General features: G+C 39.8%; 2 protein-coding genes across 2 annotated transcripts; one reads left to right on the forward strand and one right to left on the reverse strand.

The window, feature by feature from the left end:
* Window positions 1-23435: 23435 nt before the first annotated feature.
* On the forward strand, window positions 23436-27004 carry Bhlhe22 (basic helix-loop-helix family member e22). The gene has a single exon (XM_075971328.1). It carries the CDS (start codon window positions 24219-24221, stop codon window positions 25302-25304), a length of 1086 nt encoding a protein of 361 aa, XP_075827443.1. The 5' UTR covers window positions 23436-24218; the 3' UTR covers window positions 25305-27004.
* Window positions 27005-39875: 12871 nt separating this feature from the next.
* On the reverse strand, window positions 39876-213511 carry Cyp7b1 (cytochrome P450 family 7 subfamily B member 1). The gene is made up of 6 exons (XM_075971329.1): window positions 213041-213511; window positions 79743-79879; window positions 67930-68520; window positions 67270-67476; window positions 50084-50259; window positions 39876-41605 (listed from the first exon to the last, which is right to left on the reverse strand). The coding sequence occupies exons 1-6, from the start codon at window positions 213154-213156 to the stop codon at window positions 41309-41311; spliced, it is 1524 nt and encodes a 507-aa protein (XP_075827444.1). The 5' UTR covers window positions 213157-213511; the 3' UTR covers window positions 39876-41308.
* Between the last annotated feature and the right edge of the window lie 74847 nt (window positions 213512-288358).

The following is a 288358-nucleotide window of genomic DNA, read 5'->3' on the forward strand; positions in this document are numbered from 1 at the left end:
CAAAGTGTGTCTTTCCTCCTCAGTAAAGCCTTCCTAGAGACATCTGGGGGGAGGGGTGGTTCCATGGTGACTATAAATCATGTTGCTTTGACAATTAAGAATAACCATCACAAATGCATTACCAAATTTCAAATTAACATTCAAGTATCAGTGGAGGCAAAATGGGCTTCAATAAAGCTGCATTCATTTCTGGAGATAAGATCTTCGAATTGTGTCTTTCATTTGCTATGTGTATGCGCATGAAAAAATAATTATAATTATATACTTGTTCACAGACTTCACATAATATTTAAAAAGAAACAATCCTTTTTCAAACTTTAAGTACATTTAGATAATAAGAAAAGAAGAAAAAGAAAGAAAACTGTAAGGGGCTAGAGATGGCTCTGTAGTTAAGAGTGCCACCTGCTCTTCCAGAGGGCCCAATTCCTAGCGCACACATGACAACTCAAACTCTCTGTAACTCCAGTCCCAGGGGATCCAGTGTCCTCTTCTGCACTCTATGAGCACCAGGCACACAAGTAGTGAATCCACATACTCACAGGAAAAGCAAATATACATATAAAATAAATTTTTAATTAAAAACGAAAAACTTGTCACTGTGGCAAGGATTTGAGATTTCAAAAGCCATGCACTGCTTCTGCTGTGCTCTGTCTGTTTCATGCTTGCTGTTCAAGATGTGAGCCTTCAACTCAAGCGTCCAGCGTCAGTCACTATGCCGCATGGATTCATCTCTTTAGAACCCGAAGCCCAAAGTGAGCCATTACTACTATACTTTTTTTTTTTTTTGGTCATAGTGTTTTATCACAGAACAGCAAAGCAACCAAAAGAGAATATATAATATATATTGAAAAAAAACACTTTTTTTTTTTAAAAAAAATGGAGCTCCAAGTTACTGAAGAAATGCTATTTGTTCATTAATTGGTCTTGGAACAAATCACCAAATCATTTGTCTGGTACAGGGGTAGTTAATAAAATAAAGTTCAAATGGGTTACAGATCTAAGCTGAAAGTATAAATACAAATACTAACAAGGCCGGTAGTGATAATTACATAACCGTATGCTGACAGGCCTTTATTGGCCTGGTGAGATACTCAAGACAGATGACTAGGTTTCCTCCCAGGGATCCACACGGTAGAATTCAGGAACAAATCCCGAAAGGCTGTCTTCTGACTCCCACAAGTACACCATGACTCATCAGTCCTCTTCCACAGAACACAAATAAAGGAAATGCTACTTAGATGTTAAAAAATGTACGTAAAGGGCATGCATAAGGATTATGTAAAAAAAGACAATTTTTGAAATACCTTAATATTTGATTATATAAAAGAGAACTTCAAGGATAGGTGGCAAAAAAATAGAGTAATGTTGAATTTTTAAGAAAAAGGATAATTTCAATGTTTGATTCTAAAATCCTCTCCAAATTAAAAAATAACATTATATAATCTGAAAAATTTCAAATAAAATTTCTTCACAATGAGATCAGCCAGTACATGAACATGTCATGTATAAAACAATAATAATCAAGGAAATTCATCTTTAAACTATGAAGTGCTATTTTGCATTTTCAGACTGGCAAACATGTTTAAAAGCTGAAATTCTAGGAGCTGCTCAGTTTTCAATAAAATGCTACCTCTGAAGGCCTTGGTCATCATGTATGGAAACACCTAGAATTGTCCTTTCTCTCTTTCCCAAGACCCTTGTTCTGGAAAAAATTTCCTTAAATATTCAACTTTAATGTCAACCTAGTGATGGGTTTCTCAGAACCCTGAATGTATTTGATTCTTCCCCTTTGGTCACCTTCGCCTTGAGTCACCTTCCCTTTGGTCATCTACCTTGAAGCAATTTCTGTCACTCATGTGAACCTACATAATTAGGTTTGATTCTCGCTAGTATGGGCTTAAGTGGCCAAACAGTGACATGTTAGTGTCTGTGCCAACATCAAAGATATTTCAAAACTTTGTTTTTGTTTAAAAATGTTTCAGAAAGCGTCCTAATGAATCTATGGTCACATTTGCAATTAATGCTCTAAAATTAATTCTGAGTTGTTGATTTATTGGGTCAAGAGTGCCCATTTAAGATTTCAATGCACATTTTTTTTTGAAGTTTCGACAGTGTATTCCACCAGCAATGGGTAGGTCTTATCCCTTTCTTTGCTTTCAGTGTATTTTAACACTTGTTTTAGTATTTTGGTTTTTAATATATAAATAATAGTGTCTCATAGTTTTATTTTGTAACTCTTTCAGTTTAAATGAGTATGAAAATGATAGATTTTTTCTAATCTTAATTCTTCTATTTGTTATTTTCTCATTTAAAATATCATACTAGGGGAAAAAAAAACAAGGCAAGAAGTAAGAAAAAAGCCCCTCAGAATGAACTCACAAATGTGGCCAGAGGGGCTGAAATCATTTATAGCACCTCTTCCTAGTCCAACCAAGCAAGAGTGAACATGACTAGAGAAGGGACTCTCTAACCAGTCCAGAATCATCATTGGGGAAAGCCCGGAGGGGAACTGAGCAGAAAGATAACACTTTAAATTTTGTCTCTCTTTTGATTTCATTATTAGTTATGGATCTCTATCAAAATCTACTTAGATACACACAAGTATTTTATGATTCACACAAGGATCCTATTATTCCATTTAAAACTATTTATTGCATAGCCTAAATTTCTTTCTAAGTAAACTGTAAAGCCAGGCAGTTATTATCCACAATAAACATTCATTTAGATTAATTTCTTTTGATACCATCCTTCCACAGAAAATCCTGATTAGTGAGGTCTTTGGTAACTAAGGTTCCAAGTCAAGAACTGAGTAAGGACTGAGCACCCATCAGTGAATTTCTATTCGTGATGCATTACTCCTCTCTAAGTTTGCTCAACACTCCACTACCCGGCGTGCTAGAGAAAGCACTTCTTTGGTCTAGTCATGGGATAGGATAGTGGAGAAAAACAATTAGAGGTGGATGGCAAGGAGCAGAAATAAAGGGTAATTTTTAAGTTACCTAGCCTTCATTTGCTATGAGCCTATTAACCAACGTTACTCCCAGTACTGCTCTGAGCTCCCCTCTCTAAATATAAATAAGCAAACCAGGACTTCAAAGCCCATTTCTAAGTCTATCTAATCCCTTGCAATACCTAACTGGGATATTGTGAAGACTGCAGGTCTAACCCACATAATGTGTTTACCATGATATAATCAAAGAATCTCAGAAAATAATTGCTAGTGTTTGTATCATTATAAGTGTCTATTAGGACTGGACCAAAGGAAAGGAATTTAGACAGATGTGCCTGAGAAGCAGAGTGTACCTCCTTTTGTCCTTCACTTAGATGGGCTCCTCATCAGAAAAAATGATAGACACAATTAAATCACCCCTGTGAAATGTTGTGAGAAGTTACCAATTAATACTGCAGAGTGCTTTGGTAACATAGTGTGAAATAAAAAGGCTAAACACTGCGTAACAGTTTCCTCGGAATGCCATCACCAACATACAGCAATGTAATCTGATTTAATTAAACAACACACAGTTAAATAATAAAGAGCAGAGGAAGAAATGAATTAAGAGGCACAGTCCAAAGTAAAGGGCATGTTTTCAAGATGAGATCTGGAAGAAGATGGTGAGTCAATGAGGCAGAGAGACGCTGGAAAGCTTTCTGACTTGAGAGAAGATACTGACAAGGTCCCTCCTTAGACAATCTGCCGCATTCCCTGGTACCTAATTACAGCGTTAAATGTATCAGCATCTGCAATAACATGAATGTTAATGACGATCATTGCTGAGACACAAAAGAGCACTTAATTACCCTTTGGGAGACTAAATGCCGTCGTTACTGAGAATTGTTGAAGTCATAGAAAAGTTGAAAAATGTAATAAGTTGTGGCTGACTAACTCAGAAGAGTTAGTGCCCCCCTTCCATGGTTTAAAGTTGCTGTGGGGATACCTGACCATCAAGGACATAGCCACTCTGCATCGAAATTAAGTAGATGGCTGGTCCAGCTCATGGAGAGCCAGAGAACTAACATAGGTCAGTCCAGACCCCCAGTATGTAATCATTACTGGTACTTGACTGTAAACATTTTCCTCCCATAGTCACCTTATAGCCTTTATTTTAACAATCATGGCATCAAAATAGTGTAAGGAACCCGAACTCCAGAGTCTCTGAAGAAAGAGCTGCCAGCTAATGTCCCCTCCATGGGGTCAGGCAAGTACAAGGAAAGTTGTCAGGATCACTCTTGCAGATCTACTCAAGCACTTCATACCACTGCAACACTGGTCCTAGGTCTTTATTTCTGCAATTAACTTTCTTTTGTTTAAACATCGAGCTGTTACAAAAAGAAAACTAACACAAGACTGCAGAAAAGGATGAAGGGAAGCAAGCAAAAACGATTTCCAATCCATGCCCACTGCACCAGAGAAAGTGAGGAACAATGAGGCAAGTAGGGCAGGATGGCTGGAGGAAAGGAGTTTGGCAAGAGCCCACTTTTAAGTGGAGTAGAGAAGCCTAATGAGAACTAAACTTTTTACTGTTATTTTGGGGGGCATGCACGCTGCAGTCCACAGTACTCATGTCGTAAGATTTCAGTTGATAGAGCAGAAGGCTGGCCCACCAGAGTGAATGCATTCTTATGGAGATAAACCCAGTTCACAAGGTGCTGGGCCTACTACCTTTTGTATGTCATCTGATTCTTACAGTAGGTCTCTTGTGAAACCATAAGCACTCTTCCTTAGTACAAGATTCAGCAGAGTACGGATTATTGGGCACAATTCTTTCCCATGTACTGGTATATTGGGTCATCCCCCCTCCACTCCGTGGGACCTCCAGTGAGAAATGTAATCACATAGTCAATAGCCTTGATTCCCACAGTCTACTCTGTGCTTCATTCCGTTAGATACATTAGAAGTCACCTCCCTGGAACTATCTTCCATTTGGCAGGACATATAGTCAGGAGAGGAGTCTATTTGGGAGCGTCAAAGATAAAGGGAAGTCCCAGCTCAGAGAGCTGCCTCTGTTTTGCGTGTGTATATAAAGTGGAAACTTCACAGAATGGAGAGAGAACAGCAGGAGAAGAATAAAGAAACTGATGCAGAAAAATACATAGTGGAGAGTTCATTTTGCCCTCAGACCTAAGTCCTGTGCTTGCTGTAAATCTTCTGAACACTGAAGGGCACATGAGGTCCCCATACATCCATATTCACACTCATGCACCTCTATGGACATCAAATGATAACTTCTAGAAGTAAGCACTCTCCATCATGTGGGTCCAGAGGATGGAACTCACGTCATCAGGCTTGTCCTCCAACAACTTTACCCACTGAGCCATTGCACAGGCCCTCCAGTAAAAATTGTAATGAATATTTCTTCACTGCCCTGGATTTAAAAATGAAGACATCATAATAGACCTAATGAAATCGATTTTCAACAAGAATGAATGAAACCGCAATAAATATAGGACTGAGGGTGAGATAAAATAGAGAGGAGGAGGGTCAAACACTTTTTCCAAGGTAAAGGTAGCCAGAAGAAGGTGGCTAGTGGACACCATTGAGGTGACTGAAGTCATGCTTTGTTCTGGTTTTTTGTTTGTTTGTTTGTTTGGGATGTGGATGCTTAGGTCTCCATCAAATACCACAGTGGAAATGGAGTAGTGAGAGATGTGAAAGATGGGAGGGAGGGGGCAACTGTGGTTGGTACAAAAAACGAATAAAAAATTAAAATAGAAAAATATGTATGGCATGAAATGCAGTGAAAAATGTAAATGTGAAAAGTGTTTTCCTAGATACATATCTAAAGGGTTAATACCACTCTGCTTAAGGAACACAGCAATAAAATGACTCCTAATGACATTCTGCTATACCCATAAATATACCCAGCCATCATCAGAGAAGTTTCTTCTTGCAGCAGACCAGAACAAACACAGAGACCCTCGATGCATCAATGTGCAGAGAGTGAGAGCTATTAAAGCACTCAGTGCTAAATGCGATGGCTTCATCAGAGCCTGCCTTTCACAACTCATTTCTACTTTTTTAACTTGAATGAATCGGAGTTCACGGACACTCAATAAAAAAGTCACGTATGTCTCACTCCACTCCCATTCTCATCATCCCTCAAAACTAGGCGAAGGACAATCGTTTGGAAGACAAACCAGAATGGATATCTCCCTTCACGTCTTGTTGACTTTCTGAGGTTACCCTTACATCTATGCTTCATATCACATATGCACAGTGTGTTGCTTAAGTACCCTGAAGTTGCCTGATATGTGAATAGACTTTCAGTTCAACTTTCTGGTGCCTATTTCAGCATTCATATCAGGGCAAAATGAAAATATTAGGAAGAAACACAAATGCAAGAGGAAATGAGTGCAAAGAAAAGCATGGGTTAGTCATGCACTGCTATGGAATAGCAGTGGGTGGTATGCTTCCCATGTGGCGGGGTCATTGGAGGGGATAGATAGCCAGGTAATTAGCACTTCCTACTGACAATGGAGCTCATGGCATTGTCATTGAACAAGGATAACATTTTTCCTTTATGCCAGATCCTAATATTTTTAAGGGGTACTCCAAAAGTCTAAACAGTATATTGTTGTCAATTAACACCTATCAAGTATTCCCAAAATGGCTTTGTTTTCTGAAAACTTCCATTGAATTTTAAAACTCCATTTTCACGTTCGTACTATAAATAATAATTTTTACTTAAATTGAATTAACCCTTCCAAATTCCATTTTGGAACACTCACAGCAACTGCCTTTCAAATCTCAGACACTAATATATACAATTTTAACAACATGGAGTTAAGAGTTTGGAATCATAATATTGCATATTCTAATGAAAGTTCACAGTTTTAGGTATCAAAGGAAATCATAATATGCATAACGCACAATAAGCAGCATTTGCAAACCACACGTATGGTGTGAGTGCATCTGGTGTAATATTTAATTTGAATACTATCTTTGCACTATGCCTCAGCATCTTGAATAGCACCAGGTTTTTCAAGTCCCCTTAAATAATAAAATATTTAAGATGCTTTCAACAATCAACAGAGCTCCAAAATCCAAAATTGTAGAAGAGGGAATGGTGTGAGTTAAAGTCAAAATGGAACTTTTTATGTAACTTGATTGTAGAAATGTAAGGTCTTAGGTTCCCAGCACCAAACGTGTGTATGTGTGCATGTGTGTGTGTGTGTGTGTCTATGAGTGTGTGTGTGTGTGTGTGTGTGTGTGTGTGTGTGTGTGTGTGTATGTGCTCAGCTGTAGCATGGGGGCTTTCTCAGCAGATAAGAAGATCTCTTACAGTGCAAGCACGGGAACCTGAGTTCAGATCTCCAGTGCCCACTTAGAAATTGGAAATGGCACTGTTGCCCCAACATTGGTGGAGAGGGCAGAAGAACAGATGAAGCTTTTTGGTCAGCCAGCTTCACTGAAAAATGTAAGCTCTAGGAATGTGAGAACCCATGTCTCCAGAAGAAAAGGTGACAATCGGCAGATCAGGCACTTGACGTTCTCCTTTTACCTCATATTCATGTACATGCATGAGTATGTTCATGTGTACATATATATTAGATCATATATACATACATACAAAAAATTAAAACTTAAAATTAGTATATTGCTTTTATAAAATGATGCATATTTAAGTAAAATTTAAGTAAATAAAGTAAAAATTTCAAGATACCAAATCTAATCAGAAATTATTCTACCATGGGTGAATATCAGTCACGACAGCTCTACATGTACAGATACAAATCAATAATAAAGTCATAAGTGCTTATAAAATAAAGATCATTGTATGTATTTTAAGTATCTAATTTTACTACTGCTCAACAAATTAGAGCTAAACTATAAAACATTCCATTTTAAAACACGTTTTTCTCCCACAAAATTAATTAAAATCACAAAGAAAAAATTAGTGGTTTGAGTTATGGCTGTTATTAAAGCCATATTTAGTTTCTAATTTGTACTCTTTGGTAATAATGAAAGAAAGGAAGATGGTCATACTTCCTCCTGCCTTTTATTTTGTTTGTGCTAATTAACTATTGTTCGTGAAGTGCCAAGGATCACCACACTGACGTCCTGTTTTAATGGACTTCCTATAGTTCTTTCCTCTTAGTTTGTGCTGCTTCTTTTCCCAGATCCGTTTCGTTCTTGAGATGTGTGCTAATCCACTGTGTAGCTGGTTGAGTCCCAGAGTCAACTAGTTCTTTCAGGAACAGCACAGGAGTTTGTGTTTGGGAATGGGTGCCTTTGACCATCATATTTAGTTCACAGCTTTATATGGGCAGAATATCCTTTGCCCAGCTTTGTCTCTGAATGAAGCTTATAACACTCCATTGATAGTGGATATTGGACATTGCAGAAAAAAAAAAGCAGGTCTGACTTTTCCTCTATAGGAATCTTCTGGTTGCTGGATTTTAAAAAATTTATTTAAGTGTCTAAATAATTCCTTATTTTTTAGTTTATATATTAGTTTTAAAGGTAAACCAGAATGGTCTCAAGCAGAGGTGTGTTTGTCACTACCTCCCAAGTGCTGAAATAAAATGTAGGAGGTATGTGCCATTATTTGGGTTTTCTGGAGACAAGTCTCACATTATAACCCTAGAAGACCTGCAACTCACTGTGTCCTGCAGCCTGGCTTTGAACTTGCAATAATCCTCCTGCCTCTGCTTCCCACATGCTGAGATTAGAGGCATTCATTACCATGCTCAGCCTTAATCATTTTATATCTGAAATACTAAACCTTTAGATATACATCAGGATTATTTACTCTTGAGTGAATGTATATATGTGTATACATGTGTATTTGTATATATGTAGGTGTCCATGTATGTAGGGTTATGTGCAGGTATCCATCTGTGTTTATGTATATGCAGGTGTACATGTGTGTTAGTGTGTGTCCAGGTGTCCCCTGTGCAAGGGTGTATACAGATGTACGTGTGTGTTTGTGCATATCCAGATATCCTTGTGTATAGGGGTGTATGCAGGTATCTATGTGTGTCTCTGTGTATCCAGGTGTCCCTGTGTGTAGGAGTGTATACAGGCATACATGTGTGTTTGTATGTGTACAGGTGTCCCTGTGTGTAGGATGTATGCAGGTATCTATGTGAGTCTGTGTGTCCCCAGGTGTCTCTGTATGTAGGAGTGTACATAGACATACATATGAGGGTTATTTTTTCCAGACTGGACTCACCACATAGACTAGGTTGCCTCACCAGAAAAACTGTGCTTTCCTTTGTATCCGTGCCCAACTTTTTACATGGGTTTTTTGGAGACTGAACTCAGGTGCTCAATTGCAAACCAAACACTATCAAATAAACTGGTTCCCCATCTTTAGTTTTTTTAGGTTTTTATTCATAAAATCTACATATATGTGTGAATACGTACAATTGTGGGAGCAAGTGTAGGCCAGAAGAGGCCACCAAATCATCTGAATCTAGACTTGCAGGTGGTTGATGCCCATGAAGCCAGTCACTGGGAGCCAAATATGATTTGTTGTGAGGGAGAAAGCAGTCCTTCCACTGAGCCATTTCTCCAGGCCCTCTCATTCTGTCTTAATTTCCTCTGGAACAGGACATGCTCATTGTCTCTGTAAATTTAATTCTTAGTTAATTTCGCGAAATGTATTTATTAAATTTGAAATATTTTAATTATCTCTTTGCTTTATGAGTTGAACTTTAACCAGCGAAGCATCTATTATCTCTGCGTCAAGGCCCTCCTTTTTCCATGCCTGATTCCTTCTAGTTGAGTAAAACTCAAGCCTTTTTCTTCTAAACTCAGACTTTTTCTCCTAACTATGAGTTTGGTTTTTAGATATTCCTCAGTGTTTTGGTGAACAAGATGGTTTTCACTTTGCAGTGTTGCTGTTTGTAGTTTCAATCAAGAAATTCTAGGGTTTTGTTTTGCTTTAAGAAAACCTCAGGACACAATTAACAGACATGATGTTTTTAAAATGAATATTTATTTTTTATAATAATAAGATTTACACTTTTAGACCTATTCTTGCCTCCAATATTTTATTTATTATTATTATTAGATATGTCAAACCCAGGGATTGGAAACAAAACAAGACAAAGCCATCCTGGTTTCTGTTCTGATGTGCTTTGAATACCACTTAAATATTATTGATCTAAACCCATAGGGATTGATGGTTCCGATGAGACAGGCACCAGGGTCCTGTGTTCATATGCAATGGTCTACTTTTAAAATTATTACAATTGGATATTGAAAATGATGGAATGTACATATCATTGGTTTTCTTTGAGTTGTTGTTGTTTGCTGACAAGAAGTGAAATAAAATAAACAGGGGTGGGATATGAACATCATGAACTAAAAGGCAATAGAGATAATAAAGATGCTAGAATAATAAATGCTTCACAAGAAAGACAAGCTCATTAAGGGTAAGATATAAAATTACCTTCTTAACAGACTTAAAATTTTTATTTATCTATGCCTCTTCCCTTATTTAGTTTTTGGCACACTAAACTACCCTGCCTGACCTTGAACTCCCAAACCTCCCGCCTCTCCAGAGTGCTGCAATTACAGGATCATGCTAAACTAGATGGAAGTGTGTATGCTGTCACACAGACACACGCACACACACATACACACACACCATAGACAAAAAGACTTCTATGATTTTGAATATATGGGTCTTTTGCCTGCATGTATATACGTCTGTGAGCCTGTGCATGAAGTCCCCAGGGAGGCTAATACAGGGCATCAGATGCCCAGGGCTAGAATTACAAATGCCATGTGTGTTCTGGGGATTGAACCTGGTTCCTCTGGAAAAGTCGTCAGTACTCTTACATTACGAGGCATTACTCCAGCCTGATGAAAATTATTTTCTATTTGTTATTATGGTGTATGTTAATGGTGTGTACGGGTGCAGGCATCGTGATAGATACAGAGAGACGTTTCTCTTTTCACACTTAATGTGGGCTCCCAGATCAAACTTGACGTATCAGTCTTTCGAAGCAAGCATTTTACCACCTACGCCAGCTTCCCAGAACCAGCACTAGGTGGCAGAGGCATTATCTAGGAACTATTAGCCTCTTGCAAAAACTTCAGCTAGATCACAGGTCACCATGCCTCCAGAGCACCCAGGGGCTCAGGACAATTCACAGGTCTCATTCAGAATTTGCTTCTTGTTCTTAAAAAGCAATTGTATTGGCAGATTGAACTTTAATTAGATAGCGAGTTTTAAAGAAAGTCTCATGGGCTATTGTTGAGTGTTTGTTATGTTCTTCTTCTGTGGAACCGACTCCTATTGCTCCACAGTGAGTCCCATTAGCACAGGCAGGGCAGGATGTTTAAATAGGTTTTGTCACCACTTAGTTTAATTTGGGTTACGAAATTGCTGCGACATGCTTCACGGAGGCAGGAGCCTTCCACGCTGCTCCTGCAGGTGAGTTTTAAACTCACAGCTTAAACTCATGAAGACGAAGCATCACATTTTATCTTCATAATGAGCTCTGAAGCAATTTCACCTTGCAGGACCTTTGCTCCTCAAAAAAAAAAAAAAAGTGGTCTGGAGAAAGTCTAGTGGAAGCACTCTGCTGCCTCCTCCTTTCTCTTCCAAATCAACCTATGCCTCAAAACTGTCACTTCCGTTACAGGTTACATTCATTGAGAATCGATGCTCCCTCCCTTAGATACATCATCATCTGCAAGCCTCTTTATTATTTTTCTGCTTGAAGCTCATTTTAATATAAAACATTTTCTCACTTGTCCTTTGTGTGTGTGTGTGTGTGTGTGTGCACAGAGATCTATGCCAATTTCTTGCACAATTACTCCCCTCCTACTTTTTTATTTTTATTTTTTTGAAACAGGGTATCTCAATGAACCTGGAGCCTCCGGGGTCATCTAGCTTTCTGATCAGCAGGTTCCAGGGTTCTCCAAGGGTTTAGAGTTATACCACCTCACCCCACTTCTACCTGTGTTCTGGGGTTCAAAAGCAGGTCCTTGTGTCTTTAAAAATGTTTTGTTCACTTAGTTAACAGTTTTCAAATCTCTTCACGTCTTTCCTGTTAGAAGTGCTGTCCTCTTGCCTTCTATTGTCTGTGAAGTAGACAAAAGACATTTATTTTTAAACTGTTAAACTGACAATTATGATTTCATTTGAGCACTAGTACCATGTTACACACAAGGGGACCTATATTCGTTTTATTAAAATTTCCCCTTTGCTAGAGCCTGAGATTATTTTCAGCTTGTCTACTTTTGTATCATAATATCTTTAAAATACAAGGCCACGTTTTTAAAAGAAGGAATGCCATAACATCAGCTTTGGTAGCTAGAAAATACAGAGATTTGATCAAAGAAAAATCCCAAATGAAACAGCAGAGAAGAGCTGTTCTGAGCTTAAGTAGTATGCAGATTGCTTTATTTTAAATGGTAGCATGATAACAAATGATATTTCTGGATCTTGGCACATCAAACTACCCACAGATGAAAGATGACTTAATTGCTTTGACCACAGTCCGAGTCGGAATAGCTCAGTTGGCAAATATAAAAATAGCACGGTGCTGTTTGCATTTGAGCAAGTAAGGATTTCATTTTAATGCCCAAAGTCGAGATAACAAAGCAACAGAGGAGGGGGTACATCTTGCAAGAAAGGTGCAATTTTTTGATTGATGTATCTAAGGGTTGTATGGGACACATTGATCTTGTCAGTTACACCCTTGTGCATAGGAAATAACACTGTCAGGGTAGTGCCTTCAAATTCAGACCATAGTATATTGAGAGTTTATATCTCAGAGGCTTAACGGTTAAGCATCCACGAAGATTTGTCGCCTCTGCTGTCACCTTTAAATAACCTCCTAATATTCTTTTAATAAGCCATTGTTTCCTTAAATAGCCAATGGTGTTGTTAATATGTGAAATTGCGTCTCCTAATTTTATCAAACAATGAGTTTCAAATAATCATAGCAGAGTGAAGCTTATTGTACTTTGGAGTTTATTATGTAGTCATACAAGTAAAGTAAAGAATCCATAGAAGAGGAAAAATATGACACAAAGAATAAGAAATTTCTCCAAGGCCTGTATTAAATACAAATCAAAATCAAGTAATGATAACTGTGAACTACAGACTCTCCATTTTTCACACTGTGCACTATTTGAGATGATGTTGCTTTTTATATTTTCTAAACTTTGTAATCTAAACAGCAAACTTAATTCAGGAAAAATAATCTTCCATAACTGATTACCATAAGCATGACCACAGACCTTTAAATCAAAAGTCACTTGAGTTGGAAAAGGTTTAGGTTTTTTCAATAAATTATTTTTTATAATGACTATAAAAGTTATATAGTACTCGGAGGCTAGCTGGAAGGAGATGCTTTACTGTGCCTGAATTGCAGGGAACACTTTCTGAGACATAAAGCTGACAATCAGACATCTGAGTGTGACGCAGAAATAACCGTCCCTGAGAGATTGAAGTGAGGACATTAGCAACTGGACATAGACTCTTGTTCTTCAGCCAGGAGCTACGATGGGAGAACCGTAACACAAAATCCCACAAGAAATCACTTTTATATTTCAAAAAAGTAAGTGGGAATCCCTGCTCGGCAAATCTGTGTCTCTTTTGGTATTTAGAAAATATCGCTGTGATCATAGGAAACTGTGTGCATAAAATGGCTTAATTTTCAAAGTTTAAGTCCTAATTACTGTTTACTAATTACTGTTAAATAAAGTCTTTCCTCTTGCATTATAATAATTTCATGTTTTGAATGTTGAAAACGCTCCTCATCTGTGTAACCAATAGTAAGGAGAAGCTGATGTGTTTGAAAACGCAGTAGATATTGATAACTAGTGTGATTACTTTTAAAACATATTCTTGATCAAGGCAACAACGAATAAGCTGTTGGTTTAAAGGAATGATTACTGGAAGAGAACTATTTTAGAATCATTTGAAATTTAGGAAAGGTGATCTGTTTCTAAATGGAGAAGAGACTGGATTGTGTTATGGAGGCTCCAGAGAAGACAGTGGTATCTCTTTCTCATTAACTCTTTTACAGAAATTAAAAATCTCCCAGTGATCTTTCCACGTTTTGCAGAGATGTTTTAAAGAAATTTATGAAAGTGTACCACCTTCTACCTCCCAAACTCCATTTCCAAGAAGGAAAGAAAATTAACTTTCAAATAGTCTCTACCAAATAGGAAATGAAATAGCTATAGGTTCTTGCCATGTAGCCAAGGCTGGCGCCCCACCAGCTACAATCCACCTATCTCAGAAGTGGAATTCCAGCTGCCAACCAGCTCACCAGGCTTACATATTCATGACATTTTTCATACTTTGTAAGTGGTCCTCTGATGGCTGGCTTTCTCAGTGGGCTGTCAACTGCAAGAGCTGTCTTTCTTCCTGTGTGACTATCACAGTGTAGATGGTCACTGAGACCACATATCCTTCTGAGTGCCTTTCTGCCTTCTTTGCCATCCTTCCATCACTGAGAAGTGATCCTACTCCTGTGTCATCCAGATGATGATGGCTCCAATGAAAGTTCCAAAGAAATCTGGAATGTTCCACTGGAAACCCACGTGTTCTGTGTTTATTGTCTTGAACACTGAAAAGGATCCTACAGTTTTTGAAATGTACTGAATATGTTATATCCTATATCTTTCTTTTTCAGTTTATATTCCAAAAAATTCCTCTCAGGCCACAGCTTATAAAAATTTACCACATTCAGCTTTGACCTTTTGTTTTAACAAAGGTCCTCTGCTTTGTAGCCTAGTTTGCCTTAAAGTCTCAGTCCCCACTTTGTGCCCATCTAAGTGCTGCAATTCCAGGTACATCTCACCACGTCTGACTTCAGAGTTACTTTACATCATAGTAACTACTTTGTGGGATGGAGGCCCTACAGGGTATTTAACCATTTGCAAGCCTGTAGGTTGTTTCATATTTTCTGCCCTTTAAGAACATCTTTAAAGATCTTTCTACATAGACTTGTGCTTTTACAGGTACTTAGATTATTACATTTGCAACAATTTTTACTACAGCAATATTTCTTATAACTCTGCATATAGTTATTTTAAAATTTAGCCTACTTTTTAGCCTTTATTTGATTTTTTATAAAAAAAAATCCTGAATCTCTTTTTATGCCATTTTGGACATTTTTGCTTTTCTGTTAATTACCAGGTTAAATTATTTACCATGTTTCCTGTTTAATAGCCTTTGGTTTTGTAGATGGCCTCTGTATGTGTGGTGTGTTCATTTCCCCCAATACATCACTCGTCTTTACTTTGTTTGCAGTTGTTTTCTTACAGAACAGGAGATTTGGTGTTTCTCAGTGCATCAGCCTTTCCCTTTGTGAACAGTGGTTGCCAGTGTGTGCAGAGAGGTCTTTCTTTGCACTGTGAGAGCATCTTTGTAGCAATGGAGCTCTTCACTCACAGGACAGGTATTTCCGAATTTATAGGAAGCCTGATTTAACTGGGATTTTAGATTGATTTAATGTTGATTCTAGAAAAACAAAAGAAAACATGAGATTAATTTATCTTGAGGAATAATGAAAGATGGCACAGCAAGCAGCTAAGGTTTAAAAAGAAAAAATAATTCAGACAAGCATGTTCTTCTCAATAAAAATTACAGTCTTAGCTGGTGACCAAAAGCAAGAGTTATAATAAATTTATACCTTTTGACTTGCATTGTCTTCATAAATCTTTTTATCAAAAATTACTTCTGGGTGGCTTCTTTGGGGTGACTACTCTCACTGAGCTGAAAACTGCCTGATGAACCATAAGCAATGGAAAGACTGGCAGCATTGATACATTCAGCACAGGGAAAAAGAAACAAGCCTCACACAAAGCCTGGCAACCGAGTGTAGGAATATATTGCTATCGAGATGATTTTACAGCCTTTGTAAAAGACTAGAGACAATTTTGCTCCATTCAGCAAGCACCCCACAAGGAGGAAAAAGGGGTACTCTTAATGGCAAAAGAGAAAAACAGGGGTGGGTGTGAGCACTGAGGGTCTGAGAACATAAAACGTTTTCAAAATGTGACCTAAATTATGTGACTTGACTGCTGTTGGTGGCTTTTTGAAGTCGGGTTTCCTTTTAGGTTGACCTCAAATTTTCTATGCAGCCAAAGCTGACTTTGAACTTCAGATCCTAATGGTTTATGCCCCACATGTTGGGATTACAGAGAAGCACTCTGATGCCCAACATCCCATTACTCCACTGGTTTTATTTGTTTGTTTATTTATTTGACAGTTTCCCTGTTTAAAACTGGCTTGTGTGGGACATACAGAGATCGGACTCCTCTGCCTGTTCTGTGCTGAAATTAGAGGCTTGGACCCTGTCTGACTGCATCCAAAGACTCAACCATGGCCCACTCAAGGAAAGGTGATTTCAGATCTAGTACCTGAAAGTTCTGATAGAAAAAAAAAGCCAATAAGATAAAAACCAGGAATAAACTATTAGGTGAACGGTCAGTGAACTGGTTCAGATTGAATAGCCAAAGAAACATAATATAGTGTTGAGACTAAATGTATGTGTCTCTTAGAAACGTCTTCTATAATCTCCATTATTTAATACAGTGAGGAAGTCAGGAAAGGTATGATGAATAGGGCCATTTTCCTCTTGAAACTCAGGATGCTCAAAGGGAATGGCCAAATATTACATATTACAGATGTCGCTGCCATAGATCTGCTGTATCTGCCACAGCTTTTCTTACCTCATTAGACAATTTAAAGAGCAGTGCAATCCAACAGACATATGAATCACAGTTCAGAAACTTTTCCCCAGAAGAAACAGACTGCTTCTGTGAGAGAGTCCCTCCCACATGTTCTGTATTCACTATATACATTCTCTGAACTCAAATACGTATTTTCTGATCTTCCAATTGCCTGCTTTTATTTTTCTTCATGAGCTTTGTTCTTGCAAATGTGGGAAGAAACTCAAGGGAATGAAAATGCAAACAACCTTTTAGACAAATCTAGACTTTGCATCCATGACAAGAGTGTTTTTTGGGGGGGGGGGATTATTGTCATTATTTATTTTGTTTTGTTTGGGAGAAGTGCTTACGGTCCAGTCGCTTTTCAAGTCAGTTTGAAATGTGTACTGCTGTCTCTGTAACCCACTTTGTAATGCCATTCTCTCCATGGGCATCATCTGAACTTATGATACTGTAGGATGACCTCCTTCAGAGATTTGACACGGAAATTTCCATAAGAGGACACTGTTTATGTATTGACATTCATATCACGAAGACTTTGCAGCTGTTAGTGCCTGCTTTGTTTTCGTTATCTTGAGATAGTATCTTTAGATGTAGCCCTGCTGGCTTGGCACTATTGTCCAAACTCCAGGCTTGAGCCACCATACATACATACGTATGTATGTACATGTGTCTATTACAATATACAGTGCCAACATTGTATATATATAAAACACAAATGTTATCTCTTTCTTCCCCCTTCCCTCCCTTTTTTTCTCCCTTCCCCTCTTTCTATGTTCTAACCAGACAATTCTATCCCTACTTTTCATTGAAATACATTAACAAAACAGTCAAGTTAAATGTCTCTTTAATAGGAGTTAGTGACTATGATTATGTGCAACAATACCAAATTGCTAGAGCAGATCAAATGACCTCATCAAAAACATTCGAGAATGTGTCAAACTTATCCATGTTCAATTTCAAAATTTATTGTGAAAAGCTCTTTAGCTCACCATCTGTTTATCTAGTTCCTCCTATATATAATCAAATTTCTTTCAAACAGGAGCTCTTACATTGACAGAGTAAATGAGTCCAAATATTTAGCTTAATAGATCTTCACTGCAATTAATAAAATTAATCCTTCACTGAAATGACATTTGCATTTGTCTGTTTGATCTGCTGTTTTTTGAACGATATTCATAATATTTTGTACACTACAAAAAGCATCTCTACTTTTATTTGTGTTCAAGCAGCTGGCCTGTGTATGCAATCCGAGATGAGAATTGTTTTCTTATGGGTATCATCTCTAACTCTTTTTACAAAGTTGGAGATCAAAGGCAGCACCTTTGACATGCAAGCAAGCTCTTTATCAATCAATTGGTTATCTACCCCAGTCCTATCTCTGTATCTTAGCAGCTTCCAGTTTTATTATTAAGAGGGAGCAAGGAGCAAGCTTTTCAAAAATACACTTGGAAATGTCATGTACTAAGTACCTGCAATTCTAGTGTGTACACTATGCTCTTCTTGAAAATTATTTACCCTAAATGATATTTCAGGATCAAAACCTAAAATGGACATTTTATAGGATTGGGTGAGGAAACTGTTGCCTAAAGAAAATGAAAGTCATTGAGAAGATGCATCTAGATTACTTGCTAAGGGTTGCTATGAGGTTGCAAATGAGGAGGCAGGAGCAGTTGAGTCTGGAAGAATCACCTTTACTCCTTTTCCTCCAGAGGGGGTAAGTACTGTTCTCCAAAGCAAGGGGGAGAAGCCTCTCCGAAAGAACTCACTCTTTGAAACACATCGGAATGGCAACTGAACAAGTGTTTGCTGACTTGTCCGTTCTTGACAGTACTTAAGTTTGCAGCATCTTTCTCATGAAAATAGTCCGGTCTGTCTTAGCATGAACCTATGATGTAATTTCTGTGAACAAATTCTGTATTTGAAAAATTAAATGACATTTTATTATAAACCCCCAGCAGAACTACATCTGAATGTATAAAGCTGATGTGTATATAAAACTAGAACACAAAGTTCTCTTTAGAAATAATTCCCTTTGGGAACTGTACCTGACAGTGTTCAATGGCCATAGACGTCTGGATAATGCTTTTTAATCATAACCTGGCTATCACAGAAATGATTTTTGAAGCATAAAATAAAGTGTGTCTGTATGTACTTGAATATTTTTGATTTTTAGTATTCAAACATTATCATACCCATGATATTCTCTTTGATGTCAGGAGATGGCGCTGTGGGTTTTACATCTCAGAGCTAACAATTTCAAAGCCCAGCTAAATCTTTAGTTTTCCTATTTTGGTCAAACCCTAAAAGTATCCATCATCTTTGTTCGAATTACTTTAAACATTTTTTTTCCCGAGTGTTTTCTAACATCATGAAGATAAGATTGCAGGGGCGAGACTCCTGTAAGGACAAAGAAGTCTATTGTTACCAGTCGCCACGGAAGACAGCCACATTTTATGTCTAAAGTAAGAAAGGCAACAGGGAACTCTTCATAAGCTCTTTCCACTAGTTCTCCGTTTATTTCAGCCACGTAGCTTAGGTCGTCCTTTGAGTTTCAGCAGTGATAAGCAGGCACCCTATTTCTGTCCCTTTATACAGACTACCTGACCTTGAAAGTCACCGGTATTGGGAACTTCCCTTCAGCGGGCTCGGGCCGGTTTGTGTGGATACTGGAAACAGCTTTTGCACGGGGAGGATTTCTGTCCGTATCGATTTGATCTTGAACCACTGCTTCGCCAAAGTCAAAGAGTACTAAACGGAAGCCTCATTTCTTTAAAACAGACTAAGGAGAAGAACTCCGTAGGTAGAGTTTGTAGCAAATCCCAAGGTCGAAATCTTGGGAATTGGGAAGCCCAAGGCAATACCAAGTTTGAGCCCCTTGGAGTGCTGCCGGAACTGTTTCAGCTCCGACCTCTGTCTTGGTCCCTGCTTTCTCTCTGTTAGTTCTCTTCAACCCGGAAAAGTGCTAGGATATTCGCAGACCCCCACCTCTCCAGAGAGCCTTGAAGGAAGCGAAACAAATACTGGTGGCAAAAGGATGCGGGAGGAACTTGGGCACTTTGATGGACTTGACTCTGTGCCATTGAGATCTCAAGGGACCAGGGGGCGGAGCGAGCGTTTAGCCGACCCAAGCCTAACCAAACGCTGCAGGGTTGAAGAAGCAAAATGCAACTTCAAGGTCAAGGTGTTTCTTCCTGGGGCTGGAGGACGGCCAAGAGAGCCTTGGCCTAGAGGGATGGGGGGCTCGGGCTTCACGGCATTGGAATTGTCAGCGCAGGAGCAGTTTAGCAGACAGGGTCCCTGGGGACTGGGCAGTCTCTGCCAAAGAGGACCTTCAGAGCGGGGAGGCACACCACCCCCCTCAGTCTGTCACATTATTCTCACAGCTCTTAGAGAATTCACTTCCCCCTCAGAGTGGCTCCCTAGCTAAAGTTTATGTTATTTTTGCTCAACTTTGTTTTTATTTTCCAAAGTGTTCTGAAATAGATAAATCTGAAACACGCAGACAGCTCAGAGCCAGACTTCTCCTGGCTATTTAATTTAGGTAAGTCATAAAGCTATCTGAGATGCAGAAATGCCACAGCGAAATCCCTACCACCACCCCCACCCCCACTTTAAGGTAGGGTGAGTTCCATTATGATTCTGCCGAGCTATTTTCAAATCCAAACAAATATTAGAATCATCTCTAAGAAATATAAGTTTGACCTACACATTACTCAGGTCTGCAACTCCGCCCTCTGATTCCAATGTGGTGATGCTTGCTGAATATTTTAGACGCTTTTCGGGGCTTTCGGAGTGTTTCCTCCAACAATAATAAAATTTGTTCATCTTTAAAAGAGCGCTTTGATGTGTATACTTTTGAAATCCAGCGCTCAGCCGAAAATGCACCCCTTTTTGAATCTGTTGGCCAACGACCTTCTTCATGGAGGCAACGAACAGCTCGGACCCCACTAACTATTTTGCTTGAGTATCCCTAGCTGTCCCACCCTTCCGCTGGTGCTGGCCACAGGACCTGTCTCCTGGGTCTCTGGTATCCCAAACCCCCTTCCGCTAAACTGTGCGGAGCAGAGCGGTGTGGAGGGAAGGTTTCTATAGATGCTTCAGGATCCAGGGGGAGGGAGGGAAATCAAGTCTGAGTACGGGGATCAAGCCCTGGGTTGGTGCCCGACCTCACTCTCCTTAGAAGAGAGTTCTGATTTGGACTTTCTGTTCAATTTTGCAACTTGCGCATTGCTTCCTGAGCCGCGGCCTTTTCTCTAACAGCTCCAGAAGGATCAAAGTTTAAGATTTCTAGAATTCCCGCGGCCTGAAGACTCTGACAGAGCTGCTGACGTCACTCTCGGCTGGGCCAGGAGCTAGGCGGCCTGATTCTACCCAAAGGGAAAGGAAGTTGAGGCAGTGACTTGTGATTGGTGATGATTAAACCAGGTAACAAGACGTCGGGCAGATGTGTTTTCATTGCCCTGTAAGATAAATGCAGTGTTAAGTGCCTGACAACTTCCCAGAAGCAATCAGCAAAAGTTTACGAGTGCATAAACCTGCAAGACCATTCCCCGAAGCTGCTTATAGCGCCCGCATTTAAAGCTCCCATAAATTCTCTGGCCATTTCCCCAGCACAACTTTCCGGGCGACTGTTAAACAGCCACCTCCTTTGGAGAGTCTGGGGGGATTTTCTCTAATCTCAAAAGAGGTGAGCCGCTAGTACCTAGGGCAGTAAAGCTGAGCAAAACTTTCCTGTAGAACTTATGATGTTGAAGGGCACAGAGGTGGGACTAGGGAACAGAGGAAATTGTAACCTCACACAATGAGTAATTGGATACCTATAAAAAGAACCAGGATTTGCTGAGGTCTTGCTATGAGGCTGGTGGCATCTTTGCCACTGATCTGCCTGATTTTTGGTTTTGATTGTATTTTAATCACCCTGTCCTTCCTGGATGCTCTCCCAAGAAGACACCAACAGCTAAGTTAAGAGTTTTTCTCAAACTGGTACTTGCTACATCCTATGCCTTTTAAATATCTTCATCAGATCCCCGGAAGAAATCCAGGGACCCTGAGAACACAAGGAAAACACACTGGAGAACGAAGTCAGACTTTAGAGAAGACTTACAGTCACTCTGCCCTGAACCACTAAGGCTCTAGCCTCCACCCTTGTATTTAGCAGCCTGGCATCAGACTAACACAACCTACCTGTGTTTGTAGAGATGGTTCTTTTATGATCCCTATGAAAACAAGACTGCTAACTGGCAAACGATAATACTAGCGTGTCTTCAGCTTCCTAAAGGGACAGGTGAACAGCTGCTAGGAACAGAAGAGTGAAAGAGGGCTGCAAGTTGCAAGAGATTGCACGCCTTACACCAAAGAAGCTTTGGTCCACAGCTATACAAGTAGGTGGGCAGGCTCCAGTGTTGTGTAATGGCCAGGCCAAGATCCAGGGCAGTAGATCTTCAGGCAGTCTGCTTGCTGGATCTGAGTCTTTGGGTTCCAACACCGCTGAAGGAACACCAGTAAGGGACGACCTGGGAGTGTCCCTCTCCCTTAGAGGCTGTATCTCAGGCAATCCTACTGGAATAGCAGAGCTAGACTCCTTTCCACTTTCAAGGTGACAACGCAGGCATTTCGGTGTCGCCCTCAAGCTTCCTGTCTGAAATAAAGTGCCCAACTGTTCTGATATTACCATTCAGAAACAGGTTCTGTGGTGAACCTCATTTGTGAATCTATTACAGAGATTAATAGATTATTTCTCCCTTTTCAACTAATTCTCAGTGGGGAAATTTAACCATATGGTAAGGAGAGAATTAGAATTTCATCACATTAGAGGAAAATATAATGAAAAGAGTCCAACACCTGGGGCCAACTCTGAAAGCCACAATTAAAAGGTTTTTTTTTTTTTTAATGAAACCAGAGAAGCCACAAACTACACAGCCTTCCGTAATTCTTCCACAAGAAAGAGACTTATTGGAAATGTTGGGGAATATTGGTGTTACTTATGTTATAAAAATGAAAACCAGTCGCTAAATACCATGTGCTTCGAGAGACTGAACTCAGACGCGCGAGGACCGCGTGTACTGTCCCCATCCGGAGAGCACTTGTTTTCATAATTCTGCCCTGAACTAACCCTCCAGGAACAGCCCAGATGGATCCAGCTGTCCCCAAACGGCTTCTGAGCAGCAGCGGTTACGTTTACGGCTAAATGATTATGCACGTATGCCCCCACTTGGTGTGTGAGCGGATTCGTCTCCGTGTTCACTCTTGCGAAGCAACTGGATTTAAATCTTGAGGAAAGTTTGAGACTAGTTTCTTTCTGTTCGTGAAGCAGTGCGCTTCTGTCCCCAACCATCTTAGCAGTGTGGGGGGGCCGCGCCAAAGCCTCCCCCACCCCACCCAGTTCCAGTTTTAAATCAAATGGGCTGTGTGAGCAACTTGACCATCCTTTTGGTGCTTTTTTTTTTCATCTGTGTAGGAAATGGCCGATGGAGAGGTGTGGGGGAAAGCCGTGGTGGGGAGGAAATCTAGGTTTGCTATCCTAACATACTAGCTGAAAATCTAGAGTAAACTCAGAGCAAGCCAGCAGGGACACCACCACCCCCCTTGCCCCCAGGTCCCATCCCAAATGCAGACCATGCTATGAACAGGATGGAATGTAATTCTCTCCTCTGAGGGTAACTGCGCAAGCTGAGACAGTAGTGGCGAGTGAAGGGTAGTGGGGGGTGGGGCGCAGTGGGGGTGGGTGGGGGAGTCTGCTTTCCACCGGACTCCCAGCCTTTACCGCAGTTCTACAATTTGCTGAAGGAGCAAAGAACATCCTCGGCTCTAAGTAGGGCTTTTAGTGTGCTCATTGATGAGTGAAAGTCGCCACACATGTCAAGCTAAAGGCAGTTGTTGGGTTACTAACAGGACCCAGCGCCTTGCAAACATATGCGCTAAGCTGTGTATACAGATGGCAGGCAGAATAATGGAGCAGGCGCCTTTTATAAAGCTCTGGCTGCTGCCTGTCTTCAGACCTGGGAAATGAAACTATTCAGACTCGCGGCCAGATAGCGCCTGCGATTGTTTGTTACCGTTTTAATCCTATTAATTAAAACGTTAACCTGATTGGGTAGAAAGCGCTGTCCCAACAGGCGAGTCTTCTTCATAATAACCTACTCAGAGATAATGATGTAAAAGACTCCCCCGTCTGTGGCGGCGGCTGGTTGATGGGTCCGGAAATCTCTTGAAGGTGAATCCAAGCAAGATAAACGGTGCGGAGAGGAGGCGCGGGGCTGGACTCAGAGCGGCGAGAGGCGGCGGCAGCGGCTCCACTCCCTCCGCGACCACCCTCCCACCATGAGGGGCCGCGGCCCATGGTGAGCCCCAGCAGCCAGCACCGTCGGCTGGAGACGAAGAAAAAGAAGAAGAGGAGGCGGCGAGCGCGGGGGAAGGCGAAAAAGAAAAAGAAAGAAGGGGACAGGGCTGCGGGTAGCGAGGGGACCGACGCGCGCAGCAGCTCCGGAGCCCGGCTGGCGCGCGTCTGTGCGGCCGCCTGACTCCCAAGCCCAGGCGGTGGCCAGCCCGGGCTGCGCGGCGGGTCATGGCAATGGAGCGCGGGCTGCACCTCGGCGCGGCGACCGCGAGCGACGACGACCTCTTCCTGCACAAGAGCCTGGGCGCCTCCACCGCCAAGCGCCTGGAGGCGGCTTTCCGCTCCACGCCTCCAGGCATGGACCTGTCCCTGGCGCCGCCGCCTCGCGAACGCCCGGCGTCCTCGTCCTCGTCGCCCCTAGGCTGCTTCGAGCCGGCTGACCCCGAAGGGGCCGGGCTGCTGCTGCCGCCGCCCGGAGGAGGAGGCAACGCGGGCGGCGGCGGCGGCGGGGTGAGTGTCCCTGGGCTGCTCGTGGGCTCAGCGGGCGTGGGGGGCGACCCGAGCCTGAACAGCCTGCCGGCGGGGGCTGCCCTGTGCCTCAAGTACGGCGAGAGCGCGAGCCGCGGCTCTGTGGCAGAGAGCAGCGGCGGAGAGCAGAGCCCCGACGACGACAGCGACGGCCGCTGCGAGCTGGTGCTGCGAGCCGGGGGCGCCGACCCGCGGGCATCCCCGGGAGCGGGGAGCGGCGGCGCCAAGGTGGTGGAGGGCTGCTCCAACGCCCACCTGCACGGCGGCGCGGGCCTCCCCCCGGGGGGCCCTACGGGTGGCGGCAGCGGAAACGTCGGCGGCGGTGGCGGCGGCAGCAGTAGCAAGAAATCCAAAGAGCAAAAGGCGCTGCGCCTCAATATCAACGCCCGCGAGCGCCGGAGGATGCACGACCTGAATGATGCTCTGGACGAGCTGCGCGCGGTCATCCCTTACGCGCACAGCCCTTCGGTGCGGAAGCTCTCCAAGATCGCTACCCTGCTCCTCGCCAAGAACTATATCCTCATGCAGGCTCAGGCCCTGGAGGAGATGCGGCGCCTAGTCGCCTACCTCAACCAAGGCCAGGCCATCTCAGCCGCCTCTCTGCCCAGCTCAGCGGCCGCTGCAGCGGCGGCCGCTGCCCTGCACCCTGCGCTTGGCGCCTACGAGCAGGCGGCCGGCTACCCGTTCAGCGCCGGGCTACCCCCGGCTGCCTCCTGCCCCGAAAAGTGCGCCCTATTCAACAGCGTCTCTTCCAGCCTCTGCAAACAGTGCACGGAGAAGCCTTAAACATTCCCTCCCTCGGAAGCCTCGAGACCGACCCCAAAGCTAGAGGAAAGCGAGATGCTGCTCCCCACCCCTTTTATTTTGTTCCTCTTCTAGTTGCGAAACACTGGCAGGGCAAACAAAGCAGAGGCAAGAACTGAGCAGTAACTGAGACAAACCGGACTTTCAGCCTTGGCTCGGCCCCGAATCTCGGTCTTTGGGGTGGGGAGGGAGGGGAGAGGGATGTTGAGTAGGGATGGAGTGCGAATGTCTCTTTTTCCCTCAGAAAAGTGGCAACGTTGGTGGTAACCTAGACTTCGAGGAAGTGCAGTCTTCCTTGAAGGTTAAAAAATAAGTTGAAAACTAGTAGTGCTTGTTTATTAGACGTGAAAAGTATTGAATGGCAAAATACTAATCCTACTAATAGCTGAGAATTTGGCTAGTACTAAAGGGGAGAGGAGTCCCGGGTTTAAAGGTGTGAAAGGGACAGGATATTCATTCAGACAAATCAGAAAGGGCACTCGAAAATAACTTCTGATTCTGAGCCAGGAGAAAAACTTGAAATGCAGGCTTAACTGAAGGGGGAAAGCAGAGAGAGAGAGAGAGAGACACACGTTGCTATGAAGGACTTGTATTTTTTATCGTCTCTGAACTTAAAAATCCTGTGAAAATGCTCAAAGTTTTGGTGAGAGTGATATAAAAAGCAGGCTGTGGCTGAAAGAATTGCTTTTAAAATATTTATGTGCACCTTGTTACTTTTTACTCTGCAATGATGTATTAACAATTCATGGTATTTATTTGTTATTCTTCAATGATCCACATCATCAGTATTTATTACGTGTTAAGGTCTTGGGTCTTATGTGAAGATTTTTTTCTTGATGCTTCTAAAATTCTGTTTTATATATTAACTTACACTGTGTGCCAAGTGTTGAAAGGTTTATTGCCAACAAGTAAGAAGAGAAATATTGATGTATCTGAGCTGCTTAGGTTTTTAAAAAGTCACCTGGATATTTTCAGTTGCATCATCCCTGTGTTTAAATTGAGCTTTAATAAATTGCTTCAGTCCAAAAATTACAGGAAAGGTGTATTCTTAATTAATGAATGAATTGATTTCTTTTTCAAAAGGGGATCTATTTGCATTCCAAAAGGGAAAAAATCACAGCAATAGATCTTATTAGTAAGAACATGCTGGGCAAATATATTTTCCAGGTTGTGCCGTGCATTTTAAAAGGTCTAATTTAATTGCTTTTACTATAGATGTACATATATAAGTTATTATAACTGTGAAGACTTATTATGTTAAAAGACTGCTTTGATTTGCTTATGGTGTGAAATCATTTGTTATTTTTCTAAAAAAAAATATAAAACTTTAAATGAAATAACATAAAGCTAAGGAAGAGCAAGAAGCTGTGTACCCAAAGCAAGCTTTCAGTTTAGTTTGCATGGCTAGCTGCCTGCCTTTCGTCCTATGAAAAATCCAGAAAAACCTCTTAAGAAATGGGGTCTTGCTGTTCTCCACTCCTTACAGATAATACAAATTCAGTTTGTCAGGTTGGATGGTGATTTCAGAGCTGTGATGGATCTGTCAGTGGGGTTTTGGCTGTATAAAGAATTAAATATATATATATCTATTAAATAGGTCAAGCAGACTATGACAGTTATGTACGACCATTTGTATGTGTATCTATGTCAGAAAGAATCTTTATTAAAATATTTTGATCAAACATTTTATTATGCTGTGCTTTGTAGAAGGAGACACCACCTCTCTCCTGCGTTATTGTTGCCTGAAAAGTGACAGAAAAGGAAACGTGTTTCCAAAAGTTTTGTCAGTGCTGGGCAGTTATGAGTAGCCCTAGATCACATGCTTACTAAAAGGACAACTGGGATTCCATGGAAGCAGAGGTGAGAGGGGTCAGTCGTGGGACCCAGGACAGGCCCAGAGAGTTCCTGATACTGGCAAGAATATACAAAGCCAGACTCTCCCGGAAGTCTGTCCCACAGGTATAGTATCTAGGCCATGGTAGGGCCTGCCAAAGGGGGTAAACTTTCTTAAAGGCATTTTAATCAAAATCTGCCTCTAAAGGCTTGAAGACCAGGGGAAAAGATGGATTTGGATTCTCTGGACACCAGCTTTATTGTGGCTTCATTCTACTTTCCTGTGGCAAAAGAGTCAGCTTGGTTGAATTACCTAAGTGTAAGTAATGTCCATAGAGACTTCCAGAGTTTATTCGGTTGCCTGTTAATGAGATGTTAGTGTTTGAATTGGATTAGGCATGAATTCTACTAAGATATGATATGTTTGCTTTTATTCAGGCCTTTGCTCTTTAGTGTGGAAGATCTAAATTTGTACCACATCATAGAGATGGGGGTGCTGATGTGGAGGTATGAAGGTACAGAGATTCCACTGGACCTGGTTGCCTAAATGCATTTGTGTGTGGGTTCTGTGCATCATCAGCCCATAAAGATATCCCTAAATGCCATCAAACTTGGGGGGGGGGCTAAGGAAGGATGTTTTCTTCTCCACTTGCTATCAAAGAAGATTAATCAGAACCTGTAACTTTTTAGACAACATAAGAGCAAAAGGCCTTGAAAGTCAAGTCCTCCCAGTCAAGGGGGGGTAGACAGGAGGAAGGGACCAGGGTAGCCCCCAGGCAGGAGAAGACTGTCTCTCAGCATTTACCAGACAAAGCCTGGGTGCGTCTAATTATGATTATTAAAACAATTTCCATGACGATGTCTAATATTATGTTAATTTGAAAACAACTGTGTATGAAAACTGTCGACTATAATACCTAAATTCATTTAATGAAACACATCGTTAAGGCAATTAAACCTCCTGGATGTGATTAAGAAACATAATTACGACACTGTTCTGCACCATAATTGGGTGTCTTTAATCAAGGGGTAAAGTGATCAGCAGCACAGCCATTAGTTTGTATTGTTCTGGTCCTGCTGTCCGTCATTCTGATTAGGAATTAGCCACAGCCACCACTAGTCAGGGGTTTTTCCCCCCTTTTGCATATTAACATTGTAGGGGACACATTTGCTGCAAGATTTACTTCTTAGTATTTTACATTATTTAGAAGGCCTCCTTGAAATATTTACTCTACAACCTTTGCACTGTGCAACCACTATCAGAAATTGGACAGAATAACAAACCTTGAACTTCAGGAAGGAGAAATTCTGATTCTCCCATCACCCTGGAATCACCCAGGCTCTGAGCTTAGTCCAGAAGAGAACTCAAGTGCAAGAGGAAGAGGATGGAGAAGGGGATTGACAGAAAATGTCACACAGGGGTAACTTGAATGCATCAGGGACAATGATACTCATTTTCACTTTAATATTTTCTGACATGCCAACCTTCTTTCCAGACTTTCTTCTAGCAAGTGCTTTTAGGGAACCCAGGATGTCAAAAGAAAAAGCAGAGAAACTGCAGATTTACTTAGGTGTCCCTCTTTTCCTCAACTCCAACCCCTCCATAGCGTCTCCAGCACCTGCTGGGGAAGCGTTCTACCTCTCAACACCCCCACCTCAGACCACTCTTCTTCTGAGTCCTATTTTGTCCTTGCTCTGGAGAATTAACCCCTTCACTGTTGTGCCATAGTTTCTGTCCAGGTAAGACACCTGCATGAGAACCGAAGGCTGGGCACCAGGCCTTCAGAGTGCACTTATCCAGGTGTCCTAAAAGTGTGGGCATGTGTCAGCCAACAGTGTTTCATGCAGGAGCTCACTGGGGTATCCACCAGACCTCAGGGGCCTTTGTCAGGAGTACCCCTCCAGCAGGTCCTCAGGGGACCAGGGATGAACACCTGAGAACAGGAGCCCCACGTGTCCTCTAAGTCTCACTTGAATTCTCGCAGGAGTTCACCCTGAGGCCTGACATTTGCTTCAATTCTTCTTACTGAATATCTTGGAAAAGTCACCTCTCCTTCCTCCTCCATGAGGTGGGTAGATTTCTGTGCCTGTGGGGTGCTGAACACAACACAACACACACACAAACACAACACACACAGAGGCACACACACAGACACAGGCACACATAGAGACACACACACATGCAGAGATAAACATACAGACACAGGCATATTCACAGACACACACACGTAGAGACACACATACATACACAGGCACATAGAGACACACACACACATACAGACACAAACACATAGACAGGCACACACTGCATTGCTCTTTTTTTCCCCTTCTCCACTCTCCAATTGAGCAACCCTTCTAAGATTTTGTGTTGTACAGGGATTTTTCTTCCTGTAATTACACTCATTTCCTACTATCAACCCACAAACCACTAAAGAAAACCTAGGCCCTCTGAATTTCCTTTCCCATGCGCCTTTGGCAAGGGGCACCTGAACCAAACCCTTCCGCCCTTTCCACCTGCCCATGGACCTGACCTGGCAAGAGAGGCACTGACCGTTGCAATGTAATGACTTATGAAAGATATAATCATGTGTTAAATTGAATACTCCGTTTAACTGTTAATGGTGTGCTCTGGGCACATTTACGTATTAAATGCTATGGTAACTAATCACCACTAGGAAAAAAGATAATACACTTCCCAGACTTTGAAAAATAATGATGAGAGTTCTGTCTTGCTAGCAGCACATTGTGGCAACTCTGCCTGGCTCAGCGAGGTCTGCCTGTTTTCCAGGGAGGTAAAGGATCCTGCTCGGGGAGGCTTCCAAGCTTCCTCTTCCAACCTTCAGTGAAAAAGGGATTCAGCCTGAGGAGGAAGGGTGGTACAGGGAGGGAAGAACTTAATGACACCTCTACACAAAATGAAATCGCAAAACCTACGCAGCAGAAACACAGATGAGCTTTCTTTCAACCAAAATGCAGATCAGACGAAAATCATGCACCATCAAGGGATTTTACATCAATTTATAATTTTGTTGTTTTGAGGGCAGAAGAAATAATTGAGTCTGTCTCCTGCAATCTATGCCTGCCTTTGTAACTGCTGTGCCTCTGGATTGGCCAAGCCAATGAATTTCAGACTGATTTAAACTCTGCTTTTAAGCCAAACAAACATAGACACAGAACGAAGGAAAACGAGGAAGTAGTAATGTCAGTTTTTGAAGTACAAGCAACTTTTAGGATGAGAGTTATTTTTCTCTCAAACAGGTCTTTGGTTCTTCTGGTCAACTGCATTCTGCAGGCTGCAGAATGCGCAGGATAAACAGCAGTCTGGTCCAGCCCAGGTCGGAGGCAAACCCTAGTGTTTGTCACCTAACCTCAGCTTGTGCAAGCAGAAGGCTGTGCAATGCTTGCTGGGGGAGAAACCCAAACCGCACAGCGATGTGAGCAATCACAGAGCTGTTCTCACTCTGCACCCGGTGACAGGGTGGCTATCCCTGGCCGCTGAGTCACCATTCTCCCCTGCTTCCCAAAGACTGGCATTTCCTGGCCCTCCCTCAGGCCAGCTGTGGTCCAATCCCCAAGTTTCTAGGGAAACAAAGAGAACTTAAGGCGCTCTTCCCAGGTGTTGCCAGATCCGGATGCCCCCTGCGTCTCAAGTTTCAGGCTCTTCCTTTTAAGGAGCACCTTCTGCAGCTTAGTCAACCCCAGTTGTTTTGGGAACTTGCCCCACTTTAAAATCTGGAGGAGCCTTTACTTCCTTATAGAGAAGGGAAACTCTTCTTTCCCCCTTCCCCTTTCTGCAGATTTGTGTGGAATCAATCCTCTCACTTTTTTTGAATTAGTGGTATTGTCCTTAACATTTTTCTGGATTATCTCAAAATGGGCGAAGGGAGGGAGAATTTGTTTGCTGTGTCCCTTTTCTGACAGGTTCTCTTGTTATGCAACACAAAAACACAGACTAGACAGCATTAGAAGGAAATTTCAGGGCTGGAAGGGTCAATATGCAACGAAAGAAAGATGATTTTAAATACTGACCACCTCCTCAACCCCACCCCTGCCAATGATTCCCATCTTCTATGTCATCAGCATGCTTTGATGGGGAGTTAACTTTAATTATCCTCAATATGGTATCATCTCCTTCCCAGCTTGGGAAAGAGTTAATTCTTTCTCAAAGACCGTAGCTGTCCTTGTCTTTCAACCTGATTCACAGATGCAATAAAATATGAAGCAAATTTATGATCTGTTTCAAGCATTTTATTGCTATATTTTTAAATTCATATATGCACATATAAGAACTATGATCTGTGGATAATTTGAAATGCTATAGTAGAGTGATATATTTTAGATAAAACATAACCATATCTTTATATAATTATTACAGATTAAAAGAAAGAAAAAAATAGATTTCTAATGTGGATCAAACTGAAAACGTAATGACAGTCATAAACTGCTAACCAACCATAAATTAACATCTTCATCAAATGTTAAAATGGTATCAGTGGTTATATAAAGTAATTATTATTTTTCCTTATAAGTTTTAGGATTAGGTCCAGGTGTATTTGAAGATCTATTATTTACAAATGCTTCTCAGTCTTAAAAAATTAATTTTACTAGGAGGACAGTTTCAGCTCAAACCTGTCACGCTAATAGAAGTTAAGAATTCAGAATTCAACATAAAAATACCTCATGACCCAACCTCATTTTATACTTTTATTTAACTCTGACAACTATGGAAGTATTTGGTGCAAGAATTTCCTTATGTATTCTTCAGAAAGACAACATTTTACCCCTCTCCGGGTGATGGTGGTAATGGTGGTGGATTTAAAAATGCTAAACCATACACCGTCAAGTAAATGAAGCTCAATTTGCTGTGCATCGTCTCTCTGAGGGATCATATTCAAAATCAGGGGTCAGGCTGAGCCTGTGCTCTTCATCCCAGGCGTCGATAGGAAGAAATTGTTTTCCTAACCAGGCCTCCACAGAAGCACAGGAAAAGCATCCATCTATGGAAAGCTTGGTCTATCAGAAAATGGGGTGGGCCAATGCATGGGTCTGTATAACTGTAACTTTCTTTTGCATAAACATCAGGTATACATATATTTAAAGTGTAAGTATCTCAAACAGGCGATAATTTTTAAAAATCTGTAATTGCTCGACAAATTGTGCTTTTTGAACAATTACAAATTACTTTCTATGAAAGTAAACCAATTATTTGGAGGATGGGGATGGATGTGAGAGCAAATGTAAGATATGCCCATGGCTAAGTCATCATCTGTAATCTCTTGCCCTGAAGAAGAGCTCTGGACGCTCATTACCTAGGGTCAAAGGTTAACGAAATGTTCGATGGTCCGAGGCCTTCCTTAGGTATAATTATTTGAAGGTACTGTTTAGTCTACTTTCTTCTTTAAAAGTAAAAAGAATTTTTATAACTTTTTCCATGCTTATAACAAAGAGTAAAAGCACTGTTGCATGAAGACCACGATCTTCACTGAGAATTCAGATGAGTTCAACACTGAAACAAACATTCCTTTAAATGTGTAAGACTAAGGTACTTAAAAAAATCTCTTAATTATGTGGGCCGCTATAAGGTCCTTAAAATTATAATCTTAGAACAAAGTTCTACCTGTTTTAACATTAACTTCAAAAATAAAAGACAAGCATTTATTAAAATGCCCATCTGTCAAATACTAATGTCACACATTTAATGTTAACCACAATAGCTAGTTCTTAGAAGTGGAAGTTATGCGGAATGGTATTTTTGTTTGTTTTTTGTTTTGTAAGTAAATTTCTCTGCATGGTAAATACATCATACTTACAAATATTTAATATCATTTCATTAAATGATGAATCCTAGATACTATTACCTTTATCTGGTATTTTCATCTCTTTCTGCTAGCTTCAGTTATAATCACAAATTGTTGTTATATATAAGATAGATAATGATTCTATCTCGAAGCACTGTTTACTGTGTAGTCCGTAATATCTAATACTCTTTAGAATCTGACATAACCATAAAATGTTTTTATCAAGTCCTACTCTGAATAGAAAATGAACATTATTACTTACAAGAGCATGCTAATTCTAGATAGTTCTACACACTTTAATGCACTCAGTAAGTGTTCTATATAGTGTGAATGAAATCCAAGGTAGCATTTTCACCAAACGTCCATTCAATGAGCAAATCACCCTGACTAGGAAATAAGGAATACTGAATCAACCAGTTCAAAGGGTCAGGTGCACCTTTGGCAACAGTGGGCTTCTGTTATCTGTTAATAGGAGCATGACCGTCTCCTAGAAGGCTTGTATCAGAGTCCCTCCAAACCCACAGTGTTCCTAGAAATACCCAGTGTACCAGTGCACCCCTGCAGTGCGTTCCCACAAGAGACTCTTCATTCTCAGCAACACTGTTCTGTTCATAGACTTTGTTTAGCATTTAATTGGAGAACTGTCCAAATATTTCTCAGCTTTCTTCATTATCTGTTGAGCAGTGAAGAGAGCTGCAGAGGACCAAGCTTAGCTAGATGGAGATTTCCCTCCACTTCCCATTCTTAGACTTCCTCTTCCCGCAGACTAATGACTATAGCTCAGCCTGGTCGGCATTGCAGATTTGGTGCTGTTTCTTGGACCTGTTTTTTATCCCACATAGAGACAAAGTTAAAATGTATTGAAAGATACTTTGAAGATGACCGCTTTTAGGGAGATCATGAGAAGATAAGATGAGAACATATACACGAAGAAAGAGAGGGATAAAGTTGAGTTATTTTATATAGCTGTTGCGGGAGGTCCTCCCACTCCTCCAGCCTATGGCCGCTGAGATACCAGCCCCTTGGGGCGTGGTCTCTCTCCCTTTAAAAAAGCGGCCACTTCCCTCTCCTCTCTCTCTTCACTTCCTGCTCCGCCGGCGACTAGACTCCTGGTCGCGTAGAGGGCTGTTGCCTGGGACAGTGATCCGTAAGTTTTTCCCCTTTAAATAAATATCACCCTATTAATCATAATCCCAAATTGGTGTGGCATTGTTTGTGACTTACGCCTTCATTTAGCATAACAATTTCCCATAAAAATCTGCTTTTTGTTACCAAAAGTAACTAATTTACTCTTAGTATGGAAATGAGACATAATCATTTATCTGTAATTTAAAGGTTGATTTATTAATTTTTAATTCCAATTAAAGAATATTAAATATTTCAACTACAAAATGTCTTAATTTATTCAACATTTTAAAAGACTTTTTTATAGATCCACAAGTATCTTTTAAAATTAAAAATATAGTAAGAAAATGTATGAAGACAATAGTTCATACTTTGTAGAACATTTCAGGTTTTTTTTTTAGATTTACTTATTTATTGTGTACACAGTGTTCAGCCTCCTTGTATGCCTGCAAGACAGAAGAGGGCACCAGATCTCATTACAGATGGTTGTGAGCCACCATGTGGTTGCTGGGAATTGAACTCAGGACCTCTGGAAGATCAGCCAGTGCTCTTAACCTCTAAGCCATCTCTCCAGCCCAGAACATTTCAGTCTTAACACATCTTGAAATGCAACTGTTAAAAAATCCTCACCTATTCAAAACTGTGTACCTAAATTTCTCATGAACTGAATTTAATCTACACTAGAAATTTAGCATAAAAATACACTCAAGCTAAGAAGTTCAAAACTCATTGGCCGCTGCCCCAACTGTATAAACAGAGATATTATTGTGAGAGGTAAGTGAGCCAGCTTTATTAGATTGCTCACTCTAACTCAAAACAGTGCGACAGAGAGAGTAATCTTGCATGCTAACGTTTTCCTACTGAGTATTCAAGTACAAATTCCAAATAGTGTAGTGGAAGTAAGCAATGGTTTGCAACACTGACAAACTTAGTAGGTTAAAAAGTGCACATTTTGCTGGGCGGTGGTGGCGCACGCCTTTAATCCTAGCACTCAGGAGGCAGAGGCAGACAGACCTCTGTGAGTTCAAGGCCAGCCTGGTCTACAAGAGCTAGTTCCAGGACAGGCTCCAAAGAAACCCTACAGAGAAACCCTGTCTCGAAAGAAAAAAAAAAAGAGTGCACATTGTTTTGGTTTTAATTTTTTTAATTTATTATTATTTTTTAAAAAATACCAATCCAAGTTCCCACTTCCTCCTCTCCTCCCATTTCCTTCACACACCCTCCCACCCCACTCCCATCTAATCCTCAGAGAGGGTAAGGCACATTGCCCTGTGGAAGGTCCAAGGCCCTCCCTACTACATCTAGGCTGAGCAAAGTATACATCCAAAGAGAATAGGATCCCCAAAAGCCAGTACATGCAGTAGGGATAAATCCTGGTGCCAATCATATATATAATCACAGTGGTCACTGATGAAAAACAATAGTATATTTCCATTTACTCAAAACTTTTGTGAAGCTGTAAACATGAAAAGATGAAAATTTAGGATATATGAAATAGTTACAAAATTCTGAAAACTCAGTGACTATTTGGCTTTGGCTATTTTTTATCATATCATCACAACACCTTAACTTATATTTATCTATGCACTGATTAATTATGTGTATATGCACATCTGTGTGTGTGTGTGTGTGTGTGTGTGTGTGTGTGTGTGTGTATAAATCAGGGGACAACTTGTAGGAGTCAGTTCTCTCTTTCTTCCATGTGAGGTCCCAAGGATGAAACTCATGTCATTAGACTTGAGAGCTGGCAGAATCACACACTGAACCATCTCAGTGACTCCCTAGTCCTTCTATATAGCTTGTGTAATTTGTATATGATAATTTATAATGGAACACTGCTTTCTAATAGTTGCAGGAAAAAAAAAACTATTTAGAAGGTATTCTAAATAAGGTATTAAAATAATTTTAAAATGAAATTTGTTATTTATAACTAAACTAGCAACAGGTAAGTTATTTATATGCTGATTTCTCTAGTGAAGTGGATATTCATGAAGGGAAACATTAACCAAATGCATATCTAGCTAGTGAAAATGCTCATTAAATATTTTGTCAAATAAATGAAGGAGAAAACAATAACTCTAAAATATTCATGTATCAAGTATATGACCTAGCACTGTAGGAAATTTCTAAAATATATGCACACACATATATAAAATGAATTTTGATGGAGTTATCCTACAATGAGTCAACAATATACCAACTATACACCAAAGAACAACAAATAAAAAGCCCCACCCAATGTCAGGAATAGGTTACCTCCTTTGGAATTGCTAGTCATTGAGGTCACATAGACCCCTAAACATTACGTTTGTTGCAATATTCTTGGATACCATCTACAGTTTGATGGTAAAACTCCACTTCTAAAGACACTGTCTAACTGGAGTTATGTAGCAAGGCTGTCCTAGCCTGGAAACTTCATCCCCAATTGGTAGCTTTCATAGAGCTGGAAGATGAGTGTTACCAGGGGGAAAAGCACGTCCATCAATCTTACCCAGATGAGCTACAATAATGACTGGTGCAACAGTGGCACATGCATCATGGGACTAACCAATCACTTTCTGATTGGATTAAAGGCCCAGTCCATAAGTTGAAACCCGTATTTGGCACCATTATTGGAGCCAAGAACTTGTGGCGAGACAGACATATGACATGGGAGAACCTACTACTATTACTAAATGAACATGATGTATTAAACAGTCTCTTACTATTTTACTGTTCTTCCCAAAGATTAATAAATATCTCAAGCATCATCAGAGAAACGTATTTTTCTAATAGATTGTGATTATCGCAGAGACCCCAACTGGTCAAGTTTCATAGAATAGAAGATTGTGATATGTTCAGACCGAGTTGTGCATCTGTATTATATTTCCCTCTTCCAAGGCTCAGGGATGATTACAGAAGAGTCAGAAAGATGGTGAGATCCAGGGTTAGTTGATGATGGCTAGAAAACAGTATTTACTGAACATACCAGTGCAGTTGGAGATATGAACAATGGTGGTTAGGATAGTATGTACAAGGCCTGTGGGAGATGGGAGTGAAGTCCCACTCCTAGCTGAGGAGCAACTGGAAACTAAAAGTTGCTGGGAAAAGGAATCTGAGTTTTCTTTAAGGGTCTGGACACTGGAGGATCAACCAAGCTCCAGTAAGGCCACACATCCAAGCATATATGGCAGCATAAATTGTACATGATGGGAAATATGGACACAAAGTTGACCAGGTGGGAGATGGAGATGCATCTGGGAGAAGTTGGGGGAGGGTAAGGAATATTATCAAAACACATTGTACAAAATTCCCAAAGAACTAATAAACATAAGAAAACGAGGATTCACTTATCTTTATGTGTATGTGCTTGCGTTTGTACATATGAATGTCATATTATGTGGCTATCCACAGAGGTCAAAAAGGGGTGCTGGATCCCCTAGAGCTGGCCTTAGGAGCTGCCTACTATGGGAGCTAAGAGTCAAACTCAGTTCTCTGGAAGAGCAGCCAGTGTTTTAAAGGGCTGTGCTATCTCTCTTTCTTAAAGAATAATTTTTAAAAGACAAAAAGTTGTTTTAGTATCTCTTTTAAACATTCCAATTCTGTTTTCAAAGTAAGTTGACATTTGTTTATGATAACAAGCCAGGTAGACCTCCATGGCCTTTCTTTTCTTTCCTTTCAGTTTTCTTTGTATATTTGTAAAACACAGAATTTACTACTTAGTCCAAGAACTTAGGATCCTCCCACCCGAGTCTCCTAAAAGCTAGAGTTGCAGTTATGCTCCTTGCTGCTTTCTAATTATCCATATAATATTAATATTTCTTCAGCCATTTTCTTCTCATTTCTTTAAAATTTGTATGTGCACTTTTAACTATATACTAAGCAGAAGTTAGAATGCGATAATTTTTTGTTTTCTCTATTGCAACATCCTGAAAGTATACTGCTTTTTGAATTTTACAATATGGAGGATCTCATTCAGATGTTAAGGTAGACAACATATCCTAATACAAATGGAATAGATTGGGTTTTGTGTCAGGTAGAAGAGAAAGTCTAGGGTTCAACATGGCATAAGCACCCATGTATGTGCATGTGCACATGTATGTGTATGTGTATAAAATCCAAGACCTCTGCACAAAGTCAGTAATTTTCAGAGCCAACATCCTTGGTAGCTGGACTAGAAACATTGCTCTACGGTGCAGGATTAGACATATTTGCATTCTTAATCTGTTTCTGGTTGAAACAAAAAAAGGAATCAAATGTGGCTCCTGCCCTTTTCTGATCACGGGTTTTAAGTATTCCCTTTAAGTCCAGCACTCAGGAGGCAGAGGCAGGCATAATTTTGTGAGGCATAACTTTGCTTTACAATGAGGCCCCATCTCACAAGCAAACAAGTAAGCAAGCAAACATACAGCAAAACAACAACAAAATCCCCAATCAAAACAAAATGCCCTTAATCACAGTGTTTCCTTTAAGGCTGGAATTCAGTCAGCAGTGTACCATGTCGCCTCCAAAATATTCTAGTTGAACATCCCCAGGAATCTGAATTTGACAGAAACATGAACAATAAGATAAAACCCAGCACAGTTTATACTTTGAGGAATGAACATTAAACCCAGATCAGAAACATTTTCCAGAAGTAAAATTCCAAGAAACACATACGAACTCAGTAGTTAAACTATTGGAAGCACTGATGAGAAGGGGAAAAAATTACAAAATCAGACGCAGATAACAGGAGAGGGCTGGAGATGCCAGGTGCAGAATATAAACCATGCTGACTGTAGTTACAGGAATAGTGAAATGCATTAAAGGAACAAGATTTTTGCAAAATATGGCCATGAAGAAAATATACATGAAGAACAATGAGTTACCAACCAAAAAATGCAATCACTGAACTAAGAAAATTCCTGAGAGGGAAAATTTGAAAGGTGACATGATGTTGGTGGCTCAAAATTCAACCAGAGAGACTCTCAAGAAGGAAGAGGGTCAGATGGGTCTGGGGATGGGACAACACATGTGTCCTTTGTTTCCAGGAGAAGGAAGGGTGTCATGAAATTGTATAGAGGAGGTAGGGGTGGTTAGAGACAGCATTTGAATAAAGACCATGTGGTATATACACATGATGGAATATTCCTGGGTCTTGAAAAATACATTCTGTTATTTGATTCAACATAGACAGATTTAGAGGATATGAAGTAAAAGCAACCAGAGACAGACAAATACTGTGGACTTTACCTCATGTATTAGTTTTAATGTCATCTTGGTTCAATATAGAGTATCTAGGAAGAGAGAACCTTAACTGAAGAATTACCTTCATCAGATGCCCATGGCCATGCTGGTGAAAGATTGCCTTCATGATTAATGTAGCAGGGTGAAGATACTGTGGGCAGTACCATTTCCTGGGCTGGTAGGTGTGGTTAATAAAAAGCTAGTTAAGAATGAGCCAGTGAGCAAGCCAGTATGCAGCATTTCTCTGTATCAGGTTCCTGCCTTGAATTCAGGCCTTGATTTTCCTCAACAATAGATTATGATTTGGATGTGTTACCTCTGATAAATTCTTTTCTCTCCAAGTAACTGTTCTTGTCACAATCTTCTTGTCACAGCAAGGAAAAATATTAGAATATATGAAATTAAAAATAATCAAACTTATCAAAGCACAGAGTGAAATAATGATTATAGAAGGCTAGGAAAGTGTAGGAGAAATGATCAAAAAGTAAAAACATCCCATCCAGGAGAATTACAGTCTTTTGCAGTGGGGGGTGGGTGGGAAGAGTTTTAGTACATCGCCTTGTGAATATAGTTAATAATAGAGCACTCTGGGTTAAAAATTGCATAAGTATCTGGGTTGATTTAATCATTTGGATTGGTCTAGTCATTCCATATCATTTTCATAAACCATAACCTTACTTTGTATTCTGTGAATTTATATAATTATAAATGGTCATTTTGCAATTTTTAAAAGGAAGGAGACTGGGAATAAAGACCACTTTAATCAAGCAAAAACAGAATTCATGTCAGTAGACTTTCATGCAAGGAGCATTCAATGAACATATGCTCCAGAAAGGAGAAAAAAAAATGCTGCCTTGTTGTATTTACCTAGTACGATAAGCATTTTAGAGTGCTATTTTAAATCAATTTCCTTTCTAACAGCAATATAAAATTTCCCAAGCAGTAGAATTTCTAATTAATGCAGCATGAATTAATCTGGCTTAATTATTTGCCCTGTGAGTCTGCATTCCGTGTCTCCATTTATGCCAAATGTCAATCACTGGGAAATTTTATAGTAGAAATCTTTTAATTATTGATACAGGCTGTATTGTATCATATGAAATTATTTTGTATAGTTTAGTGTGATAGTCCAAAATAATACAACTAATCTCCAAGACCAAAAGGTTGTGAATAAGTAATAATACCTAATTTCCAGATTATATAAATTGGAACATTTATTAAAGAGTTCATTACAATTAGAATAACACAGTTTATACTAAAGACCAATACTACCATCAATGCTATAATGACTTCAACATTTCCCTCTAAAATAAATCTAATACTAATGTCTAGAGCAATTGCTGAATACATAATAGGTTTTGTGTTTTCTTATATATGAAATTTTAGCAGTATTTAACTTGAACATGAAAGATTTTTGTATAACAAGAAATTTTGTTCTATTGAAATGTAGAATACACAAGTTATAAAAATCATTTATGGGCAGTTAAATATTGAAGGGAAGTTGGAACATTTAATCTATTGTAACATTCATTTAATGCAAAGGTACGCTGGTAATATAGACATTATTGATATTCCACTTGAAGGGAACACTTCATACAGTGTAACTCCTGGGAATTAATTTTCCTCTCTTCTGAGAATTTGGAAGTTGTTTGGCTGTCCAAAGACACACTTTTCCAGCAGTACATAAAATCCTATTAGAGTATTTCAGTAACTTAAAAAAAAAATCACCCAGGGCCAAATTTATTACTGGAAGAGCACATTCACAACCGATGATAAAAAGCACAGTAAGTACAAAGTGGAAATTGTTACTTCGAACTTACCCTGAAATGACAGCCCTGACAGTTTTTAGGTCACCGCCTTGCTATGATAAGCTTTGTGACCAAGAACAAACTGAATCAATCTCAGATCAAATGTAAATTTGCCATTTTCAAACAAAGAAGCTTAGCTGTCGCATTTGCAGGCGGACAACAAACCACAGAGCTCAGCGCACATAGCCTCACTCTGCTAAGTTTCTCTGCCATCTTTTCAGCTTTTCCAAGATTTTGCCTTGTATCTGAATGAGACATCAGAATCGGGTTGCTGAATACCGAACAACAAACGACTGTGGTTTTGTCCTACAGGCTCCTTGTCAATTATTTCTAAATCAAAATAAGTTAAAAGTATAGCTAATAGTAGCTTCATTTCAATAATTGCAAAATATCGGCCTGGACATTTGCTGGCTCCAAATCCAAATGGCATAACGTAATACTTCAGCTTTTTCCCTTCCTTGAGAAACGTTGTTTTCTTCTTGCCATCTTCTAGGAATCGATCAAATCTAAATTCCTATAAAGAATAATAGACATTGTTAAAATTAAAATTTTACTTAAATTAGTTTGAGTTAGGTCTAGTAGGTTGCTGTCTCTCCTTGTCTAGCTTGCTGAGCAAGGTTGCGTTTTTGGTCTGAAAACATACAGGAGGAAGTAAAACTTGAATACGTGAAACAGCATACTCAAACTTTCAGAAAAATTCAAATGTTATAGGGAACACCTACATTCAAATACCTAAAGCCCTTATCCGCTCCCATTTCTCTTGTCTTTTCTTAAGTGGTGTCTGTGCTGCCACTTACTCCTGAAGGCTGGGTAACTGACAAAAGAAAAGAAGTTTACTTTGACTCTTGATTCTAGAGTCCCAAAATCTAAGAGCCTGGAGTTAATGGGGCTCTGTGCTGCTCCTTGCAACGGAAAATGACAGGATGATTTGGTGCTTTGGGAAGAATAAAGATAAGAGAGGCAGTCTATGGCTTTAATAAGCCAGTTTTCTGGCAGCCAATATGGTGTCAAGAAAGTGATAACAAGTAACGCGGCAAAGGCCTTACCCCTAACCACCTAACCACCAAAATGGCCTTTAGATTTTAGGATGAGTTTCGGATGGGAGGCTCAATAATCAAATCACAGTGATTACGGTGAGTGTTTTTTTTTTTAAATTATAAAGACTACATCTGTCTCCATTTCTGTCCTCTCTGATGTGTTTGCTATAAAGATCATTAATATACCAATTATGGGTAGAAGGGGTGTCCTATACGGCTGCCATTGTCACTATGACATAATACATCTGGGTGGCCACAGTTTATATTCATTTATCCTCCCAACTATCTATTGATAGACAAATATGAATTTAGGATTCAGTGCTTATGTTTGAATTAAAGAGACAAAAAAATAATAAGATTCAAACATAACCCCAGAGAGAACCTAAGTAGAAAATCAGATTTTGTCTTTTTTTATGTTAAGGTGGATTTCTCATATGACATTTCTGTTAGAGTGCACTCTGCTTGGATTAATTCTAGATAACAGAAATTTATGACATATTTTCATAAATAAGTTATACTACTTGCTACAGAAGATTAGAGAGCTGGTTATTTTAGGGTAGTTGACCTTAGCCTTAATTTTGCCATGCTGCCAAAATTTCCTGGCTTAACTCTCACTTGAGTTGGTTAAAGGGTACTGAGTGACCTGATTTTAGTCCATTGTGAATTAAACCATCAATTAAATTAATGCTCGTGGTTTGAATAAAGACAACCAATTATTTCATTTAATTGGCATTCATTATATCTGCTCAACCACAACTTTGATATGAACTACATGAAATTATATATAATATAGAACATATAGAAATTATATATAAGATAGAAATATAGAGAGCAGGTCAGATCCAACATGTTTTAGATTATGCTGAAACACTCCAATGTGAATAAATTATGAATGCATCACAAATGTTCAAACTCCTTCAATGGCAAGTTTAGTAATGTCAGGTTAGTCACTTCCTTTATTTGGGTTTACCTTAGTTAATATTTAATTTGCTAAGCATTTGGGTTTTGAGAAAGTTTGCCCCATTCCTACTCTGTCCCGACTTGCAAGCCAGTTCAATGATGTTGACAAAATCATTTAGCATTGTATAGTTGCTTTATTTCGTAACAAGTGATACCTTAAACACGCCAGAGTAGAAGTGTGTTTTACCACTGTTAGGGATTGTATCCAAAGTGACCTATCCAATGCAGAACTGAAAATATCTGCTCATTTCTACAGTAAGCACAGTGGTACTCTCTGTGCACATGCAGTGTTTCTAGAGAAAGAGGGGAGCTACATGGAACCCTCTTGTGGTGATCTTCCATTCTGGGGCTTATGACTCTGTCCTGAATGCAGCACTGATGCACTCTTCTTCCTGTTGACTAACTTAGGAGATTGTTCTCTTTCCCACAGCTTCCTGCTCAGGCCAAACAGCTTAGGTAAATTTCGACATGAAGCACAATCCCAGAGGAAAGAGAATTCACTGTAGTTCTGTTGTTTGTGCCAGAAAAGGCAAAAGAGAAAACTTAACATAAGTTATGACTTCATGGCATCTATCCAGATAATGTAAAGTAAGCCTGTAGCTACCAAGGCTGCCCTGTCCTTTCTCAGTGACCTCGCTGGCAGCCCTGTGAGAGGCTAGGGCACCTCCCTCAAACTTCTAGCAGATCGTTAATTTCTCCCTTCTACTTTTCTGTCCTTCTTTCTTGGTTTCCTCAGAATTAATATCCCAGAAATTTCCATTTAATGGTTTATTTAGTAAAATTAAAAGGGAAACTATTAGTAGCATTTGCTCTGTGACTGTCATCATGAGAATACAAATATATTGAATTAAATTTTTTATATATATATATATATATGTTTTCTAAGACAGGGTTTTTCCATAGCTTTGGAGCCTTTTCTGGAATTAGCTCTTGTAGACTAGACTGGCTTCGAACTCGCAGAGAACCGCCTGCCTCTGCCTCCCAAGTGCTGGGATTAAAGGCGTGCACCAGTGCACCACTACCGCTCAGCTATGTGCGTAGAGAACCCTGACAGGTCCATGTTAGGAAGGTCTATAATCTCCTTTACGAGTTAATTCAGTTTTCCCCCTAAAGGGAAGCATGTTAGAATCCCACCTGAGCTATTGAAGAAAACAGGAATGTAAAGCAAAGGTCAACGAGCTCCACTGGAAGGTGCTGGAAGGACTGGGTGTGAAAGCCACCAAACCTCCCTGCTGCCCACTGGGGATTGTACTGGAACAACCTCTGACTGACTTGGGGTTTAGGAATTGTAAACAATCCGTCCAACGGGCACAGAGGAAAGAAAGTCTGTGGGGTCCTCAATAAACCCTTTGCTTGGAAAGAAAGCAGCACAGAGAGACAAATGGCTTGTGATGAGTCTCTCTCTGGACCTCATCATGCAAAGGTGAGGAAGTCTAACTGCAATTGGAAGGGAAGACGGCAGAGTGAGGGACTCCCCCGGCATCCTCTTCATCTCCCTCTCACAGCCTCCAACACAGGGACACCCCCTTGGCAGCGTTCCCCATATGCTATTGGACTATTGAGCAAACGACAGCAATGCCCATTTTAAAAATCCGATTCCTGGTCTTAGAGAAGATAGAGAATTGAGTGTGAATGTGAGCGCACAGAGAATGGGAAGCGGCTGTGGATCCAGCGTATACAAATAGCAGAAACTGTACAACACCGAGGTGTTGTGGGAATTCATTCAGCCAATCGCCTTTTAGAGACCAGCCCATTAGGCTGTGATGTGAGGTACAGACAGGAAGCTCGCTTAGCCCCTTTTCCTTTCCCTTGGTTGGTGGTCAGAGTTCGGTCCGGGACTCCTAGCGCCCAGATAGTAGAGGAACACAGTGGGTCTCTTATTGTGGGTGATCCCCAATAAACATTTGTTATCCTTTATTACAGGCTCTCATGGACCTTCCTTTAATTATGCAGCATTCTGGCACCCAACAAGGGGATTGAACCCACAGCTCTGGGATTAAGAATCCCATGCTCTATCAACTGAGCTAGCCAGACATCACAAACATATTAGGGGGTTCTCATGGACTTTCTTTTAATTACACAACACTGAAACACTTGGAGCCCAGTTTGGATAGGAGATCCAGTTTTCTGGATTGAGAGGAACTGCATAACAATCTCATTTGTGTTTTCTGAATACTGTGTTTAGTTCAGTTCAACAGACATTTATTTTTTAAGCATTTCCTGTATAAGAAGCATTGCTAATACAAAAGCATAAAAACATCCCTGCTGAGGTGGATCACGTGATATGTTCATGTCTTTAGTCCACTAAGTTCATGACTTGAGTGTAGGGATCTAAACTAGACAAAAGATAGCACCCCCTAGTAATGAAACCAAACAAACAAACAAACAAACAAACCTCTCAGTGTTTGGAAAAGCTAAGGGGATGCCAGTGCTGCCCGTGGATTCCAGTCTTCCTGGAGACAGGATTTTATGGCAGAGAAGTCCTTTTTTACCTCTGTGGTCTGGGTTCAAATCAATCATGAGTTGTTGCCAAATAGTACCAGCTTGTGAAAGGGTATGCATAACCCTCCCAGGCTCTGCATTAGAGTCTTCTTGTTGGTAACATGTTACCTCCTCAGTATTGTAGTGTTTGCACCAGAAACAATGATTCAATGTTACAGATTATAGATTTCAAAATTGCTTCATTCAGACACAAGGATTTTGAGATGGTAGGTATGAAATGTCACTGTGCTGGCAATGGCAGAAACTCCCTTAATATAAAAGACTTGGCTATGAAAAAAAAAATCCATGTGATAAGGTGTATTTTGCAAACTACACAGAACAAGGGGACCTTTTACTTCTGTGTCACCATTATGTTATCAAAGGGCTTCTTGGAAGAGAGAAGGCTCTTAGGCCTGATGAGGCCTGGGCATGAGGCCCAGTGTAACTTTCTAAGCCTAACTTGAGTTTGCTGAGGCCTAGTGTATCTTTCTGAGCCTAGCTCCAGTTTGGAGACTTGTCTCTGGTTACCCAACCTAGGCTGGCCTCTGCCCAGCCACAGCTGACATGGTGGAATATTATTGGCCCTTGTTCCTTGCTTTGCCTCAACCCATCCCAAGCTTCTTCACCCCCATCACAACCCTATATAAGTCCCTGCTTGATGCCATTAAATGAGTTCCTGCTTTGACAAACTCCTGACACAATGGGTCTCTCCTCAGTGCCCAGAGGGGGAGGGCTGAGTTGTGCCACTCACCATCCTGTTCAGCCCCAGGAAGAGTCCTGCAGGTCTGGCTCTGCCCCCTCTCCCAAGTCTTTCTGCCAGAGAACTCAGCAGAAGGCCATTATGTGTTTGCTTCCTTGAGCTCTACTGAAGGCATATTCTCTATTCTTGTTGGAGATAGAGAATCATTTTTTATAGCACTTAATCACGTGTGATAACTGGTCTATTCAAAAAGCATTGATGATAATTAAAACAATCCTAACATTGAAGTTCCCATAGTGATTGATTTTCTTCCAAGGGTTTTCCAACATATTTAGCATTTTATTGCACCCACAACCTTCTGAAGATGGGGACACACTGCATGAGGTTAAACAAGACATTTCCATAACAGAGCTTTTCTGGAATATTCTGAAGGGGCTGTGCTTCAAAAATGTCATGTTACTGTGTGTTTACCTCAGGAGTTGCATGGCGATAGTGACTCACTGACATCTTAAATGGTGCTGTGTGTTCTCTAAAGCCTAATACTGTCAACAGATTTCCCTGTTCTTGACAGCTTTTGAAAACTGGGAGCATGGGGGTCAGGGAAGAAGGAAAGGCAGAGGGGAGGAGGGAGAAAGAGTGGAACAGGGAGGCAAACATGAGGGAATGGGATAGTCAAGATGGGGGAAGAACAGAGATGGAGAGCAAGGAAAGAGACTGTTGACTGAGGGAGCCATTCTGGGGAGAGCAAGAAACCGGGCACTAGAGAAATTCCCAGGAATCCACAAGAATGACCCCAGCTAAGACCCTAAGCAGTAGTGGAAAGGGTGCCTAAACTGGCCTTGTCCTGTAGGCAGATTGATGAATATCTTAAATGTCACCATAGAATCTTCATCCAGGAATTTATGGAAGCAGAGGCACAGAGCCACAGCCGGAGCACTGGGCTGAGTCCCAAAGTACAGTTTAAGAGTGGAGGAGTGAGAATCTGAGCTAAGAGGTCAAGACCATGATGGGGACATCCACAGAAAGAACTTACCTGAGCTAATGGGAGCTCACCAACTCCAGCCAGACAGGGAAGGAACCAGTATAGATACAAACTAGTCCCTCTGAATGTGAGTGACAGTTGTTTGGCAGGGGCAGACTGTGGGGCCACTGGCAGTGGCACCAGGATTTACCCCTACTGATTGGATTGCCATTTTGTAACTCATCCTCTTTGAGGGATACCTTGCTCAGCCTAGATATAGTAGGGAGGGCCTTGGTCCTTCCTCAAAGCAATGTGCCTTATCCTCTCTGATGGGGGGTGGGAGGGAAGATTTAGGGAATGGGAGAAGTGCAGGGAGTGGCAACTTGGATTGGTGTGTAAAATAAAAAAAAAAAGAGATTTTTTTAAAAGTAAAATAAAAGTCTTACGATTAAAAGAAAAGAACCAAAGAAAATACATTTATATATCACCTGACAGTGCTAAGTGTTTAGCAAATGTTTACAGAATAAAAAATAATAGCTGGCAAAATCAGATAAAAGAAATGGTTCCAAAGCATTTTTTTTTGTTTTTGTACACAGAATGATCATCATTCTACTACTAATTTCAAAAAGAAACGACAACAACAACAAAAAAACCCCACAACAACACTGTAGGAAAAATTACCTGATGCTAACACAAGTCAGGTATTACTAATGATGCTAAAACCTACTAAATAACAGATTCACTGAATATCGTAATGATTTTAAATTACTTTTCACAATATTGAAATTTTATTCTCCCAGTGATTTTGTGTGAGACAAACCTTTTGTTTACTATTAGTATCATTTGGGTTCTCCCTTTCCTTAATGTCCTCCTCTTATGGCTTCCTCTTGCCTCCCACCCCCTATCTTTCTCTTTCAGTTTTGCAATAAAGCCAAGGTTGTGGTTGAATTTGTTAATTTCCTATACCAACCTTCCAAATGCCAGATTACAGATGTGTACCACAAATCCTTAATCAACACTCACAATTTCTTCTTTCTCTCTCTCTCTCTCTCTCTCTCTCTCTCTCTCTCTCTCTCTCTCTCTCTTTCTCTCTCTCTCTTGTGTGTGTGTGTGTGTGTGTGTGAGAGAGAGAGAGAGAGAGAGAGAGAGAGAGAGAGAGAGAGAGAGAGAGAGAGAGAGAACAGGAGCCCTGGATGGGTTGGAATGTGCTTTGTAGTCCTGCTGGCTTCAAGCATACAGAGGTCTGATGGCCTTTGACCACCATGCCTGACCCTAATACTCATAATGTATAATTTTGACTTTTAAATTCTTAAAGTTATCAATCAGATGGTTTTATTGTTGTTGTTTGTTTGTTTTGTTTTGTTTTTCCGAGACAGGGTTTTTCTGTAGCTTTGGAGACGGTCCTGGAACTCGAACTCACAGAGATCCATCTGCCTCTACCTTCTGAGTGCTGGGATTAAAGGCCTGCACCCTCACTGCCCAGCTCAGATTTTTTTAAAGGGGACAGAAGAGTGAGATGTGGGGAAAGCACAAAGAAACGTGCTCCTAAAGATGGTGGCAATCCGGTGATCATTTCTTATTTGATGACAACAATAATTCTGATTTGACTCTCGTGACATGAATAATAAACTCTGCTACTAATTGAATAATCACAAAGAAAACCTGGGCAGAAGTGAAAAATTATAAGAAGGGTTGCTATTTTGAAGTTCACAAATATTTTTCTGATACTAATTTCAGTTGTGTTGTTTATTGAATATACACTAACAACTGGAATTATTCACAAATGCAGAAATGCAGCTAGTTCTCTGGAGAACACTCATCCATTGGCTGAAATTCTACCTCCTTCTTGCTGTCACTGTCTGCATAAGGCCTGGCCTGAGAAACCATGCCCCTCTCCCCCTGTAATAAGACACCGGCTTTGCTGACTCAATAAATACAAACTGGCATTGCTTTTGAAGTTTGTCCTCTTATTGTTTTCCTAAATTCAACAGTATTATAATTCAGGTTGAGTGCAGAACATCTAGCTGAGGTCCTGTCTTTGAAAGCGGTCCATCTAGGAAGCCTTTGAGCAGAGGACAGACGTTTCCTCCACTAAAGGTGGACGGTAAACAGTACAAGTCAGCAGCATCCTTCATGCGAAGCACAGCAGAATATAACTGCACTCCATTTGCATGCAGGGGGTGACTCTCTTAAGTGGTATTAAGGGATGAACCGAGGTGGATTAATTTCCAGTCTTTGATATTCATTAACTCCAGCTTCGGAAAAAAAAATACAAGGAGATGACACAATTACCCTCGGAGCTTCACCCGAGAGCAGCAGCTTTGCAATTTGGAGTTCATAGTGCCATGGTAATTGATCAAGCAGGGGCACATACCTTCAGCTAAAGGGACTTAACTACTATTTGTTCCTAACAATAGTGAGGATGGTATTTGACGTTTGAAGTCAGCTTCACTTTGGAGGTGCTTAGCAAACTAGTTACTATTATTTAATTTTTAGGCCACATATCAATAGCCAGCCCTTTTGGGTTTCAGTAATTGCTTGTCAAAGAGACTCTTAATTCAGTAGCTAAAAGCAACCGTGACCAAGGTAAAAGTGTCCATTTCATTTGAATTAAGCAGCAAATAATTAGACTTATCTGAATTTTTGTTCACAAATCACACAACCTGTCAAAGGCAGATTCTTGCGGGGGGACCTGTAACAGTAAAAATCTTCCTATTAGAGGGAAGTACAGAAGTCACCACCCAGCTGCCTTAAATCTCCAGGGAGAGTAAACTAAAGGATGAGAAAGGTGGGGGGTGGGGGTGGGGGAGGGGTGCTTTCCTAGCAGTCATAACAGACATGATGTTAATTTACCTCTGGAGCCTCAAAGACTTCTGGGTCCATGTGCAGGATGGGAGGAAAGATAGCCACAAAGTCTCCCTTTCTTAGACAGTAGTTGCTGGTCTCTAAGTTGAAATTCATATCCTCTTCAACTTTCCGGACGATGGTGGAGTGTGAACACAGCCGCAGAACCTCGAGGACCGTGCTGTCTGAAGGAAACAAACAACAGCTCTTTGTAACAAGAGTGCTTCGAGAAGCTCTCACTGCAGCCTGTTAGGACACATTACCAGCAACCTCGCCTCGGAGGGAAAATACTTCTCTTCACATTCATTGCGAGCTAAGAGGAAGTCAATGAGACTGTGGATGCTGAGAGTAAAGGACCTGGTGGCTTTGCCCCGACATCGTTTGGGGGAGTTTCAGGCAGGAGAGAGCCCTGCTGTCTATGGACGGAGGAAAGAAAGACTGCTCTCCAGGAAGGGACTGATGTGTTTGGTGCACAAACAGGGTTACGCCTCCAGTCTCTAGAGAAGTGAGGTTTTTAAAGCCAGGCTTAACTAGTTAACAGCACTTAGGCAGTTAGCAGTAATTGTAGTAGGTGCAGTTGAAGACAGTGTATCACTAAATTTCTCTATGCTAGCTGTAAATAAAATGAGTCAGCATTTGCTGGAAAAATTTCAAAGGAACACATTTTTATCGGATTTGGAAGAAAACCACATTTTTCTCATCATCCAGGGAGAACAACATTCACCAGCATCATATCCTGGAAGATTCCAGAAGCCGAATGTCCTTGCTATCCCAGTGGCCTTCACCTTTTGCTCCTAGCACGGCAGATTTTATGGCTAATTTCCGGCGATTTATCCTGGCAGTTTGAGGAGGAATTCCTTTGGGAATAATATGCATAATTTGCATAAATCATTCTGATAGCATGCATATCAGTGTGTAGCTCCTGTCCAGGGCTGCATCTCTCCCTTCATAATCAAAACTGACTATGTTTCCACCAGCGTGAATGGATCCTGGAATATAAAGCTTGATTCTTTCTAATCAGCAGTGTGAACGCGCTCCAAGGGGAGCTCCCCCCTTTCACATGATAATAAATGATTGTGTTTATGACTTGCAATTTAGAAACCTCACACACATACACATGTTTAGAGCCCAGTTTCTTGGTGCTGAGCACAGTGCTGCCATAGCCAGTCCCCAGTTATTAGGTTATTGAAGGCAGACCCATTAGTGGAGGCTTGCATACAGAGAAACACAGAAATAAATATTATTTTGTAAATAGGTAAAATGAAAACCTCTGAACAGCCCGCACAGGGACATGAAGTAGCTTTGGGTGCCTTCTCCCAGGAGGTTTTTCCTTAAGCATGCGTTTGTCTAAAGAAATGAGGCTGCGGTCAGTTTCGTGTGGGTAGTGGGGTGATTCAATGTGACGTATAGTGAGGCTGTGCATATTCTCTTAGACCTGCCTTCGTTATTCTAATCAGGCAGAGTCAAATCGGTTTGCTGGTGATGGGGCTAGAAGAGAACTTTGGTTTGGGAACATGGACTCTATTGCGGATAGCCACGAGGCACCTGACACGACAGATTTTGGCTGGCAAGACACCAACAACCAACATTTCTATGGTGAAAATCAAGGAATCACTTCCCATGTCCCGCTGCTGGCCCTGTTGGACCAACAATAGCATAGCATCATTTTAACATGTGCTATGAAATAGTAGCTGACATATGTAGTAGTTCTGTTCACACAACAAGTCCAGTAGGGTTTGGGAAGAAGAAATATACAAAAGCAAACAATGCTTGGGGTGGCTGCTGTGACAGGGTAGGCATTTAACAGTCCGAATAACATGGTCATATCTGATTGGCTGGTGTGCTCTTGGGAAGCATGGCAGCTTGTGCCCACTGCAGTATCACAAATGACAATTGGGCAAGCATATCTTATGCAGAAGTTAATCACAATAATGGAGCTCAAAGTGTGGCTCAGCAGTCAGATCGTAAGTGACAAATCTGTTTTACCTTCCAGTACCAGTTATGAGTGCAAGACGAGGCTGGCTCTTGCTCTGAGCGATCATGCCGATGATCATTAGGTGACAGAAGTAATGAGTTGTGTTATTATCGCCAGTGGAGAGGGGAGCTTGTGGGGTCTGCAGCACAGAGCATCGAGACACAAAAGCCAGCCGCATTTCCACCAGCCCCAGAATGAACCGGGGGCAGAGCTATACGTTGGGAATGACAATAGCAGAGAGCACAACACGTGCAGCTTCTCCTTGTAGTTGTCATAGTTGAGCAGACACCAGGCAGTGCCACTGACAGACCAGCTGGGCCCTGGGAGGACTTCCATGCTACACCGGGAGGTACAGTAAATTATCCTGCGCGGTAGAGCAACATCTGTTTCCGTGCTAGTGCCGAACAAACAAGGCAGTTTAAAACATACCAAGGGATAACCAAGCAACTACTGAGCATGACCCTCATTTTCCCCCCTTCTCACACACGAGGTGCTAAACTTCATTGTGCAAGCATTCCATGAAAGAGAAGCCAGGTTTTCATTTGATAAGGTGTTGTCAGAGAGATTTTTACATAGTTCCAAAATGGAAAGAAAAAGCTTATAGTATTTTTATTCTTAGAATTGTCCCCCTTCTATCTTCATTTCTTTTATACTAAAGCTAGCACTTGGTTCTCAATTTGCTCTAGAATTAAAAAAAAAGCCCAACTTTCCATACACTTATAAATATTCAGTCTTTAAACCTAATTTGCTATACTTAGTTCACATGCCTTCAAGCATTTGTCTTCCAATTCCCACTGAATAAATGCGTACTAATGAGAACTAGAGCAAGCTGCCGAGGCAAAGCTGGGTGACTGGGGTCTGGCCTGCCACCAGCTTGTGATAGGCGGGCAAATTGAGCTAAAATGAAAAGTCTTGTCAGCTAAAATTCAACATGGTAGCCAAACAGCAAGCTGTCAATCATCCATCCAAAACAACGGACTATAGGTAATAAAAGGTCACTGTGACTCATTAGTGCACACTTGGCTTACATATGGAAGCTAATTTTAATTAAACATGATCTCTATCTGTAAATGTTTTATAAAACTTACTGTGCATAATAGACTGGTAATTTATGCAAACATTTAGCAGGTAATGGGACCCTCTAATTATTAGACTGTATTGTAGAAGAATGACTATCGAGAATGCAAATATTTGGGGGATGAATTTACACAGGCATTGCGAGATGCCAACAGTCATAGCTGTGGTTAAGAGAAGGCTTCTTGTAGAACTGCTAAGAACTGAGTTCCACTGACTGCAATCGACAAGACAATCGGGTCACAAAATTTTGACGATGAACTTAACAATTCCGAGTCTGTGCTGCCTTGTTTACCTGATTGGAAAAAAATGAGTTTCTTTTTTAAGATAGAAAACGAAAATGATTAAAAGTCCCTTCTAAGTAAAGAGCTGGGCACGTGTTAAGCTGTGATGTTTTACAATCCAACTGGAGGAAAAAGACAAATGAAGGGAATTGCTGGGAGGAAAAGGCACATCCGCTTTGTCTTCAGAATAATTCACAAATGATTCCCACTTGCAGATTTCAAGTGCCAAAGCAGATCACGCTAATCAATAAAGCCCGGTGCAATGCAAACACAGAGAAGCACATGCAGGTTTCCGCCTCATACTTAGGCCGTGTCTGTATATGTGGAATGAATGTACTCTGACATGGCTGGACTGCTAATTTGGGTCATCTTAATGATTGGTGCAGGCTGGCGTGCCATCTGATTAGCCATGGCGATCAGTGGGTAGCAGCGATGGCAGGAGCGAAATGAGCAGCCAGCCCCACTATAGTCACTGGGGCTGAACACATGGATGCACTTAAAAAGGAAATGCCTGGGAAAGGGGAAGGGAACGGACATGAAGGTGTGGTGAAAGGCAGCTCGGCTCAGGATGCAACACACATGCCTGGCTGTCTTTCTATAGCTGTTTTAGACAGATGCGAAAGTAAATGAGAAATTGTGATAATTAATATAGAATTTGAAGAAAAATCATAAATTTCTGGATCAACAATTGTATATTTGAATAAGGCTAAAAATAAACCCGAATTGGTACAAATGCCCACCTTCACACTGCATTGCAGAAACAGGCTTCGGTTTCTGCTATTTATGTCTTCTGCTGTATATTTAGACACATGGAAGTTAAACATTTGTATGCTCGATAGAATTTTGTGAAGGTCTTATTCTGCTCAAAGTACTGGGGCATGGTGACTGGAGGAAGTAATGCAACATGTGATTTGACCTGCACTCATGCAACAAACTGAGAATTCAAAATTGAAAATTACATGGAAGCAAGAGGCTCCAAAGTGAGAACTTAAACTTGTTTCCTTACTTATTCCCCCCTCTCTCTTTCTCTACAGGGTGTGTGTGTGTGTGTGTGTGTGTGTGTGTGTGTGTGTGTGTGTGTGTGTGTGTGTGTGTGGTGTGCACAAATGACCAAATGTACAAATGTGTGAAGGTCCAACTCATGGCACCCAGGGATGGAACTCAAGTTGTCAGGGTTGATGGCAGGTGCCTTTATCAACGGAGCCCACTCACGAGCTCTCACCCCACTACTTTAGATGTTGAATACTTTACTTCTTAAACTGACAAAGACTGTGAGCTTTGTCTGGCAACACGGATGCTTTGTGGAACAGCTCCATCAGTTTAATCAGCACATGCATTATCTATCAGTTAATTGTTAGGAAAACTCTCGACTTAGCTTCTCGATTTTGCAGGTTTCTTTTCTTTCTTTCTTTTTTTTTGAGTTATGGGGTGGGGGACCCAGAGACTTGTGCTTGCTAGGCAAGTGCTCAGCCCCTGAGCTACAGCCACAGTTCAATCAAAGTTCGCATGGATTACTAACAAGTAGTGTGTGCGTGCGTGTCTGTGTGTGTGTGTATTGCTGGGGATTGAGCGCAAGGCCTTGCACATGCTGGGTAACTTCTCTACTATTGAACTACAACTTGTCATTTTACCCTCCTTCCCTCCATCTTTCTTTTCCTTCCTCCCTTCCTTTCTCCCTCCCTTCATTCCTTCTTTTCTTCATTCTATTTCTCTGACAGAGTCTGGCTTTCTAGCCTAGGCAGGCCTTGAACTCATGATCCTTTTTTCTTGCCTCTCAGGCTCTGGGATTAGAAGGCATAACTCATGCTTTCCTGACAGACATAGTTTCTTAACATATAACACTAATGATAGTTTACTGAAAGCGTATATTGGAGGAAAGGTGTTTTTTCCACACTGAAATCAAGTTTTCTTTCCTTTAATTTCAACCTTTATAAAAATTCAGGCAGAAAATCTACTCCTTCTTCTAACCTTTAACAACCCCTTCAATACACATATACGTATTTTATCATTTTCTTTTGGTGTAGGGGTTGTGCTGGGTAAAAACTCCAGGTCCTTGTCCATGCTAGGCAAGCACTCTACAATTGTGCTGTACCCCAGGCTGTTGTAATCATTTTGTACTCTGTCTCAGAGATGATATGACATCAGCCTTTTGACATGCCTGGTAAATTCGGAGAGTTTACCACAGTCTAACAGAACTACAAGCTCTGCTTGAGTTGGGAAGCAGATAGGGACTTTCATTTCCTATACCCCAGACCCCGTACTTCTCTCAGTGTTTCTCTGGAGGAAGCAGATGAGGAGAGACATTTTGAAATAACCACATATTCCTTTGAAGCTTTCTTACATGGCAGGAATTTCCAGCTTCTTCGGCTGTTAGACTCACTCAGGATTAGTTAAAAAAAATAACGCCTCCATCCCAGATCAATGAAGTCAGAACCACAACATTAACTAAAACCTTGATGGGGGTGCTGAACCTTGACCACAGATTAGCATCACTTGGGGGAGATTTTAAAGCCATCAACCCTCACTCCAAAATAATAAAAGCCGACTCTCTGGGGACAGGCCTGGGTGTTTTTACAGTTCCCCAGATGATTCCAAAGGAAAATCAAGCTGATAGCGTTGTGGCTGGAAACCGGTTTTCTAAGACCCTCATCCTATTCTGTGTGGGTTTTCTTTTAACACTACTGTGATGAATTTATTTTAATCTGCATCAATGTTACCTTCCAATCAGCTTGTGTTTCCGTCCTACATGCCTTTTCTGAACCTCTTAGCTTTGTATTAAAACACAAAACTAATAAATATTGAAGTCAGTGTTTTTCATTGATGTTTCCATAATATTACCCATAAAGCCTTACTGCTGTCTGCTTCTACTGCAGTCTACTTCTGGAATACCTCTTTCTTGGGTTAGGATTTCCCTCCAGAAGACGAGAGATAGAGTGCGGTCAGGAAGCATTTGCCTAGCATATGCAGAGGCCCTGGGTTCAATCCCCAACATGGCAGAAAAGAGAAAATAAAAATTACTAACATGAAGTGAAATTCATTCCTTCTGTGTTTCCTCATGAGAATATTTTGGTAAAATTCACAATTCCCTAATTATCTAAATTTCTAATTTTTCAGCTACACGATTATTTTATAATATTTAACGCTGTACTTATATTTGACTGATATATATTATATAAAAATAATGGTCATTTCTCTAACAATTTTGTCTGAGGTGACAGTCTTTATCACTAGGTATTAAAGTCAATAGCCTCACATCACTCTTTCTTGATTTAATATTGTTTAGATTAATGGTTTGTATTTGATTTTCTTTCTGGAACTTTGTACCCAGTTATCAAAAAAATAAGAAGAAGGTTAAAATACATAAATCACTAACATAATGTCTGGCATTTGTTGAAATAAATGTTAATAGTTTTAAGGTAGAAACACAGCTTGGAGGTAGAACACCTATGCTAGTGTAATCCCTTGTACCATCATCAACAAAAGATTATTATTCTAATAGCTTTTCCTGAAGTTAAAAACTTTGTCAGTGTCAAGACTTGGTTTACCTGTACCAGTGGACAAACACACTGTGGTATATCATCACAATATATATATCCAGTGATGGTCATAAAATGCCAGTGAAAATTCTGTCTCTCATTCTGAGATACCCTCATTTGGAAAAAGAACAAGATGCACCACAAGCCACAGTCCCCCAGTGCACCTTGGTGAAAATCAGGCAAAGCAGCTATAAAATACTTTGAAATACTTAAAAACCGATAAGCTTAACATAAAATTATTATTATTTTGTTACAGGACCTTTGATTTTCCAACTAGTTTAGTCTCTGGCTAGGGAGGCAGGTAGCCTCACTGCAGATCTTCACTTCCCCTTCAGTTCTCCCCAAACCAATTCCCCAGTCTCATCCCCAGCTCTGTAGCAGAACACCTGCAGCAGCCTCCCTCCTCAAACCACACAGTTTTGTTCGTCCAAACTTCCTTTCCATTACTCCTTCCTTTATACCTGCAAGCACCTCCAACAGACATTGCCTGGGAATGCACAGGCCACTCCCACCAGGAATGCAGGTAGGATAACAGCAGATCTTTACATGACCCCCCCCTATTCCTCCAAGTCTAATCTCCCAGTTTCACCCCCAATTCTGCAGCAGACCTTCTGCTGTGGCCTCTCCTTGTTATCTGTACCCATGCCCAGGGGCTAAGCGGATCCTGGTAAAACACCCCACTTTCCTCTCACCTGTGGACCCATTCCTAAGTGTTAGCACTCAATACCTAGAAACACATTTTACCTGGACCCATAGTGACCACACCAGTCAGGACCCCAGAAGGATTTCCTACCAGGCAACAGAAAACTGCCAAACTCTCCTAAGAACCAGAGAGGGCAAGAGAAATAAAGGGACAAATCAACCATGCAACAAAGACAAGGCCAGGCATCAGCACCTAGAATTACAATCTTTCCAATCCCACATGCCTAGATGCCAGTGTGAAAACACAGCTGACAACAGCTAGGACGATACGGCTTCACTGCAGCCCAGCAACCCTTGACACCAGGCTCTGAGTATTGCAACATAGCTGAAATACAAAAAAAAGACCCTACAATAGCCCCTATGAATATGATAGAGGTCCTCAAAGATGAAATTAATAAATCCCTTAAATAAATCTATGAAAACACAGACAGTGGAAGGAAGTGAATAAAAAAGTTCAAGATTGAAAGTGGAAACAGAATCAAGAATAAAACCAAACCTGGAAGAAATCTGGAAATAAAAACTTTGGAAACTCTAAGGGTAAGCTCAGAGGTAAGCACCACCAAAGAATACGAGAGATGAAAAAGAGAATCTTGGGAATTGAAGACACAACAGTAGGAATGGATACCACAGAAAAAAGGAAAGTTAAATAAATTAAAAAAATCTCCTGGCAAAAAAATATCCAGGAGCAGAGCAGTGGTGTCTCATGCCTTTAATTCCAGCACTCAGGAGGCAGAGGCAGGCGGATCTCTGTGAGTTCGAGTTTGAGGCCAGCCTGGTCTACAAGACTAGTTCCAGGATTGGCTCCAAAGCTATATAAAAACTCTCCTCAAAACAAAAAACAAAACAAAAACAAACAAACAAACAAAAAACAAACTAAAAAACAAACCAAAAATCTGAGACACTATTAAAAGACAAAAATCTTAAAAAGACAGGAATAAAGAAGAAACCAAAATTAAAGTCACAGAAAATGTTTTCGACAAAATCATAAAATCATACAAGAAAATTTTCCTATCAAAGTACAAGAAGCATAGAGAACACCAAATAGACTAGACCAGAAAAGGTCTCTTTGGCACTTTAGAGTGTAAACTCTGAACACAGAGAACAAAGAAAGAATGTTAAAAGTTGCAAGGAAAAGAATAAAATATAAAGGCTGACCTCTTAGAATTATACCTAACTTCTCAATAAAGATTCTAAAAGCCAGAAGAGCCTGGACAGATGTGCTAGAGAAACTAAGAGACCACAGATGCCATGCCAGACTACTACACCTAGCAAAATTTTCAATCACCATAGATGGAGATAATAAGACATTGCATGATTTAAAAAAAACAACTTTAAACAATATCTATCTATTAATCAAGCACTGTAGAAGGTGCTAGAAGAAAAAAAATCAACCTAAAACACAAAGATTAAACATTCCCAGATCAGTAAAAATCAAGAGAGAAAACACACACACACACACACACCATAACAACCAAATTACAGCAATTAACAAAGACTGCTCACTGATATCTCTCAATATCAATGGTTTCAGTTCCCCAATTTAAAAAAAATGCATACTAACAGAATGGATGTGAATGCAAGATCAATCCTTTGTTGCATCCAAGAAACAAGTCTCAACATCAGGGATAGGGAAAATGATATTACAAGCCAATGTAGCTAAGAAGCAAGATGCTGTAACTTTTTTATATTTGGTAAAATAGACTTCAAACCAAAACTAATCAGAAGAGATAGGAAAAGGCAATGAATACTCATCAAAAGAAAAATCCTGCAAAAGGACATTTCATTTCTTAACATCCATCCCCCAAACACAAGGGTACAAAAGTTTATAAAAGAAACACAACTATAGCTTAAATCACATACTGACCCTGACACATTGATAGAGGAAGAATTCAATACCACATTCTCACCGATGGACAGAAGATAATCCAAATGAAAACTAACTAGAGAAATGTTGGGTCTACATACACCACAAAATTAATGGAACTAAACAGATGTTTACAGAATATTTTATCTGAATAAAAAAAAAATCATACTTTCTCTCAGCACCTCATGGATCTGTCTCCAAACTGACCACAAAGCAAGTCCCAACAGCTACAAGAAAATTGAAATGAAAATCTGTATCCTATCTGACCACCATGGATTAAAGGATTAATATTCTTGAATTCAGGATATCAATAACAATATAAAAACAGAAAACCAATACAGCTCACTACTGAGTGGGAAATGGGTCAAGACAGAACTAAAGAAAGAAATTAAAGACATTCTAAAATTGAATAAAAATGAGTACACAATATACCCAAACTTTTGGGACACAGTAAAGGCAGTTATCAGAAATAAGCTAATTGCACTAAGTATCTACTTAAAAACAACAACAACAACAGCAACAAAGATGGGGAGATCCCATACTAGTAGCTTAACAGCACACCTGTAAAGCTCTAAAAGAAAAAAGAAAAAAAAATCATACCCAAAAGGAATAGACAACAAGAAAAAAATCAAACTCAGGGATGAACTCAATAAAATAGTAACAAACAAACCAACAAGACAACAAATCAATGAAACAAAGAGTTGGTTGTTTGAGGAAACCAATAAGATCACCAAAACTTTATCCAAATAAATCAAAAGGAGGAGAGATAATTCCAAATAAACAAAATTATAAGTGAAAAGGGAGACATAACAACAGACACTGAAGAAATCCAGAGAATCATAAAGACACACTTTAAAATTTCATACTCCACAAAATTGGAATATCTAAAAGAAATGAATACTTTTTCCAATACACATTACTTACCAAAGTTAAATAAAAATCAAATAAGCAAGTGAAACAGACCTTTAACCCCTATTGATACAGAAGCAGTCATTAAAAGTCTCCCAACCAAAAAAAGAAAACAGCAACAAAAACAAAAATCCCAGAGTCAAATGGTTTTAGTGTATAATTCTACCAGACTTTCTAAGAAGAGATAATGCTAATACTTCTCAAATTATTGCACAAAAGAGAAACAGAATCATCATTGCCCAATTAATTTTAGGAGGACAACAGTTACCTAATACATCACATAAAGACCCTCAAAAGAGAGAAATTTACATACCAATTTCCTTTTTAAAATTGCTACAAAAATCCTCAATAAAACACAAACTGAATCCAAGAACACATACACAAGATCATGCACCATGAACAAAAAGACTTCATCCAAGAGATGCAGGGATGGTCCATAACATGTATATAGATAAGCATAATTCATCATATGAACAAACTGAAAGAAAAAAAACCTAAGTAACCATGTCATTATATGCAGGAAAGCATTTGACAAAATCCAACACCCTTTTAGGATAAAAGACCTGGGGAAGACCTAGGGATATAAAAGATAGGTGATTTACAAGCTCATAGCCAGCATCCACTTAAAAGAAGACACATGCTCAAACATTTCCACTAAAATCAGGAGGAGATCAATGTTGTCCACTCACTCCATTCCTACCCAACAATAGTACTTAAAGTCTTAGCTAAAGCAGAAAGACAACTGAAGGAGGTCATGAGGAAAGGAAGATGTCAAGGTATGTATAAGTAACACTAAAAATCTCACCAGGAACTCCTACAGCAAATAAACACAACATAGCAGCAGGATGCAAGATAAACTCAAAACAACCAAGCAGCAACAAACTGTAGCCCTCCTATATGCAAACAACAAACAGATCTTGAAAGAAATAAAGAAAACAACACTTTTCACATTAGACCCAAATAAAGTATCTTGGGATAACTCTAACCAAGCAAGTGAAAGAATAGTATGACAAAAACTTAAAACATTGAAGAAGGAACAGAAGATATCAGAAAGAAGTGCCTGTGGATTATAGTAGGATCACCACAATAAAACCAGCCACTTTAACAAAAGCAATCTACAGATTCAAATCGATCCCCAGCAATATTCCAACACAATTCTTCACAGGACTTTAAAGGACAATACCCAAATTTCATATGGAAAAAACCCAAACTATCTTGGTTTTTAAAAACATCCCTGAAAAACAAAAGAACTTCTAAAGGCATCACTATTCCTGATTTCAAGCTCTATTACAGAGCTATAGTAACAAAAACTGCATGCCTTTGGCATAAAATCAGACACACTAATCAACAGAAATTGAAACACAGAACAGACATAAAGCTACATACATATGGACACCTGACTTTTGATAAAGAAGCCAAATATACCCAGTGGAAAAAATAAATTGTCTTCAACAAACAGTTCTGGTCTAATTGGAAATTTTCATGTAGAATAATACAAATAAATAGATCCATATGGATTATCCTGCTCAAAACTTAAGTCACATTGGATTGAAGACATCAACATAAAACCAGACACACTGAACCTGACAGAAGGAAAAAAATGGGAAATAGTTTTGACACATTGACACTGGCTAAACAGAACACTGATAGTGAAGGCATTAATATTAACAATGAATAAATGGAACCTCATAAAACTGAAAAGCTTCTGTAAGGTGAAGGACACCATCAATAGGACAAATTGGCACCTTATAGAATGGAAAAAGATTTTCATCAACTCCATATCAAAAGGATACGAGGAATTATATATATCACAAGAAACTAGACATCAACAAACCAAACATTCAAACTAAAAAAAAAACAATGGGGGTACATATCTAAACAGAGAGTTCTCAACAGAGGAATCTCAAATGGTTTGAGATTCTCAAAAGCACTTAAAGGATTGTTAAACATGCTTACCCATCAGAGAAATGAAAATCAAAACTACTTTAAAATTCAATCTTATATCTGTCAGAATGGCTAAGATCAATAACACAATTGAGAGCTAATGCTGTTGAGAATGTAGAGCAAGGGGAACACCCCTCCATTGTTGGTGGGAATGCTACTATGGAAATAAATATGGTGATTCCTCAGAAAATTGGGGTTTGATCAACTCAAGATCCAGCTATACTACTATTGGGCATGTACCTAAAAGATGCCCCATCCTACCACAAGGCCACTTGCTCAACTATATTAGTAGTATTTTTATTCATAATGGCAAGAAATTGGAGCCTGTAGGAATCTATATGCCCTCAACCAAATAATAGATACTGAAAATGTAGTATATTTACATAATAAAGCATTACTCAGGTGTTAGAAAAAATACATCATAAAATTTGCAAGAAATGAATGGAACTAGAAAAAAATTACCCTGAGATAGGCAACTCAGACCAAGAAAGACAAACATATGCATATGTATACACTTATAAGTGTATATTAGCTGTTAAGTAAAGGAAAATCACGTTAATCTACAGATCCAGAGAAGTTAGATAAAGACAAGAAGTCTGGGGAGTATGTGCAGATCTCCTTGGGAAGGAGAGAGAACATATTTTGTGGGTAGACTGGAGGCGGGTGGGAATGGGAACAGGAAGAATCAGGTCAGGGAGGGAGATATTGAGGGAAAGAGTACTTGGAGGGACTACTGGAATAGCCGAACATTTAGAGGGTGATGTGGAAACCTTGTGCAGTGGAAAGTTCTTGGAATATATGAGGGTGACCCTACTTAGGACTCCTAGCAATGGGGAATATTTAACCTGAACTCTCAGTGGTGGAACTGGGACATTAACTCAGCCACAAAACCCAAGACCGCCAACCTGTCCTGCCTACAAGAAGCACTGGAAGAATGGTCACTCAGCACTTGTGGGAGTGGCCAACAATGACTAGTCTAACTTGAGACTCAAGCCAGGGGAAAGAGTCCATGCCAACATTATGTAAGTAGCCAGGAACTGGAAGTTGGATGACTCAAGAGACCTAAGGTAGAATCAAACACGATTGACTAGATAGATAGATAGATGATAGATAGATAGATAGATAGATAGATAGATAGATAGATAGATAGATAGATAGATGATAGATAGATAGATAGATAAAATCAATGAAATAATTCTTAATGATATTTTGCTATGCTCATAGGTTGGTGTCTAGCGCAGTTGTCATCAGAGAGGCTTCCTCAAGTAACTGATAAAAGCAGATGCAGAGACCAACAACCAAAGATTACGCAGAGCTCAGGGAACCCTGCAGAAAAGAGGGAAGGATTGTAGGAACCAGGAGGGTCAAGGACAGCAAGAGAACACCAGGCACAGAATCAGCTAAGCAGGGCTTATAGGGGCTCACAGAGACTGAAGCGACCATTATGGAGCTTACATGGGTCTGAGCTATGCCTTCTGCATATGTGCTGTGGTTATTCAGCTTGCGATTTTTGTTGGATGCCTAACACTGGGAGTGTGGGTATTTTGAACTCTTTTGCCTGCTTGTTGGACCCTTTTCCTCCTACTGGGTTGCCTCCTTCAGCCTTGATTGAGAGTTTGGGCTATGATCTGTTCACTTGATATCCCTAGTAGGCCTGCTCTATTATGAAGAGTAAAGGAGGGGCAGTGTGGATCTGGGAGAGCCTGGAGGTGAGACAAGGATCTGGAAGGAGTGGAGAGAGGGGAAACTGTGGTTGGGTTATATTGTATGAGAGAGGAAAAAAGAAAAAGAAATCAACAATTATAAAAACAACAAAATGTAGCAATAAAGTGATTCTTCATGACATTCTGCTGTATTCATAATAGTTTGTTGCTCAGCCATCACTAGAGAATCATCCTCCTGCAGTAAGATGAAACAAACAAAAAAAATTACAGAAACCCACAGCCTGGCATTATGCAGAGAACACAGTCCCAACTGGAACGACTCTATTAACTTCCTCCCCTTAGGGGTCAAGGAAACCCAGAGAACAGGAGGCAGAAAGAACTTAAAGGCAGAGGATAACCAGAAACCCAGGGCCTCTAAGTCAGCAAGACTGACACAAATATGAACTCACAAAGACTAGAGGCAGCATGCCCAAGGCCTGAATAGGTCTGGACAAGGTCATCTGTGTACACATTATACTTTCCAAACATTTTATGGGATTCCTAAGTGTGGGAATGAGTGGGTCCTTGTTCCTTGTGCCTTCTCTTGTACTCTTTGCCTTGTGTTCTTTATTCATTTGTATTTGTTTTTGTTTTTCGTCCAATGTGGTAGTCTTCATTTTATCTTATTTTATTATTATTTCTTAGAAACTTCGTTGTTTTCTAAGGAGAAACAGAGAGTGGGTCCACATGGGAGGGGAGGAGGGAAGGAGCTGGAAGGAGTGAGGGAGGGGAAACCATAATCATGATATATTATGTGAGAAAAAAAATCTATTTTCAATAAAAGGAAAGAAATGATCAAGGTGAAAATAAATAAATATTAATGATTGATGGAGGTGGGTCTTGTATCTTAACTGTTGCTTTCATTGGTTAACTAATAAAGAAAACTGCTTGGCCCTGATAGGACAGAAAATTAGGTAGGCGGAGTAGACTGAACAGAATTCTGGGAGAAAGAAGCCAAGTCAGGGAGTCGCCATGATTCTCCCACTCCAGACAGCCACAGGTTAAGATCTTCCCTGGTAAGCCACCTCGTGGGCGACACAGATTATTAAAAATGGGTTAGATCAATATGTAAGAGCTAGCCAAGAAGAGGCTGGAACTAATGGACTAGACAGTGTTCAAAAGAATACAGTTTCCGTGTAATTATTTCAGGGCATAAGCTAGCCATGCGGGCTGCTGGGTGCCAGGGATACAGCCCAGACGCACCTAATACTACAAATTGTAATGCCGTGTTTAGTTGATATCTGGATGCCTGCTCTTTTCTGAAGGGAAGGCAAGGAAGAGAGGATCTGGGAGAGAAATGAGGTTTTAGGTAACTGGGAGGAGTGGAGGGAGGGAGAACTTTGGTCAGGATGTAATGTGTGAAAATAATAATAATAATAATAATAATAATAAAGATTTTGTTGTTTCTGTTTATTGGTTGAGCATGGGAGAGCTGCAAGTTTGTGAGAGCTCCTAAGTCTAGTTGTGGACTTACACAGACCTAAGTTACAACTTCAAAACTTAGCTGTTCTGGTCAAATAAATCCAAGCAATTCTTTCTTAACATGGCACTTTAAAAATACAATCTTTTATTTCAAGGACAAACTGCTACTATAAATAAAGAGTTGATGAATTTCGAGTAAACTGTCAAAAGTAATAATCATGTGCAGAATACAAACATAGTCTTTGGAGTTCATTTGCATTATTTCCTGATCATCCCATTCTTAAAATGAAGGGGTAATTACCTGGATATATGGAAAATGCAACCTAAATCTCCATAGAAACCAATCAACTCAGAAAACACTACTCATCCAAGTATAGGCAACTATCCATAATCTACATAAATTTTGGGTATTAGTTCCCTAAGAATTCTGCAATAAAAAGAAAAGAATGTTAGCATTTTGATAATGACGGGAGTATTTTCTTCCTCCAAACAAGAAATTTCTTTGATAATTCAGACTACATGTGACAAACTTTCATAATGTACTGCAGTAAAAATCACAGTAGCTGCTGCTTCCCTTCTATAGCTCTCGGCCAGGCCAGGGGGTCCATCCTTTTAACACTTGAGTCTGTCTCTCTTATTAGCGCCAAGAAGCAGTTAACTGTGATCAAGACTATTAGGACCTAATATCTCAGAATTTTCCAAGAGAGCGAGAGGGGAAATATTTGATGCATGAAAACTTGAGGCCAACACAGACTAACTAGTCTTATTAAGTCAAATAACCAAGGAAATAGAAAACATATAAACAATGCATTTTCCCGAAATGCATTTTGAAACTAAAAGTACTATATCGTCAAGAATGTCATAAGGTGAGGCATGAATACAGAGGGAATTAGCTTTAGAAATACGAGTTCCCTACATCATGGGAACAAGCAGCCTGCTCAAACTCAGGAAATGGAAATACAATTGCTGCTGCAGATCAAGGGTTCATGGCAGGGGTAAGGCTGACTGAGGAAAAGTAAAAGAAAAAAGGGGGGAGGGAGAAGAAGAAAGCAAAACAATCAGCTCCTATGGGCCTCGGATAGACTTGACATAATGTTTACTTTTATTTAACAAATCAGTAATATTTTTTAAAAAATACTGAAGTCTAAAGGAAGCTGTCTACAGCTGTTTTGTTTTCTCCTAATTCCCTGCCTTCATCATACCCCTCCCTCCATTTAGCCCTCCTTTCTTTCCACTCTTTCTTTGCTTCACTCCTTTTATTTCTGTGTTTAAACCCTTAACCTACAATGAACGGATTTCCACTTAAGAACCATATACTCCAAACCTGACAAAACACCGTGACCTGCACCTGAAAATGCAGACACCATTTTAAGAAGGAAGAAGTGTTTTTTGCACGCACACTGCCCCCTGAAATATTTTCCTGTTTAGCCATGGAATCCTTTTCTTGTCGAGACAGTGCAGCAGTGTTTGGGAAGCATCAGCAGGCCAACAGATGCTTGGAATCAAATGACTTAATAGGCATACACATTTTCCCCCAAATAATTGCAAAGCTTTGCTTTAGCCCTTTTCATACCTTGCATAGTTAATTAGCTAGGACTTAATGTTTACATGCAACGAGAGTATCTACGGCTATAAACTACATAATTTATAATTGATGTAAATGGGTGTTATTATGTCAATTAGGCAGCTGTGTCCTCCACCTCTTGGTAAACAGCTATGAGTGATAAACTGAGTTTGCAGAGAGCTACCTTCTTCTCTTCATAACAGATAAAAATAAATTACCCAGGCAGACCAAGCTGTCCAATTGTTCTCTGGTGAAGTGGATGGAAAGTCCAGGCCCTTTCTTTTGACCTGTTGACTGCACGAAGCTGTCAATTTCGTCACGCAGCGCTTCCACAGCTTCTGGGTGCCGAAGAAGATAATACACTGCCCAGTACACAGCTGGAATGGTGTTTGCCATAGCGGCCCAGAGAAAGCCAAGATGATGGGCTGGGAGAAAAGAAGTGAAAAGGAAGATTAATAGCGTTTATTACACTGATTAGATTTGCAGTGTGCTAATTAAAAGATGTTAGGACACAGACCCAGCCAAGGATCAGTGCATGCTAATGAGAACCAATAGGCTTCTGAAGTCTCATTTTCTGCTTAATGAGAAGAGTTTAAAATGTAATGTGTGTTGGGGGGGCAGGAAGGTGGGGATGAGATAAGGGGAGTAAACGCCGCTTAGTTATACTCTTTCTCATTATCGTCATTAAGTATCTTGTTTTACCACCTCAGCAAAAAAAAAAATCAATTATCACAGAGGGTTGTTTCAGAGTAAAACATTTTATCACTAGCCAATTAGAAAGAGCATAAAAATTTTCAAGGTCGCCATTTTTCCTTTTATCTCAAAGGTCTCCTGTAAATTATTTTATTTTAGTGAGTAATTGTTTAGAACCTTCTTACCTCCTATTTCTAAGTCTTCACGCCCATAGTGTTTTTCCAGAAGCTCTTTCCTTTCCTGAACAATTTCTGAGCATCCATGCATCTGATCTAGTTTTTCTGACGTGAGGCATCTTATAAGTTTCTCCTGCATAGATTTCACATGTCTTAGAAGCTGAATGGGTATATCGGATATTAAATATGGAAACGTGTCATCGAATTTCAGAAAGTCATCTCTTAACTCACTGATAATTTTCTTCCTGTTACCAGCAAGAAGTTTTCCATATATAGTCGTAAATGTGGTCTCAAATACCAGTGAGCTAATGAATGGAAACAGTCTTGATGTATTCCACTCTGTGGTTTTTAGTAGTTGGGGCTCAACGATTTCTTTTAGTTGTTGGATTAGGCTTTCTAGGAGACTGTCCAAAGCTTTGCCTTGTAGAAACAGGTAGGTTTTGTGAATGTCTTCATTAAGTTCATCATCAATTTTCAGCTTCTTGATGGAGAAGGCTTTCGATGATAACTGTATGCTGAACTCCTGAAAGCTGAATTGTTTGGGGTTTTTCCTTATGAGATGGTATTGGAAGGGGTTCAGAACAAACGTTATATACTTCCCTAAAAAAAAAAAAGAATATAGTTTATTTGATAGCAAGGCAAAACACATATCTTCAGTCTGAAAACATTTAAATCAAAATTAGAGACTTTATTAAGAAGTTAACAGTTTTATCACACAAATTTAACAGGAATCCATTCCACTCAAATGCCCACTCTGTCTGCTTTGAAAGTGAAGGATGCTATGAAAAAAAGCTCTCAAAGTTTGAAGGTAAATGAAGTTCTAAACTTCACCACTCACTATGGCCTGTCTCTCAAAATGAGCACAAACTTCGGAAAGTTCCTGGCCGAACCCCTGCATTGAGCAGCGGAGAGCTGGGACAGCTGAGACAGCGCAGCTTGCTTGCCCTCACTCAGCTCTGGCTTCTCACTGCAGTACTGCTTCATGGTTTCTTCTAGTTAGAGCGAGTGTGCGCAATAGCAACAGTGAGTACGCCTTTTCTTTTCTTTTTTTTTTACTCTTTTATTTTTTTAATTTTTTTCAGTTTTTTTCCGTTTATTTATTTATTAAAGATTTCTGTCTCTTCCCCGCCACCTTCTCCCATCCCCCCTCCCCCAATCAAGTTCCCCTCCCTTGTCAGCCCACAGAGCTATCAGGGTTCCCTGCCCAGTGGGAAGTCCAAGGACCACCCACCTCCAAAAGCACAAGTTACTTTAGGGCAACCCTTCAGTGGTCATGTTCAGATATTAGTGTGTGTACTCCATTCGCTCTGTGTCTGTCTGTCTGTCTGTCTGCATCCCCACACGGTGTGTGTGTGTTTGTAGTTTTTTAGTTGAAAAACTTCCTCTCGTAATTTATGGTAATTCCAAATGTATTGCAAAACTTGACCAATTTGGTACAAATTATTTTAGATAAAAATTTGGAAACATTGTAAATGAAATCCTAGAGATGGTATAAATGTGTTTATTAGGCAATTTAAAAAATATAACAAGTGTTAAATGCAGTTTAACCCAATGCAATTCATTTTCCTTACAGTGATTTTTATCCACTCCATTTTCCCCTGATTCATTTAACAGAGCAGGACAAGACAGAAGCTAGGTAGTCCAGACCTAGCTGTTCATCCTGGTCAGATACTAGCACTGCCTTCTACAAAGTAATTCGAGTTTTGAGTTTTGTTTTCATTAGTTCTTTGTTTTGCCTCAAAAACAGCAGAACAGACCCCATTACATTTGGGCACTTTCGATAACTTGCTTTACCATGATAACTTAACTAAAATTGCCAGCATCTGCCTGGCAAAAAAAAAAAAAAATGATAATGCGGGAGTCAGTTTTCTCATTTTTCAAAAGAGACAATTTTAGGCAAAGCTATGTATTTTCACAGGCGATGATTCATGCATTCTTTGTCTCAAATGAATGGGTTTTCTTAAACATTAATAGGATTTTTTAAAAGCAGTATCTGAAATCCAGAGCGTGTATGCACTAAGTTTAGTTTGCAAGTCACAATCTTTGGAAAATATTTTGAACTTTTTTTTAAAACCAAATTTCTACTTTCATCTAAATCCAAAAGGAATTTTTAAACAATGTATCAGCCCAGACACTATCAGTCACTACAACTTGGCTTTTGAAGTAGGGACAAGATAAATACCAAGTTTCTGCTCTGTCCACAAGTCATGAGAAACAGACACGTTCTTATTACTTCTATTTCTATCTTTCTTATCACTTTCCCTCCTCACTCTTGCTCCCCTTTTATTTTCCCCCTCCCTCTTTACATTGCCTTTAACAGAAGATAAAAGCAGGCTCATTTCAAATAAAAGTATAAATGGGGAATGTAAAATAACTGGTTCAAGTCAGCAAACACCTATAATATATTATAAAAATTGACTGTGGGTGTGTGTGCACGTGCCAGTGTGTGCTGTACGGTGTACAGGTGCACATGTGCTGTGGGTGTGCACGTGCCAGTGTGTGCTGTACGGTGTACAGGTGCACATGTGCTGTGTGTGTGCACGTGCCAGTGTGTGCTGTACGGTGTACAGGTGCACATGTGCTGTGTGTGTGCACGTGCCAGTGTGTGCTGTACGGTGTACAGGTGCACATGTGCTGTGTGTGTGCACGTGCCAGTGTGTGCTGTACGGTGTACAGGTGCACATGTGCTGTGTGTGTGCATGTGCCAGTGTGTGCTGTACGGTGTACAGGTGCACATGTGCTGTGTGTGTGCACGTGCCAGTGTGTGCTGTACGGTGTACAGGTGCACATGTGCTGTGTGTGTGTGTGCACGTGTCACAGTGTGCGCTGTACGGTGTACAGGTGCACATGTGCTGTGTGTGTGCACGTGCCAGTGTGTGCTGTACGGTGTACAGGTGCACATGTGCTGTGTGTGTGCACGTGCCAGTGTGTGCTGTACGGTGTACAGGTGCACCTGTGCTGTGTGTGTGCACATGCCAGTGTGTGCTGTACGGTGTACAGGTGCACATGTGCTGTGTGTGTGCACGTGCCAGTGTGTGCTGTACGGTGTACAGGTGCACATTTCTGTGTTGTATGCACGTGTCAGTGTGTGCTGTACGGTGTACAGGTGCACATGTGCTGTGTGTGTGCACGTGCCAGTGTGTGCTGTACGGTGTACAGGTGCACATGTGCTGTGGGTGTGCACGTGTCACAGTGTGCGCTGTACGGTGTACAGGTGCACATGTGCTGTGTGTGTGTGTGCACGTGTCAGTGTGTGCTGTACGGTGTACAGGTGCACATGTGCTGTGGGTGTGCACATGCCAGTGTGTGCTGTACAGTGTACAGGTGCACATGTGCTGTGTGTGTGTACGTCCCAATGTGTGCTGTACAGTGTACAGGTGCACATGTGCTGTGTGTGTGCACATGTCACAGTGTGTGCTGTACAGTGTACAGGTGCACATGTGCTGTGTGTGTGTACGTCCCATTGTGTGCTGTACGGTGTACAGGTGCACATGTGCTGTGTGTGTGCACATGCCAGTGTGTGCTGTACGGTGTACAGGTGCACATGTGCTGTGTGTGTGCACGTGCCAGTGTGTGCTGTACGGTGTACAGGTGCACATGTGCTGTGTGTGTGCACGTGCCAGTGTGTGCTGTACGGTGTACAGGTGCACATGTGCTGTGGGTGTGCACGTGCCAGTGTGTGCTGTACGGTGTACAGGTGCACATGTGCTGTGTGTGTGCACGTGCCAGTGTGTGCTGTACGGTGTACAGGTGCACATGTGCTGTGTGTGTGCACGTGCCAGTGTGTGCTGTACGGTGTACAGGTGCACATGTGCTGTGTGTGTGCACGTGCCAGTGTGTGCTGTACGGTGTACAGGTGCACATGTGCTGTGTGTGTGCATGTGCCAGTGTGTGCTGTACGGTGTACAGGTGCACATGTGCTGTGTGTGTGCACGTGCCAGTGTGTGCTGTACGGTGTACAGGTGCACATGTGCTGTGTGTGTGTGTGCACGTGTCACAGTGTGCGCTGTACGGTGTACAGGTGCACATGTGCAGTGTGTGTGCACGTGCCAGTGTGTGCTGTACGGTGTACAGGTGCACATGTGCTGTGTGTGTGCACGTGCCAGTGTGTGCTGTACGGTGTACAGGTGCACATGTGCTGTGTGTGTGCACGTGCCAGTGTGTGCTGTACGGTGTACAGGTGCACATGTGCTGTGTGTGTGCATGTGCCAGTGTGTGCTGTACGGTGTACAGGTGCACATGTGCTGTGTGTGTGCATGTGCCAGTGTGTGCTGTACGGTGTACAGGTGCACATGTGCTGTGTGTGTGCACGTGTCAGTGTGTGCTGTACGGTGTACAGGTACACATGTGCTGTGTGTGTGTGTGTGCACGTGCCAGTGTGTGCTGTATGGTGTACAGGTGGACATGTGCTGTGTGTGTGCACATGCCAGTGTGTGCTGTACGGTGTACAGGTGCACATGTGCTGTGTGTGTGCACGTGTCACAGTGTGTGCTGTACGGTGTACAGGTGCACATTTCTGTGTTGTATGCACGTGTCAGTGTGTGCTGTACGGTGTACAGGTGCACATGTGCTGTGTGTGTGCACGTGCCAGTGTGTGCTGTACGGTGTACAGGTGCACATGTGCTGTGTGTGTGCACGTGCCAGTGTGTGCTGTACGGTGTACAGGTGCACATGTGCTGTGTGTACGTGCCAGTGTGTGCTGTACGGTGTACAGGTGCACCTGTGCTGTGTGTGTGCACATGCCAGTGTGTGCTGTACGGTGTGCAGGTGCACCTGTGCTGTGTGTGTGCACGTGTCACAGTGTGTGCTGTACGGTGTACAGGTGCACATGTGCTGTGTGTGTGTACGTCCCATTGTGTGCTGTATGGTGTACAGGTGCACATGTGCTGTGGGTGTGCACGTGCCAGTGTGTGCTGTACGGTGTACAGGTGCACATTTCTGTGTTGTATGCACGTGCCAGTGTGTGCTGTACGGTGTACAGGTGCACATGTGCTGTGTGTGTGCACGTGCCAGTGTGTGCTGTACGGTGTACAGGTGCACATGTGCTGTGTGTGTGCACGTGCCAGTGTGTGCTGTACGGTGTACAGGTGCACCTGTGCTGTGTGTGTGCACGTGTCACAGTGTGTGCTGTACGGTGTACAGGTGCACATGTGCTGTGTGTGTGTACGTCCCATTGTGTGCTGTATGGTGTACAGGTGCACATGTGCTGTGGGTGTGCACGTGCCAGTGTGTGCTGTACGGTGTACAGGTGGACATGTGCTGTGTGTGTGCACGTGCCAGTGTGTGCTGTACGGTGTACAGGTGCACATGTGCTGTGTGTGTGCACGTGCCAGTGTGTGCTGTACGGTGTACAGGTGCACATGTGCTGTGTGTGTGCACGTGTCACAGTGTGTGCTGTACGGTGTACAGGTGCACATTTCTGTGTTGTATGCACGTGTCAGTGTGTGCTGTACGGTGTACAGGTGCACATGTGCTGTGTGTGTGTACGTCCCATTGTGTGCTGTATGGTGTACAGGTGCACATGTGCTGTGGGTGAGCACGTGCCAGTGTGTGCTGTACGGTGTACAGGTGCACATTTCTGTGTTGTATGCACGTGTCAGTGTGTGCTGTACGGTGTACAGGTGCACATGTGCTGTGGGTGTGCACGTGCCAGTGTGTGCTGTATGGTGTACAGGTGCACATTTCTGTGTTGTATGCACGTGCCAGTGTGTGTTCTGTACTGTGTACAGGTGCACATGTGCAGTGTGTCTGCACGTGCCAGTGTGTGCTGTACGGTGTACAGGTGCACATGTGCTGTGTGTGTGCACATGCCAGTGTGTGCTGTACGGTGTACAGGTGCACATGTGCTGTGTGTGTGCACGTGTCAGTGTGTGCTGTACAGTGTACAGGTGCACATGTGCTGTGGGTGTGCACGTGCCAGTGTGTGCTGTACGGTGTACAGGTGCACATGTGCTGTGTGTGTGTACGTCCCATTGTGTGCTGTATGGTGTACAGGTGCACATGTGCTGTGTGTGTGCACGTGTCACAGTGTGTGCTGTACAGTGTACAGGTGCACATGTGCTATGTGTGTGTACGTCCCATTGTGTGCTGTACGGTGTACAGGTGCACATGTGCTGTGTGTGTGCACGTGTCACAGTGTGTGCTGTACGGTGTACAGGTGCACATTTCTGTGTTGTATGCACGTGTCAGTGTGTGCTGTACGGTGTACAGGTGCACATGTGCTGTGGGTGTGCACGTGCCAGTGTGTGCTGTATGGTGTACAGGTGCACATTTCTGTGTTGTATGCACGTGCCAGTGTGTGTTCTGTACTGTGTACAGGTGCACATGTGCAGTGTGTCTGCACGTGCCGCAGTGTGCCTTCGAAAGTCAGAGGATAACTTTTGGAAGTTGGTTTTCACCTTTCACCTTGTTTCTTCTGTTATTGTGCTATGTAGCCAAGGCTGATTGGCCAATGAGCTTCCAGGCAATATTCTTTTGTTTGCCTCCCATTTTGTGTGTGTGAGTGTGTGTGTGTGTGTGTGTGTGTTAAAATGTTGAAATTACAGATGTACACAGCTGTAACCAGAATCTTATGTGGAAATGGGTATCCCACTCAATAATGTTTCTCTACCTACCACTTTCACCCTTTGAACCAGGTCCCTGTTAATACATTTATTCAAAAACCAGTTGTTAGTCTCAGGTTGCGTGTGTGCATGTGTATGTGCAAGGACATGTCTACATGGAGCACAGAAACAGACACCAGTCGTCTTCCTCAATCACTCTCCATTTTAGCGCTTGAGACAAGATCTCTGACTGGACCCGGGATTCATCAATTCAGCTAGACTGGCTAGCTAGTGAGCTCCAGGGAATCTGCTTGTCTCCACAAACTTACAGACACACTCCTCCATCCCTGACTTTTATGTTGGTGCAAGGGATCCAAAATCAGGTTCTTATTCTTGTGTTTGCAGTAGTTCTTCTAAAGGACCATCCCCCAAGAAAATCAAAGTAACTTTTCTCTCTAGCATCTGCACCTTTTCTTCTTCATTTCAATTTTAATTTTCTTCCCCATCAAGACATTGTTTCTTGCCTTTTACCTTCCTTCAGGAAGATGTGGATTACTTTAGAACTGGACATTTTGGTTTTCTGATTTTACTTTTCAAGTTGGAAGTATCAATAACCCTGGAGATTTAAGCTGGCTTTCCAACTTTTAATCTTCAGTATAAACAATTTAAGCTAAGTTTTCCAAAATTAATATTAATTTAAACCATCTGTCCACCATCTGCTAATGTGAGATGCAAAATCAGAGTTTCTTTGTGTTCCGTAATCAGACAGTTAGGGAAATACATATACATTTATAAAATGAATTTAAATTTTCTAACAAAGGAATTTTTCTGAAAAGTTATCTTGAAGGCTATGAACGCTCGGGGAGAAATTAGCGTTGGTTCAGCGTGATTTTCTGTAAATGAATGCCAGTGTCACCAGGCATGCAGCCTAGTTCACAGGGACCCGAGTGTAGAAACAATACCCTTTGCCATGTTTTCAAAAGAGAGGAGAACGCTGTCAGAAGTAGATGTAAAATATTGATTTTTAAGAATTTCAGCGCTTGCATTTGTCTACAACGTAAATGTCAAAATGAGGCCTATGCCTGAAAAGATACAGTATAAAATAATTTTTTTCTGCCCATTAAGTTTGAAATTAGGCCAACAATTTTAATATCTTCCTTGCCAATTATTTCATTTTTCTTCCCTTTTATGTAACAGACTGCGACTATTGGTCCCAGAATTCTTAGATAACCCATCAGTGCTTTGCCAGCCCAGTACTCTTATTTGCTTTATTTATATTATTTCCTTGGGAAGTTAATGCTACATAATTCAAAATAGTTTGATTAATGTATTTTTGAACATATACCTAATCACCTTGAAGTCTTACACACAATAAGTCTGGCTTTTAGATAATAAATGAGTTTTGCTGTTTATACGTCAAATTTGATACCACATCGACATAGGCCTGGAAATTCAAGTCAGTTGCTCAGACTGTGGAATATGAAAAACAAAAGCTGATTTCAAATTAATTTTCTAAAATTATAAGGTTTCAATCTCCTCGTGCAGGCAATTCTCCATCAGATTTTGGGCTGAATGCCACTATGTAAGCATCAGTTGGGAGCTGAATGGGTAGTCAGTGTTTTATCTGCTGAGAGAGACCACCGTGTGTACTCGGTCCCCTTTATTAGGGAGATTTCTCTAGCAGTTGACACTGATGTACAGAAGAGCTTCTCTGGGGTGACATTTAAGGAAAATGATTCCATTTCACTAACACACAAAATCAAGTAGAAAACTATTTTCTGGTGCAGGTTTTTGAATTTATGAGGTTTCTCATAGTAAGTTGTACCTTTCAATTTCTTTATTAAGGTGACAATTGTGTCCCATGAGACTTTTGGGGACGACAATCATTTGCGTGCCCTGCAAGAAGCACACACGTCAGGGACAAGGGTGGATGACTTTGTCCTTCATTTTTTAAATGAGCTCTATCACAAACTGATCATCAAAACTGTGTATTCACAGGCCTTTTCAATAAGTATATATTCAAACTGATGGGGGTTGGGGACAGGCAGCTAAGCTTATTCCATGGTGGGTGTTTATTACCAAGTTCAAAAGCATAATGATGGCTAAATTATTTAGGCAGGCAATATTTAAGTCAGTGTTAGACTTCTTAGAATTTACGGTTAAGATATCATAAGTGAGCATGGATTGATTGCTTTTGTTTGTTAGGTTTATGTGTATGTATGTGTTTGTGTGTGCCTATGTATTCATGTATGCTTGTAAACAACAGAGGTTAATCACAGTTGTTCCTCAAGTGCTACCCATGTTTTTTTGAAGAGAGGGTCTCTCACCAGAATCTATGGCTGGCTTCCTGGTGTCTGCTAACTGGACAGGGAATCCATTAATCCCTTTGTCTCTTCCTCCCAGTATTGGGATTTTAAGTACATAGCACTACGCAGCAAGCACTTTACCAACTGACCTATTTTCTCAGGCTTCCGCCTTTATAAAATAAAGGGTTTCTTTTTCTTTTTCTTTTCTTTTCTTTTTTTTTTTACAGGATGTTGTTGGCTGACCTCTAACTCAAGACTCTCTTGCCTAAATTTCCCAGTTGCTGAATAAAACTATCCAGTCTACAAGTTTTTGTTGAATCATTTTAGGCAACCTTCTCGTAAGTTCTTAAAAAGAAAAATCTAGAAGTTATAATAATTTTTGTACTGCTCATTGGAAATTTGAGGTTCCATGTTAGAAGTTATTTAAAAAGAAGACTTTGTTTGCAGCTTTAGTTTAGCTCCAAGTGCAACTAGAAAGGAAGCACCGGCTGCATCCTCTTTGTCTATCTAATAAAATTTCATCATTTTTAAGACGTTAGGAATTTCCCCCATCAAACATTTATTGTGACTAAATCAGCACTGAACTCTGGGCTAAGCTGGAAGAAAGTCTGAATTACACCGAGCAGAGGCACTGTAGATACCTGGGCCCTAGTGATGGGGTTCCTAATGTTGGATGATATGGACAGGAAAGGATCTGAAGAGAAAGTGATGTGCAATGGGGATCAAAGGTCAGGTGAGAGAAGAGCTCTAGCAGAAAGAGGTGCAAAAGGAAGGACAGAGGCACAAAGGTATGGATGTGTGCAGGAATGTTCCAGAAAGGAGGCATATTAATGGGACTGTAAGCACAAGGCAGTTAACAAGAAGGGATGGGAGTGGACTGGATAGGGATCTCGGGAAAATCATATGAAATGCTAAAAGTCTCTCTAAGATGCATGGCTGCTTTCATTTCCATTTTTTTTTTGAAATTGCAGTTTGTGCAATTGTCATTGGAAGAGATCTGTCAGCTGTCAGGGGAAAGAGTAAATTATAACAAAAAGTAATGTTGCCTGTTCATGGGTGAATTAAAACTAACCTCCTGGATGGTTAATCAAGTTGAATCTCCATCCTTTTATTACTCAAATGTTTATGGAAGGTTGTGTCTGATATTCAGTGAAGTCATTACAAGCAGAAGGTAGCACTAGTCCTTTAGGAGTAGAATAAAACCTCAACAGATACAAAAAATGGAGTAACCCCATGTAGCTTATCACCATGGCTTAAAACTAGATTCAACAGCAACACTAATTCCAGAAAGCCAACAAACACATGGAAATTAAACAATGCTCACCTGAATCATCAATGGGTCAAGAAAGAAATAAAGGGAGAAATTAAACACTTACTAAAATTCAATGAAAATGACCACACAACATACCCAAATTTATGGGACACAATGAAAGCAGTGGTAAGAGAAAAGTTCATAACGCTAAATGCCTACATAAAGAAGCTGAAAAAAAATCCCACATTAGTGAATTAACAAAACATTTCAAAACTTTAGAACAGAAAGAAGCAAACTCACCCAAGAGAACTAGATGGCAGGAAATAATCAAATTGAGAGCTGAAATCAACAAAATAGAAACAAAGAAAACAATACATAGAATCAATGAGACAAGGAGTTGGTTTGTCGAGAAAAAAAATCAACAAAATGGACAAACCTTTATCCAAACTTAATCAAAAGGCAGTGAGAGAATATCCAAATTAACAAAATTAGAAATGAAAGGAAAAATAACAACAGACGCGGAGGAAATCCAGAGAATCATCAGGTCATATTTAGAAAACCTGTACTTCACAATATTGGAAAACTTAAAAGAGATGTACTGATATAGAAAGACATTCATACATATGGTACAATAAGGACACTCAAAGTCAATAGAGGAAGCTGAAGGGTCAGTTTCAAGACAGATGGAAGCAACTGGATACTTCAAGGAGAAACCAGAGATCAATAAGACACCAAGACAGAATATTTAGGATAAACTTGACCAGGAATAAGAGTAGATAACTGGGTATCATTAGGGGAACTCTAGAAGATAAGTTGCTAGAGACAGCAAATGCAGGTAGCTTTCTAAAAATATCTAGGAGATAGAGTTGGATACAGAAGGATGGAAGGATGGAGACAAGGAGGGAGGGGAGAGGACCAAGGAAAGAAAGGGTGGGAGAGAAGTAGGAAATAACAGAAGGAAGGGAAGGAAGAAAAAAAGGGAAGGAAAGAAAGAAGAGGGAGGGAGGACGGGAGGGAGAGAGAATATTGAAACTAAAATGCAAGCAGGAGATATATAATATGGCTTCAAGTTAAGGACAAAGATTCCAAGTGAAGAAATAATAGGAATGAGAAGGACTTGTGATGTAACAAGGAGAGTCACGGGAACAGGTATGTGTTTTGTATTTAAAGCATTTTGAAAGTTTTAACTGTAATGAACAGTTTAAATGCAGAAAAATTACTCCAGACTAGTGCTTGCAAGGCCAGAGAAGAGAAATGATTATGTGGAGAATTCAGGTGTTTAGAGTTGTGAATTAGTGTACCACATCAGCCCATCCATTGGAATGAAGTGCCATATGAAATGTAGCTGGGAGTCTGAGACCAAGGGAGAGTAGGTATGCCTACTCTGAACTGTCTGCCGAACTTCCTTACACTACTAACGCCGCTCTGTGAAGAAATCCTTCTTTCAAAACACATCCTAGCTCTTTTCTTCAAACTCTTGCCAAATAACCCAAGCTGACCCAAAACAAATTGACAAGTCGGACCAGGAGAAAGGAATCTTTCTTTAGGAAGTAGTGGAGGAGCCTGTAACCCGGTTGTATACATGACGATCACTGCACTCCCGCGAGCCATTCTTTTGTTTTTGCTCGACAAGGCTAGATGAATGTTGCTCATGTTGCCCGTGAGGAAATGTGAGGCACTAAAGAGCCAGCAAGAGTGGAAGCCACACGCAAAGTGTCCCACCTGAAATCAGAACAGTGAAAGTGTCGCCGTATTTCCTTTGCAGAGTCTTCATGAAAGCTAACGGGTCCTTTTGGAGCTTCAGAGTAATGCCGAGATAAGGAAGCCAGCCTTTTATCAGGGGAGGTTCACCAGGTCGCCTATGAAAAGAAAAGAAATCAAAGAAAAAATGAAATCATCCACGTTTTAATACATGCAGGTTATGTATCCAGTCTAAATAAAAACACATGAACTGCACAGGCTCTCTCAGTTTAGAACTTCATTGGTTCATGAGTTGTCATAGACATGGGCTTATAGGGCTTTCAGTTTCTGTGGATATTGGGTAGGTACTGCAGTTCCTTGCTTTTGTTGATCAACTTTTGATACCATTTTTTCTTAGAAGGATTCCATGGCTGCTTGACAGCTAAGTCACAGTCTGATGGATTTATCATATGTCCAGTTTTCTATCACTGTACACCTGAAGGGTCTGTGGCTAAAAGGATCAGTAGGTAACCAAATCGATTTGTAGAATGTATTTTGCAAAAGTGTCAGTTTGGTACAACGCTGATAAAAAAAAAAACGTTAATTTTCTGATTTTCCTTTTGTCTTTTGCAATTCATGCTATAAACGTTACCTACTAAATCTAGTAAGAACTAAACTTGGTTATTTTATTTTTACAATTTTATTGTATGTATATGGGAGTTCTGCCCACATGTATGTTTGTGTACCAAGTGACCAAGGAGGACAAAAGATAGCATTGGATGCCCTGGAAGTAGAATTAAAGACAGTTGTGAGTCACGATGTAGGTCCTGGAATTTGAATTGGGGTCTTCTGAGAGAGCTCAAGTGTCTTTAATCTTTGATCTTTCTCTTTAGCAACCACCCAACTTAGTGTTAACTAACATTTGTGGTTGTGGGCTATGTACTTGCCAAGTGTGATGGCTGATCTTGGTTGTCAACTTGACACACTTGGGAAGAGGAAACATCAACTGAGAAGTTTCCTCCAGATTAGCCTGTGAGCATGTCTGTGGGATATTTTCATGTTTGCTAAGTAATGGGAGATAGCCTAGCCCACTGCGGGCTGTTTCCCATAGGTAGGTGATCTTGGAACTTATAAGACAATTGGTCCTAGCCAGAAAGAGGGAAGAGGAGAAAGACTGATAGATGAAAGAGAGACAGAGACAGAGAGAAAGCTATGGTGTTGACGAATTAGGTCGGTACGGTAAATAACCAGACCAGCTCAAGAATAACAGTTATTTTTTTAATAGTTGAAAAGGGGAAACTCACACTACAAGAGTGGGAGGTCAGAAATCCAATCGGTCCGGCAGGCACTGCGCAGAGAGACAGCGCACCTGTGTCCTACCAGTTTTGTTACCTAGGCTACAGGTAGCCACACCCTAACTAGTGTGATTGGTTGATAGTTTCCCCATCACTATGGTCTCTGCTTCATTTCCAGGCTGAATTCCTGCCCCAATACCTTTGAATGCTGGACTGTTGCATGGGATTTTAAGCCAAATAAATAAGCCCTTCTCACCCAAGCTGCTTTTAGGTTAGCGTGCTATCACAGCAACAGAAAACAAACTAATATACCAAACTGCTATGTAATAAGCCTAATCTAAGATAGAATTAAACTGCTTATAAACCATGCAATTTCAATTGCTGATTATTTAATTTCATAGACATCCATATTTCATTTCATAGTAGCATGGGGTGTTCAGTTACGTGGACTAGGTCATTTACCTTCCAACTGTATGCAGAAGCACTTAAATCTACAAATTTAGGGTAGGAGTTCATTAAATCTTAATAAGACTTCATTGTATTTATGTATGTTAAAGCTTTAGGGTAATGGTGCACATGGAACTTGAAGGTTTTCAAAAAACACTTTAGTGAATTTTGCGCATTGAAAGGAGGTGTGCTCTTTAGAATGAACAAGCCACATTATCCACTGTGTTTGTTTACCATTCATCTGGTTGATCAAAGAGTTTAGAACCAGATGTCCCCTTGAAGGCTTTAGTGTGTTCGCTTGTTTTCGTGGCCAAAGAATCTCAGGTCTCAGATGTGAAGACATTTGCCTAAAGGTTAAGAACATTCTGTAAACTCTGCAGCCCCACAAATGTATTTTCAACCACCCAGGAAAATCAGTCAATCCATGAACCCAATTAAAATATATATATATATATATATATATCAGCAATGAAGAGCTCTGGCTGCACTGACAGACACATGCAGTGAACAGTCACTGCAAATCCGAGAGCTCTTGCTGTGCTCCGGGTGTCAAATGTCACAGAATTTAGCTGCCAACATGAAGCTCTTTGTTATCAGCTGTCAATCGGGCTGGAATTACATAATCAGAAGAACGACAATGAATTAGCTTGAAAAATCTGTTATGCTATTGAGAACAATAAAAATGCTGGTGCAGAGCACGTGGGAGATCTTGGAGGTGAAGTGCTTGCTTACTTTGTTCGAATGAGACTCTCAGTTTGATTCCTGGCACTACACAAAGAAAAAGAAACCCTCAAAACCTCAGTATAATTTTCTTGAGTTTTGTATTTTGTTACCATTTTATGAAGAATTTTTTTAAAATAATGACTAGAGTTAAGATTGTTTGTTAAATATTACTAATTAAGTAATTTTAAGCATGTGAAACATTCCTTAAAATACTATGAATTAAAAGTTTCTTGTTTTTTGATCTCTGACATTAGCAAACTTGTATTGCAAAATTTCTTCCAGTCATTTATTTATCTAGTAAATACAATCTGATTTAAGATAAAAATAAGACAAACTGAATAATCCTTTTTTTTTATCCTTGAAGGGATCAAAACAAATATTCAGAAGGACTTCAATTCTCTGATCCATCTGTGATACTACGTGCTTCATGCTTGTGATCAGTCATAAATATTACTAGCTCAGATTTAATCAAAGGTCAAGATTATCATCATCTCATCAAGGGCTTTAATGCAGCTGTATTAACCCTATCAGATGTCTTCACTTCCCACATACCAACACAGTAGACTTAAACAAAATATAAGCAGCAGATCTTGCCACCGTGTATGTGTGTGGGGGGGTTCAAAATAAAAACTCAGTTGCAAAAGAAATCAAAAGAAGATTTTGCATTCTTTATTTGAAAGACAGTTTATTTTATTACTAATATAGCAGACGTGACAGTATTTAAGAATATCTGCACAGATATGTGGAAACAAGCCATGTTGTAGAAAAAAAACTTGGATCTTATTCTTCATACCTTTTTCCTATTCTCTTTCTTTTAATTTTTTTTAAAAAATTATGTTTGATTTTTACATAATTGTTTTAGTTATCCTGGGGTTTTTTTTTTTGTTTTTTAATATGAAGTTGAGTATTATTCTTTCAAGGTCCGTAAAGAATTATGTTAGAATTTTGGTGGGGATTACATAGAAGATTGCTTTTGTTAAGATATCCATTTTTACCATGCTAATCCTACCGATCCATGAGCACAGGAGATCTTCTGATATCTTCTCCAATTTCTTTCATCAAAGACTTGAAGTTCTGGTCATAAAGCTCTTTCATTTGCTTAGTTAGACTTACCCCAAAGAGAGTTTATATTATTTTTGGCTATTATGAAGAGTGCTGACACTCTTATTTTTTTTCCTAAGTTAATTTAACATTTATATGTAAGAGGGTTACTGATTTTTTTTTAAGTTAATCTTCAGCTATGTCACTGAAGGTGTTTATCAGCTGTCGGAGTTCCCTGGTAGAATTTTTGGGGTTGCTTATGTATAGTATCATATCTGTCTCCATCTCAATTTGATATGCCATGCTTTGTTGATATTAATGAGAAATCTGCCTCTTTCTGAACAGAAAAGGCAAAGGAATGGATTAGGGGGAGGGCAGTGAGGAGGCAGGGGAAGGAAATGGGAAGAGAGGAGAGAGGTGAATTGTGATCAGAATACAAATAAATGAATAAATTTAATTAATAAGAAAATTGAAACAAAAATACATGTTTTGAGACATGGCATTACCCAGGCTGGCCTTGAACTCTAGTATGCTTTTACCTCTACTTCCGAATCCCTGTATTGGGATCACGGGACTGAAGAACCAACTCATGGTTAACTCATTATTGTCTTGAATCCAGCTTTTCACTCTGTTCTGGGGTTACAGACACAAGTCACCACACCCAGCTTTTTGCATGGGTGCTGGGGTTCCAAACTCAGGGCTCATATTGATTGGACAGACACTTCACCCACTGAAGCATCTCCCCAGCCAGGTCTACCCAAAGTATTGGAGAAGAGAGCTCTCATATGAATAGAATTTGTTACACAACTGGACCAGGATCCTTTGAAGGTTTTAAGCATTCTACTTCACAGCATCCTGTTTCAAAATACTAGCTCAACTCATTCCCTTGATCTCCTTTTACTGTGTCTGGTTTAATGTTGCATTGTGAATACGATTTAGTAAGGCCTTTTGTCATATTCTAATTTAAAACAACTAATGTCATCTTCTATGTTGTCATTCAACCAAAAGTTGTATTCTTCATGGCGCTTAAACAGGGGAGAGGATGGGATGCAGAAATCCAAGGGAATATTAGTTGTGTTCCGTATTACAAAGCCACATTAGAACACCATTTTATTGTTGCAGACATGGGAGGGCCATTATTTCTTACAGCTGTATTTATTTTGGCAGGAGTAAATTTAAGAATATTAAGCATTATGTCACAACTGCACACAGTTACGGGCAGAAAATAGGGCTTGTTCAGCTTACAACCCATCCAAAACAAATAGCAATCTATCTTTATTGTGATAATTGTAAAAACTATGTAAGGAGGAGAGCCATCACTATATTGGTACAGAAAGGCCTGTTGACACATGGCACAGGGCAACTACTGCTGTTTGTCCTACTCACGCTCCATAATTTTGAACATGAACTATTCGGTGCTCTCTACTGAGTGAGGATACAGGATGCTCAGTACCACTTGTGGCCAATACAGTCTTAAGGCTGGCCTAAACCTGGGCCTGATGTGTTGTATGAAGTTTAGAAGCCTATAGTATCTACTCTTTCTTTATCTCATTTTAATATTGCATACACTCTCAAATTAGTATTTAAGGTAATAAAATGATATGACAATCATATTCACTTGGGATTTTTAGGGGTCCTCAAAGATCCAATCCAAATTCTTTGCACGCACAATTTCATCAGCACCTGAGATTTCTTCCATAGGTGCTTGGGTACATCTTAAGATCTATGTAAAACCTCAAGTCCAAGTTCTCTAAAAGTAAATACTGGAGAAAATTCCAAATACAGCATACAAAATGTTTAAGAGAGTAGTCCAACACGGAAAAATTGATTACACATAATATTTGAAGGTTATCTTTATGTTAGATAAAGATAGAGTTAAATGCAGAGACTCAAATATGTGGCTACTACTATCGGGGCTAGAGAGAGAGAGCTCAGTAGTTAAAAGCACCTGTTCCTTTGCTGGGGACTCAGGCTCTGCTCCCAACATTCATATGGTGGCCCATGCAGAGTTATAGGTCCAGGGGATTCAATCACTCTTTCTGGCTTCCACATGTGTTTGGTGTCAATATACAAACACTTACCCACATAAAATAAAAATAATTATTTTAAATTTTTGGCTACTGAGTGTATATTGTTTTTTGAAAATCTAAGAATACCATATATTTTGTACATCTGACTTAATACAATGCAGATTCTCGGTCTTTTTACCAATCAATGAGAATAACAGTTTTCATGTTCTACCAGCATACAGAGACAGAGAGAGTGTGTAACCAAGCAGGTCTGGCTCCATCACTGTTCCCCTGCATGCAGTTGCTTATGCATGTGTTTACTCACTCACTGTCTGAGTAAGCTGTTCAGCTGGCAACCCTCCCTCCGTGCCTTCAGGCTTCCTGGGCATTTTCAGATTTGAAGAACCTCTCTATCCTTCAAGCCACTGGCCTAATGAAGCGGGTGAGTGTTCAGTTATAAATGGACTTGCTAGGTTAAGATGAGTAGGCAAAGAGGACACTACGCAGAAAGCTGACCTCAGAAAAGGGCTATGATTCTTTAGTAGTAGTTTTAAAAGTGGAACTAAGACAGTGTCTAGTGTTCAGTGATATTTGGAAGAGGGTGAGCTTATACGTACGAGGTATAGAACATAGGTGGTAGACTGAGAAGTCAACAGACGGCAGAGAACAACAACTTCTTATCACCTCATAAAGAATCTTGTGGCATGGGATACCCTATCAGGGGGTTCTTTTCTAAAGAGTATTGATCCCCCTACTCTCAGCAGTCATTAACCCTAGTAGCTCTTCACTTAGGAGTAAGGCCTTCTGATAGTTCACCCCATTTTCATTAGACATTTCAACTGGCGTTATCTTTATGCAGGTCTTGTTTAGGCACCTAATGATACTGTTGAGACTTAATGAGAGCAGGTTCACAAACATACATGCATAAAAGACAAACAACACTAAATGAACTCATTATATATATGCATGTATACATATATACACATATATTATGTGCCCATATATATTATATGTACATTTTATAAATATACATATATACACATAATGTATGTGTTTATGTATGTCTGTGAGTATATATATACATATTATATTAAGAATAATAAAAAGACACGATTATGAATATATAAAGTAGTTGGAGGACACAGGAGGAGCTGAAGGGAAAAGATACAGGAGTAAATGACATAAATATAGTACTACAATGAAATCTGGAGAAATAATAAAAATTCTAAGTTAAAAAAAAGAATCTTGCTGATAAGAGAGCAACATTGGTCTTCACAGTCAATGTATATTGGAATTTTAGATACATTTATTTAAAGCACTTTTGTAAATAATAGTATTGAGACATCAAAGCCTATACCAACACCAACACTTGGAACAAGTGCACCAACTTTAATGCTCCTGTTTGGGAGCAAGGAGAGGGGACTCCAGTTAGGATCTATCTTATTCTAATTCTCTAAATTTATGACCCTACTTCAGCACTTTGCAAATCACAGATTTTCAAACAAGAGCTGTTGATGGGAAAAGAACATGCAAACTCTGGTGTATTTACAAGCTGTCTTACAAGCACTGTTCTAATGAGTCATTAGCTGATTATTAACCAATTGGCAACCAGTTTGGGGAAGCTATGAAAACGATTACCATCAAATCTGATTTTGGGACTTCCAGTTCCTGGGTTGGGTGAGGTACGAAAGGAGGTGGGAAAACAATATCACTTCCATATTCACAAGAAGAACACAGAACATTCTTACAGTCAAGAAATTTCAGTCCACAAGACAACTGATGGCATAAGGTGAGCCATCAGTCTTAAAGCAGAGGGAGGCAACTGTGAGAGTCATAGCTGATAATAAGAACAGAAAGTTGCTGCTGAAGCCAGGAGCTAGCAGGAGCATTTAAGAGAAACTGTCTGATAAAGACCAAGCACAAATTAACTTGAATGAGGAGAAGAAAAGTAGAGCTCCTAGGGGCACAACCCAAAAGAGGTTTTCAGAGTTCTACCCAAAGGAAAAAATATCTAAGAGTGGAAACATATCTACTAATGTTGCGGGAGGTCCTCCCGCTCCTCCAACCTATAGCTGCTGAGATACCAGCCCATTGGGGCATGGTCTCTCTCCCTTTAAAAAAGCGGCCACTTCCCTCTTCTCGCTCTCTTCACTTCCTGCTCTGCCGGCGACTAGACTCCTTTCCTGATTGCGTAGAGGGCTGTTGCCTGGGACAGTGATCTGTAAGTTTTTTCCCCTTTAAATAAATACCACCCTATTAATCATAATCCCAAATTGGTGTGGCATTGTTTGTGACTTACGCCTTCATTTTGGCACCCAAGGTGGAGCTCGAACCCATGACCCTGAGATTAAGAGTCTCATGCTCTACCGACTGAGCTAGCCGGGCAGGTGGCTGGGGTGTTGGGGACGCAGCCCCGCCGCCGCTTCCTATTACTACATACTAAAATATGGGATTTATCATTTATAGCCTTCCAATGCAGAAAGCATCAGTTCTAGGGAATATTACTGGTGAGTCTGAAATATCTGAGAAATTTCTCTACAGTTGATATCAGATAAAAGACGAAATACCATAACAAGAAAAAGAAATTGCAAACATCACAAGGAAGGATAATTAGTAATCAATAGCTTATAAATGTGGATGCAAACATTCATCAACCAAATTCAACAAATATTTGAGTAAGTGGAATTTATTCCAAGTATTCAAGTTTGACTCAACATTAAAGTCCTCTATGTAACCTATTACATTAACAGACTAAAACAAACAATCACCTGGTCATATCAATAAGCAGAGGGGAAAAACTGTTAGACAATATCTAATGCCCATGTATGTTCTACCACATGTAAAAGTCAACTGAAAAATGGATAAAATACCTAAATGTAAGATCTCTAAAATCTTAAAGGAAATAGAAAATACTATCCTGAGTGAGGTAAGCCAGACCCAAAAAGAGGAACATGGGATGTACTCACTCATATTTGGTTTCTAGCCATAAATAAAGGACATTGAGCCTATAATTCGTGATCCTAGAGAAGCTAAATAAGAAGGAGAACCCAAAGAAAAACATATAGGCATCCTCCTGAATATTAACCTTCATCAGGCAATGAAAGGAGACAGAGACAAAGACCCACATTGGAGCACCAGACAGAAATCTCAAGTTCCAAATCAGGAGCAGAAGGAGAGAGAGCACGAGCAAGGAACTCAGGACCGCGAGCAGTGCGGTCATAAAGGAACAGTTCCTTGAGATTTGTCTTGGCATTTGTCCAGAGATTTGATACCAAAGTGCAAGTTAAAGAACAAAACATAAACAGAACACAGAAACACTAAAAGCTTACATACAGTAAAGGAAAATAATGGAATGGAAGACAATATTTACAAATCATGCACCTGACACAGAACTTATCTTCAAAAATGAAAAGGAATTCTTAAAAACTCGAAGTGAAGGCTAGTCACAAGAGCCAAAAGATGGAAATAAGTTAAATGTAACCACAGGTGAATAAAGACAATGAAGAATGTTCATGTGAATCTGGTGCAAGATTGTTTAACCTACAGAAAGAAGAAATTGTGGTATGGGACAACAGCGATAAACCCTAGAACCTTATGTTAAATGAAAGAAGACAGTTTCTGAATGAGAAGCATTACATACTACCACATAGGTGAGCTATGTAAAATAGACAAATTTACATAGGCAAAACAAATAATGATGACTGTTTTGACGGGGAGGAGGGAAAACTAGGCACTTTCTAATGAACAGAAATAAAATTTGAGTCAAGCAAAACAGTCACAATCATCTGTAATCCTAGGTGAAGGACATCTGTTGACTTCTTATGGTTTCCACAAGCACCAGTTATGCATGTGATGCATGCACATACATGCAGGAAAAACATTCATACACATAAAACAAAAATAAATAAAATATGAAAAGCAAAATTAAGAAACCCAATTGATTTTCTTTAAACATGCAACAAAAACTGATACTTGAAATAAAAAATGTAATACCATTTATATTGGCATAAATTAAATATTATGCTGTAATTCACTATAAAACTTCATACTTAGGTATAAACCAAAAAATACATACACAGTCTCTATGAGGAAAACAAATGGGGATTGGGAAAGAAGAATAGTCAAAAATGTTTAAATCCCCATAAATTATCCTGTGAATATAAAAAAATGGACTTTTGATTTTCCTTTTTCTGGGGAAACAAAACACTCCAGATAGTCAACTCACTATTGAAAGAGAATTGGATGACCTATATCACCTGACTTAAGGACAATAAGAAGCTGCAGTAACCAAGACTGTGTGATGTCAATGAAAGAAATAGTGACATAGATGAAATGGGAGAGTAAGAAACCCAGAAGCTGATCACATAAATACAGTCAACTAGCCTTATACAGCAGCAAAGGAAGTTCAACAGAGAGAAGGTTGTGTTGGGAGGCTTTTTGGGCCAGATGCTGAAGTCTGCCATAGCCTGCCAGCTTTCTCTAACCTTGAAAACATGGAGGGACCCGCCCCCCTCCACACCACCCTGCCACACTGCCCTGTCAGCAAAGCCTTCCTGTTCTCTACCTAGCCTTACCTGGCAGATGTCATTAGGCCCAGACTGCTGAGTTATCTCAAGGATGACCCTGACACAGTTCCCTGCAAATGTTCTTCCCTTGCTGCCCACATGATAATTAGGCAAATGTTCTAGACATTTTGATAGGGCTATGTTTCCACTAAGCCAGAGACATGATAGGACCGTGCCACTTCAAGCAAATTAGGCTTTGTCCCCAGGCTTCCTAATCCTATATATTTCCTATACTCTGGAATAAAACTGGGCTAATTCACTCAAGTCATCTTCTGGAGGACTACCTCCATCGTTTTCAGGGTCATTCAAGGATCTCTGTCTTTGAATTTGTCCCTTCATCTTTATGGATTGATAGTAAGCAGACCGTAAAAATAAAGGGAAATCCGCAGGGTAGTTTTTCAATAAGGGCTGTAACAACTATGATTACATGCAAAAATATGAGTGACATTTTTATACCTTCACAGCAAAAAACCCAAAACAAATGAGAGACACATTTCTAAACTGCAAATTCATCTTTGGAAAATAATATTGAAGAAAATCTACATGATGCTGGGTTTGTTGATAGGTTTTTAGATATAACACTAAGAGTTAAGAAGTTGAAAATATTTTGAGAGTAGTTACTTATAATTTAAAAGGAATTGGCTATTCATCCATAAACATTACGAATTCTTTAAAAGCCAATTATTACCGCTTCCCTAACTCAAAATGATAAGGTCAATGAACCATTCTGTAGGGTTTAGTATCAAATAACATCAACATTAATATCCGTAGCTTACATATTATTGCTTAAATAGGGGTTAGAGAAACTAAACAGAGCGAGGCACTGTTCAGCATCCCTGTTCTTGGCAGGACGATTCTGCTTTCTTCTCCTAAGGAGCTTCAACAGGGACATAAGACCATAGCTGGGCTGAGGTTTCTGTCCCTTTTAATTCTGTATGCTGGATTCATACACCTGAGAGACTTTAACCAAAGTTACTTTGCATCCTTGAGTTACAATTTTATTTTTCATATGTCTTAATTCACACGCACACACATCTCTGTGTGTATTCTCATCGGTAAAGATGTACATGTGAATGTATACAACGAGGTCAAAGGTCAATATCATGTGTTTTCCTCAGTCACTGTCCCTCACAGTTTGAATTTGGGTCATTAATGTGCCTGGGATGGCTCAGTCAATGAGCTCCAGGGGTCCCCTGACACCTTCGACTGCTCACCTTCAGTGCTGGAGGTAGACGGGCACTGCTGTAATAGCTTTGTAAGCTGCTGAGGATCTGCATGTAGGCCCGCATGCCTGTGCACCAGGCGCTTTGTTGATGCAGTCATTCTTTTCTTTCACTCTTCCTTTCACCGGTGCTAGGGTGGTGAGCATATACCCCAAACTTCAGACATATTCGTAAAAATGACGGTTCTGGGGTATGAACTCAGGTATTTTACCAACTAAGCAATGTATTTTATATATATTTCACAGAATCTATTATATGTAACATATAATAACCAAGAAAATATATTTCAGCATTTTCTCATTTTCTTCTGTTTTCCCTTATTTTATATTACTGTTTCTTTTAATCTTTCCATTTTCTCATTTAGTTTTTGTTCCCTTTCCTACATTTGAAGTGTAGTTCATTAGAATTTGTTGTCATTCATAATTGTACGGTATTTTGCCTTGATTCTATTATTCAGAGCTTTTATAGGTGGCATTTGGAAGTGAGTTTAATTTTAGACTGATTTGGATCAATCTTACCCCTAGACTTTTGCCTGATTTTCATACAACAAGACAGTTTTTCCTCTGTGAGAAAGGGCACCATACTATTGGACTTGCCATAGTTATTGAAGAGATTTACTTTGTCTCTAACTGGCTCCTCTAGGCCACTAGCAATAATACCTTTGCCAAGGTGAAGTCAGCTCAGGATATCCTGACTGGAAAAGAGCTAGCTATAAAGACCATTAACAAGCGTTATCAGGATTTTGCATCTTCTAAACACTACCATGAAGACTGGGAAATCATTTCATATTGTGGCTGAAGAGACACTTTTCTGTTTCACAGAAGATGCTAGAACATAGGCGTTAGATGTGAAAACATAGCATCACAAAGGAAGAAAAGATCCAAGGCAATGTCTACCGGGTGATGTTTGCTAGGCAGGATAACCACTATAAGGAAAGGGTATTGAACGTAGGGACCTTGCTTCTTGGATTCTCTCATAAGTACAAACTTTGCAGATGTTAGCTATTGTAATGAAAGTAGCTTTGAGCAGAAGTTTCATACTTTTGTGACATGCCTTTCTTGTGCTGGACCAGAACTCTTTCAGGCAGGTAAGTTGGTCTACGGAGGCTGTGCAGAACCTGGAGCTATTATTAGGCCATGAGATCCCTGCCTTTTGATGGGCAGAACTTTCACGAGCAGAGGCAGGAACACTGGGTGGAATATGTCATCTTCCCTTGTACTTGTGCATGGAGATTGAAAACCTATTCTAGAAATCACTCATACTCAACCCCAGCAAGAACGGTATTTGAAAAACAAGTCACAGAGATTATATGCTCACACAATGAGTCTAGAATGCCTTATTGGAGCCATTAGCTGACTGCACAACCACGATAATAAAAGGTGTCCGGGGATGGTGATGTGATGGTGAGTCAGGAGAAGAGATGTACACATGGAGATGATAACATGCAGAGTCTCTGGCGGCTGTCCACACTGAATCCATATCCAGACATGGGGCACTAGAACCCTCAAGCACTCAGAGTCTGTCTATTCTTTCCAGAGATAATTGTTTACAACCTTTACCAGTGAATGAGGCTGATTCTGAAGATCTGTCCAGCATTTTTAAGGTGGATGAGCCAAGAATCAGCCCAAGACTTGTAGTAAGGACCATCAAAACCCAAGTGACCTGCACTCTGAGGATAGATAGATGAGGCCAGAGGCTATAATTAGAGGATCCAGGGGATATGATAATGAGTCAGGAAATGTCATTTTGTAGTTGGACCCCAGTATTGACGTGGATACTTATTATTAATAAAATTATAATAATTATTTATAGCAAAATAATTATTATAAAAGCTCTTCTGGTAATTAGGCTTGTTACTAACTAGCTCTTACAACTTAAATTAACCCATTTTTTAAAACTCAAACTACTTATGGCTTTATTACTTTTACTCTGTATTGTCAATGCTGCTTCCTTCCAATCTGACTGGCAACTTCCCCATTCTTCTTCCCAGCATGCTTTGTACCTGAAAATCCTGCCTAACTATTGGTCATTTAACTTTTCATTAAACCAATCAGAATGACACATCTTCACAGTATACAAAAAAAATTATTCGATGACATCATATTTTTTCTTTAATGATTGTCACCAGAGGAAGGATTGCTCCAGCCTGACTATTTCATGCTTTACTTGAAGGAAAAACCCTCTGACACAGGACACCCAGTCTCCCCTCCTTTCTAAACCCTGTCATCTCACCTAGATATGTATGACATATCCTTTACAACTGTGACTCAAATAAACACAAGCAAACTGTTAAATATCTGCTTACTCCAGGCATACTGTCTATAATCTCTTTTTACAAAGAACGTTAATGCAACTCTGCCTAGAGAAATTATGCAATTCATTACCATAAGTAATCTCTATTGTGTCTGTTCTTAACCTTCATCTCCCCTGCCAGGTCCCATAATCTCACAAATCCACTGCTGTTATGTGATCAGCATCTGGTGTTCACAGAACCTCTGCTTCATAGCAAACACATAAAAAAAATTGTGGATAAAAATGTCACTCTCCAGGCTGTCTAAACGATCCCACTCTGTTCTTTGATGATGCTTTCATTCTCTTCTAAAAAGATCTGTAATGATGGAAAAGGCCTTCTCTACTGAAAGGTTTTGGTGCTATCTAGGTGACAACTGATTTGAAAGTAAATGTACTGTCCTGGCAATAAAGGTGGCTACATATGAAGTGCTTCTGATAAAATCATTCTGTGTGAGGGGAGTGTAAAATAAACAGCGCCATGTGGTCAGACACATCCCTTATTAGCATGCAGCCTGAGAAAGTCCAATAGAATGTAACTGACTCTATCTTCACACTCCAGAAAGCAGCTTTCAAGCCATGCCCCAGCTTGAACCCTCAGCCCTCAGTCCATCCATGCAACCCTATGATCCAAATAACACTCTACGTAGAATGTGCCTTGTAAAGTTGTCACCATTGGCAGCTTTATACTGATGCCTGGACAGACTGAGTATTTGCAAGGGGTTTCTGTGGATAAGAAGCCTGGCCTCATCAAGATATTTTTCACTGAGAATCTATTCAGTGCTCTATATATGATATCACTTAAAACTTGACTCTCAAGCCATGAAGCACCACTACTGTGTATCTTTTATTTATTTATTTATTTATTTATTTATTTATTTATTTATCTATTTATTTATTTTAACACAGAATCCTGTTACATAATCTTGGCTGGAATTGAACACAATATCCTCTTGCCTCTGTCTCCAAGTGCTAGGCTATCAGGAATGTACCATCATGCCTCGTTTGCAATGGATCTCTTTGTGAAGTTGGTTATGGGGGAATAGTTCATGTCTTCCAGCTTTTCCTTGTATATCATTACAAAAGTCCAATAGCCTGTAAATTATTTTCACCTCACTGCCTTTGGCCAATGTACGGCTTAGGTCTTCCTCAATGTTCAACAGGTTAACCTCTGCCTCTGTCTTCTAGCCTCTGAAACGGATGGACTGCAGTACTTTATGTAAGAATCGAATAAGCAGGTGGAAGTAAAGTAAAAGACAATGGCGTGAACACAATGCAAACTCAGAACGTTAGTTGCCACTGTCCTCATGTGGACATGTCATCTCACCTTTCTACTGACTTCTTCCTAAACGAAGATAGTACAGATCGTGTTTTCAAAATCTTTCCCCCTCATTTGCATGCACAAACCTCATTTTACCTAATTCGCATTTTGATTTATAGCCCACCCCACATATGATTGACTGGTCAGAGAATCAAACACATAATGACCTGCTTTTCCAAAGGGAGGTTTAATGTGTAATTTGTTTGTATTATTTCAATAAATTATACCCTGAGAGAAGTGGCTCAAGAAGACACTAGATCTCGGAAGCATGCTAGCCAAAAATATGTAGGCAGCCTCAGCCAATCTAAAAGGGGGACAAATTCATAATTGAAAGTTATTTCACCTCCTTAATAAAAATAGAAAACCATGCAATTGGCTTTGTGATTTCTGAGATGAGAGTTGCTAATTTATTTTGCAGATGGGATTTGATTGAACTCCATGGGAAAGATATCAATCCCATTAAATCATCATTTCTTACATTTGATTAAATCATTTGATTTAAAAATATTAATAGAAAACTAGAAACCATAATTTTGTAAAAACTAAATTATAACAAAACTGGTTGAGAGAACCTGAGCAATGACAACAAAGAGGGGAACACAAGTGCTGTATAAACGCAGGGTCAATTAATCCAATGACATGCCAATCTACTGACCTACGCCAATCAAGACATGAAGCTCCCATACTGCAAATCAGCACTCAGATCGTCAAATACAGAATCAGGGGTTTCCTGGTTTGCTACGGTGGACATAATGAAAAGCCTGAAGAGAAAATATTTTAGTTACCTTTTCTCATCATTCTTACCATGTCAGAAGCAACTTAAAGAAGAATGACTTTATTTTAGCTTTTAGTTGGATGGGGATATAGGTCAATGGAGCTGGGAAGGGATGATGGCAGGAATGTGAATGGGCTGGTGACATCATGCCCACAGCCAGAAAGCAGACAGTAATGAATATGGGCACTCAGCTTGTCCCCTCGTTTCTATTAAACATGGATGATGCTTCTCACATTCAGGATGAGTCTTCCCTCTTCCTTTTACCTTTGTGGAAATATTTGTTCTCATGCTGATTCTCAATCAACCCAGTTCACAGTCGAGATCAACTATCACACCATGTACTATATCTGCTGAGCAGTACCATAAGACAAACCATGTTTTAGTGTTGGATTAAAAAGTTAGTGCTGTCAGAGGGGCAAAGGTGAGTGTCCTTACCGTCATCATACAGCACACAGCATAGAGAGGCAATGTTTGATATTGCTGTTTGCTAGAGAAAAAATTTCAGAACTACTTTTGGCTACAGATTGTAGTCACTCACAAGACTACAACTAATTCAGGTAATACATTGTCACCATTACTGGATCATGGCATACATAAAGTAGACATCACACTCATATGTAATGATCTCTAAGGAGAAACTACAGGTTCTAAAATCCTATTTGAGATAAACCCTGATATACTTTAAATATAATTTGTGTAGGGATTTATTTATTTATTTATTTTTGTTCAAGCTCTTCTATGTAACCTTTGCTCAGGAATATAATTAAACAATGCCTACTCTAACAACATTGATAATCCTCAAAATGAATATGCCAGGAGAAAGAAGCCTGATACATGGAACTTCTAGAAAATATAAACTGGAGGCTGAAGAAAGACTGGTGTTTTATAGTCATTTTAAGCAAACTCGGGGATTAACCACAGGAGAGCATAAGGAACTTCTCAGGGGCTATAGAAAGAAATCTAAACTTGTGCTGATGAGTATAGTACTATACCAGTTAGGATGCATCTAACTGTACAATGAAAGTGGAGGAACCCCATGGTGTGCAAACCACAGCACAACGAGCCTATGAAAAAACACAAGGAATTATCCATGATCAATTTAATTTTTCAACTGTCATACAAGTTTATACCTCTAAAAACTGACATTTAAACATCTGTGATTAGGCACAGTAAAATCTAGGATTATTCTATAGAATGTAAACATTTAACTTAGGTAATATAGTGCTTGAAGTTCTAGCAATAGCAATAAGACAACATAAGGGGATCAAGGGGATTCATATTGGAAAGGAAGAAGTTAGGCTCCCGTTATTTGCAGATGATATGATAGTATACATAAGCGACCCCAAAAAGTCTACCAAAGAACTCCTACAGCTGATAAACACCTTTAGTAATGTGGCAGGATACAAGATCAACTCCAAAAAATCAGTTGCCTTCCTATACACTAAGGATAAGGAAGCAGAGAGGGAAATCAGAGAAGCATCACCTTTCACGATAGCCACAAATAGCATAAAATATCTTGGGGTAACTCTGACCAAGGAAGTGAAAGATCTATTTGACAAGAACTTTAAGTCATTGAAGAAAGAAATTGAAGAGGACACCAGAAAATGGAAGGACCTCCCTTGCTCTTGGATTGGGAGGATCAACATAGTAAAAATGGCAATTCTACCAAAAGCAATCTATAGATTCAATGCAATCCCCATCAAAATCCCATCAAAATTCTTCACAGATCTGGAGAAGACAATAATCAACTTTATATGGAAAAACAAAAAACCCAGGATAGCCAAAACAATCTTATACAATAAAGGATTGTCTGGAGGCATTACCATCCCTGACTTCAAATTCTATTACAGAGCTACAGTATTGAAAACAACTTGGTATTGGCATAAAAACAGAGAAGTCGACCAATGGAATCGAACAGAAGACCCTGACTTTAACCCACAAACCTATGAACACCTGATTTTCGATAAAGGAGCTAAAAGTATACAATGGAAAAAAGAGAGCATCTTCAACAAATTGTGCTGGCAAAACTGGATGTCAATCTGTAGAAGAATGAAAATAGATCCATATCTATCACCATGCACAAAACTCAAGTCCAAATTGATTAAAGACCGCAATATCAGTCCGAACACACTGAACCTGATAGAAGAGAAAGTGGGAAGTACTCTACAACACATGGGCACAGGAGACCACTTCCTACGTATAACCCCAGCAGCACAGACATTAAGGGCCTCATTGAATAAATGGGACCTCCTGAGACTGAGAAGCTTCTGTAAAGCAAAGGACACTGTCACTAAGACAAAAAAGCAACCCACTTACTGGGAGAAGATCTTCACCAACCCCGCAACTGACAAAGGTCTGATCTCCAAAATATATAAAGAACTCAAGAAACTAGACTGTAAAAGGCTAATCAACCCAATTATAAAATGGGGCACTGAGCTGAACAGAGAATTCTCAACAGAAGAACTTCAAATGGCCAAAAGACACTTAAGGTCATGCTCAACTTCCTTAGCGAGCAGGGAAATGCAAATCAAGACAACTTTAAGATACCATCTTACACCTGTCAGAATGGCTAAAATAAAAAACACCATGATAGCCTTTGCTGGAGAGGTTGTGGAGAAAGGGGTACACTCACCCCTTGCTGGTGGGAATGCAAACTTGTGAAACCACTCTGGAAAGCAGTGTGGCAGTTTATCAGGAAATTCGGGATCAACCTACCCATGGACCCAGCAATACCACTCTTGGGAATATACCCAAGAGAGGCCCTATCATACAACAAAAGTATATGCTCAACTATGTTCATAGCAGCATTGTTTGTAATAGCCAGAACCTGGAAACAACCTAGATGTCCTTCAATGGAAGAATGGATGAAGAAAGTATGGAATATATACATATTAGAGTATTACTCAGCAGTAAAAAACAAGAACTTCTTGAATTTTGCATACAAATGGATGGAAATAGAAAACACTATCCTGAGTGAGGTAAGCCAGACCCAAAAAGAGGAACATGGGATGTACTCACTCATATTTGGTTTCTAGCCATAAATAAAGGACATTGAGCTCATAATTCGCGATCCTAGAGAAGCTAAATAAGAAGGTGAATCCAAAGACAAACATATAGTCATCCTCCTGAATATTAACCTTCATCAGGCGATGAAAGGAGACAGAGACCCACATTGGATCACCGGACAGAAATCTCAAGGTTCAAATCAGGAGCAGAAGGAGAGAGAGCACGAGCAAGGAACTCAGGACAGCGAGGGGTGCACCCACACACTGAGATAATGGGGATGTTCTATCGGGAACCCACTAAGGCCAGCTGGCCTGGGTCTGAAAAGGCCTGGGATAAAACCGGACTTGCTGAACATAGCGGACAATGAGGACTACTGAGAACTCAAGAACAATGGCAATGGGTTTTTGATCCTACTGCACGTACTGGCTTTGGGGGAGCCTAGGCAGTTTGGATGTTCACCTTACTAGACCTGGATGGAGGTGGGTGGTCCTTGGACTTCCCACAGGTCAGGGAACTTTGATTGCTCTTTGTGGTGATGAGGGAGGAGGATTTGATCGGGGGAGGGGAAAGGGAAATGGGAGGCGGTGGAGGGAAGGAGGCAGAAATCTTTAATAAATAAATAAATAAATAAATAAAATTTTAAAAAAAGAATGTAAACATTTAGATTGTGTTGATCAAAACGCTATGAGGTAGTGTTTACAATCCTATATAATATTTTGTGAAGAAATATTTTTATTTTCTAATTTTGCAAACAAAACTCTATAATGGTTTTTGCTGACAATCATTGGACTTCTGCAAAACCCTAAAGCAAAAGAGGGTCCTGAGACTGGAATGAGGTTGCACATGGTATCTAGTTTACTGGCATAAACTATCAAACAAACAAATAAATAGCCAGGCCGTCTAACTCAAAATCCAAGGATTTGCTTTCATTGCAACAAGGAAAGAGAGACACATGTCAGCATTGCAGGAGTCTTGTCATTCTGAAATCTGAGGTTTTTCTTTCCTGATATGTTTTGCACTTGCACAGAGCCTAGAAGAGATAATTCTATAAAGAAAATAAGCATAAGATGTTATCTCCCATAGGGCAACTTCTGTGTGTGGCTAAATGAGCCAAGATGAAGAGACACTTCAAATAAAGACTCAGCTGGAATAGCACAGCAAAGAGGCTGCTTAGCTTGAAAGAGAGTCTGGCGCATAGCCACTGTAATTCATAAACCATAATGTAATAAAATTGTATGAACAAGAATCTAATTTCCATATTCAACACAGGTTACCTGAATGAGCCATATGAGAGCTAATTTTTGGAAACAGCACTTATTCTCTGGAAACAAAATGATCCACCCGATACCAGCCAGAATGTAGCAGCTAAAAGACTTCCACACCCTACAGCCCATCACTACCTTTCTTCCATTGCTACACTCAAAAGTACATCACTAAATACATCTTTCATTGTGTCTTTTTCTAGTTAAATACCTGTTTCTAAGCCATCTGTGAACAATGAAAAATAACACAAAGATTAGGCATTTTTTTTTTAAAAAAAAGAAGGGAATATCTGAGGCAAGAAATTTTAAATCTTCAGCATCACCACTCAGAGATTCTGGATTTTTTGTTGTAAAAAAAAAAAATGAAGAAGAGTTTGAAGGATTTGTAGTAACAAAGTTGTTAGTGACTAAAAACAGCAAAAGGTTCATACAAGCGACATCCTACCAATGTGTCTGCAAACCCTGCAAGGAATGAATATGAAGACTGGACATACATCAGATGTTCTGCCTGAGGGAACTCACAGATGCCTGGCTGATCACGTGATTTTTCCTTGGCCTGTGTGTGATTGTGAAGAATGATGACATGCCCCAGTAAAAACACCCCAATGTTTGTACTGTTCCCACAAATCAAGATCTTCCTTTGTGGAAGAGTTTCCATAAATCTAGAAAGTGAAATGAACGTAATGACTCATAGTGAACACAGAGACTGAGAAAGAAACACATTCTCAGCTACAGAGTTAAAGCCACATATAGCGAAACCCATGTTTCAGGTTGGTTTTATGCGTATTTCACCTTGAGGACCAATGTTTGGCATACTCTTCCAGTCTAATGGGTGTATCATGATATTGGGGAGCTTTCTAACTTCTATTGATTACATAATATGTTTTGTATGTATATACCAATATTTTCCTTATCCATTCACCTATTAATGGACATTCGGGATGACTCAAACTCACGGTTATTCTAAATAATGCTGGAGGAGAAAAGGTGTTCTTGTATCTCCCCGAGAGACTCTGGGAGGAGCAGATGAACATGTAAACACTACAGAATTTAAAGCACATGTTTCAAATTCTTCTGCGAGCCAATTCTAACAGTCTTGGAGGTGAGGAACGCAGCATCAGGAGCCAGGTTTGGCCCCAGGATTCCCCCTCTACTCAACATACAATTTGGAGATTGGTCTCTCTCTCTGCATCTGGGCTACTGTTATAAACTGAACTGAATTCTATTTCCCCCATTCCAAGTTAAAATTCAACCCCCATATTGAGGTTGAAGCCTCAGGTGGTTAATTATGATTTAGGTATAAAGGCTTGTCGTTTACAAGGGGACCCCCCCCAAAAGTCTTCTCTCCTCTTCTGCAGTGTCAAACCACAGTAGAAAACAGCCATCTGTGAACTAGGAGACAATTTCTCACTAGACAACCAATCTTTGATAGCTTAGTCATAAGCTTCCTGCTTCTAGAATTGCAAGAAGCCTATTTCTGTTGCTCACAAGGAACAGACTCAGAAATTCTGCTGTGACTGAATGAGGGAAGGTAGCCTTCTTTTTCCCCAAAACTGTGGTCAAAGACTCTCTTTTCTTCACTTGATGATAAAAACACAGTATCAAAGAACATCCATGTTCCTAAGAGAGATTTTCTTAATAGGAGCCATCACAGGTAATCTCAGCACCTGACCTGATTTGACAGATGAAAACACTGAGTTACAGACGTGCAAATGAAGCATGTCAGGGTTAATCTTGATTGTAAACTCAATGGGATTGGAGTCGCCACAGGAATAAATCTATGGGTACGTTTGGTGAGGACTATCTTGATTAGATGAACTGAGGTGGAAATGAACATGTTTGAATGAACATGTTTGTGAGGACATTCTTGATTAGGGTAACTGAGGCAGGAAGAGCCTCCTTAAATGTAAGCAATACCATTCCATGGGCTTGTGTTCTGAACTGAACAAAAAGGAGACAGCAAACTCAACACATGCACTTACCAATGCCTGCTTTCTAACTGTGGATGAAATGCGACCAACTGACTCAAGCATCTGCCTCCGGCACTTCCCCTCCGTGATGGACTGCTCCCTCAAACCATACGCCAGAATACATCCTTATTTCCTGACGTTCACTATTTAATAAGGTAGACAAGAAATTCGCATAACATTCAAATAGCCTATACTTACATAAATCTGTAACTTCGCTCCTGGCCCATCATCTTTCCAAGTTACTGGTTGTTATCACAGTCATCAGTTTTAGCCTTATCCCTGAAACTCCTGGTTATACTATTTTCTTGTCAGTAAAAATATTTCTTTTTTTTTTTAAATACTATGGTAAAGCAAAAGACAGAAAAGAAAGACAAGATAAATTCAGGGGAAAATAAAAAGCAAGCAAAATCCAAAATACAGCAACTGAGTTTTTCAAAAATCTTCTAAGCATCTTGTAGGATCTAAAACTGAGCTCCCCTTCTTAGATTGGAAGGAAGACTAGCAAGCATTTCCGGGTGAAGAGCTGGTCCTTAACTCACTGAATGTTGTTGAAGGCAAAGTGATGATTCACACAAGGAACATACCCTCAGCTACTTTCTGACCACAGAAAGCACCCCAGGCATCAGAAAAGACTGCCTGTGCAGTGCTGTCTTTCAGCAAAGAGGGGAGGGGAGTGCAGAGGGAAGGTTTCCATCACACTGAGAAGTCTGTCATTTACCACCAGAACTGAACATGCATTATAGAAAGAAGCACTTTAAATAGCCATTGAAACAAAGTCTATCTAGAATAACAATTAATTGGAAAACCCTGCTCACTTACTTAGGCTAACTTAGGTTTTGTCTTTGAACTCATTTGTTGATATTAACTGTCACTGCTTGATGCATTCAGCTATATGATAAGCAGAGGTCATAGCTACGTTGTGATAGGCAGATCAATGTTAAACCACTATCAAAACATTTACCTTTGGTGGAAAAGTTCAGAATGAAAGGGAAACTGAACAATGAGAAGATGTGAAGAAAGTCACAACTACAGTTACAACCGTGCCTCAGCAGACTCAAAGGTAAGAGTGGACCAATAATCTTATAGTCATCATCTGAGCTTCTGTATGCTTTAAATCAAATATGGGGACTGGGTCTGAAAACGATTGCTCTATAACACACATAAGGAGACGTCCAGAGAGGAAATCACTGCAATGTCAGTAACTCTCAGCTATAACCAGGCACTGTCTAAGGAAAACCACTGAATCCAGGCAGGAATGTCTCTGCATGCAGGCCTAGAGAGGTCATTGTGTGAAGCTGTGAAGGTGAAGCCTCGATTGTCTTGGAGATCCCAAGATGTTGGAAAAACCAGAGCCATGGCATGGAATATCTGTTGAGGAAAGTTGCTAACAGGGATGGAATCAGCCCAAGACAGAGAAGTGTGGAAAGAGTTGAAGGAGAAGCTGGAAGGAGTTGAAGATTTGAAGAACATTTTGACATCAGATATGTAATTGCCCAGTTGGTTTTTGGTCTTGCTTTGATCCAGTATTTCCTTACTATGCTCCCTTTCCTCACTTTTGGAATATTAATGCATATTCTGTGTCATCGTATGTTGGAAGTATGTATCTGCTTTTTCATTTTGGTTTTACAGAGGATGATAGTTAAGTGACTGCCATAATCTCAGACAAGACTTTGGACTTTTAAACAGAGTTGAGACTGACAGACTATGGGGACTTCTAGTTGGACTGAATGAATTTTATACTATAATATAACTACAAGGCTATGAGGCCAGGAAGTAGAATGTGGTGGTTTGAATGAAAATGGCCCCACTGGGCTCATAGGAAGTGGCACTATCTGATGTGTGGCCTTCTTGGAGTATGTTGAGCCTTGTGAAAGTGTGTCACTGGGTTGTGGCCTTTGGAACTTCAAAAGCTCTGTCTCCCCCATCTCCCCAGCTTGCTGCCTACTGATCCAGATGGAGAAATCTCAGCTCTTTCTCTTGCACCATCTACCTGCATGGCTTCTTGCCATGATGATAATGGACTAAACCTCGAACTTGTATGCCAGACTCAATTAAATGCTTTCCTTATAGGAGGTGTTATGGTCATGGTGTCTCTTTACAGCAACAGAAACTCTAAATAAGACACAATTTTTCAAAGAGTCTATTTAAACTAAACCACTCCGAGGATCAGAAAACACAATATAATGATAATTTCAGGGTTCTGGGGGATACCTTGTCACACTGATTTTGAGAGACAACCTCAAGAAACAGTCCTTGAAAAAGCTAAGGTCGGCCATAAGCTGACTGAGAACTTCAAAGAGTAGGGACACAAGGGTTGGTGGTGCTGCAATCTGTGCTGAGGAGTGAAATCAATCTGCAAGGGTGGAGCAGGGATCAACTCTGGTATGTTTGCGTTGTCATCTCCCCCACCCCCATGCTATCAACAGACACTTCTCAAGGGAATGAATATAAATGGCCATTAAACACATGGAAAATGGTTCTTTAGCTGTCAGGGAAATGGAAGCCAAAACTACAGCGAGAGTCCTTTCACCCTGGTCAGAGTGACTGCCACCAGAGAGCAAGGGGCAAATGTTGCTGAGGAGAGGGGAGCGGGGAGGTGAACCCTTATACCTCGGCAGGAAGGTAAATTTGTCCAACACATATGGAAATCACTACAAAGGTTCCTTAAGCAAAAGTAAAAATGGAATTAACATGTCAATTTCCTATACCTCTCCTGGGTATGTGCCAGAAGAAGAGGAAGCTGTCATACAATAGTGACATCTGCATACTCATGTTTAGCACACTATCCAAAATAGCCAAGCTAAAGAATAAGCTTAGTGCCTGTCAATAGATTATTAGACCCAGAATATATATATTCTGTGTGTGTGTGTGTGTGTGTGTGTGTGTGTGAGAGAGAGAGAGAGAGAGAGAGAGAGAGAGAGAGAGAGAGAGAGAAAGAAAGAAAGTATTGTTTAACCATGAAGATCTAAGTTTTTTTAAAAAAAGAAATCAAAGAATCAGAAATCATTTTGCTAAATGAAGCACACCATACTCAAAAGGACAAATATCATTAGGTACTCTCTCTTGTATGTATGGAAGCTAGAAAGCAACAGAGGAACTACTAGGAAAAATAAAGTATCAGTGGGAGAGAAAAGAAGAGGCAATGATGTAAGTGTAACATATACATGTATGCAAAATTTCTACCTTCTAACAATAGAAGCAAACTAGTAAAGCCACACACATCAACAGGAAGAGTTGAGGAACATGCCGAGGCAGGACTCCCAGCATGCAAGCAGAGGACAGTCTACTACACCTCTGAGAAAGGCTAGTGGGGAAAAACTGCAGAACCAGGTGTGGGAGCTGCATAGCACAGAACAACCCTGGAATCTGGATGCCGTTTCAGTCCTTAGCTCTGCTGTGAAGAGACACTAACATGAGAAACTCAGAGTGCGGATTAGTAAGATGTTGGAAAAACACTTTGTAACTTTTCAAAAATTGAGTCAAAGCTTGAAGGAGAAAGAATGCAATGACTGAGGACTTGCAGTTAGCTCTTCAACTACACAGAGCGCCATGACCTTGAATTGTCTCAGAACACTAATGGTAAAGTCCCGACGCTGTAAAACAGCAGGTGTTCACCCAGCTTTTCAGTCTCCTCCAACCATGGGGCTCTTCTTTCTTAAACACAAGGGTTAGACAGAACGCCATTCACTGTTTTCTACACTTTTTAAAAAATTAAACACATCTTGTAAATATGTGGAAAAGGACAGCCAAGTCTTCTCTGTAAGGGCAATTTAGTCTCTTTGAAAGTTGCTGTCTGTCAGTTCCACAACTCCAGGGTCATTTGCCATCATTCAGTGCAACTGAGTCAGGTTTTACTTCCCTTCTATTTCTTTTTGAGGACAGAGAAATGTGCACTTTTCACAGAGTGGAAGAGGATATGGAATTTCAGAGGAAATGTCAAGATCAGTAGCTCTTACTGATTGGTAAAAATGGGTTTACCCTGCTGGGTATGACCCTGGTGCTTCCTCCCTCTAACTTTAAGGGCCTTGCCAGAAGACAAGAAGTCTGTACACTTCCCTGATATTTTGTAACTACATGTAAGGAGACCATACCTATGTCATCAATATTTATTTGCAAGGGTAAAAAAACCAACAAATTGATTCAGTTTGTTCTTCAATAATTGTCACTGAATGTCTATGGATGTACCTTATATTATCTCTGTTTACCCAGCTATTACCACAGGATTTGACACTGAAATTCTAAAAAGAAAAAAAAAGAACAAAAGGACTGTATGAATAAATGACTAAGTAAATAGAGACTTCCCCAGGGAACAGGAAGAGCTGAATCAACCGCAGTCATTTCTGAATCAGAAGTTCCTAAAATGTATTCAACCATAACTCACTTTCCTTCACCATTTGTGGTGAGGGCATGCTTGATCTAACAATATTTCAAGGAGTGAAGTAAATAACCAATGTGCCCTCCAGCTCTTTCAAGTTGAAAACATAAAGGTATTTTCTAGCTCCTCACAACAAAAGATTCTCCAGAACCTTATAACCTTTTATAACTCTCTAGGTCTATGTCTGTTTGCCTCTCTGTGTTTCTGTCTCTCTCACACACAAACATATTCTCTCTCTCTCTCTCTCTCTCTCTCTCTCTCTCTCTCTCTCTCTCTCTCTCTCTCTCTCTTTCCCCACACAGAAGGGACAGGGAACATGACAAAGATGGTTACTCTCTTCATCTTGTCTCTAAGAACACGGGATGCCATTTGGGTCGGACAAGACATGCCTGTTACCTATCCCACGTGACACAAACTTTTCCAAGCTTCCCAGCTCTCCTATGCTGTCAGCAACAGTGTCTGTTCAGAGGCCCTCATCCCTCTCTGAAGGATTAAGAACAAGAACGGAAGCTGGCAAATTTCAGGATTCACTGGGACAAGGAAGGAAAGGAGCTGCTGGATTCCTTTAACATCCAGCACATCACATACTCTGCCTGAGATCAGCTGAGCAGCTGGGTGTGCATGTGTGTGTTGTGGAGCCAAGGCAACATTGAAGATTACTTCCAGGATTATACTGCAGTTTTAATAGGCTTGTTTTTATTCTATACTGTACATATCTACCTATTTATCCATCTACCTATCATCTCTCTCTCTCTCTCTCTCTCTCTCTCACACACACACACACACACACACACACACACGTTGCTTCCATATCTACATCAATTTTAATAATGCTAGCCATCATTTATAGAACCAATTTGTGTTAGACTATGTGTTAAGTGCTTTGAATGGATATCTAATTTAATCTTTACAGCCACCTTTCCTATCAGATTTTAACATTGTCCTATTTTAGATAAAGAGAGGGGGGGGGAGAAGAAGCAGGAGGAGGAGGAGGAGGAGGAGGAGGAGGAGGAGGAGGAGGAGGAATTTCAGCATCAGGGAAGCAGGAATTGGAATTGAGCCCTCACAGCAAATTAGTGTTTGGCTTTCAGGTCCACAGATCAATTGTCAGGCCCTGCAGAAGTCTCACCCTAGGTTGTCCCTCCTTTGAGCTGATGCCCTCTCACTGACTTTCCATTAATAGGCACAGAGAATTAGGGGTGCAGCTATAAACCTCTGAGAAAACCGAGATGGGACAGGCTCTGAGCTCAACCTCATTTCTTGGGGGTTGTAGCTGGACTTTATTAATTCTTGTCTGTCCTAAGGGCATTGAAGCGTGAGAAACATTGTGACAAACTACAGAGTGGAAATACTGACAGAAAAATTGGATAGTTTGTCCAAAGGAATCCAAACCAACTGCAACTTGATTGGAGTATGAAGGGAATTAAAAATTGTCTCCCCTGCTCACATTAAAATTCTTATGACAAAAATACTCAGACCTCAGCTGGACTGTGATTGGACTCTGGAAACTTGAATGTGTCACATATAAAAATGATACTCATCCATGACTAGCCATAGAATACACATTAACAATTATTAAGTTACTGTAGCAGATGTCAACTGGCTGCTAACTCTAGGGTGTACAGCTCCATCTTCCATGTGTAGCATCCTTGAGATGTATTGTATCTGACTGTATATACTCATAGCAGTCATTTTCAAGAAGGGGGTGGGTTCTGAAGGAGATGACTAACAAGAGAGATTAAGTCAATAGATAGCATGAAGTATCCTTATTTTGTAAACTAGAGGTCTACCCCTAAGAGGGCTTCTGAATTGATCTATCTATCTATCTATCTATCTATCTATCTATCTATCAATCAATCATCTATCTATCTATTCATCTATCTATCTGCTTATCATCTATCTGTCTATCATCTATCTATCTATCTATCTATCTATCTATCTATCTATCTATCTATCTATCTATACTTACCTGTATCTATCTATCTATCTATCTATCTATCTATCTATACTTACCTGTCCCTATCTATCTATCTATCTATATCATATCCAACCACTCATCCATCCATCCATCCATCCATCCATCCATCCATCTACTCATCATTCCAAGCATCATGTTATACATAATAGTTACAATGTTCTGCCAACCTATAATAAACTATAGGAAAAAAACTTCCTTTTACATCTTTCTGAAGCTGAAAAACAATAGTGACATGTATTTCTTTTAATATACTCATTTTAAACAAGAGAGCCCCAAAATAAAAAGCTTGATTTTAGAGTGTCAGTTTCATAAAAGAAAAAAAAGTACAGATTAAATAATATATACACTCAAATACATGCATACAAGGACCACTTTTCTCATTGAAAATGTTGTTTTAGGACTGCAACACTAAATTTAACTGACTCAAGCTAAACAGATGGATTATGTTCCATTTGAACCTATTTTTTTATGCTAACACAATGTATTTTAGAAAGGATATAACCCCAGTGTTCTGTCAGCCTGGGGAGATGCAAACAGCAGAAGGATCGGACAGGACTCCTCAGGAGGAGGCCTTCGAATTCTGTTCTATGGTTATGCTTTGACGACACTAACGTTCCGCTAGTTTAATGAGGGAGAATGAATAGAGCTGCCAGAGCTTTAAACTGAAGTGAAGCAGCTTAGCGTTGAGTTATGTGTTTGGATCCTCCCCTTCGAAGGTGTGGAGCATCACTGTTATTCAACAGCATGGTTAGCTAGAGTGATGATGAGCACAGCACTGAGCAGCAAATGTTAGCTACTCCCCCGACTCCCCACCCGCGGCCCCGTATGTTGTGTAGAGGTAACATTTGTTTCTGGTCTTGAAAATTCAAATGAAATTTATTCACCCTATCATGTGAACGTATCCCATCTCCTATCTTCTAGCTCTATAAGAGAGTGGAATCTAATTTCCTCATTGCCGTACGCTTCTCCCTTAATTTTGAAGTTACCAGCATCTTCAAGACTGAATCCATCTTTTCACATGACCAGGGATTTCTAATCAAAGGGAAGTTTCTAATTGATCTGTGTGCTGACTAATCTTATGTCAGCTTGACACATACACTAGAGTTATCTGAAAGGAAGGAACTTTGGTTGAGAAAATGCCTCCATAAGATCCAGCTTTGAGGCATTTTCTTAAGTGGTAATTGATGGGTGAAGAGCCAAGCCACTGTGGGTGGGGCCATCCCTTGATTGGTGGTCCTGTTTCTATGAGAAAGCAGACTGAACAATCCCGTTAGTAGTACCTCTCCATGGCCTGTGCATCAGCTCTTGCCTCCTGGATCCTACCCTCTTAGAGGTCCCGTTCTGCCTTCCTTTGGTGATGAACAGCAATAAAGAGGTGTAAGCCAAATAAACCCTTTCCTCCCAAACTTGTTTTTTGTCATGGCTTTTCATGGCAGCAATAGAAACCCTAAGTAAGACAATCTAGAAGATATTTTCTCTCAGTACAGACATATATTCTCAAAAGGTAACTTTTTTTTCAATAGCTAGAGGGGAAAACAAAGAAACAGGCAAACAGAAAATCAACCTTATCACTATGCACCAAGTTGTGTGAATGAAATTGCAGGTTTGAAAGAAAAAGACAAACAAACAAGAAGTGACTTTCAAAGTTAGGAATGCTGCCATGATAATTAAGTAATCTGAAATTGAGCAGAATTAGATTAGTTTTTTATGACATTCCTGCTAACCCTTAGAGCAGAAGAAAAAAGTGCTAATGTATAGCACACTAGTGCAAGAAGCAAACCAAAGCGAGAAAAGGTAAAATCTTCATTTTCTACGCAGAAGACCCTAAAAAGACGCCACTGTCCTATGCTGCTCACCGGGAACAAGATCAGTTGTTCAGTACTTGATGGCAACAGTGGTCTTTGCAAATCTTCAGGCTGTCATGCTTATAAAAGATGATCTGACCCATCACACTGTGCTAACATAGCTGTCCATTGACCAAGTGATGCAGGCGAAGACTCGCCACTAAGTGTGCATCAGGGGTGCCTTGCCATCATGGAATGAAGTGGAGAAGGTGTGTTCCTTATCCCAACTTGTCAGATCTCAGTGACAGTAGAAAGCCCTGGCCGTGGCTTAAGTGAGAATGATGGGGGAATGCAGGACTGCACCTTTGGTTCCATTTGAAGAGACTATTTCCACTGTATCTTCATTATCATCCAGAAATAGTAAGAGCAGCGCATATAGTAGCACCAAACTTTCTTAAACAAGAAATTCTCCTACACTAGTCACAATGAAATCTTCTGTGCATCTGAGCACAGTGGGCTCATATAATTGCACAGTCTTCGTGAGAACTCTCACAGTATGCAGCTCCACAGCGCAGCTCCTTTCCTCTTGCTTTTTTTCTTCTTCCAGGCAAGAACAGCTCTCCTGTCAACTGCGGGTGTTTGAGATGTTTGGGGCTTTACCTTTGATGAATACCTGGCATGCCACACTCTATGAGCCTACGGATTCATCACCCTCCAAATTTATAGGGATGTATGCAGTGTGATTTGATAAATTGTTTTGTTTTGCCTTTCATCACTCACAGGATATTGGAAGGAAGCTCCCTGTATATCTTAGGCATCATCTATCAAAAATAAGGCTTCGGCGAGAACAAATAAAATGCAGTAAAAACTTGTTGAGCTGATAACTATATAATATGAATGTGTCATCTCTGAATATGAAGGGCCACTGTATGAGGCTCATATTTTATTTTTCGGCAACTTTACATATCTGTCTCCCAGTGGCTTAAACTGCATTTTAGCTCAAATGTTTGTAAAGCTTCATAAGTGTCTCTGGATGGGTACAATAAATTAAAATGATTATTAATCTTACTAAGTCTCTTCCTTTTTATTGGCATTTATTTTGTAGTTCCGTACCTCCTTATGATGGATTGGTTTGGCAACTTACTTGACAAAACATTGGGTAAAAGAATAAACTGGAAGATCTTGACACTCAGCTTTGCTTTGCTTTGTTTGCATAGGCAAAAAAAGTTCCCACCAAAATAATATACAAATTAAAAGCAGACAATAAAGGAGAATTTGGTTGCATTGTACTTTCTGACTTGGCAGTTTAAATCCAGGTAAGTATAATAATTATAATGTTTATGTATTAAAACTCTACTTACATTTTATCACAAGAATGAAAACTTCTTCTAATAAGTAAGATATTTCTTATCCAAGGACACTAATGAAAATGAGACCACAAAAATATATTTGAAACCCAGCAAACTCCTTTGTAAGTTATAAGGTCTAATTTCCCAGACACTCCAAACACGACGTCAGTGACTCAACTAAAGAGATTCCATAGTTAACATGAACAAACAGGTCACGGGGTCCTTACTTTGCCAGTATGCGATGCCCAACTAAAAAAGAACCCAAGAAAATGAATTAAAACCGCACAAAGATAGCTGATTTGCCATTCTTGTAGGCAGTATCTCAAAGACTGGCTGTTTTCAGGGCTCTTTATACCATGAGCAGATGTTGGGAGCAATGAGACCCCAAATCCTGAATTTCTTGTAAACAACTTGTTTTCCCCTGATCTGAGTGCCTACAGCTGCTCTGAGCACCAGACCTTCAGGAGTTCCTGATGGCAGGAGAGTGGTTTCTGGTGGGTTTGGCTGGGGCGTGGCTATCTCTATATAATCTGCCCTTGAACACAATAAAGAGAGCATTCTTGGGGCTTTGGAATCAGTGTTTAAAGGTCTGCATGGCGGTTTGTCTCCTACATCTGTGTTCTCAACCTCCAGCCCCTTTCCGGAAGCTCGCGAACTGGGTTCTAGCGCACAGAGCGCCAACATGGGGGCGCGGAGCGCGGCAAGCAGATATAATTCTCATACTATTCAAACTGATCATCTCTGAAAGGATAAGGCATTTCACACCAATAAGGAAAGATATTTAGTGCTTGCTGTTAATTGACAGCATGGACAATAGACAGTACTAGAATACGGTCCAGTTTATGGGAAAGTCTCCACCTTCCATATATACAGTGTAAAACTGAAGATGTGTAAAGATCCATAACAATATCTCCACTGAGCTGTGTGGTGTGAGGGATGCAGGTGAAAGATCTTCCCCTCTCTACGTATTCCTGGGCTGATCAGTCTATAGTGAGACTGTCTCATGTTTCTTCAGCAATTATCATTTGAAAGAAAGCACAGACTGATGAGAACCTGTGAATGAATTACCTCAAACTACATAGAAATTTCAGGGTGGTTCAAGGCTTCATCCCATTCCTTCATGACAATTGTTTGCAAACTCATCTGAAGACTTAGAAATTTCCACAGTTTTTGGGGGGGACAGGTAATGGAAATTCAAGCTAGTGAGTTTTAGACAAGCACATGTATGAGTGTGTAAGCACACACTTCTCTGTCTACTCTAGCCTCTTGCCTTACCTTTCTCTGTTGGCACAAAGTAGTATTAAAAATAAGATTTTGTGTGAGCAATGTTTTAAGAATTAAACATGTTTAAAGCTAATCCAACTCCGCTTCAAATTTTAAATTCATCCTTGTACTGACATACATACAGCTGGACTGCAGGGAGCAGATCTGATGTGCTGTGATGTGATGGGGATGGTGATAATACGCTGTATATTTTTAAAAAGCTACAATAAAAAAATTCTGAAAACTTTCTCCCTAAAGAAATGGTAAATATTGGAGACTATAGATGTGCCTTGATATAAATATTATGTAATATATATCAAAACATCACACAGCACCCTGTAAATTGGTAAAAACATTTTGATATGTCAGTTAAAAATAAACTCAAAAGAGTGACATTGGATTTCCCTAAAAAGTAAAACTCTGCCTCAAAACCTCTGCCAGTTCCTTCCAGCTTACAGCGTACAGAGTGTGGACTTGACACTTCCTGTACTCTCGTGAGTTAATCCTTTATAAATTATAAATCCACAGTGTGAAACACACGCACACTTAGAGCACACAAGTGTCTCTGTCTCCTACTGATTTTATTTCCTATGAAGCCTAGTCAGTAGAAGAGGAGGCCACGATGCATGCGGGATCATGGAGCTGATATTCTTCTAGGGGAAAATGCAAACTTTTTAAATGAATCACTAACCCGGAGAGACTCAGTGAGCAGGTTGAAAATGAAGTGTGATAAGTCTGATTGCCTGTGATCAGTGAGCTGCACCGGCCGGGTGGTCAGGGAAGGCCTCTTCCAAACAGTGACATTCAAACAGAGACAGGAGTGACAGCCTCATTACTGTTTTCTTTCGTCCATAGATCTTTCATAAAAAAATTTACATAGTATGAACATAATAAATTATTTGGAATAAATAATGAATATATTAATAACGTGATCTTAAGGGAGACTGGCTATTCCAATTTCAGGGAGGTAAGAAACAAGCTAAGTTTGGTACCTTAATAAGAAGAATATTTCCTCCAAGCTGAAATTACACCAAGCCAGCACCGGAGGATCTCGTTTGTAACTTGATTAATGAACAGAGGAGACTGATTAAGTCGTTTTAAGTATGCAATTGCTTTAACCTGCACTAATTGGAAAACAGTGCAGACACAACAAAGCGGTGAACAATGCACAAGGCAGAAGACGTTCCCTTTTGTGCCCCTGTTTTATCTCCTGTTTATCTACTTTTCTTTCAAAGCACCGATAAAGTCCACCAGAAATCTGGAAGGTTTGGATTGGAAGATTATTTTTCAAGGAGAAAAGACTCGATTCTGCATTTCCTATGTTTGTCTATTGTAGCAGGAATTCTTGAATTGCCAGTTCCCAAATTATGGTATGGTGACCTAGTATTAGTTATAAATTCTTGGCCTTATCCCACGCTTGTCTACTAGTTCTCATAACTTACTTTAACAAGTTTCCCTTTATCTATGTTTTGCTTCAGGACTTTTTACCTCCTTTCACTCTGTATGTTCTACTCTCCCTGCTTCTTCCAGGGTTGTCTGTCTGGTGGCTGGTTTGCAGCTGTCTGCCTGGCCCGAGCCTCTCCCTCTTTCTCCTTCTTTCCTCCTCTTACTTACTCTCTCTATGCCTCCAGCCCTATCTATCCCTCTACTTCCTAGCTATCGGCTATTCTGCTTTTTATTAGACAAATCGGGTGCCTTAGGCAGGCAGTGAAACAGTAACAGGTCTTTACATAGTTAAACAAGTGCAGCATAGACAAGTGTAACACAGTTTTCCAAAGTTTAAATAAGATTCCACAATAGTCTATAATTCTGAATTTCTGACTATGTGATTAGTCATGCCTACTGATTTTACTGTTGTTGTTGTGCTTGTGTGTGTGTAAGGGAAGAGGTGTTCAAAATAACTTTGAGACCTCTCCATTCTTGAATCTAGGAGATGTCCTCATTATTATAAGAACCTCCATTCTTACCAGTGGGTCAGGTATTTAAGAAGGCATAGTAAGCTCCAGTTCCACCTCCCAGCAACGCTGACGTGCAGTTTGTTTCCTGGCACATGTAGGCTGACTTTTGTGTGTAAGTATATAGTACATACACAACTGGAGGTTAACTGTGAATAAAAGCTGCGTCCACCAGCAATAAGTGAGCTTCCTTCAGGTTGCCTCTTGGATTTCAGACTTCTGAGAATGAAATAAGAACCCTCTAATTGCCCCTGGCCTTCAAATGCTCAAAAAGAAGAAAATTGTTCATTTTTATTCTTTAAGCTAGGTTTTGTGCTATATATGAAAAGAGAGTTTATATCCCATACTAAGAAAGAGAAAATGAACCAAAGAGGTAAAGGACAAAACTGAAATCCCTACCGAAGTTTACCCAGGAAAGACAAAATTTGCTTCAGGTCACATCTCCAGAGAAATCATTCTTGTTCAGCCTGGAAACCGTACATGTGTAACTATTCTATTGTGGGGGCACTGGGAACGGCATAGTTTCAAAAGTGTTTTGGGTCAAGACACCAAGTCTAAAGACAGAGACAACCCCTTCTGGGAGAGAGGAGGCAAGGGAGGTTTCCAGGCCTACATCTGCAAGCTGTCCCTCTGGAAACCCTCCTTCCCCTTCCTGGTTTAGCTATGGCCCAGAAAGCAGGAACAGAGGCCTCTGATCTAATGAGAGCTGTCTGCAGACTTTCCAGGCAGACTCGTAGGCAGTAGAGGTTGACCAGGACCGGAACTGTGCAGAGAGATAAGGGGCACTGCTGGAGGCTTAATTAACACCTTTGCTTGGAGAAACAGAATGCTTTGTCCAACAGGCTTGAACAGAATTTCTACTGTATAGGAGCTATGTATTGGGATGGGTTCACGGGCAGTTATCTTAATTTTGTGTTTGGTGGGGGGGAGGGAAGGGAAAAGGCTATAATTAAGCATAGTTGAGAAAAATACTTGCTTATTATTTTGAATCAGACTATTTCAGAATGGAAATGGACCCCATAGATAAATTTGATTCTTTTCTTACATTACTACAATGATGGTCTGAAACACATTTTTCCTGAAGAAGACCCAGTTTTCCATGCTAAGAGCAGGTATTTCTATTCTTCAAGTAGAAGCTACCCAGGCTGCTCAACAAATTCTTAAGAGAAAGCTGTTTCTTCAGACCTTGCCCTATGCGAGGGTGTTACTGTCAGAAACTACAGCAATCCTGCTCTTTTCCCATTGCGTGTGTCAGCCTGCGGTGGTCTCAGCTAACCATACTGCCATAGGTATCACATACCACTGTAATACTACAGATAACGAGCAACACATTTATCAAAACAGACACAGATACGAAGGACTATGGTAGGAATTTACAGGTTGCAGTTGAGGGAAAGGTACCTAAGGGAATATAGCAGTGGGTTCCATCAAGAAGCCAATCCTTGGATAGCTCATTGTGTGCAGAAAATTATATTAAAGCTTGTACCTCTTCTCTGATGAAACACACTACTCCCCTGCCCCAAAGGTTCAAGTTCCTAGCTTCCCCACTTTTTCCAGTTTCTTGGAATTTTTCCCTCTTTGAACATGCTGGAACCTCAGACAAGTTTCATGAGGCAGCCCTATCATCTGTTTTGAGATGCATTTGCTAGGGTGCCCATGTTCTTTGCGTGTAGTCTATCTCACACTAAACCTTGATCTAATTTCCCCTGGCCTTCAACTGCTCTGAAAGCAGTGTGCTTTGGACCTGACTACAGATGGCTCCCCATCCCCTCCACTTGTCCTTGGCTTATGTGTCAGGACCGAAGTGTGGGCTCCTTTACTCTGGCCACGTTTCCCTTCCTTCCCTATGGCTGCCGCATGAGTACCATAGCCACTGCCTCAATAAGGCCTTAACAAGAAGTGAGAGTTTCAGCAATTCTTTGCATTGGAAGTCAGGCATGGAAGCCAAAGCAGAAAGCATAACTCAACGCATCATCATGTTAAACAGAATTATGACCTGCAAGTAATTCATGATTCTATTAATTGTTTATTCTTTCCTGTTCTGAGTGAGATATTAGCCACCATTGAGTCCTTAGGCATAATAAACAGTTGGACAAGGCGACAGTAGAAACAGTTGCTTGATTAAAAACCCATGTCCTGCAAAGCTTCAAATTAGATAATCAAAGTTGATGGGAAAGGTTCTCAGAGTGTAGCCATTACCACGAACCATGCAGAAAATAAACAGCCATAGCTCTGAAAGATATAGGCGAAGCCTACAAAAGAATAAAATATGCTTTAAACAGATGCTGACCCTGAAATCCACCGGAAGCCTTAAAGACAGCAGAAAGTACCTGGTTCTGAAAGCCGCCCAGCAGCACACGACTGCTCTTTTCCCTCCTTCCCTCGCTTTCCCCTCTGGAGCAGAGCAGAGTGAGGTCCTTGTTGACAGAGCCAAGAAGTGAATGATCGACACTAATGGGATTTTTAATCTTCAACCTAATTAACTTTGTTAAAATTAAGGCTTACCAGGAAGAATCGGCACAAAGAAATTAATTAAAGCAATGGAAGTTTTGCTGGATTTAACAGCTGAGAACCGACTATATTGATAGTGCACAAGGAGACAAATATTTTTCATTCTTTTGCATATTGCCTTTGTTGCTTTGTTGTTTCCATTTTCAAGACAGCCTGTGTTCCCAAGGCTGAGTGTGCGCATACCTTCCGCTGGTGCTGGTTGCGCTGTTATATACAGGAAGACTTCGGATTTGTGTCTGTTGTATTCTGACTGCCTGGTGCCTAGCAAAATGTCTGACATACACGCTTGATACATATTTGTCAAAGGAATGAGCATATGAAATAACAAATAAAAGTAATTTGCAATAATTGATGATAAGTCGTGAAACTGATGATACAGCCCATTTTCTTCCCACCTCATACTTATTTCATGAAAAAGAAAGAAAAAAGAAAGGAGGGAGGGATCATGGAAGAAAAAGACAGATGAAGAGATTGGGGCATTTTCTTCCTTGCAGAAATTAGGCAGGAGGATGTTTTCAACATCTTGTAGTCCATAAAAGCATCTTCCAGGGGGACCTGGCTTTGAGAAACCCACGGCTAATTGAAATTCCTGTCCACCTGAAACCAGCAGCTCTATTAATTCACAATAAGGCAGTAGCTTTGTTTGGGATCATGAAGAAATGTCGACTTTTAAGTAAGTCAGCTTTGTATAGCTCTAACCCTCACAAAATGCTCTGCATAGCAATCCTTATACATTTTATCGTCGTTTTTGACTGATATTATTTTATTGCACCATGATAACTATTTAAACGTTTGTTAATGGCCAGAAGTCACCTTCGTGCATAATCAGTTATTCCAGGAGGTACTGCAAAACAGTGATATTATCATTCCCAATGTGGCATTTGGTATCACTTAGAACAACTTCACCCTAAATTCCAGGAAATAAAAGTCTTTTCTAAAAAAAAAAAAAAAAAAAAAAAAAAACCTACAAAGTTTACCATACTGTATGGATCACAGAAGTGAGGGGAGAGATCGGTTTGTCAGGATGATGATGTATTGGAGAGCCAATGAGGTTTTAGCTGATGGAAAAGGGAAGTGACATAAACAGAATTTCAAAAGAAGGAATCAGAATTAAGTACAGTGTCTGGAACTGGTTGGGATGAGCATGGGAGAGAGAACACTCTGGTATTTCAAAACAAGCCAAAAGTTGGCCACAGTGTCACTGCCTTCTTTTAATTCTAACTCTCAGGGGAGGCAGAGGCAGGCAGTTCTTTAAGTTGGAGGCCAGCCTGGTCTACAAAGTGAATTCCAGGCCAGCTAAGTCTACAAAGTAAGACCCTCATCTCAAACAAACAAAAGCAACCAAGCAACGAAAGCGAAGAAAAAGTTCTGTTACAAATGTGAAAAATATACAAACTTGAGGAAGAGCTTGAAGAGTCAAGGGAAAGCCCAGGACAGCTCACTCTGAGTCACTAGAGGCAGGCCATACAGAGAGGATGAGGGAGGGCAGGCTGGGCAGCATCCCAAATGGAACCCTTCCATCAAACCCGTCACACCCAGGATGGGGAAGGGTTCAGTCCCACTACCCAGCCAGTGATCTGCCTAATCCCACCCTGTGCTCCCTGCCCACAGGAGGGGCAGGATGGCTTCTGTGAGGGTGACTTTCAAGAATCCTCCTTCTTGAATGGAGTAAACAACCCATTGTTGACTCTTGCCTTGAGGTCCCTGTTTGCTGTCCCCATCAGCCCCTTACTCAGATTCCCTGGTTCCTACCTAGTCAGTTGTCATGACCGTGGGGGTCCAGTGGATTCCTAAGTCACAGCCATTTCTAGTGGGACCCATTTTGCAGCAGACTAAGCCTTGGGATATAAAATCTGACACTTGAGATTGGTGGTCTGGCTCCAGGTGAGAATCACTTGTAGAATGTTAAAGAAGAGCTGCCAGGGTCCCATGTTGAGGGAATATCACTCAACTGATTGACATGGGGCAAGCATGGGGACCTTTGAAAAGTCAGGGGACTCTTCGACATGAGTTCGGGATCATTTTCTACACCTTGCCTTGTTCGAAACCGAATTTGTTCAAAGGTGAATGCTGTATCATAGACAAGTCCTTTCTCATGGGAAGGAAGACTGCTTAAATTGACTTACACACTGCTAGTTTAGAATATTCATTGCTTCTAACTCCTGTCCGGTGGGAGTCAGTCCTAATATCATCTACAGACCCACTGGGGTAAAAGTCTGATGAAATATTCCTTCACTCATCACTTTGCTGCTATGTATTCTCTGAATTTCTAACTCAAGCAAACGGATCGCATCATGATAGGCCTGGAAGAGCAAACGAAGCAAAAGCAGGATGAACCAACTGATACCAAAAGAGCTGATCCATACCAAAAACTGCATAGGAGGGCAGGAGGTGCAGGTGCTGGATGAGGGGAGTAGGGTGCAAATATGTCAACGCCTCACACCAGCCAGCAAGGGACAGAGACAAACACTGTGGAATCACATGGTTCAGACCAAGAAGTCCCTAAACAGAGACTGAGATTTGCACAGGATCTGGGTAAGGAGCGCCTGCAAGAAATCCCATTTCTACTGTTAGACACATGCAGAGGCAAAGATCTGACTACAGTGGCAGATCAGGGGCACAAATGTGTATGTGGTCCATCCACCATACGTGCAGGCAATAATGCGGGCAGTATCTACAGAGAGCTTCCAAACAGTGACAAAACTATACAAAGTCAGTCTGACTTTTATTGTCACCATGCACCAATGATTCCAAAATGCATTGTGGAAAAAAAAAATTCTCTACTAAAACTCTCGCATTGACCTAAGATCTAAACAATTGCTGGGGAAATGCAAAACAAGACGAAAATTCTTACATTTTCATTCATGAACACAGCATTCTGAATGCGATTTAATTTTGGATATCACTAGTTATACAGCCAACCGTCCTGATATAGCCAGGCCCAGCTACAGAAATTCATTTCAAGGGGGAGTTTGTAGCTGTTTGAAAATGTGTGTGTGTGTCGCAATGAAAGTAGAAAGGAAACACAGAGAGAGGCAGCAGGGAAGAGGAAGAGATCTTAAGAACCAGGAGATAGTAAAGGAATAGGAAGGAAAGGAACGAGAGAGAGAGAGAGAGAGAGAGAGAGAGAGAGAGAGAGAGAGAGAGAGAGAAGTGGGGGAAGAGGGCAGTAGTAGGAGGGACTGAGTAAGGCAAACTGTTGATGACACTTACATATACAGTGCCATAATGAAACTCAAAACTACGCAAGCAAACAAAATGTTAAGTTGAAAAAATAAATGGGTACACTCATTTTAATTGTAATTCATTTTTCCTAACACAACAGTTTTCTCTAGACTTTGTGTAAACAGTGGATTCTAGATACATCTAAGCACACCAGGACTGGGATATGAGGAAACAGAGCCCGTGTTCCCATACTATCATCCCATTAAATCCCCAGACTTTTTGTCTGCATTTAAACTTAAAATGATGAAAATTGAAGTATGAATTATGTTTGGTAAATCCAGATTTTAGTTCTTGCTTGACAGATTTGTTAATCATGTATAGTATCTATAATACTGATTTTTCCATTAAAAAAACGAAAATACTGAAAATAATTTCTACTGATTGCTCATCAGAGTCAGCCCCTGGTTTGGCCATATAGAAAGCGGACTAGAAACTTTTCTGAGTGTTAAGGTCATGAATGTGACCCTGGCACACAGGCGGAGGAGAGCAGAGTGAGCCAGGTCATGCCTCATGCCCTTGCACTTCCCCAGCATTGCGTTAGGCTAACACACAGAATGCTACACAATTAGCTCCAGAGCAAGGGCAATGCACTTTCCCTGCAGAGATTTACAAAAAGTCCCCTGTGCATGTGCCAAGGCCAACCTTAGAGATCTCTGCTGCCGGGTACACTTCTGCACAGACCTCTGGTTTGATTGGAGTCACTGGGCTCAGGACATCTCCACTCAGAGCTCTTAGCGAGCACAGGTGTCACATCTCACTGTTCTATCTTCGGTCCTGCTGTCACAAGACATCAGAGACAGAGCCAATCAACAGTCAGAGACTTCAGAGGAAACTTCAGCTGTCTATTTGGACTGTCAGGTAAGTTGCTTCTAAGCTGTCTACCAGCCTCTTGTTTGTTTTTCAGCTCGTGTGGACTCTTTTGTCAACCACCAATTGGTAAATACTTACAGGGAGCTAGTGCATGGTGTCACAGTTTCCAAGATTGGGATTATGTTCAGAGAGCAGGACAAAAGGCCTCACACAGTCTCTGGAGTGAGCTCTTTCTGGTATCTCAGGACACGGGCTCTCAGGTGGGTGACACCCACATACACCTGTCTGTACCTGTTAATCTAGGCAACCGCTCTGGAAATATAAACTCAGTGGAGTTCTCTTTTGCATGGTCCTGCACTATCTGGATTTTATATACAGTGTCAGACTACCTAGTACAAAACCTCTGGAGGACCTCTTCAAATGCTCAGTTGAATTGAAATTTCGTCGCAATGAAAATTTGGGACAGACATATTGAGTTTGGACTATGGCTTACACAGTCTCTTAATTTACAACTCGAACATAGTAGGCCCTCAATAAATATTTATGAAATTAATTAATCATTTGTGATATTGTAATGGTATATAAAAATCTCAGTAACATATACTCTAACTCAGCCTGAATCCTCTTTAGCCTTCATTCAGTCCATGGTCGTTTGTTCCCGCTTCTTCTGACTACTGCATTGTATTAAAGCGTGGCTTTCTTCCCCCAAGCTTCCAATTTCAATGTGCTAGCGAAATTCCTATTAATTCCATTCCAAGTATTTGCACAGAACTGATCCACCATAGCCGCCTGCTAATGATGCATCTGTCATTTTATTGACACCCCTAAACAGCTTTATTCTCTTTTCTAATTAAGAGACAAAACTGGTATTGTCAGCTGATGAACCGACATGTGGGGGCTTTTGTTCCAATGTAGAAGCAACATATTATGATGCTAAAACAAAAAAAAAAAAAGAAAAAAAGAAAAAAAACAACAACTCAGGAATGCTAATAGAAAAGCTCACTAGATGAAATATTTTTAAGTGTATTTTGAATTAAGCTTGTTATCAACATAGTGGGCATATAGACTGAGTTACAGGAAGAGAATATACATGGTGACAAACTGTATGACGAACCAAGGGTGGAGCTTCCTACCCTAAGTGCCCTTTAAATCCAGAACAATGTAGTCTCAGATACCCACTAGACAATCTGAACTCCTCAGGGAGGGAGGGGAAGCCTAAATTCTGACGTTGACCAGTATGCAGTGTTAGGGTATGAACAACCATGAGGTTCTAGTAACGTTTGAGTAACAGCTAAATAAGAACTGGAATTTCTGTCACTCAAACCACCAAAATGAGACCAACAGAATATAACAAGGAGGGGGAGAGGCAAGGATGTCCTGATAATTGTATCAGCTATTTCCCAGGCAAATGACAATTATACCCAAGGACTACACTTGCAATTCTCCAGAATATTCTCAAGCAACTGAGGAAGACGGGCCATAAAAGGCTTATCACCATCACATTAAAAGTCTAATCAAAAATCATTGCGTATCAGAAAAATGAGGATTCATCAAAATATCTCCCAAAGGTTATGTGATAAAATGAATGTCGAAAAGGAAACACTCACTCTTCCTGCATTCTGTTATGTAAAAAAATAGAGTGTAAAATTTCCATGTTAGTATAAACCAAATACAAAATCTGGTCTGCCAAAAGAGATCATTGTTAGAAAATGGTCTGACTTTTGAAGATGTTAATTGTCATAATAATAATAATACTTTTATTATTTTTTATTACAGTATCTCATTGCTTGCCATGGTCACTTCTCAAGGCTAATGGGAGAACTTCTATGGCTAAACTATAGCTTTATTTTTTTATTCATGTGTATATGTAAGGGTATGTTGTGTAGCGGGAGCTGTCAGTGACCAGCTGGAGGACACTAAACTCAGCCAATGCTCTTAAATGCTGAGCCACATCCAGTCTCCTTGTTGTAATAATAATAAACATCTAATAATTTTGTTTCTGTCCTTGTTTGGAGAAATGTATTCTAGTTTTGTAATTTAGGCCTTTGAGTTAGACCTGAGTTTTCTCTCTGCCTAAAGAGAGGCTTCAGTCCTAAGTCATTGCTTGTATATCTTGAGTGTACTCTCCACTTTATATCAACCTCATATTGTGCTTCCTCAATATCAGGGTCTATGGCTGAAACCTACCATGCTTGTAGCCTAAGACTATGTCCAAATTTCTACTTGCTGAAAAGCAAAGTTCGAGTAACCTCTGTATCACCTCTCCCCTGCCTGTTTTCTGCATGTTCTAAGATTGCGTCTACTGATGCCCTCAACTAATGGGAATGTTAGATATTGACCTTCCATGAGAGGAGAATGTGGGGTTCTAGGTCACTAAGCTAGTGAGGTTGACTCAGTACTGAGACCTGTTTCTTCCCGCCATAGTGAGCATTAACACTCCTCATGCATGTTAAGCTAGCGCTCAGCCGTGGAATGACATCTCCAGCTCTTTAACCCCAGAGAGTCCTGAAAACAAAAGAAAGCACCTGTACAGATCCAAACCTTCCTTCTAGGACAAAGTGAATTTATTAGTTAACAATAGGATGCTAACACATCTGTCAGGAAGTCATGTAAACTCCAGGCTGCTATAATAAGTAATCTTTTCCACATCCCCCAAAGAGATGACATTTGTCTTGATACTATTCCTCGGGAGTTTTTTGGGTTTTTTTTCTTTCTAAAATTAACCCCTGATAGAGAGGACAAAGACACACCCAAAGAACAGTTCAATCCAAGTCTATCTTAGCAGATGGAGGAGCTGGTTGAGGTTACTTACTGAACCGTAGAAACTGCACCACTGCCAAGCCTGCCCCAGCCTGGAGTGAAAGCTGCATCCCTGAGATGCCTGCACATCTTGCAGGGATCACTGAAGGATGTGCCTTCTCCCACAGGCAATTATTGTGTACACAAACTCTACCTGGAGTCCTGTAAGTTTCTTGGGCCTCATGAGCCTCCCTCCAAAAGGACATGTTTCAGACTCGGTAAAACTGCCTCCCAACACATGAACAACAATTAACCTGTCCATATCCATTCAGCGCTCCATGACAGCACAAGGCCAGTGCTAAGCCAAGCTGAGCCTCTTTGTTAAAATACTTGGAAAGAACAAAGCCATTGTTGCTCTTTGATCAAAACATTGCTTCTAGAGATACCCATTCTATGCACAGGAAAACACCCCTTTCAGGGAGAGGTTATCTATGACAAGCATTGCCTGTGGGCACAGGCAGGTTATGCTGCAGGAAGGACCCTGTCCGAGTATAATGGAGACTTCGCAGACCTGTCTTATTACAGGAGAATGGTACTCTTACAGAATCTGAAGAAACTAAAAAGACACATACTTGGCTACATATACGTGACAGTCCTTTTAGGGTCTGAGTTTCTAGGGAGCAGGCAAAGTACGTTTTAATAGGAGAGTTTCACTACATATCCGAATCTGACATCAAACTCCCAAACCTCTTGTCTCAGCCTCCTGGGTGTTGGGATATCAGGTGTCTATCACCACACCCAACTTTTTTTTTAAAATTTTTTATTGAGAAAAAGAAAAAAAAAGTTTCCGCCTCCTCCCAGCCTCCCATTTCCCTCCCCCTCCTCCCACCCTTCTCCCTCTCCTCCACTCCTCTTCCCCTCCCTCTCCAGTCCAAAGAGCAGTCAGGGTTCCCTGCCCTGTGGAAAGTCCAAGGTCCTCCCCCCTCCGTCCATGTCTAGGGAAGGTGAACATCCAAACTGGCTAGGCTCCCACAAAGCCAGAACATGAAGTAGGATCAAAACCTAGTGCCATTGTCCTTGGCTTCTCATCAGCCCTCATTGTCCGCCATGCTCAGAGAGTCCAGTTTTATCCCATGCTTTTTCAGTCACAGTCCAGCTGGCCTTGGTGAACTCCCAGTAGATCAGCCCCACTGTCTCAGTGGGTGGGTGCAACCCTCGTGGTCCTGACTTCCTTGCTCATGTTCTTCCTCCTTCTGCTCCTCATTCAAACCTAACTTTTGAGTACTTAGTATTTGTCTCCGAGACAATCCAGAGTTTTGCATAACAACAAAAAACTTTTAGACACATTTCTACAGAAATTGTAGAACTGACCAGCAAATACACGAGAAGGTGTTTATTGTCATAGTGACAGGACAAGGCAGAGCAAATCCATAGCACGATGCTGCTACTATTAGCAGACAGTGACGAGTGTTGGCAAGGATATGGGGGAAATAATAGCCCACTTATACGGCTAGCGAGAATGTAGAATAGTGCAGCCACTGCGAAAAATATTCTGGCAGATCTTCAAAAATCTAAGCACAGAATTACCAAATGACTCAGCAATTCTGCTTCTAGTTATCCACCCAATTGAAAACAGGCATCCATAGAAAAAGTTATACATAAAACTCGTATCGGAATTGTTGTTCAAAGTGGCTAACCATAAAGACAATAAGATACAACCCTATGAGTGAATAAATGCACTGCGAAATGCTACTGAGCTGTTAAAAAGAGATGAAACACTGATGTGAGCTACACAGCAAGGGCAAGCCTTGAAAACTGTTAGGCTAAGTGAAGACAGGCTCAGAGGGATGTGTGACTTGTGACTCCATTTTCAGTTCATGTCCATAACAGACAAATCCACAGAAACAGAAAGTAGACAGTAGGGATGAGAGGAGTGGACTGCTAATATTTTTTTTGTATTGACGGGAATAGTATTCCACACCCTTGTGAGGCCTGTGCCACACAATGCAATGAATTTTACACTCAGTGATATTTTTAGTCATTTGAATTGCCTTAAAATCTTGCAAATGAAACAAAAGGTATAATAGTATTTCAAAGCACATGGTGCGTAACAGGTATTCAGAACTTGCTTTCCTTCCAACAAACCACGCGGACAACTGCAAGCTTCTGAGCATGTATTATGCCTGCGCCACTTTCCAGAGCTAGGGAAGAACTCCAGCTGGTTTCAGCACCGTAAAAGCAGAGAGAAGCAGTGGACGACTCTCACTGTAGCCTCGCTCATATTCTGCCATCACACAAGGTTGTTCACAAGACTCTAGTCTGAGCCAGCTCTTCTGGATTGGAGACAGTGCTAGTCCATCATCGGACATCAGTGCTAGTCCTCTGCGTCCTGTTTCCTCCCAGTCTATGTCCTCTCATGCTGTGTGACAATCTGAATAAACACACCGGGCACTGAGAGATGATGCTCAGCCATTGTCTCCTCTGCCTGAAGCCCTGGTAGCCAGCATCAAATCTACTTCCTGACTCAGCAGGCATCTGGTAATGTCATCATCAAACAGCTACACAGGAAACCCAGTGCACAGGCTGGACCACTGGCCCTGCCATCAGCTTCTACTCTTTGGTCATCTCTCTAAGCAAAGCTTCAGAGCCTGTGGCTACAGAGTCTACGGTTACTACATGAAGCACTTAAACTGGCTCCGGGAGGGGCTCCATCTCAGGTACCCTCTTCCCTCCTTTTCCTTTGTTTGTATTTTCTTATTTAGCAATAAAGCATTACATAACATAAAGTGTGTGCCAGGTCTGATTCTAGACTTTGAAGATACACTGGCAATAAAGGCCCTGGGAGAGGCCTATGGTGCACTTCCCCCTCTTGTGACAGTAGGGACCCTGGGAGGGGTTCACGATGCACCCCTCTCCACTTGGGCTATTAGCCAGGTCTGGGGATTCTGGTCTCAGTGCCAGTGCCAAATACTGGTCACTTGAAAAAATAAACTCTGGGATACTTGCTGTTATATTTAAGATGTGTGCATTATTTCTTAATGTTAGTTTTATAAGTAGCTGCAATCTTTTATCGTTCAAAAGCTTTGTCAGCAAATACAAAGCATCCGTTGAAAAAAATATTTGCACTATTATGTGTATTTCCTTTGGTCTGTAAGTATGTAAGTGTACTGAATGAGTGCCTGATGCCTATAGAGGCCAGAAGAGGGTGCCAGATATCCAGGACTGGAGCTAACAGAGAGTTGGGAGCTGCCAGTGGGTGCTGGGAATAGAATCCAGGTCCTCCAGAAGAGCACCAGGTACTCTTAACCACTGAACCACCTCTCCAGCTCCTAAAGCTTCTCCTTTGAACTAAATTATTTAAATCTGTCTGTCTATAGAAATTCAAATGAAGGCTATACTCACAATGTCCTATGTAAGCCCTTATTGAAAGTACACGTCCATCACAAATAGCATGGTGATCTTATTTCTCCTTGTTGCTTTCGAATTGGGACAGTTAATTGAAACTGCCATTGCTTCTCTGATTCACTTATGATTCCTAGCTACCCAGAGTCCTGCTGAGCAATTACTGTACAGGACTCTAGTTTTAGATGGTAACCCTGTTCTTTGGAAAAGGCTTCAAGAGGGGAATAGGTTGCGTACTTCCCTGTCAAAATTCATGCTTGCATAAAAGGAAAATCACATCTTGACTCTTTCAAATCCTGAAAGAAGTTCTCAGTGCTGGGCACTCTGAAGAATCAGCCAGCATTTGACATGGTGACTCTCGACTCTTGCCCCAGCACCTGAGAGTTGAGGCAAGAAGATTGTCTGTTTCAGGCAGTCCTGGAACACAGAGGAGAACCTGACTCAAAAAGCCGAGTGCTTGGGGTTGTGGTTCAGAAGTAGAAAGCTTGTTTGGTATGTGCACAGTCCTGGGTTTGGTCCCCAACACTGCAGAATCACATGAAAAGCAATACTTAATACCATTATTTTCCTATGTTAATGGTCTATTTAAAATAATGAAGAAACCCAGACTATAGCATAATTTAGGAGAAAATGGGAAATTTGACCTTCTAGTGTACTTTGCCACCAAGTATTTACATGACTCCTGTAATCTGAACTATCTTTTCCTGCCATACTTACAAAGCACTGCAGAAAACAAGTACGATCTGCTAGTCTTTCCCAAATTTGAAAGAGGAGAATCGCAAGTTTCAGGCCAGAGTGCTATGCACTGTGACTCTATCTGGAGAACAGTGGAGGGACACAGGAGGCATGGAGGGTGGGTGCATAGAAATCTGGCAATACGGTGTGATCATCTATGAAATTCTCAAATAATCTGAAGATAAATAAAGTGGTAGCATCTAATAAAACTCAAGGAGGAGGGGACAGTAGGACAATATATCCAGTGAAACTGGTTTTACTTGATGATACCTGAAGTCAATTTCAAAGAGCACACAATGTCTCCCCACCGGATCCTGCTTCACACACTTCAGCTGTGTCTATGGCTGTGGGTGCGAACACTTCCAGATGTTCCCTTTCAGCTAGGACTGTTGTTTTCTATGTTAAGCATACACACACAAACAAGCATTAAATAAATTCAATCATGAAGCAGGTAACGTAGTTTTGGTATGTTACAGTGGGTTAGTGACATAGCTCTTCAAATAGTTTGAAAAAAAGAGAACAGGGAAGAGGAGGGGTGGGGAGACGGGGAAGCAGGGAAAAGGCCTCTGTTCAGTGTTTAAAGACAGACTACCAGTGGAGCAGTGGTGGCTGGCTCATGCCTTAATCCCAGCACTCAGAGGCCGAGGTGGGTAGATCTCTGTGAGTTCAAGGCCAGCCTGGTCTACAAAAGCTAGTTCTAGAACAAACTCCAAAGCTACAGAGAAACCCTGTCTTGAAAAAACAAAAACAACAAAAAATAAAGACAGACTGCCAGGGACAGAAGCTTCTGTGCACACAAACACACATCCACACATCCGCACATCCAAAAGGCACACAGAAGTGCCCATGAGGCAGTGGTGGCTGGGGTGGGGTATGACTAACTTCCAAAGTCCTTGTCAACACTGACTGTCATAGGTTTCCTCAGGCTCTCCATTGCCATCCATGTCACTTGGACCGAGGAGCTAAGCCTGGCCTCTGTAGCAGCAGCCAGGGGGTTGTCAGTTTTGAGGTTGGGCAGAGCCTTTCTGCTCTCCTGTTTAACCTCACACATCAACAGAGCGAGGAGGGTCTAAGCAAAGCTTATAGTCTATGACCCTTGACTCAGAGTACCTTTCCTGATCAAGACTCTCAAGCTTTCTGTGCTTATTATGGAGACACAGAGAAAGCCCAGAGCGCTACACTGTGCCATTCAGCGAAAGTCTCCATTTTGGAAAGTGTGGAGTACTTTCCAGATTCTATCTCAAAATATTCCAGTGAATTAGCATTAACTGAGGCCTCTAGTGGGCAAAACATAAGGAAACAGTTCAGAGTGATGAATACAAGGTGCATTGACAGTGAAGCCTGCCTCAAAGAGCCACAGGACTGTGGACTTCTCTTTGCTTCATTGTCGCCCCTGAATCAGTCTCTGGAACAGCAATGTAAACTTTAGGTCCTCTCCACAGTAATAAGGCAATTGCTGATTACTACATGAAATAACTAAACTCCGGAGTTATTCACCCTCAACTGTAAATAAGCAGACAGTCACATTTGTCTCTGTCTCTTTTGAGACTCTCTAAGTGTATGTGTTCCATTCTCTTGTGGGTGGTTGATGTCAACTTACTGATCAACTCAGTTGCTTAGACTACAGCAAGTTGACTCAGACCCGGATGCATGGAAATGGAGCGTGGGCCACACTCCAGCCTGCTAAACACTTCCCTCCACAGCACAAGCTCAGTCATCACAAAGGCCAATAGAAGATGACCAGAGACATGTCTGAGAACGTGTTAGTCCAATCCCAGGGAACCGAAAGGCTCACAGGTTTAAAAGTAAAGATGGATTCCAATGGTACCCTTTCTTTCTGACTTTCTCACACTGGGTACAAGTTCAAACACAGCCGAGGAGGGACATGTCCTTGGATACCATTTCTTCATCTCCAGCTATTATTTACATTTTTTCCATGAAACTGAAGACTTACACTTTGGATTTCTTGTTGTTTGTTTTGCCTATGCTATGCACAGCCAGCACCGAACACTGTGAAAGATCTCGATACATGTTCAAATGTGTATCTGGATAGATGAATGAGGTCCCATGCTGTTCCCAATGTTCTCAAGCCCTCGGTACTCTTTTGGGGATTAATATAGCGTTTTCCAACAAGCCAGGGGGAGAGACATGCATTTGGTTCCATTTTCAGAGCTTCATTTTTGAAGTCAAACTGTTCAAATCTGTCTCCTTGGGGACTGAAGAGGCTGGGGAGGATGAGGTTCTGCCAAGTGCCACAGCATGAAGGCCGCCTGCTTCTTTGCTCCCAGGGCAATAACCTGTGATCTCATTTGAAATCTGTTCCCCAAAGAAAGCTCCATTACGATCATTCCTGGGGTGTAGCCAGGATGGTGGGGACTGTAATCCAGAGCCTGAAGGCCTAACAGTGGCTAGAGAGAGACAACCAAGTGCCAGGCATTTGGAACATGTGAGCGCCTGCATGCATTGGAGCACACGTGCATGTACATGAACATGTACAGTCACATTCACATATGCAGGCATGTGTTTGTGCACTCATGCATGTGCATACACATATGTGTGCGTGTTTGTGGACTCATAAATGTTTGTGTTTTGTGGACTCATAAATGTTGGCACATCCGTGCACATGTTGTGATATCTAGGAGGGGCAGTGGCGTGTGTCACTGAATTCTCAGGGCCTGGACTCTGTTTATCCTGACCTTCAAGCTGAGGCTCACAGTTCTGAGAAATTTCACTGAAAAAAAAAATGGCACCATCTTTAAATGAGGCATTTAAACAATCCTTTCCTCTTTTACAAAATGATTCTGATATGTCATCTACCTTTTAAAACAAGAATGAGAACAATCATGTAATTAAAGTTAAGGATAGAGTGGAGATGAAGTTAAAAAACACCACACACACACAATGGGTTGACAATGAACTTAGAATATATATATATTTCAAGAGAACTCAAGAAAACTAAATATCACTTTAAGAGAAAGGTGGAATCATTGCAAGTACACAAAGCCTTGCACATATAGAAATATGTATGAGACTGCCACAGGCCTGTGGTCTCTAAGGTCTGCTGACTTGTTAGTTTCAGGTTACTAGTGACCAGCCCTTTGATGAAGGCACAGATACTCCCACGGCAACTACAGAATCGTTTTATTTGGCTAATATAATATAATATAATATAATTGGATAGTATTTTAAGTGCTTTTTATCTCACTTTTCTAGTCATTTGATTTTATTGAAATTAAGGAAATTTTGGTCCTCAGCAAACTGGTAAAGAAATTAGAGAACCGATTCCTGGAGAGAGCTGCTACAGACAGTCGGGATGCGCTGTCCTGGAATAATGGAATAACCTTCTATAATTTGAAAGGCACCAGGATCGACGCGCAAGTGTAAAAGACAAGTGTGCAAGTGTATATTGTGTTTGCAAACGTGAGTTTTGATCACGCATTATTCATGGCACGCTGGCTGATTTCCAAGCTCAAGGTCAACGGGAAACAACCCGGAAGGGAATGAAAGCTAATGTAAGGATGAGCAAGGCAAGACGTTACAGGCAACCCGGGCTGTGGAAAACAAACATGTTTGTTGTTCGCTGTTAAACTGCAGGCTGGAGCCAGGCACTTTGAGACCGGAAAGGCTGCCCCCATCCGCCCTGCTTCCTCCAAGCTGAGGTGTACCGAGCAGGTGTTTTCAGTCGGGTTCCTCATTTATAAACGGTCTCCGTGATCTCAGGGACACAAAGCCACTTGTTCGGCAGTCTCAGAAGAGGGGCCGAGGACTGACCAAACATGAGACACGATTACCCTCTCACCCTCGAAGTCCCTAAGGGTTGGAGGGGTGATGCCTCAGCAGGTCAGGAAGCAAGAGGCACAGCTGCTGCCTACGCGCGGCACTGTGAGGGGAAGTTTCCATTTCTAAATGACAAACTGAGCGACCAGGTAGCACTGATTTCTCTCCTTGAGCTTTCTTTTGGCCGAGTCCTCATTTCCAGGCAGTGCTTTAAGTTGGTCGTCCTTTGAAAGTTGTACATTTTTAAAGACAACAACAACAGAAAGTCTCAAATTTTCTTTTAAAAAATAATGTGCCTGATAAAATTAACTGTCCTTATCACGGTTCTCTGTATGCATACCGTGTCCTGGACAGACAATGGATACATTACCTATGTTCTCAACCAGACCAAGCAACCTTTTCCCTTGGGCTTCTGGCTTTCCTGACAATGCACACTCCCTCTAGTGGTCAAAGAAATAACATGTAAATTCTCCGTTACCAAAAAAGGGCGATCTTTTCTAATTAGGATGTGTTCAAAGGGAAATGCAAAATTAAGTACGTATTTTTAAATTACTTTAAATGAGACAACTATAAATATTCAAAGCAGAGAATTTAGATTGTATTCGTAAGTTATTAAAATGAATACAGTATGTATATATATACATATACATAAAAAAAGGTTTAAATACAATTTATAATTTTGATAGTTTATTAGAGATGAGATCATTTTTTTCTGATTATGAGATGATAAAAATGACGAGTATTCAGAAAAAGAAGATACACTATGGAATTCTTGAATAGGATAATGATTAGTAGCTGTTAACACAAACTGATGCTCTCCTGAAAAAGAATGGGCGATTCTTCAGGTTCGGAGACCTGCTGCCTGAAAAGGAAGCTTTATTCAACATGAAAACATTTAACCCAATTAAGGGTGATAATGTGTGAAAGTTCTAAATCTCGAAGACAAAGGTAGCAACTGCATGTAAAAGTTATTTTCACCGGCTAATTTTAAAATCTTTTCTTCAGAACAACAAAATGCTGAGAACCACGGCACACAAACGATTTTGCCCCAAGTCACAGAAATAGCAAAAAAAAAAAAAAAAAAAGATCAAGAAATTCCACTACTGTGCCCGAGAGGGGCCATGCTTTGGTCACCCCGTTCCCGTGTGGTCTACAGCTCAGCATGATCTCTCACTGCCTCCATCCCATTTGTCTAGATCCTTCTTGGAGGTTTACATTGTTTGACATTCTGTTGATTATTTCAACACCTAGAGAAGCATTTGGTAGCTGGTTGAACTATCAGAGAATTGTTTTACAAAATGAAAATGAGAGGTTAAAATTAGTAATTCTCAAAATATCAGCCAATTTCTGATCCCCAGGCTCTCCTAGTTACGGTAGACTTAAGAGTTCAACAATTCTCTGCTTCTTATACATTTATAAGGTTTGGGGAAGAGCAAACAAAGCCAAATTAGTAAATAGTGTTTTGAAATTTGTGACAAACACTATAAAAATACATTTCTGTCTTAGTCAAAATTAAATCACACTGAAAAAGAAACCTGTTTTATCTGCAGCTTTCAGTTCTCCAATGGTGAAGAAAGTTGCCAGTCATCGAGACAGAATACAATCAGAGGTTCCCAGCAGGAACAGGCACTGCACAGCAGGCTCTGAGATAGGTGCTGGACAATGTGGTCTAATGGCTTCCCTAAAAGTTCTGGCATTTGGTTTGCAGTAGTGTTAAGATCGTTACGATCATGACTATGAGAAACTGCAGTTAAGCCTACATGTAAGTACTACTGTGAGTTGCAAACATCTAGAGAATGTCACACATGCTTGGAAAATTGAGGTTTTATGACATAAAAAATTTAATCCCTTCTTATCAACCCAGATGGTGAGCACTGAGATGAACCCTTGTCCATTGTTGCCTGCCCATTCTATAGGATGGAGCCAGGAGTGGAAGAAGCACTCATATTTGTTGAATTTGAACTCCATTTTGCAGGGTAAAGGGCAGAAGAACTTAAGAGAACCCGAGTTAACACTATCCAGGGATACTTGTCTCCCATTGAAGACTGGCTGTTCAACTCCTGGCTGCATTCCAGGGTCCCAACTGGGTAAAGGTGGTTGATTGTATTTTCCAACACACGTCCTGAAGTGACTCCGCATTCCCAAACTGCCTTGTAGTCTCCAAACTGGATGAAAGAAGATGCATGAAGTCCCTGCTATTGGTTTGCACGCCAGAAAAAGAGGCAAAGGACAGCAACAGGGACTCTCAAGTGAACATAAAGCAAATAGAAACATAAGAACAGTGGCGTTTCATTCTTAAGTCTTTAACATCTGGCCAAGAAAGACAGGTCCAGGCTTGCTGGGCTAGGTGCTTCTACATACATGAACTCCGTGTGTGTTTGTGTATGTGTCGTAGACTCGGTGTTTGTGTGTGTGTGTGTGCATGTGCAAGTGCGTGTTTGTTTGTGTGTGCGTGTGTCTAGAGAGGTTCCACCTCAGATCATGTGTCCATGCCAAAAATAATGCAACTTTCCACTTAAAGGATTAAAATGAGGGAGGAAGACAGTAAAGAAATCTGACCAGTTCCAGTGTCCTCTTCTGAAATAATATTTTAAAAATAATCTCAGCATTCACTGAGTAAAAGGAGCTTCATTTTACTTTCAGACAAATCAAAGAGACGTTGAGAAAGAATTCACAGCAGATACTTCCCAACAAAGAGCCTGAAAGTAGCAGACAGTGGGGCCAGATGTTGGTGTGACCTCGGTCAACAGAGCACGGGGACATGGTGTTGATTTCGATGGCTGTTGGCAGAAGCTTTGCTCCAGCAGCAGGGGAAAAAACCCTGAACTAATGGAATTCTTTCCTACCCTTCCTTTCCCTCGCTAAAAAACCCCAAATCACTGGTCAGTAGTGCCGATAGCTGTCAAAGAAGCTGAATTTACCACCCTACCCTGCCAGTTGGGATCACATCAGCAGGGAGCTGACGGAGTGAACAAGAACGTCTCCAGGCTGTGCCATTTCCATCCCACTCAACTTTCAACAGCTGTTTCTTGAGTGAGTGCAGACCTCAAATAATTATGTGAGAAGAACAACAAACTCAAGATGCAGACAATGTTTATGTGGTCTTCAGCCCTTGAGAGGGCACACAAAGGAGGACAGGCAGTGTCATGTCTGAAAAACGAAGGGCTTGTGAGCAGGTGAAATTAGAACCAACCAAGTGTCTTTTATTGGAACGTTGAGCATGCATTCAAAAGATAGCAAGAGAAAGCGGCTTTGCAACAAGCAGAATTTCTCAAACAGTAAACACAGGATATGATTTTGTAGTTTTAGGGATTCACTGTATGACATGGTCATTGCCACTAGTCACTGGATACAAATATCAGGATTGTCATCAGCTCCTGTGTTCTCAGTATCATGGCCACTCATAAATTAGCCAACACCCGCTCATCTCAGATTCTGACAGGATTTTCCATCTTAGCCACCCCATCATGCTGAGCTACAGAACATAAATAGAGACTTGCCTTGGAATATTCGATATGATCGAAGCCTGCTCGGCTCCTCTGATGCTTTTAGACGTCTTGTCACTTCACCTGGAGAAATGTATACGGCTTATTCGGAATTGCTGCCAATGTCCAGCACCTGTCAAAACCTCTATCTGTCAAGGCTTTCACAGAGAGTTTCAAAATGACAGACCAGGACGTCTGAGTTGACGGAGCCCCAGGAAGAATGGAACAGACAGAAAATTCATGACTCTAAACTAGATCAAAGTGACTTCTGTCAACATCATGTCAAAAGAACTGTTCATTTTTAGAGGTTTGTTAAAAAATTATATAAACACTTTTTTTGAGTATGAGCTAAGCGTAATGAAAAAAATTTCATGTTGTACAGTATGATCATCCAAATGTTCAAAAATATACTTTAGATCATCCAGAAAGAAGGAAAATTCTAATAGTCATTACTGTCTGCCAGTTAAAACCACTGACATTCAAGAAAGAATTATGAAGATACTATCTGCCCAAAATAGGACAAACCATCTGGCTATCACAGAACAAAAGTATTTTTTTTTACACACATCAAATCCTACAACTGGATTCATTACTTCTTATTCTGTTACACTCAGCTTCGAATTTTTCCCCATTTGCTTAGTGTAATAATTATAAAACAGCAACTCAGCAATAGTTTCCAAAAATATTTGGTATTATTTTAATTTTTAAAAACCAATGGAAAACCCCTATGATGCATAATTTTCTTAAATTGTTGCTTTCAGAAGGAAGTAAAAAAAAATAAAGACATGGCTTACAACACACAGCACTTTCAGCGGTCTCCACAACTGCATTCAAAGTCATTCATTGGATAAAATACATACTACTGAAGTCTCGAAGTGACCACTGGTCACTGGCTGGCACCTGGTGCTAGAACCCAGGGAGCCTGATTCCTGCTGCTTGACATATATCCTTTTGAGGACAAGTCTGGGGGTGAGCTGGGCTTGTGAGCAGAGAATATAACACACACACAGGCACATATACATGTACAAACACACAGAGATACACAAACACACACATACACACACACACAGTGACAGTTTCTGTAGTCACTACAACTGTCCCTGATATAGTGACAAGGTCCCTTGCAATATCTCTTTGGCCTTTCCTTTACCTGAGGTTGAGCAACTTGACATCAGTCCTTTCTACCACAGTCTCCCAGAGACCAGGTGGCTCAAAACGTTCTGTGACCAGAACAGGTTGCTTACCTCATCAAGGGCAAAATATTTAAAAGATAACAACCACATCTGGTTTCAAGAGAGGGAACAATGGTCCCCTGCAATGCATCGACAGTTTGCAGCAAAGGCCATCTAGGACTATGAAAGCCGGGCAAGAACAGCATGCCTTCCTGGAGGGAGAACTCAATGCATTTTCTTTCCTACTTAGGAAAAAATGTTTATTACCCGTAAGGGCACAGAGGTGGGGGGCCTTATGGCCGCCATGATTGGTGATAAGCCTTTTTCCCTCATTTACATTGATAGCCAGCATTGGGGAAGATAGACGCTTTTCATTTCATGGTTCAGAAAGAACAAAGTATATGTGTATGTGATAGCAGTGGGTGGTTAATGAAACGGTCTGACAAACATAAGCTAATACATAATCATACCAGAATGTGACTGCAACACCTGTTCCTGCTTCACAGACTTCCAATTCTTAAGAAAAACTTACCACTCGCAAGAAGTGAAGCCACTCCTATTTAGACATCAATATGCTCAAGGAAATTTTAGTCACTGTTTTTGGTGGTGGTGTTGCAATCACTAAAGGGTGGCTATTTTAATGATATCAAATCTCTTTTGCTTATGTCCTAAGAGTAATGAAAACTTCACACATGCATGAGGCTCCAGTAATTATTTTAAACTGCCTTCTGTTGTCCCCCTGAGGAACACGGTGGTATTTGTTTGATGCAGTTTAATTAGTGTCAGGGTAATTAATGCTATGCTATCTACATGAGATCAAAACCCTTTCTTTGTAACATTCTGGTAACTAAGAACTAAGAAGGGGACACATTTTGAAAATGTCGTGGCATGGTGTTAACCTGAGTTCACCGCTGATCTGCACGGCTCATCTCTTTCTTCCTAGCCTGACTCAAAAGCCAAATCCAGTCTCTCCCAGGACAAGATCAGGCCAGACATACATTGCAACCACTCTGCCAGGCATAAGATTCGGTGGCTGCTACGGAATTAAATTCCATTTTTATGAGCATAATCAAATTAACTAAAGCCTTCACACACCAGGCACCTTTTGCAACAGTTTAATCTTTTAATAATAAAATAGTAAACTCCTGCACTGACAGAGAACTAGAGTCTCTTGTAAGCGGGGTGTCATATTGCCATGTGCTGATATATTTTTTTCAAATAAAGGAATCATTTGGTTTAATGAATGAATGTGATTCTGCCTAAATGCCTGAATAAATTTGCATTTAATTGTAGGTATAGATAGTCTCTCTGTTTGACAATAATGTTAAGAGAGGAGGAAAAAGGAAACAGAGATAGGCGAGGAGAGAAGTTAAACACACAAAAATTCCAGACACATACATAACGTGCACTGCCATAAATCCCTTTTAACTGTTTCTTTGGTAATAAGCAACGGCAATATAAATCTCTCAACACACAAACTCAAACTGATCACAGGCTTAAGGAAATAGCTCCAGTTATCTTGACTGGATAAATTATTATACCCTAAAGGTTATTCCAGTTTCAAATAAAGCACTGTAGCTAACAAACAAAAATGAAAAAGACCCAGCCGTTCTCTTTATTTTGTAACAGATGAAATTCCAGGCTGCATGGGATCAGCACGATGACATTGAATGTATTTAAAGTCTCAGGACTGCACTGCACAATGTTCATTTTGGAAGACGGCTAATGTTTCCACACAAAGAGGAGGGCCAGCGTTAGACTAATAGTATTTTTATAGTAAGGGAAGAGTTGATGGCACATATCTAAAAAATAAACGCGACAGTCTGGAAGTCAAGCCAAATGAATTTTGTCCATTGCATCAGTACAAAGAATGAAAATAACCTGTGTGCAGTACAGGAAGGATGTAGACGGCAGCACCTCTAGGGGAGCAAATGCGCCACCCGCCCTCGTTGTGACACTGTGTCTGTATCCATCAGTGGCCGAAATTAAGGCTAACGTTATAAAATGAAATCTTCCTAGAAATTTTTATTTAGGCTGTTGGCAGGTGCCAGCCCAACAGGGCTGGTGCTGAAGGCACCTCCTTTGGGCCACTCATTATGAAATTTCTCCTGGGACCAGCTGCCTAGACAAATATGTTTTTTTCCACATCTTTGTTTGAGTTACTTTTTTATCAATTAGGGTGATAAACACAAGTCAGAGCCTGCTTACAGTAGAAATACGGTAAAGTAACCTCCAGGGGCCATGCAGGGAGATCTGTGCGCAAAGTTCAGCAACTGCCAATGAACTATTAAGGAGGACACCCGAACAAGTGACCTTGACTGACAAGCGCACTTCACTCCAGCAATAAACAGCGGCGGTGCTGATAACTGCTCATTGGCGCAGAGAGTAATTACCTATCTGTCAGCGTTGCTGGTGTGTGCGAAATAGTATAAATGAAACATACATAATGCGTGGCAATAATATCGGGCATGCAGAACCTAATGCATTATCATCATTCTCGGGACCCAGGTTTATGTGGCTGCCACCACTGAGTAAATGCCTCCTAGCCATGATAATTTCATTCTAATCTCTCTTCCATATTATAATTTTCATTGCTAAAAGATACTAAGGAGCAATACATTTCAATCAAGGGCTAAATAGAACACGATCTGTAACTGGCTATTTTATACACCTATATATTTTTTCTTTCAAAAATCTTAGTCAATTTATGAAAAGATGGGAATAAGCTATAAATTTCTGGGTGACAACCCCTGTCTGTGCCAATGTCACTGTGTCTGGAGACGGGTGGGAGAGGCCTTGAGAAGGGTCAGCAGCTTTACCTCCTATTTTTATCAACAGTAACAACATCCATTTCTTAAAACTCTCATTCTGTTCTGAAACAGAAGGTTAGAGTAAGTTCTGAACAAAGCAGCTTCCATTGAAAAAGAGAAAACCAACAACCCAGTTTCTAAGATAAATTATCTTCGTTTACTTGAATTCCTTAACAACGCAACCAAAGCACAGACATCTTTTGCAAGGGGCACATATTCAACTCTGATAAAGCTGGCCAGCTCTCGCGCATCAGATTGTTTGATTCTTCTTTAATGTAAATTACATCTAATGACACTGTAAAATCCTATTTTGAGGACTCTGTAAAAGGAATCAACAACACGCAGGTAGCCAAGAGGCCATCATGACCGGCAGCTCTCTCCTGGATTAATGTTACACCCTGCCAGGTAGAAGCCAAACACCTGGAAACACACCATCCCAAACGACCTGCAGAAGCAGCTGCTGGATTACTAGCTACATCCAGAAAGGGAAGAAGATTGACAAACACTCAGAAAACAAATGTAATTAGCATGGGTCGTCATTTTAATTGGTCAAGTGCTGTTCTCTGTAACAAAAGAGTATGTTTTGGAAACTTTAGGTAAACATGAAAAATTATTGCAAAGTCTGTTTTCTAAGGGGAAAAAGCAGTTTTTATTGATTGGGCAACATTTCGTGTAAAAAAAATTACAGAAGTGAATGATTTTGATTATAGAAGGACCTTCTCAATTTCTGAGGACTCAAGTCTTGTGGTGTTCTCATTTATGTTTTATGGGCTTCTCTTTCTATATTTCTGGTCAGGAGAAAAAAATAAGAAATAACCCACAATAAGTTGGTTAGGAATATGATATATTAGATCTCAAAGATACACTTCTATTTAAAAGGAGAAAGCCAGAGGTTATCTTTAACACGAAGAAATGAAACTTCTTTAAGTTTTCATATCAAGACATTAAACAGATTATCTCCTGATTCTGCCACAGCCACCTTCTTTGTATTGCCAGCCTGTTCTGGGAAAGATTTTAGCCAAATTTACTCATTCGACTAAAGCCAGAAATTTAGCCTATTATTTAAATCGGATATATCAATAACACCTACAGACTACAGATATTCATCTCACTCATCCCAGTGACTTTAATTTGATCCACAGAATACAGTTTGTTTGAACAACTTGTCTTTCTTGATGAGTAACATTCTATGTATTTTTCCTGAGGGTTTAAGAATACAGTACTTCTGAGAACACAGACAACTTTCAGGAAGTGATATAACCTTATTCCATTGATTCTAAGAAGGGTATGTCGTGCGTGCATCTTAATGTTATTAGAAAGCTTCTTATATTCTCATGATGCCAAGTAGTAAGATAAACAGGGTCCCCGCATTGTATTACCAAAGCATCTTCTTCAGCTTTTATACTCAAGGCAATAGTTTTTCAGCAACTGTGAGGAAGATGTTACATGCTTATCTTCAAGTGTTCCACAGCTCAGTGAACTCATTTTAACAAAATAGCTGACTAAATAATAAACTCATTTTATGTTACCATACGGGCTATGTCTGTCCTACAACCTCCACTTCACTGGTTGAATCAATAGTTTGTTGACTATGTGTGGGGGGGGCAGGAGAATTAACTACATAGGTGTACTGATTGTATTAAACCCATTAAGCACCTTGCATTGAACTAAATATGACATTTATCTCCAAGTCCTATTCAGTAATTAAATATCACAGACAGGGTGATGGTTCACAACCTAGGAATTGGGCAGAAAGCTAAGGGACCCTAACTCACGTCCAGTTCCTGCAGAGGTAAAAGCGGCAACCTTCCAGCGGAGAAGCACAGCACGAACGAGTGTGTTTGGGAGACTGTATGTCACTGCTTTGGTGTGTGATGGTGATAAATAATAGAGCAAGAACCAGGGGCAAGTGCAATGCACTATTCAAAACAGTTTGTTGAGGGGGTAATCACCTTCCATGATTTCTTGAATGCTCTAAGAGTATTTATGTATAACATGATCAGAATCTACTTCACCCACTGCTTACTCTCATACCAGAACATTGCTAATGTGATTTTTTCACACTCGTTCTCAGCACCTAAGATAGCATTTTTTATGAATATGTATTGAACAAATTAATGAAATCAACCAGTAAGTAAATGAATCGTATCTGTCAAAGAAGATTAGCCATAAGAAGAAAATACATATATTCTAATTTGATGTTTCAGCATCCATGCCTATCCCCTCCAAAATCTCAAAATACCAAGCACAAAGCCCTTTCTTTAACATGAGATCTTATAAGATATTTTGGGGAAAGAGTTAATAAAGTTATTTAGAAAGGATGGTTTTACAGTTAAATATACTTTTAAATTAGAAATTAATTTTTAATATATGGCTTGATGAAAGATAAGAGTGAGATATGTAAGTGTAGTTGCCTTTGGTGTAGGCAATATACTTGATTAATTTGGCACAATTTAACAGTGAAAGATTAATTAAGAATTTCATCCACTCCAGGTCATCTTTCTTTTCCAATTACATCCTTTTAAAGCCATCATAACTGTTTCATTAATTGCTCAGAAAATGCTAGAAAGTATCAAGATGATATAGCAATTCAGCCAGAGCAGTCAAAGTCAGGAACATGGTATTTTAATATTTTGAGAACTTAACTTTGCCATGTATAAATAAACTCTCTGTATTTAACAACCGCTTACTATAACACAGAAGGCCTACACTGAGCCTAATACCTTTAATTACATAAGAATCATTTTTATTAGGCACTTACAAGGATGAACTGCTGAAAAAAATAAAAACAACATTAAGACCACCCCCCCCCCCAGTTAAATGTAATTAAATCCTAGTCTATAACACTTAGGAAATGTAGCAGATTTAAAATCAAGTCTTTGTCAATCTTAACAGAAAGAAAGAAAGAAAGAAAGAAAGAAAGAAAGAAAGAAAGAAAGAAAGAAAGAAAGAAAGAAAGAAAGGCAGAACTGAAATGCAATGATAGAGGGTTCTTGTGAATGACTGTGTGTGCTAAGAACAGTTAACAATGGTCTCCGATAGAATCACAACTCTGTGCAGAGGCTATCCCAGCCGTACTCTAAATGCTACAGCAAAGACAACTACTCCACACCCATTTGCCGAATCCCAAACAGAGACTGCCTTTGTGACTGATCTTTGTAGCCATGGATTGTTTCAGACAATACGTGATCGTCCCCAGCACATGCTTACAGTACTCAGCCATTCCCAAGTATTCTTTGGAGACTCCTCTGTGAATGTTTTTAAAAGGCAGATTTCTTTCTGAACTAACATTCTGTAAAAATTGCCTTTAAAGCAAATAGATCATGTTAAGCTGTAACATTCACCTTAGTTAAGTAAAATTTGAGGGTGTAGGGTTGAAGCTGAAGTTAGGGTTCATGATAAAGGTAAATATAAACCCCTGAGTGAAACATGCTGAAGGTGATCAGACTGAAGGAAAGTTTGAACTTTAGGTGCTTTTTTTATACCCACTCTAGGGAGCTATTTTCAAAGCACCATTTCCCCTAGTGTCCTTGAAAACTTATTCACAATTTAAGCATATATCTCCTCATATTATGGACCTCGGAAAACAGGTCCCTTATTGTAATGTGGTAGAATTAATTGTCAAAGGTTTAACAAGTACAGTTCCCCCTTGTCTGCTTTCTGATGAAAACTCTAGCACAAACCTTTGGGTGCTTCAAGACCACGGAGAAAACAAGGGCCCTCATGCTGCTATCATTGCCATTAGTGAGGACTGTGACACCCCCATCAGCACAGTAAAACAATGACAACAAGTGGTCGTTACAATAAAGAGTCTATCCTGCATCACCGGCAAGTTTAAAAAAACCCGAGTCGTTTCTTAAGCTTTCCCTGCTAGGGTCAGGGCTTTCCTCTGAATTCCATCCCTTAGGTAACAGCTCTCCCTGGCACACAGAAACAAGAGCCAAGACCACTGTTACTGGGAAAGTTTTCTTACAGAGGAAATTTATATTGCTATTAAAAGCAGAAACAAGAATTTCATGTAATCATTGCAACTGAGTAATCAGTCAGTCGATCTATGTCCTCCTGTAACTTACAGAATTGGTAATAGAAAATCTCAATAGCTCAGCTTTAAACATTAACACGTTTGTAGTGATTTGAACGAAACTTTTCTACATGATCATAGGTTTGACTATTTGTCCCCAGATGATGGACCTATTTGAGGATTGGGAGGTGTGGCCTTTTAGAGGAGGTGTGTGACTGGGGCTGGGCTTTGAGGTTCTGAGAGACTCGTGCCATTCCCAGAGTGTCTCTCCCACCTGCTCGTGGGTAAAACTGTGAACTCTCAGTTACCACTCCAGACCATGCCTGCCTGCCTGCAGCCAGGCTCCCCATGATGATGGTCATGGATGATAACCCTCTGGAACTTTGGGCCTTAAATTAAATGTTTTCTTATATAAGTTGCCCTGATCATGGTATTTTATCACAACATAGAAAAGAAACAAAGACCATATTAGTATCCATTTAAAAACTGCAGCTACGGCGGATCTCTATGAGTTCGAGGCCAGCCTGGTCTACAAGAGCGAGTTCCAGGACAGGCTCCAAAGCCACAGAGAAACCCTGTCTAGAAAAAAAACCTGCAGCTAAAGAACTCAAAACGTATCTACAGTAGAGCTGCACCGCATATCTGTACAGCTGCACCGCATATCTGTACAGCTGCACCGCATATCTGTACAGCTGCACTGAGTATCTGTACAGCTGCACTGAGTATCTGTATAGCTGCACCGCATATCTGTACAGCTGCACTGAGTATCTGTACAGCTGCACTGAGTATCTGTATAGCTGCACCGCATATCTGTACAGCTGCACTGAGTATCTGTATAGCTGCACCGCATATCTGTACAGCTGCACCGAGTATCTGTATAGCTGCACCGCATATCTGTACAGCTGCACCGAGTATCTGTATAGCTGCACCGCATATCTGTACAGCTGCACTGAGTACTGTATAGCTGCACCGCATATCTGTACAGCTGCACTGCATATCTGTACAGCTGCACTGAGTATCTGTATAGCTGCACCGCATATCTGTACAGCTGCACTGAGTATCTGTATAGCTGCACCGCATATCTGTACAGCTGCACTGAGTATCTGTATAGCTGCACCGCATATCTGTACAGCTGCACCGCATATCTGTACAGCTGCACTGAGTACTGTATAGCTGCACCGCATATCTGTACAGCTGCACCGCATATCTGTACAGCTGCACTGAGTATCTGTATAGCTGCACCGCATATCTGTACAGCTGCACTGAGTATCTGTATAGCTGCACCGCATATCTGTACAGCTGCACTGAGTATCTGTATAACTGCACCGCATATCTGTATAGCTGCACCGCATATCTGTACAGCTGCACTGAGTATCTGTATAGCTGCACCGCATATCTGTACAGCTGCACCGCATATCTGTACAGCTGCACTGAGTATCTGTATAGCTGCACCGCATATCTGTACAGCTGCACCGCATATCTGTACAGCTGCACCGCATATCTGTACAGCTGCACCGCATATCTGTACAGCTGCACCGAGTATCTGTATAGCTGCACCGCATATCTGTCAGCTGCACTGAGTATCTGTACAGCTGCACTGAGTATCTGTACAGCTGCACTGAGTATCTGTACAGCTGCACTGAGTATCTGTATAGCTGTACCGCATATCTGTACAGCTGCACTGAGTATCTGTATAGCTGCACCGCATATCTGTACAGCTGCACTGAGTATCTGTATAGCTGCACTGAGTATCTGTACAGCTGCACCGCATATCTGTATAGCTGCACCGCATATCTGTATGGCTAACAAATCTTCCAGTGATAAAAGAGTGTAGAAGTGGTACAAAGAAACTCCCTCTCTTGATGAAGTTCATTTTCCTTCAGTCCTGATGGTTGCTAGGGAAGTCAACAAGATGGATATGGGAGCTAACAGTATTTTCCAAAGTCTAGGGTCTAATATGTCCTGGTATGCTTGCTTAGCTGATGGCCACAGACTGTGACAACTAAAAGTCGATCCGATCTCTGATTTGTACAGGTCATGTCCAGGTTCCTTCTCATTTAAAAGTGCAGGCCAAACTTAACTTGGGAGGACTTACTACATAGTGCAGACATTAAACTAGGCTGGTATTTCTTCTTTCCCTTCTTTCCCTCACTTCCTTTTTTTTCTTTCTGAATTTTAAAATCACATATGAAGGTCAGAGGTTACCATTTGGGTCCAGAGTGTCAAAATCAATTTTCCCACAAGCTGGCCCATGGTACTTTCTTTTAAGTAAACAAATACCTGATATACTTTATTGACTATTGCCACTCTCAAACTTAATAAATTCAGTTGCAAATACAACTTATAATCAAATGCTCACACTGGGGATAGAACTCACCTGTCATCTCAAATAAGGTTTCCCAAATGACTAACATAGCAGGTTACACTGGAGGGTCACTTAACTAATATTTTATTAATGCATTTGTTTTACATTGTTCTAGGTTTTGATTTTTTTCTAAAGATTTTCAAAAATAAACTCAAAAACAGAATAAAACCATAGCATTTTCCTCTCTCTCCTTTGTCTTCACTGTAGCTACCAGGAACCCTATGCGACATGAGACTTGTTACATTCTCCCTTACAGACAACACCTGGCTGCTTTCCTTTGGTATTCTGCAAAAGCAAATACACTTTTGTTTGTACATGAAACTGTTAAGGAAAGTAGTCTCCCATGAGAATTCATCAAGACAATAATAAAATATTTAGTATATATAATGTTGGCATCAGAATTCCAGGTTTTGAGTTTATTCTTTATGCCCAGTTAGTCATCCAGCGATGTATACTGAGTGCTTCACAGTAAGTGAAAATATTTTCAATAATAATACAATAAAATGATAATAAATGATAACATAATAAAGTAATATATAACATACTGTTATTAATAACAACAGTGATAATTTATAATTCAAATATAATAATATTAATAATAACATGATTATCAATATAATAAAATGCTGGTTCATTTGCAAAGCTTCCATGAAAGATAAAAAAGAACAAAATTGCCGGGTGGTGGTGGCGCACGCCTTTAATCCCAGCACTCGGGAAGCAGAGGCAGGTGGATCTCTAGGAGTTCGAGGCCAGCCTGGTCTACAAGAGCTAGTTCCGGGACAGGCACCAAAGCTACAGAGAAACCCTGTTTCGAAAAAACAAACAAACAAAAAAAAGAACAAAATATATGTAAACACAGTCAAATGAGCCAAATTATTTTGTGGTTATTGTGAGCCAGTGAAATGATACTTTTAAACTGGCAATAATAAGCTTAGCTAGAGTTTCTGAGAGAGTTCTGCAAGTTCATATTTCATGTTGTCATAAAGATATTTTTCCTTTCTTGTCTATGGCTGTAGGAACTGTCATAATAACATTTAAACTAAACATTATTTTTCTGAATTAATTTTCTAGTGGAAATTCATAGTATTTTAAAATAAGAATTAAAGAATTCTCTATTATTGAAGGTACATGTATATATAATATTTCCTATTTTGCTTTCTGTTGTTATAATAAAATATCATGACTCAGATCAAAGCCACTTATAGAAGAGTTTATTTGACTTGTAGTTCCAGAAGAGAGTCCAGGAGAGCAGAGGAAAAGATGGCAGGTGGGTGGGGCATGAAACTGAAAGATCACATTCTTATCCACAAGTAGAAAGAGAGAATATCCCATAAGCCCTTTCAAATGCCATACCTCATTTTTCTGACCAGTTGGAACAACAATACATTTGATATTTAGATCTCCATATTTCTACCTTGTGTCTTATTTATTAGATATTTCTGAATTATATGAATTTGAAAGAGAAGATAAGAAACTGAAAAAATCTTATATGGACATATGTATAAAAATGTAGAATCAAATATATTGTTTATATTACATCTAGTTGCTTATATTATGTCTACATTTATATTCAAATGTATATAAATATTCTAGTAGAAAGATGAAAAAATCATTGACATCTAGTCATATGACTAGGATTTTTTTTATAAAAGTATGAGATATTTCTTATAATTATTATCCTGATATCTTATAAAGACTTAAGCCACTCTCAAACATAATAAAACTGAGAGTTTTCAGAGCTAATTTAGATGTGACCATAATTCAGGTAACAAGCTTAAGAAAAGACATAAAGATTATGAGTAATATATAGCCTTTCAAAGACGAAACCAGAAAAAGGAAACATGAACTTAGTTCTCTCGCAGAAGCCCTTGAGACTGGTGAAAATAAAACAGTAGTAACCACAAATTCACTCCTGAGTTATTTTCACTGGGCTGACTTATTTCTCAAGCACAGCTTCATCTCATATTACACTACTTGAGATATTTACATGTCTGCATTCATGACTGGTGTGTCATGCCACAGTATTCAGTGAACATTTTTGTGCGGGAGGCATCAAGCTCAGTCCCAGTTCATTTCGCTGGGGGTGACATTTCAACACAGGGCATTTATATAGAGCGCACCTCCTGGGTTGCTCTGTCCTGGGAACCCGCCCTTGTGACTCTGGAATCACACCATTTCCTTGTATAGCTGTCCCCAGTGAAGGCAGTGTCAGCGAAACTTTGGCCAGGTCAGAAACTCTGCAATTAATCACCTTGCAAATAAACTCAGGTTCTCTGGAGCCAAGTCAGAGGCCCTTTACTGTTGGAATGTCAGTGGGGCATTTTGCCAAAGACCACAACACAAGCACCAAGACTCGTGGATGTCCAAATCACTAGGGTGATTGTGTACTATTTCTATATAACCTAGCATATCTAGCTACAGAAGTTAAATAATTCCCAAATCATTTATAATACCTAATACAATGCAAAAAGTTGTTATCCCATATTTTGTTTGGGGAATGCCGAGAAGGAAAATGTATATGCTTGGTTAAAACAAAGTTTAAAAATAAGAAGTAATATGGTCGTTGTACAAAAGAGGAGATTTCATTACAACATTTTATAAAACATCACAATATAGTTTTTTAAACAATATTTTCAGTTTGTATTCCTGAGTGCAAAATGCAGATATGGAGAACCAACTGTAATTTTCAAACATTAATTTTCAAAGTCCAGTAGCAACAAAGTATTCCTGACCTCCTGAACTCACTTTGACTTTTGATTTCCCTTGTCCTTTGACCCCTTAGTCACCTTTGGTTTGGGTCATTTTCAACAGGTTCATCTCACAGGGTCAAATGCCCGTCATTTCACACTAATGGAGGAAATACTGCAGGGGCAGCACATAAGCATGAGTTTGTCTTTCTATCATCAACGCCCCACACAGTCTCAGTTTCTCCCACCTCAGAGACAATCTTTTTTTTCTGTCAACCCTGATAGTGCTTTATATTTGTTAGGACAATTACTCCCTTACTTTCAGAAACCTACTGATAGATAACTGTACATCTACAGTGAATGACCATAGCAGCAAGGCAGTAAGTTTTTCTTTAAACAAATGATATGGAAAGACAAGTGCTTTAAAAATGTAGGTAAAGCTTGCAAGCATGTTTTAATTCATGTAATTCCATATTAAATTTATATGCATAATATAATAAATACATAAATGGCACATAAAAAGATGAAATCTTAATTTCATGTTTAAAATCATTTAAATCTCTAAAGGAGTTCAACTAGAAGGAAGTATCTAAAGTTTAGAAGTATCTAATTTCTAATATAATACCGGAAAACTACATGATCTTAAAGAACAAATCGGCAAAATCTTTCCTGCCGTCATCAAGCCCTTTTTCCACCACTACCACAAGCTGCACAGAGAGAGGCGAGTACATGACAGATGACTCACTCTTATTCCATTCTTTTAAGAGGCTAAAGTATCTTTGTAACTGAATGAAGCAAAGGAATGAGAAAAAGTCCCATTTTCAAAGTACTCAAAGTTCACTCCTCAGAAAAACTGTGGAGAGGCTACTACCCATCGTCGCTTCTACCGGCTTGGCACAGAGATTTTTAGAACATCTTGGGATAGCAACCTTTGCAACCCAAGCATCTCTCACTCTACACAACCTACTGAATTGAGAAAGGATCTCACAGCATGAACTTCTGGGCACTGGTCCTAGCTGGTGGTCCCATTATCTAATATAGTCACCACAGTAGCCCATCAGGGCACTCACAGAGAAGATAAGGGGCCAAGGAAAGACCACCTGGCCAGGTTGGTTTTATCATCAGTCCCTTCCTGCAATGAGACACTGTCTCAGAGAAGGTGGTCAAAGCTTGCAGAAAAAGGTTCTAGCAGGCCCAGCTACATTGGGCACTGTTGGGGCAAGTCACATAGATCTCATTGCAAAGGGGATAGGAAGCAATTTGCTCAGGAGAGAAATAGGAGTCACCATGCCCCGACACACAGAATCACTTCACTCCCAATGCATGTCCAGTGTGGCAGCAGTGTTATGAAGCTTTCACAGTGACAGAGAAATGGCAGTCACAAATCAAGCCATTTTTCAAATATGTTGGTAGAAGCATCAGGGACATGGGTTACAACTAAGTAGGTATATCTCTTTTAAAGGCCTTTAGATACTACTTGAATACATTCTTAGCTTTTGTTGCTGGAATCACTGGTCTATTAAATAAATAATTCCAAAATAGTTCACTTGTTAGTCAGAAAGGTGTTGGTCACATACAGAGATGAACAAAAAGTGACTATTAAGAGGGCTGAAGACAGTTCAGGACAAGTTCTAACTAGACTCTGGCCCTCAATATTGCAGTTCCCCATCACTGAAGTTCTGACAGAAACTCAGCCTTCCAAAAGCCCAGTGGAAGCTGAGGTTCTTCCCAGCAGCTGTTGGCTCCGCACAGCCCATCCTTCCCTTACTCAACTTGAAGGCTTTTATTACCTTTCAGGAAGACAGAAATGAGACACTCATTCTAATTTTTAAATATTCTTGTGATATTCTTTTTATTTAGAAAAGATGAATTTGATCTGAATTTTCCAAATACGTCTTTCTCACAAGGCCATCAATTCAGTCATCAAATCAACAACACTAATTGCAATTTACAATGTGCAATGTAGCATGTGCTAATTGTCTTATTGTAGCACTTTCAATACAGCAGATTAAGAATTATTTCTGTCTTGGTGGCTATGTTTCATTTTCATAAATACCTTAAAACTAATTTCATGGCCAGTCCTTAATTTCCTCTTCTGTTCTGTTATTGTCCTTTGCATCACTGTTCTTTCAGGGATTAAAAGAAAGAGCCTGCAGCACAGGACTGGCACTGAGTGACAGTTAAGGAATCATAGCCGGAAGCAGCAACCAGAGGCATCGGAAAGCAGTAGCAGCTTGTGTAGCTACTCCGGCTGGCTCCTCTTCTACAATGTAGAATCTTCTTGAAATTCAAACCCTAAGACTCCAAAATTAGAAATTCACTATTCTACAGAAATAACACCAAAAGGACAAAAATATCAATACATTCGTCGTCTTTTAAAAGAAAACACTTATCTGGAAGCTGTGATATTAGCACGTGGAAACTGGGTCTCAGAACACAAACAAGCTGGCCTGCCTGGGGCAAGTTTTCTGCCCTTAACAGAATGCAAGTGTCACCACAAACCTTGCTGGAAGATAAATGTAGTCTTCTTTGATAATGTTCCATGTGTTATTGCCACTTCATTTTCTGTTTTTGAATTTGTGCTTTGAAAGGCCTTGGTTTTGTTCATGATGGTGGCTCCAATTCCAGAATTCCAATAACAGCCTATTATATATATTTGTTGAATGGGTTTTTGAATGTTTATTAAAGTAAATATATTGTTCTTCTTTGTTAATATGCAATTACATAAATATGTATACATGTCTACACACATTTCTCCATATATATACTTATATACAGACACACACATACACATGTATTTACATTACACATCACTCTGTGTGTGTATCTTTAAATACAAAAATTATATAATTTTCCAGACATTAGGATAAAAGAGAATATTAAACAGGAAGTAAAATTTGATTACTATATTTTAACTTATACACATGGGAAAGTAATATGCGGATAGATTTAAGACACTTTTCATATTATTCTATTAATACATATTACTATCTGATAACGTTTATGCTTGTGTGGATTGGGCTTTCTCAACTATAATTGCCTGGAGGCTTTTTATTCATCATTAATTGATAATACCCAATAAACTGAATATAATATCTATTGAATAATTGAATAGATAGTGAGTTATTTAATAACTGGTACTACTGAACAAATTGCTAGGGTAGTATTTGAGACCTGTCCTGTGATCCAAGACCAGATACAGCCTTCCACAGCTTAAACTTAAATTTCAAATGAGTCACATAAATATCCAGACGTTTTAGCTGAATTCTAGAACAAAGTCTCACACTTTTAAAAGAAATATGATGAAGGGCAACATGGCCTAACATGAAATGTTTGATATTCAGTCTGCAATCAGATATTATCAGGTACTCAAGGAAGCAGTCAATCATACACACTCCCAAATGAGAGAGCATGAAATGAGTAGACGGAGAGGTTTATACAGCATTTGTTCAAATGCTTTCCATTTATCCCCAAAGTAGTAGACACAAAGAAGTGGAATTTTTTTAAAATGAAAGATGAAGTAACTTCTGTGAAGAGGGGACTGGGCATGATTAAAAACAGATCAGACCAGATGCTGCAGAAAATGAATGGATTTGATGAAATAGTAATAGAAATTATTAAAAGAGAAGAAAATAATTTTTAAAAACTTAGAATAAGAGTGATACTATCCAGTGGTGATGTCGAATTCCCCTCTGTATGCCGTGAACACCATTGGTTAATAAAGAAACTGTCTTAGGCCTGTGATAGGGCAGAGTAGAGGTAGGCCGGGAAAACTCAACTGAATGCTGGAAGAAAGGGGGTGGAGTCAGGAGAAGCCATGGAGCCACCTCCAGAGACAGACATGCTGAAACTTTGCTGGTAGGCCATGATCTCCTGGTGGTGCACAAATTATTGGGGACAGGTTTAATTAAGATGTAAGTGCTAGTCAACAAAGAGCTAGAGCTAATAGGCCAATAGGTGATTTAATTAATATAGTTTCTGTGTGGTTATTTTGGGAGTCTGAGTGGCTGGGAAACCAACAAATGGCCATACTACAACACAGTGGGATAATCAGAACCATCTAAGCAATACAAGTAACTAGAAGCCCAAAAGGAGAGAGTATGAGTAGGCAGAAAATTTTTCAGGAAATGTTTGTTCAAATGTGATTAGTGCTATAATCTCATATCTCTTTTTTTAATGCAATATAGTATCCCACCAAAATTGCATTCCGGAGCTGTAAAACATCAGGAGCCAACAAGATAGCTCAGCAGGTAAAAGAACCAACCACCAGGCCTGATGGCCTAAGTTCCATCCCCAAGACCTACAAGACGCATGAAGAAAACTGATGCCTGCAAACTCTCCTCCCATCTCCTCCACACTTACTATAGCAACACCTACTTGATGCCATGTTCAGATACTAAACATAGCAAATAAAGAGACAGGAGTTTTTGTTATCCATATTTTACATATAAGGCCACTTCTTTTCAGAGACATTTAGTGGTGCTGTGCTCAACTCCACCAGAGTCCTATGAGGAACCAAAACTCAAATCCATGTAGTCTGGCTTCAGTAGTCACACAATCACATCACATGATCTCTTTATAATCAATGCAATGCACAAGGTATTAATGCTCAAAACTGAGACAGGAGCCAGAAATGTCCCTTTTTATGCTAACAATAATTTTTAAATACAAAGATATTTCCTGTGATGTCATAGAAAATATCAACTGAGAGGTTATAGAGATAGCTGCCAGTACAGTGCTGGCCACACAAGTGTAAGGATATCAGTTTAGTTCACAGTCTCTATATAAAGAGTCACTTGTGTTAGCTGTGAGTGGAGAAGGCAAAGATCCCAAGAGTTTACTAAGAAGGCAACCTAGTCTAATCAGCAAGGCCCCGGTCACAGTAAGAGTAAGAGACCCTGTGTCTAAAACTAAAGTGAACAGTTCCTGAAGAATGACACTCCAGGTTGACCTCTGCCCCCCCACACACACAAACGGACATATTGTGTACATACACCTAAACACTCACATAACAAATAATATCACTGACTTCTCATCATTTAGGATCCAGGATGATGTGAATTGTTGGCAGAGGCTGCTTGTTTGTTCCCGGTCACCCAAACTTGAAATAACCACACAGAAACTATATTAATTGCAATACTGTTTGGCCAATAGCATAAGCGTATTTCTGACTCTTATAACTTAAATTAACTAATTTCCATTATTTAATATTTTACCACAAGGCTTTTGGTAGGGTTCCAGTGCACCTGTTTCCTGCAGTGGTTACATAGTGTTCCATTACTCTGCCTTTTTTCTCCCAGCATTCAGTTTAGTTTTCCTGCTTAGCTCTATCCTGATAATCCACTAGCTGAAACAGCTTTATTCATTAGCCAATAAAAGCAGTACATGACAGAAGGACCTCCTACATCAGTGAGTAAATATGAGAAAATGCATAAGCCAACTGGCAAAAAGTTGAAGAATATATTGCATCTGTAGAGGGATGTGCATGTGGGATTTTCTGGTTTTGCTTCAGATGAAAATCAAGTGTACCCACAAACCCGAACTGTCAGCAGTCTAACTCCTGTTTGGGACTGGAGGGTTCTTGCTGACAACATGAAACCCTGCTTGTCCTTTGTCACATATGTGCTTCCCCTGAAAACTGCCAGTGACTTGTCAGAATTGATCAGGAAGTCTTAGGTCATCTCTCAGTGACAGGCTGGCCTTGACACAGTAGTGTCCCATTTCTGGTTCTGTGTCACATACCGTATGAAAACGGGTGTCCTATCACCCTGCTCTCAGGATGGATGGTTGCACACAAAGATGATGTAAGTTTTTGAATGTAAAAAAAAAAGTCAGGATAAACTCAACACTTAACAATTTTAAGCAACTGTTAGTCTAATGTTGGAAAGAAAATGGATACAGAAAAATGATGTAGAATCCCTTCTCATTGTGTTATGAATAAACCGTCACACTCCTAGTTGAGAATTAAACCTCCTAATGAAGGAATAAAGAAAGGGGGCATTTCTGGTAAAGGACCTGAGGCTCTGATGTGCAGAAGGTTTCCAGCCAGTGACTTAAAGGCTGGAAATCTGGAAGCATCTTTGTTGAAATGTATTAGAAATTAGGATTGTGTTACACTTCAAGAATTTCTACTGTTTAATATACCAGAAATCTTACTACATTAGTCTCCTCCCCTCCAGTTTTACAATTTGCACTGTCTCGGCCACCAGGGGTTAACTGTGACTGAAAATGTGGAAAGGAAAATTACAGGAATAATTCATGAATTTTCAAGTATATACTGTTCTAAGGAACTTGATGAAATCTCACACTCTGATATTCTGCCCTTAGTTTCACCAGGCTAAGGAATTGTCCCTTGGTCCTGTGTATCCACATGGTATAGCCTACACACCTGCCCATTAACCACCCCAGTTCTTAGATAAACTGTGGAATTACAATGCTAATGTTCAGGGAATACTTCTTTGATAGCTTAACACTACTTCACAGCGGCTGCAGGAATCAGCTCACCTGTCACGTCAGGAACTGTATCATCTCCTGCAGGATGCTACAGTCAGATGTTGTGAACAAAACAGACCATATCCACATAGCTTTCATTACAGTATATTGTTACAGTGATCCTACCTTGCTACCATTATTCTTAATATCACTGTGCCTAATTTCATGAATTAAACTTTATTGCAAATGTGTATATACAAGATAATACATAGTATATGCAATGTTCAGTACTATTTAGAGTTCCAGACACTTCATGGGGGTCTTGGTATGTATTTCTAACAGATAAAGAGAAACTACTTTATTATCATCTTATTTAAATTTTTATTTTATTTATGGATTGCATTTTTTTTCAGTGTTGGAGGTTGATTCCAGGACTTTGCACATGTCAGGTAAGCATTCTGTTACTGAACTATATTGCTAGCTTCTCGATTTTTTAAATTTAACTTTAAAATTTGTAATATCTAGTACAATATAAATATTTTATAAATACCAACTTGAGGAAATTGTGATGTGAAACATGCACACTCAACATACACTATTCTGCCACTCACCTCTCTCCCCTCCCCTTCCACCACTATATTCTCCCCTCCCCCCCAGTGATTTCCCCCTTCCTCTTTCTTATCACAGACATACTATTATGCAGCCCTTTCCTTAAAGCCCCTTTCTGCCATCTCATGGGCCCCTACCTCCACCCCACACTTGTTTCCACACTTTTAGAAAGATTTGTATATGGCAAGAAAACAGACAGATTTGTCTTTCTGAGCCTTGGATACCTCCCTTAACACAATCGTTTCCAGTTCCATCTATTTTCTTGCAAATTCCATCTTTCCATTTTCCTTCACAACTAAACACAATTCCGTTGTGTATATGCACCCCACCCCCATGACCCAGTCATTTGTTGATGTACACTTCCTTGCTACTATGAATAGGACAGCAATGAACATGGACAGGAGACAGAAGTCTTCGGGGATATGCCCAGGAGTGGTACCACTGGGCTCTTTGGTAGCTTTGTTTTCAGTTGTTTGAGAAGTCTCACATTGTTTCCTCAGTGCCTCAACTGATGTATATTCCTATCAATAATGACTACAGGCTGCCTGGGAGTTTGATCAGCATTAGTGGTCATTTCTTTTTGAACCTACTGTGTTTCAGCTAATATTCTAGAAGGTAGAGAGCCAGCTTAGTTATTAAGTGTGCTGGCCACTTTTCCAGGGGATCCCAGTTTGTTCCCAGCCTCCATAGACACAGCATTTGTGCCTTCCTTATGATTCTGGTGGTCCACATGGAACACATGTGGCAGACACACACAATTCATTTAGTTATTTTCAAATTTAGTTTTTAAGATTTATGTTAAGTGGTGTGCGTGCGTGTGTGTGTGTGTGCCCATGTGTTTAGAGATATGTGCATGTGAATACTAGTGCCCTGGAAGACCTAAAGCACTGTATCACCTTGGACCTGGAGAAAGAGGTGATTGTGAGCAACTGGACATGAGTTCTGGGAACAGAATGTGGATCCTCTGCAAGAGCAGTACAAGCTCTCTCAACCACTAAATCATTGCTCTAGCCTCAGTTTTTGGTAATTTTAAAATTTGTCTGACATATACATTAGAGACTAAAAATAACGGCAATCTTTAGGAGGAAAAAGTGATATATCACTAACTTGGAACAGGAATTTAAACTACTCTGTGTTGTTCAAAGGGGGTTGAGGAGTGCCATGTTGCTACTATTAAGCAGTATACATAATTTTGCAACCATATTAGCTGAATATTCTAGATTGCTGTGCAAACTGCTCAACTTGCAACCTCTGTTTTTGTGAGAGACACTAGATGCACTTACATAACCCTTCAAGCCATATTTTTTCTACCTTGCCATGTGAGAACATTAGGGATACAACTCAGGCCACTTATATATGAAAATATCAACATTTTAAAATAAATAATTTCAAAGGCCTAGATAAAGTTTAAGCCACTGACTTAAGTTTTTATGTTGCTATATCCATAGGTATACATGGCTTTCATATATGTAAAGTAGACCTCTTACACCAGAGCAGAATGAGGAGTGCTTGTTTCATTACAGATTGAAAGCGAGAGCTATTAGCAGCCTGTTTATTCACCATGGTTCTGAGTGTGAGGTATGATAATGATGCTTCAGGCTCCCTCAAGAGTCCTCTTTAGGGTCAAATGCTTAGGTGCTCATACATCAGCATTGGCTGCCTCAACAAAATAGCCCCTCTTGGACAAATGTGGGTCTCCTATATCCATCGTCCCAGGTTCAGTCATGAAATCAATCATGATCCCCTGCACACTCGAGTCTACCCAAAAGTCATTATTGGGATGAAAGTCTGATAAAACTTCCTGGAGGTAGGAAGGCGTGCAAGAGGAAATGGTTTTGTAGAAAGCTTGAAGCAGCCGGGCGATGGTGGCACACGCCTTTAATCCCATCACTCTGGAGGCAGAGGCAGGCGGATCTCTGGGAGTTCGATCGAGGCCAGCCTGGTCTACAAGAGCTAGTTCCAGGACGGGCACCAAAGCTACAGAGAAACCCTGTCTCAAAAAAAAAAAAAAAAAGAAAGAAAGAAAGAAAGAAAGCTTGAAGCAATACATTGGCTGAAAGATGTACTTGTATCTAAAGTGATACAAAGTAGCAGGAGAAAGGGACATAAGGTAGAGGGAATGTTTCAGGTTTAAGGTGATTGCGGAGTAAGGCTGCCTCTTTAGGACCACCTATCAAAGTTGGGCACAGTCTGCTATCACAACCATGATTTAAACTGACATGTTATACAGCAACTTCTAAATTCTTACAGTATAATTAAGAGGTCACAAGAATCCATTTTTAAGAAACCTCAGCTCCTGACAAGAAGTTCCAACTTATTTATTATATTATTTTAGGATAAGTATCAATATGCAGCATAGTATTTATTGCCCCCAAATTAATTCAGATGGAATGTTAAAGAATAAAAACCCATTTGAGAGGATGTGAATATCATTTGGGTAAGAAAACTTCTCTTATAAAACCCAAGGTGGTTCTGTGGCCTAAACTGTTTACGGAGTCTCTTCATCCTTTCCACACACTCAAGTACTGACTACTAAAGCATATCAAATTGTTAACTCTAAAAGGGCTACCATTAAGAACCCCAGAAAACCACTTCCCTCTGGAGCCATCTTTTGTAAATCAGTAAAGAATATTGCAGATTTACATGGCATTAATTGCCTGTCAAGATATTTACAGTGCTGGTTTCCAAATTAAAAACAAATCATTCGGAATTATATAAACTACACTGAGTTTATCCAGCGAGACATATTGTTACATGTTCAAGGGACTTAGTTTATGTGACAGAGCTACACGCTGCCTTTGGGTTCACAAGTCCTTCAAAACCAAAGGTCCATGCTAACGGAAGCCTTTCTGCATAAAGCAGCCAACCATCAGAGTCAACGTTTTATTTATAGGCTTTGACCATCTACTTCTGTTATCAACCATAAGGGCCCACACACTTCATCAACCCCTGACAATAGCCGCAAGCTTGGACAATCTGTCTTGCGTCTTCATTGGGTGCGGCTTCAATGGAACAGCCTCGATTAAAGAGCAACCCACGCATAAAATGGAAACTCATTAAAATAAACTTTCTCAAAAGGGGACACTTTGGTTCCAATTGAACCACACTGTTTTTATTTCAAAGATGAAAAGCCCATTACCCAGCCATACATTCATGTGTTCTTGGCCTCAGTGCTTTCGCTTTGAGGACTTTAGCTCTGGTGCCTTCCCATGTCTTTTTGGAGGCTTTGGAAACATAATAGGAATTCAGCCCTATTGAACCTGATTGGAACATAGTATCTGTGAACCTCTTAATAATACTTCAGACTTTTATGGTTTAATTTGCAATGGTGTCCCTTTTGTCTGCCTCGCTGGCCTTTAATCTAAGGCAAAATGCACCCACTTTACATTTATTTGAAGAAAAGCACTGAATAGCTAAGGCTTTTTCAACGTGCCCATTGGAAATAGTGGTTTTTAAAAGCACACAGGTATGATCGTTTACATAAGAGAGCACAGGCTGACTAAGGAAAGAATAATGTCAAAGATGCTTATTTCCAGATAAACAACAATTTCATAAATGACGTGCAGCTTGGAGCACAAAACCTTCACTTTGAACTTATTTGGAGGACACTATCAATAAAAGGAAAAATTCATTAAAATGAAAACGTCAGGAGACTTGGAAAAATCTGTGTTCTGTGAAAACATCAGCCAATCTATAAAAAGTTATACAAATAGCATTAGCTGAAGCAAATAGTAATATTTTAGACTTTAATTTTATATGAATGACCATTAAGTGAAATGAACCACAATTATGGGTATTTAGACCATAGAATATTCAGAGAAAATTTTAATATTCAAAGCAAGACAAAAACATTCCTGTAATGGCTGTGTATACATGCCATGAAAATGAAGTTAAGCCCTTGAAGATGGGATATGTCATTGCATAGCTTTAATGCATATCTTTCTTTGAGACCCACATGTCTGCCATGTGCAGATTCTGAAAGACGTTAGTTAAACAAACATAAATATCTTCTGTTAAAACTTTTCTTTAAAGTGCGTAATTATAAAAGTATTGGGGATTCATTTTAAGTTTTATAATAATTAATAGCTAGCATAATGATCTCTGTGTAAGGAATACACTACATAAATCTTCAGGAGAGTTTAGTCAAAGCTTCCCAATTATGTTTCAAATTTAATCTATTTGTAAATTGCTTCCAAGGGTTATTTCTCTTTATGTAAAAGTCTATCAAAAACTGAATACATAAATAAAACATTCTTGCAGTAAACAAAATCTATCATTTAAAAAAAAACTGAAGGACAAAACCTAAAATTATTACAAAAATCAGACACAATTACAAATGACAAGCAATAGGAACTCTTGATCCTTACCTAATTGCTAACAATAAAATCAAACTCAACTTCCTTCCTTATTTTTGTCTCATTCTTTGAGGGATTTTGTCAATTTTTTAATATGAGATACATTTGAAAGTTGGCATTAATCTAAGCCAAAAAGCAACTAAAAAATCAAACCCACCATCATTCGCAATGATAATCTTGTCACTCATCAAGTCACACAGCAGCTCAGGGTCAGTCCAGGACCAGCTCTCGCTGACAGAAAGTACTAAGCGTTTCCTTGACTTCATTCACATAGAGTTTTGCTCATTTCTTTTTCCTAACTCCTTAATTTCTATATCTTATTTAATATTGGTTTGGTCTTGGCACACATATTTCTTAGGCTATCCAAACAATATGATAAATAAAATAAAAATCAAAGAAAATTAAAATAGGTCTATCACATTTTAAGCAAAATCAACATACAAAGTAAGCAGAGACAAAGAAAAGATTAAAATATATAATACAGTGCCCAACTTGCTCTCATATTGGGAATCCCAGCACTCAAAAGGCAGAGCCAGAAGACTGTCCTGAGTTCGAGGTCATCCTGAACCACATAGGAATTCCAGGTCCACATGCACGTAGAAGCATGCCTCAGACAAAGAAACAAACACACACCAGTAAAACATCCTAATGCATGAGAGTAACAAAAGAGTTCTGCAGGAATGAGTTGCTCGCCTACGGAAATAAATGCACAGTCTTTAAAAGGTTTACTATTTATAACTTGTAGAAATAGGGGCGGCGGGCTGCATCCCCGGCACCCTGCTGCCCCCATGGCTAGCTTTACCCGAAATAATTACACAGAAACTGTATTCTTTTAAACACCGCTTGGCCCATTTCTATCTAGCCTCTTCTAGGCTAGCTCTCGCACCTGGACTCGCCCATTTCTAATAATCTGCTGTAGCCCACGAGCTGGCTTACCAGGAATGATCTTAACCTGCATCTGCCTGGAGTGGGAGAATCATGGCGACTCCTTGACTCAGCTTCTTTCTCCCCGCATTCTGTTCTGTTTACTCCACCTACCTATGTTTTAACCTATGAGGGCCAGCTAAGCAGTTTCTTTATTGCTTAACCAATGAAATCAACAGATTGATATATGACACTCCCACATCACTTCCCCTTTTTCTGTTTAAACAAAAAAAGAAGGCTTTAACTTTAACATAGCAAAATTACATATAACAAAACAGTTATCAAGCAAGAATTACAGTTATAATATTTATATCTATTTTATCTTTTATCATAACTAAGGAAAGCTATAACTATCTATTCATTCTTCAACTCTAACAAAGACTCCAGAAGGATATAATACTACCTAAGTAAACAAGAAGTAAGTAGCTTCTAAAATTCTAGAAATGACAGAGACATCTCGCTGCCTGGACAGTCACCCAAAGTTCCTCTGTACCGTTGGGGCATCCATCTTCAGCCTTCAGGCCCATAGTATCCAGCAGACATTTCAATGAAGCAGGAAATTTCAAAGATAGTCAGTCACTATCTGTTGTGTCCTGCAGAATGTCTCGCAGACTCTTTCATGAATCAGGAACCCCGACAGATCATCTCACCTTTAGGCAAGTTCAGTAGTCCTCTCTCTGCGGGTTCTCTGTTTCCAGTTTATGCAATAGTCCAGGCAAGAGCAGTTTCTTGTTCAAATGGCTATCAAACTCCATAAGGATCCTCTTCGATGCCCATCTTCTTCTTGAAGTAGATTGGTGCTGCCAGGGGCAGAGTGTCTCATTGTCATGAAAAGTCCTAAGTTATTAAAACATTAAATGCCATATTCTGCAGTCTTTGAAAGATATGAAGAATGTCTATCTAACTGAAATGTATCTCTATATATCTAGAAAATCTAACTAACATGACTACAAGTTTGATCATTACTGATGATTATCCATTAACCTATTTCTTAATTATACATTACATTTTTTAATGAACTACACAATCACAATATCTTAATCAATAGCAGAAATATGCATATACATATAACAAAATTGACCTTAAATCTCTATCAATAAAGCAAAATCTATACTAATACAAATTATTCATATCTATATCATATCCTCCTTTAAATGTTATCATAACAGTGGAAAACTAGAACTATAACTAACTATTCTTAACCCCACGTTGGGCGCCACTCTGTAGTAATAGGGGCGGCGGGTTGCGTCCCCGGCACCCGGCTCTCCCCACGGCTAGCTTTACCCGAAATAATTACATGGAAACTGTATTCTTTTAAACACCGCTTGGCCCATTTCTATCTAGCCTCTTCTAGGCTAGCTCTCGCACCTGGACTCGCCCATTTCTAATAATCTGCTGTAGCCCACGAGCTGGCTTACCAGGAATGATCTTAACCTGCATCTGCCTGGAGTGGGAGAATCATGGCGACTCCTTGACTCAGCTTCTTTCTCCCCGCATTCTGTTCTGTTTACTCCTCCTACCTATGTTTTAACCTAAGAGGGCCAGCCAAACAGTTTCTTTATTGCTTAACCAATGAAATCAACAGATTGATATATGAAACTCCCATATCAATAACTGTGACAGGTAATATCTAACAAACAAAATAAAATTCCATACAAATGAAAACACTTTCAAATGCAGATTTAGCATATATGAAAGTAGCTGAAATAATGAAATAAATTACATCATAATTGAAAATGACATATGTAATTGTTTTATGTATACACAGCATTATCAACTACAAATATTTTTATTGCTGTTTCATTCAAACAACTCCACAGGACCTATTACATCATCTATTCTTGATTTATAAGAATATGAATATTCCTCATAGAAGACTGGATATTTTTAAAATGTTAGCTTAGGAACTTCACACTAATTGCAAATCATTAATAAGCTTAGAAGACAACATAATGGTGGTGTAAGTGATTTTCTTGTTATCAAAAGTTTGATCCATGGAAACTCAGAAAGAATAATGAATTTATCACTTAATAAGGTTGACTAAAGTTGCTTTACAGAATTCATTCTAATATAACCAGAACCAGTTTTGTTCTTGCTTCTAAAGGCCCCTTCCATGGTTATCAGGATGGCTTTATATAATTACCAAGGAGAATGGCATGCTAGAAGCCGTGGTTTTCCTAAGCCACATATGTGAGATGGTAACAAAAGAAGCCAAAACCTGTCTGGCCTCTTTTTCCCACTAAAGAACTTTACCTAGACACCAGCGTAGTTATGAATATCAGCCACAGAAATGATTCAAATATGCTTTAACATAAGTCACGTCCATGTAGAATAATTTTTAACAAACCATCAGCTGCTAAATATGTTTCTACATTCAGATATAAATCATTATGTTCTAAGAAAAATACCCAACATAATTATACTATTATTCATTTGAGATTGAAATTATTAGAGCAGCAAAATTTGAAAAACTAGAATCTTTCTCTGTCCATGACATGTTCAGGGTTTGTGGGGGACATGTGTGATTTTCACTTGCATAACTTTTCCCTCTGTTGCTCGCCCAGGAAAACTGGGATACTGCAGTAGTGAATTCAGCATCTGCACACAAACTTAAATAGCTTGTAGTGTAGAATAGTTGGTTTTCTTTTGGGGGGGGGGTGCTTTTCTTGGCCTTTTTTTTTTCCTTTTTGCCTTAATCCTTTCATTTGGTTTAGAAACATACGGCCCTGTTCACTTCATTTAAGCTTCACAATGACTAGAAGCCTGATCAATCTGTCCTGTGTCTTCTTGGGGCGAAACTGCAATTGAGCGGAAGCAACAGATGAACAAAGCCCACATTCAAATCTGTAGCTCATTAAAATAACGTTAAAATGGAGTAAAATCTCAATTGTAAGTGAATTGTAGCTGTTTTTTCCCTGATAAACACATTTGATTAATAAACTATACAATCATTAACCCTCAATCAGTGTCTTTAAACTTAAATAATCCTCTTCTGTTTAAAAATATGAATGTGTTGAAAACCTTTTGGAGACAGGTTTGATCATAGCACCACATGAAACACCTTTGCAGCATGCTCCATGAACACAGTTCATCAAGACAATGATACACAGATTTGGGAGAATTCATGGCTCTCCTTATACCTAATTTGTACCTACTACAGGTTTGAAATAGCTACAAAAACACTCAAACAAAACTAAGCATTTGAAAAGCATTGATTTTGGCTAAGACTTGTTTGTCCATGTTCATGTTTCACTTCACAACCCCTTCTGGTCTTGAAGTCAGGATAATTGGGCCTCGGTCTTCTGAATACTGAGATTTTAAAAGCAGCACCAAATTGGGAGGTGGTGGAGCACACCTTTAATTGCTTCACTTGGGAGGCAGAGGCAGGTGGATTTCTGTGAGTTTGAATCCAGCCTGGGCTACAGAGTGAGATACAGGACAGCCAGAGATACACAGAGAAACCCTATCTTGAAAAACAACAAGAAGGAAAAAGAGTACCCCTAAACCTGACTGATTTGGATCCCTAATGTCCCCCAAATGCTGGATACTTACTAAGGTTTGGTCCCCAGCTTGTGAGGCTATTGGAAGGAGGTAGAACTTTTGGAGGCGGGGCCTCCTAGATGGATTTTAGGTAACTAAGAATGTGCCTGGAAGGGATGTTAGGATCCCCCCTACACCTTGTGTGTGTGTATGTGTTTAGGTCTCCCTCCCTCCTTTCCTCCTTCGTGGCTGCTAGAACATAATCTGCTTTTCTCTACTATGTGTTCCCATATTCTCAGCACAGGTTCTAGCCAAGTGGTCGGGAACTCTCAGGAACCATGAGCCAAAATGAATATTTCCCAGGCATTTTAGGAAAAAAAAATGGCTAAGAGCAACTTTTGATGAAAGCACAATTACACAAATTCCTTAATATGCATATTCGTCAACTCCTCAAACCTCACAAATCTCACACACACGAAAACAACAATATGAAGTCATATGGAAGCAAAGACAGTCACATTAGAATTGTTTCATGGAGCTGTGAAAGAAAAGGGCATAACAATGAAACAACGGAAATAAATCCAGAAAACAAACTAGGAAAAAAATGTGGACCATTGAAGGTGCGGAAATTTGTATATCACCAGTTAGCTGGGAACTTTTTCCCCTAAAAGTTTTTAATGGAAAGATGCTAGGGAAGACAGATTTCAAAAATAAAAAATAACAGAACACCTATGCATTCGTGTGTACAGACAGATTTACTGTCATTGTGTACACTTGGAGAAAAGGCCGAAGACCACAAAACAAGGTGTTAATAACAAGCATAGAAGGAAAATGGCAGGGAGGAAGGGGTTGGGGAGGAACATGGACTGGTAAACAAAAGAGCATTTTCCCACCCAAAGGCCTTTAATTAAAGCATCATATTATTGTGTCATCTCTGAATTTTTAAACAAATATTTCACATTTACATAGAGACTGAAACCATAAAGCTAGTTTCATAAATAAAAAAGACAAGCTGGCTGAGAAGTCAATCTGCTTAGAAGTTTTAGAGGTCAATTCTCAGCTTCTCTTTTGACCTTTATAATCTGAAAGATCTAGCTGCATTTCTTTTAGCATCTGGGCATAAAACAAAATGTATTTTTTTAGAGCCAGGTTTGGATGGATACCTTTCTCAGCCCAGATGTAGTAGGGAGGGCCTTGGACCTTCCACAGGGCAATGTGCCTTACCCTCTCTTAGGATTAGATGGGGGTGAGGTTGGAGGGTGTGTGAAGGGAATGGGAGGAGGGGAGGGACTGGGAATTTGGATTGGTATTTTTTTTTAAAAAATCTAATAAAAAATAAACTGTATTTAGAGAACTAGAGGAAAGAGTAGCGATGAACCCTCAGAGCATCAGAATTCCTAACCATCTCCCCAGTCTCTCCCATCTTTCCTTGCAGCCTCCAAGGAAGCAGCTCTCAGAAGGTTTTTAGGTATACATAAATATTGAGGTAAGACAAGGAAGCAGGGCATGGAGAGAGAAAAACAGGTGAAAAGGGGAAGGCTTGAAACACTTCTTCAATGTCTTCTTGGTTATGAGACTAACAGAAATGGCAGGGATCTCTTGATGAATGTAGTGTTAGAGAAGAAAGTTTGTGCTGATTCAAAATCTGGGTCCTAATGGTTTGTCTGACAGGCCAACTCCACTGTTTGGACGGGCAAAGCCTATGCTTCCTTCAGCAGGAACTGAGCGTGAGCACAGCCTGTAGCTACCACACCTGGCCCTAGTATGAACAAGGTTTGAGATACATAAACAATCCCAGAAGAAGCAGACGGCACGCTTCATGGGTATCAGTTCCCCCTGTGAGAATCTGAGTGACACATTTTAATTAAACTGGCCCACTGGAGGTTAATTAAGGTGTAATTTTCTTGAGGTGAAACTAACAGAAACTGGGCCTCTTTTATAGAACAAGCACAGACACTTAGGCTAAGAGTCCGCTTCTTTCAACTCCCTAATTGCTAGAACTTGAGAATCCTTTTCCCCAAAAGTTTTCATTGTTATACTCAGAAAGCCACTTCAGGGGTAACTTTAAATGACCAGCAGGCTAGCCCCATAAAGTCCCATTTCTGAGAAACTCGATGGATATGAGCTTTACGGTAGAATCAGAAGCCATTCATTTCAGTTCGATATGCTAGAAGTCAGCAACTACGAGCCTCAGCGGATACCCAGGTGGTCAGAGAATACCAAATACACATACATGTCAAACAAGATGCTTTTTCCCATGGATATATTCTAAAGATGAACAGTTGCTAATAATAAAGTAGAACAATTCTAACACTACACTGTGATTATAGAGGGTCCAGAACAGCACTACCCAGAATAGTGTAATTTAAGCCTCTAAAATTGTTTCTGGAATTTCCCATTTAATGTTTTTAGACCAGAATTAATCACAGGTAACCAAAACTGCAGAAAACAAAACCTACTATGTGAGCAGTTGGTACTGATGCAACTTCTTTCTTAAAAATTATTCTTATTTTAAATTTTTATTTATTTTCCATATTAACCACAGTTCCTCCTCCCTCCCCTCGTCCTGCCCTCCCATACCCCTACCCACTCCTCACAGAGGGTAAGGCCTCCCACAGGGAGTTAACTAAGAGTGGTGTGGGGAGTTCAAGCAGGACCGAGTCCTTCCCCACTGCTTCAATACCAAGCAAGTTATCCTACCATAGGGAATAGGCTCCAAAAAGTCAGTTCATGCACCAGGGATAAGTCCTGGTCCCACTACCAGGGGTTCCATAAACAGTCCAAATCATACAACTGTCACCCACATTCAGAGGGCCTAGTTTGGTCCCATGCAGACTCCCCAGTGGTCAGTCTAGAGTCCCTGAGCTCCCACTAGCTCAAGTTCGCTATCTCTGGAGATTTCCTCACCATGATCTTGACCTTTCTCATATAATCCCTCCTTCCTCTCTTAGATCAGACTTGATCACACGTACTGGTACTGTGTGAGCAGCTGGTACTGATACAAGCTCTAAAATATACTGTGAATATTTTTTAAGACTAAGTTTCATCTGCCGTAGGGTGGCATTAAATTCAATATATATTCTAGAATGACTTTAAACTTCTGACCTCCCCGTCTCCACCTCACAAGTGCTAGGATTGCAGGCATGTGTCATCACCCCCAAATTATATCAGTCCTGGGACTTTGTGTATGCTAGGCAAGAACTCTTCCAACTGAGCCACACTCAGAAGCCCAGGACTTCTGTATTTTGGGTTTTACATCTTTGAATAAGCCATACTCTTACAATTAGCTTCCTGATCCATAAGGATGATTATTGCATATTATCAAATTATGATAGAGACTACATGAGAGAAAGAATGTGAGAATGCAGTGTGCACTGTGGGTGCCAACAGCAAGTCATCACTATTACTCAGGTCACAAAGACAAACAATTGCAACAGTTTTCTTTGGGAAAGGCATTAACAGAAATCAGCAAAGCACCTGGAACTCTAAAGTCATATGGACGTAACCCTGTTTATTGAACCCATCGCTTATGAACAGAATCACATGCTTCTTGTTTCATTATTTTTATTGTTCCATAATTTACTGTTTTTGCTGTGTTTCTGAATGGCATAATTCTGAGTATCTATTGCTTTTATTGATATTTCTTTGAAACGAATTAGTTTTTACTCACTTAAGTTTCTTTAAATATCTATGTAGCCCAAGAACAAACTCTCCTGATAATTCTTATGAGTTAGATATTCAACAAAATATATACATTATTCAAAAGAGTAAGTAAAACAGAGAACGTAAGTTCCTGTAAAGAACAGTTATGCAAAGATTGCAGTACCACATTGCTGCATCTGCCCCACAACTCCGTTCTTCTGAACTACAGGGAGTACAGATGACAAGACAAAAATCTTTAAGGAAAGGTTATGCTCATACAGGAAGTCAAACCAGAAGAACCAATAAGAGTAATCAATTACATTCCAAGATTTAAAATCAGTACTGAAGGTTTGGGGCTAGGGAAATGTGTTTTGCCAGTTCTGACAGATTCCCAAAGATAGCTCACATTACTAAGTAGAGAAAGGAGCAAAGAAGATGATGCTTCAGCCACACCCAGATTCCAATTGATGAAGAAGCTTGGCTAATTTGAAAACAATAGGAACATTTAGCCACATGCTGGATGAGGGACATTTAAATCCACCCATGCATCCTTATCCTTAGTTCTTCACGCTCTCTTTCACCACGAAACAGGAGCAGTGCTTGCTGCTCCTCTGGTGTGTTCAGTCTTGGGTTTAGCAAGCAGCCCCTGCTCTGTGCTTACTCTTCTGTTAATGAGCCCACATAAGTCTTCATCCCACACAAAACTCACTCTCCATATAAAAGGATATATAATTTTTATAATGCCATGAGAAGTAAATACAGCCCATTGAGCTTCCTATGGGAATACTAGGAGACTTTAATTATCAGCCACCGTCTGTATCTCCGGGCACTAGGTTGGTTTATTTTCACGCTTACGTTCTTTCTATCACACAACCAAATGGCCAGGTACATTGCTAGTAAATCTAAGATGATTGCGCCTGTCTGTTCCCCTTGGTGATGTCAGGGCTCAGCTTGCAGATCTTCTCAGGATATCTTAGGATCCCTGAACCACTTGATTGCAGGCTGTGAACAATTACTACCGGATCATTCCCTGTGCTCTGTCCAAGCTTTGCCTCAACTTGGAGAATTTCTAAGGTATAAATTATATTCATACTCATTAATATGAATATTTTTCTACATATATACTCCAAATATAAGTTATTATACTTGCTAAGTAGAAGAATGGAATGTCCCATGAAGGAATCACATGGACTAAACGTGTAATAAGTGTTAGCTGCTGTGAGCGCTGTGATTATTATCATCATCTTTGGGTAAAAGCTCCAAAGGATCATCACACCTTTCTCTGAAACACTCAGCAAGATAACTGAACCCAAATTTGAAAATTTTCAGGGAGTTCCCTGCTTCTTACAATTCTTGTGAAGTATTTATGTCGTTAAGGACTTTTCACGAAAGGAAACACTGCTTAATAACAGTCAGAGGCCGAGGAAAGAAAAGTTTGTCACAGAATAACGAAAAGCTGAAAAACAGCTGCAGCTGTGAAGATGTATGTGCTGCTGGGTCTTGTCATTCAGTACAGCAACATGTTAATCCAGGATTTACTGTCATCAGTACTTGACTTGAGGATGCATAGAAATGCTCACATGTACACACACACACCATATGCATACACACAGACATGCGCATGTACCACAGGCATACACACACACACCCCACATGCTAACATATTCACATAAACACAGTCTTACAAACAGACATTGCAGACCCTGCGAAATTACTTAAGCTGTAACTGTGCAAATGATGAGAACTATTACGATGGATTGATAAATTATTATGTTTCTTGTGTTTTTTCCTTCTTTTTAAATTCAGGTTTGTTTGGGTTTTGTTTGCTTTCTAGAGACAAAAAGAAAGATCATAGAGTTGGGTGTGTGAGAAGGTGGGAAGCCTCTGGGAGACTTTTGAGGAAGGAAATCCGAGATCAGAATATATTGTATGAAGACTTTTTTTCAATAAAATGTCCTAAAATGATATTGAAACTCCTTTATTTTTATCAATGTAAGGGAAATTAAAGTAAATTAAAGCTAATATTTACTTAGAACACAATGCATTTTTAAGTTTTCCTATCTTAAAATATTTTCTTTATTTTTATTTATGTGTTTTTTTATTATTTTTATTGAGCTCTACATTTTTCTCTGCTCCTCTCCTTACTTCTCCCCTCCCCTTCAACCCTCTCCCAAGGTCCCCATGCTCCCAATTTACTCAGGAGATCTTATATTTTTCTATTTTTCATGTAGATTAGATCTATGTATGTCTCTCTTAGTGTCCTCATTGTTGTCTAAGTTTTCTGGGATTGTGATTTGTAGGCTGATTTTCTTTGCTTTATGTTTAAAAACCACTTGTGTGATAATGTGTGTAGTCTGTCTTCTTCATAGGAGACAGCTTCTAGCAGAGCAAGATTCTTTGTTTATGTTATTTTATCACAACAACAGAAACCTAACTAAATGCACGGTGAATGCCTTAAATCCCGGGCTGGCCTACAAAATGAGTTCAAAGTCTTGAAAAACCACAAAAAAAAAAAAAAAAAAAAGGAAAGAAAAGAAAAGAAAAGGAAGAAATTGGCTTAAATCTACACAATAAACACTAGTAGTGTGCTTTTCTCACTATTTTATATGAATAACATATGGTAATAAAAGAAAAGATGAACCCAAAAGAACTCCATAAAAAAAGAAAAGTGATAAAAAGAAACAGTAAAATACTCCTCTCAAGGTCACAAGGTAAACAAACCAAGATGGATCCCACAATGAGCCATGAAATAAGCCTCAACGAATTTTTAAAACCTCATATGTTGCCATCCTACCATTCAGTTAACAAAAATTGGTATCAGAAAAGAAGCCAGAAGATGTCCTGCTTGTTTGAGAAGTAAACAGACTTAAGTAGTGCAGTGGAACAGGAGGAAATACTTTAGGAGGAAGTCTTTAAACATCCTAAACATGGCGGCACAAGCCTTTGATCCCTGAACTCAGGAGGCAGAGATAGGAGGATCTTTGTGAGTTCAAGGCCAGCCTGATCTACAAAGTGAGTTCAAGGCCAAACAAAGCTGTTACACAGAAAAACCCTATCTCAAAAACAACAAAAAACAAACAGATGAACAAAATAAAATCATAAACATATTGTGTAGAAAATTAAGGCCTACCAGGCTAAGAGGAGGCAGCCTGGAGTCTGCCTGGTGCAGTCAGAGGTCCTGATCATGCCTGGTCAGTGAGGGGTGACTACGAGATATCAGCATCATGGAATCCTGGATACTCAGCGGGTATATAATTTTTCCCATTGTTAAATCAATGAGTCTGCTGTATCACTTTCAGCAGACTCCCAGCATCTATGTTAGTGACCACACGCCTTCTCACTCCCTCTTCTGAGGAAGATGTTACGGCCCACCTACACTACTGAACTGAAAAAAAAATTACAATTCATCAAAATTTTTGGAAATACATTACTTTGTAGAAAAAATATAGCAATAAAACATATATTCCAAACCCATGGTCACAGAAATGGTCTTGATTAAAACATGGTAGAGGTCATGAAAACATATGTGGGAAAAGGATTTATTAGGAGGGGAGATCACTGAGATCATAGGGAGGAGATAACAGAGTGAAAGACCCTCAGAGAGGACCTTCCCTCAGGAGGAGACCCCTAACCCAGTCGAGACCACTGGCTGCAATTAGCAAGAGGTTTATTGGGTGGGCACAGGTACCTGTGGGCGGCAAAGTCCTTTCGGAGGACTTGTGTGCCTGCAGGCTGGGAGAAGGTCTTTTATAGGAAAAGGGTGGCAAAAGCAGGCATACAGAAGCAATGCATGGTTACAGGGATCTCATTGGTCAGTTCGAATGAGGCGATGGGTTCATTTAGGGGACAAGTTCCCCGGAGACATGAAGGTCTGATAATAATAGCCATCTCTCTAGTCCCTATTTAGACATTTTAAATTATTATATATATTAATGCATTTCTCTCAACCATGTTTTTCATGTTTCATATTTACTTCCTATATTTTATACCTTAGAGTAGTTCTACTTTTGGGTTTGTGCAGTGAATATGTTTCCCAACAAACAGATGCAGGTTAACAGACTGTATTAGAAAACAAAATTCAGCTGGGCACGGTGGCCCATACCTTTAATTCCAGCACTCTGCAGGCAGAGTCAGGTGTATCTTTGGGAACTCAAGGCCTGTCTGATGTACACAGTGAACTCTGGACAGCCAGTGCTGCATAATAGAGAAACCCTGTCTCAGAAATATAGAAAGGACAGAAGGAAGGAAGGAAGGGAGGGAGGGAGGGAGGGAAGGAGGGAGGGAGGGAGGGAGGGAGGGAGGGAGGGAGGGAGAGAAGGGAGGGAGGGAGGGAGGAGAGAACAGGATCCACATTTCCGTTGCCTCTAAGAAACATACATCAACATTAAGGACAGATACAACCTTAGCATAAAGAAGTGGTAAAAGGTGTTCCAAGCAAATGAAATCAAGAAGAAAACAGATGTAGATAGTTTAATATCTGATCAAATAGAGTTCAAGCCAAAACTAATGAGCAGAGTTGGGGAAGAACACTACATACTCATTTAAAAAGAAGACTCCACCTATTGAATATTACAATTCCAAATATTTGTGCACTGGTATTTTCTGGTACTAAATATTTGCTTTTGCAAAAAGGCATATTGTACACATTTATAAATCTCACTAGTCTTTTAAAATAGTTCCATGCCCACAGATAACTTCTTATTTTTTTATTTAAAGTGAATTTCAAGCAATATGTTCTGGAATTAAACTTTTTACTTTTTTATTTCTAAGATTATAGTTGCATTTCTCCCTTTTCTTTCCTCCCTCCAAGTCCTCCAATACACCCCCCTTGCTCTCCCTCAAATCCATGGCCTCTTTTCTCATTTACTGTTATTGTATGCATATATGTATACTTATATAGATACACACAGACACACACACACACACATATAATATATATATATTATATATATATATATCCTGCTCAGTCTGTATAATGTTATTTGTATCTATGTTTTCAGGGCTGATTATTTGGCATTGGGCAACCAATTGGGGTGCTCTTCTCTGGGGGAGACCACCTCTCCAAGTCTCAGCTGCCCTAGGTTACCTATATTTCTTTGTGTATGACTCACAAATTATTATGTTTTGGGGAAAGAATAGAAACTTCAAGATATGGGCCTAGTGGAGGAATTTGGGTCATTGGAAGCAAAGGTAATACTGAGATCTGAGACCTTTCTTATGCTCTCTCCACTGATTTGCCTTAATGTGAGCAGCTTGCTCCTCTATGAGATCCTTGCCCTATGTTCCACATCACCAATGTATAGTTACTGTTTCCTATCTTGACTTCTAACCACTCTCTGAGTCACATAACTGAGCATAATATGTGTGTATGTGCATATGAGTAAACAACATAGCCTTGGAATATATATATATGTATTTCATTCCTTTAGAGTAGTAAGTCATCTCTTCTGTACAAATAGGTTAAGCTTCCCTATTTAGTACATTAAGATGAGATGATTCATTTCCTAAATCTTAAATTCTTACTATTAAGACTTTGAGAAATATGATCAACTATGTTAAAAGATCAATACAAGTGGTTTTTCAGAATAAATTAACTCAGAAAAGAGTTATGGAAAGGAAACCATGAATATGTAATGTTAGCTCCAATTAACAAAGTTATTTTCTTGCCTTTTCTGTTAACTGCTTCTTTCTCCTTACATTCCTTTGTTTTTTAAAGACAGGGTCTCATAATCCAGCCCAAAGTCTAATGTTCTCTATTTCATACTCTGCCCCACACTGGGATCACAGTGGCCCCGAGGTAACTGTATTTAAACAAAGCAATGTAGGCATCTAATTAAACTGTGCCCCAAAAATAATTACCAAAACCACAGAAATAAGCTAGACTAGATATCTTCTTTAAAACCTCACAAACTAAAATCTTATCAAGGCCCCCAAATACTTGACAAATCAGTAGGCCTCTTCACGTTTGCTGTAAACCTTTTTCTATGCATACAACCGAAGTCTATGAATTGTCTCACCTCCACTCAGCTGTCTGAATCTCACTGTAATCTAAAACAAAATTCCATTCACAGCCAAATACCTCTACTTGAGGATTTTTCATTTTCCAAACTGAACCATAGAGGAGTTGGAAAGTCCACAATTGCCTGCAATTTTAGCAAAGAAACAGCCTTAAATGCTTTCTTCTTAACACTCTATAATGCAAGCAATAAGCTGAGATATAGTAATACCCCAAGTAACACAAAATGTATGCATGTAAGAACAGGTTGGTTATACAAGTAATTGTTAAGTATAAACACATATGCTTTTGTAGATTTGTTGGAGAGATTCGTTAATTGCTTAATGAAAGATGTCTTTCAACTACTAATTCCTTCATTTAGTTCAACAGATTAAATTTTATATGAGGAGATATTAGCATGCACGCAATGAAGTGACAAGGACAACCCAAAGTCTGAAATGTTAATGGAGAGAACACTGTGTTCCGATTACTTAAAAAACTAAACTGTATAATTTTCAATTGTCTGCTTCCATTTGCTCTCTACATAGGCAAAAGTGTCCTTTTTAATATTCATGCGAATATTGCAATATCAAGATTGTTTTCTACATTTTTAGAGTTTGTATGTAATTATAAAACTTTAAGTAGTGCATGAAAATTTTCAGATAAGTTAAGATTGTGACTTTTTAAATTTATAAATCTAGTCAGGACTTGATATTTGAAACTGAGGCAAATTACTACTTTGCAATAGTCTTGGGCCATTAATTTTATAGGAAGTCTGTAATGATAGTTTGCAGAAAGCTTTTTATATAAAAATAGCTTTCACCATGGAGTAAATATTGACATCTTTTGTGTGTGAAAGAAAATTAGTACTCATACCAACAGACCTGTGTCTTCCTTCCCTCTAGTCTCCTTAAACTGCAGTTCAATCTGGTATAATCTTTTCTTCCTCCCCCCAGTAGGGTGCAGAGAGCCCTCTAGCTTCCAAGCCTGTTTCCTACTGAGGTACATACTGGCCAGCATGCAGCTGCTCAGAACAACTATTTGCATCTACAATGGGGTCATCCCACCACGTTCTTTTCAGATCAATATGATTGGTACAAACAATAGTTTGATTTTGATTGCTCTATAGTACGCTTGGGTAGAGCCTCTGAATGCAAGTGAATTGCTTAGAAACAATGGGCTGGTTCATCATCCAAAGCGTCCCTTTGCAAACAGCTGCCTCTGCCACACTCACCCTGACAACGTCCAGAAAAACAGATGGTTTCAGCATTCATGGCCAGTTTAGTGAAAGCCCTTGAGTCAACTATTCAATGCGTGGTTTTTAATCTATTTGATATTAAGGGCTACTTCTCTCAACTAAAAAGTCCAAATGTATTTGAATTCTCTTGTTCAGTCTATGCTAAATTAAAAAGAAAGGAAGTGTTTTGGAGGTGAGAATAAAATGTCTTTAATAAGTGTGTATAGCTAGGTCTTTTGTTAAATCTCCGGTGTAGATCCTCTTGTAAGATACGTGTAGCATTCCTGAAACACAATCCCAGCAATGATAATGTAGTTGAGGCTTCAGAGTGCTTGTCTCTAGAGATAAGAGCATTTTTCTTCTAGTTTCTTTAGTCTCAAGAAAAATCAGTCCAGAGTGCTGCATTGGGAATAAGGCAAGAGACACTGTCAATTCCTTACACTATACACTCACTCCTTTAGAAAACTTGTTAAATACATTTTATAATCACTTGCTTCTAATGGCTGTGAAGGCTCAAGTGTATTTGTATTTGATAATTTAAAACAAACAGTAGGCAAATATTTGGGCTATCCTTCCAATTAAACTGCATTTTTGTAGTCAGTCTTAAGAGCAAGAACTTTTAACTATGAGTCAGGATAAATATTTGTATTTCAAAAGCAAATTCCTAGAAATGGGGGAGTAAAGAAGTTATGATTATTTATTGCATTAATAATACTTAGAGCATAAGAATTTAGAAAAGGACCCCAAAAGAACCAATGTCATATATTTCTCTAAGTTGTGTTTACCACATAGAAGAAAAAATGGGCATGCATATAAGTATATGTAAATATTGTCCTTTTTGGTGTCTTCAACCCCAATCTACAATTGTAAATGTACATTATATTCTAATTTTGCAATAAGTTTATGAAATTTCTATTGCTACAGTTTTCTCATAGCTTACAATAACAAATCAATGTAAAGTATGCTAGGTTAAATTAATACAACAGTACATGATTTACTATAAATAGATTTATATAACAATTAGGTAATATAGAGGGTTACATATTAAATTATGTGTTATATTATTTATTTTCAGTATATGATGTTTATAGTATATACAGCATTATACAAACATATTTGGCCTATAAAATGTGAATATAAATTTTATCTGTTTCATTAAGTTGTCATAGAAATAAACTGGATATTGCTTTAAAAGGTATTTTTTTTGTTGTTTTGTTTTCTGTTTTTTCGAGACAGGGTTTCTCTGTGGTTTTGGAGCCTGTCCTGGAACTAGCTCTTGTAGACCAGGCTGGTCTCGAACTCATAGAGATCCGCCTGCCTCTGCCTCCCAAGTGCTGGGATTAAAGGCGTGCACCACCACCGCCCGACGCTTTAAAAGGTATTTAAGTAGCTAAACATGTATCGTCAAGTACTAGAGAAATATAAGGAAAATTCAGAACAGGAAGGCATGCAAAGACACCCAAAGAGTCAAGCCGAAAACCTGCCAAAGGATGAATGGAAATCATAGTCTAGCCTTGCAAGCAGTCCTTGGGCATAGATAGCATTTTGCAATTAGAATCCATGTCTGATAGTCTTACCTACACTCTTCTTCTGGGGACCCAGAGATGATGGTTATACTAATGTTGACAGTTTTCATCCGCATCTCCTCAAGTCCTTGTCCTATGAAAGACCTGGACTCCCTGTAGCAAGCTTTCCTGCCAGACTATCTTTGGATCGCCAGCCCCCAAAATAACAACACAGACTTATTAATTATGAAAGCTTGGCCTTTAGTTTAGCCTTGTTTTCAACTAGCTCTTATAACTTAATTAACTCATAATTTTTAAATCTACGTTTTGCCACATAAGCTCGGTTACCTCTCCTCGGTAGGGCATGTCTAACTTGCTCTCGGGCTGATGGCTAAATCCACTCACCTAGATACCCCGTTCTCACTTCCTTTCTCGCTCCAGAAGCCTCACCTATGCTCTCTAGCTATTGGCCATTGAGCGCTTTATTAAACCAACCACAGTGACTCATCTTCACAGTGTAAACAAATACTCTACAGCAACCTCCTCGATTTGGGGTTAACCCACTTCATTCATCTCACCAGGACCAAAGAGTCTGCTTCAGCACAGATGGGCAGCAAATCAGGAGGAAGAGTTTTCCTCAAGGAGAGACTGGATCGTAACATCACTCACACTTGGGATACAGTCAATCACACCTTTCTACATATCTCATCTATCCGTCTCCTTCCTTTTCCTTTTAGGAGTGGTCAGTACTCCCCATCTCTTTCTTTAGTTCCTTTGTACAAAACTTTTCACTGAAACTGATGCTTAATTGATTAGCCAGGATATCCCACCTGTTGACTCGAATGAACACTTATGGGTGGCTTGGATATTTGACTTCCCTGAAGAATATGAATCTGTTGGCTGCCAGTCATGCCGCCACTCTTACCTCGTAGGTCCCGGGAATCCAAGGAAGCGTTCATTCAGTTACCCATTTCAAGAAACCTCCTAGGCCACACTCTCCCCAGCTTCCCTGCCGGTTCTCACCAGCATGGTGCTTTTGCACGTGCCTTCCTTACATGTGGTTTTATTCCGCTCACTCAATAAATCACTCCCTGAGAACCTATCGTATCTAAATTCTATCTCTGCTTATCACTCCAATTAAACAAGACCTCCAAAATGACAATATTTGTTTTTCCAACAAATGCTGTTGAAGACCTAATCTCTGCAGCCCTAGTGCTAATCTTACTTGATTATTAATGAAGAAGCTGCAGGCTCCAATAAAGTCAGAGAGAATGATAACTACAGAGGCAATTACAATACTGAGTCACACGGATTTGGAGACATGGAGAAGACAGATCTAACTTATTTTAGTTAGACTTTAGATATATAAATTCAGAAGAAAAAAACATTCTCTAACTTGGACTTTAAATAGATCAGTTGCTAGAACACACAAGGAGAAAATAAGAAAAAGTGGGTTATAATAATCCAAGTAAACAATGTCGGCAAACTGGATTAAAGTGGAGGCGCTAAAAAGTTGACAGTTTGTAACTGCCATGCAAAATTTTATCTTCTACACCAGTCTAGTGGTTTCTAATATTTTTTGTAATATTTACATTATATCATATATATAGCTGTGTGTATACATATATATATTTATGTATGTTTGTATATAAATATATATTATATGTCACGTATCATTGTATCTCACACACATACGCAGACACACACACACACATTATATATATAATATATATATACTTTCATCAAGGTATTTTTTTCTTAAAAGCAAAGTAGAAAATCAAGGATAAAAGAAAAAATGCATTGTATAGGAATTTAAAATAATGGACACTGTAACATTTTGTGACAGAAGGGAATTTTAAATTTTATTTACATGAGTCTTTGCAAAGTGTCAGTTACAAAACCACTCACTGAACAGTTCTTGCATTCTCCCTAGACATTTAAGCATACTATATGTACAGAGAGATGCTCTGTGGAAAAAGAAAAAAAGCCAGATCACTTTCAGTCAGGTCTACTGTGTTTTCTGTTCCCCTCCATAGCTCCTTATTAGGGATGGATGGGTGGGTGTGCAGATAAGAAGGGGAGACATAAGCTTTAAACTAAGAGCAAACTTCAGTCTGGAGAGGATGTTGGGATGGACAACCTATCTTTGTCTCACTCTTTAGTGAGTGACACCAAGATCCGAGAGTACCAGTGTAATACATAATAACTGACTCTAGTCCACTGGTTTTCCTTTCCAAGCTTTACAACCCCAACTCTTTCTCAAGGCTGAAAAACTTGCATGTTGTAAAGTCTCGATTTAGAGGGACACTTGAAGTCATAGTAGTCATAGTAGTGAGGTCCAAAGTTCTGAAGCTAGGTAAGGAAGAGGCTCATGACAGACTTGGCCAAACAAGAGTTGAAGAGAATATGTGGGCACGTAATAAATACATGCTACTGATGTAGACCAGCAGGCAGGCAGAGTCCACCGGACACCCAAGCACACACTGGCACACACGAAACACATAGATAGGCATAGGGGCAGAGGCAGACCCACATAGGGGCCACACAGAGGTGTGCACACAGGCCAACAAGCAGACACACACAGGAAGACTGAACAAAGCAAAGGCCATACTGATAAAAATCCTCAAAAAGTGGCATTGTGCCAAAAAATATTTTGATATCAGATTACATCACCACTTGCTCCAGGTTCCCCAGATGTCCAGTGTCTGTCATGTTTTAGTTGATTCGTAGCAGAGATCCTTATCAGCACCACACTGACAAAACCTGGCCCCATATGGCCTCCTGTTCCCTTCAACAGTCCTTTGCTTCCCAAAGGACAATTGGGTAAATAAGATCTTGGTTCCATCTGTTGGTTTAGTTTTGTTTGTTTTCCATCTTGTTCCAATTACGTGAGTACCCTTAAGCAATACTTAATATACTAGGAACTTTGCTATTATACAAACAAGTCTCTAACTTTTCAGTGCAGTGGCAGGTGAGGGGATGAAGACTGGAATGGCATCAGTGGAAAAGGAAAAATCCAGGGGGTCCCATGACTTACTCCTAATTGAACCTGACCATCTCTCTTTCCAGGGTTAGTACACCTTTTAGAACCAAACCTTATTTCTGTTTCATGTTCTCTTCTGGATCTTGAGCACAAAGATGATTTAAATCCTGCTGCTGCTCTCAAGATAACATGTCGGAATCCTTCATTCAGACAAGTCTGACACAAATTGGCTCGCATGATTCCAGACTGTCCCTATGCAGCATGTTGCATGGCTCCCTTATGCCGAAGGCTTCATCTTCTCACCACCTTACAGTAGCTTCCTGCTGAATACCCATTGCAGAGACATGTTCCATCCAGTTTGGTTCCCACAAGGTCCCTTTTTATTTAGAATATCTGATGGTGATTGCTTTAAAATATTTTTTTCCTTAAAAGATAAATTAGTTAGGGCTATAAAGATGACTCGGGGGTTAAGAGAATATTCTGCTGAGTTCAGTTCCCCAGTACCCACATGTCATTGCAACCATCCAGTTCTTGTGGCTCCAGTGTTGACTTCTGCCTCCACAGACACAGGCATGTACCTACTGCACAGATATAGGTAAAACACAAATCTTTAAAATATACAAATCAGTTTAAAAATTGAATAGTAGTGTATTTTTATTGTAGGCAATACATAAAAATAGAGATGTTAAAAATTCAATGTGAGATAATAATTTGGGTACATCTATAGACAATCACCTATTTTTGTAAAGAATGTTACCCCCCACAATAACATATGGTATTGTTAATTCATCCTTTCCTTAATAATATGACATAAACAGTTATCCATTCTACAATATATTGTTGTACTTTTAGTGAACGAATATAATTTCATTTTAGGGACAAGTCATAATATGAAAACCACTTATTTTGGATAACTTATTTTTCATTATGCAATAAATATTATAATAGACATCCTTTACCTATAGAGAGATGAAATAACTATATTTTAATAAATCTTATGAACATCCATGATTATTTTCCAAGGAAAAGTTACCAGCATTGGCATTGCTTTGTCAAAGAACATGCATGCTTTTAAGTTGTTTTTTTTTTTCATTTGTTTTTCTCTGATCTTGATGTTTTGAAACAGCCGCAGGTAGCCCAGACTTGAACTCATAATTCTCCAGCTTCATCTTGTGAGTTCTAGGAATATTGGTCTTTGTTACCCACACTCAATCTTTTGATGCTTACAGAAAAATTGTTCTTCAGAAGAACTGAAGCTATCCATATACAAGTAGCAGAACATAAAAGTGTTCATTGCTATTTAAATTCCTTTCTAAATAGTTTATCTGTGTCAAGCATGAAGTCATCCTAACTAGTTTCTAGAATTGGGGTTTACCCTGAGCCTCATCTACACCAGTTTGGGGACCTTGCCAAGTGTGTGAACCTCCCTGATATTTTCACTACTGACAGTGTGTGAAAGAACACAGTGACATGGAGTCTCACAATCATTTCAAGCTCCTTCTCCCCTTTCCTCATGTGGCATACCATACAACATCATTGCCACCCATATTGCTATTTATTGTTTGACGTATACATTTGTTGGGGGGGGGAATATTCTGCCACCCAGGATGAATTGTGATGAACAGTCAGGCCACCTATAGAATTAGAAGGCAATATCATTCATTGCCAGCAGATGCCAGTACCTGATCCATGATGTATATATACTCCACAGGAGAAAGGGGAGCTATAAAGTTCCAGATACTCTAAGAAGAATCAGTGTTCTAGTTGGGTTATTAGCAGAAGACACCTGAAATATGTAAAAATTACAGAGAGGAAAGTACTTCCAAACTTTGGAATAAGTTTTCATCATTAAATACCTTTTCCAATTTCTGTTAGAGAGAGAGAAAGAGAGAGAGAGAGAGAGAGAGAGAGAGAGAGAGAGAGAGAGAGAGAGAGAGAGAATCAAGTTAAATTCTAAATTTTTCCCAAGAGGCTTATATTAATTATGAGCTGCTTCCCAATGTATTTCTGCCACCCACTGAGTTCTGATGACTTAAAGATATGCTTGTAATGAAGGAAGACAGATGGGATATGGTGTAAGAGATATAGAATGAGATTCAAGGAATAGATAGCTTTCTAGTGTTCTCTGTGTGTGTTTGAAGTTATTAAACATTATGTCCTTTTCTCTATATACATAAATATATGCGTATGTCTAAAACACTGACCCCACGTGGATATATATATATGGTGTAGTGGCATGTGCCTGCAGTCCCAGCATTGGGAAAACAGAGGCAGGGTAATCCTTGTGCTTTGTTGGCCAGCCAGATCCTTTATATTTTGGTAGAGAAAGAGAAGATTCTGTGTCAAAGAAAATAATAATGTGGAGGAAAAAATGAGGAGGATACACGACATCAATTTCTGGCCTCCATACACATAGATAAAAACACAAAACAAAGGAACAATTGAGGAAAATGACTAGTGATATAGCTCAGCTGGTAAAGCACTTAGCTAGTGTGCGGAAAGCCGGAGTTCAACTCCTAACATTTTATAAACTTGGCAGGGTAACACACACCTGAAATCAGTCAAGGATTGAAGACAAAAAGTTCATCCCTGACTACACAGGGAGCCTGTGGTTAGGCTAGGCTCGAGAACCTATCTAGAAATATAAATTTTTTATTTTGTTTTTCCCTCCTTTTTAATTTTGCTTTTTTAGAAATATCAATTTTTAAGTAAATATGGATGATTGAGTAAATAAGAGAGAAACTACACATACAATGAATAGTTGGCAATTTAAGGAGAGTACAGAAAATGACATCCAGATATTTAAGCATTAGAAATGCTAAATTTTATTCAAATTTTAGAGAAATGACTTTTATTGAAAATATAGCAGAGTTCAGTAGTTATAAATGTTTAACATCCTTTTAAAAATGAAGACAATAGTTGTAATTTCAAAAATCTGATTAGAGCTTCTCCTAAAATTAATAATGATGATTTTTTAAGAGAATAATGTCTCAATTATCACTGTGAAGGGATTTGTTGTTTTCTAATTTATTTATGACACACAGATTATCGACTTGCTCTGCTTCAGTCTGAAACAGTTATCTAACAGTATTGAGTACCACATAAGGTCCTGTTTTTCATGTACAAAAATGGCTTCCTCCACATATTAACCAGAGTTCTCTGAACCCAAGTACACGTAAGATGCTCACTTAGAGGGAAAGTGACATTCCCCCGCATAAAATGAACCAGACTCTTCATGGTTACATTTGATCATTTATTAAAAATACATGAACAACCTCTCCAGCAAAGGGTATCATTGGCGGTTTTTATTTTAGCCATTCTGACAGGTGTAAGATGGTATCTTAAAGTTGTCTTGATTTGCATTTCCCTGCTCGCTAAGGAAGTTGAGCATGACCTTAAGTGTCTTTTGGCCATTTGAACTTCTTCAGTTGAGAATTCTCTGTTCAGCTCAGTGCCCCATTTTATAATTGGGTTGATTAGCCTTTTACGGTCTAGTTTCTTGAGTTCTTTATATATTTTGGAGATCAGACCTTTGTCAGTTGCGGGGTTGGTGAAGATCACTCATATTTGGTTTCTAGCCATAAATAAAGGACATTGAGCCTATAATTCGTGATCCTAGAGAAGCTAAATAAGAAGGTGAACCCAAAGAAAAACATATAGGCATCCTCGTGAATAATAACCTTCATCAGGCGATGAAAGGAGACAGAGACCCACATTGGAGCACCGGACAGAAATCTCAAGGTCCAAATCAGAAGCAGGAGAGAGCACGAGCAAGGAACTCAGGACCGCGAGGGGTGCACCCACACACTGAGACAATGGGGATGTTCTATTGGGAACTCACCAAGGTCAGCTGGCGTGGCTCTGAAAAAGCATGGGATAAAACCGGACTTGCTGAACATAGCGGACAATGAGGACTACTGAGAACTCAAGAACAACGGCAATGGGTTTTTGATCCTACTCCACGTACTGGCTTTGTAGGAGCCTAGGCAGTTTGGATGCTCACCTTACTAGACCTGGATAAAGGTGGGTGGTCCTTGGACTTCCCACAGGGCAGGGAACCCTGATGAGGGAGGGGGACTTGATTGGGGGAGGGGGAGGGAAATGGGAGGCAGTTGCGGGGAAAAGGCAGAAATCTTTAATAAATAAATAAATAAATAAAATTTAAAAAATTTAAAAAAGCAAAATACATGAACAGTGTCTGGACATCATAGGAGATGGCAGCATTAGAATTAAGACTCTTGCCTTCTTAACACTGTTTTATAGTCAGTAAAAACAGACAAGATCTAGTACAAAAACACGAACTCCAGAAAGCTAAATTCTAAAGAAAAACGAGGTGGGTTCATTTTGCAGACAGAGGAGAGAATTTGAGAAAGGGTGATGAATAATTGTGGTGACATTTAAATGTCTCTCTGGATTCCAAGTGTGAACTAGTCCTGAAAAAGTGGCAACCGAATGCCAGTCACAAGTGAAGGGTGAGGTCAGCTGAGTGCATGCAAGGAACAAAGCGATCATTATAGCCAGAGCCCTAGGAAAAGAGAGGGCAAAGGAAGAACTGAGACTTCTGAAAGCACCTGTATCCCAGCCTAGGGTGAGCACTCTCTTCTAAGAGCAACAGGAAGCCATCCATGAGTGTCTGCAATTGGAGTGGGATATTGAATAGGCTACAAATACCTTGTCTAAAGTGTGGGTATAATAAACACGTTTTGGCATTGTAATAGCTGTGCTAACTTGATGAGCTACACCCATAAACTGGGTTTTTAAGATCCACCCCCCCCCCAAAAAAAACCCTCACATGGCCTCGGAGTGTGGGAATGTTTTAATACTGGAATTTTTAGTCTAATAGCAATGCAAGCTGTTGAAAATAAGAAGCCATTAAATTTACAAACATATTTAAATGCTTAAGATAAACTGGATAACAGGTAGGAGTTGAATCAGTCCTGAAGAACTGAGGATGTGAGATGAGCCACAACACAGACAGAAAGTGGCAAGCTGAGAAGCTGCTGATGATCCCTGGCGACAGAGGTGCAGGAGCTCAGGCCCAGTATATCTACAGTTATCTAACATTTGCCACAGTAATATGACATCCTGGCATCCTGCACTGTTTTAAGTGGAAGAGCCAAGGGATGTGATCAGATTCCAGAAGTCAAATTTTCTAGAAGCTACGAAAAGGGGAGAAAGAGCCAACGAATGAACGTCAGCAAGGCTTGCTTTTCTGTAGAGGATTCTAGAACGATAGAGGAGTTAGGACAGACCATGAGAGGCACATGGAGAACAGTGCAGTTTCTGGGAGAATGAGGAATGGAACTCGTTAGCTTTCTTTATGAGGCCTTTCACCAGCAATTCAGGGAGCAGTCAACACTGCAGGGCAGACCTGCCGGAATCAGCCCACAGTCTACCTCGGATTTGGGCTCAGAAAAGGCCAGCTGCCTGGTGCATGCTTGTGCTGTGTGCATGTCTGTCTGTATGCATACACTTGCCATGCTTTAGTGCATGTGATAACTTCTTGCTTCATTTGAACAGAAATGACGTTTTGCTGGAGTATAGGAAAATTGTCCAATTCCTAAGGATTCCATTCCCATAGCTAGTGAAAGAACAACCCATTTCTTCCCACTCACTAGCAAAAGCACATCATTTTTACTCAGCTCCCCTTACCCTCTCCTATTTTCCTATAAGCCCTCCCATTGCCTGGTAGCTTTTCCTTTTAGACAGGAACTGGCAAACATTTAGACATTGCATATTTCTGGGTTTGCAAACCAAGAAACAAAAGTGATCACAGTATGTTGATACTTGTATATAGATCATATATACAAGTCATATATCTGTCATTGATGACATTGCAGTATAATAAATGAGTACACTTCTTTATTTTATGCTTCAGGCTTAATTAATATACCTGAAATTAATAAGATTAAGAGAATAAGATTCTTTTAGTGACTTGCCTAACTTTGAGTACGCTGCCCTTGGTTTTCAAATTAGTTGCAAATATTTACATGTAACAAAAACACTATTCCTAGACTGCACACTGAGCAAAATGAGGCACAGAAGATGGGCTGAACAGACCCATAGGTTATGATTTGCTGATTGTGAGGTTCAAACCCTGAAGCCATGAAAGGAAAAGGGTCAGGGGAAGCTGCGAGGTTGAAGAATATGTGATTCCTGCCTACAGGCAAACCTAGAGGCAAAGACAAAAGAAAAGGTTTGTGACTTCCGGCCTTGCAAACACACACGGTGGGCAGAAGCAGTTATATAATGGACAATGTGACTATTTAGGTTTTCCTGTACATACAGTGTCAGCAGTCACTAGCTGATTCATTGTATCCTGGCTGTTCGATGTCAGCCATGCTTCGGCTGACTTCTCTTGGCTATCTGTCCATTTCAGTGTCATGTTGTCTAAACAAAACCTCGCACCGCTGGTCCTCTGCTCCTTACACAGACTTCGGCTCTTCCCAGCTACACAATTCGGCCACTCTATGTATTTGATATCTGGTGACTTCAAAGCAGGTAACTAGGAAAAGACCTCCCGGCTTCCATGGTATCTCATAGGGAATTGTATTTCCATACATGTCCAGATTTGCAAGTTTCATTTTTTTAACCTAAATTGAAAAAAAAAAAAACCCTCTTTCTTAGTTAAGTGTAGGTAAATTCGGTTTTCTTTTCAAGATGACAAATTTAGAGTGTGAGACATGCTCTCTTCTTTAAAATAAGGCGGAATTCTCAGCAATGTAATAGTGCTGGGTCTGCACAAGAATAGGACCATCAACAGCCAGATACCGATGGAGGGAGGGCCCAGGGATCCCTCAAGAGTGTGCTAATACATTTCGACTGTATTAGCATGAATAACCTCACCAGGTTTGAACTGATAATCCCAATCCAATGATCATAGAGCTGGCGCTGGTTAAACTAAGAGGGTGGTAAAACAAACCCAAAGGTTAGGAACTCTGAAAAGGGACAAATAGGGAAGGGAACACTGATAGAGCTGGGAGAGAGCTAAATGGGGAGGAAGTAGATAGAGAGTAACCAGATTCAATTGTCAAACACTAGTTCAATAAAAGAAAATAAAGCAGAAAATAGTCTCTGTTTTCATATAGAGGTCATCGTAGAATAGATGCGTGATATTTAGTGTAGAATTTATGCATGAAGTATAGTCAAATCGGTGTATGTTATAATCTCAGCATTGTATAACAGACTTCTGAAGGTCTTTCCCCCAAAACTTTGTGTCTAACCTCTTTTGAGTACTTTCTTCTGATTATCTGTAGACTATTATAATAATCTCAGGACAATAAACACAGAGTCAAAAGAGAGTGAAGCTCTGTAAGAAAAATACTTGTTAAATTGTCATTAGTTAGGCACATCTTTAAATTGTGCAATTAGGAAGAAACTTCAACATAGAAAGATAGCTGACAAAAACCAAAAATACCAACTAAAAGTCCTTCATCCAAAACTTAGAATAAACACAAAGCCATTGTTTAAGATCAGGATTTGCATTGGAAACAGAATGTCTAGGTGCTAGGGTAGGTTGGAAATTTGTGAAGGAGAGGGAAAAACAATGCAGGATGGATGCCTTGGTTCCTGTGTCCCACTATCACATGGTAAACACAGAGCCGTCTGGGTGCTAAAGAAACAGAAATGTGGAATGCACGCCCTACCACGGGCATTTCACAGTCTGCTTCGTTGTGGCCTCTGCTTAATAAAATACAGCTGGGAAGGGACCTCCAAGACTGCAAATTCACATCCGTATTTCAAAAACTACGACACAGAGACCTAGGCGCTCCTCTTCTCTGTACCTTCTCTTCGTGCTTCTGGACACCAGAGAAAACGTGATTTCCCAGCACTTGCTGAGATGGAGGACAGCGCAGTTTCGAAGAACTTTCAGAGTCAGTTTTGCTGACGTTGTGTTTAAAAATTCATGGGTTCAGAACTGTAGCTCTGAGTCAGAAGTGCCATGGGGATTTCCAGCACTTTCTGTGGGAGAACGGCCAGGCCTCCAGTTCCCTCACTTGCAGGATGTTGACAAGCCTGAGTCCCAGAAGTGGGCACATTTTATAGTTCCAGGCGGAGCCTGAAGCTTTGGCCCAACAAGAGCCAAGCCATTCAGTCTTTAACAGTCAAACAGCCTGAGAAGTGAACGGAATATGGGTTTACGAATATGTTGGAGACTTTAAATCCCGGCTCAGCTGCTCCGTGTGAGTGGCCTTAAGCACCAAAGACTGGCTGCCTATACAAGTTCCCTCTGTGAGGTCAAGAGAATAAAACCAGCTTCCCAGAGGATATTGAATCAAGAGTGAGGCCTGGAACACAGGCTGACACATACTCGATAATCACTAAAACAGTACTACTAATGCTCAGTGTGTTTGCTCCCACAGATTTATGATTAACAGGTCCAACCCTTTGAAAAAAAAATGGCAGAGATGAGGATGTGGAGAGTCTTCAGTCGGTAAAGTACTCGTACAAGCTTGGAGACCTGAGTTTAGATCTCCCCAAACACGTGAAAGAGTTACGGCAGCATAAACGTCTAACCCCAGCACCGGGAGGTGGACATGGCTGCATTCCTGGGCATTGCTAGTCAGCTGCTCTAGGAATTGGTGAGCTCCGGGTTCAATGAGAAATGCTCTTTAGAAAGATCTGAAGTTCACCTCTGACTCCACATAGACTTATGTGCCTGTGCCACATTTATATACCACAAACACTCATTAAAAAATGAAAAATGAAAAAAATGTAATCATTTTGATATTTCTTTACTTTTTCTTCTTCCTTTTCTTTTTCTTTAGAGAGAAAGACAGACTAAAGGAAAAGAGAGAGAGAGAGAGAGAGAGAGAGAGAGAGAGAGAGAACATAAAATTGGGAAGGCAGGGAGGTGAATAGATCTGGGGGAAGTCGGGGAGGAGAAAGAAGATGGTGAAAATAGATTGTATAAAAAATTGAAGCCAATAAATACAAAACAACAAAAACATAAACATGTCTCTCCATTCACTGCAACACAATTCACAACACACAGTTTACACAAACTGCAAAACATTGATCTTTTATTTTAAAAAAGAACTCTTGTGCATATCGCTTAAATGAATTTGGAGAACATTATAGATTAAGTGCAAAAAGACAGAGACCAAAAGACAAACACTGCTCAACAGCAAAGGTGTATAACATTTTAAACAGCTGTACGTAGAGACAGTAGAATGTCTAGGGACTAAAAGGTGGGGAAGTGGGAGATGGTGGCCCCAGAGTACAAACTTTCAGTTATAAAACAAGTACTTTCTATAAGTGTAATATATAACTTATTAGCAATATTTAATAATAGTGAATTATATATACTTGAAACTTATTGTGGAAATTCTAAATACTATTAAATTAAAAATCTAAAGCATCATTATAAGGAAATGGACATGTTAATTAGCATGGTTGTCAAAATGATTACACAAATGTAGCATCATTGTGTGAAATAAAATATATGATGCTTTAAAATCATTTATTTATTTGTTTTACATATTTGAGTGCTTGTCTGCATGTATGTATGTGCCACACATGAATAGTCTATAACCACAGACCAAAAGAAAGCCTAAGAACACACAGAACTGGAGTTACAGATGGTTATGAGATGCTATAAGGGTGCAAGGAGCAGAACCCAAGTCCTCTGCAAGAACAGGAAGTGCTGTAACCACTGATCTATCTTTCCATCCCTGAAACTAATTTATACTTTAAGAAAAAAATTAAAATATAAAAGCAATCATAAATAGGAATAGTGGATAAAAAGAGCTGCCATGTGGATGTTTTGAACCAAACCTGGGCCATGTGTCAGAGCAGCCAGCAATCTAAACTGCTAAGCCATCTCTCCAGCTCCCACATACATGTTTTTTCTATTTATCAATCATAAATAAATGTGGAGGGTTATCTTAAAATGAATACCCATTTCCTCAAAGAATTAAAAAATATATATTTTATGGCTCAGGTAGAAAAGATGTGAAATTCTCGCACTATGAAAAGTCTAATAGTTTTCCTGAATGGTGGACACATTCTCTGGAGAAACACGCCATGCTCTCTTTGCTGACCCCTCAAGTCTTACTCAGTGACATTTGTGAGGCACCAGAATGCACACATACCAGAGTATATTTAGGACGCGGTCTATTTCTAGTCACACAAATTTTGTTTCCTAAATAAGATTTCAGATTAACATTTTGGTTTGTTCCCCCAAATTTCAGCACTCCATATGGTTAAAGATGTGAGTCCCATCTTCTAACCAAGACCTTGTGTGAACTGTATCCAGTGCAGTCTTCAGACTGCTCATGGTGATAACCCACGGTGCTGGGGAATGCAGGCCATAGGAGGAAGCAGGAAGTAAGGGAGGCAGGTCCATTCCAAAGCTGAGATTCTGAGCTGCTTCCCAAATTCTCAAATGTGAGAAATGCCTTTAGCTTGATAAAACTGTTATAAATGATAGCACAGAGCATACACACTCAGCTAATGCAATGCTATCTAAGATGGCAGTTATCCTGATTGGGACTCTGACGCCTACCATTGTGCTTCATTTTGTTGTTGCTGTTGTTTTCGTACACTAGCAATATCATAATTGCAATTTTATCTTACCTAAGATAATCACTTACTAAGCTCCTGAGTCTAAATTGGAGTTGGGCTACATGCAAATTATGTTTATGTAACATAAAAATAAGCTCACCGGATAATGAGAGCCCATACTGCACTTTTCTGACTTGACGTCTCTACAGTTATAGGTTTAGTGATCAATTTTAATTATGTTCACCAAACAATTGCCATCCCTTCCCCAAATTCTAGACCTTCTATAACACCGATCATAACTTACATGCAAGGGAATTCAAAGAGTGAGTCATTGCTACTTACGTCAAATTAGTGTAGGACAATAAAGTACACATGAGTAAGAAAATAAGCTACTTCAACAACTTTCCATGCACTTGATTAGTTAACTCATGCAGTGACCCTGTGTTTTCTAAAGATCAATGCTGCAGATTAGAAGCAGACATCTGAATAGCCCATTTTTTAAAAGAAGAAACCATTTCTTATGGTACCATATATGAACATTCAGTTTCATCCAGCCACCTTTAAGATAAGTGTTTTATGTATCAATCTTATAAATAAAATTAGCCCAAAGATCCTGTAGTATTTCTGCTCCACAAACATAGTATTTTTCTGTTTCATCATTATTTGTTACAATTATTAATGGAGAGTATTTGTTCTTTGCCCATTTCTCTAGTGGTAGAGAGACAGGCCCCATAGCTAAACAAAAAAAGGTCATATAAGAAGGAATTATTTGGGGTTATACGTAGGAAGTAGTCTCCTGTGCCCATGTGTTGTAGAGTACTTCCCACTTTCTCTTCTATCAGGTTCAGTGTGTTCGGACTGATATTGAGGTCTTTAATCCAGTTGGACTTGAGTTTTGTGCATGGTGATAGATATTGATCAATTTTCATTCTTCTACAGGTTGACATCCAGTTTTGCCAGCACAATTTGTTGAAGATGCTCTCTTTTTTCCATTGTATACGTTTAGCTCCTTTATCGAAAATCAGGTGTTCATAGGTTTGTGGGTTAATGTCAGGGTCTTCTATTCGATTCCATTGGTCGACTTCTCTGTTTTTATGCCAATACCAAGCTGTTTTCAATACTGTGGCTCTGTAGTAGAGTTTGAAGTCAGGGATGGTAATGCCTCCAGACGATCCTTTGTTGTATAAAATTGTTTTGGCTATCCTGGGTTTTTGTTTTTCCATATAAAGTTGATTATTGTCTTCTCCAGATCTGAGAAGAATTTTGATGGGACAGCAGCACAGACATTAAGGACCTCATTGAATAAATGGGACCTCCTGAGACTGAGAAGCTTCTGTAAAGCAAAGGACACTGTCGCTAAGACACAAAGGCAACCCACTGACTGGGAGAAGATCTTCACCAACCCGCAACTGACAAAGGTCTGATCTCCAAAATATATAAAGAACTCAAGAAACTAGACCGTAAAAGGCTAATCAACCCAATTATAAAATGGGGCACTGAGCTGAACAGAGAATTCTCAACAGAAGAACTTCAAATGGCCAAAAGACACTTAAGGTCTTGCTCAACTTCCTTAGTGATCAGGGAAATGCAAATCAAGACAACTTTAAGATACCATCTTACACCTGTCAGAATGGCTAAAATAAAAAACACCAAGGACAGCCTTTGCTGGAGAGGTTGTGGAGAAAGGGGTACACTCATCCATTGCTGGTGGGAATGCAAACTTGTGCAACCACTTTGGAAAGCAGTGTGGCGGTTTATCAGGAAATTCGGGATCAACTTACCCCTGGACCCAGCAATACCACTCTTAGGAATATACCCAAGAGAGGCCTTATCATACAACAAAAATATATGCTCTACTATGTTCATAGCAGCATTGTTTGTAATAGCCAGAACCTGGAAACAACCTAGATGCCCTTTAATAAAAGAATGGATGAAGAAAGTATGGAATATATACATATTAGAGTACTACTCAGCAGTAAAAAACAAGGGCTTCTTGAATTTTGCATGCAAATGGATGGAAACAGAAAACACTATCCTGAGTGTGGGAAGCCATACCCCAAAAGAGGAGAATGGGATGTACTCACTCACATTTGGTTTCTAGCCATAAACAAAGGACATTGAGCCTATAGTTAGTGATCCTAAAGAAGCTAAATAAGGAGAACCCAAGAAAAAACATATAGGCATCCTCCTGAATATTAACCTTCATCAGGTGATGAAAGGAGACAGAGACAGAGACCCACACTGGATCACCGGACAGAAATCTCAAGGTCCAAATCAGGAGCAGAAAAAGAGAGAGCACGAGCAAGGAACTCAGGACCGCAAGGGGTGCACCCACACACTGAGACAATGGGGATGTTCTACTGGGAACTCACCAAGACCAGCTGGCCTGGGTCTGAAAAAGCCTGGGATAAAACCGGACTCTCTGAATATAGCGGACAATGAGGATTCCTGAGAACTCAAGAACAATGGCAATGGGTTTTTGATCCTACTGCACATACTGGCTTTGTAGGAGCCTAGGCAGTTTGGATGCTCACCTTACTAGAACTGGATGGAGGTGGGGGTTCCTTGGACTTCCCACAGGGCAGGGAACCCTGATTGCTCTTCTTGCTGAGGAGGGAGGGGGACTTGACTGGGAGAGGGGGAGGGAAATGGGAGGTGGTGGCGGGGAAGAGACAGAAATCTTTAATAAATAAATAAATTTAAAAATCGCAAAAAAAGAAGGAATTATTTGTTTTAAAAGAGAAATTCTTCACAATTTGTTTTTCTGATGTATTTCTAATATTAAACTTATAATTTTTTCACATTTTCTTCGCTTTCCTACTCCCACACCTCTGACTGCTTCCTCATCCATTCCCTACCTCCAGCCAACCATGCCCTTCTGGAACATCCTTTGTTCTGAGGCTTGTCCTGAGAGCCCTGGGTCAGGCATCATGGCGTCCCTTGAGCTTTCCTAGCAAATTCAGCTGGCAGTGCAGCTGACAAGCCAGCGTTCTTACCATTTATTTTTGTTTCCTCCCATTCTGCTCATTACTCTCAATTAATTGATTCTTAATAGAAATGTTCTTAATACAATTAATAAAAGTTTTTAATAGAATATTTAAAAACCTCGCCTATCTGAAAATAAATTTGTAGGGGGAGTGGTGTTGAAGCTACATAGTTTTGGAATTGTAGTGAATCTTAGAATTCAGAACAAGGCCCCCCAATCCTTCCACTTGAGATTCAGTGCATAAAGAGGGTGAGAAACTGACTTTGAATACCAGAGTTAGGAAGTGGAAACAACGGATGTAGTGACATTGACACATGGAGCAAAGTTCTATCCATTAGAGCCCACAGCTACACTTTAAATGCCTATTAAGAGTGTCATACTTTATACAGTTATTATTTTAGGTACCTTAATTTGCAATAAAATGTTTATGTACTATATAGAATAAAACTATTGAACCGTACACTGGAAACCAATATACCGACCATTATAAACATTAAACCAACAATAACACAAATACAAGTCCCACGTCTCTCCAAGGTGGCAGCCATGTCTCAGTGTGTTCATGGTGACCTGTATACCGTCATCAAAACCTGCCATGGTGGATGAGCCCACAGCCTATATGTTTGCCTCCTTATATATACTCTGCAGAAGCATGGGCACGGGAGCTAGGAAAAATGCCCTGAGAAAAGGTGAACATCTTCTCCTTCCCTCCCGATACTCCACCCCCCCGCCCCCCCCATTCAGGGATAATCTAAACATTTATTGGTCATCTAGTTCAGAGCTTCTAAATAATTTCAGAAGGGTTAATATTTTTAGTTAAGGGTTTTGCTCTGCTCTTCTCAACTCAGCTGATATTTTGGAAATAAAACCATGTTGTCTATAAACTGAATCACAGTCTCAGGACTGGGACATAGACAGGAGTATTTAGAAAATCAGATATGTTTCAGTAATAACCACGACACACCGTGAGACCTGAGGGTCTCTTGTTTAGAGACTGGAATGTTTGCCATTAGCTCAGCACCTGTTGGTTTTCTTTTTATCATCTACCCAAATCAGCATAATTCTTCAGTTCTATGCGATAGAAACTCCACTGAAAATAGCCTAGGCATGAAGGGAATATGCTTGGCACATCAGCTCAGGAGCAAACCAAACCCAGGTGTGAACAAAACTCCAGTGGATAGCCTCAGGAACTTAGATTTTTCTGGTCTTTTCTGACTCTCTCTCCCACTTGCTCTCCACTGTTCATTTCTCACCTTAACCTTCATGGTCAATTGTCCTCCATGGTCCCCTCAAGCATCTTGTTCCTCTCACTGCACTCACCAGCATCATACTCTGACTGGACACATAGCCAGGCAATGGATGATGGATGGAGAGAAATGTACAAACCTGATGGGAGGTCTTACTTTAATGCAATGGCCACAAACATGGGACAATATTGAAGTCAGCCCAGAATCAGACAAACTTCATTAAAAATCCTCCACTTGCCCACATTCTCTTTTCCCTCAGAGTAGAGGTAATGGCTACTAGATGTTCAAAGGCCTACATCTTTATATCTTCTGGCACTTGGAGGAAAAGGAACTTTTCTAACAACAGCATGTTGTGAAGCATCCAAAGTAAATATTCAAAGGTCATGTGCTATCTATCTATCTTTGTATCTATTTATTTATCTATCTATTCATCTATTAGCCAATGACTTTGACCCTGAAGATATAATCTTGAGAAGAAATAGGGGATGTCATTTCATGTGGTTCCTGGAAGGTGTGGCACCTGAGAGACCTGTCCTGAGCTGGCAACTGCCCCAATTTATTTCTACTTCCCTAGTTCAGAATCACTAAGACAGAACTGAATATAAAAGTTAATGTCCATACATTGTATTTCCAGAGAGAATACAAAGACATGTATCTCATAAATACTGAACATGTAAAACGTCCAATAAAGTAGGCTCATCCTTGAACTGAAATAAAACCTTCCATTTAAAACAGAAATTTGAGTCTCTCTTCTCTTTACTTCTCTTCTCCTACATTAACAGTTACTACTCTAAGAATTTTCCAATCTAGTCCCACTATTAATACTTCATTTTCTCTAACATCTATCCTAATAGTTCTATCCTGATAATATACCCTTTTCTGGGGGCTGTTTATGTCTCTGTAGATTTGGGTTCCTTATGACTTTTCTTGATGAATAGTCAGTAACTAACAATACACTCATACATTAGTCAGGCAATTAGTATTTGTTGCTCAGAATGAGAAGACTGAAGATTGAGAGAGATAAGGAATGGGATGGGAGTTCCTATGCTAATCAGCACCAATAGTCTCGGTTCTCCTTTCAATACAAAACCTTACCTTAGGAGATTGTGTGAATGGAACAAGTGTGCAAAGCTGGGGAATACAGACCATACATAAGCAATCTTAAATTCATGGTGTAGGGAAGTGTGAAGTTGGAAGACTCAATGTGTTGCCTGTGCTCCTAACTCAACTGTAAAGTTCTGAAAGACAGGCTCTAGAGTGCATTTGCTTTGCATTCTGCTCAGTATTTCCTACATTGTTGGAGAACAGTTTGTTAAGTTTTGCCTACTTTCCATGTAGGCGAAGCCATGGGATATTTTTAAATTCATCCATGACTCTCCACAACTGTCCTCAGAGTAAAATATCTTATTGAAAACCTTACTTCCAGTTAGTAAAGGGGCTAGTATTCAAACCCCCATTTTCTATGATGTGAGCACTCTGCTCTCATCCACTCTGACAATGGCTCTCTGGCTTATTCTGTACAAGTAAAAGTGGGGAAGTTCAAGTACTTCACCCTCTACTCCCTTTTAATAACACAAGTTTCATCCATCTTATATGTTATGTATAAAATTAGTTGCCAGTTGTTGTTCTTCTTGCTGTCGTTTCCCAGACAGGATACTGTGATGTACACGAGACTGACCTAAGCTCTAGATCTTCCTGCCTCCGCTTCCTAAGGGCTGAAATTACAGATGTGAGTGACACCTGTCAGCTTAATTTTGTAAATGGTCTTCTCATCACTAATCTGAATTCTGGGCTGTCTTGATTCCAAAGTGAATTCAATCGTATCTGAGTTCTTGTTCCTGATTTTGACTTTCAAATATTCTTAGTCAATTCCATCAAAAAGCAGCAATAAAATACTCACTCTGTTTCTCTGAAACAGTTCTGCTCTCATCTTGAGGAACTAGGCATTTCTCCTGCTCCTCCATTTACTACAGGATCTGGAGCCTTTGGATTTTTGACGCACAGAATCCTGAAACTGTTGTTAAAAGCAGTCTAAAGAAATCTCCAATAACTGACTTCTCACTAACACGTGGAGTCATGAGTCATATTCCTGGAAGTAAACTATGTTTGCCAGCTTTATCAACATTTTTTAAAGTAACAATGACTGTGCAAATTGTCCAAAGGTTTGGAAAACAAATTCTATTTGAGAACTAGGCTTTTCTATGATTGTATTGCTTGCCAATGAGTTACAAAGTGCCAGGTATTTCTCCAAACCCTGCAGCCATAGCAAGGAATAAAAAAAAAAAAACAAATTTTGATTCACATCAAATTTCAGACACAGTAGCTGGGTGGAGACAGGCATTAAATATTCATTTTGTGATGTGAATTTTGAAGTTCTGGGAAGCAGACAGTCAAATTTCCTAAGAGAGCTGGGAAAATCCCACAGACATAGACCATTGCTATGACTCAAGAAGTACAGAATGTGAGAGGCATAAAGAGACATGTGCAGTTATGCTGTCTGATGAAATTCACATTGCTAAAATACGTGTGTTGGGGGCCAGCTTAAAAATAGCAATGACCTTGTCTTTAAAAGTGGCTCATCGGTCCAACTCCCTAATTTTTAGAGGAGAAAATTAAAGGTCATAGAAAGTGACAAGGGCCATCATGCCTTTTCCCCTCCTGTGAAAGTTTTACTACCGCTATTTTAGGAATAGCATTACTCTCATTTTTCCTTCTCAGTAGGGATAAGTATTTCTGACCTGGCTATTCTGATAGCATCTCTGTGAAGGTTAGCAAACAGACACAGGAGAACAAAAGAGCTTCCTGTCAGAGGTCCTGCTTCAGCTAATCTTACAAAAGTGCCAGAGAGTCTGATATGAGTATGCTATGGTCACAGCCAAAATTCCTTCCTTTTAAGAGTGACCCTGTAACAAAACAATGCGTTCGCACATTTCCTTGCCCTTTCATTAAGGGATAATTAACTGCTTTGAAGAGAGAGAGAGATTTGCAAATAAATGTATGCATATCTTAAATAAACATTTAAAAAGAAGAAAACGTTGATTCATTTGACAAATAAGAATAATTTTTCGGGATCAGACAACATAAGCAACAGTATAAATTTATCACATGACTCAGAACACCCTATAGCTTTGAACATGGTTCTATAAGCTATTTCTTCCCATGCTTTTAGCAATTAAATAACAGTTCTGATGACCTCCAAGCAGGCACGGGCTTTGGGTTCTATTTGACTTCGTATGTGCATTGAGCTTTTCTCTTTAAGAAAGATAAGAGGCCAAGCACAGAGTTTAAAAAAAATTGTCTTGATTACTCCCAGTGAGGCAGACTGATGGCAATGACAGAATTGATGACCGCAGTGTCTAAAGAGATGGACTAACTATGTGAACATACTGAACATATATAATATAGAGAGCAGATCTGTATACTCTCTCTTCCTCTCTCTCTCTCTCTCTATATATATATACATATATATGTATATATAGTATGTGTGTTTGTGTGTCCATTTATATGCACCACATACAAGATGAAACACAGTTTATACATGTCTTTTTTTAAATAAAATATAATTAAAGGGATCTTTACATATCAATTTAATTTTATTTATTACATTTGAAGACAAATAATCTGCTATATGCTACATCTCTGATAACCAAAAGAAAGTTATTTCTGGAGTTATGCTGTTGCTTGGACAGCCTTTAGACCTTTATGACTCTCCAGATGAAGCAACCACTGTTTGAATATGAAGTATAACAGCAGAACTTTAATGCACCACAATTCAATCATGCGATGAGAACAGCACTAGGAAGATATACCCTACAGAGCAAGAAAGCTGAGGGGACACCATCGCAAATCTTACATGTTTCTCTGGGAAATAACTACTTAAATTTCTTGTTTAATCAAGTAGTTGAACAGAACATTCAGTATAGCACAATTAGACACAGATGTATCTATCTGAGATTTCAAATGAGGAAATTCTGGGAAGCAATGAAAGACAAAGCACAGGTGACCTCTGACCTTTTGTTCCTTACAGAAGGGAAAAGACAGACCCAAGGAACGCTGTGAACTCAAGCGTTCTGAACCTCTCTTTCTTTTGAACTGAAAGGTCATCATGGCTACTCTTTTTGTTTTATTTTCAAAATTTTATTCAAATATTAGTTTTAATGTAACACAAATTTATTATACTTTAGTGGCATTTCCCTTTTCATTTGTGGTACAATCTTGACAATGGCTACTCTTTGTACATTAGATGGCACAAAGGCCTGTCCGTGCACATTGCGATTGTACACTGAGCTTTGGGACTCTTTTTATTAGCAGAAACATCTCGTCCCGGAATAGGTTGGGACAGCTGCAACCTTCCTGCCACTGACCTCAGAGTCCATCCACCTGCGGTGGGTTTCAACTGGAAGGCCTCTGCTTCTGTAGCCAGAAGAAGAGTGGGCTACCCCAGAGGTCAAAGAAAAGAGACAAGTTCCACACGTGTCTATAGAAGATGTTCATTTAGTCCATTTCTGGACAAGGACAAGGATCACATTTGGATTCTCTCTCTTAGAAAGCCATAGCCGTTTTAAGTTTAAAGTATCTGCTCTGCTTAGGATTGTGGGTATTAGAGGCAAACATTATTGCCTATGTGGATATCAGAGTTGCAAATGAGTTGGACAAAAGTCATTACCTTTCTTCAGCTGACTGATGATTTCATATGTTCTGAGAATATTGTTATCTTTTTGACACAATGCTCTACACTATATGGGACAACACACTGACAAGCAAAGAGGGTAGAAATAGTCTGAGATACATACATGCATGCATATGTGTGTGTGCATGCACACATGCAAACACACGAATGTATACTGCATGTATGGTGAAAGATGCAGCATGTATAAGTACAAAGTTACTTAGATAAAGCTATGAATTTTCTATACAATATGGTCCTGTGAATCTTTGCCCAGGTATAAAATGTCAGTAAAAATATGAAACAACATGAAAAGTCTATCACTCACCTCAAGGTATTCCATAGATATTGCATCAACTATTATACTGTGCCTCATCAAGAAATAAGTGAACTGTCTATCACTTTCTCCCTCAGTGTTTGATGCCACTTTTCAAGGGCAATAGTAACTAGAGCGATGTCACATGCAACACTCGCACAGACTACTAAGGGAGGATGGTTAGGAGATGAGAGACTAAAATCTAAAACTGTCTTTAACACATTTTCAGACGATGAAAAGGTCCTTCTCCTTTGGCTCTAGGTTCCTTCAAGAGGCAATATTGGAGACCAACGGGTTGTAAATCAAATTTCCAAAAGTTTAGAAAAGGTAAAATCATGAATCTCAGCTTGGACATTCCCCCACGTTACAGATTCTAGAATCATGGGTTCTGTTCTCTGGTTCATCTGAATATGGAGCAGCCTCCACACACAGAGAACCCCAAATGCTCTGCTGAGCCAGAAAGGGGATGCAACAAGAAAAAAAGAGACCCACTCCTCCCATCTTACCCTACACATCTCAGCCGCCACATGGTCTAGTGTGAACAGGAAACTACAGGCCGCTTGCATTCTTTAGCAATATGCTGTTGGTTTAAAAATTTTTAACCCGTATATGCATATGTTAGCCAGGTTTCTATTAGAAAGGCTTTCAAGTTGTATCCGGTCTTAATTTGTTCATTTTTCATAAAGGGAAAGTGCCTATGTCACGCAGTAGCAGTAAAAAGGAAGAGATAATGGCATAAAGGGAAGGGCTTAACACAAACACTGTGTGAGTGTGTGTATATGTGTGTGTGTGTGCTATTATGTGTCATGTATATGGTGTATACTTGTTAGTGTGGCTGTGTGCACTTATATGTGTGTGGAGGCCAAAGCTCACCAGAATCGTTGCTTTATTTTTGAGAAAAGTCTGTCACTGAACCTCAGATCCATAAATTTGGCTGGCGTAGCTGGCCAATGAGCCTCATGAGTCTTCCTGTCTCCACTCACTCCTCCCATTCCAACAGTGCTGGATTTCCAAGCTCACATTGCTCTGCCTGACTTATGCAGGTGCTGGAACTTTGAACTCGGCATATCAGATACTTTATTTACCACCTGAGATGTCTCCTCAGCTACTCCAACACTGTGACATAGAACACCTCTCATGTTAACATCATATCTATGAACAGATGAAATTATACATTGGAAGCATTATTTAAATGAGACTTATTTTATGCCTGTATAAAACGAAGAATGTTCTCAGAAGAGTGTTGTAAGAAGGAGTGGGCTGAGTCCCACTGCCCAGCTAGCTTAAACCCTGAAATAACCACACAGAAAACTGTATTAATTAAATTACTGCCTGGCCATTAGCTCTAGCCTCCCACTGGCTAACACTCACATCTTGATCTAACCCATTTCTATTAATCTGTGTTCACCACGAGGTCATGGCTTACCGGGAAAGATTTAGCATGTCTGAACTGGCGTCTCCATGGCAGCTCTCTCTGACTCTGCCTTCTTCCTCCCAGAATTCAGTTCTCTTTTCCATGCCTACCTAAGCTCTTCACTATCAAAAGACCAAGGCAGTTTCTTTATTCAACCAATGAAAGCAACACAAATACAGAAGGACCTCCTACACCAAAAGAGAGGATTTAGTAAAATGCAATGTAATAAAGAAAACAAAGAATTTGCCTTATGTCTATTAGGCAAAATGTTTTTCCTGTTATCATTCTATTTCAGAAACAGTTATACAATAAACCAACTCTAAAAGTGATGTCTAGCATCCAAAGTAGTTTATTCCTTAACATCCTGTCCCCAAAGACTAGCATTACCAAAACACAGTTCAACAACACTTGGCCCTTGATGAATGTGATCAAGTAATAAGTCACTTGTTTTTTCAGGCTGAAATGGTTTGAGTCCTAAGTTACAATCACTACAAAGCATTGCTTTTGCCAAGACAACTTTGGTTTTCAATGATAAAATCTGGTCTCTTTAGCATTCTATGACCATTTATATGCCCATGTTCTTAAATGTACTTAGTGGCAAACATTTATGAATGATCAGGTATGATTGCCAAAAACAGGCTTAACCTTGTCACAGAGAAATTCTATTTTGTTAAATAAATCATCTATTTATTTGGGCGGGGAATATGGCATAAAAATCTCGTACCTAAAACTGAAAATTAACTAGACAGTTTTTAAAACTGTAAATTTGCAAGATCAGGAATTTTAGGTGTTGGCTGCACTCCAGTTACTGTGCTTTTAAATAGGTCTATGCTGAAGAATAATCACTGCACTAATAAAGTCTCCTTTACAAACATCCTTGGCTCATAAGAACTTGCTTAAGGCACCTTCACATTTTAAATAAGAAGAAACAATCTGCATGGCTTTGAAAATCACTTTGTATGATTTGTACATTGTGATGTTGTGACACCCTAAAAGATTCATACCGGAAGACAACAGCTGACTGCATACTTAGTACTCATGCCCCACATTCCACTAGGTGCTCAATCCAGTAAAACTTGTAAAGTTTTGTTCATTAGCTATTTATGATGAAGTTGCAGGAAGAAATGACAATGAATTTAAATCATATTACAGCTATGCTTTTGTTAGAAATTCTATTAATTTTTACATTCAGCAATTACAGAATTAATTAATCCTTTTTACTTTTCTATAGACAAAAATATCCACTCCACATACTTCTGTGTTAAAAAAAAAGCCACGCCATAAAATGAGCACTTCAGCTATAAAATACATAATGTAATTGATGTCCCTTTCTCTTATTCAGCAAGGTAGTTGCACAATTTTGTCCTTTACTTTTCACAGAACAGTAACCTGGAACAGTTTCAATGGGATTGTTCGTTGGATGAAGCAGAGTGCTACTATCCTACAAGAAGCTGTCAATCCTTTCTCCACAGCATGGAGCCTGCTCCACTCTTACATTTAGAAAGACAAGCCTACACAAAATTCTTCACATGAATATTTTTAGCAATTTTCCTCACAAATGTCCAAAATTAGAAACCATTAAGACGTTCTTCAGTAGGTAGAAGAACTTGCTGTACACATTCATATACATGAATATTAATGAGTGACAGAGAAGAGTAATCACTAGGACCCTGAATTTAGGTTGCTATGCTACATCCGTGATCATGCCGGAATAATCAAAGCTAAGAATACAAGGAAAAGGGCAATGATTCCAAACGGTTAGGGAGTTTAACCAGTAACCATGTACTTAAAAACTGACTTTTAAACTATCTATCCATGTGTATAAAAGTAAATCTAAATCCCTCCCTTGCTCTCTACCTGCTCAAACATTAACTCCAAGTGGATCAAAGATCTTAATTAAAAATTTGAAACCACTCTTTCGGCGCGTGGCATTACCCAGCCTGGGCGCTGGGTCCCAGTCCTCGGGGCGCCCTGGCGGGCTGCAGTTCCTTTGTTTCTGTGGCCTGCCTGCACCAAGCAGGGTAGGCCCTTTGTTTGCGAGCTGCCCAACCAACACGGAGGCCTGATCTCTGGGCGCCAGGAGAACCAGCGTTGGGGGTAGGCGCTTTGTTTGCGAGCTGCCCAACCAGCACGGAGGCCTGATCTCTCGGCACCAGGAGACCCAGCGTTGGGGTGAGTTCCTGGGACGGGGAGCTCGGGGGTTCCTTGGCCTCCTGTCCTTCTTGGGCTCTCTGCAGGGCCTCTACTCCCTGGGTGCTGCCTCTTTCTTCCTGGCCCACCCAGCTTCCGTCCAGAGCCATCCCCACTTCGGCCCCATCGCCCTCTTTCGGCGCGTGGCATCGCCCAGCCCAGCCTGTCTGGGCGCTGGGTCCGAGTCCTTGGGGCGCCTGGGCGGGCTGCAGTTCCTTTGTTTCTGTGGCCTGCCTGCACCAAGCAGGGTAGGTGCTTTGTTTGCGAGCTGCCCAACCAGCACGGGGGCCTGATCTCTCGGCCCCAGGAGAACCAGCATTGGGGTGAGTTTTCTGGCCCATGGCGCCAGCCTGGGATGGAGAGCTCAGGGGTTCCTTGGCCCCCTGTCCTTCTTGGGCTCTCTGCAGGGCCTCTACTCCCTGGGTGCTGCCTCTTTCTTCCTGGCCCACCCAGCTTCCGTCCAGAGCCATCCCCACTTCGGCCCCATCGCCCTCTTTCGGCACGTGGCATCACCAAGCCCAGCCTGTCTGGGCACTGGGTCCGAGTCCTCGGGGCGCCCAAGCGGGCTGGAGTTCCTTTGTTTCTGTGGCCTGCCTGCACCAAGCAGGGTAGGTGCTTTGTTTGCGAGCTGCCCAACCAGCACGGAGGCCTGATCTCTCCGTGCCAGGAGAGCCAGCGTTGGGCACGGAGATCTGATCTCTCGGCGCCAGGAGAGCCAACATTGGGGAGGCCGCGTTGGGTAGGCAAGGAGACCTGATCCGGTAAAAGAAGATCCATAAGGGAGCATTTGGAAGAAGAGATGGGCAGACACCAAGGCAAGAATTCGCCCAAAAAGCTGAAAAGCAACATGAAGCCACCAGAAACCAGCGACCTCGCAACAGAAGGACATGAACACCTTAATCAAGAAGGAGAAAAGATTGACTTCATGAAAGTGATTGACGCCCTTAAACAGCATGTAAAAAACGCCCTTATAGAAATGGATGAGAAATATAACAGAAAGTTTGAAGAATTGAATAAATCAGTGAATGATACCCTAGAAAACCAAGGGAAAACAGTCAAACAGATAATGGAAACAGTTCAAGACTTGAAAACTGAAATGGAGGCAAAGAAGAGAACACAAACAGAGGGCCGGCTGGATATGGAAAATCTAGGTAAATGAATAGAGACTACAGAAACAAGCATAACCAGCAGAATACAAGAGATAGAAGAAAGAATCTCAGATTCTGAAGATACCATAGAGAAAATAAACACAATGATCAAAGAAAACAGCAAGTCCAACAAACTCTCATCACAAAACATTCAGGAAATATGGGACGCAATCAAAAGACCAAACCTAAGAATAATAGGAGTAGAAGAAGGAGAAGAAGTGCAGCTCAATGGTCCAGAAAATATATTTAATAAAATTATAGAAGAAAACATTCCCAACCTAAAGAAAGATATACCTATGAAGGTGCAAGAAGCATACAGAACACCGAATAGGCTGGATCAAAAAAAAAAAAAAACATCCCCTAGCCATATAATTATCAAAACACAAAGCTTACAGAATAAGGAAAAAATATTAAGAGCGGCAAAGGAAAAAGGCCAAATTACTTACAAAGGTAAACCTATCAGACTTACACCTTACTTTTCCATGGAAACCATGAAAGCCAGAAGGTCCTGGATAGATGTACTGCAGAAACTGAGAGACCATGGATGCAAGCCCAGATTACTATATCCAGCCAAGCTTTCGTTCACTATAAATGGAGAAAATAAAATTTTCCAGGATAAAAACAAATTTAAACAATACACAGCCACAAATCCAGCCTTACAGAAAATAATTGAAGGAAAATCACTAACCAAGGAGTCCAACAATGACTACAATAACTCAGACATCTAGAGACCCTTCATCAACACAAATCAAAGAAGGGAAATACACAAACTCTACGACTAAAAAAAAAATGACCCGAGTTAACAACCACTGGTCATTAATATCACTTAATGTCAATGGACTCAACTCACCTATAAAAAGGCACAGGCTAACAGATTGGATAAGAAAACAGGATCCAACATTCTGCTGTCTACAAGAAACGCACCTCAACCACAAAGACAGGCACCTACTCAGAGTAAAGGGTTGGGAAAAGGCCTATCAAGCAAATGGACCTAAGAAACAAGCAGGTGTGGCCATACTAATCTCTAACAAAGTTGACTTCAAACTTAAATCAATCAGAAGAGATGGAGAGGGGCATTTTATATTCATAACAGGAACAGTTCATCAGGATAAAGTCTCAATCCTGAACATCTATGCCCCTAATATAAAAGCACCCACGTACATAAAAGAAACATTGCTAAAATTCAAGGCAGCCATCAAACCGCACACACTAATAGTAGGAGACTTCAACACTCCTCTCTCACCAATGGACAGGTCAATCAGACAGAAACCTAACAGAGAAATAAGAGAATTAATGGAGGTAATGAAGCAAATGGACTTAACAGACATCTATAGAACATTCCACCCAAATAGGAAAGAATATACCTTCTTCTCTGCAGCTCATGGAACCTTCTCGAAAATCGACCACATAGTCGGTAACAAAGCAAACATCCACAGTTACAAAAAAATATTAGTAACCACCTGTGTCTTATCAGATCACCATGGATTAAAGTTAGAATCAACAACAATGCTACCCCCGGAAAGCCTACAAAGTCATGGAAACTGAACAGCCAACTACTGAACCATACCTGGATTAAGGAAGAAATAAAGAAAGAAATTAAAGTCTTCCTGGAATTCAATGAAAATAAAGAAACAACATACTCAAACTTATGGGACACTATGAAATCAGTCCTAAGAGGAAAGTTCATAGCACTAAGTGCCCACTTAAAGAAAACAGAGAAAGCTCACATTGGAGACTAAACAGCCCACCTGAAAGCTCTAGAAAAAAAAGAAGCAGACTCACCTAGGAGGAGTAGGAGACTGGAAATAATCAAACTGAGGGCTGAAATCAACAAAATAGAAACACAGAGAACAATCCAAAGAATCAATGAAACAAAAAGCTGGTTCCTGGAGAAAATCAACAAGATTGACAAACCACTATCCACACTAATCAAACGGCAGAGAGAGAATTTGCAAATTAATAAGATCAGAAATGAAAAGGGAAACATAACCACAGACACAGAGGAAATTCAGAGAATCATTAGATCTTACTACAAAAGCCTATATGCCACAAAACTGGAAAATGTAAAAGAAATGGATACTTTTTTAGATAAATATCATTTACCAAAGTTAAATCAGGACCAGGTGAACAATCTAAATAGACCTGTTAGTTGCGAAGAATTAGAAGAGGTTATCAAAAACCTCCCTACCAAAAAAAGCCCAGGACCAGATGGTTTCAATGCGGAATTCTACCAGAACTTCCAAGAAGACCTAATACCTATACTCCTTAATGTATTTCACAATATAGAAACAGAAGAGGCACTGCCAAATTCCTTTTATGAAGCTACAGTTACTCTGATACCAAAACCGCACAAAGACTCAACCAAGAAAGAGAATTATAGACAAATCTCACTCATGAACATCGATGCAAAAATCCTCAACAAAATACTGGCAAACCGAATCCAAGAACACATTAGAAAAATTATCCATTATGAACAAGTAGGCTTCATCCCAGGTATGCAAGGCTGGTTCAACATACGAAAATCTATCAATGTAATCCATCATATAAATAAACTGAAAGAAAAAAACCATATGATCATCTCATTAGATGCTGAAAAAGCATTTGACAAAATCCAACATCCCTTTATGATAAAAGTCTTGGAGAGATTAGGGATAAAAGGGTCATACCTAAATATAATAAAAGCTATATACAGCAAGGGGACAGCTAACATCAAATTAAATGGAGAGAAACTCAAAGCCATCCCATTAAAACTCAGGAACACGACAAGGCTGTCCACTCTTGCCATACCTCTTCCATATAGTGCTTGAAGTTCTAGCAATAGCAATAAGACAACATAAGGGGATCAAGTGGATTCGAATTGGAAAGGAAGAAGTGAAACTTTCGTTATTTGCAGATGATATGATAGTGTACATAAGCGACCCCCAAAACTCCACCAAAGAACTTTTACAGCTGATAAACAGCTTTAGTAATGTGGCAGGATACAAGATCAACTCCAAAAAATCAGTCGCCCTCTTATACACAAATGATATGGAAGCAGAGAGGGAAATCAGAGAAGCTTCACCTTTCACGATAGCCACAAACAGCATAAAATATCTTGGGGTAACTCTAACCAAGGAAGTGAAAGATCTATTTGACAAGAACTTTAAGGCATTGAAGAAAGAAACTGAGGAGTATACCAGAAAATGGAAGGACCTCCCTTGCTCTTGGATTGGGAGGATCAACATAGTAAAAATGGCAATTCTACCAAAGGCAATTTATAGATTCAATGCAATACCCATCAAGGTCCCATCAAAATTCTTCACAGATCTTGAGAGGACAATAATCAACTTTATATGGAGAAACAAAAAACCCAGGATAGCCAAAACAATCCTATACAATAAAGGATTGTCTGGAGGCATTACCATCCCTGACTTCAAACTCTATTACAGAGCTACAGTGATGAAAACAGTGTGGTACTGGCATAAAAACAGAGAAGTCGACCAATGGAATCGTATAGAAGACCCGAATTTTAACCCACAAACCTATGAACACCTCATTTTTGATAAAGGAGGCAAAAGTATACAATGGAAGAAAGAAAGCATCTTCAACAAATGGTGCTGGCATAACTGGACGTCAACCTGTAGAAGAATGAAAATAGACCCATATCTATCACCATGCAGAAAACTCAAGTCCAAATGGATTAAAGACCTCACTATCAGTCAGAACACATTTAACCTGATAGAAGAGAAAGTGGGAAGTACCCTACATCAGATGGGCACAGGAGATCGCTTCCTATGTTTAACCCCATCAGCTCAGACATTAAGGGCAACATTGAATAAATGGGACCTACTAAAACTGAGAATCTTCTGTAAAGAAAAAAACACTGTCACCAAGACAAAAAGGCAACCTACTGACTGGGAGAAGATCTTCACCAACCCCACAACAGACAAAGGTCTGATCTCCAAAATATATAGAGAACTCAGGAAACTAGACTTTAAAATGCTAATTAACTCTATTAAAAAATGGGGCACTGATCTGAACAGAGAATTCTCAGCAGAGGAAGTTCAAATGGCCAAAAGACACTTAAGGTCATGCTCAACCTCCTTAGCGATCAGGGAAATGCAAATCAAAACAACTTTGAGATATCTTCTTACACCTGTCAGAATGGCTAAAATAAAAAACTCCAATGGTAGCCTTTGCTGGAGAGGCTGTGGAGGAAGGGGTACCCTCATCCATTGCTGGTGGGAATGCAATCTTGTGCAACCACTTTGGAAATCAGTGTTTCGGTTTCTCAGGAAATTTGGGATCAACCTACCCCTGGACCCAGCAATACCACTCCTGGGAATATACCCAAGAGATGCCCTATCATATGACAAGAGCATTTGTTCAACTATGTTCATAGCAGTATTATTTGTAATAGCCAGAACCTGGAAACAACCTAGATGCCCTTCAATGGAAGAATGGATGAAGAAAGTGTGGAATATCTACACATTAGAATACTATGCTGCGGTAAAAAACAATGACTTCTCGAATTTTGCATGCAAATGGATGGAAATAGAAAACACTATCCTGAGTGAGGTAACCCAGACCCAAAAAGATGAATATGGGATGTACTCACTCATAATTGGTTTCTGGCCATAAATAAGGGACACGGAGCCTACAATTGGTGATCCTAAAGAAGCTAAGTAAGAAGGTGAACCAAAGGAAAAACATATAGTTATCCTCTTGGCTATGGGAAGTAGACAAAGTTGCCGGGCAGAAAACTGAGATCTTGGGGGTGGGGTGGGATGGGGGTAAGGGGAGATTGGGAGAGAAAAGTGAGAAGGGGAGGAAGGGGGGAACTTGGAGAAAAAGGAGGATTGGGATAAAGGAAGGTTGGATAGGGGAGCACGGAAACACAATTCTTAGTTAAGGGAGCCACCTTAGGGTTGGCAAGAGATTTGAACCTAGAGTGGCTCCCAGGTGCCCAAGCCGAGGTCCCCAGTTAATTCCTTGGGCAGCTGGGGATAGGGAACCTGAAATGACCCTATCCTATAGCAATACTGACGAATATCTTGCATATCATCATAGAACCTTCATCTGGTGATGGATGGAGATAGAGACAGAGACCCACACTGGAGCACTGGACTGAGCTCCCAAGGTCCCAATGAGGAGCAGAAGGAAGGAGAACAAGAGCAAAGAAGTCGGGACCACGAGGGGTGCACCCACCCACTGAGACAGTGGAGCTGATCTACTGGGAGCTCACCAAGGCCAGCTGGACTGGGACTGAAAAAGCATGGGATAAAACTGGACTCTCTGAACATGGCGAACAATGAGAGCTGATGAGACGCCAAGGACAATGGCAAGGGGTTTTGATCCTACGTAATGTGCTGGCTTTGTGGGAGCCTATCCAGTTTGGATGTTCACCTTCCTAGATATGGACGGAGTGGGGAGGACCTAGGACTTACCACAGGGCAGGGAACCCTGACTGCTCTTTGGACTGGAGAGGGAGGGGGAAAGGAGTGGGGGGAGGGGAGAAGGGTGGGAGGAGGGGGAGAAGGGTGGGAGGAGGGGGAGGGAAATGGGAGGCTGGGAGGAGGTGGAAACTTGTTTTTTTTTTCTCATTTTCTCAATAAAAAAAAGATTTTAAAAAAATTGAAACCTGAAAAAATACATGTAAGCAATATACTCATACACATAAAGTAAATAGAAATAAATCTTGGAAATAAAGAGGAACAAAACACGCACGTGCACAGGCATGTGCATTCCACATTACCTGGTTAGGACTATCACTGAATATCTGATAATTTGACATAGAATTTCGGTTCTACAAACATGAAGTTGCCTGGAAATTGGCATCACCACAGATGACTATAAAAATTATATATTTACTAAAGAATAGAACCCAAAAACAGATGATGGAGATACTAAGAACTTTAAAGAAATCCAGGAGAAAGGAGACCAAAGATGGAGTACTACCTGCCCACCCCCTCCGAAAAGCTACACTATCACTTGAGATGCTAGCTTGAGGTGACTGGAGCAAACAAAATCAAGGAAAGAAACCTAAATACTGAGAAACGAGCTTCTGGAGCTGTAGTCTGACCAGAGTTCAGCTACTGCCACCATTTAGAGGACAGTTAGGCTTGAATCTCACCATCTTTAATGCATAGCAGTTACTGTAACATCAGACCACAAGTCCAGTGGCTTACAAGAAAGAGAAATTTATCTCTCACTGCTCTGGAGGTTGGGAAGTTCAGGATCAAGGGACTGACAGACTCAGTATCTCGTGAAGCCTTGCTTTCTGGTCAATAGACAGCTGTTTTCTTGCTATGGCTTACAGAGAAAGTCTCATATTTTGGTGATGCTATTAATTGAGTTGAATATAATATATTACTGCTGGAAGGGTTAAAAATTATGTAATTACTTTGGACAAGTAACAGTTTTCCAAGTCTGTTTCCACCCTGAGAACTAGAGAGCAAAGGACCTGAAACATGTAAACTTCACTCTTGATTCTTTTCTCATCTGCCATTAGGAAATCCTGTTAATTCTATTATCCAAAATATACGGTGATTCTAAGCATTTCCCATCCTTGCTAGAGTGACAGCTCCACGTTATGCCACCGCTACCCCTCCTCTCTTCTCCCCGCTGCAGCACTGTGATGGTCTCTGGGGTTGACAGTCTCACCAGACATCATCTTCCTGGAAAGGAAAAGGGGTCCCATCCCACCCCCTCAAAAATTCCAGGTGGCCTGAAAGCAGAGACATGCCCTCTAGTCTCAGCTACTAAAGTGGAAGGATCACTTCGTCCCAGCAGTTCAGACTAACCTGAGATCCAGTCTCAAAAAGAAACAGAGATGGAAAGGTGTGGGCATGGGGTAGGGGATGAGGAAAAAGAATGGAAGACATCTGATAAACGGGCAAGAGCAATAACTGACCTCTGGCTTGCCCTGTTCTCCTCTAATCTTAGCCGTTTTGTGGGTAAACCATGTTCCTGTAAAACACTGTATTACAAGCATTCCAGACAAAATTGCTCACAGGGTAAAAATTGAATATAAACACCCTATATATACCATCTCCTTAGACATTAGTTGGTGATGAGGGACAATGCTGGTGGGCATTTTTAGCATGCCATGACTCTAAAATGTTTTTTAATAAGGATGTGTATGCAGAAACTCTAACTATGAAGTAAAATGTGAAATAATTGCAGTAGAGTCGGAAGAGTGCAAAGTTCTGTGAGCGTTACAAGAAAGGGCTGAGGTTGTGACTTAGAGGTGAGTGATTCCTAGCACATACAAGGCCCTGGGTCAGTTTTAACTCTGAAAAAAAATAACTAAAAAGAAAATAAATTACTAAAGAAACTTCCAGAGATAACTCCATCAAAACTAAATAGCAATTGGAATGTTTTACTTTTTAAAGGAAGCTTTCCTTGTGGAGTAGCTCAGTGACAGAGTACTTGCCTGGCATGTCCAAGGCCCTGGATTTGACCTTTGGCGGCTTTTACGTGTATGCCTGCACACACACGAGAGAGAGAGAGAGAGAGAGAGAGAGAGAGAGAGAGAGAGAGAGAGAGAGAGAGAGAGAGAGAGAGAGAGAGAAGCTTTATTTTTCTTTATCAGTCTAGCACAAGCAAAATGAATTGTGATATGACAGGGACTTAAAAGATCTTTAGTAGCGGCATAAATTGTAACTGAGGGAAGTTGCATAACTATTACAACTTTATTATCCACATCCCAAAGGTGTGTGTATGTATATGTGTGTGTGTGTGTGTGTGTGTGTGAGAGAGAGAGAGAGAGAGAGAGAGAGAGAGAGAGAGAGAGAGAGAGAGTTACGCTCTCTGTTCATTATCAATGGCCCCTAAGAATACCATACAGTGGGAAAGGCAAGAGTGTTTTCCTTCTATTTGTACATTTTCACTAATAGGTGTTCAAACATGATTATACACAAAACATTGAGAGCCCTAGTTTCTCTTTTACAGGTGACATCAGACAGGACTTTCCTATGGAAATAGAATTGTCCAGACACAGAAAAGAGAAGCCATCAGACACGTGGATCTTTCCGGAATATACTGATATCTTTTCATACTGAACTACAACCTATGAGCTGATCTAGAAAGCAGTGCCTCACAGACCTGCATTAGTCTTCCTGGTGTGAAGGGACTGGCAACCGATGGAATGCACATGACAGCAAATCATACTTAGTGAACAGAGAAAAACTGGCCTGTTCTCTGAACGCCCTGAGGAAAGCTTTCCTTGCTTTTTTACCTCCCCATGGACCTCCTGAGCTCCGCATTCTCACCCAGTTACCCTCAGTGGTCTAGAATGAACTGGTTTGCTTTGGCTGCCCTTGCCCTGCCCGAAAATGGAGATTAGAAGAAACAGCCTTGACATCTATATTCCTAGAAGTTTGACCTAACTGACACGGTGTAGAGTCACAGGAGCCTGAAGTTAAAGACCTAATACCCTGAGCTCTGCAAGCTGTAGGCGTGTAGAAGACTACATAAAAGGAAAGGCAAAGTTCCAGAAAGTTCTCTGAAAAGTCACATGTGAGCAAATCCAAATACTATTACTTTAAATATTTTTCAACTGGTACTTCAAAAATTCCCACGGATATTTATTTGTATGAGGTACGATTGTGTCATTGTCCCCAAAACATTGATAGATATTTAATTAGTAATTCTCTTCTCCTTAAATTAACCCGTTTCGTTTTCAAAAGCCATGAAAACTGTGCATGAAAAAGATAAGGCACTAATGGGAAAAACAAAATAAATGGGAAGTGAATAATTTTATTCCCATTTCTCTGCTTCCACGTTTCCAGGCAGATAGTTACGCACTTCTGAGTTTTCCTGTCACTACTATTTGTTGTCCTGAGAAAAATAAATAGAACGAAGGCATAAACACTATTAACACCTTTGGTTCTCACAAAAGTCCCATAATCACGATCGGTAGGTTCTGTTGTTTCTAATTTTCCAGGTAAGGTACAATTAGATAAACTGAGGCACTGAACAGCACCCACACTGCGCACCAGAATTTTCTTAAAACATTTCTCTCTGAACTAGATAAAATTCAAGAAGTATCTCTCCTTAAAATGCGGGGAATTCTGGGTCATGAAATATGCATGGGCCCAGGCAAAGGCCATCGCAGAATGCTTAACCAAACCTGAGAAGCCCGAGACTGCGCTGCGCAGCAAGTAAGGTTGGACAGAACAGCTGTAACCTGGACGTGAGTACGTGCAGAGGTGCGTGCAGAGCCTTTGTTAGGACACCCAGAGGCTCCCGGAGCAAGGTCTACCTGCACCCGCCATGCCGAAGGGACTCGGGTGCCCACGAGGTCGTGCGGCCGCGACCCCGCGCATGCGTGGCCATGACAGCGTTGCAGTTTACCTGGTGCGCTGGGTGAGGAGGCGCATGGCCAGGAGCAGCAGGGTGATGGTGAAGAGCAGGCCCGGGAGGGCGAATGGCTCCATCGAGCCTGCGTCTGGGGTCGCGGCTCCTTCCATCCAGACGCGTTGGCGGCTCTGCAGGGGGCGATGGCTTCTGCACGGTGCCCTGTCTTTCTCACCCGAGGCTCTGGCCTGCCCGCGGCGCCGAGCAGAATGTCACCGCGGTCCCTGAAGCTGAACTACAAAGTTAGTGGAGTCCCCTCCCCCCGCCTCCCCCTGACCCAAGCGCACCGCCTCTCACCGCCTCCCGCTCCAGAGGCAGGAACCCTGCCAAGGAAGAGGGAAAGGATTAGGATTTCCCCAGACGGAGCCACGAAGTCCTGGAGGAGGGGGGTTTTGTTTCTGAGTCAGCAGTGAGCCCACAGGAGGGACCCTGCCTTTTATTTCTCTTCACTCACCATCTTAGGGACTTGGCCCTGTGGCTTGGATCTTCCTAAACTGCCAGTGCACACTGCAGGTTGGGCTCCCCACCTCCTTCATCACCAACATCCTATCCTGCTTAGGCTCACACCATAGACTGGGATAAGGAGGCCAGGCCATCTTCTGGAAGGATTGCTGAGGTGCACAACTCAGCAAGAGGCCACAGGTAAAAGTAAGCAACACCACATTATACAAGGCAGAGAAAGAAGGCACTTGGAAAGTGTCTTCTAATAGGGTTAATAGGGGAGATATATCTATTTAGTAGATACTGGCTTTTGGCTGTCAAACCCTGCCTCAATACATAAAGTAAGACTGGCTGAGGAAGAGACCTGATGTTTTATCATATTGTATGCATGCATGCTTCTACCTCTGCTTAAAATATTTTTGTATATTAATACAATTTTAGGATATATTTATCATATTACAATGTAGATTTCTACCTCTGATAAAGATACTTATACATTGTTTACATTTTGAGGTCATTGTCCTCATTTGTACAGTTGTATAATATTGTATAATATTCTAATATGAAGTCTTAGTCTTTAAGTTATATAGGTATTAAGAATTATAGGTCAATAGTCATCTATGTTTGTCATACTTATAGTTAGACTAATCAGGTTCTTTAGATATATAGAGATTGTATTCTGCATAAATAGGTAATCTTCAACCACTTCAAAGAGCCATACAATATGGCATTTAAATAACTTCTATTGAAGTGAGACACAATTGCTCCTGGCAGCACTGATCTATTCCAGAGAGAATGTTGAGCACCAAAGACACTCCACTAGGAGTTTGTTTTCTTCTTGGCACAATTGGCCTTTGGGCAAGGAGCTGCCCATTCCTCAACCACTGACAAGGTACATGGTATCCGGAAATTGATAAGCAGGACACAAGGAAAAAGACTGTCAAATCTTGCCAAGACAGGGTAAGACAGTTTTGAAAATTTTCCTGCCTCTGAAAATGGTCTGTCAGTTATTTTAGGCTTTAGCCAAAGTTGATTGCTTCAATGTTGGAAATGAGACTTTGGGTGATTGCCAAGGTAGCCTGTTGTCTCTGTCATTTGTTGTACATTTTTGGAAGTTGCTTGATTGCACTTCCTGCTTACTCAAGTAATATTATTTCCCTTCTTGGATCTTCCAAGGGGTTGAAGACTAGAGAGTTGTAGTTACTTTCCTCTCATGACTTGGCCAAGTTATTTATTATACAAGACTTAAACTCATTAGAATGGGATAATTATTGAAACATTTATCACGTGTTTCTTGCTTGATATATTTGTTCTTATTGCATATAATTTTGTATTAGACTTAGAACTCTCTTATTTAAACAAAAGGGGGAGCTGCTGTAGGAATTCCTACTTCCAGTAGTCATTAAGTTACTGGCGCACTGGGATGTGCCTCTTATACTATTTATGCCAATGTAATGTGCACTTCAGGCCTCTTTTCCGGGTGTGAGATTCAGTTTGCTGTTCTCCATTTCAGGAGAGGATATTGATTTGTGAGTCTGCGCCTAACTAAATAACCCTCCACTATTCTCACTTCTGAGCCAGTGTGCGATTTCTTTTAAGCGTCCACCTTCACTGATGTTAACTCCAGGATGAGCGCCCACACCAAACACCAAACACAAATATAGACCCCATCCTCCCCCCACACACACACCTTTTTCCTGAGTAATGACCATACAGCAGATATTTCACGTTTACTCCCAAAACTTGTGTTTGAGTTTTAATAGTATTTAATAGAAAATATCAGGATATCAAGTTGTCCTGTGGACTCAGTTGATGAGTATTACCCTTCTAACTAAATCCTATTCTATATACTCGTAATCGTCTCTTCTGGGCAAGACACAGATAATGTCCTCACTCTGTCTCTGAACAATTGCTATTAACAACTTCAAAATTATTTCCATGCCTCTCACCTTTTTACACAGACCTGCTTTTACCCTGTCCCAAACTCTGAAAGAAAGTGATAAATACTCCATGTGCAATGAAAAGTGTTATCCCAAAGATTTGAGGAGAAAGATCACCAACCCCAACAAAATTAGTTAAATCAAGCTTTTTTATTCCTGTACAGGAGCTGCCTCCCCCTATGTTGGGTTTGAGAGGCAACATTGGACATAAGAAAGACAAGATTTTTATAGCTCAGGGTAGTAGGGTTTCCAAATGGGGGGGGGGTGCAAAATAGACAGAGTTATAGAAGCAGAATATTGCAAGGTGGCCATAATAATAAAGTTAGAACAAGATAGTCATAACCTTTTGAAACAATGGTAGGGTTTTAAGATAGTCATTACAGTTTTTTGGAACAAAGACATGATTGCAAGGTGCTCATAAGGTAGTCATAATAAAGAACAGGTGTTCATATAACCTTTTGAAACAAAGGCATGGTTGCTGTTTCCAGGCAGTACAGAGAACCATTTGTAGTTAAGGTTACAGGTGGGGCATAACTCAATCCTTGAGAAACAGAGATTAAATCATAGACAAGAATGAACCGAATTTGTCTTTACAACAAGATGGTTTTCAAGCGTAAGATGGAGGCAGGCAGTTCATCAGAAGTCCTCCTCAATTTGTCTCTTTGACACAAGTCACCTTGCTATGACTGTTCCCATGAAATTCATTCCTGGTCCATTTTGTCCTCACATTCCACCCACCCACTCCTATAATTAAGAGTTCCTTCTACCTGAAAACAAAATGTGCTCTCTCCTCTAAATGTTCACATTACCTCTCCCATCAAGGTTCAGCTTCAGTTTTACTGTTTAAGGGGTTGTTGGTGTTGTTTGATTGTTTATTTCTATTTCATTTTTTGAGACTATGTCTTATCATCAACACAAGTTTGCTTGGAACTCCGTGTGTAGAGCAGGCTAGGCCCAAACTAGTGGTAATACTCCTGTCTCTGCTTTCTAAGTGCTAGGATTACAGATGGTTGCCTTGTTTAAATCCCTCTCTCCCTCATAAAGTCATTCAAAAGTCTACTTTTGTTGTTAATCATTTCTTACAGTACACTGTTGCCACTTTCATCCCATCGAATTAATTTGCCATTCCATCTGCTATTTCTGTGTCTGTTTCTCTTTCTATAATAGGTGGATAATATACCAGAATCAAAAGAATCATTTTACCACAACTAAACACATCAAGGACCAAAATAGATACCAAATAATGCTTTCAATATTATTTGTTGTCTAGTCACAATTTACATTTCAAATGGAGAATGGACGGTTTTCATTTGTTAAATCTGAAAAACCTCATTTAATTCCAAGGTACAAAGAGCTATGAGAACTCTGTGATTATGGCCACCTGCCGGTTCCCTTCGGAAGCCAGCCACAATGATTTCAACATTGGTTTTCAGCGTTATCTTGTGTACTTTGGATACTCTGATTAGACCATAATCAACAGCCAAATCTAAAGGAGTCATCATGGCTTGGCTTTAAGATCTGAGGTCTCCAAAAATGGAAATATCTTCAGAGTTAGGTGACAAACATATATTACCAGATCATTTTCACACCAACGAGTGGGTGGGGACAAGGAGAAACAATAACTGAAGTAAAAACAGAGAGAGTCAATGGGAAGAGCAATACATTTGAGTCTCAGAAGAGCCATGGAAATCAGGGTGCTGTTCAGGTCTCCCTTATCTATCACATCACTATAATGGTACCATAGTTTAGATATGGTTCATCATGAAGGGCCCATGTGCTAGAGACTTAGTCTTTAGTGTGACAGTAAGATCATTGAGAAATGGGACATTGTGAGCTTGTGGCAAATGTAAACAAAATGTACTGCCTTTTCCATTAGAGAAAATGCTATTTAAAAATTGCACATGGACTCAGCATGTTTGTGTTTATGTTTTCTGTGTATGTTCGTGTGTGTGCACAATGACTACGGTTGCATATATTTATACATATACATATATATATATATATATATATATATATATATATATATATATACACACACAAAACAGTATTGTCTCTATAAACAATTGCTTCTATGTAGGATATATATGTATACACACACATACAAAACAACCAAAGAAAAAGGCTTTCAATTTGAGTTAGTGTGATGGACATGGGAGGGGTTGGAGGGAGGGGACACAGGGAGGTAAGAGAAAGGAGAAAGTGACATAATTTTATTTTGATTTAAAATGTAAAAACACTAAAACAAAAACAGCAGAAATTCTTCCAGAGTCAGCTCTTTTGAAGTAAAGGATGCATTTAAGGCATACTTCCTGGTAAACATTGCATTATGCTCTATGCTCATCATCTTAGGTTGCTGTAGCCACTCAGGTAAGACTGTGAGGCCAAGCTCTGATGCTCAAAATGAGGCACAGGTGCCTCTGGTTAGAAATAAAAACCCAGTAGGACCTACTCTGATCCCCAACTGGATATGCTAGCCTTACTGATTTGGTGTTTTAATCCCTTAATTGGTAGGAGAAAACGAATCTCATCAAGACCCCTAGACAGTAATGATCCCATCTGTAGTTGGGCTCCTACTAGACAGAGTTCAGTCAATGGGAGTAATCTAGTTTGAACCTCCAACCTTTAAAACTGAACTAAATATTTTTTTTCTTAACAATGGATCTATCCTCAAGTTATTTTGTTACACTAACAAAAATAGGCAAATATAGGTAGCCAATTCTTTCTCTCTTTGCTAGTGGTTGAATCTGGGGGAGATGCCTTAATAAGGATCCACTTTCTAACCCTTTCTCCCTCTTTCAAATGGAATGTTAAGACTGGAATTTTGACCCTCTTTTCCTTAGAACTTCTCTTTTGATTCTCAGGGACCTATTTGATAAATAAATAATGGCTATTCCCTCCTACTTTTCAATTTGGTATATCTAATTTTCCTGTTCAGACTCAGAGATTCTGTTACATTTGACTCAGATGTAGGTAATTTTGTAAGTGTAAGCCAGGTCCATGGACTACATTTGGTTTTCTGGATCTGTGAAATATTAATACAGTGTCTTTCTTCTTTCAAAGAAGATGAGATGAAGTGAACAGAAATTAATAGTAAATAAAGGTAAGAAAAGAAATTAGTTACCATGTGATTGTGAAGTAACAATGGGGGAATTCAACAGCATGCACCCATATGATTTCAATGTCTTGAGTTTTCCCCCACGCAAATGATATGGTAGGGATCTGGCACATGACAGATTCCGGGACAATGTGGAAACTCCCTGGACTCTATGAGGGTGACCCTAGAAGAGACTCCTAGTAATGGAGGACCCAGAGCCTGAATTGGCCATCTTCTGTAACCAAGCAAGTCTTCCAGTGGATGGACTGGGACACCGGGACACGAACCCAGACACAAAACCTTTGACTTACAATTTGTGCTCTATGCAAGATGCGCTGAGCTGCTAGTGGCGCAGAACTTGTGGAACTGGCCAGCCAAATGACTAGTCCAACTTAAGACCCATACCACAAGAGGGAGCCCATGCCTGACCCTGTGTGGAGGGCCAGAAACCAGATGCAGTACAGCCCAGAGACCCAAACATTTCTGTGGGGGGGGGGTGTGGAAGTCAATTAAATGAGTGATAATGATACTCTGCTATTCTTACAGGCCAGAGCTTAGCATAATCACCATCAGAGAAGCTTCATCTGGCAACTCATGGGAACAGATGCAGAGACCCACAGTCAAACGTTAGGCTGAGCTCAAGGAACCCCACAGAAAAGGGGGGTACAATTATAAGAGTTAGAGGGGTCAAGACACCAGGAAAACACAACCCAAAAAATCAACTTCTCAGGACTCATAGGGGCTTACAGAAACTGAAGCTACAATCAGGGAGACTGTATGGGTCTGAGCTAGTTCCTCTGTACATATAGTTTGGTGTTCTTGTAAAACTAACAGTCGAGGTGGAACTGTCTCTGACTCTTTGCCTTTTCTGGAGACCCTTTTCTACCTACTGGGTTGCTTCTCTCAGCTTTGATATGGGGATTGTGCCTAGTCTTATTGTAACTTGTTATGCAATGTTATGTTGATAACCCGGAGAGGCCTGCTCTTTTCTGAAGGGAAACAGGAGGAATGGATCTGAGGTGGCAGGGCTGGGAGAGCTGGAGGGAAGGAAAACTGCAGTAGGGATTTACAATATGAGAGAAGAATTAAGGACAAAAAGACTCGAAAGATAAAGAGAGGGGGGAGGGAGGGAGGGAGGGAGGGAGGTAAAAAAGAAAGAGAAAGGAAGGAAGGAAGGAAGGAAGGAAGGAAGGAAGGAAGGAAGGAAGGAAGGAAAGAAAGGAAAAGAAAAGAAACATTTAAAGGCCTCACAGTGGGCTTGGGAAAAATCAAAGATGAATTCCACCCATTCTTTTACTAATATAACAAAGCATCTAAAATCAGGGTTGATTAGTACTAGCCTGAAAAGTCTTAACAACTTTTGATATAAAATTCTATCAAATCACACTTCTCTGTGATTACAAAGTATGACTTTCTGTGATCTTTTTTCCTCTTCCTTTTTCTTCTTCCTGCAGTAACTTCTGTTTTCTGTTTCCTGTTAGAACAAAGACTGGGCAAACTTCTGAAGCTGGGGAAGGAGACAAAGAAGAATGGGTTGCCGGCTTCACACACACAGTTCCAGCTCCTTCTCAAAGCTTGGGTTAGCATCCTCTTACTACAGGCTCTATGGCTGCAATGTTTAATGAGTTGAGAGAAGATATGTTTTAAAGTTTGGACTTTTTCGGATTTTGTAATATTTGTATTGTGTAGGAAGCTATCTTGAGGGATTACTTTAATAGGGTTCATGTGTGTATCCATATATCCTAAAGGTAACTTCACAAGACATCACAGTGTTTTTGGTACACCTACATTTATTTCTTACTTTCTGAATTTTGTTATTATTACTTCAATTTGAGACAGATGTCAACACTTGGTCCTCCAGTGCACTACATTTTTAGTTGTGACTTCTCACATGAGGGCAAATGTAGAATTTTCCATTGTGGCATCCATTAGTGTTTAAATATTTCAATTCTCATTTTTTCATATTGGGAATATCCAACATAAATTCTCCTCTATATAAAGAAACTCAAGACTCTAAGAGTTTCCAGACACCAAGGCCTATTCAGCTTGTGTTTCTGAATGTGAAGTTACTTGTCTAAGACTATCCCATCCTGTCTTCACAACTGTCACACACGCTTAACTCAATTAGTTTCGTCATTCCTGCCTCTGTTTGTCTGGGTCCAGTTTTTAACCCGTGTTGTTTATAACTGGGACAGCCCATGGGGATCCTGACTTCTGCTTTCTAAGCTGCCCTTCATTGGCCTTTAGGAAGCGGTGAGGCTAGTTTCACCTTTTTCTTCTGAAAACAAAAAAAAAAATTGTGAAATTGCCCTTCCTAACAGGTACATGAACATTAGCCTGCCACAGGTAACTTGTAGCAGTGGAAATGACAGAACTTCTCCTGCTTTCAGAATCAGGCACTTCTGGATGCACTGGACAAGGGTAGAAATGAGTTCTCCAGATGTGGTCAGCCTCGCTGAGGTATTAGCATTTTGATTAATTACTTTTGCCCCATGAAAGGTAAATTCTGTTGTTTTCTTCTTTCTCGAAGGTTCTAATCTCCACTGAGTTAGCCATAGCCATAGAAAATACAGCTGCTAAGCCTGAATGTTATTACATAGCAAATGGTGGAACACTGTAAATGCATAAACCAAAACTGACTGAAAGTATCTTAAACCACAGTACCACTGTTTCTCTTGTCATTTAAACCTTAGACAATATTATTTATTTCCTTCTATTTTATTCTCTTTTCTCCTATAAAGCAATACTTTATAAACTGAAAGTCCAGTTTAGGCAGAGCACATAGAGACAGTATAGACAGTAATCTTCATCAAATATAATGTTGGTTGTCTGTGGTGGTGTTCACCAGGCCTTCGGAGGCAGAGACTGGAGCGTTTTTGAGTTCAAGACAAGCCTAATATGCAAACTGAATTCTTGTCTCTACATGAATTAATGATATGACAAGTAAAAGACTGATGGACAAGCGAAGTTGTAGAATGGAGCGGCGGGCTGCGTTCCTGCCACCTGGCTCCCATCCGCCTGGCTAGCTTATGCCTCGAAATAACAACACACAAATTGTATTCTTTTAAACACTGCTTGGCCCATTAGTTTCAGCCTCTTATTGGCTAATTCTCACATCTTGCTTTAACCCATATTTAGTAATCTGTGTAGAACCATGAGGTGGTGGCTTACTGGGAAGGATCTTAACCTGCATCCATCTCGGAAAGGAGAGCTATGGCAACTGCCTCACTTCCCTTCTTCCCAGCATTCTATTCAGTCTACTCCACCTATCTAAATTCTGCCCTATCAGGCCAAGCAGTTTTCTTTATTAATTAACTAATGAAAGCAACAGATAGAGGACACTCCCACATCACAAAGTGACCCAACAATAGAGAATAGTTCCATTTCAACCTCTTTTTTGACTAGAAGGAACAATTTTAGTAAGACCTGAATATATTATTTTGAAACAGCTTTTAAAATGGTAGAACAGATGGCTCTGATTATCTCCCAAGGAAGGGAAGGCTTGGAGAGCTTTTGTTTCTTGTTTAACAGTTTGGCATTGACTGTACACAGTTGAGGTTTGAATACTCTGGTTTATAAATTCACAATCACAGGCTAACAGTTCATTCTCATGGTTGACCCAACTTCCACGCCAAGTCCTGGAATTGATGCTCTCTGTCCCTGGCTTACACTATATTTCCCAGCAGTTCATGTCCCAGTGAGTCTCTGAACCTGGATTTCTGAGAAGTGACATTATGAGGCTCCTACATATTTCTCTCAATGAGAACCGCTCCTTTTAATCCTGCTCCCTGTCCACCTCTGTTCACTACAGGAACATTTTAGAGATTGCAAATATTTTCTGTGGATTGGGCTGAGCTGATTCTCTGAAAAGTGTCAACTTAGCCAATGTACAGAGACTCTCTCAAGAGAAGAAATTTATCAGAGGATATCAAAGCATTGCAAGATGAGTCCACATGTCATAGTGTGCTATGCTGAGGGTTAAATAAACTACTGCAAACAATAATCTTTGGCTACAACAATTAATAACAAAGGTGATGCCATGAGGCATCACATTTATATAGCCATGCTTTCAGAAGTGTGTGTGTGTGTGTGTGTGTGTGTGTGTGTGTTTGTCTGTGTGTGTCTGTGTTTCTGAGAGTTAGAGGTTTTTGTGAGATGTTTCTGTTACAAAGCAACATGCACCAAGGAACTTTGTGAAGCTCATATAACTACTGGGGTGTATGTTAGAATTCTACCTGCTTGCAGAATTCTCTAAATTTATACTTTAGTTAGGATGTCTATTACTGTGATAAAACATGACCAAAACCAACTTGGGGGTATAATTTCTCTTAAATTTTCAGTTAACAGCCCATCCCTGAGGGAAGTCAGGAAAGAACTCAAGTTAGGGTAGGAACCTAGAGACAGGCCATAGAAGGGTGCTGCTTACTGGCTTGTTCCATATGACTTGCCCAGCCTGCTTTCTTATGGCACACAGGACCAGCAGCAGCTCAGGGATGGCACTGCCCACAGGGATCTGGGTCCTCCAATAGCTAAACTGGGCTGTAAAGGGGCAAACGGGAGAGCAAAGGGATACCTATGTATTTGAGGCTAAGGAAAAGGTAGAGGTTTGGGGAAGCCGTGGGTCAGAGGACCAACTGATAAACTAGACATGATAGAAAACTCGTGTGATGGTTCATTTACGTCAATTTGATACGAGCTCGAGCGATTTGGAAAGAAGAAAATTCATTTGAGATTGTACCCAGCAAATTGTCCTGTGGCCAGCCAATGCTGTGGTATATTTTCTTGATGGGTACTTGGGAGGTCCCAGATAACTGTGGGTGGTGCCACCCCAGGGCTGGTGTTCCTGGCTTATGCTATAAGGAAGCAGGCTAAGAAAGCCATAAGGAGCAAGCTAGTGAGCAACACTCATCTGTGGCCTCAGCATCAGCTCCTGCCTCCAGGTTCCTGCCTTGCGTTCTGGATGATGGATCACAAACTACATAAAATCTTTTCTCCCAAGAAGACTTTTGTCATTGTGTTTTATAAAAGCAATAGAAACCTTAACTAAGACACTGGGCAAGTCAGGACACAGAGGGGAGCTTATGTAATTAGAGCCAGACAATCTTCCAGTTCCACCACTGATTTCATTACGTGGTTTCAGGAACTTGCATCCATCGAGCTCTAAATAGAGTTGAAACACCAATCTTTAGGGAGTATTTGCATATCTCCATTCCATTTCGCCCAAAAACCTTTGTCCTAACATAGTTTTGTACTAGGAAGGTTTTATTGATAACATTTTATATCTTTCTGTAATGAAGTTTTGTATATAAATTGAAATTAATTTTTATATTCTCTGTTACCATATGACCTATTATCATCTTATCTGGTTAAAGGTATCTTTATAATTACAATCAATACATAATGTATCAAAGAAATGTAAATATATTATAGAAATTTATAAGCAAATCTCTAGTTAAGATCAGTTAGCAATGAAGATTTTAATATTCATACATATGCATGTGTGCTTATATGTGTCACCCTTCTCTGACATGAGGAAATGGATTCCTCATCAGGGCATTTGCATTGGATCAATTATATCTATGTGGCCAACTTCCCATCTCCAGTAACTGCACAGACACTCCAGTAACTCCAGTAATTCTCACAACCTGCTTCCCAGTGGACTCTCACACAACACAGGGCAAATATACAGATGCTGTCTCGCACTTTTTACGTATGTAGGCTTCTGCTCTTGCTGCTGGGGCTGTTGGGGTAGTTTGCTCTCTCTTGTCTACAAACTCCTTGACCCAATTATGCAAAAAAGAAAATGAGAGTGGATAGACAGAGGTAAAATATGTTTAAATGCCATTTACTAATGCAAATCAGTAAGTCACACTGATAAGATAGAAAAACATACGTTAGAAAATTAGGCCATTTTCAAAACTTTCCGTTTTCATTTTTTGTTTCTTAAATCCAATGTTTCATCTTTTCTATATTAATGAAATCATCTGTCTTACTTAAATTAAGACCTACTTTACTTATCTTTAATTGTTTGACAAATTCTATACTTGTATAAATTGATTGTACCAACTTCAAATTCCCTCTTCCTTTTTCCTCAGGCATCTTCCCAACTTATTCTCCTCCCACTGTGATTTCCTCTAATTCTTTTACATCCACTAAATCCAGTTGGAATTCAATTGGTGCTTCCTGCTGGAATGTTTATAAATCTAGTTGACTTCATCTTGTGCAGGTAAGCACAATTGCTGTGGTGTGTAACAGCCGTGCTATGTCCAGAGCACAGCAGAGCCTCTTCCCCATCCTCTGGTTCTCACAGCCTTTCTGCCTCTTTTCCCACAGCATTTCCTAAGCCTTGGATTGTGGGCTCAGGCAGATGTCCCATTTAGGGTGGAGCATCCATTGGTCATTTCATTCTCAGTACTCTGACTAGTTAGGAGTCTCTCTGTTAACTGTTGCCCACCTTAGAAGATAATTGTCAAGCCAAAGGAGAGTTCAAGAGAAATCTGTGAATATGAATCCAAATATTTAGAAGGCTGTTTGCCAGCATGGCCATGTATAAAATAGTGGTAGTAGTTTTCTCACTCGGCCTATGAGCTCCCGAACAATGAACCCTTGCAAAGAATTTTGCTACTAGGTGTGAATTTCATCTTGTGGAGCAGCCTTTAGATCCAATAAAAAAAAAAAGTACATTTTCAAAACTAAATACAAGATGAATTTTTAGCAATTTCGGTATACTTAATCTACCCATTCACTTATATCGCCATGCACATTGGATGATCCAGCCACTAACACTGCTGGTGTTTGTGTCTTTGCTCCAAATTACTCTGAAAGTAAATGCAACCAGTTAAGCAGCATGGATCACTCTCTGGGAGTGTGAATGTTGCTGTTTCAGGTGTCTCTTCCATATGCCTAAGTAATAATGTTGGTCCATGGAGCAAAAGAGGTGTTTTTTTTTTGTTTTTTGTTTTTTTGTTTTTGTTTTTGTTTTTTTTTTTTTTTACCATAAGAAAAAGGGGAGTTCTTTGAAGGTGACAATATCCATGGCAGGTTTCTACTATCCATTGACATCTGAATCTGACTCATCTTCTTCTGAGAATCTGACTTTGCTTCTATTAGTTTGACTTTCTTAACGCCGACCTAACCCTTCCAGTGTTGCTTTGTCTCACTCCTTTTCTGTCTTCTTCCCTTTTGTTACTCTCTTATGTTGAAGCTTCTGATATTGTCCAGCTTTCCGAGAAAAATATTCATAATGCATGACCACCTTCACATAAAATATATCCAAATGCAAAAATGTTATTGTAATTATAATTAATAGCTACAACTATTTTCAAGCTTATTCTTTTTTTGTCATCTAGTCCTTTTTTTATTTTAATTCATTTATTTATTAAAGATTTCTGTCTCTTCCCCGCCACCGCCTCCCATTTCCCTCCCCCTCCCCCAAATAAGTCCCCCCTCCCCTCAGCCTGAAAAGCAATCAGGGTTCCCTGCCTGTAGGAAGTCCAAGGAACCCCCACCTCCATCCAGGTCTAGTAAGTTGAGCATCCAAACTGCCTAGGCTCCCACAAAGCCAGTGCGTGCAGTAGGGTCAGAAACCCATTGCCATTGTTCTTGAGAGAAACTTTTTTCACATCTCCATCTATAAGGCTATCATTTACTGTCTGGTACACATCTAAGTGATAGTCTCACTGTGAAGTACATTATATAGGACAGCATCCAGTTACTAATCGGGCCCTGTCATTTATAGTATCTACCACTGTGTCTTAAAAGTGGCTAAGCTGACTAAAATGGTCTGGAGTACCTGTGCATGTTTAAAAGAGGAAGGGTGGTGTAGGGAATTGGTGAGACCCACAATATAAACCCTGGCTTTCTTTTATTGTGCCCTGTGGGTGGCGTTTTATGCTTCAATATCTTTTTTTTAATGTTTATTTTTCGGGTTTCATCTATGGATTTTGGTGGGGTGGAGCAAGGAGATTCCTCTCAGCAACCATTTCAGCCATTCTGGAAATGCAGAAATAGACTTTCAATGGGAGCTCTGTACTCATTTCTTACTCTCCGGGCTTATCAGGCACTGAACTGGTGTCACACTCTATAGTGCAAAGCCCTCTTTTGAAACCCTGTTTTCCTTTCTCTGTCCTTGGCAATTTATGATACATGGCGTAATCTGATCAATAGTCACGGTTGCCTCAGGTTGACACTTTACCCACTACACCTGTCTGTCCTGCTCTGCGGTCACATGAACAGCGGGCCACACTTTGTCCCAGCTGCTCCAGAATGTGACTGGCCCTCGCTGTCAGCCCATGCCATGAGGTGCTCTGTCAGAGCGTACCTGTCTCCACTCTGGTCTAGGTTCTACTTTTGAGAAGACCCTTGGGTCAGAACTTTCACTTTTGTTTTATAAACCATTAGAAAACCATTCAAAATACGGTGGGAAACCCATCATTCTGTTGTAATAGGCTGCGGTATGACACACATAACTTTTTAAGTATATAACATCTCATATGTCACTCAAAGTCTCCAGCGTCTTCATTTACTCTGAGTTCTCTGCACACCAGAACTGGGAGTGTACTGTGACTATTTCCTCAGCAAGACAACCTCTTTCCCTATCTTGTCCTTTCTGTGTGGCTATAATAGAGTAATAAAGATCACTTACTTTAAATAGAAAAGTATGTTCTGCAATTTTGGAGCTTAAGAAACTCCAAGGCGAGTTAGCAGAAGCCATGGTGTCTCAGGAGAGGCCAGTTCTCGCCTCTAGATGAAACCCTGAGTGCTGTGTTCTTCACAGAAACGGGAACTGCATCTCACATGAATAAAGATGAAAGCCCCTTTTAAAGGGCACTAGCTGGCACCTAAGAGCAGAGCCCTCGTGATGAAACTACCTCTTCAATGTTTTACCTTCTAACTCTGCTACGTTGGCAGTTAAATCCCATGTAAGTCTTGGAAGGGACACACACTGAAACATCCTGCCACTCACTGGTTGAAGAGAAATTTGAGAAGTGTCATATTACAGCAGAACTTCATTACAGTGTCAGTGACCAGAGGATGCCTGAAAGTTACTCTGGCTTAAAAGAACACAACCCAGAAAATGCTTGGCACTGAAGAAAGTGTGGGAACATGTTCCAAGGGCAGAGTTGTGTGAGGAGATTTCTGAGTGCTTGTGAGAAAACTCAAAAAAAAAAGGGGGGGGCAAGAAATGAGTCTTGTGACCCCAGTTTCTTCAGAACAGGAAATTATTCTTAGAGTATGCTTTCATGTTCTTCTCAGGAGGAGCGGATAGGAGGGGGTTTCCTTCAGATTATCCATTATAACTGATTGTAGTTATTTGTTTTTCTGTCTCTATGGAGAAACATGTTTTTGCCCATGCGATTTGTCCTTGTGAAAGGACACTTTACTCAGGTGAGTCTTCTTAATCCTCAGAGTCTGAAGCTCAGAATAAAGTCAGGTATTGCATAAGACTTCAGTTTGCCTCGTTTTCTGGCTCTATTCTCCCGGGTCCTACCACTGCTAGAACAGTAAACAAAAAGAAGTTTACAAGTTGAAAGATGCCAGGGAAATTCCTTAGGTGTCCTGGATTTTGCTCAAAATTTCTTGTTAATGGTAGGCATAAAAGAAACAAAACAAAGCACCCCCAGCAACAAAAAACATTCTCTCAGGATGTTTCACTATTCCCCTTTATTTTTGTAAAATTCACTATTACTGTTAGTATGTAAAAGCAAATAATACGCAGATTAAAGAAACAGCTTGAGAAATGGGAAAAAAAAACCCTTGATCTACACATACTACTCATACTACACACTGGCAGGGAGCATCTAGAATCTGTAAACAACTCAAAAAATGAACATAAGAAAAAAATTAATCCATAAATGCTCAAGTGAATTTTATTGACAACTCTCAAAAGAACAAAGACAAATGGTCAATAATATATAAAAACATGATCAACATTTTTAAACAACAAAGAAACTCAAAGCCACATTGAGATTCCTTCTCGCTCTGTGGGTGTCCCTGCAAGCTTCATGGACATGGGGCGGGAGAGTTCTGAGCTGGGATACGAAGGAAAGCTGCATCAGCGTGACTTAGCTGGGCCTTTTCAGACTTCTGGAGTGTGATGCTGAGTAGTTTAGTTTTTACACATTTAAATAGAGTAAAACTTTGGAGAAAAATTTCTGCATGACAAGTATCACAGCAAAGCTTAAAGTGTGACTACATCAAAACTTCATGTGTCCTTTGCTAAGGATGCCTTGTGGCCTCTTCCACAAGAATGAGTTCTGGTGACCGAGGAACAATGCTCAGGACAAGGGCTTAGGGAGAGAGGGTTTGTAATAGGCATAAGGATGGGTTCAATTGACTGCAATACAGTGTTCAGGATAAGAGTCCAGGGAGAAGGGTTTGTAGTATAAGCATAATAGCAAATTCTTGTGCAAAGTACTTGGATCCTCTAACATAAGGATTAGCTGTATATATAGACTGAGAAACAATGCTCAGAATATGAAGAATTTAGGTGAGGCTGGCTTCACAGAATACCAAAAGATCACTAGGATATTAAACAACACTCCAACCTGCCAGTTTCTTCTGTTGAAGAACAAAGCCCATGGATTTAACAAGTCCAGCTAAACACTCTCTAGTGCTATCTGTGAGCATATGGGCCTCAGGCCCCATCATTCCAGTAAGAATGACTGTTGTCAAGGAAACAAAACACACACACACACACACACACACACACACACACACACACACACACACACAAATGCTGGCCAGAGTCTGGAGAAAAAGAACCTTGGGGACTGATGCCGTCATAACAGCCATTATATAAGTCAGTATTGGAGCTCTTCAACAAACCAGAAAACTGAACAACTATATAGCTCTGAGTATTGGAATCAAAAGACTTGAAGGAATATACCACAGGCATACCTATATACCATGCCTATTGCTGTACTATTCATAACAGCAAGGTATGGAACCAGTCTAAGTACCCTTCAAACAAATAAACTAGGTCTGTGGAGATAGTTCAGCAAATAAGCACAGGGACCTGACCACATCCATTTCTATTTTTTAAAAAAAAATGTTGGTCATGATTGCGAGCACTTATAATCCTAGTAGTGGAGAGACAGAGACAGACCCCTGGAAATGTAACAATGAGTCTCACTGGGTCAGCTGCTGTGGGGAAAGGAATACTTGTCAGTGAGAACTGTGACAGCCAATTGCCTAACAAGCTGTTCAAGGGTTAGTTTATTTATTGCAAAGCCCAGTGCTGGGAGCATGTCATTTCCCATTAGTGTCTGATGTCCTAGAGGCCCCTAAAATAACAAAGGGCATTGCCACCTTTGGCTAAATGTAAGAACTAGGTGGTAAGGCTCTATTGCTGAAGACACTGTGTTGTTGCAGGACTTGGAGGATTGGAGCTGGGACTTAGATGAAAGTGTCCCCTCCCTGGTCACTACATTAGTGACAAAAGGTGCTGGGAAGCCTGCTGACAATTATGCCAAGAGTTCTAAGTATCTATGGACCCTGCATGCTAATCTGTAGAAGTGACGGGCAAGATGTGCCCACTAGTGCAGCAGTGGCATAAACGATTATGGATACAACCAATTTTCTGATTGGACATTCGGCCCTTTCTGCAGGGAGAAAATGATATCTGGCAGCTGGAGCTGTGAGCTCACACAAAAAACTGTGGTTGGGAAACTCACGGAGCAACTGTAATTGTTTAGCTAAATGGATGTGATGTGCAGCTAATATGTTTTCTAAGCATTTGTGTTTACTTCTGTGGGCTATTACAGTTGTCGGTGTCCATTCAGGTATTTTCCTGTTTTCCATCTCTACTTGCCTTCCCCTTTCTCGCTTGAGTTCTGTGGAAGAAGGAATACCAATGAGACTCATCACCAGCTGTTCTCCACAGATAGATCAACAAGAAGACATTAGGGTTCCCCATACCCTCCTGGAGCTGGAGGAAAATAGACATTTACACCATGCCCTCCAAGACTTAGAGAGCATTGTAGATGAGGTAGGCAGAAAGAGCACAGGAGCTGGGGAGGAATAGAATGGCATTGAATATCATCCTCCCAACATAACATCCCAACACCTTTACCAGGTATCTGTGCTTGCTTGCAGGAGTTCCTCAAGATTAGGCCTATGTCTCTATCTCCATCCATCACCAGATGAAGGTTCTATGGTGATATGCAAGATATTCTTGAGTATTGCTATAGGATAGTGCGGCGGACTTCTTGACCGGTGACGGAAGAACGACCACCACACCAGGATTCCACTCAGATCACGCTTTACTGGAGTGCCCTTGATTGATGGGGGGCAAGGAACGAGGGGGCAGGAAAACGAGGGACAGGGAGCGAAGGGGCAGGGAGCACAGGGGAGAGGCAGCAGGAAGCGAAGGGGAGCAGGAAGCAAAGGGAAGGGAGAGCAGGAAGCGAAGGGAAGGGGCGCACATAAGCAGCTGCTTAAATAGGGAATTGGCACACGGGTCGCCCTGTGATTGGCTGCCACCAACAGCTGCCACCAGACCGCATCGGGATAGGCTCAAGAATCTACATCCACCGCGCATGCGGGAAGCGGGGAGCGCAGCTCTCAAAGCCATAGCCAAATATGGAGTTGTTTGTAACAAACAAGACAGGATGTCGGCGCCATCTAGTAATGGCGATCCTGTCCGGCTCACTACAGGATAGGGTCATTTCAGGTTCCCTACCCTCAGCTGCCCAAGGAACTAACTGGGGACATCGTCTTGGGCTCCTGGGAGCCACCCAAGGTTCAAGTCTCTTGCCAACCCTAAGGTGGCTCCCTTAACAAAGAATTGTGCTTCCGTGCTCCCCTAACCAACCTTCCTTTATTCCAATCATCCTGTTTCCCTAAGTTCCCCCCATCCTCCCCTTCTCACTTTTCTCTCCCCATCTCCCCTTACCTCCATCCCACCCCACCCCCAAGATCCCAATTTTCTCCCCGGCAATTTTGTCTACTTCCCATAGCCAAGAGGATAACTATATGTTTTTCCTTGGATTCACCTTCTTATTTAGCTTCTTTAGGTTCACCAGTTGTAGACTCTGTGACCCTTATTTATGGCTAGAAACCAATTATGAGTGAGTACATCCCATGTTCATCTTTTTGGGTCTGGGTTACCTCACTCAGGATAGTGTTTTCTATTTTCATCCATTTGCATGCAAAATTCAAGAAGTCATTGTTTTTTACTGCAGCGTAGTACTCTAATGTGTATATATTCCACACTTTCTTCATCCATTCTTCCATTGAAGGACATCTAGGTTGTTTCCAGGTTCTGGCTATTACAAATAATACTGCTATGAACATAGTTGAACAAATGCTTTTGTCATATGATAGGGCATCTCTTGGGTATATTCCCAAGAGCGGTATTTCTGGGCCCAGGGGTAGGTTGATCCCAAATTTCCTGAGAAACCGAAACACTGGACTGAGCTCCCAAGGTCCCAATGAGGAGCAGAAGGAGGGAGAAGATGAGCAAGGAAGTCAGGACCACGAGGGGTGCACCCACCCACTGAGACAGTGGGGCTGATCTATTGGGAGCTCACCAAGGCCAGCTGGACTATGACTGAAAAAGCATGGGATAAAACCGGACTCTCTGAACATGGCGAACAATCAGGGCTGATGAGAAGCCAAGGACAATGGCACAGGGTTTTGATCCTACTTCATGTCCTGGCTGTGTGGGAGCCTAGCCGGTTTGGATGTTCACCTTCCTAGACATGGACGGAGGGGGGAGGACCTTGGACTTTCCACAGGGCAGGGAACCCTGACTGCTCTTTGGACTGGAGAGGGAGGGGGAGAGGAGTGGGGGGAGGGGGAGAAGGGTGGGAGGAGGGGGAGGGAAATGGGAGGCTGGGAGAAGGCTGAAACTTTTTTTTCCTTTTCTCACTAAAAAAATAAAATAAAATAAAAGCAAAAAAAAAAAAAAAAAGATTAGGCCTATGGACTGTTGACATTCCCTCATAAAAGGAGGGAGCGGGGGAGGTCACTGGATCCTCACGTGAGATTCCTGCCAGTCCTAATTACATATGAACTTAGAATCTCCTAGAAATTGCTAGAGTATATGTTCTGGGGGAAGTTTACTGAAGAAAGGCTTCGTCTATACAGCTATGGGAACGCCATCATCTATGCTATGTAAACCCTATCTAATGTGACTTCTTTGGGGCCACCATGCTGTGTAACCCCAATAAAGTCATTGGTTCCCCAGGACAGAATCATATTTTGATTTATTGTAGAAATATTATGAGGCAGGAGTAAATACTTTTTATGTTCCCCCACCCTGGGCAGGGAAAGATTCTTACAACATGACCATTTGTCGAGCCACTGGATTGTATCATGACACTATGTCATACAGTTGGCATAGCCTACCCGGTCTGTGAGATACATGGTGTGATTTAATCACCTAAGCCTGCCTTTCTCAGACTGTGTCTCTATCATTAAATTATGCATGATGGTATCCCAGGGGACTTATGGGAATTTTTTACTTAAAAATATTTACTAACAAGTCCTAATTGCACATATTAATCAGGCTTACTGTGGTATTTCCAAGTTTGCATGTAGTACACCAAATTAAATCTAAACAACTTTTGAAAATTTAAAGTTATTAGTAGATGTCAATATCTACAGTTTAATTTTCCCATTTCAGTGCTTTTTAGTGTAATATTCATTATTCAAAATTAGGTATTTTATAATGGCATTTTTTAAGGTTTATCATATACTTGGACTATATTCTCTCCTCATGACCCTCTTTTGTTCTTTCTACATTTCTTCAAGTTTCCTTCCTCTTCCTGTTTTTATGAATGTGTGTGTGTGTGTGTGTGTGTGTGCAGGATGCTAATTGTGTGTTCATGAGTAAAAGCTATATGTGTGCATTTACCAAATGTGGGTGTAGGAACCAAACTCTAGCCTTCCACAAAAGCAGCAAGTACTCCTAACCTGGGCATTACCTCCAAGAGTTTTTTGTTTGTTTTGATTTTGGTTTTTAACATAGTGCTTTTATTAGTTCTTTGAAGATTTCACATCATGAATCCTGATCACAATCACTTCCTAGTCCTTCTGTGTCCACCTCCTCTGGTGACCCCCCCAAAATACAAATAATTTTAAAATTAGAAAAAGAAAGGAAAAAAACAAATCCGATTTATGTTATCTATATACTCACTGGAGCATGGTCAAACTCTCGGTGTCCTGCCCCTTAAATGGGACTGAGTCCTTTCTTCCCTTCCCATGCTTGCACCAGAGTCCATCAGTTGTGAAGAGTCACACTTCAGCATCCTTGTCACACTTTTAAAGAGTTCCCTGGTTCTGCTTTTTAGCAACTCACTGCTTCCTTTTGGCACCAAAGGAACAAGTAAAAAAAAAAAAACAGGACTGGGGTGCAGGTCACAGAGTGTTTACTAGGTGTATCTGAGGATCCTGTTAGATCATCAGCATTGAAGAAAGAAGAAGGGAAAAAGCCCTCCAGTTTAGAAACTAGTAAAAAGCCTGAAGCTGTTACTACACCAAATCAAAATACAGAGAAAAATTAGCATTACACACATTATTTAAGAATGTAGCAAGACGTGTGTAAAGTTCCTCACGCCAGGGAAAAGATCTTGCCAACACGCCTATTCATCCTACTCCTTCTCTGGAAGCAAAATTCTCCCCCAAGCCTAGAATTTCACAACATTTCAAATTCGGATGCAAAAATGGAAATACCCGTCACTTCTTTCCTTGAATGAGGTTAATCATTGTGTGGCTTCTTTTCTAGTACTCCAAGCATTTCAGCTGGTGGGAAGTGTGAGGTGGGGGTATAGCAGTCATTGAAAAGTCTGACGTTTTGTTAAACTGGGTGAAGCAAATCTGGGGGGAGTCCTTGTACTCAAAGTGATGGTCAGGAGAATACCCTGGATGCAAAAAAGTGAAGCAAGGTCCAGGAAAAGTCTAGGTGAGGCAACAGAACCAAAAAGATGCTTCAGCAAACCTCATCGCCTTAGAGCCAGTCCGCCTGCTGATACGGTCTCATGATGCAGCGAGATAGGTAAGCTATGTGCACCGTTACACTGTGATTTCATAAACACAAGGAGGACCTTTTCAGCCTGTTTGGGGAACCGTGAATTGTATGACTTTAAACGTAACCAAAGTGTATTGTTTGAAGTTTTGGAATATTTGCAGGAATGATACATTCATCTTGAACTTGAACCCAAATCAAATAATGAAAGTGTGTTTCTTATATATGCCGTGTCTATATTGTCTGGAAGTGACTTTATGCCACATGCTTATAATAAATGACTGAAACTGCTACCAAGGCTGCCTTCCTTTTTATCCCACTAAAAGCTGTAAGCAGTTGAAGAAGTCATAAAACAGATAAACACATAGTGAGTTTGTGGAGGGAGCAATTTGACGTTGCGGTTGGGAAACACAGTTAGAAATCCTTAGATGAAAGAAGTCAGAATAGTTAGAAAGGGGTACAGACTGATGCTTAACCGACCCTTAAAGCCAAGAAAGATGTGATTCTGAGTAGTGGTGGGTAAAGTACCCCACGACTATAGGACTCCAACAGGTATATTTACATTTGGGTAGGCTCTGTGGTTAACACCTCAACTACTTCTCCATATTATGGTTTGAATACACAATATCCTCTGTGTTGAAGCCCAGAACCCTGTTCTCCTCCTCAACTAATAGTGCTGTTTTGAAAAGTGAGGTAGCAGTCAATCCACTCTCTATCTCTCTGTCTTTGTCTCTCTCTGAGTGTCTCTCTCTTAGGGTGTATGTGTCTCTGTCTTTGTCTCTCTCTCTCAGTGTGTATGTGTCTCTCTGTCTCTCTCTCTTTTTCTTTCTCTCTGTCTCTCTCTGAGTGTGTGTGTCTCTCTCTCCCTCCTCTCCTCCCTCTCCCTCCCTTCCTCTGACTCTCTCCCCCTGCTCCCTAGCTACTATGATGGGAGAAGCTCCTCCTTCCCACTCCTACATCAAGGGTTCCTGCCTCACAGCTGGCACAGAAACAATAGAACCAGCCAAACTAGACTTAAACCTCTGAGAGCAGAACCCACAATAAATCTTTTATTTTCTCAAGTATTTTCTGACATCAGCAAACATCTTGCTAATACAGTGTCTGCCATTGTCCTGACTCCAGGAGCTTGTCCACAGAGGCGTTCCTCTCTTGTTTTCCACCCTACCCCACCCTAGTACCAGTACCATGAATCTCTAAAAACTCCTTCAAGCCTTTCCCTATGAAGTAAAATTTTAAAAGTTGACCTAGTGGATTGAAAGAAAAAAACTGTTCTGTCACTACAACTTCACAAGCAGTTGTAGGAAACAGGGAGAAAACGACAGAGATTCTTCATGATAATCTATTTCACATTATAGAGCAGCATCATAGCCAAGATGTGGACAATAGTGCCGCCCTGACGCAAAGCAATCTTGCAATGAAAAGGATTCTCCTGTTATCCTCTTGTGGTCTGCACACCCACGCCAACGTTCTCAAACCTGAACTTCCACTAGTTCTTCCTTTCCACATTGTTCTCATTAGTAGAAAGCCATGTACATAGAATGATGGAGTGTCTAAGTTTGAGGCCTGGGATTTCTACACTCATTGTAATTCTGTACGGAATCCTTGAGACTTCACATCGATGTTCACTCATTTCCCTGCCAAGAGGATTCTTCCAATGACACAGTGGTGATGCCCACAATTTACTTCACTTCTGTGACATGGAAACACAGCAGGTAGTTTTTCATATATGCTGTTAGACATAAAATTGACGTAAATGCTCGTGCACATGCTCTTCTGAGAACATGGGCTTTAAGTTCTTTAGGAAAACTGCTCCAACATTCAAGATCTAGAGTATGTGATACTCACATTTTTCAGTTTTTAGGTTTTTTAATAGAAAATCTTAAATTGTTTTCGAAAATGTCCATATAACTTTATTTTCATGAGAAAGATATTCATATGTAAGTTTCTCCATATCTTTGCATTTTATTTTGTCTGTGATCATTTATTTCTAGCCTTCTAATTCATTAATATTAATATATTTATATTAATTTAGAGTTGGATTGCACTTTTCAATTTTCAGTATTCAAGTTCTCTACCACTGTTGGATTTATATGTTAGCACTTAATTTGGGATATGAGTTGTTACAAATGAAATGTAAATGAAATTTTAGTAATGATAAGATTATTGTTAGTACATAAAAACAGAAATTGTTTTTGTTTCTTTTTTAGATTTTTTAAAAAGCATTTTTATTGGGAAAATTTCAAGCCTATAAAAGCCTTAGAGTGTTATGTTGAACACTCTTGTAAGTATAACTTAACTTCAGAAAGTGGAACTCACAGACGAGTTTCTTTTGTTTGTGTCCCACATATTCTTTTTTTTTTTTTGTGGTTGTTTTTTTATGTTTCATTTTTATTTTTTTTAAATTTATTTATTTATTAAAGATTTCTGCCTCCATTGTTTTATGTTCTGAACTATCTTTTTCTGTCATTCATTAACTCTTACTCTGAGGTTTCTGTGTGTGAATACTTAGGATTTCATTTCCAGACAATCATATCATCTGCAAATACAAATCATCTGCCTTATTCTTTATTTCCATTTCTGCCCTTAGATCCTGCTGAAAACAGTCAGCATGATGTTTAACAGGGTAATAACATGGACACTCACCTTGATACTGATTGTGAGACATTCAATAATAAATAGTAAAAAATAAAACATTTTTATAGCTGTTATTTATAAAGTTGAGAAAGTCTTCTCTGTTGCTATTTTACCCTGAAAAGATTTTTATTACTTTTATTTATTCTTCTCTCATACAATATATCTATAGCCTCTCCTCCCTCTACTTCCCCCTCACTTTCCCTCTCCTCCAGGTCCACTGTTCTTCTGTTTACCTTCAGAAAAGAACAGGCCTCTCAGAGATATATACTCACCATGGCATAACAAGATGCAGTAATATTAGACAAAAACCCTTATATCAAGGCTGCAGAAGGAAACCCAGTACAAAGAAAAAAGTTAATGTTTTGTTTAGGAAGTTATCTCCTGTGCCAATTTGTTCATGGCTATTCTGTACTTTTTCTTCTGTCAGAATGGAAACCAGGACATCTGTTACATGGGGAAAAGGGCTTTGTTTTTGTTTTCACAGAAGAAAAAAAAGCTATGAATATAATTAAAATTGATAAAGATTTTATTTGAATGAGAGACATCTCTTAATTAGAAGATGAAGAAGGACATTAAAAAAGAAATCCCACATTAGCTCAGAATTGAATATAATAAAAAGTTATTTATTTAGGGGTAGACTCACAGATCACAATACTCTGCTCAATCAGGGAACAGAAACCAAATCCAGCAGCTGAGAGAGGCTGGATGTCTGCTTTACATCAGAATATATAGTATAATAGGCCATGCCCAAGTGGGTGGGTAACTTAAAGGCTACTGGCAGTAGGAATTCCTACAGCACCTCCCCCTTTTGTTTAAATAATCAAGTTCTAAGCCTAATACAAATTTATATAAAATAAGAACAAATATCAATTATAAAAATTACAATTACAATTAGCGTAAACAATATCAAGCAAGAAACATGTAATAAATATTTCAATAGTTTTCCTATCCTAATGAGTTTAAGTCTTGCATAATAAGTAACTTGGCCAAGTCATGAGAGGAAAGTAACAACTATCTAGTCTTCAACCCTAGTGAAGACCCGAGAAGGGAAATAATATTACTTGAGAAAGCAGGAATTGCAATCAAGCAAATTCCAAAATGTGCAACAAATGACAGAGACAACTGGCTACCTGGGCAATCACCCAAAGTCTCATTTGCAACGTTGGAGCAACCAATTTTGGCTAAGGCATTGACAGACCATTTTCATAGGCAAATTTTTCAAAACCATCTTACCCTGTCTTAGCAAGATTTGACAGTCTTTTTTCTTGTGTCCTGCTTGTCCTATCTAAACATCATGCATTTTGTCAGTGGTTGATGCATGGGCAGTTCCTTGCCCAAAGGCCAGTTTTGCCAAAAAGAAAACAAGCTCCAAGTGAAGTGTCTTCGGTGCTCAACATTCTCTTGGGAATAGATTGGTGCTGCCAGTAGAAATCGTGTCTCATGTCAACAGAACCCTAAGTTATTTAAATGCAATGTTCTACAACTCTTTGAAGTATTTGAAGATTACCTATTTATGCAGAATACAATCTCTATGTATCTAAAGAACCTGATTAGTCTAACTATAAGTATGACAAGCATGGATGACTACTGACTTATAAATCTTAATATGTATATAACTTAAAGATCATGACTTCCTATTAGAATATTAAACAATCTTTAAACAATTGTGCAACAAATGAGGACAATGATCTCAAACTGTAAACAATGTATAAGTATCTTGATCAGAGGTAGAAATGTATATTGTAATATGAAGATCCTAAAATTGTGTCAATATACAAAATGTCTTAAAGCAGAGATAGAAATATGCATGCATGCAATATGACAAAATAACTTTGCCTAGATATACAAATATTGTAGAAGAAAATAAGAACATATTCAATATATTTAAAGCTTGTATCAACATACAAAAATCTATACCAATGTAAATTGTCTATATATAGCTCATAAGTATTCACTCCATTACTCACTATTAGCTCACACTCATCTATTATCCCATTCACATACAATTTCTTCTTCTTTTTCAAAGAGATCCCTGAGCTTACAAAATTTCCCCCCCAACCTTCAGCCCTATAACAATTATAATCAACCCCCAATTGATGTCTCTAACCCTGAGGACAAACTTTTTTTGGGAGAGTGGTCATCATCTTCTAGAATTACTTCTAGCTGTCATGGGGGTGATGCTCTTTCTATGAGATCCTGTGTAAGTAAAATGATGGTTAAGTTCCAAGATTGCTATCTGGTATAATTGCAAATAGTCTCTGAGTATTTGGTAGGGTTTTTCTGGGTTCCTATTTAGAGTCCTGGCCAGAATGGTGTAAAAAAAGGTGCACCATTTCAGCTAACCAAGTTGGGACCATCTTGAGCAACTGATACCCCAAAACAAGTCTTATGGTAGCACTATCAGCATCATGACATCATATCAACCAGATGGAGTTGTTGTTGTGGGGCTCCATCTTCTTCCTGAAAACTTCAAATATTACTGCAGGAAAATTCACTGTTTATTGTGGAAAATTTAAACATTATTTATATAGACATATACAGACATATATATTAAAGAAAGGTATGATAAAGACAAAAATAGGTATGAAGAAAAGTAATTTTTTCTAAATTCTTTCTTTTTCTGTCCCATACCAGGTGGCTCTTGACATGAGAAAGAAACTCTGAATTTTTCTTTTAACAACATGCTTAGATTTAGAGAAGTAGAGAGCCGTTGTCCAACTCCAAAGCCAGTGCTATATATTCATATAACACACACACACACACACACACACACACACATATATATATATGCTTTGATCACCTGTTCTTACCAGTCATATTCCTTTTTCTTGATGATCCTTATTGGATAGTTATTTTTTGCTTCTGTCAGCATCCAAACATCCAGGGTCTCTTGAATTTTTGAAGATGTGTATTTTCCTGTAAAGACAGAGCAAAAACCCTGCTCCAACCCTATATGGTTTCCTTACCACCTATATGGTTGTCATTTCTCTTTCTCAAGAGATTTCTCTTTTTCAAAGTGAATCTTTATTAATTTTGATGGTATCCATAGTTTTCTTCTCCTGTGGAGACAAGAGCAAAACCCCTTCCCCAACATAGCACATCTCCTGGCTTCCATTGTGAGGTCAATACTTCCTTAAAATATACTGGCTGATTTAATTCAGAAGACTTTTCTATTATCCAGTGTCTCTCTGCTACTATTGTTTTTTTTTTTCTCGTTAGCGTTAAGGAAATTCAAGGTTAATAAAGCATTATGTAATCTATTTCTTGGGATATTTTCCATCCCTTTCTTTTTGTTTAAGATATCCTTTATATTTCAAGTCAATATTTCTATAACTGTCTGACCTCTAGTATTGTGTGATATACCCGTAATATGCTTTAAATTATAATAAGCAACAAATCTGTTTCATTTTTTCAGAGACATATGTTGGACCATTATCTGTCTTTATTTGTGGAGGTATACCCATGACAGCCATAACTTCTAATAAATGTATGATTTCAGAATCAGCCTTTTCTGAGCTTAAAGGAATTGCCCACTGAAAACCTGAATAAATGTCAATGTGTGGTGTACATATGTTAATTTTCCAAATTCTCTAAAGTGAAACACATCCATGTGCCCAATTTCATTCCATTGAGTACCCTTTGGGTTAGTCCCTGCAGGTATTGGGGTTTGGTTATAGAAAGAGCAAGTAGGACATCTCTTTATAATCTCCTTATCTTGTTGCTATGAAATAGAAAACACTTTCTTTAAACCTTTGCTATTGGCATGATGTTTCATATGGAATTCTTAGACCTTCAATACAAATGTATTAGACACTGTCCATGTATTTATTGCCTGTATATATTGTATATAGTTCTTGTACTTACTGTATATGATTTTTCTTATATTAGTTTAAGTTTTTTTTCAGACACAAAAGGGTAAATGCAGTAATATTTCATTTGTTTTTAATAAATAAAGCTTTCCTGAAGATCAGAATGCAGAACAGCCATACTAGTCAGTCATACAGGTCAGGTAATGATGGCAAACACTTTTAATCCCAGCAGCCACCCTAGTTAACTATAAGGGACCAGGCGGTGATGGTGCAATCCTTTAATCCCAGCACTAGAGAGGAATATAAGACTGGATGGGACAAGAACGTGGTCTCTTTCAGTCTGAAGATTTCATAGAGGTAAAGCTATCCAGTGGCTTTGCTTATTTGCTTTTCTGATCTTCAGATTGAACCCAATATCTGTTTCTGGTTTTTTGTTATTCATACTACAGATAATGGATTTTGCTTCTTTACCTATGACTGCTATAATTATTTAGTTACCACCTAATTGTGGATTGTATGCATTAGTTTTTAAGTACTAGACCATTAAATCATGCAGTTTAGACTTTTTATGTATTGCTAAAATCTATTTGCTATTATAGTGTTCAGATTTTTGCGTTCATATTAATGAGGGTCTTGTGTCCACCATACATAAAACTGTTTATACTTACATATAACCATGACACACATATATGGTGTGTCGATGTGATTAACATATTCATAAGCTCAGTTATTTTCATTTTCGTTGTTGGGAACATCCAAATTCCATTCATCATAGTACTTTGAATTACATGATGCTAGCTACAGTTGCCCCCCTGCTATAGAACATAACTTATTATTGCTAATTAAATGTGGTTTTGGTTTAGGGATTGGTTTTGTTTGTTTTTTCCATTTGTACTCTTGCTCTGTGGCCCAGGAGACCACAAGCTTGTATTGATCCTGCTCTGCACCCTAAGTTCTGAGACCACCAGTGTATGTTACTCTGCTGGGCTTTTACATGCATGTCTGTGCCCACAATACGCTCTACATCTAAGCCCCAAGTCTGGCAAAGACTCTCCTATTCTTTACTTCTATGGAAGCTGCTGATGTGATTCCCACCAACCTGCTGACTTTCAGTCAGACTCTACTATGGCGGGAAAACACTCTCAGCATTATGGTACAGGATATGGTCTATTTTGGCGTTTGTCTACGGAAGCTTAAAAGAATGTGCTGAACTTCTTCAGTGTGGTGGCCTCTAAATTTCCATTTCCTCTTTGGCAGTGATGTCAAATTCTAATCTACTACTTAGCTTGTAGCCCGGCTGCTCAGTCAGTTGTTGAGTGAAATGTAGGCTCACTACTTCTTTCTCAATTCTGTCCGTTTTTAACTAACGTTCTGGCCTGGCTACACTCAGGGTTGCTTGATGTTTTTGGTGGGCTATCCCCTTCGTCTCTCTCTAACATCCATGTCTCTCAGAGCTAATTTTCATTGCCCTGTCATCTATTTTAAAATTTATATTTCTGATTTACTTGTAGCCTGACTATACTGCCATATTTAAATTAAAGTGTTATAGACAGTGTGTGTTTGAGGCATTTTCTGTGAACCATTGACATGGATCACTATGCTGATATATGTCTTTTAATTATTTAATGATTTGCATTCAATTTATATGTTAGGGTTTAAATGGGCTAATTTTCCATTGTGTTACCATGTGTAGCTTTTATAGTGGCCTCTCTAGATATTATATATGCATAATATGTCAATCTAAGTGTATAATCTGTTAAAAAGAAATTTTCTTACCCCAATTAAATTTACTAGCATTTACTTACGCAAAGCAAAACAGAATGAAAGAGAAAAACAAAGCAATGTTGATAAACAGTTCCCCAAATCAGAATAGGTTCCGAACCCTACAACCAATGTGACCTGCCCTAATGGCATTTAGAGAAAACAGAAGTGAGGGATAAAACCAGCATGCTTATTTTCATAGTAACTGGCCAACTGGCTAAACAGTCACCTGCAGTTAATTGACAATCAGCTATTGTGACTAAACTCTGTATTAATTTGGCCAGTTAATGTTTGGTGTAAGAGCTTGAATAAAATCAATGAGCTCTCTGGAATTTTATTTGATGATTGATTCACTGTGCCAGTGAATGATTTATTGAACATGTTGGTGTCACTGAGTTAAGGAGCATCTGGAGAAGGATTTAATGTGTTCCTGTCAGGATTTTCCCAGACACAACTGCCATTTCTCAGGTGAGGAAGTTCCTCAGTGTGCTTGAGCACCACATGGTTGGCTGGAAGAGTGGAGAGAGAGCTACAGGAAGTACTTTTATTATTATTTTTTTTTGCATCTAAGAACTGCGTGGCTCCAGCCTGCGATGGCAGAACTGCAAGCTTGCTGGCTTTTGGACTCCAAGACCTCCATCAATAGCTTCTTCACCAGGAATCTGAGCTCTTGGCCTGAAGTTCATATCTCTTCTCTGGTTTCCTTGGCTCTCAGGCCTTTGGACTCAGACTGAGCCATGTTACTGGCTTCCCAGGATCTCCAGCCTGAGGATACTTCTTGCTGTACTTCTCATCTACTGTGGTAATGCTAGTCTGTTACATATTTTTCTCTATGTGCTATATTATTTGGTCTATATAGAGAACCTAATATAACAACTTAAGTACAAAATTTCACCTATTTCTTGTCTTTACTCTCCACCATTCATTTAACTCATTTTATTTTCTTATTTATTTCCAGAGCATACATCTACTTTTAAAAATTATTATTAATATATTGTTCATTATTTAAAACAATTTTCAAATTCAAATATACTTTAGTGGTATTCTTCCACTACCCCAAGTTCTTCTAGCTCCTCTCCTCTCCCTACCCATCCAACTTTAAGTTCTTTCTCAAAAAACAAACAAGAAACCAATACATCAAGCCCCCAAAACCAAGAAAACAAAGTAAACCCAAGATACACTCACAACCACATGAAAGGGCCTTGAGTTAGTTTTGCTCCAGTCCTGACTTCAAAGGGAAGTTTAGTGCACACTTTATCTTCTCAGGTCCCTCTGTGTTCCTTGTTTCATGTTCCATGTTCAGGTGACCCTCTGTATTCTGTGTTCAGGTGACAGCCTTCATAAAGCATCTTGTCATTTGAGAACTTTGATATGCTATTTTAGGAAATAATTATTTTTCATTTCTGTTCAGGCGATAATTTTTATTTCCTTTTCCCTGTCTTAGAGATACTTGTGGTAGCTCAGAAATTCCTGGTTAAAAGTTGCTCTTTCTCAGCACCTGAAACATGTTTGCCACTTGCTTCTGACTCATATCATTCAATATTTTTTTAATTTTTTTTTACAAATAAGTTGTTTTAGTTTTCATGCTGCATTGAAGTGTTTTTTTTTTTATTTTTTCTTCATTTCTTGTTTATCAGAAGCATTGCTGACGTGCCCTCATGCTTCTTGGCATCAGTATTGCAGATTTGTTCGGTGTCTTCTGAAAGTTAGTGTCTTTCTCCTTTTGGGGAGCTGTGAGTCATGACTTCTATGGTTTTCATCTTTATTCCTCCCCTTCTTCTTCTCCAATGATATTGATGTCATTATCGCTTACTACATTGTCCCACCAGCCTAGTGAAATTTTAATAACTTTTATTGTTTTACTCTGTTGAGATTCATTGAATTTATCTTCTGCCTCCTAGTCTACTAATTTTTTCATGAGCCCATTCATCAGTTTTTAAGTATTTTTCTTACTGAGTTTCAAAGTTCCAAACTTTTTATTTAGTTTTTCTACTTTTATGATGGGTATTCTCTTTGTTTTCTTCCTTAAGTGTGTTTGCTTTTTTATTACTCATTGACGTGGTTGTGTAATGGCTGAAAATTCTCATATTTCTCTTATTTTAGTACTGAATTTTATTGGTTGTCCTAGTCATTCCTCTTGACATCATTACAATGGAATGATGAATGATTTCCAGCAAAAACTCAGATTTTCTCAGTGTCCTGTATCATGTGCCCCAGGATTTTATTGATTGAATGATGTCCAATAAAAACTCAGATCTTCTCAGTATCTTGTATCATGTGTCCCTGGATTTTATTGATGATACTATCCATTCCTCTTGGAGTCATGACAATTACTGGACTGATGAAAAATTTCCAGTAAAAGCTTGGATGCTTTCAGTATCTTATGTAATAAGACCCTGGACTGTGGTAGCCTTAGGTTCCCAGTTGATTTCCATTAGGACTTGAGGGTCTGAGAATCCTTGATATTAGTGCTCAAGAGAGGTCATTATTGGTCCTGGAACCTCATCTCTGGAAAAAAGACATAGAGATGCCCATGACTCTTCTTGGCTTCTGCTGATACTACCCTACTGGCCATGGCAGGGCAGATGAGTGAAAGAGCCCTTGTTTAACCTACCGAAGATGAACACCCTGGCTCCTTCTTTAGTCTTATCCGATGTCTTCCTATGACAATGATTAAGTGTTTCTCTAAAGCCCAGCAGTGGCATAAACTCTGGCATTACCTCAGCCTTGGAGACAGAAGCTGAGGTAGAACGTGCTTTTTTTATGTGTGTTCATGGGTTGTAGTACAGTGGTTGTTGCATAAAAGTGTTCTGTTATTTTAATGTCCCTCTTTTATGGTGTTTTGGATAGAGACAAATAGGATTTTTTCTGTCTCTCCCTTCTTCATCGCTGCCTATTCCTTCCTCGTGTCTCTCTCCCTTCTCCTGTCTCCTTTCTCCTTTCTCCTTACTCTCTCTTCTCTGGGAATGGAGCTCCTCTGTTTAAATTTCAAAGCCTACCCCAATAACATACTTCCTCCAATAAGGGTCACACTCCTTATCCTTCTCCAAGAGTTCTACCAACTTGTAACCATTGTTCAAAACATACGAGTTTATCGGGGACATTCTTATTCAAACCCACAATTTGACTTTCGTGCAATTTCAGAGAAAACGGTCAAATATCTGTTTTCTGCAGTGCATTTTCTGAGCACGATTTGTTGAATAGGTTTTCATATTTCCAATGTATATTTTGACCTCTTTCTTGAAGAACAGTTGACAGTAAATTGTGGGTTAATTTCTAGCATCTCCGTTTTCTTTCTTGGTCTGTGTTTTCTAATAAGACCATGCCGTTTTAGTTATTATGATTCTTTATCGATTGTGGGTTATGGTTCAGATAGGAAGTATCCCCTCAATACACTAACATAATAGGTGTTTGGTTACTACCTACGGTGTTGTTCTAGGAGTTCTGGAAAGTTTAGTAGATGAGACCTAATGGAAAAAGTATGTTGCTGGAGGTGGAGTTGTGTCCACTAGGATTTTATCTCGTTCTTGGCTGCTCTTTCTGTCTCTCTCATCTTTCTCTTTCACTCTGGCTCTTATTCTCCCCATCATGAGTGCCATAGGTAATGTTACCCCGATCCGCATGGCCTTCAACCTCATTCTGCCTCACTATGGACCCAGAATTATTGGGTAGGAACTATGGAATGAAGTTTCCGAAAGCATGGACCTTTTCTCCTGTAAGTTTTTCTATTAGGGGTCTTGGTACTAGCTTTGAAAATTCAATTCCCAAAGAGAAGTAGAGATTATTTCTGAGACTAAGCGCGACCATATAGTTCTTAAGTCTTGGAGACTGTGTGAAGAAAGAAATAGAAAACTTTAGTTAAATGGACTACATAAAACCTATTGTGCTTTAGGCAAAGCTTAATGGTCAGTTCTCATGGGAAATCAGAAGATACCAACATGCCCATAGGAACAGATAGTGGAGACAAAGGTAGTGAGGTTTCAGATAAGAATGATAATTATATTGGGAATTCAACTAGAGGCCATTCATTGTTATATTGTGCCAAAAGAAAGCTACATTTTGTTGATGCTCTAAAACTTAATGAAAGGCTCATTCTCAAGCTCCACAGAAAATTTTAAGGCAATGGAATTTAATCTCTTTCATACACACTCTTGGCTGCTGTTAGCCAGAATTAGGAGCAAAAACCAGAAAGGTTTACAAACTTGTGCCTTAGTCAGAAAAAATATATGTAAAGTTGGGGCTATCAAAGGTGTAGCTGAAGAGATTAGCCTCACTAGAAGGAAGCCAGATATTTTTGATGGGAACAGTAGAAATATGTATTGAGGGCCTTTCAGGAATTGCTCATAACCCATCCATCATGGACTCAACAGAATAAATACATGAACTTATTTGAAATACTTGCCCTTAAGAAGGGAGGGCCTCCAGTGTACCCTGCTTGCACAGAGTCTACAAGGTGTTTCCTGAAGATTCACTTCACTGTGCTTTGCTTTCTGGGCAAATAGAGAGTATAAGAACCGATACAACTCTACTATAAGAGACGTTTCTATTGCTCAAGATAAAGGTCAAACTTGGGTTCCTCTACATGATGCTGGTATTTGCTGGCATGGAACATGTAAGAGTTTTCATGAAAACGTAGGTCATAGAAGATTTTATCTAGATTTCAAAGAGATATATGGAAGAAAGCTGTGAACTTACTTTGAACCATGAGTGGAGCAGAGTGTTCTTCTCACAAAATTGTTTTCTGAAGAGAATTACATAAACTGTTACTAGTGAATGCACTTGGAAGCAAGAACATGAAGGGAATGTCCTGGTCTCTCCACTCTATATCTATAAGAAGGGTGATGACCTGTGAGGATTATTCTTGGCTCTTTTTCCATAACAAAAGATGTAACACGAATTGCATTTCATGCTGTTCTTTTGCTTGTTTAAGCTAAATATAAACATCACCTTTCTTTTAGCTTGCTTTTACAAAGAGAATGAGAAGTGCTTTGTTTCTTCTGCTTGAGCTCACATGCCTAAAGTGTCCCGGTACTCCATTCACATCTTTGGAATGTCTTTCGATATGAGGAGCCTTAGCCTTTCTGGCCACAGAGCAGGTGGACAGAAGACCAGGATATGTATTGACAGGGTTAGAGTTACCCTGCAGAGAACCTCTGAGAGTGAGGTAAGTGACACTGTAGAAGTGAAGATTAAACTACAGTGGAAACACGCAGGATATTAGAGATGCTCAGGACATGGGACATCAACCAAAGAAAAATGCAATGAGTTTCACCAGACAAAGGTGAGGCTTTATGGCTCTATCTAGCAAGGCCATAGAGATGTGTCTGTGCAGGCTTTTGGAGTTCACATATTACCCTGTGCAGTAGATCTATGATGTGGGCTACAAGACTTAATGTTTATCTCTTAGATCCTAGCCTTGCTTAGGTCTCACCCTTTGTTTCTGTTCCACCATTCCTCCCTTTTGTAATAGATAAATCTATTCTGTGCCTTTGTCTCTTAAAAGAATTCAACTTAATAAAAAATATTTACAGGGAATCGCAGATAAGATTTTTTATTTGAACTTTTGAACATTGCTCAACTAAGACTAAGACTATGATATTTCTTGAAGATAGGCAATGGATTTTGCATTGTAAGATGGATATTTGCCTTTGGGGTGAGGTGTGCAAGGCCATTATTTGCATATAGTGTTTGTCTTTCCCTGCCATAAGGCTCATGTATTAAAGGCCTGGACACTAGCTGGTTAGGAAATAGGAAGTGAGGCCTAAATGAATGAAGTCAGTCTCATCGGGTGTCTTTAGGCAATACAAATTGTCCCTGTACCCTCTCTGTCATTCTCTCTGCTTCTTTTCCCCCAGGAGGTAAGTAGCCCCTGCCATATGTTCCCATTTTCACTATGTTCTCTCTCAGTATAGGCCCATAATCAGTAAAGCTAAGGAGGAAGGACTGAACCCTCTCAAACCAGGAGGAAAATGGACTGTTTGTTCTTTTTCTTTTCTTTTCTTTTCTTTTTTTTTTCTTGGTAGATTACACTGACACATTTTATTTTCTTTTTCATCTTTTTTCATTTTACATACAAGTCCCAGTTCCCACTCTCTCTCCTCCCAACCCCTCCACATTTTCCCCCATCCGCTCCTCAGAGAAAGTAAGGAACATTGTTTTGAGGAAGGCCCAAGAACCTCTTAGGCTGAGCAAGGTGTCCATCCAAAGAGAATGGTTTCTCATAAAGCCAGTACAAGCAGTAGCAATAAATCCTGGTGCCACTGCCAGTGGCCTTGCAGTCTGCCTCGGCCATGCAACTGTTGCCCACATTCAGAGAGTGCGGTTTGTCTTATGCTGGTTCTTTCCCTGTTCAGCTTGAGTTGGTGAGCTCCCATTAGCTCAGGTAGACTGTTTCGGTAGGTGTCCCCATCATGGTCTTGACCTCTTTGCTCATATTCTCACTCTTCCCATTCTTCAACTGGACTTTAAGGGGGAGCTCAGCCCAGTGCTCTGCTGTGGGTCTCTGCCTTTATTTTCATAGTTGTGGGATGAAGGTTCTATTGTGGCATTTAAGATATTCATCAATGTGACTACAGGGCAAGGTCATGTCAGGGACCCTTTCCTTTACTGCTTAGGATCTTATTTAGGGTCATTCTTCTGGATTCCTGGGAATTTCTATAGTGTCAGGTTTCTTGCTAGCCACATAATGGCTCCATGGTGAATTTGTGTTTTTTCTTCAAGTTTGGTGGGTAGTTTTGGGTATTATATTCTGGGCTGGGATCTGTAGTCTTTCAGAACTTATAGTCCAAATATTTATAGATTTTATATTCTCCACTAAAAAAAAAATCAGAAGTTATTCTGATGGACCTGCCTTTGTATTTGACTATGTCTTTTTCTCTTGTGGCTTTAAAAATCCTTTCTTTGTCCTATATAGCTAAAATTTTGAGTATTATATAATATAAGGGTTCTTTTGTATTTGGTGATCGATATGTTTCTTGTGTCTTGATGAGTATCTGTTTCCTTAGATTTAGGAAGCATATGATTTTTGCTAAAAACAACCTATTTTATCTTTTACCTAAGGCTGTTCTACTTCTTCTATACCTATGACCCATAGATTTAATCTTTTACAGTTCCTCAGACTTCCTGAATGTTCTATTTTTTGTTTGTGTTTGTTTTTTAAGATTTATCATCTTTAAGTTATTCAGTTCCTCTACCTTGTCTTCATGTCCTGTTATTCTTTCATTCACTTGGTCTATTCTTTGGTAAATCCTTTCTACTGAGCTTTAAATTTTGAATTACTGAAGTTTTCATTTCAGTTCATATTTTACATAACTTTTCTTTTTGTAATTCCACTTTTACATCTTGAATTGTTTTCCTTATTTCATTCAACTGTTTGTGTTTTGTAGTCTTAATTATGCCATTTATTCATATCTACTTTGGTTTTCTGAACATATTTATAAGTGCTATTTTCAAAATCTTTGTTTTGTATGCCATTAAGTTGCTTTTCTCAGGGAACATTATTACGGAAGCGCTCGTTTTTGGAGGGTATATATCATCTTGGTTATTGGTGTTTATGCTTTGTGATGAGACCTAGGCATCTGGATTTAGGTCATTGGTGGTGTGTTTTGTATGGACATCTGTCTCACAATTGTTGAGTGAGCATTTGCATTTCTGTTGACTGTTACCCTGACTTGTCAGGTTTTGGATCAACTGAATCACGCTTGGGGCCACCCAGTATTGATTGATATACAATGAATGTGATAGCTTGAATGTGATTGGCACCCATAATCTAATAAGTAGTTGCACTATTGGGAGGTGTGGCTTTATTGGAATGGGTATGACCTTGTTGGAGGAAGTGTGTCACTGTGGGAGTGGAGCCCACTTTTATGCTTAGAGTACTGCCCAGTGTCTGAGTTTACTTCCTGCTGCCTGCAAGGTGTAGGACTCTCAGTTACTACTCCAATACCATGTCTGTCTGGACATGTCATGCTCTCCACCATGATGATAATGGACTGAACTTCTGAAACTGTAAGTGAGCCAGCCAATTAAATGTTTTTCTTATAAAAGCTGCCATGGTTATGGTGTCTTTTCACAGCAATAAAAACTCCAACTAAGACAATGGGAATATCAGAAGTGGCCCTCAGTCAGCTACATCTACTACAGTTTTTGAACACACAACCAAACCTTCTGTAGTGGTAGCAGGCTTTCACTAAAGATCTCCAGAAGTCTCTGGAAGGCTCAAGAGGTTCTCCACATGGTCCTTAGGTGGTAGAGACTAGGGTTGCAAGATTTATTTTCATATTGATAGCTGAGAATGGTACACAGAATTCTGTGTGTGGACCTCATGTTAGGAGAGTGGGCTCACAGCAGGGGTAGTTGGTATCTATCTGGGAGAGTTGTGTTGCATACAACTTGTCAACGATTATGCCATGATATTTTTGGGTGGTGATGGCAGCGGTTGCTATGGTTTTCTTGTGTCACCCAGTATGCGTCGTACTCAATCTTCCTGCAATGACCTCCTGAGTGCCGAAATTAGAGGCTCATGACATCTGACCATTTTCTTCTGGAAATTTTTGTGAAATGGCAAATTCAAGTTTCTAAGTTATTTAAAAATTTGCAACATTATAAAATCCATTACAATATATATTTGTGGTGTTTCAGATTGAACATAGGGCCTTCTACATGCTAGGGTCATTGAGTTATATTACTAAAGTGTATACATACCAAAATTTTAAAATTAGCTCGATATGATATGCTTTATTGATATTTAATCAAATAATAGAATTTTGTCTCATTTTATTTCATATATGGGAATATATACACATATATTTACATATATACATGTACACACATATACATATATGTAAGTATATATGTATGTATGTATTTGGGAGAGTGTAAAACTTTCCCTTGGGGCTTTATAACATTCTGGTCTTAAGGTTTATAAACATGACAAAATTGAACCTAGGCATGGCACCTCAATTTGTGTTAATGGAATATTTGCCTATTATTTTTGAAACTGTCTCTTTCACTGCTGTGTTCTAGTGGATTAGTGGCGCAAACTTTTATAATATTAAAACTTACATATATAGTCTGTCCGTTGTCTCTGTATGACACTCTGTATGACACTTGCTCCAATGACACTTAGTGATGTTCATTTAATATAGTTTTTGTTTATACATCCCCACTGCAGTCTCCCCCAGTTCCTCCCACAACCTCTCTACCCCACTCAATCCACTCCTTCTATTTTCCTTTCTTCTCCAGAGTCTGTATTCTTATATTAAGAGAATTGTTAAGCATAAAATAAGAATTCTAACTCTTTGACTGTGGGTCAATACACAGAAAACATTTCTATTCAGCATGAAAATACTCTGAAACCATTGCTTGTGAGTAAGCACACAGTGCTTGTTGACTAGTGATAACCCAATGACGTATAAACAATAAAAGGTCTAATGTTGCTGTGAGATAAAGCTCTTGTACACTTTAAAGATTTGTCACTCATATTACTTTAATAAAATGCTGATTGGCCAGTAGTCAGACAGGAGGTATAGGTGGGGCAAGCCGACTAGGAGAATTCTGGGAAGAGGAAAGGCAGAGATGCAGTCACCAGCCAGAGGCAGAGGAAGCAAGATGAGAATGTAGAAGAGCATTCTCCCACCGCATAATGCCCTCCAATTGCTTGCTGAGGCTGTTCCGTTGGAAATCTTTTCAGGTCTTCGACTGCCATTTCTCACAAACCAAACAGTTCACTTGGTATTTTTAGACATGAACACTTCAGCTCAGTGAATACAGTTTAAACCTTTGTCCTCTGTTAGTTTTACACTTCCCTTTCATCTCCCCTTTCCTGAGTCTGCTAGGTTTCTGTTGAGGGACATGAATAAGGAGGGAGAAGGCCTGATCATAAGATACTCTTTTTCGTTCTCTTCGTCCCACTGCATCCCAAGTTCTTTTCCCTCAGGGTGGACGCAGCAACACAGCAAAACAGATAACTGCAACTTGGTTGCAGCAGATTGTGTTCGGTTCTGAATGATACCATGTGGCCATCAATGCCTAGGTATGTGAACTGCGTAAATGTCCATTTGGGCTCTCAGATGCATCCCTTCAGGGAATGCTGGACAGGGTCTGCCTACTGTTTGGTCCTTGAAGCAGATCATGCATTTTAATAAGGTCATGGGCTCCTTTACTGGCAGTTATCTAGTAAATTTTCCTCCTATGGTTGTCTCCTTATGGGACCAAGTATGGTAATAGTTATGTCCGCTTGACTTTTGGCCTATATCCATTCCTTGGGCTTCTCAGTTCTACTGTTTTTCTTCTCTCTTTACATTTTACATTTCCTTCTTTCATAACAACTTCAATAACAGATTCGTTGGAGAAAGAACTGTGATTTCCTTGTAAGAAATTATAAACATCTGTGAATAATTATTTTGGTCCCAAGGTTGGTTTAGGATCGGGGTAGACTCCACCCTTCCACAGAAAAGGAAGAAAGTGGTTCTGGTACATCCTCCTTTCGTCTCCGGCAACTGGGGTAGTAGAAATTCCAGTGCCAACTTCAGCAGGAGCAACAGTAGAGGAAGTCCCTAGTTTCAGTGGTGGATTGCTAACCTCTTTGTTCTCAGCTTTGGCTCCAATCTTTGGTTTTTAAGGCTGCAGGACAAGTCATCTTTTTCTATCTGAAGGATAATCTGTGATCGCTATATTTTCCATTTTGAATAAATGAGTTTATTAAGCACATAGCAAGCAAGAGTAACATAACATTATCAAGGAGCAGATAGATAGAAAATCATAAAACCTTAACAACACCCAGCACAAAATAATTATTGAAGGCAAAAGTCCAATAGCATCCAATTGAACCCAGACTGCTCTTTGGGCTGATGAGAGAAGGGGACTTGATTGGGGGAGGGGGAGGGATATGGGAGGCGGTGGAGGGGAGGAGGCAGAAATCTTTAATAAATAAATTAATTAATTAATTAAAAAAAGAAAATGGAATGGTTTGGAGAGAGGAAAGGAAATGGACAAATATAAATTATAATTTGAATAATAAAAAATATAAATAGCATCCAAAAAAAAAGAAAGAAAGAAAGAAACTGACCAGGAAAGCTCCACTGAGAAATCCAGTTTGGACTCCTGATTAAGAATCCCAAGTGGAACAGAATGTTATTTTCAGATAAGGTTTCCAAGTAAAAGAACGACAGCAACTAGCAAACAGATGATGAAACATCATCAGGTGAGTGTGAGGATTTGTGTTGGCATGTCCAGCTGAGAGCTGTGGGCAGAGCGCTTTCTCGCCATTGACGAGCTTCTGGCTTCTTATTCCCACCACCTACTCTCTACCTGCACTGGAAAATCTTTACCTTCCTCCTGTTTTGGGACAGCAAAATGGCTTTAATACCATTTGCTATTTCTTATCTTCCAATCTTCCAGTTGCAGGGGCAAGGGATAGTCTGACCCACGAAAGGGAGTTTGGAAAGACACTTGAAATAATATGACTCAGTCTGAGATAAGTCTCTTGTTCTCAGAGTCAACTTTCAACAATTGCAAACAGCGCATGACCTGTTCAAAGTCTTGCCATAAGACCATAGAAAGAAATAATGCAGCCACTGATGGACTCTGTAGGTGCTAATTCTCAGAAAATTTGGGGCACAGGTTATTTTGTGGTAATTATGTGGATATCTTAGGGTTTCTATTGCTACAGCAAAATTCCAGGCCGAAAAGCAAGTTGGGGAGGAAAGGGCATATTCAGTTTACACTTCTACATTGCCATTTGTCATCAAAAGGAAATCATGACAGGAACTCAAACAGAGCAAGAACGTGCAGGCACGGGCTGATACAGAGGCCACGAAGGAGGGCTGCTTAGTGGCTTGCTTCCCGTGGCTTTCTCAGCTCGCTTTCTTACTGAAACCAGGATCACCAAACAACAATGGCACCACCCACAATGGGCTCGTCCCTCCCTCATTGATCACTAATTGAGAGAATGCCTTCCAGTTGGGTCTCATGGAGGTGTTTCCTCAAATGATGACTAGATTTCCTCCCTTTCTGATGACCAGCTTGGATCAAATTGATGTACGCAGTCAGCCAGTGCAGTAGAAAAGACAGACCTGGCTAGAAGTCTGGCTGGCATCTAAGACCAACAGTCCTTCCTAATCAACTCATTGGGAATGTGGAATGACAGAGTGTCCTTCACAGGGTGACACTGACCAAGTCTTTACACTCTTACCTCACACTGTCACCGAGCTCCTGCTGTCTAAGAATGCTGTGCTCCGGGGAGCATCCCCTAAAGCCAAGAGTGGCCTTGGAGACCTGGAGCCTACATCTGACTGACTACCCAGCCAGCAGCTGGGAAGTGCATCTTCTTGCACCAGGGTAGGGATGGTGCTTCTCCAAATCTGCCATAAAGGTCCTGCACTATATATATATATATATATATATATATATATATATATATATATATATATATATCCTAAGGCAGGAATATTTACTAAGAACAATTACTAGATTAACTTTGACCCCTATGCTTATGGGGAATCCATGCACATGTTTAGCACAGGTTTAGAAAGGAGAAGTATGCTTAGACTAGGGGAGGAATTCTCAGCAAAGTGAACCTCAGTTTAGACTTTGCACAGCGCATTTCTTTGGAGTTTCTTGGAAGCAAGTCTTTTCCCAGTCTTCCAGGTCATGATTAGTAGTCATGCAAAGAAAGCCGACCCCACACGTGGTCTCCAGAGTAGCCGCTGGGGAATAAAATGAGCTGCTTTCCCAGCTAGGCAACTCATCTTCAGGCCCTGGAATGCAGACGCCTGCCAAGGGCCATGGACAGGAAGATCTAGAGACCATTTGTTTATACTGAGCCCTCAGTCCCCGCGAAGTGGGTTATGTGATTTATACAAGAACAGCAGTTACTTGTTACATATTTCTTCTCAGGGTTTTCCCCTCACTTTCGCAAAGCTCTGAATACTCAGGAAGCTTTTTGTCTGTCTGTCTGTCTGTTAATTTTGCTTTTCGAATGAAGGAAATGAAATTCCTTCCTGATGAGTTTTGAATTACAGTCCTTCAGTGTGGATTTGACCACATGTGCAGTTCAGCTTTACCTTTCTATAGTGTGCTTCTAAGCTGTTCCTAATCACTTGGATAAGTACTCCTTAAACCCTCCCACAGCAATGTGTGCTGTGTTTGATAGAAAGGGTTTCTCCCTGAGGATTCTTGCTATGTTTCTCTGAGCATCTTCATGTACTCATTTGCTAGTAACTGAAAAGCAGGGAGTTTTAATAGAAATTAACCCAACAACTTTCTTTTGGGGAAAGAAATAAAGACAGTTCCAATTTGTATGTGTCAGTTGCTCAAACGATAATGTGTGTGCTAGATCTGGCAGGTTAATAGAAGCAAATGAAAGAACATTAAAGAGAAGAAATTACTTGCAGGCTTACTGAGCTCCACAGAAAAGGGATGCCACACAGTAAACCACCAGGCAGATTTAATAGGTTGAGGCCTCATTCAAAAGTGAGCCAAGTCTGGTGGATGTGTGCTTATGTGCATGTCTAAATTTAGCCTCATGGACATGGAGATCCTACTAAAACAGTGCTACTTTAAATAGTTAAATGTATGGGATGCATTTGGAATCTCATTCAAAGACAATACATAGGAGTGTTACTGTAAGTTTAAGTGAGATACCCAGCAGTGAGACTTGTCAGCAATGGAGGACCACTGTGAGTCTGCAGATGCCACAATCCCATGTGCTTTTCCATTTAAATTTTATAAAATTGTACTACTATCTATTGACATTGCAGTAAGTTAGCAAACCTGTGTGTGTGTGTGTGTTATGTGTGTTTCTAATTGTATATATGAAGTTAGGCATGGGTATAATAGTACATGTGTTGAGCTCAGATGGCATCCTTTGGCTGTTGGTCTTCACTTTTCTTTGAAACAGAGTGTCTTCATTGCTGCATAAACCAAGGGTATCTGGCCCAGAAGCTACCGGAGAAATTCTTTCTCTTCTTCCTATCTCCCTAAAGAGGCTGAAATTACAGAGCTTGAATGACAAAGTTCAATTTTTACATGGGTTTCTGGGAGCCAGTCTAAAGTGATTAGGCTTATGCAGAAAGCACTCTTAATTCTTGAAGGTGTTTCCCCAACTCTGTAAAACTTATAAAATAAATGATGCTCAGAACACTAAATAGTCATATGAACAATGAATCATTTTATGGCTTGGTATGTTATGTCAAGGAAATCCATGCTCCTTATCACCAGCTCAACATCCAGACCAACAGACAAATTCCAAGAGCTTCTAAGTAGCACACAGGTTTGTTTGTCAGACTCCATCCTAGCATCCGGATATCAAAGCTTAAGATCAACACTGACCTCACCTGTGCAGTGATTCTGTTTTACTGCATCTAACTAATCAGTTCAATACTTTTTGCCAATTGAGATTATTGCATAACCACTGCTTTCCCCCTCATATTAGTAGAGTGAGTTGAACAGAGTCAACAAATATTTTTAACTTTTCCTAAAACCTTTGACCTCTGTGAAAACATAGCATCTTTTTTCCTGTTTATTGTTCTTTTGTAAATAACAAGTAAATTTGCATTTATAATTAGTTAATTTTTAATTAGTTATTAATTTCAAAGGAACATGTATTATATAATGCTATGTGATACTAACTTATGAATGTAAAATGAAAGCTGCAGTCATTGCTTACCCTGGATTTGTGAATGAAAAATACCTGTAACCAATTCTTATTTTTTCTTTTGGATTTTTAAAACAAGGTCTAATTCTACCCAGATTGGGTCTCCTGTTTTTGTCTCCCAAGGGCTAAGATTATGAGTATGTGCCAACATAGCTCACTTAGCACTTATTTTCTTGTGCATTGAATATTAAATTTTCAAATAATAAGATGTATACAGTGATATAATCTACCACTAAGTGAATGAACATTTTGTAAGTTCATTAGACTTCTTGTCACTTCATTTATTAGTCTGTAAGAGATTGTCTGGTGAGATAAAGACTATACTATGAAGGATAAGTCATACGTAAACTTTGGATAAAACAAGAAACTCATAAGAAATATAGAACTTGGAAATTGCATTAATATATCTAACTAGACAGAAATCTCAGTAGTGATTAAGATTTTCTGTAGATAAAATAGACAACTTTCTATAAGTACAGGAATATGTATTGAATCTTCTAAAATATTAAGTGGAAGCAATATAATATGATGTTGAAGATCAATTGACTACTGGTCGAACAAGGCAGTGGTTTATTATTGAGGCATCTGGGTTCTGGCTTTGAACGTGGAAAATGTAATCTTATGAAGCTTAGAAAAATTTAGATTGTCTGGAATAGATTCACACTGAATAAAGTTACAAGAGACAAATATGTAAATCAAGATGCCAATGTGTTAATTTGACTTCTCAAGTACTGAAATATTTGAATTCACCCCTGTGAGAATGCAGGCTAAGTCAAATGTGTGATTTGGTGAGAGGAAGAGAGAAGGCATTCAGACAGTGGATGATTTTGAGGGGGGTAAGCATCTGAGTCTTTCATGAAAACTCTCAGTTCTTCTCCGTAGAAGGTAACCCTAAAATGCTAACTAATGGAGCGGTCCTTCCTGTTGCCATCAGTCTTCTTGATGCAAGCTACCTGGGAATTGCTCAGCTGGAGTTCTTCCATTCCAGAGTCACTCTTCAGAGATCATTGCTATGGATGTTTCTTCCAAAGACAGTCATAGCACTCTCTAGTCCTCTACCTAAGTGAGTAGCTCCTGATTGTTTTGCTCAAGGGATGACAGTAGTAGCAATGCTACTCTGCCTGTTCCTGTTTTAGGTATAGCCTTTCATCGGCTTGATAGTTTGTCTCTGGTTTATGCAACACTAGCTTTCAAGACACTTTTCTAGAGCCAGCATCGACTGCCAGCTTTGTGACTAAACAGCTCTGAATTCTTAGCCTATGATGGTCAGCCTCTGTCTTAACCACACAAATGAAGACACCAATCAAACTCTTCGTTGAAAGGCAGTCAAGATATAAAATTGTTAGAAATAATAGATTGGTTTTGGCATCAAAGTTTAAGGATGATATATCATACAGAGTAGATTATAGAAACAATATCCTGTTGTCCCTCAATCAATCAGCTGGCTAGGGTATTGTATATGTTCATTCTTTTATATTCAGTAGTTCTCTGGTTACTTCCCTGTTTACCCGTTGATGTGTAATTTATTCATTGTTATGATATACTAAGTATTGTCCTAGAACTGACACATTTCCTGCACTCATGGATCTTAGATCTTAGTGGGGGAAACAGATCATAAATAAGGTAAGTCACAAGGCTAAGAAAAAAAACAATTAGGAAATAAATGCCCAATGTTTATTGATGAGTATATGGTTTTGACTAAGGTAAGAATCAAGTGTTTTAAAACAGGAGTGACAAAATTAAATGTATACCTAACAGAATTACTCTAATTATTCTGTTTAGAATGAGAGGAGTTCAAGCAGCAGAGAGACCAAGGAGGAAACCACTACAACCATCTGAGTGTCAGACAACGTTATCTTGGACAGCACTGCCAAAACTGTGGCCAGTGGGATGCATGCAATACAGCACAGGATAACATGGAAACAGCTCAACACAAAGTCCTAAGCTTATTTAAAACACAGAGAGCTTCTTTTAATATGTTTTTATTTTTGCTACATTTATTTTGGTGACCTGATTACATAGTCCTGAAGTGTGAATGCTGCAGATAGCAACATGGTGTTACAATGTCAAAAAGTTAGATGAACCTGAGCAACATGTCTAATGAGTATCAGTCTCTGGGTTTTTATTTTTCTCCACTTATTCAAAGATTCTGGTGAAGGACCTGCGGCTCCAAAAACAAGGCTTTATTGATCTCACCACTGCAACAGCATGCTTGTGCTGGTGGTCTTTGTACTGCTAAACCCTTTGGAAGTAATATGGACAGACCTACGTGGATTCTAAATAATCAGAGGGCAAGTGCTGTAGCTGAGGCATTGAAGGAATCCCATCTCTGTCATGGAAGTAGGTACCAAGCAAATTTCTCCATCCATTCTGATTGCTAAAGGCACATAATGTTCTGATGGTTCCCAAATGAAGAGACATTCGTGCCTCAAATGCTTAGCACAGTTGACAAGCATGTGCTAGGCTAAATTGTAAAATATTCACATTTCATATATAGGGGTATGGGATTTTTGTGAAATGTTTTTCTAGCTGATTCAACTTTTTTCTTGGTTTAATGTTTTTAAAGATGTGTGTGTGTGTGTGTGTGTGTGTGTATGTATGTATCTCTAGGCACACATTTGTTCACGTGTGCATGCATACGTGTGCACATTGATTTGGAAACCAGAGGTTGATATTAGGCATCTTTTCAATTTTTTCACTTACTGAGGCAGGCTCTCTGGCTAAATCCACAGCTTGCTGATTTGGCTAACCTACTTGTCTACTAATTTGCTGCAGGGATCTCCTGTTTCTGCTTCTCAAGTTCTAGGATTGTAGAAAGGCAACGTGACTATCTGGCATCTGTATGGGTGCTAGAAACATAAACTCTAGCCCTAAAATTTGTGAGTCGATCATTTTATTCACTGAGCCATATCACCAACTTTTCTGAGACCAGCCTCTGCAAGAATTATGAATTTTAGCATACCAAATATTCCACATCGTATCAAACTTCAAATTTCAAAATAAAATATTAAGGTATAACATACTTGAAATCATCAGATAAAAGAAGCGATTAAACACCTGAGTATTTCCCAAATCTCAAATTTGTCAACCAGTGAGATAATGGATAATACATAGTTTACAAATAGTGGAGAATTTAGAAAATGTTTTTTATGTAAAGAAAGCATCATTTTCCCCTTGTAGAATCTACTGTTAGTTTTATCTGGTTTGGAATGATATCCTTTTCAAACTGCATCCTTCATTTATGCAGACTCTCAAGTTGTATGCCTTTTTCTAACCCCACCAAACATCTAAATTAGTAGGATAGTATTTTTATCATCAGAAACAACCTTTATTTTATTAGAGAACCCAATGTACAAGCATGCTGTCGAATACAGTCTCCTTCTTTATGGAACAAAAGTAATTCAAATAATGTACCAGCTGTTGCAGACTTCATTAGAGTAAGCTGAGGTGTGTCTGCATGTCCTAAATTTGCTTCTCAAGTGAGCTAGGTGTTTCAGTTTTCTAGATCACAACTGCACCTCACTAATGGAGAATAATTAAATCTCAGACTGCTGGAGGCTGATCATGAGAAAGCCTACTTAATACGTTTTACTGAAACAGGTGCGGATAGAACAATCTTTCCTCAACACGAAGTAGGCACAAAAATCACTCTGTGTTGGGAGCATAGCATGCAGAAAAATAACTGTTTAAGTCCCAGTTCTATAAAAGCTGACTCAGTTATGTAGAGTGGAGGAAGATATTCAGGATTTGTGAAAAAGATACGTAGCGTAGGTAAGTGCAGTGTTTCACTAGGATTTAACAATAGAATTTTGTTGAGACCCAAAATGTCACTCCTCTGACTTCTCTGAGTGCTGTCTTAGTACACTTACCATTAGACACATTGAAAAGAAATGGTTTTTGAAGACACTACTCCTCATGAATATGCTAATTGAGTTTTCCTTTTTTTATTAGAACTTTTTCTTTTTAAAAAAGTTGTTTGCCCCTTTGCTTTTGCTGTCTACTCCCAAATCTCTAAATCTAAGTAAAAACTGTACAACCTGACAAATGTCCACAATGACTGACAAGACAGAGCGCTCCTGCACCATTTAGGTTGCAGTCAAACATATATCAAACTGACTTCCCATTTTCTTATTTCGTGTGGGCCTGTCCCCATCTTCAAGATTTCTACAACATTACAGAGAAAAAAAAATCTCTTCTTAGTCACGATGGTTATAGAAACACAACTCCATGCTGCTTTGCAGGAAAGGATGAAGCAGTTTAAATTGGTTACCTAATATCAAATGCTCAGCCTCACACACACACCGATGTGTACTTACAGGGAACATAAAGACAGAGCAAATTGTATTGATATATATAACAGTATGTGTGTATACACACACACGCACGCACACACATCAATAATTAAGGTGAAAGAGTGCTTCAATTCGGTAGAGAGTGAGTGAGGAGGGGGTAGATGGCAGGGTTTGGTGGGAAAAAAAGAGAAGGGGGAATTAATTTTAAAAGATAACAAACTTGTTCTTAAACATTGAACAATTAAAATTAAAAGGTTTATACAGTTAATGTGGGCTTTGAAGTTCTCATTTTTGAAGGGTTGCTAAGGAATTTCGATGAAGTCACAGAGTAGTTTCTGAAGTTTACCTGACAGGATTGCAGGAGATGAGCTAACACTTAGCAGGATGCAGGAAGGCCAGCTTTAGGGAAACAAAGTTAAAAACCTTTTTTTCTGAGACACCCAGAAAATATCTCTGAGGTCATCTGGACTCAGGCCTGAAGTTGGGCTTATTTTTATTTTAACATTTTTTTCTATTTTTTTTATTGAGAAAAAAAAATTTCCGCCTACTCCTAGCCTCCTACTCCCCCCCCCCACTCCTCTCCCCGTCCACCCACTCCTCTCCCTCTCCCCCCACATCTCTCCCTCTCCCTCTCAAGTCTGAAGAGCAGTCAGGGTTCCCTGCCCGTGGAAAGTCCAAAGTCCTCCCCCCTCCATTGAAAATGCAATTCTGTCTTTGGTTGGCTACCTTCACAGCAAACTGTTAGTTGTGTAGAACTTGAATTCTTAGCAGGGGAGGTTTCCAGGGGCCAGAGAGAGGGTTCCTTTTCCTTTCTGTGTTCCTAAGGTCTCCAGCCTCTTCTATCTTGCTTCACTCCTGGTTTTCCCAGCGCGCCTGCCAGCAATGTGTGAATTGGGTTCATGTCTGTTGCACTAAGCCCTCAGTTCTTCCAGGGTCAGCTTTCTCTCCTTCCATTAGTGGGTTCCACTCCTTCCCGTTCAGCCTCACTTATTCTTGTTTTCAATTCTGATGATAGTTCTTGAGACCATATAAACTTTAAGAAAACATCTTGCCTATCTATTATCTCCTCATAAGTATCAGACATTTTTCCTCTCTTTCACACGTTTTGCTAGGATATAATGTTACCTTTCTGTCAAAAACTGGATTCATAAATTGGAAAACATTAAGTAGCTGTAAACCATAGAACTTGGCTGACTTTGTATATGAACAAATTCAAGCTCTTTGGAGTTTTAATTTTTATTTTATTTTAAGAAACATGAATGCTGATGCAACCAGCATTCTTTCTGACGTCCATCTGACATCCTTGGTCTCAGCAATTTGCTTTCACGGTCTCTTGAGTTTTTCAAAATGGAAACCGTATGACTGAACAAGCTGTCTTGGAATAACAAGAGAACTGAATTCTCTGATAAATAAAGATTTATTTTATCTGGAAGATTTCATTTATACCAAAAAGGCATAAACTGTTAGAGAATTAAAGCATATAAAGCTTGTAATTATGGTGCAACATTTTAATCTTCATCTTCTGTGAGACCTTCTCTGTCAGCCTACCAGGCTTTTTCATTTATTTATTTTTATTTTATTTGGAGGATTACAAAATAATATACAACATTTTTCCTTCCTCTTTCCTCTCTCTAAATCTTATCATAGGCCCCTCCCTCTTTTCCTTCAAATTCACGGCCTCTTATTTCACTAACTGTTATTGCATGCATGTGTGTATATACATGCAAATATTTCTCAGTATAGCCTGCTCAGTCAATATAATGTTACTTGAAGGTATGTCTTCAGGACTGACTGTTTGGTATTGGACAACCAATTTAGTGAGTTCTTCCCTGGGAAAGATCATTATTCCCATTCCCAGCTTTCCTCAGTTCTCTAGCCCTTTGTGTAGGGTTAAAGGTGTAGTAGTGGCTTACATACCTTGGCCGTAACCAACAGCTTTTTATTTTACACTGCAATTGGGTTTGAGGTTAAGGAAAGCCAAGAATCATGGTGTTGGATACTGGTTGGCAGGCGGAAAGGTATTGTGAGTGTTTTAACATCACTTCAGAAACCATATCTCTAAGGCTCAAATTTCAGTAACTATCTGCTTCCTAATCCCTGCACAGTATCAGTTGGGGTGATCAATTTGTCTAGGCCCTGAGTGAAGGAAGATCTTCAAAATGAGGATGATGGTTCCCACTTCACAGAGGTGTTATAATTATGAAGTTAATTTCTGTAGAGTGTTTCATGTATTATAAGTGCTAAATAAACATTAGCTATTCTCATTAAGAAATTGCACTGACCAGAGCTGATAGCGACTGAAATTTCAGTTTCTATGGGCAGAGTCTGATCACATCACCTCCCCAGCTAATAATACCAATTTATAAAAGTGACACATCCCATTATGTGAGAGTTGAAATGCAATCCCCTTTGTCACAGAAAATTTTTCTCTTACCCATACCTTCCTTGGGAGACTCACCTCGGTCAAGCCAGTCAAAATTCTTAAGACATCTGTTTTTTCATACATGTTATGTATGTCTTCATACTATCACAACGATACCACATAATTTGTGTTTTCTAGTCATGCACACAGCAAATAATACTACATTCACATTTGACTCTGTATTAAACATCTGGTGTCAACAGCAGAGATAAGAAAAAATGATTGTACTGTCAGAGTTAATAATTCAGAAATATTAATCAGCTCTTGTAATCACCTATAGTATATCATGCATAATTGGCCCTTATGAATATCTCCCCTTGTGTCACTTAGTGAATTTTATAGCTCGCATTTTAACCAAGCCAAATGTTTAGTCGGGTGCGTGATTTTCACTTTCTTATAATGCTGCTCTGTATGAATTACTTTTGAATATCTAAGAAATAGATTATCATCATCTTCACTGAACCAGGGTTGAATATCAGTTTGATGGTAAATGATCCATGATCCTAGAGAATGTCTTCATAGGTAAGATCTTTGCAATGAATGTTTGAATGTGAACGATCAAAAGGGATGTCCACCGCAGGCTCAGCACTTCGGGGAAGGTGCAGTTTCATAACTGTGGAAGGGGCCTTTGCCAAATGGCGGCAGTGATAGAAAAAGCAATCTCCACCAGGATAGAATGGCAGACTGCAATTGCACCTCTCTAAACCCTGTTGTGTGCTCAAATAAGAGGATGTTGAAGTTTAAAAACCTTTCCGATGTACAAGCACCTTTTTGTATAAATCATATTTCAGTGCCCGACTTCCACAGAGTAGAATATTTTAAAGAACAGCCTTAGCGTGGTCACATTTTGCTGTGTGTTAAGCATCTGGTGTCAGACTAAACTGCACAGAAAGCAGGATGACGCCATCAAACAAATACTCCAGTAATATTAAATCGCTCTCCTAATTATCAGTACTTCTTCATATATGATTGGCCCTTGGTGTATATTTTGTACTTGTGTGCAATTATGTGTGTAATATATCTAGAAGGTAACAGTTCCCAATCTTTCTCATTAACTCTCAGCTAATATAGCTAAACTGAATCACTTCATCAGCGGTCGTCCCTTGCTTCATTATTTTTAAAGTTAAGCACACAATGCACCTTTTAAAACAAGACAACAGGCTGATTTCATATAGTAACAAACAACTCTTTGCTTTATGCAAAGCTATTTTGCTGTAATCAAACCCTGGAAAGTAAGCCTTTTCCTCGGCCTTGCCTTTGAAGCTAATTTCTTGAGCTTGGGTTACTGTGAGATTTCGTTTGAGACCATTTGCTTCTGTGCTTAATTAAAACCTGTTTGTCATCTGGTGTGATTTTTCACCTGTGTGTTTCACCTGTAGGGCTGTTCAAATCCACTTCGTACTGGGTTTGAACAACTTAATTTCAGTAGAGACAACTTGTCATTATGGTGGGAAGCTATTGTGTTGGGTCCTGAGCTAAAGCAGCAAATACTGATCAGATCTTGTTTACAACTCTTCGAAGCCTTTCAAGTTGAAAGACTTCTACTATGGTGTGATGTGGGATTCCCCTCTGTATGCTGTGAATACCACTGATGAATAAAGAAACTGCCTTGGCCTGGTGATAGGGCAGAGTAGAGCTAGGCGGGGAAAACTAAACTGAATTCTGGAGAAAGAAGGGCAGAGTCAAGGAGAAGCCCTGGAGCTGCCAGAGACAGACACACTGAAACTTTGCCAATACGCCACGAGCCTTGTGGTAAAATATAAAAAAAATGGAGATGGGTTAATTCTAGGTATAAGAGCTAACTAGTAATATGCTTAATTAATTGGTCAAGTGGTGAATTAATTAATACAGTTTCTGTGTGGTTATTTCTGGATCTGAGCTGTCAGGCAGCCAGGGAACAAACTAGTGTCTTCCTACTACAGTGGTGATTTAATAGAAGAGCCTCCTTATATATCTTAGTTGATATGAACATTTCCCACTCTCTGTGTTCTTCTCCTTGTCTTGGATGCGTTCCTGTGCTTGTTATCCTGTCTGAGAGGAATAACTTATTCTCTGTGTCACTGTCTGTTTCTCTGAAATAGGCCTTGGATTAACACAAACTTGAGCAAAGAGACTGAAGAGGAATAAATGGGCTATAAGTGAGGAAAATATTCTACAGTGTAGCCAGAGCTATATTTTCCAGCTCTTTTGCTTTGTTTTGTTCTTAACTATGCTAGACTTCAGATGGATCCAGCTTGCTACACTCGGCAACTGGCTAGAGAGATATAATTTTATGTAATTGAAAAGAATGTTTGCATGTTGACAGGAAAGATCTGGAACATCTTCCGAGAGTGATTGCTCCTGTGACCTTACAGAGTTGGATAATTACAGCTGTTGTTCTTAGGCATGCACACACATGATGAGAATGTGTGTCCCCTGTGCGGATTTCTCAATAACTGGCTGCATAGGCTGGCCTTTTCTATTCTCTGTAACTGCGTTCCTAGTGAAAAGAGAAAGAGAGAAGTGCAGGGTGTGTTGGCTTTATGAGGAAGTAGAAGGTATTTATGAAAAACATGTTCCTGTGGCAAATCTGCCCTAGAATAGCGGTTCCCAAGCTTCCTAAGACTGCCACTATTTAATACAGTTCCTCATGTTGTGGTGGCCCCCAACCATAACATTATTTTCACTACTACTTCATAACTGCTATTTTGCTACTGCTATAAATTATAATGTAAATATCTGATATTTCTAGTGGTCTTAGGTGACTCCCGTGAAAGAGTTTGACTTCCAAGGGATCACGACCCACAGATTACAAACCACTGCCCTAGAAGGAAGTAGAATTGTATTTCAATAGAAGGATTATTTCTCTTTAGAGCTGTTTCCAATTTGTAGAAGAAAGAACAATAGAGATTTTATGAGAAGCAAGTAAAATCTGAAAAACATTATATGTGGTACTGATCATGGCTAACCTTTGGTATTTTAAAGTGTGTAGAGACCCTGTTTTCCTAGAAGCTCTGAAGTACCAATGCCCAAAACAAATTCAGTTCTTTTTATATTAACACAGTGTTTGTTCTAGCTTCATTTCTGTTACTATGAAAAAACACTGACCACTTAGGGGAGAAAAGAGTTTACTGTGCCTTATAATTACAGGTTCACATTGGCAGGAAGAAAGGCAGGAATTTAAACAGCTAATTATGTCACACCCATAATCCAATCTCCGAGAGAAATGGATGAATTCTTGCTTGCCTGTTGGGTAGGCTCAGCTAATCTTCTTCACTCTTAAGTTCAGGGTCTTCCCATGAAAATTAATAATCAAGACAGTTCCCCACAAGTCAATCTGATCAAGGCAATATCTCCTTTGACAGTTCTTTCCAAATGATTCCAAGTTGCAGTCAATTTAAAAAATATTATGCATTAAGAATACAGACTACCCTTCCATTTTATAAAACAGAATTTTGTTATGACAGAAAAATAAAATTTCTTCAAAGAAACTCAACAACAACTTAACCTAATTGTTGTTGAAGTAGTAAGAAACTTAAGTTCTTCGGATGACTGCTATATAAGTTCTATGATAATAGAACTCTTGAAAATTAAAAAATTGATCTGTATAATTGCTTTTAGTTTAGTTTAATTTGGATTTTAGAGACAATCTTAACCTAGCTGGCCTGGTATCCTCTATGTAACCCAAAAATAGCCTTAAACCCAAAAGTGTTGGGGTAGTATGTGTCAATGTGCATCTTTTTTGTTTTCATGGTTTGGAAATTTCATAATATATTTTGATCATATTCCTTCCTCTCCCCCAGCTGCACCCAGAACCCACTTTCCTACCAAGCCAACTTCATGTTCTTTCTCTTCAAAACAACAACAACAAAAAATAAGGTGTATGGAGTCTAATTTGTGTTGGCTATTCTTACTTTTGTTCCAAAAGGAATATTTTCTAGGAAACTAAAGGGCATCCAAACATGAGACCAGCCCTGGTGTGGTTGATATACATAATATCATTCCTTTGGAAAAAAAACAAAAAACAAACAAACTGACTTTCCCTCACCCAGCAGCTATGAGTTGTAAATAGATCTCTCTTAGGGCAGGGCTACTCTGTCCACTTCTTCTAAGTGCTAGAATTTTGACTGGATTGATCTTGTTCAGGTTGTGTGTATGCTGTTGCTGACACTAGTTCATATATGCATCAGCCTTGTTCTGTATGGAAAACATTGTTTCCTTGGAGACATTTACAACCTTTGGCATTTAAAATCTGCTTCATCTTCTGCATAAATCTCTGAGCCTTAGTGGGAAAACTGTGATGAAGATTTTTTCTCCAGTATACAATTTGGGGGGTTTTTTTTTGGTTTGTTTGTTTGTTTTTGTCAAAGAATCGGGTAACCATAGGTATGTGAAATTAATGTCTAGGTTTTTAATTTTATTCTGTCAGTTAATGTCAGTTTTTACGTCAGAATTATATTCTTATTACTATAGCTCTGTAGTGCACCTTGAAAACAGGAATGATGACAACCTTTAGTAATTCTTTTACTATGCAGGACTGCTTTTTCTCTCTTGAGTATTTTGTCTTTCCATATGAAGTTAATGATTATTTTTCAACTTCTATAAAGACTTGTTTTGGAATTTTGATGGAGTTTTATTGAATCTGTAGGTTGCTTTCGGTTGGGTGGCCATGTTTTTAATGCTAAGCATACTGTTCCATGAATGTGAGAGAGCTTTCCATCTTCTGATATCTTCCTCAACTTCTTCGTTTGCTGTCTTAAAGATTTTACTGTGCAAGTCTTTCTCTTTCTTGGTTAGCATGATAATTATTAAGTGGTCTTGGCATCTTTACAATACTGGAGTCTCCCCTGTATTTTAGGCTTTACCTTCATGACTTTGTGACATGACCTAGGTCTATTTGCAAGGACTCTGAACCTACGAGAAATTTCCTGGCCTTATCAGTTCTCTGAAGTTATGATTCAAGACTACACTGCCACCTCAATCTTTAATTTTAATGGCTGAAAAGCTAGTACCATGTTGACAATGCTGCCAAGTCTTGCTGCCAGCTGAAGATAGATCCTGGCACCCTCCAGCTACAACTGGAACAGTCTGCTGGTGCTGACCTTTGGGAAATACAGTTGCTTTCCAAAAGCAGTGGACCCCTTAGACATTCTGTGTTGGAGGATGTCACTAGTTAGTTCCCAGCCACTTAGCCCTGAAATAATCATGCAGAAACTTTATTATTGAAATCACTGCTTGGCCCATTAGCTCTAACTTCTTATTGGCTAACTCTTACATCTTAATTTAACCCATCTTCATTAATCTGTGCATCACCACAAGGTCGTGGCCTACCAGCAAAGTTTCAGCATGTCTATCTCCAATGGCAACTCCATGACTTCTCCCCAACTCCACCTTGTTTCTCCCAGAATTCAGTTTGGTTTTTCCCACCTAGCTTTCTTCCCCTATGGGTCCAAAGCAGTTCCTTTCTTAACCAATGATATTCACAGCATACAGAGGGGAATCCCACATCAATTCTGACTTTAGGCTCTCATCTTTAAAATAAATTTGTATTCTCACAGTTGGAGCCTCCTGTGATTGGTGTCTTATTTTGTAGATATCTTTTCTTTTGTCCCACTGCACAGCAGGAGGTTTGTTCTGGCAATTGTAGACTCTATCGTCAGCAGGAGCCTTGCTACAACTTTAAAATCAGTCAAGCTATTTTTCTAGATATGCTATATTTGTTATTGCATTTTTCTGCCCACCTACTTTTATACACTGTAGATCTGTATTAGAGTAGTAAGCAATAATCATGTCATGGGCATCCTTGAAAGCTCCTCCACCAAAGATATGAACATATCACTTTGAAATTCCATTCCTCTCAGACTCTCTGACCAGAGGTAGAAATAACCAGATTCTTAGCCATGCTATGGTCTAAATGGCCTCATTTATGAGAGAATACATGTTCCCCTCGGAAATTTCAAGAGATAGGCTTCCAAAGTCTCTATTTCTCTAGGCCTCCTGGTTTTCAGTCTTTCATCAAAATAGGTTATTAAGCTTTATTGATAATTTTAAAAGACCTTTCCAGCCCCAACTATCAAAGTTTTCCACATCCCCTCCACAAACATGTTCTAAAGACCTAAGAAATACATGGTCAGGTTCATCTTGGAAACAGCACTGCTACAGGTACCAACTTTCTGTATTAATTAATTTTCTCATGCCGTGATCAAATACCTGACAATATCTACTTGAGAAAGAGTTTGCTTTTTTTCGTAGTTTAGGGGTATATTCCATTGTGCCAGGGATATCATATGTAGTTCAAGCTTAAAATCTATCTCAGACTCCAGAATGCTTGGATTTCAAGCATCAGCTACAGATACAGTGACTGGCCACGGAGCATATATTTTTATTCTCTGGATATAACTATTCAGACTATTTTGGCAACTGCATTTTCTAGTCTGCTTTGTTTATATTTATCTTTGTTGTTGACTCTATCAAACAGTAAATTTGTTGGGACAATTTAAGTGGCTTTCATAAAGAGGCTAATGGACAAGATAATGTAAGCATCAGCTCTTAGGACCCGAAACTCTGAACAGGCAGAAGGAGAAAAAGGCTCCTGGAGAAGCTGTGTAAACATGGCTTCTTGACTGATGGGTAGAAAAAGTGAGGAAGACCAAGAAATCATTGTAAAAAGGACCAAAGATATTGCACTCTCATCCCATCTTGCTTTCCCCACCATCAAGCACAGACTTCTCCTGGAAAAACTGAGACAGAAAATGGGGGGTAGCAGACTGGCCACCACCCTATATCCAGATATCTGTTAAAGATAAATCTTAAAACTATTGAGAGAATCAGATACTTAAAAATGTTTTTTATGTATTTTTTTATTTCTCTGTCTAAACTCAGGTGGCTGTAGTTGTGTTAAATTATATTTGAGTCCTCAGTTCCATTCCGTTTATCTCTGCGTGTGCATGCATGTGTGTGTTTGTGTATGCATGTACATACACATGCATGCACATGCACTAGTTCAATGAAGTTTATTACTGTGGCAATCTTATATCACTTGGCATCAGGCATGGTGTGATATTTTCATCAATGCTCTTTCTATTCAGGATTGCTTTGGCTATCTGAGGCCTTTTGTGCTTGCACATGAATTTTAAGAATTTTATCTACTTCTGTGAAGAATAGAATTGTCATTTTGACTTCTATTACATTGAATTTATACACTGCTTATAGCCATTTTCATAATATTAATCCTGTAAGCCATGATTTTTCCTCTGTGTTTTAGACTTTTCATTGTAGGATTTGGAGAGCTCAGCTCTTAAGAGCACATACTGCTCTTGAGAAATCCAAGTTCAGTTTTCAGTATGCACAGTCCACAATGGGTAACTCACAACACCCTGTAGCTCCAACTCCAGAGATCTGACACCTTGTTCTGGCCTGTATATGCATCCTTGTTAACTGACTGAATTTCATGGAAACAAATGATATAATAGATAAATACTGAGTGAATTATCCTATCTCATGACATTTATCAGAAGAGAGGTCGCCATTTTTTAGTGCCCAAGACTCCCTGCTTTCATAATGGGGGTTGAGATCTCTGTTTTCCAAGTGTCTTTATGTTATTCTTAAATCCACGACATATTTGGATGATGGAGGACAATGGCATGTCTAGAATTCCCTATCTTTCATATATATTGTTTTCATAAAAGGTTCCCCCAGATATAATGTTAAAATTTTTGTTCCAATGAGAGAGCTGAGATCTTGGGAGAACCTACCTAAAAAATTCTCTCAATATTTCCATATTGTTCCTACATTCTTCATAGGGAGGTTTTCAAACTTACAGATTATGAAGAACTTAAATGAAATAGAGGGTTAACAAAGGGGACAAGTCATAATAAGATACCAGTTTAGAAGGAGAGATGGCCTTAAAAATAAGTTTATAACATGGTTCATTTTCTCTGTTTATTTGGGGAAAATCTGTTCATGATCTATCTATAAAAATAACTTGAAAGTGATATCTACTTATCCTAGGTTATTATCTAGAACTTTCTTTCAAGATGTTTAGTCAATGAGAATAAAAATTGGGAAAACTATAAAGGAAGTCCTTGGTATTGACACCTTTGGAATGTGTAAAACCAGGGCCAAATTATCAATCTCTTTAATTGGAGAATGGCACACGTTGTTTGCTATGAATCTGAATCATTGGAAATATGAGATATTCCCCTAGCTAAGTTTGTGTGAAGTATTAAAAAAAAAAGCCTAAAGAACTTATAACTCAAACTAGTATTGTGAGGCTTAAGACACTAGGATAATATTTAAATTAACATTTTTTCTCCTTCCTTAATGTAGTTGTTAGGATCATAGATTTTGGTGTCAGAATATCTGCCTGTAAGACTTGCGTTACCTCTCTGAAATCATTCAGTAAAAACCCATTGCACCACTTCTGGGATTTATTTTGCATCTTTAAAAGCAAAGTAGTAAAATTAGCCTTAAAAGCTACTAGAAGGATTAATTAAACTTGCAAAAGACTCTTGAGATCAGCATTTCATAGCTTCTTTTGGACACACGTCAATATCATTAACATTAATATTATCTATTTGTTCAAAATGTTTTATCAGACTCTGCAAAAAAAAAGTGGAACTAAAATAGGAATAACACACTTCCTTATCCCTCGGTTGCTTATGTTTGTATAACTCCTTGCGGCCAGAGTTTCTTAAGCAGGATTCTACAGTGAGCAGGGTGCTTCCATAGATTCCATAGAGATTTGAGAAAACTCTTCTTTCAATTTTGTGCAAAAATTTAGATTAAATGTATATTCAAAGAGGATAAATTTTGAGTGTCACCAAATTATCTTGGGCCCAATGATCTTAATTATGTAGATGACTACCAGTCTTCAAGGTTCTTCATGAAGGAGGCAGATGGTTGACCTCAGATATCAGAAAATTGGGGGTTCTTTAGTGCCCAAGGACTCAATTGCCACAAAATACTTTCATTTCTCCATTTCTCTTAAGAAAAAGCCCCATCAGAGTTCCTCTCCAGGTGCTCGTGTACATATACCACCAAATCTATACCAGGAACAGGGATCTGACCCTGAAAATTTCAGCAGAAGATGTTCCCTTTCATGAGAAATGGGCCTTCTAAATCCTCCAAAGAGTGTAAGTTCATACACTGGCCATGATTTGCGGATGGCTCTTTGTAGTACTTTTACCAGCCTGAGCTTCTGAAATGCAGGGCTGGTATAAGATTCTTGAACTGCAATATGTCCTACATAGTATTGCTTCAAAATATGTGTGTGCATGTCTTTAATCACATTTTACACTTATGTAAATCAGGGGTCAATATTGAGTGTCCTCCTCATTTGCTTTCCATCTTTTATTTTTAGACAGGTCACTTAGTGATCCAGATAGATGGGCTGGCTGGCAATCTCAGTGACTGGTCTGTCTGTCTCCCCAGTGTGGAGATCTCAGATGCACACAACTATGTAGGTACTGGGGATCAGACTCATGATCTCATGCTTATGAGGCAAACAATTTACTGAAGGTATACTCTCCTAGTTCCAGGTTCTTGATTCTGAACTGTAAATTACATTAAATTAATATAGATGAAGATATGTATTTTCTATGAAAAAATACAATTCAACCTATGAAATATTTTTATCAATTTATTCTCACATGCATTACATCCCAACTACAGCTTTCCCTCTTTCTTTCCTCCCAGTTCCTCACCCCTTCCCCTCCACATCCATTCTTCCTACTTTTCCTTTTAGAAAATGACAGGCCTCTTAGGGGTATCGATCAAACTTGGCATATCAAGTTACAATATGAATAGGCATATGCGGCGAGCTCCCTGACCAGCAGGAAGGAACAGCCACCAGACGAGGGTTCTTCTCAAATCATGCTTTATTGGAGCCTCTTGGTTGTAGGGAGAGCAGAAAGCAAGGGCAAGAGGCTCTGAACTATAGCTGCTTATATAGGGAGTCTGCCTAGCAACTTTTGATACTTTGTTCTGGAGACCCACGGGCAGGAAAGAAAGCAGGGGGGCATCCTTGTCAATTACAGACCAGGATGTTCCCCTGCCGGTCAGGGGAAGTGTGGGCAGCTAGATCACAACAACTCACCCTGTTTTCCGGTGGAAGAACTGCAACCCTAATATGGAGTTATCTATCAAGCGAGGCTGGGGCCAAATGCCATCTTGTAATGGCAGCTATTCAAATCGGCTCCCAGCAGGCATATACCCTCATATTAAGGCTGGTCAAGGCAACCCAGTTGGATGAAAGGGGTCTCGAAAGCAGGCAAAAGCATCAAAAACAGCCACAGAATTCCTCTGTTAGAAGTACGACAAAACACCAAGCTACACAACTATTACATATATGTAGAGGGATGAGGTCAGACCCATGCAGGTTCCCTGTTTGTCAGTTCAGTCTCAGTAAACCCCTATGATTCCATGTTTCTTGATTTTGTGGGTTTTCTTGTGGTGCCCTTGGATGCTCTGGCTTCTACAATTCTTTCTCCCCGTCTTCTATTGGATTTCCCCAACCTCCACTTAATTTTGGCTGTGGGTCTCTGCATCTGTTTTCACCTTTACCCCAGCACATCTTGCTGGCAGGACAAATTATTAGTAGAAGGTTTTGTGGCTTGGTTGGTGTCCCAATTCCTCAACTGGAAGCTTTGCCTGGTTACAGGAGATGGCCAGTTCAGGCTCCAAATCCCCCGTTACTTGGAGTCTTAACTTGGCGTACCTTTATAAATTGCTCCCAGTTGTCTCTCCCAGTACTCTTTCTCCTCCATCCTCTTCTCACTTGGACTTTCCCATGCATACATCCACCCAGGAGATCGATTTTATTTTCTCTTTCCAGAGAGATTCCTGTACCTTCCCTGTCTCTCCTCCCACTGCAGCCAGCCCTCCTTGTTCTTAGTCTCATTTGATCTGTGGATTGTAGCATTATTATCCTTTACTTTACAACTAGGAGTGAGTACATACTATGTTTGTCTTCTGGGTCTTGGTTACCTCACTTAAGATGATTCTTTCTAGTTCCCTTTATTTGTCTGCAAACTTCATGATGTTATTTTTTTAACAGTTAAGTAATACTCAATTTTGTATATGTACCACATTCTCTTTATTCATTCTTCCACTGAAGGACATCTAAGTTATTTCCACTTTCTAGCTATTATGAATTAAACCACAATGAACATAGTTTATCAAGTATCTCTGTGATAAGGAGGAACATCCTTGGGAATATGCCTAGGAGTTCTGTAGCTGGATCTTGAGGTTGATAGATTCCTAATTTTCTGTTGAACCATTGATTTCCAAAGTGGCTGTAGAAATTTACACTCCCATCAGCAATGGAGGAGTGTTCCCCTTGCTCTACATCGTCACCAGCATGAGCTGTCATTGGTATTTTTTTAGCCATTCAATCTATGAAATACTTTGCCTTCTATTTGTCAGAACCAATTTCTTGAGACACACTTACTTTTAAAGTATTCATTAGCTGTCAGTTTATTAAAATGTTTGTCTAAAAAGGGTTGTACTGTGTATAATATAAAAATAACTAAAGAGAGAGATTACTGTACTAATGTGTTAAAGAAAGAGGAAGAGCTTCCAAGCAGCACAAGAAGAGAGGGCCAATCCAAGAGACCTGGAGGAAGGGCAAGAACTTGCATTTGAGAATCTGTACTGCTGTCCCCTGTTGTAGGTCACAGAGAGTTTGCAACACTCAATGATCATCATCATGATCCTGATTTTCTAGGAAAGCACTGGCTTGTGAAACTGATTGATAATCATGATGCTGGTCTTGTAGTGTAACCAGTATTACTTTATGGGACTGACTGACAATTTTATATTTTTAGTCCCAAATCACAGCTACCCTCCTAGAAAATACCTTAGAAACTGCAAACAGTCATTGTCTATCCTACTGCTTTTATTTCCTGGGTGTTTTAAATAACTCAAGACAATATTATTTCTTTTCTTTTAAAATGTTCAGTGGAAGGTTGAGATAAAAGAAATACATAACTGAGAGCATCATATAACCCTGGACTAGAACTGGGTACAACATGAGACTCCTGTTGCTTTGTACTTGCTCAGATATTTGGGGGATATTTCTTGCCCTCAAGAGGAAGTGGTAGGTACCATCTTTCAAGATTGTAGCTGTGGTGGGAAATATGCCACCCTGGAATTGTTAGAGTCAGATTTTAGGCCCCGAGAGCCCTAAAAAGCTAGGGTTCACCACTAGTCCTCTAAGGGAAACTAAAAATACAGGTGATATTCAAGCTACAATCCTCAGACCCAGAGAAGTTAGGTAAAGAGGACGTCTATAGGTGGAAGCATAGATCACGTTGGGAAAAGGAAATAGAATAGATTCTGTGGGTGGACTGGGGCTGAGTAGAGATGGGAGCAGTAGGGATCAAGTGAGGATGGAGGGAGAGAGCATGGTAAGGGAGACAACTGGATTTAGGGGTCTCTCGGGGGCAGGGTAGAAAGCTAGTGTTTTGTAAACTTTCTGGAATCTATGAGGATGACCTTAGTAAAGATTTCTAGTAATGGAGGACCCAGAGTATGAGCTAGCCAACTTTTTAAGTCAGGCAAGACTTCCAATGGCAGGATTCAGTTAAATTCGGTTGAGCTGTGGGCTGAGGAGGTCCAAAAGAAATCCCTAAATAACCCAGGCTGATACTAGAACAGAAGATCGCTCTCTTAAAACTGACAACAAAGTTCTGTTACTGATGACAACATCCACAAAGCTTGCTGAAAGTAGCAAGGTCAAGCTGTTCCAGGCTTAGAGCTTTACTCCTACATTCTAGTCACTTTGTCATGAGAAGGTACTCTACAGGTTACAGAAAGAGAAACCTGGACACCTGCTGCAAGATAATGTTCTTGTAAGCTGTAAAGATTGATCACTCCTATTAGTTTAATAAAACACTAATTGGCTAGTAGCCAGGCAGGACTCTAGGAAAAAGAAAGGCAGAGATGCAGTCAACATTCAGATGCAAAGGAAGAAAGATGAGAATGCCATAATGAGAAAAGGTACCAAGACACATGGCTAGACATGGACAAGAATTATGAATTAATTTAAATTGTAAGAGCTAGTTAACAATAAACCTGAGCTAATAGAGCAAACAGTTTATAATTAGTATAAGCCTCTATGTGTTTCTTTGGGACTTAACTGCTGTGAGACCAGGATGGACAGAAACATGCATCTACAGACACAGATGCAGCCACAAAACCCTCCACCTATAATCTCTCCTGCCTTTAAGATGTGCTGAGACAACAGTGGTGCAGAACTTGTGGGAGTGGCCAACTAATGCTTGGTTTAATTCATGGCCCACTCTATGAGAGCGAGCCTGTGCCCAACACTTCCTGGATAGCCAGGAACCAGAGACTAGACAGTCCAGAGACCTAAGGTAGAACCAAACACAATTGGCAAAAACAAAACTAAAGCAAAAAAATAAAATGATTCCTAATGATATTCAGCTATACTTATAGATCAGTACCTTTTCCATTTGTCATCAGAAAGGCTTCCTTCAGCAGCAGAGGAAGTGGGTGCAGAGACTCACAGCCAGACAGTAGGCAGAGAGAGTGTCAAAACTGCAGATCTCTTTTGGGTCCATGCCCTCAGAGATTTGGGAACCTGGCAGAAAAGGGGGAGGAAAAACTGTAGTAGTCAAAGGGGACAGAGGTCACCAGGAGAACACGGCCTACTAAATCAACTAAACAGCACTCACATGGCCTCACAGAGACTGAAACAGCAAGCACAGGGCCTACATGGGTATGTACCGTGTCCTCTGTGTATGTAATAGCTGTTATCTTAGAGTCTTTATGTAACTCCTAACAATGGGAGTGGTGTATATCTGATTCTTTTACCTGCTCTTGGGTCTCATTTTTTCCTATGGGTTGCCTTGTCTAGCATGGATATGAGGACTTTCACCTTGTCTTATTGTATCTTGTTTTGTCTTGTCTGACTGTTGTCTCTTGGAAGCCTGCTCTTTTCTAAATAGAAAATGGAGGGGAGGTAGATTTGGGGCAAGAGAGAAGGTGGGGAAAACTAGGGGGGGGCAGAACTGTGATTTGGATGTATTGTATGACAGAATAATATATTTTCATGGAGCTTTTTGTTTATGTTTTTGTTTTTGAGATAGTGTTTGTCTGTGTAAAAGCCCTAGCTCTTCTGGAACTCATACTTTACACCAGGCTGCCCTTGAACTCAAAGATCCGCCTCCCTCTGCCTCCTGTGACTGGGATTAAAGGCATGTGCCACCATGGCCTAGCTTGAATATATTTTCAATTAAAAAAATACAAATTACAAAAAAAAATCACAAGAGGGAGATTTATTTAAGATGGCCATATTGGAAAAAGAACATATAATGAAGTCCTGTGACCTACCCACCCATTTCCTGTCTTTACATGAGATTTGGGTTTAAATGGAGAACAAAAATGATATATAACTAAGCAGTCTTGATCAAGGTGTGATTCTACTATCATTACCTCAGCTCTAATCTCTCCTACAAAGAGACCTGACAAGTAGTCAAAACTGTGAAATCTCCGCCTAAGAGACAAGTTCCCATTCTGATATCTGGTTATCAGCCTTCGGAGCGCTGGGAAAAAATACCCTTTAGAATCAACAGGTAACACTGTATGGTTTAAAATAGCAAAACATTTGGGAACTAATATTCTCTTTGCTTCATCCAAATGTGAAGATTACTACGTGCCATTTGGAAGTTCCCTGAAGTCTCTGAGGTCTGACATTTTCACTGTTACTTCCTGGATTATCTATCTGTCTGCCATCTCTTGCCTGGCTTAAGCATCAGACTCCAAATTGGTTTCCCTCTCCACATGAGCGTTTGCAATGTTGTTCCACTTTCCTCACTGCTCTGTTGGCGTCGCCCCAGATATATAAAACTACATTATTCAGGCCTCTTTAATTATTCAGCCTGCAGGGATTAGATCTCACATTGTTCTCTTTCCTAGAAACATTTATCTTCTTCTTCGTGCCAGACTCATAGCCTGTCTTACACAGATAAGATATGATTTGTCCCTTCACCCAGATATGATTTCATCTTTAAATTATTTCCTTTCCAGAAAACCATTCTCCAAACTCCTCACCTAGTGTCTGGGTTTTATGCCCATTCTAGGCAATCCTAGGCACCTTGAACTATTTAACACACCCAATACTTACACCCCTACTTTCTATTTGGTTGCCAGGCAATCTCATGTGACAGTCTATTATGGGTTTAGCTTGTCATCACATCCTGAATCCAATAAGGTCTAAAAATTTATCCTTTAGATAAGTATATGTAAAGGGAATCACTATATTTACAGCCAAAATTTATGGAGCTTCTAAATATAATTCATTGTTGAGATTTATCTTTTTCTAAACAGAAACTGGAGAAGAAAACCTCGAATTCCATCAAAAGCCTTCCAAAAGAGCTTATAAACCATCTTCTACTTTTACACTAAAAACGGTTGTGTTAAAGTGCTCTGAGAATAAGATGGCATGACAGGGATGGGGGAGATGGCTTGGTTCTGAGCAGAATGGTCTCCCAATCTCCTGTGACTCCAGTTCCAGAGACTTCAACACTCTCTTTTAGCCTTAACAGGCTCTGTACTCATGTGCATATATCTACCTACACACACACACACACACACACACACACACACACACACACACACACAATTAATTATTATTATTTAAAATGTTATATATTTTAGTTAAAATATTTGCCTTGAAATGATTATTTTGTGTAATTAATTTATTACTAATTAATTAATTAATTAATTGCATATCAGTTCCCACTTCTTCCTTTCCTCCTGCTCCCCCCACATTGACCTCTACTATCTAGAGTTTTTCTTATTTATACAACAAATTTTGTAGTTGTTACAACAAATTGTATGGTTGTTACATCTTTAAATATTTTGAAAATAATGGCAGGAAGAAGAAACGCACATATACACATAGACATGTGGATACCATTTATTGAATTTTCTATATATTTGAAAATACTTAAATAAAGCCAACACATATTCTACTCCTAGTTTCAATTTAAATATATGGAAAGCTTTATATTTTCACAAGTAATGATTAAAAGGAAAGAAGTCATCTTGCTGAAGTTCTTACGAAGTTATTCTCAGTCCCTATCAGCTACTCAAAGATAAACATTTCAGATCTCTTTGTTTGGAGAAGTGAGATTATTTTTCAATTAACATCTTAATGATGACTATTTGCCAGATTTTTTTCTGAACTCAAGACTCAATGGGTGTTTAGATTGTCTCTTGTTTCTCATCATTTCTCTTAATTGAAGCTGATTATTAATTTATGAAACAAATTGGTATAAAGTTATGAATACAAAATAAGAACACCCTTCCTGTGACTCCATTTAGGAACACTAACTACTTTGACTGAGAACCTGTGCTTGAGTCTCAGCACACCTATAGAGGCTGCAACCATCAGTAACTCTAGCCCCAGGGGATCTGACACCGTTTTCAGGCACTGCATTCATGTGGTGCACAGATAGACACAAAGACAACAAATGACATTCAAACACATGAAATAAAATGAACAGAATACAACTGCTTCATACATGAAAAACAAGACGACCAGAGCTACATTCCTCCCCAAGGCTATCTAAATTTATTTAATAGCAGTTTCTAGGACAACGGATTCAGTCAAGAATCAAGAGTGTCATAATTTTAGAAACAAGAAAGGATGTAATTTGTGCAGATAATGTTGATTCTTTTTTATGTGTCCATTGTCTATTAAGTCATCTTTAATTTTAGAGGCATTCATTTATCTACTTTATGACAGGACAAAAAGTACTATAATTCTAGAGTTTTTTTTCTCTTCAAAAAGGATGTTAATTGTACTATTGCTTGAATTGTTAGGCTCAAAATCAAAGCTCTGACAACCCTAATACCCTAGACTTGCTCATTAGTGCCAATAAGAGTGCCAAACAGAGAGAGACACGACAGTGAAGCAAATATAGAGAAAGGAGATTTATTCAACACAGTTCCATTAGCCAGGGGGGTGATCTTAAGTGACATTCAACTTTAAATAGAAGGTCAGGGATATGTCTAACTAAGCAGTCCTATTCAAGGTGTGACCCCACACATAATTTTCTCAGCTAGGTCATGTTCTTTAGGAGAGCTGTCAACACTGGGGAAAATCTCTGGGCGACAAACTCTCTATCTGGTTTGTGCATGCACCCAGCCCTTTCCTTCCCCTGCACGAGTTTACTCAGGAAATTTCAGTTCCTTGGAGTTCATTGTCTCAATTAGTATCATAGATGAATGAGAAGACACAATTCCCTCTTTAGGGTAACTTATGCTTCTGCCAGGACATTCACAATTAAATGGGTGTATTCGGTTGAGTAAGATTTCCCAGAGGGGATTTAAGGATTGTGTTTTATCTTGTTTGGACTACACCTTAATTGTGAAATTGCTCAGCAGAACTTGGCACTTGAGACCAGGAACTCCTATGAGGACACCTTGCTCATTCTGTTCTTTAGTTAAGCCATGATGTAAACAATATTGTCCTCTAACCCCTGGCTGCTCTCCATGTGCCTGGTTCTCTCTCTCTTTTTTTTTTTTTTGCTAGGCTCTTTCATGTTGTCATGCCTTGGAAAAGGAATGACATTTTTGATTGTGTGAATTCAGAAATGGAATTCATAAGTTATCCTGTGATTGACATCATGTTAGCATTTTTGGTAATCTGTCTCATTTAAAGAACTCTTTGTGCTTTGCATTCCCTAAGCAATAGGCAAGCCTCAATTCTGTGCTACAGAAATATGGTCATGGTCATGGCCTTATTGTTAGAATGAATAGATCTGTATGGACACATGACTTCACCTAAACCAGTCAGATTTGGAACTGGAATCAGAGCCTTGATGGTCCTGAACCAAGGCCATCTCCTGCTAGTTTTGGTGTTTAGGGCATGGAATTTGGTCTGCTGCAGAGAGAACAAAGAAGACTTAATGTCCTTAGAGAAATGGAGAGAATGACTCATTCCAATCACGGATTTAATTTATTATAAGATGTACTTTTTCTTGGCTTGGCTTCATCAGAAGCTATTATACACAATTTCTGCTTGTTATAAACACGTTCATGAGATATGAGTAGCTAATATCCATGGTGGGTCATGCTTGCATTTAAGGACAGGGTTAAGTTTCTGAACAGGGCTTTTCATCATTGATTTATCATCATACTGTTATCATCAACATTCTTTTTTCCATTCTTGAATTTTATTACCAAATGTTCCAGAGAGATTTTACTGATAACTGATTAAAAGTGAAATCCTTTGAATATAATTCAAGAACTTTAACTTCAGGCTTCTAGAAAAGAAGAGAGAAGAGGAGAGGAGAGGAATGCTCAGCTATACTTGAGAACAAAGATGCAATGGATACATATAGTCTCCTGTATGAGACTGGCATGGACTTAGCTTTGGGAAGAAGTAATTCTATAAAGTAGAAGGTAACCAAAGTAAAAGATTAGAATCGTGCACTAATATAATAATTCATCTTATCTTCCTTTCAAATTATATTATTAATATACATATAAATTTATAATCATATAAATAAAATTTATAGATGACAAATTAGAACAACCTAATAATTTGAGTCTCTTATAAATGGTTTAACTTGGTTGTTTTAGAGTCTACATGAAAAGGAATCCTTAGACTGTTTTGTTTTATACTTTCAATGAAAATAAAATTAGAGGATTTATATTGCTCCCCAATTCAGGTCTTATTAAGGAAGTCTTGATTTTCTGGCTTCATGATTGGTTTTATCTCCAAAAATGCTCTTCTCTTGGCCCTCATCATAGGATCAAAGAAATCCTATCAATATACTTCTTCCCATGAGGATAATAAAAAGAGAAAAAAATGTCTTTGCACAATCATTATGAAATGCTGTAAAAATATCAGAAGTTCCAAAGTCAAATTGTTTTAAATGTCTTCACATTGGAACAGAACAAAGTAGTAAAACCAAGGCTTGCAATTTCTATGGTCTGTAGTATTTTTCTTGCCCAAATTATCAGTAACACTAAACTATTTCTAGATTTCTGCAAAGCAAACAAAGAGGCATTTTGTTTAATTTGAAGACAGAGGTGGACATTTGAAAAGCAATATGCACTTACTTTCTTTGCACATACTTGTTCCTTTAAGTCTTTCACAGTATAAATCAAAGGCAGAAGTTTTTTTTTTTTCTCCTCATGAAAAATCGAACGACTAATGAAAAGTGTAGGTGTCCAAGGGTAAAGTTGAGCAATAAAGAGGACTTTGTAATTGCGGATGATGGCTGGCGTTCTCATTTTACCACCTGCCAGGACATTACTTAGGGTTGTTAGTCTGACCTCTGTTAGCCATGGTTAACACGAACTAGCATTTTAAAGGGTTGCTGTATTTGCAGCACCATCTTATGGTAGGTACTTCCAGCACTGGCAAATATCAAGAAATATGTTTCGACTGTTCTGCAAACAAGCTTTCTTTCAATTAATAATTAAACAGAGGAACAGCTTGTAGTATATGCCTGGAACCACTTTACTATATATAGTGGGGAGTGACAAACACATATGAAGATGTGACTGAAGCCTGGTAACATTTAAATATTCAGCTTTTCCTCTGTTACCTTGACTAGAGCAAAGTTGGTTCCCAAGGTAAAAACTAAGTGGTCTGCCGGCATATGGTCGAAGCTCCATTTGAGTGCTAAAAGCTGGATACTGTTTTTGTGAAACAGATGTTGTTGAGTGCAGCAATGCACAACTGACTCTAGCTAACAGCTGGGAATCCTCCGTGACCCATATAGCGAGAAATAAACATGGTCCTATGCTTGGCAAAAGTGTAAGAAAGCAAATTTCCATTTGTTAAGAGCTTATCAAAATGAAGAATAAATGTTTTTAGCCATAAAGTGATTTTATTCACAAGAGTCATCTTTCCAGCTTATGTGATGGCCTCATAATATTGCAGGGCCCCTTTGCCAGATGAAAGCTGCAGTCACACTGACTTATAGTACAGATGGAAAATAAACATCTGCCTCAATCAGGAGAGAAGACCAAGGACAAGGTTGACGAATACTGTCTGGCATGACTCTCTTCATGGGGAAGCGTATAAACGCTGCAGAACCCAAACCACTGGCATCGTCTGGTGTTGTCCTTATGTGGTTACTGACCATGAAGAGAGATGATTAGTGTGCACTCTCTGAGGAGAAGGGCTGCAGATGCTCAGGATTCGCTGATTCCAGCTCGCTCGGATCTGCCACACTCTAGCCACACCATGTGCAGCTCTGAGTGATTCCATTTTATTTTATTTTTTTCATGGTTCAGCTGCATTTATTATCCTCAAAGTTTCCCTTCTTGCAATTGAATGTGACAGACTAGGGGAGGAGGGAAAAAAAGAAAAGGCGTAATTTGGAAAGGACAAAAAAATAAAAAAAACAAAAACAGCAAAGGCATGGCCAAGTTCAAGGAAATGCCTTCTAGTGAGGACCAAAGCCCACCATTTCAATGGTGAAGTACTGCACTTTACAACATGGTCCAAATTCAGCCTGGCACAGCTGAGAGGAGGGTATGTTCTGTGAGCAGGACACACACACACACACACACACACACACACACTACAGTCTTAACACTAAGTTCCTTTTGTCCTCGCTGCAACCAAATGATTCATGTGGCACAAATAATATGACAGATGTAGTTTTAAAAATTCAGCTTTATGGCAAGAATCATTTGGATTGAACCTTCTTCCATTTTCTGGTGTCTCTTGTGACCATATGGAGTTCCAATGGCAGTGAATTCCCTTCCACCAACCCAAACCCCTTCTGCACCTGGACACAATTTAAAATAAGGAAGTAAAGAAAAGGGAAAACAAAAGAGTTAAGCTTAATATAGAGGATTGCGATGTGGATCAAAGAGAATGCGAAAATATTATGAGTGAAGGAGCGCTCTCTCCTGTCATTTTCACCAGAATCAACTGTGTCTTTCCGAAGAGAGCCTCGGATGCTTTTTGCTGACTGGTGATGCTCCCTCATAGAAGGAGGGAGTGGAAGTGGTCCTGACTCTTACCTGAAATTCCAGCCACTCCCTCTGGCACCTCCCAGCCGACTGTAATGAGCCTGGCCCTAACTGCACTCAGTCTCAGGATCTCCGGAGGTTTTAGAATGTATAGAACGTGGACAGAAGTATGTGAGGGAAGGATTCTGTACTATTTCAGGGAGGTCACCATTTACACTGAGGCCAGGCTTCACAGTGCTCTGCCTCTTGCAAGTAATTCTTTACTAAGCCCTGAGGTAAACCCTAAAAACTCATTGTGTTCCCAACAAAAAAATACTTTTATTTAATCACAAAGCAATTTCTAGCTTTTATGAAGCCAAATATTATGTCACATCAACCCCTCTGAAATGATAATATCAGTATTTATTTTTCTCTTTTATACTTAAATATTTTCAAATTGCATATATCTATAAGTTAGAAAGATGCTAAAAAAAATTCAATGAGGTTAATTGGGCATTCCTGTCCCTTCAGATGCTCTCCATCTCTCTTTGTTACAACATTTAAAGTTTACTCAGCCCCACATTTTCTTCAGCACAAGCTGTCATCAGTGCTTTCCTTGGCCATTCTGACAAGTGGAAGATGGAATCTCAGAGTTGTTTTTGTTTTCATTTCTCTGATGGCTAAGGATGTTGAGCATTTCCTTTAGTGTCTTCCACTAAAGGAATCATTTTAGATTCATTTGTTGAGAGTTCATTGCTTAGGTCTGTTCCTATTTTTTTTGGATTATTTGTTCATTTGATGTCTAGTTTCTTGAGTTATTTGTAGATCAGACCTTTGTCTGATGTAAGGTTGGTGAGGATCTTTTCCCATTCTGTAGGCTGCTGTTTGGTCAAATTGACTGTGTCCTTTGTTTTACAGAGGCTTCTCAGTTTCGGGTAATCCCATTTATTAATTGTTGCTCTCAGTGTCTGTGTTAATGGGGTTATATTTAGGACGTGGTTCCCTCTGCCAATATATTCAAATGTACTTCCCACATTCTCTTCTTTGAGGTTCAGTGTGGTTGGTTTTATGTTGAGGTCTTCAATCCATTTGGACTTGAGTTTTGTGCATGGTGATATATAAGGAACTATTTTCATTCTTCTACATGTTGATATCCAGTTATGCCAGCACTGTTTGTTGACTATGCGAGGGGAACACTCCTTCATTGCTGATGTGAGTGGTGCAAATTTGACCACCCACTTTGAAAATCAGTGTGGCTATTTCTCAGAAAATTAAGAAACAACCTCCCTCAAGACCCAGCAATACCACTCTTGGGCATGTACACAAAGGATGCTCAATCATACCACAAGGACATATGCTGAACTTTGTTCATAGCAGCATTATTCATAATAGCCAGAGCCTGAAAACAGTTTAGATGCCTTTCATCTGAAGAATGAATAAGAAAAATGTGGTATATTTACACAACAGAGTACTGCACAGCCATTAAAAAAAAGACATCTTGAAACTTGCAAGCAAATGAATGAATCTAGAAAAAAAGACCCAGACTCAGAAAAATAAATATAATATTTACTCACTCATAAGTGGCTTTTAGACATAAAGCAAAAAAACCCAGCTTAAAGTGCCCAACTCTATACAACAAAGAGGACCCTAAGAATGACATACATGGATCTGCATAGCAAAGAGAAAAAGACAAGATCTCCTGAATAAATTTGGAGCATGGGGGTTACAAAAGAGAGTAGAAGGAGAAAGGGGAGAGGGTAGAAAGGGAGTGGAGTGGAGAAAAATGTATAGCTCAATAAAAACAATAAAAAAAACATTTATTCTGCACACCTCAAAACATCTAAGATGGTACAGCTGTTGTGCTACACTGAGAAGGTCATCTTATCCCTCCAAATCATTCTTGTTTTGCTAAAATTGTGTATATTTCACAAACTTATCTCAACCCTTCCCACTCTTCTTTCTGTTTTCATTAATTCAGTTCCTTTAAATTATATAAATAACCAGGATTTTATGGTTTTGTCTTTTTCTGTCTGCCTTATTTTCTGTACTCCAGTGTTTGTACAGTTTTGTCCATTCAGTCAAAAATATTAGGGAATCCCTGACATTTAAAAGATGGATACTATCCCATTGTATTATGTACATTCAGATATATATTTTATGCCTTTTTCTGATCTAATTGTTTCTGCATCTTTTTTCTGTCCTTTTCTTCTAATTTCTAAACAAGATTATCCTCTATACATTATTCACAATTTAAAAGTCACAGTATTGCATTGTGCATATAATTCATTTAAGTAGTCCCCTAAAATTGCTAACTATTGTTTAATAATTTCGTGATTTTTTCAAATACAAACAATGCTGAATAAACTGACCCAGAGTATATCTCTATATGTGAATATTTGATAAATGGCCATATGAGGAGTTCCTAGTGACTGTGATCGTCAGGAGATATGTACATGTTTTATGACATGAGTTTTAAAACTTTGCTAAAATGCAGAAAATTTTGACTTATAATTGTTTTCTCCCATAAATTTGTTTTTAGCTATTTTTGTCAGCTTTACTGAAAGGTATTTTATATCCAGCAAACATAGCTTTTTGAAAACACTGGTCTAAGACCTTCTCCACAGTGTGTGTGTGTGTGAGCGCGCACATGTGTGCGTGCATACATAAAAGCAAAACTATGTTGTTGAATATTATTTTAAGGTGTGCTACATTTGTTTGTGCTGTAGATTATTTGTTTTAATGATACAAAGATGTGTTGCATTCTTTATGTTGCATTTATTCAACTCTGTGAGGCTGTACCTGTCTAAAACACCTGATTGGTTTAATAAAGAACTGAACGGCCAATAGTGAGGCAGGAGAAAGCATAGGCAGGGCTGGCAAGAGAGACAATAAAGAGAAGAAGAAATCTGGGAAGAAGAGAGATCAAGGAGCAAGAAACGAAGGGACCAGCAATGAAGTAAAAAAGACAAAAAAAAGTTATACAGAAATAAAGAAAAGGTTAAAGATAGATGGGATAATTTAAGCTAAGAAAAGCTAGCTTGAAACAAGTCAAGGTAAGACTGGGCATTTATAAGTAAGAATAAGACTCTGCACGTGATTTATTTGGGAGCTGGATGGCAGTCGTCCCCCCCCCCCCGAAAAGCCAAAAGACCAAAAGAGTAAAAACTGAACAGCAACACAAGTAGGTACCCACAGAATCTAACAGTGGCAGATTCCTTCCTGGAGCTAGAATTACAGGTGGTTTTGAACCTTGTGCCTGATTCTAGTCCTCTGGAAGAGTAATGTGAGCTCTTAAGCACTGAGACATTTCTACAGTCCCCATCCTTTCCTCCTCCTGCTCCCGCTCCTCCTCTTCATCAACATTATCA

The sequence above is a fragment of the Microtus pennsylvanicus genome, chromosome 5 (assembly GCF_037038515.1).
Source record: "Microtus pennsylvanicus isolate mMicPen1 chromosome 5, mMicPen1.hap1, whole genome shotgun sequence".
Classification (NCBI taxonomy): Eukaryota; Metazoa; Chordata; class Mammalia; order Rodentia; family Cricetidae; genus Microtus; species Microtus pennsylvanicus.

What these genes read in the sequence shown, in the direction of transcription:
- Bhlhe22 (XM_075971328.1), top strand. Translation starts at nt 24,219, where the DNA reads ATGGCAATGGAGCGCGGGCTGCACCTCGGCGCGGCGACCGCGAGCGAC.
- Cyp7b1 (XM_075971329.1), bottom strand. Translation starts at nt 213,156, where the DNA reads ATGGAAGGAGCCGCGACCCCAGACGCAGGCTCGATGGAGCCATTCGCC. An exon ending in CTCCTCACCCAGCGCACCAG is followed by an intron (nt 79,880 to 213,040) that starts GTAAACTGCAAC and finishes TTCTTTTCATAG; the next exon opens with GCGACCTGGTGAACCTCCCC. An exon ending in AAGTCTTTGAGGCTCCAGAG is followed by an intron (nt 41,606 to 50,083) that starts GTAAATTAACAT and finishes TATTCTTTATAG; the next exon opens with GAATTTAGATTTGATCGATT.